We start from the raw sequence: 288358 nt of genomic DNA, 5'->3' as shown, positions 1-288358 counted from the left end.
AGGGCAGTAGCAGGGGTCATTATGTTTTTTACAGTTGTGTTTGCCTTTGCCTATCTTGCCTACATCTTAAATTCTGAAACCAGTACCCTCATTCATAGCTATAATAATGAACAATTAAGAATAGGCTGTCAACTGGATTCTTTTTACACTTTTGTTCATTTCATGAATAGCCTACGTCTATTTGGATTCTCAAGAAAGAACATTTTTTCCTATTCTACTGTATATGTTAGAGGTATATAAAAAAATATTTCTTATGCATTTGACTGATTATAAATTTTATGCAATTTTCCTTCAATTCTTGAATGTGTGTACAGAGTATATGTATATGTGTCTGTGTGTGCATGTGTATACACAAGGGCATCCTTTAAGACTGCAAAGAATGCACGGTTCCTCTGTTCCTGTTTATTTTATGAAGTCTGCCTGAAAACAGTAGCCAACCAATACATTTTTTTCCCCAAGACTGGGAGCCATGGTCAGCTCCTGCATATGGAGACATAGCTATCTCTCAAATTATAAACCAAGCTTTTTTGTTTTATTTCCCCTTCCTCATCTCCCAAAATTTTCTGTATATTTTGTTGTAGACAAAATATCTTTTCCTTCTAACAATTTCCATGGAGACTGGAATGGTCATATATGTAACAGTACAAGTATAACTGATAACAGAATATTTTTAGTGTTTTGTTTTTAATGGAGATGGAAGTCCTTTTTACATTTGATAACAAAGTCTGAAGCTAGACATTTCTACATAAGTTTTTCCTTTGTTCAACTCATTTTATTTGGGGATTTATTATTTTTTTTTCTCTTTTTTTCCTACAAAAATCCCTAGGTATATAGTAAAGACCAAGAAATGCCTCTTCAGTTTTTAAGGAATGCTGAAAAGAGTGGAAATGAGGGGAAAAAAATTGCTACTTTGAGTGTAGGTCAGGTTACTTCTGTTCACTTAATCCTCACTTTCTACCCGTGAAGGCCCAGTCCCATATATGCATTAGGTTTTGGACTCTCCCCATAACTCTTGGTGGTAGCAGAGACTGAAAGAGAACAAGCCATATGCTGTCACGTTTCTAGTCTCATTCCTTTGGAAAACAAAGGTATGATTTTTAAGTGAGTTTTTAGGCAGGAAGAGACATGTGAGTAGAGAAGTACTTTTACAAAGTGGGTAGATGAACAACTGAGTTTTTGTAAATAAGAATAATGAATTAAAAAAATAAGAAATTAATGTATTTGGAAGGTTGCCATAGGATTTTGTAGGTGAAAGAGTATTATTTTCCCCAGCAAATGTGATATATGTCACAAGATGGGAACTCTTTTGTGTAACTTGAGAGCAAAGCAGTAGCATGCACTAATGATTTAGCAAAGCTTGGACAGTTTCCCAAAGCTATTTTGCTTTTGTACAAGTGATTCAAATGCCTGACACTCCATGCTCTCCAGAAAAGCTGGTATCTCTACGTAATAATTTTAGCTGATTTCTCCTGGCATGGTCTTATTAAGCCTTGTCACTTACAACTCCAAATTTGGATTGTCCAAGCATTTTAGAACAGCAGACAGTAGTTCATTCTAGATATCTGTTAATTTTCTTGGGCAAATAGTAACAATTTCTAGCCTTTAGAGCTCATTTGTTAAATGTAGCTCTCAGAGCCCCGCATGCCTCCACAGGCCTGACTGTTTGTGCCCCCCTGAGACTATTGCCCTCCAGCCATGGCCCAGGACCCCATTTCAGCCCCACCAGGGCTGAAAGATGCAGAGAAAGATGCAGAGAAAAGAAAGCTTCAAGGTTATCATTGCTGAGAGGGTTTCCTAACAAAAGCTTCTAACTCTTTAAGTTGTGGTATGTAAGGGCCTTTAAGAAATGGATATGAAATTAATAGATAAACATATTTTGAAGCTTCAAAATGCTGCTGCTGAAAATACTAGCTGATATTACAAATAAAATAGATTTTTTTGCATTTTTGAGAGATGACGATACAGGCTCCAAGTGGCTCAATCATTTTTCTGGTATTTGTCTTATAAGAAGAGAAATCAGTTTCTCCATAGTTGAGGGAGGAACTATGGCCGTCTTAGCTTGGTTTTCAGCAGCTGCATTACCACAGTTAACCCATCGTGCTTCTCTCCAGAAAAGCTGTTTCTGCAGTGCATTAGATATACATTCTGATTTATCTGATCCTCTTGCCTCTTCTAGCAATATAATAGCTGCAATAGAGTAAAAGGTTAATTGTAGGGCTATCTAGTACACTTTATCATAGGTGAACATAAATGTGCACGCAGTTCCAGGAACTGGTGATTGATAGGGGAGAATAAATCAGATTTTATGCTCATTCTGATTTTTTCACTGAAAAGTACATATATTAACAGAAACCGTTTCCGCAATAAACAGAAGCATATTGGAAAAAAAAGATGATACAAAACTGGCACGGTCCTTTGAGAGCAAGAGTGAGACCATTTTTAACACGTTAGGGATCCCACCCATTTTTTATTGATCTGAAAATATGCTGTGTGAGCAGCATGCCATAGTGACTGAGCAGTATTAATACCCCAGCAATGCACTTAAAACTGCAGTTGGACAATTTGTGTGTGAACTTCCATATAAGTCTCTCTTGTTCAATCTGGTGCTTTACAGAAATGTCCAATGGTCTTAATAAGCTGTCAAGAGAAACAGAGTAGCTGGCATAGCTAAAGTGTTTCTGGGGCTTGGGTTAGTATTTCTGCTGGCAATACATTCTGCTGTGGTGCTATACCAGGTTATTTCAGGCTAGCATGAGTATCCACTTCTTTGAAGTCTTACATTCAAGTACAATATTTTCTTATACATTTTATGTTTAATGTAATTATCATTCTTTTTCCTAATGAATAATATTTTACAGTAAGTTTATGGTAGCAATTTACATTAGGTTGTTGCTCAAAAAATTTATTTTTGGTTTGGAAGATTTCTGTTTAAAAACTTCAGCTGTATTTTTATTTATCTTGATTTAAAAGGCATCAATCACTCCTTCACTAATATGTTATCTCATTTAGCAGACTGCTCAGGGATCTGATTACATTCTACTGATTTTAACTGTCTAAAAATTAAGCATATAAAATAAACTAGTCATATTTAACTTGTTAGTCGCAGCTAGTCACAGAGAATAAATGAATGATTCATTTACTATGTTTTAGTCATTCTTGTGTATTCAGAAGAATTATCTTTATAAGGTGTTTTCTCTCAGCTGATGACAAGTGCAACCTAAGTATCATAATCCAAAAGTTTAATTTTTGATGCCTATAATGATGAGATAGTCTCCCCCTCCACCTAATTTAGAGACTTACAGTTTAAAGTACACAGTATTCTGAATCTTGACTTCTCCTTGGCTGCAATTTAATTCCCTCCTTGGAATATTTATCTCACTTCCTAGCCCTAGAACTGACCAGAAATCAAGCATCCTTTCTAGGACCTTTCCTCTAAAAGAAATTGATTTTTCTTACTCTTCATTTTTTTTTTATCAAGGATTAATTTGGCATAGTTATTCAAAAGACAAAGCATATTTATTGAGGTTTTGATAAAGCATAACATATGAGCCATTCTATTCATTCTGTGCCTTTACAGAATCCTGGCAACAATAGCAGGGTAGACCAAAGTGTGTGAATATTTTCTTTAATAGCAAAAAAATGCTCATCATCTAAAAGTGATTACTCAAAATTTCCTTTTAGTCCTGACGGTAATTCTCTTCTCCATACAGTGTTAGATTATGGCACTTGAAAAGAGGCCTGATAATGCTTGCTTAGCCTTGCCTACAATTACTATTCTGCTAAAACTAGTCACTACTGCTACTTATTATTTTAATGAATCATGTCCATTCCTTGTATGCACCCAGGTAAAACACTCTGACTTAGCTACTTTAACTTAATGAGGATGGTGAACCCAATGTGCATTACCATAAGGAACGAGCTGAAAACTTGGAGTTGTCTAATCTCTATAGGTATCTGTCGTCTCATTTTACACTCTCTGGATGATGGACATTTGCAGAAGAGTGAATTCCCTTTAAAGTTTCAAATTTAATCAGGACATTTGTTCAGCCTCCACTCTGTCCCTCTTGTACCCAGCATACTCTCTAAGGATTAAAGAACTGTTACTTACCACCTTTATCTGCTAAATCAAGAAGGAAGTACATATACTGTTCCACTTGATCTTTAAAAGATTTGAATCTCAGTCACCTTTGGAAGACTCCCTGTGTTTATAAAGGATGAATCTTTTACTGATGGAATAGGCAAAGGCAATAGAATATATCACTTTGTATTCTTCCCTTTCAAACTTATTGCTGTGTTTTAGAAACATCTTAAAATTCGGGGTTGTATTTTCATGATGATAACACTGTCTAACATAGGTGTTTCCTCACTGGATGAGTGTAAAGTAGACTAAAACAACAAAAATATTCTTTACCCTTTAAATCAGCTATTTTATTAAATTAAAATTTATTTTTAAATGTATTAAAATTTAATTCTCTCTAATAATCTATCAGCAAATTCATTACCTGGAATTCAAGAGCTAAGCAGCCAGAAAAATGGATGTCTGCTCAGCAGCATGTCTGTAGTGATTCTTTTAAAAATTATCATAAAATTATTTTGTATTTGATCAAGATTGGAGTGCTTTCATTAAGTGCTGTAAAATTTCACCTTTGAAACAAAATGGTAAGAACAAATTAAGGACAAAGAACAGGACGAAACCACTGGCTTGATATTATCAATGAAAAACTAATTCTGAATTAATTGCTAGCAAAAATAAGTGAAAAAGTGCAAGTGATAGCAAATCCAGGAATTGAATCCTGCTCTGCTGCATCTCTTTCCTTATCTAATTATCTGCAGAATCAACACTGAATTGGTCTTCTCTTTTTCTACAGAAAAACAGGTTGCAAAAACTGGAAAGAGTACAGAAATTATTTATGAGTGATTTCTGATCTAGTAATGCTAGTAATATTTTTCTGTCCTGTTTTGTTTAAAAACTTTATCTGTTTAGTTTACTCAGGAAAGAGTAGGTTAGTTATATTTTAAAACTATTTCCAGGAGAAGAGATATTTTGTTTGGAGACCAAGCTGAAGTGACTATGGTGGTTAGAAATTGACACTAATTACATTAAAAGTAAAACGTGATTTACATTTTGTCTTGGGAAACAGAGTATTCTTGATGTCACAGTGTCTTTGTAATTAAATTGGATTTTCTATTTAAAAGAAATGCCAACCACAGTTTAAACTGGTAATTATGGTCATCCCAAATTATTGGGTATATATCCAGGGTTTGCTATCCAGGAGTCAGACAAAATTATCTTAATGATCCAACTTATCCTTATAAGATACAATTTACAATTGCTAAGGGAAAAATTTTGATGTAAGAAAATTAAGGAAAAATCCTACCTACTGAAATCTATTAAAAATTATGCCCTTTTTTTATTATTTTATTTTGGAGCTGTAAAATGATAAGAAAACCTTCCACTTTCTGAAAGAAACATTTTTGCAAGAGCTGCCATCCTGAAATTTTTAAGTACATTGTGAGGAAACTTCATACAAATAGGAAAAATGAAAGCAATGGATGTCTTTCACAAGATCTCATCCTGCATCAGAGATAACGTAACTGTAGGAATGCTTTGCTGAAAGACATCTGTGTTGTGGAGATGAAGTCAGAAAATCGTGCAGAAAGCTTTGGCATATGCAGAGCGACCACGCTAGAATTTCCCTGCTGCCCTTCCTGTCTGCATATTGTGTATACCTGTGTGGCAATGTTCACACGCAAAAATATACATCGATTTGATTACATGTGGTACATTAAATATCCATGTAATAGCTCAATAAGTGTAACCACCTGTATTTTAAAAAAGAATAAAAATTTTGCCATGTTGTGCTAAGGCAAGACACAAACCTTAGCAGTATGTAAACAACTTGATTTTGAGTTATATCATTTAAATTGAGATCTATATGTACTAAGAACCAGAGAAAGCTGTGATAAAAGCTTGTGCAGAGCTTTTCCTTCCACTTGATGTTCTATAAGCAGGGACTTATGATGAGGGCTTTTTAACATAAAGAAAAACAAGATATACTGTTATTTGGGTGTTTGAGTAGAATCAGGTAAAGGTTACATGAGAAATAAGTTAATGGACTGAAGTTTATAGCTGTGTGTATAACTGTCAAATCTCTGTGTAAATTACCTTTCTCTTCTGCTGGCTGGAATGCAAAAATCCAATAAACTGTTAATAAAAATGGAAAGGTCATATGTAAATACCACAGATCTTGAAAATGAACCAGAAAAATATGATAGTTTGCACACAAATATAATTTCATATTCTGTTTCATGGTGTCTAAAGTGGGATGGGGCTTACGTGTTTTTATCAAAGTATGGTGAGAAAAGATTCTATTAAGAAGAGATTTGCTTTAAATCTGAAAACAAGTGTTTGATCACTAATTGGCTGTTTGTTTCTCCGGCTTAGAAAGAATTTTTTTACCTTATTAAGAAGATTCAAAAATAAAGACTGATTTAATTATTCTAGTAATTCACCAAGAGCATTTACAGTGGAATATACATTGTCTTTTCAGTCCACCTGAGCACACACTTGTTTATGTATTTTTATTTACACTGAAAATATTGGTAGCATACTTCCTAAAATAAAAGATGAAGGATTTTGCAAGAAGCCTGATTGCATGCTCAAAAGACTGGAATTTATACAGGTGCCAGCTTCAATGAAGTCATTATTGCCTGTATTTTGTTCCTGAAAACAATATTATACTTTTATCTTTAAAAACTGAGATTCTCCAGGTACCTAAGTGATATGCATTTATTTAATTTGAATTAAATAATATATATATATATATATATGTATTGTAAACATAGTGGTTTGTAAATCTGTGGCGGTTGATGGAGGTCCATATTACTCTGGAGTTTTCCTTCTTGTTTCCTTCTCTCCTTCCATTAAGCATATAGTATAAATGTTCTGGATGCTTTCATAGTACTGCTTGCCTATTTAAGAAATTACTATTTTTCTTCTGGGCTGTTAAGAAGTACTACTAAGGGATATCAGCCTTAATATTTGTAACTAGAAGACATTTTTGTTAAGAAGGCAATTTTCTCTTAGAATGAGCTTCAGGCAGTGGATTAGTTTAGAAATGACCTGTAAGATGGGTGCTTTGTAATCAACACATGATTAAAAAGCCCCACTGCTTACCTTCAAAACAACATCTTGATATCAAAGATGCTCTAAAATTAGAGTGATTACCCACTTATTTTTCTAAACAGAAAGATAGATGATGGCTTTAATCAAGAATAAGCATTAAAAATAAATCGGGAAGGACACAGGATATGTAGCCATGGGATTACATAGTCACAATAACAAACACCTTCTTGGTAGCTTGTTTTTAAAGGAATTTTTTATTATATTTTTTTTAACAAAGCTTAATTTTATGTGCCATTGAACTGAGTGGTAGAAGGCAAAGGTCACCCATCCAAAGGGTCCACCCTTTGGACACTTAGGGTACTCCATTCTTCTGTAAAAATAATGTAAAAAATATTCTTACTTTCAAGCAAAGTTTTGCTTTTTCCTGATATGCTTTAACTTCTGAATTACAGAAAATTTACATCAAGAAAGAGAGGTGCCACCAAACCAAAAGTCTAGATCAGACTCACACAGTATGTTTTGTTTGGGAAATTTACTGGCATATCCTATTGTATATCTGAATAGAAAAGGGAGTAGAATAGAATACAACTTCACTGCCTACTTCTATTCATTCTTTTAGAAGACCAGATGAAATGTTAGCCTATCAATCATCAAAAGCTTCTAGTCCCTGCATTTTGTGAGGCTGGACATACCTCCCATTTATAAACCTTCATTTATGTATGCCTCATGCTTTAAGTTCCAATGGCAATGCAAAATTATTCTAACTGTATACGAAGAAGCATAAAGCCACTGTAGAAATAACCTTTGCAGGCTGCCAGTTAGCTGGTGCATCCACATAGTACTGCTCAGTATTACGCAGAAATGTAAAGTAGGATTTGTCCTGGAGTGTATTAATATCCCGATGCAATTTTTCTGCTTCTGTTACAAGAATAGTTTTTACCCCATCCAAGGGAAGTACTATTATTCCCCCAGTTTTTATCTTAGGAAAGCCTGGTGATGTTGAATCCATTTGAAGAGCTGTGAGAGACTTAGAAATCATAAAAAGGATAAAGGAAAAGACTCAAAGTGTCAAAGATAGTGTCATTCCTTGTATAGGTGTTACAAACTAACTCATTGGTTATGTAAAGACACAAAATTAGAAATAGTAGAAAACCATTCTGTCCTGTTAGCATATTACACAATGGTGTCCATATGGACCAAAAAAAAAAAAAAAAATCTTTTGTAAAGTTGATGAATTATTTTGTGTGTGTTTAAATAGAGATTTGCAAATTTGGATGTGGAAAAATCACTGGGAAGCAGCCTAAGGTAATCATCGTTCATATTTTAATCCATTAGAGCTGCAGTTTCAGCAATGAAAATACTGCACAAAAGCATTATTTAAAAAATCTGGTACTTCTATGCAGCTGGAGACACCTGTATTTTGTTCACTAAGGTAGATCTGTATACTGGAAAACCTGAATAGAATTAAATTAGCATGAATTCAATTTTTTTCAAAGTAAAAAAGTGCATCTAGCTTATGATAAAGAGTTTTAAGGATATGTGTTATACACTGTCATAAGGATTTGTAGGCTTACTGAGTAATGTGTGACTCTGTCACCAGCTCCATAATTAAAAAAAAAGTTATTCCAGCTCTTTTCTGCAGAAGGCTTTTGAGAGTCTTGAGCTCAGTGACTTCTACAAACACAGGAAGTGAATTGATCAAATAATCTTCAGAACCACTGTGCTGTCATTTTTTTCATTCTCTGTGCAATTCTTTTCTCTGTGTGCTAAATCATGTGGAAGGGAAAGAGGCACATTCTGTAATCGCAGTAACAATAATTGGATTAAACACCTCTTTTTAAGTAACTGTCAGCATTTTTAAAATGTTACGCTTTGAAGAACCGTGGGACTATTAAGTGTAAACTTGCAAGTGTTTTCAATTTCCATTTCTGTGCTGCAGACTTTCAAGCACTATACAAAAAAGTATTTGCAAAACATCTAGACAACTAAATGTTCATGGTGCATAATTAATAACTGCATGGAAGCTGGTGAACAATATGCTTTAGAATACTCAGTAATTGTGACATATGCAAATACTTCCTGGAGTCAGAAGCTCCGGTCTTTTATTTATTTATTTAAAAGGTTTAGATGATGCTATCAGTAGTATGCGTAGAAGCACGATTTACATTTTTCTATTGTAAACTGATCATCTTCACAAACCATACCAAAGCTTACTGCAATCAGTAGAGACTCTTACTCTCTGTAGCTGGCACTGGACAAACGAAATATCTTTATTGCATATGCTATAGATTTTTATTCACCTACTGATGCTATGTCAAGTCCTGAGTATTATAGATTGACCGCTGTTTTGCTGTTCAGAAAGAATGGATACTGTTAAAAAATAAGCTGAGGAAAAGTTACCTTGGGAATTTATGAGGATATTTTTTAATAATGAAAGTATTTCATGGGAGTTATTTTATTTAGATTTAAAACTTTCTAGATCTAACATAATACTTGACTTTAACCACTTTGTTTTTCCTTTGACACTTTTCATATTTTCCATTTCTCTGAGCTCACTCTCTAGGCAAGCTGGTTAAAGAACTCTGAAAAGAAAAACAAAATAAAAAAAAGAAGAATGTTCAGTCAGGCTTTTGTTCTGGTTTTGTTCTTTTTTCCTACTCAGAGCTCTCACACATCAGTTTTAAATAACATCAAAATCACTGACTCCATGATTTTCTAATAATTTGAAGGACAATTAGTTGGTGGCACTGAACAAATGTAAAGCTCTCCATATTCCTAAATCAGATCCGCTTGTGTACCATACTATCCATAAACTAAAGTGGCTCAGTGGACACCCTTTGCTGAATGATTTGTTGAGTCAGAATACCAGACTCCACACTGAAAGAGCTTCCTGTATTTGCTGAGAAGATACTCGTATGAGAGACATACATGCATGGAAAGACGAGGGAGCTGATTCATAGCTTCTGGACGATATCCCATCGTTTTGCTATGAACATTCTTTGTTTGCACGAACTTTAAGATTGTGCAAGTTTTGTTTTTTTCCTTAGCTTTTCTTTTATCTTAGGAGAGATTTAGTTTCATTCCATCTTTGTTTTTCATGCAGAACTATAATGCTGAAATAAGTAATAGTGCCTTCTCAGGTTTGGTGTTGCAGCTACTGAAGCTGACACAGAAATGGGACCCAGAATAGTATTACAAAATGTTAAGGATATAGTTGTTACAATGAGTAGAAAAAAATGACATAACCATCACTTTCTCTTGCAAGACTTCATAGACCAAAGCTGCTGGGCTCGTATTCATGTTTTGCTTCAACGTCCTTAATTTCTGTTCTCTCGAATGGAGCAATATTCCCAGAGACTTCAAGTCCTACAGCGAATTTCACTGAACCATGTGAACTCTGCAGTTCTCTGAGGTCTTGGGACTGCAGAAGTCTGCTCACTGGGTGTGGAAGCTGATGCTCCTAATAGCTGATTTTAAGTCACAAAACTTGTGGTACGGCATAGGTGTTAAAATGTAAATTGGATTTCTTTGTTAAAATAAAAATAGAAATCTGATATCAAAGGAAACATGCTAACAGCTTGGAGATAATAATTTCTGTTACTAAACAGGGAGACTGTTTTAAGATAGAGTTGATACTGTTGAAGGAGATTGATATGTTTCTGTTGCTGCATTTGAAAGACGTATTTTACAAAAGATCTGAATTAAAGAATTTTTTCAGTGTTTGAAAAGAATTCTAACTGGTTATAGGAATGTACATCTAAGAACTTTTTTAGTATTTAAAATGGATTTGTGGTCATTTAGTTATAGCATTCATTTACAAATTCCTATAAGTGTAGATCATCTGAAATGAATGTCACTAAAATAATTTGGGTAGGGTTAAGTTTGGTTTTATTTATTTTTGTTTTGTTTTCCAGATCAGCTAACAATGGAGATAAAATGAGTCTAACATCTTCCCACATATAATTATTTATAAATTATTTTTCTCTGAAGTTAGGAACATAAGTTTACAATAATTTAGGATTCATTACAGTAGCCCACTAAGCATGGGGGTTACTCAGAAAGTCTGAATACAGTTTCAAAGACAACGCTCAGTAATAGTCAGCAAAGAAAACCGAGTGGCACAAATTATTAGAAAAGGGACATGGAACTGACTCAGAAATATCGATGTGTCACTGTTTTGCAGTGTTTTGGCAGTGTCTTTGAATATTTTGTGAGGTGCTGGTCTGTTTTAACTCAAAAAGGATATAGTACCACTAGAAGACTTTTGAAAGGAGCATCAAGAATGATCAAAAGCATGACATACTTTCCATAGAAAGGACAACTCAGGGTGCCAACTACATTGGCACTGTAGCTTGGATTGGAAGTCTGCTTTAGAAGCGAGTCTTTAGATTGTTTCCATTTGCCATTTGCTTCTTCAGTTGCTGAGAGGTCTGGGAGATCACAAGCTGGATTATTTCCTTCAGATAAAGTTAACTGGAAGATTTCCACTAACGTTTGAGTTCTCAGTCCATGCAAACATTCTAGCATTAGTCCAAAGTAAAACATCGCTAAACACACTTAGTGAGGATGGCAGGCTCTTGGCATCAACTATTTTGCTCTTCACATCTGTTCCCAGTGTACTACCTGCTAGTGTCATCATATTATTAAGTAGGCAAGGACTCTTCAGTTTGGGAAAAAAGCCAGCTGAGTAGAGAGGGGGGAAATATTACAGAATTTTATTAAAGAGAGAATAATTTAAACAATCGGCTTGAAAAACTTGTTTTGTGATTTTTGCATCGGATGATAACTATTGACTCATTGCTGCTATCAGTACCAGTTAAAAAGTAAAAATTACCTGAATGCTTTTTTTAACACCTTTTTCATATATAAAAGTATGTCATATGCACAAAAAACAGAAGGGAAAGACAGTAATCAAGAGAGAGAATTTTAACATGATCATGATTTTTTTTTTTTTGTTTGTTGTTTTCCTTTTGTACGATTTGTGTTGTTTTATGCTGCTGACTTTCATATTCACCAGGGCTACAAAGAAACTGATATCTCTAAGGTGTAAGCCCATTTACTCCAGCAAAGCCATTCATCTGACCAACAAAATGTTTGTGGGATTGAGCTTCATTATAGATTCTGTAAACTTCTGTACAAATTGCTTATGACCCACATTCCTCACTGCCTCCCCTTGCTAGAATCTAAGGTTATAAAAATTACTGAAGCAACAGTACAATACTACATTGCTACCTGATGGTTAGCAAGCTTCAGCTTATTTACAGTCTACGTGGAATACCACAGCTTTTTTTTTTCCTTTTCTATTTCTCATGTTCCCTTTAATATATTCCTTTAAAAACATGCTTACTTAAACTAATAACTATGATTTGAGGCCTCAGTATAGTCTAAAACCTTTATGATTCATAATAGCTTTTCTTCTGGCAAGCTTTCATAAAAGTTTAGTACAGCACTTGTGTTCTACAACAAATCTGCACATAATCCAAGGAAATTTCACTCTTTGCCCCTAGCAAACTTGTTATTGTATCGCTCAGAGATGCTTGTGGTGACAGTGACCACTGTGTGGCAGGTGTTCCATGATGTTGGATAATCAAATCCCTATGGGAAGCTGCATATTCTCTTAATGTCGCTACGTTCCTGCCAGCTCCAGCTTTTGAATGATAAATGATGCAATTAAAGCTTTTGAGATGTGCATAAAATAACTCGCCTGATTCCTGTTAACCCTAAATAGGTCTGTGACATTATGGAATAAATCTGACTGTTATGTCTCAGTAAAAATACATTTTTTTTCAAACCTAACATTCTTCGTAGCTTCCAAGCAATAAAAGGAAATAAACCAAGGAAATTTTTTTTTAAAAAGCTACCATTTCCAAGGATGCCTTGAGTATTGACCAAAAGTAGTAAGATAATGAAAATTCCAGATGTCATTTTTTCTAATTTCTCTCTTAAATTACTGACTTAATGTTGGTTTTACATTTGACCAAAAAGAAATTTTATTTACCCATTTAGTTGCGGACTGAAAGTATCCAACAGTTGTTTTTATATCATGATTTGCTTTAAGGATATCTCATTTTGCCTGTTGCTCTCCTTCTTATTTTGAAGTTATTATCCAATTTATATATAAAATTGGAAACTGTGCCTGTGAGTGACTGAAACAACCTGGTAAAAGTGATATTAAGGGCATCATTTTATTCAGCTGGATGGAAAAAATGGGATATTTAGCAGATAACCTAAAACTGAATTAGCTCTACTCCCTACAATTTATTTCCAGGGCTTTTCATCCAGGGGTCATATGATTTGAAGCTATACTTTTTATGTTATATCTTTTATATAAAGAGATATGTATCTATTCAGTCAATTGCAGATTTGACTGAAATAAATTTAGCAAGAGTTTAAGCCAAGAACATTTGAAGATTATTGAGCTTATGGGAAAAGAGAAGAAAACTGCTACCCCTACTCCTGGGGAATAGGAAGGCAAGTGTAAAGGGGGAAAACTAACACGACCAATTCCTTTTTTGGCTGAGTGATCAAATACTAACCATGTCCAACTCTGAAGGCCCTCGACTTGGATCTCCGGTGAGACATGCGGGAGGAACGTTTTCTACATTTGCAACGTTAGCTTGTGCCATGCCTCATTTCTGGAATACCAGCTGTGGAGCTGTCACCTGGCGTCTTTTATGAATGTAATCTTCATAATAGGTGCTACCTCATGTTTCAATATCTTGCTTTGTCAAAGCTCGTATCACTGTGAAGAAGATCAGGATAGAGTTTTTTTAGTATCATTTTTTATTAAACAAACAAACAAACAAACAACTCATCATGCCAATAATTCCACTGATACAGAGGCAGATCAGAAAGAAGGAATCAAAGCACGCAGCCAACCACAAATCTTGTCAGAAAAAAGATAAGCACTTTCACGTTGATTATGTGGTTGCCACGTCAATTAACCCAGAATGCCATTAGTATTTCGCTATTTTGTGGACCCAGTTTCCGTTATCAACAGTGACACCATTTCTACTGGCAAACTGGGAGGTTGCATGGGATCACATTAATTCTCCAGAGGGAGGCTACTTTAAGAAACCTTTATCTTTATAAAAATTCTCAATATGTTACAGATAATTATTTCTGTTCCCAAAGGTAAAATAGCTTTATTCTGCATGTGTGTGTATGTGTGTATTCATGTATGTACGTGAGCGTACTTCTACATACACTTTCTAGAAAGTCACTGTTTATAGTGAGATTTTTGCTGTTTCTCTTCTTGTTTTCCGACATAATAAAGCAAAACAAGAAAATACGCTATCCTTTTTGTATAAAATCTCAGATTTAACTTTAAAGTACCATGCAGAAATCTAGCTAAAGGTAGATGCCTCTGCTGCACTGTTTCTTCAGACCAACTGTGATTTTGCATTTCTTTTTGCTTTTATAGTTAGCCGTTAAGAAAGTTATAGAGTTTGATCCAGGTACAAAGTCACCTCTCTTCCTAAGTCCTGGAAGCTAGTCCTTTTTTACTCCTAAAAAGCTAGAAGGTAGAAATAGAAGCCTGGGATCAAATAATTTTTACTTCTGTAAGCATCTGTTTGGTGAATATTCCAGAAACAGAAAATCAGTGACATTAGTTTGGCAAGAAATTGATTTGACAGTATATTCAAGTAGTATTAAGTTTCATTATTGTATAGCATAGTAATCTATAATGTTCTACCATTAGGAGAACATATATTTTAATGTCCTTATTCATCAGTTGATATGTCTTGTCTGGAAAAATTCTGATGAAAGAGGAATAAGCTTATAAAAAGAGTGAAATTTAAGCATAATTTAATGTTGGTTCATCCTTTTGGGGATCAACAATATTACAGGTGTAATTATAAAATTAAACTGTAATTATAACTCATTCTGTTATCACTTCTGTATGTTTATATTCCCATTTCTTATAAAGCATGTTATAATGGTTCTCAGTTAAGATGTTGTTTGTAGGAGGCTTTCTCATGATACAGAGGTGAAAGGTGTTTATTAAAAAAGCAATAAATCTTTACTTAATAACTGACGATTCTGGCCCTGGCTTTCTTGTGGTTCAGAGGTCACCTCTTTCATTGACTGTGACCATATTTGATTCAGCTAGAAATCAAAACCACAGAAGCATATGAAACAGCAATGTAAGAAATACTAAGTAAATGGGATTGTTTTTTCCTTTCTTTATTTTCAAAAGAATTGGAACAATAACCTTACCTCAGGTAAAAGGACTGTTATTCAGTTTACGCTTGTAATTCAAGTATTAAATTAAGCACAAGAACTCTTTCTGAGTGAAGATCTAAAAAAACTATGTTCCACTTCCCTATTGCTGTTTTAAATGTCACTCACCCTTAAAATATTTCAGTTTATCATACATGAAATATGGACAGTAATACTCGTTTGCTAAGAGGTCTGACAGGAGACAGTTACCAATTCTTGTGATGCTTTTTGATCTCTTAGGTGCAATATAAAAAGTGGCATGGACTGTTTCTTCTGTTCATAATGAAAACCATAATTTATAAGGTGCTGTCAAGCAAGTCTAAGTGTGAATGTTCTATTATTTGTTCTCAGTTTGTGACAGATATGATTATGTTAATTTAGAATTGTTTTTTCCAGAGAAGAAGGAAAAACCCCAACTATACAGAATACCTTTTTTTTCAGGGAGGCAGGTCTGTAGGTGGAGACATTAGACCATATTTCAATTAAAAGCATTTGTACTTATGTATAAGATAAAGCATTTTTATGACCATAACTAAGGATTTATCTTTTGGAACAGGGTTTTCATGGCAAAGGCAAGAGGAGCAAGATACACAGACTGTTACAAAACTAATTTGTTGTTACCATGATATTAGAGCATTTTATGGTTATGATCACTGGGTAGATGCATTGCATGCAACTTACCTTGTCCTAATTGCAGAGTCACAGACTGTATATGGTATGTTAGTGGACAACAGTATCCTACAACACATTTTTCTCCAACTATTATCCCTCTTATCCATCTCTTTAGGACTTAATGGTTTGAGATCTGAGTTGCTGGTCATTACTACATTTTGTTTTGTTAGCTTTTTAATAATGGCAGCTGTTTTCTCTTCCTTCTCCCCTTTAACTAAATGCCACTGATATCATCTTATCTTAAAAAAGATAGGCAATGTGTAAAAGAAGATGGGGCAGGTTTTGGTTAATAGGATCTAGAGCCTTAAGGGGGGTGGGGGCGAATATCCTTAGAAAAAGCATGCTTGAAAATCAACTTGACATGGAGGTTGAATTGTTTTGTGTTAAGTCGTTCATAAAGTCAGGTTCTTCAAAGCTTTTGATAGCATAGCTGTTTTACATGTTAGTCCACTACCATACGCTTTGTCTTGTACAAATTTAAATATTCTTGAAAGAAATTTTAATCCAATTTTAAAATATAAATAGGAGAGAGCTATTAAGCTGTTAAGAACAACATCAAGTTTTATGTTTTGTAAAGATGTGGTTATTCTTTGAACCACGGGTGTACCTTTGTATCCATGAGACATCATAACATAAGAATAGATGTATTGAAGATGCAATTAATTAAATATTTTATCTACAACAGTGGCCATAAGTCAGTTTGCAAGATATAATATAAAGATCTCATGCAATGATACTTCCCTGAAACATCTTGGGGATATCAAGTCACTGAGTTTTGGAACTTCCTCTTGCTAAAAAGCAATACAAACTATGTGCTTTAGCAGGGCAATTCTCAGATGAGTAATACACTTTAAATTTTACCAGGTGATTTTTATTTCATGTTAGTGATTACAGAATAAACCTGATAATCCCAGGATCAGAGAACTAGGGTAACATAATAGTTTACTGAATCATAGAAAATATTATGAAATTACAGACTTAATTTTGGCTAATTTTCCTCAGATAGGACTCCCTTCATCACAAAATGTAGATCCAATAGCATTAGTTCTGATCTTCACAGTCCATTTAAAAAGTAAAGTTGAATTCTCAAATGTTCCTCATTTTTCTTGTTTTATTTTTGAATATGTCCTATGTTAGGAAATTTCTCATAACACATTTTGTTGATATGTGTAATTAAGATACTTCTTTTGCTTTATATTCTGTGGAAAAGAACATAGTAAAATATTTAGTCTTTGCCAATACCAGGAAGAAACTGGGAGCTAGAATCCTGTTTTTGTAAATGGTATTCTGGTAAAAGACGTGTTCTTAACCAACAAGGAAGAACAAACAATACATAAAACCTAAGAGACCTATTGTTCTTCAAGAACAAATGTACACCTTAACCACAGATCAAGGGATAAAGAGGTTCAGTATAACCCATCACTGGGGAAACCTTGAAATAGTAGGTGAAGTAACAGCTTTGTGTGTGTGCATTCAATGCAAATAAATACCAGGTGAAAAAACAGTTTATAGATATATTAGAATGAGCAAGGACTGAAAAAAATTCTCTTGTACAAGAGTAAAGTTTGTCCCAGACACGCGGAAAAAAAGACAAGATGCATAAGTAAGTATTTAATTAGGCAGCAGCCTCATTAAGGTAATTCTTATGGGAATCCCTTGCACTAATTTAGTATGTAGTGCAGTTCATGATTCCTCTCAATAATTCTTACAGAACGGAAAGCTCCATATCACTTAATGGACAATACTCAGCTTCAATGTGGGACCCTGCTAATTTCCCTTTTTCTGAAGTTTTTGTTTTGTTTTGGTTTTGCTAGATCAGACAGCGAGGGATTACAGATTCATTCCCAACACCTTTTGAGGGTGTTTCACCTTAAGTCAAGTTTCTGTTGCAGTTTTTCAGAGAACTAGATGACTAGATGCCCCATGGTATAACAACACTTACTACATAGCCAGCTCAGGGAGAGAGTCCAAAATTCATATCCTACTTACATCTGAAAATGTTAATACTTACTTAACTTAACATTGACCCTAAACAAGTATGTCATCATTTGGAAAATTTAGCCCTCCTCTGTGATTAATGTTATTGTGAAGTTAAATTTTTCATTTTTCATACAATCTTTCTGGTTCCTAATGATTTGTGTATTACCTGGACATATATTTACCGATAACATAACATACACAGACTTACCATTTCCTAGTCAGTATTATCTAGCAAAGAATTTAGGAGAAGTTTACAGCCAAGTGGAAAATGTCACTTTATGTGCTCTAAACATTTGGTTCCCTTTATAAGGAGCTTGAAAGATCAAATTCTTAAAGATCCCAAACTGCTCCTAGTGTTTGGTTGCTTCCCAGCTACCAAACAATGTCAAAATACATTTTTGTACCATGCAATATCTGTCCAATGATGTTCTAAGCAGAACTAGAAATAAATATTTACCCTTACTTCTCACTTCTGTTCCTCCGTATTTTACCACCTGCTCGTATGCAGAACTGCTGTAACAGTTGAGGTGCAGGAATGTTCTGAGGGGAATCGATGTCTACCTGAAGGCCAATTATTTAATTGTTGTATGTGGATCAATTGAAAACGGCACTCAGAAGCTTTCTTTTCTACATTGAACAGATTTCGTGCAATTCTAGGACACGGAAACAGCTGCAGCTTCCTGTAGGGAGAAAAATGTACATCTTAATCAATTCAGCACTCAAAATACCAACTCATTTTTTTGTGATACCTTTTGGATATACTTTAATAAGACAGACTTCTTTGGGATGAGAAGAAATTTAGAATTCGACTATCAAACCACCAGAGTCCATTGAAGTTCTGTGTAATGAGTAGAATTCTCTAAGTCCTGGTGAGTTAACACTGAGTAGATCAAAGCCTAAAAAAAATCTTCAGAAGGTGGAATTTATTAAAAACAAACAAAGTCCCTGATTGAATGTACTGCTTATGAAATGTTCTAGTTTGACAGCCCTAGAGACCAGAGTCATCTCTATTCATCCAAATAAAAGGTATAGTGTAAGTAACAGCAAGGTAGCTGTCCTGTATTTCTACAGTAGTGTGAGAGAAAGGATGGATGAATGCCTGGGAAGAACCAAGAAGATAAAATGTGCCTAAAGTTGGAAAAGTTAAGTGGATGTGTGTAGGGGAATGCTTATAATATAGAAACCTTATGCAGAGCAAGGTCTGAAAAAAAAATAAGGGCAGCAAAAAGAGATTTACAATTAATTCAGATTACTAGCAAGTTGAATTCAGTTGTCTAACTTTGTACAGGTAATTCTACTAAGAGTACAGAGGCCAGGTTTAGACCACTTCTGGCTTAAATGGTGCATGTGGGTCTCATCCCAATTCTGAGTCCAAATGCAGCGGAAGAAAGTGGCAAACTTGAATTCATGATCTAAGAAGTGCTTCTAGATTCCTCTGTATCTACTAGTATGGTTATGCTAATGGCTGAATAATTTTAATTGGAGCAGTAAGGCAGACCACTCAATTTCAAATTCATCAGAATATTATACAGGCTATAAAAATGTAAGCTGAAGGGTTAAGGTGAGAAAAACCTTTATTTGTCATGTAGCAAATGTATTATTTTTCATTGACAAAACTTAGCAAAGGAGAAGTAGCAATGCTGAATCTTCTAATAACAGTCTTCAGCATCTGCTTTTGTTTCTTGTTCTTCTTTCTATTATCAGCGTAGTTATGATAGTGCCCTTTATAGGCTGAGAGCTTTCCAAATAACAGTGGGAAGGCATTACATTTCCAGGAGACTCACAAACTACAGTGTTCTTTATAGTAAAATGATTAAGTGACATAAGGAAAGAATTTGGATAGCTTTGTTCTGTATAGGCAGCATGGCACAAAAACCCCCCCTCAACATGGATAAAGTGAAAGTAGTAGTAATGCATATGGTAATGTCTGCAGCAAAGTATGCTAATGTCATCTGTTTTTGCATGCCATCCAAGCAGAGAACTAGAAGAAAAAAAACCAAACCATTGGAACATATTGTATCACTACCTTCAGTGCTTTTCACCTCATAGCTTAATCTTCTGGCAGGATGGAAATCCTTTACTAGCAAGTCTTGGGTGTTACAGTTCACTTTGACCAGACACAGATGTATAAAAATCACTGTAGTTCCTACCATTATGGTAATAGATTGAGGTAATACAGCCTGCTGCAGTACTAAGGGAACTGTAGCAGATTTCATTTTACTATCCCTTCATAAGTGCTGTATTTAATTACTTGGATGACATTCCTCCTGCAATGAGAAGGAGATTTTGTACCATATCAGTGAAGTTACATGAGCAAAACACTTGGCCCAGGACTAGAGAGCACTTCCCTAACTACTTAAGCACATGCACTTCGAAAGAAGGAAAATGGAAGTCATTATTTAAAAACAGACTTCCCATTACTGTAGGACAGAAAGTGATTAATGAATTGAATGAATAATATGGAAGCTTTAACTGCCTACTGTTTCCATATCTTACTGAGAAACGTCAAAAGATGCAGCGACAAAATTATTCTAAGTCCATTTCCTACCAGTTCCCGGTATCCTACCCAGGCTTAGTAGCTGACAAAGTGCTACTTGCCAAAAGCTGATGTTAGCCGGTATTGTATTGGCCCAAAAGAGCAATCATCATTTTAGCTAATAAGGTTATAATGACTCTTCCTGCCATTACAGTTCACAGTTGGCAGAAGACCTACAGCAGGTGGATTGAGACTTCTTTCTAACAAGCTATCATCAGTGTACTCGTGTTGTGTCAATAAGAAAACTGCTGTCCCATATTCCCTACTTTACAGATTTTTCTCCACTTGCATGCCTTGCCTCCAAGTTAAGCATTTTTGCAGTTGACATTTGTTTAAGCAATTTAGAGCTGTCCTGGGAATATATCCCAGCTCTCAGAATTAAAATACTGTTGGGAGAGATATTTTTTCTGTAAAAAGATTTAAAAGAAAGTAAAAACTAGAAAAAAAAAAAAAAGGTCCTCTGCTTAAAGACAGGGTGGGGGTTGATAAAATGATAAGGTGGGGGATGATAAAACGAAGACGGTGGGCAAGCAATATTGGTATTATTGGCAGATTTCCACTGACTAAATTTGAGCTATTTTAATTTATGCCTGGTGAGGATTTGGACCAGTATCTCTGATAAGAAAAGTCCTTGCAGTATGCACTGATATTTTGCAGCAAGTGCCTCATTTAATTTTAGCTCAAAATGGAAATTATTTGGCTGGCATGTAGGCTGTAATATCAAATTCAAGTCAACAAATCATGTCTGATGCTACTGATATTTATTCAAAAGCCTTGCCACACCAGTGTTTTTTCTTTACTGACCCCCTGCTATTCCTTAAAGTCCGGAGGGAATTTTACTTTAACATCCAAAGAGCTTTTTTTAACATATTTCACACATTTTCCACTTGCTTTTTTGTTGAGATGTTGAAGCACCAAACACAAGATTGTTGTCACTTTGACAACCGCATTACATTCTCAGATACACATGAATTCCTACTGCAGAGGTGAACAGGCAAACAGTTAGTCTGTGACAACAGTACTGATAAGAGGAGGTGAACAGAATGTCTTTATGTCTGTATTTGCCTGTGTACCATGTATATACCAGTGATTGGTGGCAGGTTATGAAAAGAGTGTGTTAGGCTGCCCTTAGTACCCCGTATTTTATCTTTTTTTCTTTTCCCCCTATTGATTGTTTTACCTTGTTTCTGCAAGTAGAAAGATTAGGAATGGGCCTCCATTCGCTTAAGAATCAAAACTTATAAAACTGTGATTTTTTTTCTGTAGGACCCATCTTTCTATTAATTTTTTCTATCTCTAGAGATATCACAATACAGTTATTTAAGTTTTGTCAAAACTCCTCTCCTTTCTGTTCAATAGCTGTTTCATAACTTAGGAAACAAACAAACATTTAAGTATTTGTTTCAGTGTTGATTATATTTAAAAAAAATAAATAAAAGCAAAGAGCTTTTAACAAGCTGTTTCACACAGAAAATAAAAATATTTTATTTTGAAACATTAACTGAAATAATGCATTTGACTGGTCTGCAAAATATTAGTTTTATTACTACTGCTAATGTGATGGTGATAATGACAGGGATCAAAACTGAACAAAAATAATATTATAATTGGAAGGAGAAGCAGGAGAAAACAGGTTTCCTATCCTAATTGCCACATCTAGGTACCCAGTATTTTGGCAGTTTTTATGTAAATGTCTTCTGTTATTGTACTATCGTTTTGATTATTCTGATGAGAAATTAGGAGTTATCTTTCTATATGTAAATCATTATTTCCTTTCATACAAGGCAGCTGAACAAAGAAATATAAGATAATTAAGTACCCTTAAAGTCAGTGTAGTTAACTGCCTCTTTGGAAAATGGCCTTGGGTTGTTTTCCTTTGGAACAGTTATAGAAATACCAAGGTGAAAAGCTCATCCCTCACTCCTAGGGTTGTATTTTCACTTCACTGTTACCCCATTGAACATCTGGATAAAGGTGAAGCTTGAGGAGATGACAAGGAAGGTGACTCTTACTGCAGAAATTGATGATAGAGTAGAGCTCGCTTTAGTCAGATTAATGACTTGAATCACTGGCTCAGAGTTGTCCTTCTGTATCCAGAAATGCCAGTAGTTTCTGGTGTCCTTTTATCTACATCTTTTGCCGCAAAATTAAAACAATTTGAGATAACTGAACCTTCTGGGTTTACAAACCAAATAAAGGAAAAAGATGTCAAACCAGCTGTGGCTTCAGCAAAATTGATTTAAAAATCAATTCCCAGTAGGAAAGATTTTTAAATAAATAAAATTAGATGTCACCATTACAGTTGTGACTTTAAAGATGCATTGCATGGGCACAGTTCAGCAACAGTTTTTCACCATATGTCTCCACCTTTTGGCAATGTTTGGTAAGATACAAAAGAATCAAACTACTTGCTCTAAAATACATGCTAGTAATAATTCAGTGGTATGACAATAATGTTGTCAAATAGACTGTCAAATACTTTGTCAAAAAATTCAGTGATATCACAATACAAGATTATTCCATGACTATGACAAAAAGGAAGTAAATTGTTCTTAATCTTAAAAGCCCTAACATAGGGCTTCCTCAAAACCTAACTATAGGAAGTAGAAATTGGCTGTAATAATTTCCCAAAGCTTTTAGAGTTTTAAAAAAAATATATTTAAAGTGAAATATTCTCAAAAGAGCAAGGTGTTCACTGGCAGAAATATAAAATGATAGTTTGAAAGAACAGCAGTATGTGCTGAGATAAATGGGCTGATGCTTGAAAATATTAATGCATTAATTGGAACATCTGATTCAAAAGTATAATTTAATAGGTCCAAATCATGTGAGAGAATTTGTTTCATGACAGTTGTTCTTCATGGAAAATAAACCTACAAATTTAGGTTTTAGAAACAAGAATTATACAGTCAAAACCAGTCATTTAACTTACACATCCAGATTAATAACAGAAGTAGCATATTGATATGTCACTCATTCTCTTAATTAATTATCAAATTTAACACAAAATGTAAATAATTTAATTCCTGTGTTACTCACGTTAGAAATGACACTGCAAAGACATTTTCAGTTTATTTCAAAGCAAAATGCTGGTTTCTTAAAAGATATTAAAACTGAAAGAGAGGTGAGAAATGAAAACAATGTGATCAAAAAAACAGTAGATCTCAAAAAGGCACTTTCAAATATGTATCCCTTGGTGGAATCTATAGCCTTGATACATGATACAGGGAGACAAGCAGGACTTTTAAGAATGAGATTCACAAAAGCAATTCCCTCATTAACAAAAGCTGCCTAAAGTAGTAAGCAGGAAAATGGAGAAGAACAAGATGCTTGTGCCCGCATGGAAGAGTGTCTATCTTTCTCTCTTTCTCTGAATTATTTATTTGCTAACTACAGAATCACAAAATCACAGAATGGCTGAGGTTGGAAGGCACCTCTGGAGTTCATCTTGTCCAACCCCGCTGTTCAAGCAGAGCCACCTAGAGCCAGTTGCCCAGGACCTTGTCCAGAGAGCTTTTGAATATCCCAAGGATGGAGACTCCACAACCTCTATGGGCAACCTGTGCCAGTGCACAGGCACCCTCACGGTAAAAGCATGTCTCCTGTTCTTCACATCGAACCTCCTGTGTTTCAGTTTGTGCCCATTGCCTCTTGCCCTGTCACTGGGCACCACTGAAAAGAGCCTGGCTCCATCTTCTTTACAGCCTCCCACCAGGTATTTTTATACATTGATGAGATGTCCCCTGAGCCTTCTCTTCTCTAGGCTAAACAGTCCTGGCTTTCTCAGCCTCTCTTCATACAATAGGTGCTCCAGTCCCTTAACCATCTTAGTGGCCCTTCATTGGACTCTCCAGTATGTCCATGTCTCTCTTGTACTGAGGAGTCCAGAACTGGACACAGCACTCCAGGTGTCCAGTGCTGAGTAGAGGGGCAGGATCACCTCCCTTGACTTGCTCACTTCTCCTAATGCAGCCCAGGATACCATTTGCCTTCCTTGTCACAAGGACACATTGCTGTCTCATGTTCAACTTGGTGTCCACCAGGATCCCTAGGTCCTTTTCTCCCAATGTGTACTGGTGCATGGGGTTATACCTCCCCAGGTGCAGGACTTTGCACTTTCCTTTGTTGAATTTCATAAGGTTCCTGTCAGCCCATTTCTCCAGCCCATCGGGGTCCCTCTGGACGGCAGCACAGCCCTCTGGTGTATCAGCCACTCATCCCAGTTTTGTGTCATCAGCAAATTTGCTGAGGATGTGCTCTGCCCCATCCTCCAGATCATTAATGAAGATGTTGAACAGGACTGGACCCAGTACTGACACCTGAGGTACACTGCTAGTTATTCATCTCCAAGTAGATTTCATGCCTCTGATAAGTAGCACTGATGGTTATGATCCATCAGCCTTCTGGGTTTTGGGCCCAGAGACTTCCTCAGAAAACCCAGGTGTTGAAGAAGATCTACTCCTCTGTAGTGCAGAGGTAAAATTTTGATTTAGTTTTCTATTTTTCCTACAGTTTTTAAACCTGTTTAAATTTTCATAAGAATACTTACTTAGGACATAGACATCTATGGTCAGGCATCCTTAATGCCTGTGATTAATTAATTTTGCAAGGACTAACTAAATAATAACTAAACCAGAAAAAAAAAACAGTGAAGTATATACACTAAGCTTGCCACAAAAACCTGTGTCCCAGACCCTAGTTGAAAGGGTGGAGTTTGGTTTTGTTGTTTGTTTGTTTTGTCAATTTTTTTTTCAGAAAATAAATCTTTCACTGAGGGCTGTAGTATAAGATATAATTCCAGCTCTGCTATTCTCTTGGGATAAAAGCAGAAGTTCTGGAAATTCTGGAAAGCCTTTAGAATGTCCCAAGAATTAATCAAGGTAGATCAAGACTACGGCAGATAGATCAAGACTACCTGTCAAATTAGCCATGTTTTTATTTCATTCTTGATTGAGATTGCTATGATTATGAATATGTGGTATTTAGGAATTGGTATAGTATTGTCACATATTTTAGCATTGCTAAAGGTTTTATCCAGTTGGGTCTTACAAAACTTTCAAGGATGGAAATTGTGCAACCCCTCACTTGCCCAACCTGTTCCTATAGTGACTCTCCTCATGACAATTTTTTTTTTTTTACAGCTAGTCAGAACCTCTCTTGTTGTTTTTTATACCCTTTTCCTCCTGCCATGATCCACTGTGAAAAGCCTGGTTCCACTTTCCTGATAATATCTTGTAAGGTGCTGGAAGGTCCTTCACTATGCCTCTAAAATAAATACAATTTCAACAGTAACAAATGATGTTTAACTTTTGCTCCAGACTTTGCTCCCTAGGCAGAATCAGTAGCATGGATTCATTTCATAGGCTCATTAAAGAGGCTGAGGAGCTGTGTTAATATTATTCACCTTGGGATTCAATGAAATTTATGATAATGAAAAAAATACTTCACTTGCTTTCAATGGGCGTCCATATCACAAGCGAGATAACTGAGGAAAAGCAGCATGAGTGCTCCAACCCCCACTCTCCAAACTCCTAAAATATAAACAGCTGAAATAAATGTAACCGGCAACGAACACAGATGAAAAAGTGACTTTTTAGCTTAGTAAAAAATCAGAAAATGGCATGTTCTATAAAGACAGGTATTACTCTGAAGTCAGTTTATGGAAGACTGGAATAGTACATAAATGTGTATAAGATGAGAAATCAAATGAAAATATATAAGTTGATAAACTATGCCAAAAAGTATAGATTTTGACAGATCTGAGTTACTGTGTGAGTTACTGACTGGAATAAGAATTATTGAATACATAAATAGGCTTCTGTGTGTGTCAGTCTCAGATTTTTCTCTTATTTTTATTTTATTCCACTGCACAGAATGTCTTGAATGACCAAAATGATCTGAAGCAATCTTAAAGACCTGTTCAGGAAACAGTTTACAAGCTGGAGTGAAGACTATGTTGGGCAAACTTGAAAGGCTTTGGAGGTTTGATTTAGATAAGCATACAAAGCATGAATATTTATTTGAACCTATTTAACTTCTTGTAGCTTATTTTTGTTCTGGATCCAAATGACTCCTTCAAAGCTATATTGGATGTATGGTTGTAATAAAGAAGAAAATATTAACAGCTTTCAAAATGTTTGAGCTTGAGCTGGCAGGGAATGGTCTTCTTTTGCCAGTAAAGTTTGCAAGATTTTGACATTTTTCTTCTTCTGTATCTGTAAAATACTGATGTGGTATCATGAAGATGAGCCAAAAAAAAAAAAAAAAGATGAAGAGGGAGACAGAGAGTATACCATAAAGTATTGAAAGGGTGAGCGTAGTTACCCAGGGTATAAATATTGTGGGCTCAAAGTCCCTGTGTTTTTTTATAGGTTAGGAAAATTGCTAATTGACCATGGAGTGAATCCATAATAAAATGTTGTATTCCTTAAAACCAATTTTTGAACAGAAATACACATGAAAAGAAATATTGGAAAAGTTGTATAAGGAGTTCTTGCAGGTATTCACTGATAGGAGTGAGTCCTGAAGATTCAAAAAAGACCAGTGTACAGAATTAACTGAAGATAAGACTTATGTGAGCACTAGGCTATTTCTGTATGTTATGTTGAACAGTTTTTGGTAAAGGCTTAGAAACTATTTTAAGAGATCAAGTGAGAAAATGCTTTGAAGGACTCAGCTTGATTAGGAACAGAAAATACAGGTTTAGGAAAAAAAGAAATTTATGCACTAAAGCTTCTAAGTTGGAGAGAGAAAATTGAGACTGTACAGTTAGAAATCTTTTGGCAACATTTTCTTTGCAGATGTAGAAGTTTTATAGAAATAAATACCTGAAACAATAGGTTGATTCCTTGGGCTAAAAGATAATTAAGAAAGAAGCTTCCTATTGAGAATTTCAGGAGTCACTAGTAGGCAGGGGTGCTTGTCTGGATGGCGTAATATGGTGCATTTTGGGCCAGCAGTATGAGAGCTTCCCCAAAGCTTTTTGTCCATACAGTCACTTAAGTATATTACAAGACTCTGAAACTAGCTTGATCTCAGCAGGACCAAAGAGAGGCATAAAGAGTAGACACGAGCTGTTGAGGTTAGGGAATGAGACCTTTCACCTCATTCCATCATTCGTAGAATGAGTAGACAGAGATTTACTTGAATGTGTTATCAGAAAATTGTATTGAATCTTTTAAACTTTCTTATTTTCAGACTTGATCATCAGTAGTTCTTAGCATGTGTTTGATATTCAGCAGTCACCTTTCAAGCTTAGTGATTGAAGAGATGTCATGTTGTATTATTTCTGTTTCCTGAGTAGATAAGCAAGTGAGTGATGTTTTTGTGGTGCTGCCCAGTCCTGCTGCTGCAACTGTTGGACCAAATGAACATAAATTAACTTTATGCCAAACAGTCTTTTGCTTTCTCACTTCCTTGCAAAGAGTGAAGGACAGAGTGATCATATGAAATCTCATAGTGTTCAGACACAGTAGACCACGTTGTGGAGCTCCACAAATTATTGAAATTGAACTTCAGTTGTCAAAATACATTAACAAAATTTGAGAACATGGTTTGTGATGTATTTTCCTCATTTTTCTAATTATGACTGATGCTTACAAGCTCATGCATAAAATCTAGAAATTGACAATGGTCTCCACCATTCTTTTGTAAATTATCATAGGAAACAAGAAAAAAAAAAAAGGAACAGAGCAGCAAAGCACCAAAACTACCACAAAACTGTAAACCTGTAGAGGCAGAAGTTGCAAATCATTTCAGCTACGTGCTGAAATAACAGTCCACAATAATGGAGAAATGAAACATACAGGCTACAGCCTTCAAACAGTGTCTTAGTGTAATGTTAGAATAATAGAATTGTTAGTGAATACAGCTCTATCCCTTGTTCATTTGTCATCTTAGTAAGATACCATGCATTGCATATTTAAACCATGTATCATCTGTTTTCATTCACAAAATGGAACTTAAAAACAGTTATTGCCCCTCTAGATAGGGTTCACACTAGCTGACACATTTCCAATTAAATCTTTTAACTTAAAATGTCCATCTTGCAGCAAAATGTAGTTGGAAGAATACCCATGTCAGGATGGAATTGTTTCTTTTCCAAACAGAGAAAACAATCACAGATTATATAAAATGGTGAAGGTATTGAGACAGGAAACTCACGTCCTCATTTCTCTTCTGAATTATGAACAGAAGAGACATAAGTCAGCATATGTTTTATCTGGAGTGAGAACTCTGACTGTAGGGCTACTGAGTATCCAAACCTCTATTTACTTCTAACACTACGTAGTTTACAAATACTACTGTATTTTTTTTTCATATTTTTTCCATTAATTAATAAAATATTCAGCTTTCAGAAACAAGGTTTTTTTAATGAAACAGAATTGTTTTATTGCCAGTTCTAAGCATGCTAACATTGTATCATTACAAGAATTATTAGTTTAAGAAAAAAGGCCTCCAGGAGGGACAAGTGATTCAGGTTCAATTTATTATTAAAACAATTTCTGAGTGTATTAGTGTATCAGTATTGGTTTGCAAAAAACTGACAGCAAATCTTGCCTTTCTCCCACATTTCACAAGAGTGGTCTCTTGAGAGAGAGAGAGGCTGCTGTTGACAAACTTTAATCTAAGTGAAACTAAAAATGGTTTTTGTGTATGTCTAACAGAAACATTATAGGGTTGGCTTTTCTTCTTCTGAAGCATGTGGCTAAAAAGTTCAGAAGAATAGATCCATGTTTAAAATATCCCAAAATTACAAGGCACTTTTCAAATATCTGGCTTAGAATTCAAATTTAGAAATAGCGGTGTTGTCATGTGCTCTCTTCAATCTGTCAGGGTCAGCTTTCTGTTTGCCAGGTCATCTGCAGAATTCATAGGCATGAGTGGTTAGTGCAAATCAGGATATACTTTGATAATTAAAGGAAAATTCAAGAAAAGCAAGAGTTTTGGATAAAGGCATACTTTTCTAGCCAATTATTTACATTTTTGATCAGCATGATTATTATTATTGGGATAATCAAAGGCAGAGATTAATCTATTTGAGTATTATCTCTCTAAACAAAGAATTTACTGTAAACCCTACCTTTGTAATTTTTTTTCCTCTTAACTAGTTATTGTTAATTTAGTAAAATACATATCCCTTTGATTTAAATTCAAGTTTCTTTCAAGCTTGAACAGAACCAAGAAGCAAAGCTGTCAGTAATAAAAAAAACCAGGTATCTGGGTGTCACTGCTGTGTTACTGGTATCACAAACATTTGCATCTGCAAACCTCGTCTAGTCAACTTATATGTCAAATAAAAGAAAGGACTGATAGCTATTCAGAAACTGTTGCTGTCAGTTTACAGACGGACCTTTGGAATTCAGCTACAATGGGTTTTGTTTTGGTTTTCCTTTATACTTCTGGGTTTTTTTGCCTTTTTTTTAAATCATGAGAGTCAATAGCAAGGTTATTAAAGACACAATAGATTTTCATTTATTTAAAATGCCATATAATATGAGAAGGAGCCTGAGAAATGGACAACAGCTGTTGTCAAGGCAATGTTTATGGCAATATTATAGCGTATTTTATTCCAAAACCATTAAAGAAGGTAATGTAGAGAAAGCACGATGGGAATAGCTAGACAAGTTGAGTGTAAGTATAAGCTATGAGAAATGATTCATTCCTGATATATCAGTTCCCTAATGGAGACTGCAGGATCTAAAGTGTTTCAGTGTGTTGGCCTTTGTGTTTTAATTTAGGAAGATAAACAATTTGTAGAATTGGTATTTAAGAAAACAAATTATTAAAGTTTCCATTTGATATTCACAAGGTACCTTTAGAAAAGGTGTTGTCTGAATGAATATTAAGTCAAATATTTTACTGTCAGTGCTTAAATGAGGTCTATGATGCAAATAGTTTTGTAAATATCAGAGCTTCATCCTGTAGAGTAGTAACCAACAGGTTCTCTAAAAGCTCATTTCAAAAGTAATTTCTGTTTGGAAAGTAGAAGTGTGAATCAGGTAGAATGATCTTCTCAAAAATATAATCATTAATTAACTCTAATTCTCAGTTTGAATATAGTGAATATAATAAATACATTCAGTGGATATGGTTGCAAAGTCATCTTATTTTTACCATTAGGTAAAAATTGCCACATTGAACAATGTCCTTAAAATGACAATACCATCAAGCTGATTTCTCTGTATCAGCAAGAAACAGGTAAAAGCAAAAGTTTTAATTCTAAATGGAGAAGGTAAGAATTTTCCAAGATTATATGACTAGTTTGCACTAGTTATCTGTTTCTCTGTTTTACAAAACAGACTGAAAATTATTATCTTTTTTCTTTTCATTTTCAGGCTACTTTATTAATTTCTTGCAAGAAATTCTTAATAATATACTGTGCTATACACTACACAGGTATTTAAATACACTTTATTGGGAGGAAATTGTGTTTTTAAAAGCTAAAAATATTGTGATGATTAGACCATATAATTCCCCTACTGGTATTTACCTTCCATTGCATTGAAACTAATAGACATTGTGCAACTAATATAAAGGCAGAATATGTTTAGTTATGTTTCTAGTTTCCTATCAGTTTTCTTATTTAGAGGACTAATTTTTTGCTTTAAATAACTTATTTGTAATCAAGTTCAACATCTACTCTTCCCTCTCTTTGTGTTCTGCACAGAATTAAAATACTGGGGGGGGGGAACCCCTATTTGTATCTTTACCTTTTGTACAAACCACTCCTACCTTTACTTTAGTCCTGAATCTGAGAGGACTTTGGCCAGGATACAGAGGTCTTCCACTCACATCTCTTCAGAAGTTTGCTGAAGGTTGCAATGTGTTCATCAGTGACCCAAGTCCTGCGCCAAAGTTCTGGTCCTAAATGAAGGTGATGAAGTTGCAGTGGCTTCTTGGGTTTCCCAGTAACAAAGACAAGGCTCCATCTTCCATGCTCTTTCCTCATCCTGTAGGGATATTTCTGTCACAGACAGTGGGAGGCAAATACTGAGTCCATGACAGGTGTATCTACATTACCAGGTTAGTGCCCTGAAGGGGTTCTGCTTGGTGTGAATTTGCCAGCATCTGTAGTTGGCGCCTGTAGCCGGTGCCTTGCAGTATGCCATCTAGGAGATCAGATAGCTGAAAGCAGTTTCTCTCCTGCAGGGACTAAGGCTGAAGTCACACACAGGGGTGCAGTCCAGAGCACCCTGCTTGCAATGTGTATGCATGGTCTCCCAGTAACCAGCTCTTTATGCGTACTGAGAACATGCCTTGGACTTGCGGCTGGAACAAGCTTCACCGCAAAGATAAATGGTCCTGGGGCCGCAGTCTTTCATAGTAAATAAAACCCAGCACCTTCTGTCTTTGCTCTAGACCAGTCATTAATGTGGACGCACTCGATGAGTTTGGTTGTATGGGCCAGACTCACCGCAGTTCAGTTACTGCCAGATGGTCACTTCTGTCACTGTAATGCTGGAGCCACCAGAACGGTGCTTGTTCCCAGCACTTCACTGCAGCATCAGAGCAATCTCCCATGTTAGAGTTGTTGTTGTAGGCTGCCTGCAGATGGGCAGGTTACACTCTGGTGATACTTTTAAGCTGGTTTTTGCAGCTAAGGATTACGTGTGAAATCCTTGTCCTATTCCATTATACTTACACTGGATAAGAGGGACATAGAGGGTTGAAAACTCCAGAAAGCCCAGTCATCTATTTCAGTGAATATTTTCCCATTACAGGAACTGTTGACAAATGATGCAGGCAGGTTCACAAGCTGGGTGTCTGGTATACGCCTGGAACAAAAAGATGATATCAGGATTGATGCTGAGCATAAAAGGGCCCTCTTAAAGTTGAAATGGTACAAAAGTGCTGTTGAATTTCCAAATACAGCAACTGTCCACCAAAACAGACTATATGTTAAATTAGATTAAGCTCCCCTACCCATAATATTTCATGATCAGAAAGCCTTAGAAATAACTGAAAGCCATCAGTGTAAGAATTCTGTGATGTATCACAAAATCTCACTCAAGTATTTTATTTTTTGGAAAGTGAAGCCAGAGGTTTTATGAAAATTGTGTGTCCCTGGAAGCAGGGGACACACACATGGTCTTTTGCCTGAATTTTATGCTTCTTGAAGCTTTTTACTACATCTTATGAAAGTGACATATTAACTCTGCATGTCACAAGTGGCACAAATCCTTTTATTTCTGAACACCACATCCTGCACCTTCCGTAATTGAGAAGTTCGGTATGCTGATAACTGCAAGTGCAAAGACTGGGGACTCTCCTGGGAGAGATGAAAGTTGTGCTCTATTAGATCCTGATGATGAATCATTACCAAGTAGGGAAAAAATTTTAGTCACTCGATTAAATTTTCACACACACTGTGTTTTTAATTTAATAAACAACTATGTAAAGGCATAGAAAATATGTTAATTATTCTGGAAAAGAATGAAAACTACTCTTTCAGAAAATAGTTTTACAAGTTATATAACATCAATCATTTTTCTCCAGTTTTCTAGATTTCTAGGTGCTATACTTTAAATTAAATTACTGACAACGAACCCCTGCAAAGGATATGTTTACTTGTCTTTATAGTGTTGTTTACTATAATCTCTGTATGGCAAAGGAAACACTGACATGAAAACAGCCACTACATCTCCATTGTTGATCAAATGTGTTGTTGATATTTAGAAGTAGGTGGGCACACTTCACATTTAACGAATGATCTGTTGGGCAATTTTAATGACAAATACAGCTCTGTGTGGTCTGCCATTTTCCTGGCAGAGCATTTATCCCCGTCAGCACTGCTGTGAATTTCTGCACATCAGCTAGACAGAATTGAACTCAATCTTTTATCTGCCTTGGGAAACATCCAAGACATTTCCAATTTTCTTCTGAAATGCAGCTGACTAGGAAGCAGTGGACCTTAAATTAATAAGGGTTCATCAAGTCATAATTGTTATCATTCTGATCCCGTGACTCTTTCCTGTTGTGTACACCTGGTCACATGTGCTTGCCTTATTTTCTTTAGAGCATGCCACAGCCAGACATGAAGAAAGTTTGTGTCTGTGTGTGAGACAGGACAATCCTGCTGTTCTTAGAGCCGGGTATGGACACAAGCACCAGAACTCTATTGACATGAAGCTGTTCGTAAGCACTTCTTGCGTTGCTTTCCATGTTGATTTGGCTTGTATTTCATTGTGCATAATAGATACACATTTATTATTGTCTAGTATACTTTTGAACAAAATTTGTTGATATATCCTTGTTTATTTAAATTCTGTTTTGTAAAAAAAATCTAAAATAACAAGTGAGTTATGCTTTGAAATATGTTCTCACAAATATACAAAACCACTTTTAATAACTTCTGCTCCTATTTACATAAATGCATATTCCATTATGCACATTCCTCCTATAGCAGACCTAGGTATAAGCCTGGTGTATATGGATACCAGACTGCAGCTTGAAGTCTTGTCTTTTCCATTGGGTTTTGTGTGAACAGCCGAATGCCGCAAGTGGTGTGACCCGCTGTCAGCATTTGGAGTTCAATGCAGGGAAAAAGAAGAGACTTAGAGAAAAATCATACAATAAAATTTCTGATGAAATGGAATTGTTAACTTCAAGAATGGATCCTTGCAATGTACTCCTATGTTATGGAACATTGCTCCCATGAACAGCAGAAAGAATCTAAGCTTGTAGGAGCTCTTTTTCCCTGAATTACAGACATCTGAGGTTAGGAGCTAGGGAAACTGAGTTTCATTCAAGTTGAGTTAATTCAAGTTAATTCAACCTGAGTTCAGTTTGTTCAAAATTAAGAGCAGGTTCTGTCCACGGACTTTTCAATTTATACACTATAATACTGAAGAGGCAGCAAAAAGATGGAAGGATGTCTATATCATTGCTTTGAGACAAAGGTTCTTGAACTACTGTCCTTTAACTGTGGGCTGCTGGTTTTGCTCCTGAGCAATATAACAAGGTTTCTTTTTGCCCTTCATCATAAATTCTAATATTTTCTTTCCTGACCTATGGGTAGTAAAACAAAAGAACAAAAAAAAAGGAAAAAAAAACAATGGTTCACTTGGATCCTGCAGTCTTACAGAGAAGCATCAATTCTTGGCTTATCACCTTTCATTGGATGAGAATTAAAAAAAAAAAAAATACAAGTTGCTATGAGAAAATGGGATAAGAAAAATGAAGGTAGTGTGGGCAGTAGTAGTTTCTCTTCATTCCTGGCTGCAGTTATTTAGTATTCTGCCCATACTTCCAGTCTTTTATCCTGCCTGCCTCCTGTTTCTTGTTTTCCTGGCATTCAGCCTTGCTTTGGCTGAGCTGATAAGAGGCAGCTGGCACAAAGACTCATTTGCATCTTTCTCTAGCTCTGCAGTGACTCAATGTGGTAGGTAACAGCTATGGAGGTGGGAAAACTTGGGATAAGCTAAGATCCTGGAGGAAGGGCAAAGAAGGAGAGAACAAGTAATTAGAGAGATGGAAAACAAAGTCAGCATGTGCTAAAGAGATCAATGCTTCTGAAAATACAGGGTGGAGACAAGGACTCTGCTTGAAACCGTCAGAGGTGGAGACTTATTCTCTGCAAAAATCTTCCAAAGAATGGGAGACTAGATGTGGTGAAGGAGACAGGATTTATTTGGAAAAGGATTCTTAGGTGGAGTTTTTTTAATCTTAATTAGTATTCATGAAAGCAACAATAAGATGATGCTCTTATTTTTCAGTTTACATTTTTACTTAACATATAAATAGTAAATCTACTCATAAATGTACTAAACATACAATGAGGGAGGAAAAAGGAACATCTTGACATGTCTAGCAATTCGCAGTATTTTCTAACCTGTAGTCTAGTATATTTGTTGTTTTCATTTCTTTTTTGTTGGCTTTTAAATGAAGAAAAATATTTTAATATGCCCAAATTAATGTTTTCTCTGTCTTTGGATCTATGGTTTGCCCCTTACTGTATACTGTATAAAGAAATGTATCCATAGATGTTATTTCAACTCTTAAATGCATGGAATCTACTAAACAGCATAAATTACAGAAGTGAATGTTTCAATAATGAATAAAATACAGCCATATTTCTTACGTTTCTTAATGTCTTTTTCCTGGATTATTCATAGGAAGACTTGAATACCAAGTGACTGTACTGGAGTATTTATCTCTAAATATTCATCATGAGTTCACTTAGCAAATCATTGCCTGAGTTAGAAACGTTTCTGATTCCCAGCGGATTGTTAGTGTCCTTAGTTTTGACTGGTGATACTTGTTTTGGGGATAAATGTCAGAAAAGTATTTAAGCAGATGCTGAAATTGATCCCTTTGGCATGACTAAGAATAAGCCTTATACCTAGCATTTTTAAATAGTGTAAGAACATAAGAAATACTCTTCTGGATCAGATCAAATGGTCCACCAAGTTCAGTGACAGTAAGAGATAATGTTTAGGGAAGGCACACAAATCTGGCCAATAGCTGATATTCATTTTACTCATACTTCTCCACAGTCATAGGATTAATGATCCTGACTGTTCACCTCAGCATCTAGTTTTCAAGCCTATATTTATGAATTTGCCTAATCCCTTTTTGAAGCAGGTGATACCATCTACCTCCACATTCTCCTGTAGAAAGAGATCCCAGAAAATTTCTGCCCACTGTGCAAAGAAATATATTCTTTCAGCTGTTTTAAATTGATCTCCTTGTTGTCTCAATGGGTGTTCCTAATTCTAGGGTCAGAGAATTAGATGACTAACAGTTCCATGCTTACCTTACCCACTCCATTAATGAATTTGAAACCATGATCTTGCCTCATTTTTCTCTGCAAACTGAAGGGTGCACAGTTGTTTTTATTTCTCCATTTAAGGAGGTGAGATGCCCTTCATCACGTCAGTTGCCCTCTTTGTGCTTATTCTATCTCCAGGATAGCCTTTCTGAGATAGAGAGAGCAGTATTACATGTACAACTACAAAAACAAACAAAAAAATAAATCTTTCCAGAGAAAGGTACTAAAGTTTCTCCCTCTCAGGAGAGGGGTTAAAAAAAACAAAAGGAGAAAGAACAAATGATATTTAATAGTCACTGTACTTAAAGCTGAAATTTGACAGAACTGAATGGGATTTGATGAAAAGAACATAATAGAACAGAAATCACATTTTTAATTTGCCATAAAACCTGTATAAAGTGTGATTATTTAGTTATTTCAATTGTGCATAAGAATTCTTTTCCATGGGTAGGCAATATATGATTACTTGCACAAGAAGCAAAGCTGCTGACTTTGTGGTTGATCTCAATACTCTCCTGTTCTGTGTCTGTGATAACTGCCAATTATTTTGCCACAGAAAATTTTGGGACCAGACACTATCACACAGAGACAGAAAGTGTATCTTGCATTCCACTGCAGAATAATAGTTCAGCAAGAGTGTAAATTGCCAGGATATCAAGAAAGGTTTTTTAGAGTTAAGAAAGACTATTCTCCTTAGAGACACAGAGACAATTGTTTCTGAGACTCCAATATCTTCAACTGATAAGAATCAGAAAAGGCTCATACACTACTCAAAGTAATAGTTGCTATTATGGAACTATCATTAGAAAGTCATTGACATTCTAACACCCTGCAAAAAAAAGTGGTCTGATAATTAGATGGTAAATAATTTCTAGCATGAATAAAATATGGTACGTTCACATAACCACATGTGATTTTATTTGTGCAGTCAGTTTGAGTCTGAAGAAGCAAATTATTTCACTCATAATTATGTGTGTTTTAATTTTGTCAAAAAAACCCCCAAAACACCAACAAAAACCACAAAAAACCTTTTCCAAACTCTTTGACTTTCTGTGATCCAAGACTGGAAGAAGGAAGGAAAAAAGAGGTTTCTGAGGTATTTCAGAAGGCTTTGCTTTCATTTTTTTCTTGTAAAAGTATGACATTCTTAAAGTATTCTGAAAAATATGCTTCCAGTATGCAACGTCTTCCTCTGGACTTCATTATTCATCAGAAAATCTTAAGGATGGGACAGCTTTTTCTCCATGACTGAAATTTTCAGCAAGACTCCTGCATGATTGCAATTCTCTCACGGTATATCAATATGCAACATATTCCTTGCAACATACCTTTAGCCTGTATGTTAACAGGTGAGTGCTGAGGCTCTTGTTGGGTAAAGATGATGTTTGGTCTTGTTATGGGACAGGGACCGTTGTTACATGAGTGTCCAGTTTGCTGAATGCATTTTAGCTATTTTACTTCTGAGGCACAGGTACAGACCTTTTGTCTTAGGTAATCTATTGTCTATTGTGCTTAGACTTTTTTTTTGGCTTTTACATAAACTTCATATGCTTCCTGACACATACTTTGCTCAGTCTGAAACAGAATCTTGACACTTACTGTTTTAATAGTCTTCTTTTAATCTTCATCAGTATTAATAGGATAGGTCATGATTTTCTCCTGTACTGAAGAAAAGATGACACAGGGCCTTTTCTTCCTAATTTTTGCCTTAGTTCTTGCAGAGGAGCCGATTCTGAATCACACAGGAGGCTGATAGGCAAGGTCTGAATTGCTGGTCCACCTCACAAAAGGCTAAGGTAAACCACTTTCAAGACTATGCAAATATTTGTGATTTGCAGTTCCACTCTTGAAGTGGTCGGTTAGTTTTATGTGCTTGCTTCCAAAGTGAAGTGAACTAGACAGGGGAAATAAAGAACTGCTCCTGAGATATGATGTCCTTCATGTAAAGATGTTCAAAACAATAAAAAAGGATTTTTTTTTCTTGGCAATTTGTAACACAGTAAAAGATGGGTACACCAGAGATGGAATGCGCCCGATTGTTCAGTCAGTGGATTCTTGGTACAAAATATCTCTGGATATAAGTACTCTTACAAGACAGACAGGGCTTACGCTCATATTTCATGCACATTGACAACCTGGTGGCACAGTTACTACTATAATAATTTATTACAGAACTGAAGAAACATCTTATCTTTGCAGCAGAGATAAGGAAAAAGAAGGTCTGAATGTCTCTGTGTTCCTGCTCCCTTTTTTTTTTCCTTTCATTTTCCTTTAAATATACATTTTTCACAATTTTAACTTCTATTTGGTGACCTATAACCTCATCTGTTTTCAAGGGCACTTCAATTTAAGAGCAGCAGTAACAGTGACAGGAATAGCAGAAGTAGCAGCAGCAGGGATTCTGCCTGTGTAGCTATGAGAAGTATTTCAGTAATGAAAGGGATAATTGTGGCTCCCTGCCTCTGCTGTAATTGAAAATCTAGTATAGTGCTTTTTCCATTTAACTTCATTGCTTGAGTTCAAATCATTGTACAGGAGGGAAAGCAACACTAGAATAATGTATCTAATGGTGCTTTCCTGACCATTCACCAGTTTGAAACCTAGCATTAGAGTTAAAAGGAAGAGCAATTAGATATATTCAATTATTGCGGAGGTAAAGAACTATAATTATAAATTTCAGTAATGAAAAAATACTGCTTACCAAATATTTACTTACTAGTTCTGTCTACCAGGTTGTCTCCGATGAGCTGGAAAACAAGTAACATGTTAACACAATGGTCAAATTTATGCTGAATTACAATGGAAAACCTTTTCACTATAGTAATTTCAATAACATGTAAACAAATGGCTAAAGCTGTTCCATCCACTGACAAAGCACAACTTTAAATCTGCAACGTGTTGAATATTTTCACTTCCTACGGTCTTAACTGCCAATGTATGTAGTACATCACACAGTACTCTTCTTTGATAATAACTTTTCTTATATAACATGGTTTTCAAACAACTTTCTTCTGGTGACCTGATAACTGAGTTTCTACAACAGCATACATATGAACAGAAACACAATGGGTTTAACCACTCTAAATGCATCTGAACTATATGTTCATTATTTACAGTCACCTGTATCACTGTGAAAAAAGAGCAATTCTGAAAAAAGGTACTAATTATGCATTTGAACAATATGTTTACTGACTTATAAGAAAATGTAGTCCCACAACACACAGTCTTCCACCCACTCTGATGTAGTATCAGTTGGCTTCTATTTTCAGAGTAAAACCCATGTGGATATTCTGTAGTGATGAATCCATGAAGTCCAGTTTTGTCCTTATCAGTACTTACTTTGGTGTCTTTCAGGCAAAATTAATGGAGCTACTATGGACTTACCTCCTTTAAAATTGGAGGAAAAAATGGCTTTTTATTTAATGCATGGGAATGGAGAAAGGTACTTGATGTTTTGCAGCAGCAGGCAAAATAAGAAATGCAGGGAAAGAATATTCAAGGGCATGGAATAAAAAGGAGCTATCAACAATCATACTTATCCTCTTCTGCCCTAATGAAAAGTGACAAAGCTCTGTTTATTTTTTGTGTTTGTATTTTTTGTTAGTGGCTTGGTAAAGGAAGCAATATTTTTAATAGGTGGATATTTCTATTATGTGTAAGGAGATGGAGACTTTCATTTAGACTTTCCAGTCTAAATCAGTTAAAGGTTTTTTGAGGCATCCATTCATGTCTAATTCATGTCCTGTGAAAAGTCATTCATCCTATGCTAGTGTTAAAAAACGTCATGGAAACATAGATGTGAAGGCAAAAGAGCAGAACAAATTAAGGTCTCAGTGTGACCTGGTGGAGAAGAACTCTGACTAAGCTAAAATTGTGGGGATTTCATTATTATGTAGTCATTAGCTTAGTCAAAGCTAATTTGTTTTGGGTATAAACAGAACAGGAAAATGGGCAACATTAACAAATAACTGTGTGAGCTCAAACTGATCTGGATAATGTGAGTCCTTACACAAAACATTTATTTGTACAGGTTCTTCAGAACACCTCTAAAATGAACACACACACAGACATCCCATGTGCTGCAATACTGTTATTCTCCTGAATGGTTATCAGATTTAAAAATCAAAACAACAATTGGACTATGTATTGAAATACAGTTACAGAAATAAAGAAAAAGTGAGGAAATGAGATATTTGAACATAAACACAGTTTAAAAAAATAATAAAAAGGAGATGTCCTTCCAGATGTAGCTGATGGGCAGATGAAAAGTTAAGTAAGATAATAAACTACAAAGAAGCACAAGTAACACTATAGCAAAAGTTATACACTTATTTTTTCTAAACTTGTGGTGGAAAAGACAAATATTTCCGCTTTGGGTTGTTGGTACACTACTGATATCTATTTCAAAAGTGCTTGTATTTAATAGACTTCTAAAGAGGACATGAAAAAATAATTAACCATTTTATTCCAAAATTTACAATTGAATAAATAGTCCTAAAGATCTGTGATAAGTAATTCAGAGATTATCAACTGATTTAAATTACTTGATAAATCAAAGGATATTAAATCAATGTAATGTATTTACCAGATTTTCAGTAATCCAGTGAGTCTGAGTGTTTGGTTATGTTTAACATTTTAGGTATCTACTACTTATCCTGTAAAAAAATGTTTCGTATTCTTGCAAGCCATTTTGCCTCTGTTCACAGCTTTCTGCAAATGGTTCCAGTTAAATAACCTGGTTTTACCTGGATTATACATTGGTGTGGGTCAGTTGCTGAAAGCATTCATGGGTCAATACTTAACATCAAAGGTAACTGTCTCGGGGCAATTACTTCCTAACATTACTCAGCAGAGCACACAATTTCAAATTATTGGACAAATATGCATAGTTGACCCTTAGTCAAGACTTTTTGCTGATGGTGGTAAAAGAGTCTGTGATGGTGACAAACTTTATGATTGTAGTTGCATTTTATATATACTTATTTGGCTTTATTAAGATAAGGGAGCTGGTAAAGAATGGCATTTGTCATGGTTTAACCCCAGCCGGCAACTAAGCACCACACAGCCGCTCACTCACTCCCCCACAATGGGAACAGGGAGAGAATCGGAAGGTTAAAAGTGAGAAAACTCGTGGGTTGAGATAAAGACAGTTTAATAGGTAAAGCAAAAGCTGTGCATGCAAGCAAAGCAAAACAAGGAATTCATTCACTCCTTCCCATCGGCAGGCATTGTTCAGCTATCTCCAGGAAGGAAGGGCTCCATCATGTGTAACGGTTACTTGGGAAGACAAACGCCATCACTCCAAACGTCCTCCACCTCCTTCTTCTTCCCCCAGCTTTGTATGCTGAGCGTGATGCCATATGGTGTGGGATATCCCTTTGGTCAGTTGGGGTCAGCTGTCCCAGCTGTGTCCCCTCCCAACTTCTTGTGCATCCCCAGCCTGCTCACTGGTGGGGTGGTGTGAGAAGCAGAGAAGGCCTTGACTCTGTGTAAGCACTGCTCAGCAGTAACTAAAATGTCCCTGTATTATCAACACTGTTTTCAGCACAAATCCAAAACATAGCCCCGTACTTGCTACTATGAAGAAAATTAACTCTATCCCAGCCAAAACCAGCACATTCTCCACCCCTGGTTCCATACCATTTACATCATGCTCAGGTCCCACACTATCCAATACATCCTCATTAACCACCACCACCCCCTTCCATCCTTTGTTATAATACACAGATATCATTCCCTTAGTCTATGGACCATCCTTGTAAAGTGTCCATAAAATGTCCACAAATGTCCACAAAATGTCCACTGACTTCATTTAGTCCATGACTTTGGGATCCATCTGTTATGGTGGTCACAGGAGAGGAGGTGTGTTGCATGGAGTTACTGGGCACCAAAGCCAGCTGAGGTCGGGTCACTGCTGCACTTGCACTGCTTCTTGTAAGGCTTCTCCTCCATTGGTTCGGGTGGTTCCTGCTATAGTAATTCCTATAACATGCAGCTCAAATCCCAGGTTACAACAGTTTAAAGGTATTTCCATTACAATATCCACCCTTGGCCCCTTTGGGTTTATAGGGTTGGTTATATAGGGTTTAACATTGCAATGAACTCCTGCCCTTGCCCCTGCTCCGGCTTGGCCTTATCCACAGACTGCAGTCCCTTAGGGGTGTGCCTGATCCAAGTGGAGCCTTATCTATGTGCTACAGTCTCTTCAGAAGTAAACCTGCTCCAACATGGCCTCACCTATGGCTGCAGTCCCTCCAGGGGTCAACCTGCTCTATGTGTGGCTTATCCATGGCCACACACTTTGAGTTGCTCCAGCACGACCTCCTGCACAGTCACTGATGCTTCAAGGTGTACCTGCTGCAGCATGGACTTATCCACAGCCACAGATGCTTCAAGGTGTACCTTCTCCAGTGTGGACTTAGCCTTGAACCACAATCCCTTCAGAGGTATACCTGCTGCGGCACAGACATAACCACGGCCACAGACACTTCGAAATGTACCTGCTCTGGTGTGGACTTACCCAAGGTCACAGATGCTTCAGGGTGTCCTGCTCCCACGTGGACTCATCCACAGGTCACAGTCCCTTCAACTCGAGTTCACACTGGAGTTCCAGCCTGTCCAATACAGCAGCACAGAAACAGCAGTGATGCCCTGGCCATCTGCCAGCCCAGGCGCATCGCCATTGCTGTTATCAAAATGTTTCCAGGCACAGCAGAGTAAGATGATAAGCAGTACAGCAGTACAGCAAGCAGCAAAAGCAAAAAGCAGCCACGAACGAGCACTAGACTCTAATATCCAGTGAGGCAAGCAAGCCCCATGGCAAGCACAGGAGCCTGTCAATTAATAGCTAAACAGCAATGACAGCTATAAATTTGATCTGGCACATTCCAATCAAATCTGTTGTTATCTTGAACCCTTCGAGCCCCACATCGGGTGCCAAAAAGGACTGTCGTGGTTTAATCCCAGCCGGCAACTAAAACTCTAGCATTAAAACTCTAACTTTTATTTCTGTCTTAGAGAACTAGTGTGCTGGTGCCACAGATCATAAAAATGGGGTGAAGCTTTTGACACATCTTGTAATTTCTATCTTAAACATCCTAGAAAACTCATTATTTTAAATTCACAAACAATTTTACTACTGAAAGATCTTATGGATAAATAATTTTTACAAGTTTCTTCTGAGCAGGCCAAAGAAAATAATTTCCATTGCCATCAGAAGATAACGTCCTGCCTCTATTGTGCTGCACAGTAGAGAATATTTTCTGCAGTATCCTTAAAGACAGATGTGAGAGACAAAGTCTGAAGTTTACTAGCTTTATTTGTTGTTTTGGCTCCAGTGCAATAAATACAAGTGAGAAAGATTTCTGTTTTCTGCCCACTGTATTTTGTTCAGGTAAGACCTAGAGACTCTAAGTGGTTTGTCCAATTGTATGACTAACTGGAAACCATAAAATTGAAATTTTTTTAAGATTTTATTGAAAAAAATTTCCTTTTTCCTGGATATTCCTGGCTTCCATTAAATCTGAAAAAAATAGCAATTGATGACTGTATAATTAAAAATGGGGACCTGACATATGGTTGTATACCAGGTGGTTGAAAATATTCTCAGTTCTGAAAAGCAAGCAGAGATGAGTAAATACTAGAAACACTTCCTGAGTGCTCATTAGAATTTGAACCATTGGGAAACTTTAGCCTTCCTTCCACAGTGGAATGCTAAATCTCTATTGATATGGGAAACAATTTCAAATTCAAATCATTAATGGAATTATAGAATTATTGTTATTAAGTAAGAAAGGAATTTCATAATATAGATATTGATTGAAAAGAAAGTTTTGTATATGTACTGAACACAGCATTTGCATATCAAATTAACTGAGGAGTTTGATGTTTAGCTAGCTGTAAGGTGCATGAGGAATTCCCCACTCCCAACAGGCAAAAAAGAAACTATTTTGTCACCGTCATAAGTGTCATAGCCATTTATAACTGCAAAGAATGTATATTCTAGGTTCTTGATAATATTCTGTGAATATTGTGGGAAGAGTCTATTAAAAAAAAAAAAACAGTGATGAACTTGTACTCAATACAGACCAAAATTTGAAGAAAATATGCTTAATATCAAGGAGGAGTCACTGTTTTCTAGGACAAACTAGAGAGAGAGGAATTGTGTGCACACTCTGCACATGGGAACAAGGCAGGATTGGGCATACCCACACACTGTACAAGGGCTTATTCCAAGATGTGGGCTGAATTGCAGGTTGGTTACTGTTTTAAATAAGTGATCTTTTCGTTCCTATTCCTTCATTCCTACTGTATCACAACTTCTGGACATGCAGTTTCAGTCTTGGCGGGAGTAGCACATTTAAAAATGCACATAATATAGGTATACTTTATTCTGCAAGGTATAGAGGTAAAAAATGTTGTTTATGCTGGATGGATGCTTACAAAGTTGTGCTTTTCCTAATGGAACAGTTTTTACAGCTGAGATTGGTTCAGCTTCATGACATTCATGCATCAGTGTATGTCACATTTTTCACAGCAGGATATTTTATGATTGTGTACTGTAAGTTACTCTGCAAACACACAGATATAAAAAAATATAAAATTTTATGAATGAGGAATCAGAAATTCAATTAAAGAATATTGTGACCATAAAATACAACAATATTATATCTAGGGGAAAAAAACTGTAAAAAAAAAAAGGAGAATTATATCTTTGTGAATTATTTTATTTGTTCAAAAGAAAATAATTCTTATTAAAAAAAATTAGTATTATTTCATCAGACAACTCACATATAGTATAAATCATGAATAAAATTAAAATTTTATTTTCACAGAAGTACATTGGCAGGGGCTTTTGACTCTCCTGATATAATCAAGATGAACCTTAGGGATACTTTACCTTCTTGCAGTTCGTAAGGATTATGTCTTCAGCTGTGTGAGATGATGCAGCATGTGCTGGAATTATTGTACAGTGTTTGTCAGTAAGGAATAGTAGTTGGAGGGATGGGTAATTCTGCCAGGTATTCTCTGAGGTGATTGATCGTTACTCCTTATTTCAGTAAGTGAATAATTTATGTTGTCAGAGATTTACTGCGTGCTGTTTGGCATGTGACAAAGTGATTCCAAACTGTACTCTCTGAGTTACTTCAACTGCGGCAAGGCTGGAGTAATTACAGTATTGTGTAAGTGGAATTTCAATGGAAGCTGTAAAGATAAACCCAGTGAAGTGCAGAAGGCTCTTTTTTTTTTCATCTGGGTATATGATGCTGCTGCCATACCTGAGTGTATCTGCAAAGAAATTCTGATAAATTAAATATAGAGGTTTAACTTATTTTATTGTGTTTAAATTCAATAATTACTTTGGAAGATAGAATCATACATACCTTATCAACTTTTTTAAAGTGCAGACTATCAGGAACAATTGTCTGTTAATTCAGACAATTGTGTGGTAAAAATTGGAATGAAAACCTAGGACCAACAGTTGCTACTCAAACCTTTTGAAGTGGAGATTGGAACAGAATGTCAGTGTCAGATACAAAGAGAGATATTTCCTAGTCCTGTCCATATGTTCAGCTTTTCCCATTATGCTAATAAACAAATATTGAAAGAGCTTCTACACACTAAATACTAAACATCAGTTTCTGTGCTTTAATTACATTAATAAAGTCTTTCAGCCAATGCACAGTAGAACAACTTGATCATATACCCACTTTTGTGTTGTACAACCTTGGCTTGTTCTTTGAATCAGTACTTGAGAAACATAGAGAGTATGACATCATTTTCTGTCTTAGTTCATTCAAGTCACATTTCCAAGTGTTTTTTTCTGTAGCCATAAGGGACAGACTTTTTTATTTAATGAATGGAAGGAGGAAAAAAAATGCATGGCAGAATGCACATCATCTAAACATTTTATTCACACTTTCACTTACAGCAGACAGCACTGTGAAGAGAACAAAACAGTTAAAATCTTCAGCTAAATACTATGAGATTTGGGACAGAATCACCAGACCCAGAAACACTGTGTTTTTCTATGGAAATTTCTTTGGGGGGGGAAAAAAAATCTTTTGGAAATGTGGTGTTTTCGTAAATCTTGTAAAACAAACAGGAATCAGATGCATCCAAAAAGTGAACTGACCTTCGACATGTGCCCTTTGAAGTTATTGTGATGAACCAGTAATAGAGTTCCTCACAGAGAACCTAGTTTTGACCAGTAGAAGCATATATAAGAGATTTTTCCTTGAACTTAAATTCTACAATTGAACACCTATAAATATTGTCCGGAACCATCTATGAACATACCCAGTTTCTCTATTCCAAAGTGAAATAGATAACCTCCACACAAACAAGTTTGAAACTAATCCCACACTATGCTACTGAAGTAATGTCTCTGACAATGAACTTTCAGTTCTAATGCCTCAAGGGACTTCTTTATGAAACTTTGTAATAAATCAACCAACCTTATATAAGGATCAGATTAGGGATTTGCATACTGGTAAATGGTTAAGCAAAGCTTTATGTTGCTAGTATTTTTAATTGACATCTTTAATGAGTTGTAGCATCACCAGAATCGCTGGTTTAGCTCCCCTCTATTTGACTACATAGGACTTGAGTTTACTTTAGATGTACTTGCAGTCATCTCATGTGAAGAAAATACTGAAGTGTATGAATGGAGGGGGCAAAAATCATACAGAGTCCCTGCTTACCACAAATAAATTTGCACACAGATAGGACATTTTCATGGACCAATCTAATATAAGCAGATTATCACTAATCAGAACATTAGAATTTCCATTAATTACAATTTCGTAAATTTAAGGGACTTCATGTTGACGTACTAAAATTCTAGGCTAACAGGATAAAGTTTATCTTTGCAACCAGAAAGTGCTGAAAGCATTATGTATTACTTTTTATAACTCAAACCCTGGTTTGTATCTCACTATTAGTAATGATTTTGTACAAAAGGGCTATTTTTGTTTACTTTCACTATATGAACATAAGTAGAATCTTCTTTGAATACAAAGCTGGTGTTTTCCAATGAAAATCCTGGTGAAGATCAATGCAAATACTTAATGGGAAAATGCCTTTTAACATGATTCTTCTAAAATCATTATAGATCAGAGAGGATAATATGTTTATGAAGATGTGACTATTAGCAGATGTAGAGCTTTGATGAAGAATAGCAAACCAGAATAACAAACTAATGTGAAGAACTAATGGTGCTCTCTTAAATTACTGATTCAGCCTTACCAGGACATTTTTACTTCCTTAATTTGAATTTAGAACTTGTTTTTCCTACAGACTAATTTTTCATTTACTGAATTTGCTTTATGTGTTTTATGGTTCTTTCAGGAAACAAACTTTAAAAAAGAAGAAGAAAAAAAGTAGTAATGTTAGATAGAAATTAGTAACATGAAAGACTGGAGGAAAGCAGACAGAAAACTAAAGAAGAATACCAAAATATCTTGTAAAGATATATGGTAGTGTCCAAGTGCTGATAAATTGATGTCTACATGATTACTAGCAGTCTTCAGAGTTGTGTAAAGGGAACAGGATCTGGTTGACATTCAGTCGTTAAAGTGACTGTAACCCACCAATGCTATAAAGCCATAACAAGAACAGGTCTCCAGTAGAGACAGGAGAATATCAATATGAGTACAAAATTTTAGACCCTAACAAGAAACAACATATTTCCAGAAAGGATTCTATAATTTATTCATCAATGGGGATAGGCTTTGGTACCCTGTAAGGTATTTTTCTGACCTTTTTCCTATGTTTACTATTTCTAGCCTGTTTCCTAGTGCATGATAATGCAGTGCAATAGCTGTAGTTGCACTGTCAGGGCCCAAAGGAGGAATTTCAGCCGCTACTATATTCACATGCGACGTTATCTCACCAAATGCCATTCTTGAAGAACTTACCCCTGACATTAATATTTCTGTTCCACAAATAAAATGTGGGCCACTTACATTTAGTGAGGCAGTGACAAACATTGAAATTAAAAACTTTGCAGCTCAGGCCTTTATTCTTTTTATTCAAATGTGGCTTCACAATTGAAGGAGGTATCACAAAAAAAAAAAAAAAAAAAGAAAAAGAGAAAATTTTCCATTTAGTGACAGTTTAAATCTTTAATAATAGATTTCATATTGGGCATTTGCCTGGGAGCTTTCATCTAAGAACCTCAAAATATTTTGCAATTTTTAATTTTATCTCCTAGGATCCCCTTGGGAGTGATCACTGGGTTTCTGAGAAAATAAATATTATGAAGATAAAAACTCACATAACATGCACATTTAAAACCTATATATGGTTGTCTTGGTTCTGAATTATTTAGAAAAATTCTGACCAATTGTTGTTATGTTTTAGACTTGTAATATTAATATCCTATATGAGTCCCTGGAGGAAAAAGTCATATGGAGAGAAAAATAAATTAAAGCTTTCACAAATCATTCGACAGAGGTTGATTATTCAGATTTTTTTTTTCTGAAATATTGGACGGCTGTCTGGTTATTTCCATTTTTTAGTCTGGTTTAAATAAAATCATAATAAGTAGACTTAGAAATCATATGAATTGAGGTTATTGATGATTAGTACAAAATAACATTGCATAGCTTCGATTAAATACAATTTTTCTGACTTTTATAGGAATCTTGAAATCATTTTGGTTTCCCTACTTTATCTTCAAGAACCCTCTCTGGTATTTGATGAATAAGATTATTTTTTCCTTTGATATAATGAATAATGAAATATTTCCAGTTTTTTAATTTTGGGACTGATTATTGTACATTATTTTACATTTCCTGGTATTTTTGTCCTTGGTATGCAAACTCTTGAGTACGGAACAGTATAATTTTGTGAGATTTGCTCACTGTTCACATTTTTACTGAGCTATAGTGGCTTCATTATGCACCTAAGTATGTCAGTGTCTTAATTTTTAAGCAATTTAACGTTACACTACATCCTTCCATATATCTCTCAACTATCTAGATTCCACAGTAAAGGCTGACCTAACTTCATCCTTAGGAAGACAGTTGAATCTACAGCCAGTGGAGAAAGCGGTGCAGTCCACGGACAGATTCACCTTTGTAGGATGGGATGAATTATTCTCTGGGGGGGTTTGTTTTATTATCTACAATGGGATCTAGACAAATAACATATACTAGGCCACTACTTTTATTTTTTTCTTGGATATGTTTCAAGATAATTTTAGATACCTTCCCTTTAAGTTAGCATATACATAAATCTTCTCTTTAAGGCACTGGAGGTTTATCAGAAAAAAACACCCAACAAAAGAAATTATGGGAAACCTTTGTTCTGTTTATGTGGTGTCACTCTGCTGCACAAAGTTAAACAAACACTGAAGTACCATTAAGAGTCTAACAACTGCTTTCACTCTGACTGTGCTGAAACTTCAAAAATAAAAAAAAAGGAGCCTAAACTGAAGCCTGTACTCCTCATACCTATGAGAAATGTTTTATGTTGCAATGCAAAACAGAATAACGTCAACACTGTATCAGCTGTTTTCTGTGTGAGAGGAACATAGCAGGGTTTGATGCATATTACCTGTTTGTTTAACACATTTCTCTCTCTTGGTACTGTTTGTACGATATTAGACCTCGTGGTTATGTTTGCTATTCTGTTGCTTTCTGGGAGTGGGTAGGTGTTTTGACCTTAGAACATGTTGAAATTACTAAGCTTTACCTTCGATGTCCTCGGGGACTCAAATGTTGCCGCACCATGAAATGAAGCTGCCAGGAATTCAGATTTATGAAACTTGTAATGTACAGAGCGGATAAGCTAATATTTTAGCATGTTACATTTATAAAACTGATCTCAGTGTCCTTGTTCTTAAAACAAAGGCAATAACTAAAGAAGAGCAGTATTTGTTTGTTTGTTTGTTTATTCTGATACATCCTCAGTCAGTAAAAAGATCAGGGTATTCAAAATAGGTTAGGTTTGCTAGAACTGAAATTCTTTTTCCCTGGTAATAGCACCATACAACACTCTCAAAGAGAAAACTAAATAAAGAACAATTTACTCTGGCAGAGACCTTCTAGTAGCTCACACTGAGAGAAAGAGAGAAGGGCCTTGTAACATATGGTGGCAGCTGACAATGGGCAGGTGGGAACGACTCTTCATGATATCCCTGCTGGCTTCCTCTATGCTGATCACAGAGCGTTGCTTCTTCTTGGGAACCCCTGACTGGCCTGAGGTCTAGTACAAACCCTTCAGAAAAGAAGGTCCTTAGCAGATGAAGGCTTAGGCGCAAAGCCATTAGCTCAAATTCTACCGAGTCCTTGGAGAAACCTAGCTTCATCTCAAAAAACAAGAGTACAGGTGCTCTGAAAAGGTACGCCCTGTAACAAAGATGCCACTAAACTTGGAGTGAGTTTCTTCTGCTGGATGTAAGATGCCCTTCAATATAGGGTGCGTAGTAAAAATTCCTGTCAATACAGAAATGATAATGTAGGTTGGTGTAGTATACCCTTAACACTAACTGTGGTTATTAATTGTATTCCTATCATTTCTTTTTGCTTAGCAATGGCACTTTCACATTATTACAAGTGCATATATGTATACATACACAGAGTAATAAAACTATACCAGGATATGACATGCTTAAGCATCAACTATTAAAAGTAAATAGCAGTAATAAAAGTGTGGCCACCAGATCATGCTAAACCAGATTTTATTGTTGACAGCAGTACTCATACATAGTGAAATCTGAACTTTCCCAGCCCTCCTAAAATAACACACAGACACACAAGGAAAAGGAGCAGCAGAAGACATTTTCTCCATGCAGTACCAAGGTTTGCAAAAGCAATACTGGCAGAAATGGGTTCACTGGAAGAATTTGAAACTGGAGCTAGCAGGGGATTTTATGGATGAGTTCTCAGAGGCTGATCCATGCTGGGGGGAGTGGGAAACAGGGGAGGGGCAACAATTTGAATAGAGGAAAGGATTTTAGATTCCTGTAGAAAAGAAACAGGGACAAATTAGGTGGATTTTAGTGGACACAGTCTTCCATACCATATGGTCCAGTGCAGCAGAAGTGTGATTGCCTGCTAACTTCAGGCATGCGACTAGAAACACTAAATAGTAGTGGTGCCTAAACTGATAGGCGTCAGCACAGGTTTCAGTCAGTGAGCCTCAGATCTTGCTAAAGCCAATCCCAGGCCAATCCCAGCAAGGCATTTTAAAACTGCCTGTGGCATTTTCAAATCAATCCATCAGTCTGTAGGTAGCAATGTAAAGAATGCACAGCCAACACAATACCTGTTCCGACCAGTGACAACTCTGCTAGTGCATTCTGAGCAAGCCACAAGCAATTCAAAAATCCTGTGAGGAAAGAGTCACAATAAATGAGTCTCTGTTCCCAAGAGTTTGAATCATGATTACAAGGATCAGGAAAAAACAGTGTCACCTGAACAAGGAATAATGCATTATAAAATTAGGTGCATGGAAAAAATAGTCTTGCATACAGATCACCCTAGCTTACTATAGCATTCATCTTTAGAGTAACCTTTCATTTGTTTCATGGAATCTAAAGCCAGGGGAAGCAGTGTAATACAAATCTAACAAACCTATTTTCTTCACTGTTGGAATTTTTGTTTGTTAATTATGCAGAGAGAAAACCCAACATTTCAAGGCAAACTTAAATTAATCCTACAAGGTATGAGCCACCACTGAAATCTATCCCTTCTGTGCAAAGCAATGAATCCTAGTGCAGGTGAACAGATAACTAGTTGCTATTGGGCTTATGATAATGTGCTCTGGAAGAACATGGTAAAACAGACATTGGAGCCAGATTTAGTAACAGTATTAAAGCAACCAGCTGTTATCTGTAATGGTGCTTTCCCATTAAGAAATCTGTGTAAGTGAACACTAAAATGGGTTTTCTTTTCTGAAAGATGATATTCAATTGAGAGTGCAAACCTACAGGTACTGAAAGGACAAGACTTCTTGCACAAAGGATTCCGTGTATGTTAGTGGTTGAAAATAGCTAAACTTCTCTATATACCTACATTTCCAGGAGTCCTTTGGCAGACATCTAGTTTGTTTCTGCTCTATGAGTGGACATTTAGTTAATTTTTTCAAGTACACTTGGGATTTCTTATCTTCTCATCATCAAGTAGCCAAACAGCCAATGCAAAAGCAGAAACATTTCAAAGATCTCACTTGTGCTTAAATGTTTTTTTTTCTAGGCAAAATCCAAACAAAATGGAGAACATTTCTCTTGCAAGTCTTTTTTTAATAGAATGATGTTTCACCTAGCATTTTTGTTCTTGATGGTCAGCTCCTACCTGTGTATACAGTAATTAGCACACTGATAAATAGAACTTTAAACTTAGAAATACCTTCCAATAAAGAAAATACAACAATAAATATAATGTATTTCCTCAGACAAGTTCCATATTAAAACAAATGTCCACAGCTAAAATAGCATTTTATGAGACCTTGCTAGTCATATTCAGCAGAATTGTGATTAATGAGATCTTCTAAATCAAGTCTTACTGCCCATTTTTCCACCATTGGCTTGTAATGCTTCTGAAACTGCAGAGCTTAAATTGGCAGAAATCAAGCTACAGAAAAATAATATTTTTGCTTCATGTACCGCATTAGATTATTTGCTGACACTAGTGTTGAGGTCTATGCAAATAATCCAACCAGACTAAAGGTAAGAAGAAGCATTTAGATGTAAACGGGATAGTGTCAATTAGTCTTTTTGGCCTGACAGTTCCTGAAAATATCATTTGAAGAAATATCAGAAAATAACAGTGAATGGATTATCACTAAAACTGCTGAAGGAAAAAATGTAGCTTTTAGGAAAAAGTGCTGGCACTAAATTCACCTGTTATCTGGCATAAAACCCACAGGGGGTTAAGAGAAGAATGGATTAAGACATGAGAAAATAGAAAAGGTTGTTTGTTTTTCCTCCTTGTGCCTATGTATATCACCATTTTAATTTCTTTTACTGATGTTTCACTTAAGCTTTTGGTTCTGCACGTATTAAAAGAGCCCAAAGGCTGTTTGGATACCTGCATGCATGCAAGTCTGTCTGCATTTTACTGAAAGCCTCTTTGCTTAAGAGTTCACAATGTTCTTTAAGATTAGATTCCTTTTCAGGTTATATATGTCTCACTGTCCCTCACGTTCTTGGTAAACTTTTTTATATTATGTTATTCTTTATTACCTGTAAGATAAAACTTTTGGACAATCCATTCATGTTTGGGGTTTTTTAATGTTTCACTGTGTTTCCTTTTTAGTTCCCCACAGCTTGTTCAACCTCTTTTCCATATTGATTTTGATCACCTAGGCTTTTTCTAGTTCAGGGTGCTAGGACTTCCTACAACTTTATCCTTAAAAATCATCTTTTGTATGGTTATGTGTTCAGTGAATAGCTTTAGATAAATTTGCATCAATTCAGTATGATTACTGAAACAAGAGATCTACCCTAAATCAAAAGTAATAATGAGCAAGGACTTTCTTAGAAAACGGACAATAAATTTCTCCTATTTTTCACAGTTTGCAATATATTGTCACCATGTCCAGTTCCATTATTACCCTCTGTTCCAAAAGCAAATTGCATCTTACACTGTTACATGAATATAGTTATTATGACAGCTCAGCATGTAGTTTTTATACCAGAGCAGAAAGTGAAAGGTAAAAATTGGAAGGAAGTTACAGAAATAAAGAAGTGATATTGAAATTTAAAGCTTTTGTAAAATTTAATTCTTTCTGTAATCTTTTCCATAAATCTTTGTTCTATAAACTGCATAATTTTGAAGAACATAGTATTTAGTTCCATAAAATCTAAAAAAAAAAGAAAAAAAGATTTATTTACTTGGTGCTGCCAATGCCCCCTGTAATAGTTCAGTAAAAAGTGACAGCTGTGCTTTAGTGGTTTACAATGGTTAATTACAATCATATCTTTCTACTGGTACATTTTATTTTTGCTCTTTTATTAGGATACATTGGTTTTGAATAACAACTATTTGCACTAAATAAACCAAAAGTTTTTTTCATTTCAGTTATGTTTACTACAAGTTTCTGCTTGTCAAGAAATTTGCATAAAAATAATCTGTACTCAGTCACGTGAAACATATATATTTTTTAAAAAATCCATTTAGTGCAGTCATGGGCTACCAGTCCAGGGAAACAAAGAGGAAAAAAGAGTTCAAGAGAATAAAAGTATATTGGGAAAAATAATAGGTGAGAAAAACTGTTTCTAAGAGAATTTTAGACTCAAAGAAGGATGTAGACTAGGATTATGGCAGGAGTTATAGTCTCTTTCTCCCTCTCCGAGATGGAGAAACTGAACCAAAACTGAAAAACTGGATGATTGTGTCTAAATCTAGCCAAGTAATAAACTGTAAACAGATGAGAGAAATCTATAGTTTACAAGAGAAAAATCAATCTTTTCAGAATGTTATTTTAGGTACATTTTTTTCTGTATGTAGTTCTGTTAAAAAATGAAGAAGAAAAAACTTCAAAAAATTTACAAAATTAGAGTATTTAACATGCAGTAGATGATGAAGATTTCATGACTGTTTTGGCATCATCCACAGACTACATGAAGCCCTCCTACTAAAATCAGCTGTTCAGTACAGAAACATCTCATGCAGTCATTTTCAAGTGGATGTCTAGGCATCACCCAGTATTGCCTACTGTGTTGACTTGGCAGACCTGGCAAAGAACTTAGTTTCCGTAAACAAGTCATGGGAAAGCATTGCTTCATGGATGACCAATTTCTGACTTCTCTGTGAAAAAGCATAGTCTGAGACTTCGGTAGTTCCAAGGTCTTGGGCATCTTGGGCCTGGGTAGCAAAGTGAATTATTCTCAAAAGCCATGGCCTCAAATACATAGACATTTCAATGTTTTTAAAGCCATTATTGTTCAAGTGTTGTGTGTTTAATGTAAGAATGGAACTATGCACTTCCATACACAGCCAAGTGTGTGTATGCAAATGTGCTCCATACAGCAAGAACTGTTCCAGGTCTACTCCTGACTCTGACTGTGCTAAATTCAGTGATTTGCAAAACCTGAATGGTACAGCACTGGAATGAAAAATAACAGTTTTCTCAAACAAGCCATAGCTACATTGCCTCAGAGATCTGTTTAGGAACAGCTAGTGCAAAAAATGCAGCAAAATAATAGTTAGCACTTATTGATATGTTATCCTTTTCCTTTTCAAAGCACTTTACAAACATTAACTAATTAATTAATATGTATAACTCATCATTAGACAACATTTCAAGAACTCGGTATATAATTCTCTAATGGCTGTTACTAAGAAGTCCCTTTGAGAGGCACTCCAAAAGGTTAATGCTTAGTGTTGGAGAGATCATTAGCCCAGCCTTTCTAGACTAGTTGCTCTTGTATATATTTAAGATATCCCATGTACTAATAATTTTATATGGATTTATGTTTCTGAAGCATGGGGTTTATATACTTCTTATTTTCTAGAGAAATTTCTAGAGGAAGGTATATTTTTACGTGACTTTTCTTATTATTTTCTAGAGATTTATTTGCATTCTACATTGTATAGCCTGTAAGAAGACAAGCTCAGCAAAAAGTAGAAATATAGAGGTGTTGCACAGTCTGCTTCATGTGATTCTTTTGAGAATTATCTGTTGTGAATCAGAAAAAAGAAAATATCTGATTGCAATCATTGCTTTCTGACAGCTTTCTGAAATGCTTTTTAGAAACATGCTTCTTTCAATTAATTATAAAATCACAAGTTGCTTGGCTATAGTTTCCCAAATCTGGGAGACATTGAGTTTCAGCCTTTGATGGGTTGCAATAAGAATTTGTATTTGACTGAGGAAGTCGTTAAAATCTCTACTTTTAACATTTTAGTAGAAAAAAAATCTCTTGTCTAAGCTTCTATCTAGGGATTAGGTTGATATAGCTCATTTGCACTTTAACATGTCACGCAGCAATGGTGTGCTGAAGCTGACAGCTGGGACATGACAGCATCTTGTTTATCAATCTTTTACTGGTATTTGATGAGGTTTATGAGAGAGGCTGGCATATTTTGTCAGGAAGGTTAATATTTAAGCTTCTTGTTATATAAATAAAGAGTAAAATATGTAAAATGCGTAAGTGTAAATGACTACTATTCCAACTTAAAGAATTTCCTTTTTGAGTTTTCACTGAACAAAACAGGAAAAAAAAGAAGATCCCTTGAGTTATGTCTAATTCATTTTTTATTAATCATGCCAAGGGACCTAAATCAGTGACACATTTGGCTGGAGAGGCTGGATCTGTACCTCCTCTCAATCTGAGTCAGTCTTTTCCATTTTCTTCCTCCAGTGCCTCAGTTTTCCTGCCTCAGGAATGAGTTGATTGCTCCAGAGCTGAACCAAAGTGAGAACTGCAAGTTAGGCAGTATAAATTATTAGGTGCAGAGGGAGCCAAGCAGAGCTGACTTTGTAATCCCATGTTATCTTCAGCTGTACTAAATCTTCCTGGAGGAGATTTTTTTCTTGTGCACATTAGCCTTTCCTTGGAAAAAAATTGCTTACAATCTTTCATCTCACGAGAAAGTTTTCCTCCAAAATTCCCAAGTGAGTGATCTGATAAGCATCTAGAAACACTTTATTTTATGCTTTGGGAAAAAAAACATACATTTTGTACAGGCAATACTAAAGATACTAAAGATACAGAATCAAAACCTATACATGAATTTATGAAGTTAAGCCTCTGAACAAGGATATTATAATCTTTTCAGGGATGGAGACCTCAGCTTCAGATTACTTTTCCATGGCACCAGCATAGCCAAAGGCTACTGTTATACCCTCAGGATCTTTTTCACTGGCAACAGCTTTGGACTTCTATATACACCTATACTGTCTAAACATGCTATGTTAACTTGAGTTGTGCATGAAAGTTAAAGAAATAATGTTTGTTTTTCTTTGTGAGACTTTAAGAAAATGTTTCAATATGCTCAGATTGCATTTATAACATTTGTTTAATTTAATTTTAAATTGCTTAATTTTAATTTATTTTATTTTTTCATTTCAATTTACATAAACAGATGAAAAAAATATTAAGTTAAAATATGTTCTGACTGTACTTTGTAATGATAGAGGGGTAACTGTATTTACCTGTAGGTTACATTTGCACCACCCTTTTAAAGAAAGAGATTTTAGGAATGTGAGACCAGATCTCTTTGTCAAGCACTTTACTCATTCTTCCTGAGCACATAAATTCCAAAATAGATTAAGTCAGTTTTGCAGGTGAAAGCAAAAGCCTGGGAATATTTGAGAAGACCATTCAGCATGCGGTCTTCTGCTATTATTTAGCATTTACAGTTTGCAGAATAAAAATTAAAAGGTACAGTAAATAGCTCTACTTTTCTACAGTGTTTTCTTAAACCTTTAATCTAGAATAATTTCAGTATTTTGATCTATCCTAATTCAGATCAGGAAAAAAGTGACATTTGGTATAAGCTTTTTTCCCCCTCTCTCTAGGAAATAAAATCCTCTGGGTTTTTTAATAAAGTTCTTTTGAAGTTATGAAAAAATGAGGAGCTGGGGTCTTCTCCTTTTCCCTTTTTCCCTTTTCTCTCTTTCTCTTTCTCTTTCTCTTTCTCTTTCTCTTTCTCTTTCTCTTTCTCTTTCTCTTTCTCTTTCTCTTTCTCTTTCTCTCTCTTTCGCGTTCTTTTTCCCTTTCCCTTTCCCTTTTCTTTTCCCTTTCTTTTTCCTTTTCCCTTTCCCTTTCCTTTTCTTTTCTTTTTTTCTTTTTTTTCCTTTTTTCCTGTTTTCCTTTTTTCCTTTTCCCTTTCCTTTTCATTTTCTTTAAGGGAGAAAGAAGTAGTAGAAAGTCTAAAACTGTCCCATATTTAGTTGGCTAAAACCAATTAAATCAGATTAAAATAAAATTAAAATACAGCTACTGACTACATTTGCCTCCCTTAAAGGACTCTCGCTTAGTACTAACCTTGCCATTCTTTTACCACACTTGATTGTACAGGAGGTATATGTTTGTGCTATGGCATTATGATTAATATTCCCTTCCCGCAAATACTTAGTTTGGAGAGTCCCTGCTTAGTAGCTAACTCAGTCTTAGTTCTGTCAGCACCAAAGACAAACATTACACTTTGGAAATAGGCATTATTTCAGCATGATAGTCCTTGACATTGAAGGATTAACAGATTATTTAATCAATAGAACCCATCATTTGGTCAGAAACTGCAAAAAAATAATGTCCTATTCATTAATTCATAGTATTTATTGTAGTAACATTCATCACAATGTTCCAATTAGCTATTTGCGTACATGTCACAAGTATTAATATAAGATTTGCACTGTAACTCATCATTGATTAACTGGACCATCATTTTAAAGTGCTACATTATACAATGTATATTATATATACAAAGGAATTATACAAAGCAGCTGTCTTTTGCTTTCAGCTATGTTTAATTTATGCTCATTACAGTTTCCAAAGATACATTTTTTGCTGCATATGCAAATGTTATGATAATCTGTTATTTAATAAATCCAAATAAATCTTTTGACAATGAAAGATTCAAATGAAACAAATAGGATTCATGCACAAGTAATGTAAAATGTTGTTAAAGAGAGGAAAATGTTCCTACCTTCCTGTTAATTTTTAACGAATAAAAATAAAAACAACCACCTATTACTGCAGTGCTTGGAGGCAATTATAACTGCATTTAAAACCAGAAAAAAACAACCTGACAATAAAAAGAAAAAAAAGGCATTGAAAATATTCATGTGCAAAGTCAGGTAATTATCTTTCCTTTACAAAAAGTACCCTCATGTCCCAAAAAAGACTTCAGAACACTTATTCATCAGTAAAAATTTCTAAACATACATGTCCCTCAGATGCCAATCAGACTGATAGTTATTCTGGTATGCACTACAGAACATAATTTTCTACATTCAAAAGAGTCTAATAATATTTTGATAAATGTTATTCAGACATTTCCCCTCTTGATTAATGTTGCTAGCTGGTCAGCATGTGAAGGCATTGTTTTTTCTTTGAGAATGGTCTAGAAGAGCACTCAGTAGGATAGAAGGACATGCAAAAAAAAAAAAAAAAAAGGTTTTGGTGCTTTTAAACTCCATGGGATTCAGTAATTTCCACCTGGAACTGAAAATCCAGTGGGCCTATCCACTGAAACCTGGATCAATGAAATAGGACAGATTACATGTTAGGGAGTACCCAGCTATATGTTTTAGAGGGATAATGAAGAAATTCCTCTGGATATGTTACCATAGCAGGTTAAAAATACTTTTAGTTTTCTTCAGAGCATAAATATTTCCCAAGCTTATTAAAAACAAAGACTAATGAACTGGAGGAATTTAGTGTCTGTGATGCAGACATTAATATTGTCAACATGTCAAAAAATAGTTTTTTGTAGTACATATTGAGGTGTGCCTGAAATAGTTTTTAACACATAGAGACATAGAGCTTTGGAAGAAAAGTGAAGGTCTAAAGTTTCACATGGATTTTTCTTTTTTTCTTTTTTTCTCTTTTTCTTTCCTTATAACATGATCCCTAACTGGGACTTTGGTATTCACAGAAATTGTGAGTTTATAACTACGGGTTAATGGCATGAAACCAGCTTCCAGATATTAGGCAGAAGATGTTCTAGGGGACAAGCTGTTATAAATAAATGATGAGTCCTGCCATTTAATTCTATTATTCCTTTGCAGTGAATTAAACTCAGACTACTTAATTTATTCTTCTACATCATCTTCTTACCTTGATTGGAGAGATGGGAAACATGAGGTGGTCTGGTCCATCCCTTAAAGATGATATAAGCTCACCATAATGAGCTTACATTACAGCTCATTGTAACGTTTTGTAGTTTCAATTCTATGTACTTTCTCACTGATACAATGGAATTCCATCCACCAAGAATAGAAGAGATTTTTTTTTCCTTTATGATGTGGTGTCTGGGTTGTCCCCAGGGTTTATTTTAGCTACCAGAAAAATAAATATATTATGAAGAAGCTTCTTTAGTTCCCATAACTGTTACTTAGGACTGCTGCTTGGGTTCAGCTGTAGAAACAGGTGTAATGCTACCATCATCAAAAATTAATATTTTGTATCTTCTGGAGACAGAACAAATTATTCTGTGGTTTTTTAATGATATATTCTTTTGACACATATGCTTAATTCATTAGAAACAGTAGTGGAAGAGGTAGAGTGAACCTCATAATCTGTTAGGAATTGAAACTTGTAGAGTTCTCATAAAAGAAAAAGTTATTTTAAATGGTTCATTTCACTGTTTAGACAAGGAGAGACATTGCATTATGTATGACATTTTGTTCATGAAAGAAGAAAGAAATAGGCTCCAAAGTTTCTGGGGAAAAGCTTAACCTGTATCAAAGTGATTAAAAGAAATCATAGAAAAAAATGACTATGCAATGCACATTTAATCTAATCTTCAAGTAAGAATGTTTTATGATTAGCTAATTCTGTTTTTGGGGGCTGGATGGTGACTTAGCTGCAGTGTTAAGTCTGATTACTTTGGAATGCTCTTTCAGATATTTTAAATGGAATTGAAAGAACATGGATGGCTCAAAAATAACTTACTGCATTTGGACACAAGCTGGTGTTCAATTATTTAAAAAGGAAATCTATGACAAATATCAAATGGGAAAAAATAATCCAATTTTATGTGTACCAGAAAATGAGAGAGGTCTTTTATGAATTATTTTATGAAGAAAGCTTAAGAATTAGCAATCTCAAAGTACCATATGCAAAGTAAGATTAAATTGAAATAATGCTTCTTTAAGTATGTTAGAATTACACTGATTTAAGATGACACAAACTTAATATAAAACTATTTTTTTCAATTAATTTATATATTGCAGATACATAACTGAATTTTGAAAGAAAATCCAAACTGTGGTACAGTTATGATTAGCAAAATAACAAATCTAGAACACTATGGAAAGTATAGTTACTGAACATCTGCAGTTATAATTACTCTGTGAATGTTGTTTTTGCCACAAGTTCATTGGAGTATCTGAAAGTATAAAATTGAAGAGATTATATTTTTAAAATTTTGTATAACTGAGTACTGTAGAAAACCTAAATATTCCTCTAGTAGATTGCCTAGAGGGCAACTCACTATGCAGAACATGCACACATGAGTCTTTGAATATAAATGTGCCTTTACTTCTGGACCTAGTGAACCATATAATAAAACATTTACATCACCAAGAGCCATAAAACCCTAACTTCCATCTTGAGGAGACTATGGACAGAGGATTGAAAGAAAGTTCAAAGGCTGGAATGGTGTTGTGGCAAAGGGTTATGCTGTTTGTGTTTCACATGGTAACTCAAGGTGGTGTCTCAGCAGCTCTTGGTGGTTTGCTTCCTCCCGCATCTGGATATTCATGTCTGGTATTATATCAGCATAGTTCTCATGTCTATTGTGTATAATTATCCTATCCGTAGGGTTTGCAGGTCCACTGAATCTTATGCCTGTTTTCAGGAAACCTGTGTTGGCTGTTCCTTCTAATGTTCTTACATTGATGGGAAAATTTGAAGGCCTTCGGTACAAATGTCAGAAAGTATTTGTATCTGCTAATGTAACGTTTCAGTCAGAAATCTGTCCAGAAGTCTCAAAATGTGATGTATTATTTCTTTTACTTCCTGTTAATGTTCAAATTTATCTTACTCTCTTTTAAAGGTTTTAGATTATCCAGCTTTTGATCTCTTTTTCTTCTCTTACTTTTTTCTTTTATCTTTTTTTCCTTTGTTCTATTCAAGGCAGGGTCCTAATAAACTCCCCTGTCTTTCCCTTTACGCAGCCAATCTACTGATGACATGATCTGCGGCAGAGTAGAACTCTCAAAAGTCTTTTACAATGCCACTTCCATACTCTTCTAACTGTGGAATTAACTTCATGCCTTGGAGGTTTTCCTTAATATGTACAAAATTATTTGCTATATTTCATCTCCCAAAATCCTTAAATATTTCATTAGAAGGCCCAGTGTTTTACTCAGAGTTTCACAAAATAAAACTTTGGCACCCAAAGGAAAAATATTGTGACTTAATTGTTTGTTCTAGTTAGCTGGATTACTTACTTTATCTGATTGGAGTGGAAAAGCCTTAGGTTATACAGTACTTAAGGTAAGAACCTTTTGCATCTATCTTTTCAATAAAATAGCTGGCACAGGGCTGACACTACTTTAATAGCAAAAAAGAGCAATTCTTCAGAGTGTAATCATTTCATTGTCTTTGAGGAAGTGACTCAGCATTCAAAATAAAAGATATGAAAATCAGAGAAATATATTAATTTTCCTTGCATTCTTTACTTATTGCAAATTGGAAATTACAGTTTTAACTTACATTAGCCATGTTGCAAGACAATTTATAAAAATTACATATTTATAGCTGTGAATAGTTATCCTCTATTTTCTGTTATTAAATTAGTTTCTAAGATGACATGTAAATATTCTAGAACTGTGCACTATTAATGCAATAGAAAGACTTTTGAGGTTAGACTGATGTGCTGTGCAGATGTAAAATCACAATCTTTTCTTTTTAGAAAAGGTAAGTAGTGTTGTTTGTCTCCAGACCGAACACTTAAAATATAAAATAAAACTGCCCAGGCTCAAAAAGCATTGTGAGTACACTAGATTTTTGCATGAATGTTTTAAATTAATCTTTGGTAATGTCTCATGTGAAATATCCTAACCTTATCTTGCAGTTTTCAATGAAGACAGTAATTTACTTTCATGCATAAAAACCTTCTTATATTAGTAAGAAGAGGACTGCAAGAGGTGTGTTTATTATAAGATAATAATACTCCTGAGGGAAAAGAGACACTTAAAGTAGCTGTATCTTGAAATGCTTCAGGAGTCTGATTGATCTGCAATCAACAAGGTTTGGATAAAATACATATGAAAGTAATAAAACACCCACAGAGAGGAGCTGTCTGGGAACATTACAAATTACATGCTTCTGGAGACATTTGCTATATATGATATCTTCTGCATTTCTGAATTAATTAAAGTTTTTCATATCTGCTGAGAAGTTAGTGTCCAAAACTCTCAGCTCAAAACCACTATCATCAAAAAAACAAAATGAAAGTCTAGGTACAATTTAACTGTGTAATCTACATTATATTCCCTCTAACTCTGAATGCAAAAAAGAAACCCGAAGACTTTCCAAAGTTTTCAAGAACACCAAGCCTGGACCAGCAATGTATAAATCAGGACTTTTTATGACTGAGGCTAATTTCAAGGATACCAGCATGCAATATTGATACATTTGTTGAGTTATCGGAGTATAACATATATGTCTCATAGAGCTCTCACACTTTTTTTTTATCCTAGATTGAGATGCAAACGCAAAGCAGAATAGTATTTTATGTGATGTCATTATGTAAATTATAGCACTTACATTTTAATTGGAATATAAACAGACATATGATTTCCTCAAAGTTCTTACTGAAAAACAGCAGTAAAGGAAGAAGATCTCTAGTAGGTAATTTAACAGGTTATTTAACTAATTTGTGCAACAGTTTTAACAATATTGAGTTTTTCCTTCAACTCTAATGGAAAGTTGAGTATTTGAAAATCTCTCTCATGCAGTAAGTAGTGATTTGAAATATTTGGTGTCTAAATTTACTCCTTGGTGCCAAATGTTTTCATTTAGCTAAATTTTTTGTCAAACCCCTCCCTCCTTCTCTTCCTCAGTGTAGTGGGAAAGTACTGTACTAGTACTAGTTTTGTGGAACATTTTCAGAGTTGTGACAAAATAAGATTTTTTTTAATAAGTAGTGATTGTTGACTTCTTTATAGAAGAAGATGAGAATTACCCCTGAAGTATGCTGAAAGTTTGTTAATATAAACATGTAGGCAACTGCATTATAAGTAATGTGTAGGCAGCTGACTGAAAGTATGATTGTGATATTTTCTAAGGGAAATTCTTGAGATATTGCAATTTGCATTAAAAAATGCCCTGCAGTGTATACAATTGAATTCATAAGTATTCAAGAACACAGTAGCTAGTGTCATTCTTATCCAGTCCCATGAGATTCTTTTAGTGGTGCAAATACGACAATTTAGTTTTGATAATCATAGGTCAGTAAAAAGTCTTTTTGCAGGAAACTTACAATGAGAAACTAGAGATTTTGCAAAACATTAAATTATAATCCCCCTTTCAATTCAAAATTAGTTTAGCTGGTTTTGATTTTTATTTTTTGCTCCAGACTCTGTGTAGACTATTTATATCAGAATAAAATATGCCTTGAATGTCATGTATATCCAAACATCTATTCTCCAAGATAATATAGCTATTTTGAAAAACTCTTGGCATATACAAGAGCTATAGTTCAAAAAACTGTCAGTGCCTCGTACTTCAGTTGAATTTTTCAAGTTATCAGACATTGTAAAGGTGTCTAAGAAAAATGATTGCAGAATGTATGTATACCATTCCTACTATAAGGCAATGTTAGTCTCTTCTCAGTGAAGCTGAAGAAAATTTAAATAACTCATGTGAGGAGTAAACAGATACACCATTACAGGCTGGGGGATAACTGTGTGGAAAGCAGCTTTGCAGAGAAGCTCCTGGGGACCCTGGTATATAAGAAGTTAAACATGAGCCAGCAGTGTACGCTTGTGGCAAAGGCGGCCAACAGTGTCCTGGGCTGCATTAGGCAGAGCATTGCTAGCAGCACTAGTGAGACACATCTGGAATGCTGTGTCCAAATGTGGGTTCCCCAGTACGGGAGAGACATGGAATAATTTCAGTGAAGCTGATGAAGAGGTTGGAGCATTTGTCACACAAAGAGAAGCTGAGAGATCTGGAGCTGTTTAGGCTAGAGAAGGTAAGGACCATGGGGGAATCTTATCAATGAACGTAAATGCCTGAAGGGAGAGTATAGAGAAGACAGAGCCAATATCTAGGACATTCTAGTAATTTTGTATTTGATAGAAATTTGTCAATACCATTTCTCTTGAGCAGTATACATGGATCCTTTATCTTTTTAAAGTAGATGTTTTACTGTTACTGATTTTTTTTAAACCTCTGTACTACATCTCAAATATCAGTTTGCATACCTGCACAAAATTTTGAAAATTAAATCGGGACCATTTTGATTACAGCACTGCTGCTTTTTCTAACTTGCTTAATACAAACCATTGGCTTGAATGGATATTCTTTAAAGGACAACTGGGGCCCTGAAATTAATGGCAGCAGCCACAAAAACAACAGGTTTCCCATGTAGATGTCTGCAGGCAGAAGAGACAATCTCTGGCAAGGATCATACTCAAGTAGTGTTGCTGACAGGGATTGCCCCTGAAAGTAGGTTTTTTTTTCATTTCCAGTTGTTTTTTTGTCAGTTGCTGGCAAAGATCTGTGCCAGGAAGAGCACTGTGAGAGAGAAAGTGAAGTACTCTGACAAAATTAGAAATGGATATGTGCCAACATATGTCTGCTTTTTGAGGACTGAGGGAACTACTGTGCTGGCACATAACAACATAGCTTCACACCAAAAACATTTGGTGTCTCTTTACAGAGAGAAAGGGAAAAAAACCAAGAGAGTAAAAATATTATAAAGGCAGTTCACCAGTAATTTTAATATGATTTAATTTGCTAACTGAGAAAAATGCTGGTGCAATTTACCCAGCTTGCAATGCTATTGAGTCTTAACAATCCTGTAGAAAAAGGAATAACTATTTGAACCATATAAGTGCTATTAACTTGAAATCAGATTCTAATTTCTCATTTTAATATAAACAAATTTAGACATTTAATGATAAACATTCAGGTTGTGTTACTTATTTAACTACATTTGATAGCATTTTTGCCCAAGATTGTTTCCTGTCTTCTTGGCTTCCAGGATGAGAATCCAGGCATTTTTGAAATCAGTCAGGAACAAATGTATCATATGCTTCCAAGTTCAGCAAAGAAAACTCCTTCTGTATTCACATATGCTGGGGACAACTGGCTACAGAGCATATCTGCAGGAAAAAAAAAAAAGGGCCTAAAGGTTCTGGTTGACAACAAGTTGAATATGAGGCAGCAGTGCACCGTTGTGGTGATGAAGGTTCACCAGTTTTTGGACCGCATTAGCAAGAATGTAGGCAAAATGTAAGGAAAGAGATTTTTCTCCTTTATTCAATACCTGTGAAGCTGCAACTGGAATACAGTGCTCTGTTTTGGTCCCTCTGTTATGAGAGCTATAGCAACAAACTGGAACAAGTCCAGTGGCGGGTCACTAAAGTGGTTAGGTGGATGGATGATACAATGTACAAGAAGAGGCTGGTACCTAACTACAATCTTCCACTACCTACAGGGACATAAAGAAGATGCAGCCAGACTATTCTGAGACACACAGCATAAGTGCAATGGTGGCAAATAGCAGCAAAGAAATTTCCAAGTAGTTATGAGGAAAAAAATCTTCACCTTGGAAATTACTAAGCCCTGGAACAGGTATCCCAGAGAGGTTGTGGGATGTTTGTCCTTGGTGATTTCCAAAACTTGACTGTGAAAAGCCCTGAGCAACCTGCTTTAACGTGGAGGTTATGCTTGATCTGAGGAGAAGGTTGCATTAGAAGACCTCTAGCATGAAATCTGTATTTTTCTATGATTGTATATAAAATTTTCTTATACTATGGATAATTTTACTATACTTTTCTAATGTGGACAACTATTGCCATGTTTTATTTTATTTTTTAAATTCAGATATTAGTTTTCTCACTGTTTATTTTGATGGTATCAGCCCAATTTCTTTTAAAATAGTGTTCTGATTTAACTTTGTTTACTACTTCAAACACTTTTTTTCTTTACTGAATATGTTCAGAACTTTGAATCATAGAATCAAAGAATAAAACCTTTTGGAAAAGGCCTTTTCCGCTACCTTTGTCAGAAAGTCCCTTGCCCCACTGAGCCCCTAACCTTCCTTCTCCTGACAATGTACTTAGAGAAGCCTTTCATGTCGCCCTTTACCTCCTTCGCTAGCATCAGCTCCAGCTGAGCTTTGGCCTTCCTCACTCCATTTCTACATGAGTGGGCAATGTCTTTGTATTCCTCCCATGTAGCCTGTCCCTGCTTCCACCATCTGTATATTTCCTTTTCAGGTCTGAGCTCGGTCAGGAGCTCCATGTTCATCCATGCTCGCCTTCTGCCATGCCTGTTTGACATTTTGCCCATTGGAACAGACCATTCTTGTTCTCTAGGAATCTATACTGGAAGGGCAATAAATAAACTAGGCCCAGGTTATAAACCACTATTTGCTTTCTTTTCTTACACAGTGATTACCCACATTTTCTAAAATTTATTAGGGATTTTTAATTAATATTCAACCCATTTAAATGTTTAATTTTATTATGTTATTTATTAATTGATCTAATTTTTCTTAGAGACTTTGGAATCTTCTGCTAAGTACTTTGAATACATATACATTAATGTATTTATAAGCCTTGTGCATCAAATCTTAGTAAAGCAGAAGGCATGATTGCCTCCAGAATCATAAACAAATAGAAAATAATTCATGGGGACACCTCACAAGTTTATCTACCCTAGTTTGGTGCTCCTAAACATAGAAACTGAAACTGGTAGATGCTTGTCTGTCTTGTTTTTCACAGAATCCGGTCATTCATATTCCAGTGCTTACCCTGCCTTACAGTTCATTTAATTTTTCTTAAAATTTTAGCTCATTCCTTCTTGTTCTATTCCCCATAGACATGGAGAACCTTCCTTTTTGTGACAACATTTAGCATATATGAACATTGTTATTTTTGATCTCTTCAAGTTTCCTCCATTCTAAATAAAGGAAACTCAATTAATTCAGTCTTTTCTTCTGGGGATTTTTTTTCTAGATTGCTTATCACTATTACTGCTCTCTTCTGAACTTTCTCTAATTAGTGCCCACCTTTTCTGAAGCACACTGCTGAAAGTTAAACATGGTATTCCAGTTGAGACTTTGCATTACAGAGAGGAAATATTTTTTTGTGCTTTACGTACAGTATTTCTATATCATAAAGAGAATTACTTTTTTTTTTAATACTCTGACAGTTTCCACTTGGTTCAAAGGGAGACCCCAAGGAATCGTAAAGGGAAATTTTTGGGTTGGATTGAATTTACTCCTGATGTTTCTCAAAATCAGTCTATTTCAGCCATTTCGTTTCTGATTATGAAATGTGGATGATACAGAGTTATATCAATAATGTACCAGCAATCAAGATGTTGCACAGAAAGTGTTGGACAAGTTTGAGAAAATAAAAGGCTTGATATTTGTGATCACACAACTGAAAACAAGTTTTTAAAAAATGTATTTGCTGTGTTAAAATACATGTAGAAGTATGTTGCATCTCACCCTTTTTGTCATGGTGAAGTGGTTAAATGTTGTTGTAACTACTGACCTCAGTCAAGAGCCAGTGATGAGCTGCCTACACTACATGTTTGAACTAAGTAAATTTAGGAAGATACAGAATAGTATTAAATTTATTATAACAGTAGGTTCAAAAAAGGAGACATTTTCTTTGGAACAAATACTGAGTCTGCAAAAGCAAGTAAGAGAACATTTCCTTTTCAATGAGGCAAAACATCAGTCAAATACAGGAGATTAATCATAGAATCATAGAATCATAGAGTCATTAAGGTTGGAAAAGACCTCTAAGATCATCGAGTCCAACCGTCAACCCAACACCACCATGCCCACTAAACCATGTCCCTAAGTGCCTCATCTACTCGTCTTTTAAGTACTTCCAGGGATGGGGACTCAACCACTTCCCTGGGCAGCCTCTTCCAATGTTTAACCACTCTTTCAGTAAAGAAATTTTTTCTCACATCCAATCTAAACCTCCCCTGGCACAACTTGAGGCCATTTCCTCTCGTCCTATCGCTAGTTACTTGGGAGAAGAGACCGACACCCACCTCGCTACAACCTCCTTTCAGGGAGTTGTAGAGAGCGATGAGGTCTCCCCTCAGCCTCCTTTTCTCCAGGCTAAACAACCCCAGTTCCCTCAGCCGCTCCTCATAAGACTTGTGCTCCAGACCCCTCACCAGCCTCGTTGCCCTTCTCTGGACACGCTCCAGCACCTCAACGTCCTTCTGGCAGTGAGGGGCCCAAAACTGAACACAGTATTTGAGGTGCGGCCTCACTAGGGCCCAGTACAGGGCCACAATCACTTCCCTACTCCTGCTGGCCACACTAGTTCTGATACAGGCCAGGATGCCATTGGCCTTCTTGGCCACCTGGGCACACTGCTGGCTCATGTTCAGCCGGCTGTTGACCAGCACCCCCAGGTCCTTTTCCGACAGGCAGCTTTCCAGCCACTCTTCCCCAAGCCTGTAGCGCTGCATGGGGTTGTTGCGGCTGAAGTGCAGGACCCGGCACTTGGCCTTGTTGAAACTCATACAGTTGGCCTCGGCCCATCGATCCAGCCTGTCCAGGTCCCTCTGCAGAGCCTTCCTACCCTCGAGCAGATCAACGCTCCCGCCCAGCTTGGTGTCGTCTGCAAACTTACTGAGGGTGCACTCAATCCCCTCATCCAGATCATCGGTAAAGATATTGAACAAGACTGGCCCCAAAACTGAGCCCTGAGGAACAGGGTGCCAACTGGATGTAACTCCATTCACCACAACTCTCTGGGCCCGGCCGTCCAGCCAGTTTTTGACCCAGCGCAGAGTACACCTGTCTAGGCCGTGAGCCGCCAGCTTCTCTAGGAGAATGCTGTGGGAGACGGTGTCAAAGGCCTTGCTGAAGTCCAGGTAGACCACATCCACAGCCTTTCCCTCATCCACTAGGCGGGTCACCTGGTCATAGGAGGAGATCAGGTTGGTCAAGCAGGACCTGCCTTTCATGAACCCGTGCTGGCAGGGCCTGATCCCCTGGTTGTCCCGCACATGCCTTGTGAGCGCCCTCAAGATGAACCGCTCCATAATCTTCCCTGGCACCGAGGTCAGGCTGACAGGCCTGTAGTTCCCCAGATCCTCCTCCTGGCCCTTCTTGTAGATGGACGTCACATTGGCAAGCCTCCAGTCGCCCGGGACCTCCCCCATTAACCAGGACCGCTGATAAATGATGGAGAGTGGCTTGGTGAGCTCCTCCGCCAGCTCCCTCAGCACTCTCGGGTGGATCCCATCCGGCCCCATAGACTTGTGAGCGTCCAGGTGGCGTAGCAGGTCATTGACTGCTTCCTCTTGGATTATGGGGGGTTCATCCTGCTCGCCGTCCCTGTCTTCCAGCTCGGGGGGCTAAGTACCCTGAGGATAACTGGTCTGCCTGTTAAAGACTGAGGCAAAGAAGGCATTAACTACATTAATCTGACCTCTGAAAGTTATTTACATCTCCAGGAAGTGATACCACACTTAATATAATGAAAATTGCCTACTGAAATATACTAATTTTAAGGGGAAAAGATTAATTTTGTCTAGAATCAGAGGACTTCAGATTGCAGACTGACTGTTCCACCAGACAGATGTATATGTTTAATGGCTGTAGTTTGAGACACACACTGATAATCTAGAAATGAATTAAAATAGGAACGTCTGGGAAAAAGAGAGAGACACCTTTAATCTTAAATGGTGACTTTTCATTTCTTCACCCGTGTATTTTGTGAAGATTTTAATGGCATTGCTTAGTTTGGATGCTGTAAATACATACTTTTATTTGCATTTTACTTTAGCCAAACTTGAGCTAAGAGTGATTTTAAAGTAAATGGTTAGCCAGCAAGTCTTCATCTATTAGCTAAGGAGTCATACTCCTGAGTTACTGGGGCTAGCTTAACAAGTGTTTAGTTCCTGGGAATGTCACCAAAGCTGAGTGTGTCACCAGAGAGGCTCTGCAGGCCAGGTGGAGAATTGGTATTTCAGTCAAAACAGGAAGAAGTGATTTTTCAGTGATAGTCAGGAAGTCTACTTGGATAAAGGTGTCAGCGAACATACTTAAATCCTTATGGTCCCCAGGGAGTTTGTCACTGATTATCATGGAGAAAAAAAAGTAGTAGTAGGAGCTTGATGTGCTGCCTAGTGGAATATTAATACAAGATGCCATATTATAGAGCCATAAAAAAAGAAAATGGGATCTCATTATTGCATTCAGTGTGCAGTTTCTTCCCTGTATGGAAAGAAGTTTTAGAATTGCATACAGCTTCTTGGAAAGGCTTTATCTGGACTCAAACATATAGTTCTGCTGTTCCGGTTAATAAGCTTAGGAAGTGAGTGCAATGACAGGCCACTGAAATAATAAAGGTACCAGACATCTTATATTACAATATTAGAGCATCTCTAAAAAAAAATCCCAGCACTTGTAAACTCTGGGAAAGGCAAAAATAACTTCCTAATTAAAGGATGATGGTGGTACAGTTATAAGTAACAAATCAGGATGTGCTCATTGTTAATATATTTACATTAAAAGAAAATTCATAGCCATTGAGCAGGAAGAGTCTGGAACAGAGTCTTATAAAGTAAGAATAATGGAGACTAAAAAACCTTATTACTTCTAATATTGAGATTAATAAATATATGAAAACAGGAGATGATTTGGTGTCTCAGTATTAGGGACTATGCTCAGTGATCCACATAGTCGTTCTTATTTTGTATAGAGACTATTCCATGACAGCCTCCCCCACTTTTTCCTCACAGTATCAGGGAAGAAGTTAACATTGTCAGGTTTATATTCAGGATATCATGTGCTTCCTTGTGTATGTATGAAGAGCAATCCAAGGGTGTACTTCTGGCCACTTTCCATTTTCTTACACCAACGTGACCACCTTTTACTGGAAGCTAATAGAGTTTAGCAGAGGAGACGAGGGCTTGGTTCTGAGCACATTGTATTTACTAGTATAAGCATAGCCTATATTTCTTAATTTCTCAGATATTATTTGATAAAATCTACTCTTCTCATGCTACTTATACATATAACAGCTGTAATATGATATTTTTTATTATTATTATTTGGGAGGGGAAAGAAGTGTGCTTGAGCATCTAGGGAAGGAGAGGTAACTTAGGACTGCTTAACATGCTGAGGTGCAGATAGGTATCCATTTAATCTATGCCCCAAGTCAAAGTGTTATGAACCAGTTCTGCTCAGTCCAATAGCGGACTGCAATAGAGATAGACTTTCACACACTGATGATAATCTTTAAAATTTTATCCTATTGATTTTGATTGAAAGTTTATAAGATCTTACTGCTTGATACATTTACTGACATTTAACATGATTTATTCTATAGGCTTTTGTACCTCTAATCATGTTGTAACTAGGGAATAGCAGCCCTGACTTTTTCATGCAGTTTCCCTCTCCCTTGTTGCTCTACAACAAAGTAGCAAAACTCCAAGGAACCTGCTCTAGTGTAGAATGAATTCTTTTATCTTCATCTGTGTTCTTTGTCAATGTTTTTGTGCTATATTAAATTTACCGAGATTTTATCATATGAGGTGGGCTTAGTTGTTAAAAATAACTTTAGGATTTTTAATCCTCAGTGTCATGTTGTGTGCATCCCAATTCATATAATTTACACAAACATATTTATGAATCATATATAATTTGATATTCATGCTAGATATGAAGGTATATGTATATGCTTATACAGTATTCTCTTATTCATATTGTTATTCATAACAGCATTAAACATTCATATGCTTTTGGGTGTACCAGGAGCTATCTCATCAAGCTAATAATTAGACATTAGGGATAAACTCCTGTCTCCATGGCCTGAAGCTCCCATTTTTTATTCAAAATTATGCCAGAGCTGGTTTACATGCATCTACTCCTTTTGAAAGTCAGAGTAGATTGACTATAATGCATATATTAGAGAAAAAGCTAGAGTACAAAGTGCTATTTCTCTCACTCACCGCAATTTTTGGCAGTTGAAGATGCTCTAAATGGAAGGATATGGAGAAAAGGACTGGGAATATTTATGCAGAAATCAGAGACTGGTATAGGTAGGAAGAACACTTTTGATTGGAATGCTCCACAGCACTTATAGGACTGAGTACAATACGTTCAGTTCACACCTAATTTATAGAATGTGTACTTCTCAGGAAAAATGTGAGTATATGTTATTGCTCTAATTAGCAGTAATGATATTTCCATTACTAATAAGGAAATAATATCCATATTATTGTATTTCAAATATAAACCAATAACTTAAAAAATTTAAAAGTCTTCCCTGACATGAAAAGAAGAAGATATATTAATTTTCTCCTGCAGTGATGCCTGGAGCAAGACAAGTAATAAATTAAATATCTACCATAAATACAATGGTATTTCAACATACAAAAGCCAAGATAATGAAAAGCTAGGGTGTCATCAGCTAAACTGAAGGCTCTAGAACTTATTCTTTATATTTCTGTTTTGGCATGCTTTTGCCTTAAGTGGTAAATCTCAATTTTTTCATTATTAGATTATTTGGTTATTTAATTATTTGTTTCTTAATTTAATTGTTTAATTTAGAACACAGATTGCACAGAAATATGATTACAGAGCATGCTCTCAATTTTTGTGCGTAATTGCACAAAAACATTTAAGTACAAAAAATAAACGTATATAAGCTTACATGCACTTTCACATATGCACATATGTTAATATATGTGTAGCTGTACATGTGAATACAGGTGTGAACAGTATCTAGTGCACTGGTATGTGTCTTCTACTAGTTATGCTAATGATTAAAAGAATCCAAATCTTTCTATCTGGCTGAGGATGTTTTTGAGCAAAGAGGAAGGAGACCTGGTGTACTGGACTCTGGAAGTTCCCAAGACTTAGATAAAATCAGTGTTCCACATGATCTCTTATGTTTCTTGCTATGGCCCCCAGCTATACACATCAAGATACCTCAAATTTGTGCCACATCTTTTACCTCTGGGGATTTGCACTAAGTACATATCAGATTCTGCCCATTAATCATTCCCAATGATTAACAGAAATTAAAAAATTATTAGGTGGGGTCATTTACAGTTTTGCATCTAACTTGTTGTAGAAGTAATACTGAGAATCTAACAACTAAACACATTGACCAACACTGTGAAACATCATCTGTGGTACAGTGGTACCTATATTAAACTATAATACTCAGCTTGATTGTCATGATGACAAGCAGACATAAAGCTACTAAAGTCTGAACTCGCAGCTGAAATGTAAGTATTACATGATCTGATGATTTTAGCAATTTTTTTCAAATGAGGAAAACCACTGGGCAAAAATGAATGTTGAGTGTCTTTTTGTCACTATTTGCTCTTCTTATTATGTACCTGTCTTTCTGTAGAGGGACAGAATTAATCTCAGGTATCTACAATTTGTGGCAGTTGCAACAGTTGGCAAATACACTATTAATTTTCCATCTATTAGTTAGTGGAATATATTTACAGAAACAGTCATAAAATAGATCCATTACTAAACAAACTATATAAGGATGTTTTGGCCCAGGGCACTGCCTTCTGGTTATCTTTAGAATATAACCTTAAATATGCTAATATACTATGCTAATATTAGAAACTCTTACGCCCAAGACCCACATTTAGATTTCCCTGGATTTGATCATTTATAAATAATATATGTACTCTGTAAATCTCTTCCCAGTCCATAGCTCTTTTTCAGTGGAGATGCAGATCTCTGAAAAACAGAATTTAAATAAACTTGCTGTCTTCTCTAGTGTACCCCAGTAAATTAATTTTTTGCCATTTGTAGTTACAGTTCACAAGCATTGGATTGACATGAAATCACAAGATCTCAGCACTTGCCTAAGCTTGCCTTCAGCTGAGCTGAGTTTAGCTTGTTTTTAGGACTGGCCAAGTGATCGCTGCCTCACCTGTTTTATTTAACTGAAGCTCTGTGAATGCCATCCATAACAAAAGTCTGACCAAGATAGTCATGGCAAAAAGAACAATTGCTCTTTCTGTCAGCTGAAGCTGGTGGAGGTTTCTGTGCAAATTTCACATTTCAGCAGGGCATCAAAGAGGATGAAGTAGACTGTGGTAAGAAAACTTAAAAATAGGCCCATAGCAATCCTAAGTCTGAGGAGATACTCAACATTGAACTTCCAGCAAAGAGGGACAACTGGCAACCTGCTGTGACCCCACCATGTGTCTGCTTGAGAAAGACTGGTGCCACTGACCTTTGGAACCTGAGAGATGAGCATAACAGCAAATGGAAGAGGCACCTATGAGTAAGTTTTCTTGCATAACAACTGTAAAAACATTATTATTGAGGCTGTTCTGTGTTTGGACTTTTAAGTGTTATCATTGCTGTAACTGGGCTAATAATGACTGTTGGGATTTTCTGGGTTGGTTTTGTTTGTTTGTTTGGTTTTTTTCTTTGCTAATATTTGAATTAGCTAGCAAAAATTGGCTCCACATACATACAATGTGTTCTTTTTTGCCCATAACAAGATTTTGAGTGTAACACTACCTTTGGGAGATCTTCACAAGTGTAACACAGTCTGTTCCCACAGCTTAAAAGCACTATGTCCTACTGCATCATAGATACATACTCCTACATGTAGAGTTGAGAATTTTACAGCAGTTGATTTAATATTTTTAAAGTATCACAAAATAGTTGAAGTTGGAAGGGACCTCTGGAGGTCATCAGGTCCAATCCACCTGCTCAAGCAGTGCCACCTAGAGCCAGTTGCCCAGGACTATGTCCAGACAGCTTTTGAATGTCTTCAAGGATGGAGACTCCACAGCCTCTATGGGCAAGCTTTGCCAGTGCTTGGACAGCCTCACAGTAAGGAAGTATTTCCTGATGTTCAGACGGAAGCTCCTGTGTTTCAGTTTGTGCCCTTTGCCTCTTGCCTTGTCGCTAGGCACTACTGAAAAAAGCCTGGCTCCATCTTCTTTGCACCCTTCCTTCATGTATTTGTATACATTGATAAGATCCCCCTGAGCTGCCTTCTCTCCAGGCTAAACAGTCCCAGGTCTCTCAGCCTTTCTTTATAGGAGAGATGCTCCAGTCCCTTCACCATCTTACTGGCCCTTTGCTGGACTCCCTCCAATATTTCCCAGTCTCTCTTGTACTTAGGAGCCCAGAACTGGACCCAGCACTCCAGGTGTGGCCTCACCAGTTCTGAGTAGAGGGGAAGGATCACCTCCCTCGGCCTGCTGGCAACACTGCTTGTAATGCAGCCCAGGATACCATTAGCCAAGGGCACATTGCTGGCTTATGTTCAACTTGGTGTCCACCAGGACCCCCGGGTCTTTTTCTGCTAAGCTGCTTTCCAGCTGCGTGGCCCCCAGCATATGCTGGTGCCTGGGCTTATTCCTCCCCAGGTGCAGAACTTAGCATTTCTCCTTGTTGAACTTCATGATTTTCCTGTTAGCCCATTTCTCGAGCCTGTAATACATTTTTAACATACAAAAATTTATAGTGTTCTGTGTTATGTGGGTGATAAATACCTTTCCTTCTCTTTGCTGAAAGAGCTAGCAAACCTCCCTCTCGCCTCCATCAGCTATACCCTTTCCAAACCCTTCATTGTTTCCTTGCTACAGATACTTCCTCACCTAGTATGCTACTGACTAGACTACACAGTCATTCAAATCCAGCATGTTATTTTTACATTGGCCTATTACATCTAATGAACTCTAATGGATATGCTTACAAAAATGTGTTAGAGACTTTACAGTTTATTTGGTTATTCAATAACCAATTGACATCTTAATTTTTTGCTTTTAAACATTCATCCTCATTAGGAGAAGGACAATTCTGTCAGAAATGGCAAGACTCCCTATACTCCAATAATTCTTTTTTCTAAAGAAGCAGCACACCCTGCACTTTAGAAGAGTACTCCTGGCAGCCCCTTCATAGACAGCCAACTTTTTAAAACTAATTTTTCTTTGGTTTCCACACTTGCTTTCAGTGCCTATGAACTGTATTTTTGTCCAGATATATACTGGGACTGAAACTGTTTTATGAAGAAAAGAGTCTCTGTATCATTCTTTCTCCACGAGGATAGCTAAAGACTTGCCAAAACATACACAGCTGTTAAAGCTATGGCAAGGCAAGGTTAGCACTTGAGACCAAGCATCTTACAGCTCTTCAGTATGGAATTCATAATGTAAACACAAAACATACTATCCCGCAACTTGTGGAGTTCCCAGTTCAAAAACTTTTTAATCCTCAGATTCATAGGAATTGAATTAGTTAGTTTCATTTATTAGTTCCTCTAAACTGATGTTCCGATGCACACTTTAGCATATTTTGAGGTCCCAGTCCTGGTCAAAGTGCAATGTGGTTCTCGCTTAACCTAAAGTCCTTGGTTTCTTGTGAATGGAAGGTATGTTCTTAGAGGAAAGCAAGATGTACAGAGCATGTGGTGTGAGGAAGGGCCAAAGAATGCATCTCGACCTGGCCTGCAAACAATGCTGCGTCCCCTGGTTTGACAAAGCCACAGGTAAGCATTCTTTTATTAGACCTACTATTGTGAAGATTGACAAAGGATTTCTAGTGTGCAGAGCTATCATTATTTTCGTCTATGCCATTGTTTCTTTTATGAGCAATCTCTACAGATGACTGTATATTCTGTGTGTGAGATATTAAAATTTTAGTTCCTTTAAGACCCATGCTGAACTGGGGGGGAAAAAAAAAAAAACAAAACAACTATGCCTACACTTTTTCTTGAGAAGTAGCTAAAATAACTTTGATTTCTAGCAGATGCAGTTTGAGCTCAGATGTCTAATATAATTCTGAGGAAATCAAATTCAAGATTATATTACTTTTCTCAATGTTTGCCCCATATTATTGCACGTGATGACTGTTTATAAAATATTTTGAGTGCAAAAGATTCATAATATTTACAGTAAGATAAGTATACTTTTACAGAAAAATCAAGTCATCAAGAAAAATTTTTTTCTTCCAGTGTGAAAATCACCATTAAGATATACCACTTCATTTAGAAATTCACTGTATTCAAAACAACCACATAATGCTTTTAAATATAATAACTTGGCCTTCAGTTTACTATAAAATAATAGTGCATTTCATTTTACTATGGTTAAGAATAGACAATATTTTAAACATTCATTGGTCATGCAGTTCTGACTCCTATATTGATTCTGGCAAGACTCTACCTGAGATAAATAAAATAAATGGATGCTTTCTTCTTACACTTACATTATAATTACACTAATTTAGTCCATACTGCCTTTCTGTTCCTATTTTTGAGCAGCTGAATCTCAAAATGCAGATTTCTTGAAAGAAAAGCAGCAATAAACTGTGAAAGAAAGACTTAAAAATTGTTGGATTTTGGTAAACCTTGTCATTCTCTGTGTGATATAAAATGAAATTTTGAAGCACATTTTTAAACCAATATTTTACACTCACTTTAAGGCATTTATATCTGGAAAAGACTGATCTGATTTATGGGTCAAGTGCAGACTATTTATGTCATTTGAGGTCTAGTGATAAAATGTCATGGTTCTTTTCATGGTCTTACTCCTGACTGCTTCTTAATAACTACAGAGGAAGATAAATCTTTTGGTTTTATTTCTTCTAACATGCAGGGAAAAATGAAATTTACCAAATTAGTTTAAAGTTTTGTTTAGTGATGGAAAGTACAAACAAACAAACAAGTCTAAGTATTTACTGACCTCTAAATGGGTCAGATCTTTTGTCCACATGCTGGTGTGAAAGAGAGTCGAAGGCAAAGGAAAAGAGGACAGAAAACAAAACATGTTAGCAAGAGGACTAAGTTATGAGTAAGGTTAATATCAGAGATTGTCAGCTCTTTCCTTCTAGGCATACGTGTCTCTCTGTCTTCTCTGTCTAGGAAGGTTGACTAAGGAGGTAAGAGTTCTCAGATAGCACATGTGGAATAAAAGACAAAATGCACAAAAGATTATTATTGATGTTGCTGTAATGGTTTGTAAAAATTAGGGAGCTGTACTATACTGTTTTAACTGTCACAATTCTATGCATAACTTAAAATAGTCTTTGTTGCAGTGCTATACAGTCTGCACAGAAAAAAATTTTCCAGGTCAAGAAAATTTTCATCACTCTACCGACATCCTTTCATGGATCTGCTCAGTTTAATATCCTTGCAGTTAGTCAACTTCAAGTAGAATTTTCTTTCCTTCACTAAGTGATGTGGAGTGGCTCAGTCATTATGCCCCACGGTCAGAGTTTGCGGTTTACGCTGATTTCACACACTTTGCCTTGTGCTTTGAATTATTCCTTCTTTGCATTGTCTTATGTGACATGTATACCTTCCCTCAGTCGTTCAGTCTACTATTAATTCTGTGCAATACATAGAAATGTTTTGTTTTCACTTCACTGATCTATTCACTATGGCAGTTTTGTAGAAGAGTTTATATGGACATAGAGATTTTGCTCTTTTTAAAAAATATTTTTCTGCAAGTTGGGATGTTTTTATTACCTTTCTAATAACAATACAACTGCTTATTTAATTTTCCAATTCGAACAAGTGAAATTCCATTACTTGAATACCAGTACATTTCATATGTGTATGAAATCTTAGAATATTGATGAGATAGCAAAAATGTAATAATGCTAAGCATAAGCAAAAGTTTTATAACAGAAGCATTTTTTGTTAAAATTATGTGTTATAGAATCTTACTTTATACGGGAATTGTTGAACTGTCAGACTTATTAAAAAATATAAAAAAAAATTAAGATTAACTCTGGAATCCTAAAATATGTTCTGACTATTACTTATGCAGGACCTTCAAACTGACCTGACAAGTGGAACAATGGAAAAATCTACCTTTTCAGGAGAACATCAGAAGTACAGACATCTAAAATTAGTCTATTTTATGACTTCCAAGAAGTGAAATTGTGTTACTTAATGTTTACATTTTATTATGTTCTTTTTTTTTTTTTTTTTTTTAAATAGAGCACACTTTGATTTTAGACTAGATTACCTTTCATATGTCATTTTCTCCTCTCACAAAATATGTAGACAGCTAGGTCAAGCATTCAAATTAAGGCATTCAGCTGCAATACCTAAACTAGGAAATACCCTGGACTTGATGAGAAGAGATGCACTCTTCCAGATCATCGTTCAGATCTTGCAAGGATTGCATCATCCTTGAATCTGTGGACCTTTGAAATGCTGTCCAAAGTTAGTGCATCCATGCATTTTTGTGACAAAAGCATTTCATCCACAGAAGACAAACATTTTGAAAGTTGTTTCATGTACTAAAATTTAATTTAAAGATAGTTTAACCATACTTTATGAAAAAAGGCACTCCAGGTTTTCTTGGGTCATCTTTCTCAGTTTCTACTGGGATGCAGAGAATTTGCCAAATGTACATTTGATACAGTGAATTTGAGAGGTTAATAGCAGTAAATGGGTGTGTGGCTGGAAGGAAGAGAAGAGTGATTGTACAGTAAAAGAAGTGATTCTGGTTGTCTCTTAAATTTTTCAAAATTCAAAACCAACTTATTCTTACAAATTCCCTAGAGCTGTGTTAGCTCATTTGGAGCTCCGAGTTTTGCAACAGTGTTATACTTTTAGCTTCTGTTAGAGAAATTCTAATGAAGATTCTTCTTTTTGTTTGTTTGTTTTAAAGAAGTTATTTTAAACTTGCAAATATAAATATATTGTGTAAAAGACAAAAGTATATATCTCAGTAGAAAAACAAAAACATTGAAATACTTTCCCACAATAATTTTTATTTTATTTCGACTGATTATGCACTCTTTCACCTGTCATGAGTTGTCAATTGCAAAAGAAAGGGAAATGGAATCTGTGCAATTGCCAACTGAAAAGGACAAATATACAGCACAAAATGGGACTGTTGATTAGAAATTCAAAACTCTCATTCTGCTCTGTTACTGATGAAACCATGTGTTTCCAGAGAACATATATATATGTCATATATATTATTTTGCGTTGTTTATAAACCAACAATCCTTATGGTTTCAGTGAAACTGCATTAGTTTAGCTTCAACCATCCTATTTTATTCTTGATGCTTTGTCACTGTGAAACCACAAAGTTTTAATGAAACTCCTGTACCATTGTTTAAGACCCAAGAAGGGAAACCAGACATTGTTTTATTAGGGATGTGGGTGAAGTATTTCATATTTCAGCTGGTCATATACAATGCCAATAAACCTGTGGTTTCACATATCTATTCCTAGTCAAGTGGGCAGTGGTTTCCAGGGAGTTTAGCTGTCCTATACACTGAAATAATAAACTCAATCAGAAAAAGAATATAAAATTCATAAACAATATTAGACACAGAGTAGTCCAGGAAATGGAGTTTCACCTATAAATTTCTTGACTGTAAGTGGTGAAACAGTAGCAATCATAAATAATACAGGTTTTTATGTTTTGCATTGTGTGAGTTTTATAGAGCTCAAATGGAACATAATAAGGAAACAGCAAAGCTCTCCCTGGGTACTACATAAGTTGTGGGATGAATTTTCCTCACTGATGCCAAGTGAGCTTTTTCCCCCCCACTACAATATTCATATAAACAGCAGGGATGCATTTAATTTCATAAAAGCTATATATAACTGCTAATTATAAACGACAAGAATTGATTGCTATATACCTGACCTAACATAATTCTGTTTAAAAGTATAACCCTCTGTGGTCCAAATTCTAGGTTTTGAGAAGTCCTTTAATGCCTTGCAATTACATATATGTTTTGCTGGAACACTTTCTAAAATTTAAATGATATATATATATAGGTCTTCAAAACCACGTGGGATAGAGAGTGAGATTATGCAGAGGGACAATTAAGAAAGTATTTAGTAAGAAGATAGGACAGACTGTGGTGGTCAGGTGCAGGGCTCAGTCAGAAAAGCGTACTGACCAGCTCCATTTTACAAGTGACTGACCCCTTTTATACCCCTTTCTGTCTGTTCTTCCTTTGTTCCTCCCTGAACCCCTTCCCCTGCACATTCTCCCATCAGTTTGCATAGCTCCAATGACCCTCTGCAACAGCCTGGACCCTCAGGTTTGCATCTTTATCATCTGCAAGCTCCTGGTTTGCCTGCAGTTTCTTGATAGCCCATCAATTAGTGTGACGGGCCAGGTTTGTTTCCAGTTATTGTCTCCCTTATGTTTGTCTGTTAGATCTGTGTCTCTGCATATTTTGTTTATTATTTTTCCCTTCCTCTTGTCATACCATTTTGACAAGGTCCTTGATCACATAATCTTACAGAAATAAATGTTCCCACATTCTACATACCCTCATCAATTAGTGACTGACCGGCTTTGGTTCTCCTTATTGCCTCCCTTATCATTTGTTGATCACATTTGTGTCTCAGTATGTTTGTTCATGGTTTCCCTTTTTTCTTATCATCCCCTTTTGCCTTAACAAGGTCCTTGACCAGATACAGGAGGGAAGGAGGGAGCAGACACTCTTCTTCCACATACCCTTATATTTACAACCTCAAAAATTTCTCTTCAATTAACACGATGTCTTCACCTTAGCAGAACAGCGGGCACCTGTACAAGCAAGTGGAATCACAGAATGGCTGAGGTTGGAAGGCACCTCTGGAAATCATCTAACTCCCTGCTCAGAGAGGTTCAGCTAGGGCAGACTGCTCAGGGCCACAACTTTACAGCCTCCCTAGGCAACCTGTTCCAGTGCTCAACCATCCCCACAGTGCGGGTTTTTTTCCCCCGCATTGATATTTAAATGGAAATTTCTTACATTTCTATTTTTGCCCATTTCTTCTTGTTCTCTTACTGGGCACCACTGAATCTCCTTTGACTTCTTTACACCATGTCATCAGGTAATTATATGCATTCATAAGATCCCCCTGAATCTTCTCTTCTCCAGGATAAACAGTCCCAGCTCCCTCAGCCTCTCTCACAAAAATCCCAAGATTTTTAGTCCCAAAAATCTTTGTGCCCGTAACGGAGTGTCCTACTGTCACTGTAGTGAAGTAGTGATATTGTGTGTTCAAAGGATGACTTTTTCAGACTCTTTAACATCATCAGAGCAAGAGGAAACTAAAGCAGGGGGATAGGAGGTAAAAACCTCAAAAAAGTAAAAGTTTGGGAAATTTTCATCTTAATCCACAAGTGATTAAACATACTGAACCACGTACTGGTGCTGAGATGCCACAGTTGAGTCTTACCCTGATTGAAAAAAATATATCAGCATATTCCAGAGTTCAGTCTGAAAACTGTAATTCTAAGTTTGGACCAGTTAGTTGCTTTTCATGGTGATCTCTGAAGGCAGAAACAAATTTTTGTCCATGTTTGTTTGGCTTCCCAGATCCCTCCCACATACCTTTATATATATATATTATTATTTTTTTAATACTACTGAAAGCTAGGTTAGGTTGCCAGATATTCTATGCTGAAATCCAAGGCAAACCAGGAAAGATAAGCAGCATTTCTTCGTCAGCCTGTGAAGCAAGTGTCAGGGCCCTGAGTGCACCCACAGGCCTCACTGGCCTTGCCCAGCCCACCCTGGAGCTTCCTCCACCCCTTCCCATGGCCCAGGACCCCCCTTCAGCTCAGTCCCTACCCCAGTAATTCCCACCATAGCAATGCCAGCCTCCAGCCCTGCTTCTGAAGTGTCCTGTCTTAACTGGGGCCCCTGGGCACGGGGATGCAGGTGGTGGCCCCGGGTGAGACTGGTTAGGGGCCATAGAGGCCATGGCTGCCCTCAGGGCCCCGATAGCGAGTACAACTAATTGGACTCACCACACATGCGAAACATGCATGAACAATAGCTGGTTTTTTTTAAGATGTCTAAGAAATTGGGATGTGATGCTCAGAGAAGTGGCCATTTTCTTAGGCTTCTTATATATCCTGTGGGATTACGCAGTCTAATGTGGGGCCTTCTGAATGTTATGCAGCATATTGCCCATATGGCCAAGTATGTAGACCAAGAATGGATCAGCAGAACATCTAGGACCTCCAGCTAGGTCTACAGATACCTCAGATACAGCAGGGCTGAAAGTTGCAGCTGATAAATTCCAGGAAGCTTGCTATATTCTTTGTATTCAGAGCCTTTTCCTTGGGGTGTCTGTATAATAAAAGGGAAGGCAGTTTCCCTACAATTGTATCTACTAAGACTAGGACTAAAGAGCAACTTTAAGTTTCTGGTAAAAAAAAAAAAAAAAGTAAGCCTTAATATACACTCTTCATATAGGATTAAATTCTTAACTCTAGATCACAAAGGACTGAGCAGGAATCAATCTTCCCTTTTCTGGAAGTAGTCAAACTTAAAATTTTTGTTGGAGTTTATACTGAGAGAGGGAGAGAAAGGCTAGAGAAGGAGATGCTAGCTTGTTGCTACAGTAAAGGGAAAAAATGAAAGCCATGGTGTTAACTAATGGCGTAGCAAATGTCTAAGAACATGTTCTGTAACTTAATCTGCAGGACAGCTGGGAATTCAGCATGGAATAGTCATGCTGATATGGCCAATGTCTCTATAATTTAGCTCTAAAAAGACAGTTTTGTAGCAATCACTTTCTCTTTTTGTCATGTAATAGTAATCTACCTATTTGTCAAAAACAAACAGTTGAACACTGATGCGAGTGAAAAACAGCAGAACACTGAAATTATTTTATCCACAATGTTTAATTTATCCAGCTCAAAATTTTTCTTCAAGTAGGGCTAAGAAAGTCAATACACTTTATTATCATACTCTCATTCCAACATTTAGAGGATGCTGAAAATACTCAGTGTCCATGCTTCCTTGTAGAACTGATGGTGATAGCATTTTAAGCACCCACCTTCAAATTCTCTGAAGACTTTAGCTTGCAAATATAAATACATTGTTAATAATTAAATTGCTTGGATAACTGAAAAAATAAAATAATGCTGGATATAAGCACAGTCATCACATATGAACTTTAGGTTTATTTATGAAGTCATGCAGAAATGTACCTTTCATTTTCCTCTGGTTAGACTGAGAAATTGCTTTCCACCATCCTCAACAAAACAGGACACAATTACCTCTGAAAAGCACGTGGACATAAACTGAGTAAACAATTACCTGCCATTTGAGGAATGTAACCAGTTAGTAAAATTAATTATATGTGATATTCAAGAAGTCAGAGATATCTGATTACAAAATCAATATAAAATAGGTACACTCCTACCCATTTTTTCACATTTTAAACTATTCTAGATGAGAAAGTAGACTTCAAAATGAGAGTATTTCTAAGGAAATTAAATGTATTTTAAAATGTTAAAATTAAGCACTTTTTTTTTAAACTACTTTCAATTCTTTCCACAATAAATATGTACTTTTTCACAATTAACATGATTCTGATCAATGTTCTACTTTTGATATTCTGTTATTTTTTGTATTGAAAACAGTCCTTTGGAAAAATTTCTTCCTTTTATTCTCCTGTGGTTTGGGGTATTAAGTGTAACATATGTTTAAGTACACTGTAATTATCAATCTATTTCTGATCTCTTCACTAATTCCCTCATCTGTAACGTGTGTTCTTTAGCAATACCACTCTTAAAAGCTGCTTTGTCTAGCTGTTAATGTTATTTTTCTTTATCAGGAACTGAACAAATTTCTTCCTTCTCTCCAGATGGGGATTATGTAAAATATAAACTCTACACTTGTGCTCCTTTGTGTACATATGAAAACTTTACAAAGTCTAATGAGAAGATCTAGGTAGGCCTCAAGGTAGATATGTTTATTTTTTAATAAAGGATTGACAATTATAAATTTTGAAACAGACTAGGGAAAGTTTTGTAAATCAAGTTTGGAGGTACTGTCAATTTTAAAGTGTTATCTCATGAATTATCAGAATACCTTTAATTAAAATACAGATTTGTAGTAGAAGAAAGGTTCCTTGTATGTTTTCTCCCTGAAGCATACTATTTAATTCCTATTATTTAGGCAATCTGAATTTAAAACTGAGGAAATTAAATGGCATTTTTAAAAATCCAGAGGATTTGATATAACATCTCTTCTCACATGCAGGTGATCCTCAGAGAAGCTGGTTCTGTTATAAATCAGGGATTTGCCTTTGACAGAGTTCTAAATGAGTAAGGAAGAGCTACCAGAGTAATCACACGATAAGGGCATGTATTCACAAGCAGGAACAAATGTATGCTAGCTCTGCCTACAGCTAAAGCTTGTGGCAAATCAGCTAATCTGAATACTGTCCTGCTTTCGGCAAGGATAGAGTTAATTTCCTTCCTAGTAGCTGGTACAGTGCTGTGTTTTGGATTTAGGATGAGAATAATGTTGATAACATGCCGATGTTTTAGTTGCTGCTAAGTAGTGCTTGCACTACTCAAGGACTTTTCAGCTTCCCATGCTCTACCGACTGAGAAGGCTGGAGGTGCACAAGAAGCTGGAGGGGGCACAGCCAAACTGGCCAAAGGGACATTCCATACCATGCAACGTCATGCTCAGTACATAAACTGGGGGAAAGCTGGCCGGGGGGGCCGCTGCTCGGGCACTGGCTGGGCATCGGTCGGCGGGTGGTGAGCAATTCTACTGTGCATCACTTGCTTTGTGTATTATCATTATTGTTATTATTATTACATTATTATTATCATTTTATTTCAATTATTAAACTGTTTTTATCTCAACCCATGAGTTTTTCTCCCTTGTACTCTTCCCATTCTCTCCCCCATCCCACCGGGGTGTGGGGGGAGTGAGCGAGCAGCTGTGTGGTACTCAGTTGCCGACTGAGGTTAAACCACGACAAATACATATAAAACTGCATTAAACTGCACCTCTTACTAAAAGAACATATCCCTAAGTTTTATTTTTCTTATGCCATGAAGTTGTTTAAACTCATGATTTGTTACCAGAAAATCTCTACTTTCAGTACCATTAAACTAGCCAGATTTGCAATAGTAACAATTTCAATAATGATAATGTGCAAATTATTGATAAATTTGTAGTCTTATTGTGGGGATGGGAATCTCACTAACGGACATTCCTGAGTTTGATTTTAATGAGCAAACACTGTACCACCTGGCATGACAAGGCACTTAAGCAGAAAACAACGGAGAAAGGAATGTGCAGCTAGAAGGAGAAAAACAAGATAAAGACCATGAGGGCATTTCGCATGATCAGAAAGAACGGGCCAATCTGCTAGAGCATAGATGCGCGTGAACACAAGGCTATAACCTATCTGCAAGCTGCAGGTAGCGCGTGTACACTTCTGCTTGCTATAAAAGACACTAACAAAGAGCAATAAAGGTCTTTGGTTGCCGTGTCTGCCGGAGTCCGTGCCGCTTTTCACCCCCACATCTTATGTCATGGAAAGATGATATTTCTGGTTTATGACCAGTTTCTCAAATTGCTTAGAACTGTTATGTGTCATTACTTTTTCAACTGGCCTTCCTCATTTCTGTTTGAGAATTTGCCTTATTTTCCCCAGAACATGATTCTTTTATCATAAGATTCAATGGTAAATTCCCAGTGAAAAGCACTGAGAAGAAGGATAAGGGTATTTTGGTACCAAATGTGTTCTCAGAAGAGTTAAGAAATCTTTGCCTCTTTATGGTTTTAAAGTCATGAGCAGAAAACAGATGGAACTACCTTGAAATCAAATAAAGTAGCCTGTAATAATGAAATGCTTTTGCTGCTTGATTGTGAAGTTAGCTGCTTTCTGCTTCATTGGCTGGACATTTAATTACTTACCCTATATGGCCAATAAGAGTTCTGCGAATGTGGTAAGAAAGGAGACAACTCATTCTGAAGCAAATGGCTGTCAGTAGAAAAGAATTAGTGTCTAAGTTATGTTTTGTCTCAAGTGTTCTTGTTAGCTGGTAGGAGCATTCGAAACTGACATGAAATACCTTATTTGTGTAAAGGCAGGATTGCTACATTACTTGGGGGAAAAAAAAAAAGAAAAAGCTCTATCATTTGAAGGGGAGACATTTAATCCGCAAACAGATCAAAGATGTAAAATTTGAATTCTACAAAAACTAGGAGTGTCACAAACATTATGCTTCCTGAAGTCCAGATTTTATTCCCTCTTATAGTTGATCAGACCTTTTGAAAAAATACAACACTGATGTTTCTAAAACTTTTGTTTACAGAGGAAACAAATAACTACTTCTTTTCCAGTAATAAAGTCTTAGAAGAATGATAAATGCAGAGAGAAACTGAAAAATATTTTTTTGTGTTTTGTAAGTCAGATGAAAACATTTTGTGAAACAGCAGGGTAGTGGTCTTTACTGCCACTCAGAAGAGATTATCTTCTTTCAGGTTAAGTGTTTGGTCCTTGAGAAAAAATATCTTGACACCTGGTAAGACCATCTGTGCTCATGGTTCTGTTTCCTCTTTGCTCTTAAAATGTCTTTGGATATCAGCTTGTTGAATGTGGAAATATTACTTTAAAAACAGTAAAAATATAATAGCTCATATGTCCATAGTCATATGTAGCCTAGCAACCCAGTAAATGTAGTACTGCATTAAGCTAACAACAGAGGCCACAAGGCTTGTCAGAGTTTTTCAGAACTTGCCTTGGCCCGTCTGGAGCTGTGTTTTATCTTATTTAGCTGTAACAAAAATTATCTAAAGACCAGATGACTGTTATTTACTTTGTTTTAGCTGTTGTACAATTGTTGTGTAATGCTTATTGCTGTAAATATTTTTTTAACTAACAGATAGTAGCAACAAGTGTTTTTTCTGTATGGAATGAGCTATTTATGACCCTTGAATAATATGCAGCATAGTGGAGTATTCTCCATGGTGTGACAGCAGAAGCCTTGAAAGTACAAGCACAAGATAATACTGGAGTTTCTGGGGTTGTAAACAACTAACCAATGGTCACTTACTGGTTATTAAAGGGATGCAACCTTGGGAACTGCAGTAAAAACAGTAAAAGCAGTTTTAGTGGTAATAAAAAACCCCCAAAGAACAAGTATCCAACATATGTAAAAAACACATGATATATGGTAAATTTGCATGGAACTGTGAACCAGTGAAGAAAGTACAAGGTGTAGAGTCATTTCTGTATGTTTGATAACATGCTGCAAGTGGACCTAAGAGTGAGGAAAAAGAAACCATCTGTAGTCCTCCTGGAAATGGACTTGGGATATTGATGATCTTTTCTGTACTCTCCCCAGCTGAACCTTAGGACCCAGAATGGCAGTGGAAAGCTAAGCATAATACAAAAGAAAGCGGTATCATTTGTAACTGATGGGGAGGTACACCTATATTATCTAATAAATATTCTGCTCAGTCATTGGAAATTACTTTTACCTGTTGTCAAGTAAGTTTGAGACCTGTGACCTCATGGCTAAATCCTTTAGTGACAAAATTTTAATTCATATCTTGACTTCAAATTCCACAGTTTTATGACTAAGTCAAGTTCCCAGGTGCAGTCTGAAAAAGTCTCCTAATTATGAACTACTTTAGAAAATTAATAGAATGTTCATTATCTACTGCATTATGGGAGGGTCCAGGGACACCAAACAATCCTCTGTACAACTATGTGTGTCATCTTCTTATGCTAAATTCAGATCTTGGCTATACCTTTGAAACTCACGTAAGGGTAACTACACAGCTGCAAATCCAATTTTTATGCTTCACTAAGTATTAAACTAATTAGGAGGTTTCAAGTAGGGAGAAAATACTCCATTTTACTTCCTCAGTGGCTTCCACCTAATCATTTGAAGATTTATTCCAAAATGAAATCCAGAAGAGAAACCTATTTTTCATGCTATACAAAGCTAGCTTGAATATTTTAGTATTTGCCCATTTTATTTATTGTAACATGGAGTCTTTTATGTCTTAGGAGTGACATCTCCTTTAGAAATGTGCTGCAAAAAAAAATTTTGCTCAAAGAAGTGTTGCATATAGGGGAAAGAAAACCAAACACAGCACCTTCCAGCTACAAATAAATGTAAAACAATATAGAATAAATTTCTTGAGTCCACAGACCAACAATGGTAACTATCCTGCCTCCAGACAATAAACATGTCTTTCTTTAGGAAACAGCTTTTTTAAAGCTAAATTATCTCATTGAAGATAACTAAGTGTTGATGTTCCCTGCCATTTAAAACTAGGCCTACACATCTTATACTAAGCTTTCAGAAATTAGAGGGTGCAGCATCCTCTAGGTGACTACAAGTGGGAAAGGTGCTTATACTTTTCTGCTGCCCTGTGAGACTGAAGATTGCCAAATCTTTGCCTCTCCTGTTTTTTAAAGACTGTTTTGAATATGTGGAAAGGAATTTGGATAGAGTATGTGAAATGGCCATTTGGAGTACTGTAGCAGCGTATAGAAGACTGAAAAGCCTGTCTCTAATGTATTCAGGCACTCCTTTCAAGGAGAGAGGCACATCATAGTTTGAGAAAGTATATATTAGTCAAGATTATAAACACTTCAGAAAAGTTTTTCAATATAACATTTTTTATCATGTTTATTGGGTGCATGGTTCCCCCAAAACATAAAATCATTTCACGGTATCTCTTCAGTAACTATAGTTTTTCTGTGATATTCATAAATTGGGTATATATGTGTGCCTGCTGTACTCTGACAATAATGTCTATGAAGATCAGAAAGACTGTAGCCTTGTCACTGCAGACATTCCTCTGGAAAAAAATCATACTCTCTCTTCATAGTTAATCAAGAAATGATATTTAACTCACTTTCCACTAAAGGCTTATCCATCCACTCCAGCACAACACAGACTTCAAAACAGCAGGTAATTTGTTGAATTACAGTACATGCTGTCTGTCTGTTCTATGAGAATCCATTAAGATCAATTAGTACTTCTATTTCCATAGAGTCTTTCATAACCATTCTCTCAAAGTACTTTGCACAGATTAATACTGCACGTTTTCATGCCACTTATAAATAATTATTTTGTTATTATTACTTACTAAAGAATCAGTACCAGTCTAAAAAGTTAGGTTCTGAATTATCCTGGAGCAAATGACATTGCACATTCATTGAAGATACTTAATAAGATAACTTTACAAAGCCTTGGTCAAATGACTTCTTCCTCCTACCAAGATCAAAGGTGCTGGCAGAAGCATCTGGTTAAAATCCAATCAACTGTCTGAGAGGAGGGTGAGAATGAGTAATTATTTCAATTAATGAGTTCAATTAATTTTACTTTTCATACTGCATAGCTGAGTACATGGGTTTTTTTAATGTTTTTGGGGTGGATAATTTTGGGGTTTTTGTTTGTTTTAAGGGCAGGCATGTTTAGGTGCTATAATGCTTTAATATTTTGTGAGAGCTTCACTCAGTTACCACATCTGACAAACGCAATGAAAAGCCAAGACTTTCTTCACTTTCAGTAACTAAAAATTTGAATTCTTACACTACTCTTGGTAAATATTCTCTTCTTTCCAAAAATAGTGTAGGTCAGAATCACAAGACTACTGAAAGGACTTCTTTGTGTATATAGAATCTCTACATTTCTCTCAAAATTGATTCTGTTATAGCTCTCTGATACTGCCACTGAATTTGTTTGTTATATGAAATGTAAAATATTTTTATTACAAAACTCAAGTACAGAGACAATGAAATCACACTAGATGTAATAGAAAAGTAAGAGTATGTACAAATAAGTACAGGGGAAAAAAAAGTATTTTTAGCCAATAATCTTGTAGAATGCTGTGATTTGTCATGCATTTTGCCTGAGTTTCTAACTCATTCTGATGAATTCACAAAAATAAAATTCACGAACTAATACATGTATATTTTCCATTTGATCTTTGGCAGGTATGTGCTCATAATTCATATTTAGAAAGTTCTGTGAAATATTTTTTGGATATATATACGTATATATGAGAAAGAATATTCATGTATCTTTACCCTTTAGATTCATGATTAAGCTATGCAGCTGCAGCATGTGTATGAAGTTTGAATATTCTTTCTTAAAATGGTGAATGCGACACTCCACTCCCATATATGATGTACAGAAGTACTTTTGTTGATCTGAAAAGGGCAAATATTAAGACAACTTGTATATTCCATGCAAATTCATAAGCTTTCTTTCTGTAAAAAAATCTATATGTATGGACCTGTAATCACATGAAATACATTAACTTTACTAAAATTCAGTTGTGTTGGCTGTCTCGATTTTTGTAGATTTTGGCTTAAAATTAGTGAAGAGAAAACTAAATTTATAATTTGGTTTTGCTAGCCTTGTCTCTATTCTAAGAATTTAGAGCTACTATATTTCCATGGGCATATTAGACTAATTTCTTTACTTCCTACAATCTGTATAATTTTGAAAACAAAACTCACACAGAAATTTTGAGACCAGTCAGCATTGCTCATAATCTTCATTGGTTTAATGGTAAAATAATTGACTTCAATAGCAACACAGTTTGATAATACACATCTTTCAGCCCTCCTCTCCCAGCTAGACTCTGTATCTTTTTAGGTAGCTGTTTCTGTAAACAGTATGACTGTTAAGGTCTGCACCTCAAACTTAAATATATCTGCCATCTGACCTACTCATCTAAAAATCTACTGCAAGTAAAAGAGCCTTCTGATTCATAATTTAAGGGAGTCTTTAGAGGAAACTATTCCATTTGTCTCTAAATTATCAGTGATAAGAAAGGACAGGTATTTTAGATTGCCACTGGCAATGAAAAATGCAATGTAAAGCACTGCAATCTTAAAGAATTACATGTAAAAAGCTAAAATATTGTAAACATTTTATTACTTAAATCTTCATGCAACTTCTTCAGGTACTGTAAAAAAATGAAGTCTTTCTTTTCAGGCAAGTCAGTCAAAATGTAAATGATGAAAAACAACAGCACAAAACCTATGAAAAATGAAAAACATTACTCCATTGAACAACTGTTACTAATGAAAATAGTATTCAAAACCATGCTAGTTGCTCCATGAAGTTTTTTTCCAGTGCCTTGCAATTTGTATAATGAATCTCTTCTAGTGGTGCAAGACACTAAAATTTTTATTTTCTAGGTATTTACATCGACCTTACTGAAGTAAAGTTGACAAAAAACAGTAGAATATGTGGTTTATACCTTTCTTCAAAGACGACTCAAACTTCAGTTTCAGTAAGTAGCAACTTATCTTTAACCATGCCTTAGAACATGGTTCTGGTTTTAATGTAGACAGAATCATTGCTGCAAATTTTGAAATGAAATTTTGGTGTTTACAACTGAAATTTCTAGGGGAAGGGAAAGACAAAAGAAATGCACCATCTAAATATTTTGTCATATATCTTTGTGGAATTAGCTGGTACTGAAATAGTTAATGACAATTTAAAAGCTATTTAAAAGCCACTTTTAAACTATTTATTAGTGTTTTGACCTATAACTGGTCAGGGCACTATCTCTGGTCTCCAGCTAAATAGGTGTCTCTGAGGCAGGGAATTGCAAGGAGAGATAAAAAGAAAAGCATAAGTTAGTTCAAAAGGAACTTGAAGAATTCAGTAAGTCTTGCAGTTTTAGATCAGCAGAGGCCGTTCTGGTTCTCCTGGGTCTAAAATGACAGAAGCAAGATACAGCTAGCTACTTTGAAAAACAAACATAACCCCTTTATTTTTTTTCCCCTTCTTTGAATGTCTGTGTCTCAATTAATTGCTATTGGCTATATTTTCTTCAGTGATTTGTCACGCATCTCAACTCCATATGGAATCTAACATTTTAATTTAGTTTAAGTAAGTTTAATGAACTAACAAATTGTGGGTAAACACGTGACAATGTGAGTGGTTTGGGGGTCCTGTTTTATTGCTTTTCTTAATCTGCTTAAAGCCCTGTTTGGTGATAACAGGCATTCTCCTCACTCAAAATATGGATCAATTAAGAGCATTATTTCCATCAACTGTATTCACCTCATTTTGAAAAAGATTTGTGCCATTTTAAGCAACCTATAAATGCCTGTTGCCTTAAAGAGCAAGGAATCTTAGCATCTGTCTTAGCAATGGTCTTAGCATCTGGCTAAACATTTGAAAGTCAAAATTGTCATTTTAAGCTGCTTCTCAGGTTATCACTTTTATTTCTCTGTATCAGTACCAATGCCTTTCTAAAGGGTTGCTCATTAGTGTTAACTTTGTATGATAGATTTGATGAACTGATAACCTTTTTCAACAATAAATATTTGTTTTAAGTCCAAGCCATTTCAAAAGACTGTGAAGGACTAAAATATAGTCATGCTATAAATTCAAATTATGAAATATTATTCACTGGCCCTTGCAATAGATTGCCATCCACTGAAAGAGGTGTTCAACCTTTGTTCACTTGCTTTAGGTTGCAAGCATTCACTTTTCCTGCTCCAATTCCACCCAAAGAAAACTGAAATAAGATAAAAATGCTGCCACTGAAACATGTAGCAGATCTCATATCGCAGAGGAAGGAGGACCACAGCCAATGTTAAGGGTAGATGGCTTCAAGATTGTGGAGTATATAGGGCAGTCTCTTATAGCTAAAGCAGCCCGAGGGATTATGAATCTGGTCTACAGGGAATTTCTCATAACTGTAGATTGCATCCCTGTTTTTCTGTTCCTTCACTTTTATTTCTCTAAAATACCTCTGTGTTTTTCAGAAAGAACAGTGTCTGCAGGGAGGCAATCCCCCATCAAAATGAAGCAAGCCTTCTATGGGCTGTTTACATATGAAAGGGGAAAAAAAAGTGATATATCTTTATTCATAATACAAATAGGTTCCATATAAGTGCTTTATTCAGGGTGTTTCTGTGTCTTTGTACATTTGTGGATCTAATATTTTATAAATTAATACATTTTTAACAGCTACAAAAGTACTGGTTTGGATTACTCAACTTCTGTTTCAGCACAACATTTGTTTCTATGGCTGTATCATGAAATGCTTTGAATGTACAAGTTTGTGCAATCTAGAAATTAAAATTTCAAAAATCAGCATGAAGAGATAATAATTTAAATAAATGAGCTTATTTTTGTTTCAGCTACTTTTTTATCTGCTTCCTATTTGTACCACTTCAGCTACTATCTAAAGACTTAACAGAACTTTAGTTTTATATAATAATTTTCAGTATCCATCTGTAATTATTTCCACTCAGAAGATTAAATAGCTCCACAAATTGGTGCTATTTTTCTACATGTACACACGCACATGCACATACACATACACAGCTGCCATAGCTAGTAATTCCTTAAAAAAAACAGTCCCTAAAAGAAATCAGAAAAAGAATTCATAGACTTAAAAGTAAAGGTTTTATATTAGAGAAAATCTTTTTATGTCAATGTTACGTCATTTCTAAATAGTTTTAAAAACACAGTGTTGTAGTGTCACCTACTAATATTATTTAGCAAGGTAAATTATTTAAACCAGAATACCATATCTTTATTATAGAAGTTATGATTTCCTGTTTACAATCTACCAAACAATGAAATTTGGGTTTCACAAGCCACAATGTTAAATGCATATGCAGAACTGTTTACTTCAGAACACATTGCCAACATGCTTATGTTTCTGTTGATAAAATTAGAATGTTGTGCACAGCATAAAGACAAGTCTAAAAGATATGACTGGGAGTATTGAATGTGGTTGATTGTTACATTCTCATTTTATAAGCACAGGAAATCTATAATTTCCAGACAGTATAAGAATTGTACTGAGATTTAAGCAGAAATATTCTGTGACATTCTACATAAAATAAGTGGTGGCCTTTTTTTTTTTCCCTGCAAAAGGAAAAGGATTAAAACATTAAAAGACTTACACATTTCACTAGGAGACAAATCTTTTGAATACTACTTGGAATAACTAAATCTTATACTTTCACAAGTATTAAAACACAGTCTTAAAACATTTTTGGAAGGACAGGTCCCTGCTAGATTCATATCCAAAACCTCTTTTTTTTAAAAATGTGCTTCAGCTTGACTTCATACTTACCGTGACCACAGAGCAGACTCTATATAAGGTCCCAGTCCTACCAGAACTACTAAAACAGCCTTTGCCACTATTTGCACAGGCTTTTGCTGTTGTTAGTGACTCTGACATAGATCAGACCCTGGAGGTTCACCTCAAGGCACTTCATATGGAATGGAGAAGGTGGTCAGACACAGGCAGGAACGAATCTGATGTTTATGAAAATCAATGTTTTCTCCATGTGACTTGTTAAGTGAAGTGGGATGACACCATTTTGTTGGATGTTGAACATAATTCCTCCTTCATCATCCACCTCCTGTTACTGGCCACAGCAGCACCTGCAGCATAGTCTGATTTTCTCCCCATTTAATATGAAGGGAGATAAACAAACAATACTGTATCTAACTCATTATTCTCATTTGGGATGGCTGACAACAGGTCCAGAAGTTCCCCATAATGTAAGACTTACCAGATGTTCACGTAGTGCATGCTTTCTTGATCCTTTCAAAATTTTCCTAGGCAGTGGGTATTTTGAGAACCTCATCTAGCTTCATGTTTCTGTTGTAAAGTTTATTTGCCACTTGGTTGTCAGACCTGTTGCTATTACTTTACCTTGCAGATATCATTGCAACCAGCCTTTGTGCCTTCTCTTCTTTTCAGCTCCTCTCATTGTAGATATCAACATCAAGACTATCATAACAGAAAAAAAAAAAAAAAAGAAATTGAACCAATGTCTGTATGCAGAAAAGGTGCTCCTAGTTCCAAAGCCTAGTCTGAAGATCAGAAAGTAAATCCTATGCTAACAGTATCAACCTGAGCACTAGATATTTTATTTTTCCAGGTAAAATTAGCATTCATAAGAGGCCAAAATAACAAACGAGGCAACTACAGTAGCAAGGATCAACTCTTGTTTAAACTTTTCAGAATATGGAAAAAGAGACTGAGCTGAACCAGTGCTGAAAGTGGGTTTGTACTCACAAAGAAATAGGGTCTCAGTAGAATTAATGATGCATTTTTTTCCAAATGCAGATGGTCCGAGTCCAACATTTGTGTTATAAAACTCACAATAACTACAAATGTATGTGCCATTATAGTCTAATCTGAATTGTTTCTCCTAAGTATTAAGTTCTAGTCACTTAATAATAAAAGATTTTCTTCAATGGCCATTTCTATTAGACCATCTGACAACAGGTCCTGAAGGGAAGCCAAAGGTTGCAATCCAGCTGAACAGAATTCATGGATGCCTGAGTACGTGAGATTTCACTTCCACACTGGAAGACTCCAGGAGAAAAAAGATCATAGATTTTGTTTTTTTTTTTTTCTTTTTAATGACATTTTCACATGGATTAAGAAAATAACACTTGAAATTGCTAAATTGGACATTACTGATGTTTTTTGCCTAATATGGCTTAAGTATTAGAAATCCACAGCTTTCTGTAAAACGAACTGACAGCTTAAGCAGTTGTTTTGGTGAATTTGCTCTAGAAAAAAACAAATAAAAAAAATCCCAACAGCAATCAACAACCAAAAATAATTAAGCACACAGAGGAATAGACAGCAGGGTCTTGGCAATGTTACTCTCATATTGTTTGTCCTGCCAAATAAATTCAGGCTTGAGGGGTTTTGGATTTGTATCAAATATTTGGAAACAATCCTGCCCATTTCCTCACTGCATCTGATTTTCCACATGTTACCAAATAGGGCATAAAATCTGAGAATTCCTCTCTCACAGTGAGATTTCTTAGGGCTTGCAAATTAGAAATGGTGAGAACATGAATGATTTAGTTGCTTCTGAAAGCAATATTGCCTGAATCAAAAAGAATATTTAAATATACCTAGCAAAATGAGTTTCATTTAAAAAGGTTTAATGTAAGTAATCAGGTTTTGGAAACAGTCTGGAGATCTTGCTACTAAAATGCAGAACGGATAATATGCATTTCTGTATAGAAACTCATATAAAGGTCATACCCACAAAAGCAAGGTTACCAAATAGACCTTTTGAGCTGTCTCCCACAAGTGGTGTAGTCCTGAAATATTAGAATGCTGCTTTTATCTGCTACTCCCTTAATACTAAAAAGTTGTACTATGAACAAATAAATGGGCAAATGGAGGCTAGTACAGAATTTGGCAGTCTTCTGGCTAAACAAGACAACTTGTCTAGGAGTTATTATTGATCTATTTTCATCTACATTTTGGTTTTTAAGTAATTTCAAAGGTATTAAACAGATGGGGAAGGCACTCATTTTTATTACTTTTATAAAACTAAATAAAATATTATTTCAGGTGAGAATAAAATTAAAATGCTGGAGATTAAATTAATTTCTCACTTCTGCCCTTCCCTAGATGAAAGGGATAGAACGTCATCCAAATATATGCTTCCATACTTCAATATATGAAGTTTTGTATTAATACAACTCCAAACATGGCCGTCCAGCTAAGATTCTGGAAGCTTGTCCAAATGTAATATTTGTTGCTGACTTTAGACAATTATATTCGGCATTTAATGACAAGTCAAAGCTATATAATTGCTGGGTCATTAAATTATTTTAAGTGTTATGGTGCAAGATAATCAGTGTCATGGAGCATGAGAACAAAAGAGAAACAGAAGTTTTAGTTGCCAAAAGCATATATAGAAAATGAAATCTCTGATGTGAATAGCAGTATTGTTTGGTAACCTGGCAAAGAAGTAAATAGCTTTCCATTTCTGTGAAGATGGTAAGATGAAGAATAGCTGCTGTTGAGTCAAATAAAGATTTTCAATTAAAGGAAGGGCTTCACACATTAAAATGTATTCCTGTAGAGCAGGATATGAAATATCAAACGATTATAGCAGAGATCAGGGGTTTTTACATGCTATGTGACTCAGCCATTAGTGCTAGAGGTGATTATAAATTCCTTGTTAGAGAGAAAGATATGAGACTGGTAAAAGGTTTTTGTTGCTGACAGGCAGATTTTTTTTTTTTTTTAATAATTAAAACATGTTTTTAAAACCTTTTTTTAATATTTAAGTTCAACTATTTGCTTGTCATATTAACTTGCACTCCCAAAGAGTGGCTTAGATGGCAATGGAATATGTAGAAAGTTGGAGAAGTATAAGGTTTAACCACTTCCATGGTTCCATGGCAGAGCTAAAATCCAGTTGTCCCTTTTAAAATTATTACTGTTCTATACTTTCCACCAGCACTGAGGAGTTTTAGAAGGGAATCATCACTAGAGTATCCAGTTTGAGGGATACCTAAATGTTTCTATCACTGCTGAAGTGAGGTCTTGGTGATCTGTATAAAATAAGTAAAATGAAGTAAATTAAGTAAAAGCAAATGAAGAACCACTTTTTTTACAGAATAGTTCTCTGGTCAGGACATTCAGAATTCAGTTCCAATAGCTTCTTCATTGTCAATTATAAATTTGTAATGTCTGGCATATGTATCATGAGACTTAAGGCTATCATAATACAGATAATTTAGAAGCTGTATGCATGGATCCCTTAAACTTAGTTATTTCTGTCCATTTGCTTTCAAGACCTTTGCTTTCATTCTTGAAAGGAAGAGAAACAAAATCTTACAACAGTGCTGTCTCCTATAAAGCTTAGGCAGAGTCAGAAAACACCACATGATTTTAAGCGATCTAAGAAACTGTAGCATAGATTCACTTCATCTCATTGCTGTTAGCTTTTGATTTGATTGCTTTATCTTGCCAGAAATGTAAAAGGCAAATGAATAATGATGAATGGGCTATGAAGTCATAAAGAACTAATGGCAATTCAGCTGAAAAGTTTAATTAATATGGCACATAAACAGTTTTACCTGTCACTGCAGTTCTGACCTTGTAGTTTCACGTATAGGCAAGTAACTTAAGAAACAGCAACACACAATCCAGAAGTAAGGATATTTGTATCCTTGACATGTGACAGAACAGCTATAAGTGTAATTGAAATATAGTATGCATTTGGCATTGATGCAGATACCTAATTTTGATGGTGTAGGAGAATGACCAATGTGACATTTTGCTCATTTTCCTCAGCTGGAGCTTGTACAATTTCCCAAGTGTAAATGACCTTATAGTTTTATACAATATAGTCTTGACCCTGACTGTTACGGCAGCTCAGAGTGTGAACATGCAGTCAGCAAAACAGCCCTACTAAAAGTTAGCTATAATTTACAGTGGGACAAAATCAACTGAAAGTTTCAATGATAATGTCTGATGGCCTTGACATCCTACCTTGGTGTTCCCTCTGCTGATTCTCACTCTTTTTGTTCCTTCCTCCTCTCTCTGTCCGGTGTTTTCTGCCCTTTCTTAAATATGTTATCACAGAGGTGCCACCATCTTGGGTGACGGGTTCAGCTGTGGCCTGCGGTGAGTCTGTTGGAGCCAGCTGGGACCAGCTATGTCTGGCACGGGCAGCCCTGGCCTCTCCTCACAGAGGTCACCTCCTCAGCCCCCCACTGCCAGCACCTTGCCACATATTCTCAATACACTATTTGGGATAACTAAGCATACAATTAAATGCACAAAAGATCTATGCTTATTTCTACCCAATGTGTGATCCAATAAGCATTCTCAGGGGACACCTACCTTATTAAGCCTTAAAGAAAATATTGGGAAAAGGTGGTGAAAATTCCTCTTGTATATATATAGTATTCACCCTTGAGAAACAGTAATGCAGGACAGAAAAGTCATGAAATTAATTTATTCCTTTTAATTAAATCTACAGAAATTCTTACTTTCTGTAACACAGAAGAGTGCCTTAACCGAAAGCCTATACCATATTACAGGTCAGCTGATTTCAGTCTGATCTGTTGAAGGCGAAATTTTAAAATAACCCTTTCCTTCCTCCAATATTCCTTTTATCTGTTTTAGCTCCACAAGGTAGACTTGCTCTTTTAATTTTTCTATTTGCTGTGCTTTAGTGAGTCTAGAATTAGGACTTTGGTTTCTTTGGCTAACTTAAAAATCTAATGTAAAAATAAATGGGCATCTTAAAAGTAGGCATCATGAAGATAGAATAGAAAGCCCCTTTGTGACACCAGTACATTACCTTTTTGCTTAGCAACAACCTAAATGACTATTGCTTCTTTAAAAAGGATTTTTATTGTAAAACAAGAGTTCCATGGGCTCCTTTTAAATTCTGTTCTGAAAAAAAAAATCATTCAAATAATTAATTTAGTTGGTTATCTAATTTAAAATAAAAAAAAAACCCAAAGTAGTCAACTTACTCCTAAAAATCCATATTTTTCCAGGTGTTACAGTCAAATATAAATTTTTGCATGACCTTTTACTGTTTATCAGAATAACTACCAACATAAGGTGAGAACAGTAGCAAAGACCATCAGTCACTGTTACCCTCTGTCAGAGTATGTGCTCTAGCGTGATGGAGTACACAATACAGAACTACCTTTTTTTTTCCCCTCATGATCTTTAGCATCCATAACGAACTTCTACCAGGGCATATTTTTCAGTCTGTCTTTCTGGAGGCTGTGTTTTAGTAGAGAGGCTTAATTTTGCACTGAGACAGCTGCAGCTCTTAATTGACCACTTGACAACTGTTGCTTATAAAAACACTATTTCCTTTAGCTAGCAAGTATTTTTACCTACTGCCATGTTTTCTCTTAACATATTCCCAATATTTGGACAAGGATTCTTGTTTTTCCCCCTATATTTAGAACATAAAACAAATGTAGAATCACTTGAAACATTAACAGGAAAGTGCTGGTTCTAACCAATGGCAAGGTGGCTTTCAGGAAAATTTTGTATTTTTGCAATTAATTTCCTGTGTTAAGTATCTTCTCTGTAGAATTCTATCTCTCTCTCTATTGGCATATTTGAATAAGTTAGGAATAAAAGAAACTGATAATATTTTGGTTACTCAATTTTGTTAGTCTTCTACAGCCTATATATGATTTACCTTTCCCATTTCCATTAACTTAAAATGTAACTTGAAGTAAATATCTAGACACATTTTTTTATTTTTACCTTCATGCCCTTTTTTTGGCAATCATGAAATCACTTCAAAGGAAGCTAGATGTGTTTTTGAGTGCTGTGTCTTTCCCTTAACTTATAAGATGGATGTTACTTAAATTAAGATAACTTTTACAACAACAAATAATAGTCCACAGTAATTAATTTTTGTAACAAAAGCAATAAGTGGGAAGAACATTATATGGAAAAATTGTTTTTCAATTTAGTAAATACAGGATTATTTGGATCTTTATTGTGAAAAAATAAAGAATAAACTCAATGTTTTTAATAATATCTACAAAAGTTATTACTGCTTTGTAGTGTATTAATTTTTGGAATTATGTTTTCTGATCCAAATTTTCATTCCTTAATAAGTAACTTTTTAATGACACTGAAACAATTTAAGCCATTTTAAAGACTCGGAAAAGTTCCTTGAAACCTAGTGGTGCATTCTGTGTACCTTTTTGTACATAAAAATTGCTTAGTAATAAAATAAAATAATAAACGAAGTGAAGCAAAATATAATGCAAATGTTCTTGACCATTCAAGTGCAACTCTTTGTCAAGTTAAACTGATTAAAGATGAGTCAAATCCTGGGCTTACCAACTGGCTTATCCTTCCATTGTGTTATTGGCAAGAAACAGCTGATTAAGACATTATATATAATTACAGAATCATAGAATCATAGAATCATTGAGGTTGGAAAAGACCTCTAAGATCATCGAGTCCAACCGTCGACCCAACACCACCATGCCCACTAAACCATGTCCCTAAGTGCCTCATCTACACGTCTTTTAAATACCTCCAGGGATGGGGACTCAACCACTTCCCTGGGCAGCCTCTTCCAATGTTTGACAACCCTTTTGGTGAAGAATTTTTTCCTAATACCCAATCTAAACCTCCCCTGGCGTAACTTGAGGCCATTTCCGCTCATCCTATTGCTTGTTACTTGGGAGAAGAGACTGACACCCACCTCGCTACAACTTCCTTTCAGTTAGTTGTAGAGAGCGATAAGGTCTCCCCTCAGCCTCATTTTCTCCAGGCTAATCAACCCCGGTTCCCTCAGCCGTTCCTCATAAGACTTGTGCTCTACACGCTTCACCAGCTTCATTGCCCTTCTCTGGAAACGCTCTAATACCTTGACGTCCTTCTTGCAGTGAGGGGCCCAAAACTGAACACAGTATTCGAGGTGCAGCCTCACCAGTGCCAAGTACAGGGGGACAATCACTTCCCTAATCCTGCTGGTCACACTGTTTCTGATACAAGCCAGGGTGCTACTGGCCTTCTTGGCCAGCTCATATTCAGCTGCCTGTCGACCAGCACTCCCAGGTCCTTTTCCTTTTTTATGTGCTGTCCTTTTCCAGGTCCTTTTCCTTTTTTATGTGCTAGGCTGGATCAAGACTACTCCAGGTCCACTATATTTGCTGGAAAGTTGTTATCTCAGAAAAGGTTTCTTGTTCTTACTACCTTGTGTAATCACTTATTTCCTTTTTCTTTTGATTTCTTAATACAAAACACCAAACTAATGGCTAGTAGTACTGTACTTAAAGCATATGCATTCTAATGTGTTTTAATGTGCCTACAGAACAAGCTATGAACCACTAGAAACAACATATTTCAGGATGTGTTTTGCTGTAGAAATAGTGCTTGCCTGAGAATAAGCCACTTCTCGCTTTTGCTATGTTATCCATTTGTCCTGGTTTCGGCAGGGATAGAGTTAATTTCCTTCCTAGTAGCTGGTACAGTGCTGTGTTTTGGATTTAGGATGAGAACAAAGTTGATAACGCACCGATGTTTTAGTCATTGCTAGGTAGTGCTTACACTAGCCAAGGACTTTTTAGTTTCCCATGCTCTACCGACTGAGAAGGCTGGAGGTGCACAAGAAGCTGGGAGGGGGCACAGCCAAACTGGCCAAAGGGACATTCCGTACCATGTGACGTCATGCTCAGTACATAAACTGGGGAAAGCTGGCCGGGGCCGCCGCTGCTCGGGGACTGGCTGGGCATTGGTCGGCGGGTGGTAAGCAATTGCACTGTGCATCACTTGCTTTGTGTATTATCATTATTGTTATTATTATTACATTGTTATTATCATTTTATTTCAATTATTAAACTGTTTTTATCTCAACCCACGACTTTTTCTCACTTGTGCTCTTCCAATTCTCTCCCCCATCCCACCGGGTGGGGAGGGGGAGTGAGCGAGCGCCTGTGTGGTGCTCAGTTGCCGACTGGCGTTAAACCACGACAGTCCTTTTTGGCGCCCAATGTAGTGGCTCGAAAGGTTTGAGATAATAACAGATTAACCGGAGTGTATTAAAGAACTTGTATCTGTTAATAGTTGTGGGTCACAATGTTGGTTTCTCTGTTCTCGATATTGATTTGTATAATCTGCATCGCGCTCTTTTTCCTGCTGTACATGTTAAAGATTGGTGTTGGGTTTTGCAGTTTGCTGTGGTCTGCAGTGAATAGTGATATCTCGCTTGTGAGGTTCATTTTTAGAACATTGACCTTGACGTTAGTGTGGTATGTAAGTTTCACAATGAAGCTGTTACTGTACCACAGAGACCATTTCGTGGAGACAACTAGCAATTACAGTGACTTCTCTGAGAGCTTTTTACGGAGGAAATACAGAATGGCAGTGTCACTACCTTCTTCTATGATGTTTCCTCCTTCATTACAGTAACTTTTCAGTATTTTGAGCAGCCTTGGGCAGTTAAGATACTTCTATTAATACTTCTTGGGAATATTGTTTCGATTTTGTCTAATGTTGGTAAGCAATTTAAGAATATCATCCAGAGATCTGCCCCAAGGCTGGATAGTTATGAGTGGCAGGGTGTGTGGGACAAGATGGGCAAGTACCTGGGCCAATGGGCACCCCCAGTGTTTTGGAACTTCACCCCTGAGCAAGTGCAGAATCCTTAAAAAGTTAGTAGAATATTTGGACAAAGTATGCTGTCACCCTGGCAACTCCAGAGAGATGCAGCTCATTGCAACGTGCTGGGGCCTGGCCCATGCCTACCGAGCCCTGTTCAACACCATTCAGTGCCCTCAAAGGGAAGAGAAGGTCTCTGGCTCTGACAGTAAAACGACACGCACTGTGGCCACTCAGACCCGGGCAACGTGCCCTGTGGCCACTCCGACCCCGGCAACAGGCCCTGCGGCCACTCCAACCCCGGCAACAGGCCCTGTGGCTGAACCAAAGAACCAGCCTGTGCCGGTATCAGTCGCCCCTGTACACAAGAAGAAATCTTGGAAGCGGAAGTCAGCTCGTTTAGTAAGGGAGGAAGAAGCTTCTTCTAAAAGGGAACCGGAGGAAGAACTGTATGAGACAGATGACCCTAGAGAAGGGCCATCACGAGAACGGGAGGAGGAGAGCCGGCCGCTGACCGGGGAGGAAGAAGAGGAAGAACTCATAAACGAGGCAGTGACCACCCGATCTCTATCCCTGAGTGAGCTGCGAGATATATGAAAAGATTTCAGCCGCCGTCCAGGTGAGCATATTGTCACCTGGCTGCTCCAATGCTGGGATAATGGGGCCAGTAGCCTGGAATTAGAGGGTAGGGAAGCCAAGCAGCTGGGATCCCTTTCTAGGGAAGGGGGCATTGATAAAGCAATTGGAAAAGGGACACGAGTCCTCAGCCTTTGGAGGCGACTCTTGTCAAGCGTGAAGGAAAGGTATCCCTTCAAGGAAGATGTCATATGTTGCCCAAGCAAGTGGGCCACCGTGGAGAAGGGTATCCAGTTTCTGAGAGAATTAGCTGTGCTGGAGGTGATGTATGATGACCTGAACAATGAACAACTCTCCAAAGATCCAGACGAAGTCAAGTGCACACGACCCATGTGGCGGAAGTTTCTAAGGAGCTCACCATCGTCATACGCCAATTCATTGGCAGTGATGACCTGGAAAGATGGAGAGGAACAAACAGTGGATGAATTGGCTAGTCAACTCCGGCAATACGAGGAAAGTCTTTCTTCCTCCCTCGTCTCAGCTGTGGAGTAACTGTCCTGGGAGTTCCAGCAATTCAAAGAGGATAGGTCCTACTCCTCACCTGTACGGACCAGTATCTCGGCTATTAGGAGTCAGCGTTCTTTTGCTCAAGAGAGAGAATATAAAGGGTACACACCACGGGGCACCCTATGGTTCTACCTGCGTGACCACGGAGAGAACATGAGGAAGTGGGATGGGAAACCTACTGCAGCCCTAGGGGCACGGGTACATGAATTGCAAGGGAAAACAATCACAGAAAGAGGGTCTTCCAGGAAAATTGCTGCTCCAGTTTCCAGCGGGCAGTTCCCCAGACAGAGTAGAAGGGCTGATCTTACTCCTGATGTTAATGAAGAAACTTCTGACCCGTACGTACAAGAAATGAGAAATGAGTACTGTGATGAGGATTAGAGGGGCCCTGCCTCCAGCCAGGGGGAGGAAAGGGACAACCGGGTTTACTGGACTGTGTGGATTCGGTGGCCTGGCACATCAGACCCACAGGAGTATAAGGCTCTAGTAGACACCGGTGCACAGTGTACCCTAATGCCATCAAGCTATACAGGGGCATAACCCATCTGTATTTCTGGGGTGACAGGGGGATCCCAACAGCTAACTGTATTGGAAGCCGAAGTGAGTCTAACTGGGAATGGGTGGCAGAAGCCCCCCATTGTGACTGGCCCAGATGCTCCGTGCATCCTTGGCATAGACTACCTCAGGAGAGGGTATTTCAAGGACCCAACAGGGTACAGGTGGGCTTTTGGTATAGCTGCCTTGGAGACGGAGGAGATTAAACAGCTGTCCACCTTGCCTGGTCTCTCGGAGGACCCCTCTGTTGTGGGTTGCTGAAGGTTGAAAAACAACAGGTGCCAATCGCTACCACCACGGTGCACCGGCGGCAATATCGCACCAACCAAGACTCCTTGATTCCCATTCATGAGCTAATTCATTGACTGGAGAGCCAAAGAGTGATCAGCAAGACCCGCTCACCCTTTAACAGTCCCATATGGCCAGTGCGGAAGTCTAATGGAGAGTGGAGACTAACAGTAGACTATCGTGGCCTCAATGAAGTCACGCCACCGCTGAGTGCTGCTGTGCCAGACATGCTAGAATTTCAATACGAATTGGAATCAAAGGCAGCCAAGTGGTATGCCACAACTGATTATCGCTAATGTGTTTTTCTCAGTCCCTTTGGCAGCGGAGTGCAGGCCACAGTTTGCTTTCACTTGGAGGGGCGTCCAGTACACCTGGAACCGACTGCCCCAGGGGTGGAAACACAGCCCTACCATTTGCCATGGACTGATCCAGACTGCACTGGAGCAGGGTGGAGCTCCAGAACACCTGCAATACATTGATGATATCATCGTGTGGGGCAACACAGCAGGAGAAGTTTTTGAAAAAGGGAAGGAAATAGTCCAAATCCTGCTGAAGGCCGGTTTTGCCATAAAACAAAGTAAGGTCAAGGGACCTGCACAGGAGATCCAGGTTTTAGGAATAAAATGGCAAGATGGACGTCGTCAGATCCCAATGGATGTGATCAACAAAATAACAGCCATGTCTCCACCAACTAGCAAAAAGGAAACACAAGCTTTCTTAGGCATCGTGGGTTTTTGGAGAATGCACATTCCAAATTACAGTCTGATCGTAAACCCTCTGTATCAAGTGACCCGAAAGAAGAATGATTTCAAATGGGGCCCTGAGCAACGACAAGCTTTTGAACAAATTAAACGGGAGATAGTTCATGCACTAGCCCTGGGGCCAGTCTGGGCAGGGCAAGATGTCAAACGTGCTCTATACCGCAGCCGGGGAGAATGGCCTTACCTGGAGCCTCTGGCAGAAAGCACCAGGCGAGACTCGAGGTCGACCCCATGGGTTTTGGCGTCGGGGATACAGAGGATCTGAGGCCCGCTCTACTCCAACTGAAAAAGAGATATTAGCAGCATATGAAGGGGTTCAAGCTGCTTAAGAAGTGATCGGCACTGAAGCACAGCTCCTCCTGGCACCCCGACTGCCGGTGCTAGGCTGGATGTTCAGAGGGAGGGTCCCCTGTACACATCATGCAACTGATGCTACATGGAGTAAGTGGGTCGCACTGATCACACACCGGGCTCGAACAGGAAACCCCAGTCGCCCAGGAATCCTGGAAGTGATCATGGATTGGCCAGAGGGCAAAGATTTTGGAATACTGCCAGAGGAGGAGGTGACGCGTGCTGAAGAGGCCCCAATGTATAATGAACTACCAGAAAATGAGAAGCAATATGCCCTGTTCACTGATGGGTCCTGTCGTCTTGTGGGAAAGCATCGGAGGTGGAAAGCTGCTGTATGGAGTCCTATGCGACAAGTTGTAGAAACTGCTGAAGGAGAAGTTGAATCGAGCCAATCTGCAGAAGTTAAGGCCATCCAGCTGGCTTTAGACATTGCTGACCGAGAAAAGTGGCCAGTGCTCTACCTCTATACTGACTCATGGATGGTGGCAAATGCCCTGTGGGGGTGGTTGCAGCAAGGGAAGCAGAGCAACTGGCAGCGCAGAGGCAAACCCATCTGGGCTGCCGCATTGTGGCAAGATATTGCTGCCCGGGTGGAGAACCTGGTTGTAAAAGTCCGTCACGTAGATGCTCACGTACCCAAGAGTCGGGCCACTGAAGAACATCAAAATAACCAGCAGGTGGATCAGGCTGCTAAGATTGAAGTGGCTCAGGTGGATCTGGACTGGCAACATAAGGGTGTATTATTTCTACCTTGGTGGGCCCATGACACCTCAGGCCACCAAGGAAGAGATGCAACATACAGATGGGCTCGTGATCGAGGGGTGGACTTGACCATGGACAGTATAGCCCATGTTATCCATGAATGCGAAACATGCGCTGCAATCAAGCAAGCCAAGCGGTTAAAGCCTTTTTGGTATGGAGGACGATGGCTGAAATATAAATATGGGGAGGCCTGGCAGATCGATTATAGCACACTCCCACAAACCCGCCAAGGCAAGCGCCACATATTTACAATGGTGGAGGCAACCACCGGATGGCTGGAAACATATCCCGTGCCCCATGCCACCGCCCGGAACACTCTCCTGGGCCTTGAAAAGCAAGTCCTATGGCGACATGGCACCCCAGAAAGAATTGAGTCAGACAACGGGACTCATTTCCGAAACAACCTCATAGACACCTGGGCCAAAGAGCACGGCATTGAGTGGGTGTATCACATCCCCTATCATGCACCAGCCTCTGGGAAAATTGAACGATACAATGCACTGTTAAAGACTACACTGAGAGCAATGGGTGGCGGGACATTCAGACATTGGGATACACATTTAGCAAAGGCCACCTGGTTAGTCAACACTCGGGGGTCTGCCAATCGAGCAGGCCCTGCCCAGTCAGAACTTTTACGTACTGTAGGTGGGAATAAAGTCCCTGTAGTGCACATAAAAAATATGCTGGGGAAGACAGTCTGGGTTATTCCTGCCTCGGGTAGAGGCAGACCCATCCATGGGATTGCTTTTGCTCAAGGACCTGGGTGCACTTGGTGGATAATGCAGAAGGATGGGGAAGTCCGATGTGTACCTCAAGGGGATTTGATTTTGGGTGAGAATAGCCAATGATCTGAATTATGTGATGTTAAGTACTAATTATAGTTATAATAGTTATACTAATAATACACAGATACACTAATCATACTAATAATATTATATGCCATACTAATGTTATTACAGTAAGAATCACCCAGACTAATGAAGAATAACTTCAGTGAAACCAAGCAAAGCACAGCGATGATGGTACCAGAACTGACTTCAACATGAAACAATCCAACACCACATACCATCTCCATTTTTCCTGCCCTGGAAGATTATTACAACAGATGGAGCCCAAAGTCATGGACTAAATGAACTCACCGAACATTTTAGAGGGATGGCCCACAGACTAAGGGAATGATATCTGTGTGTGTGTGTGTGGTGTGTGTATATATATATAGAGAAAAAAAAGGGGGTGTTGATTAATGAAAATGTACTGGAAAATATGAGACTTGAGCATGATGCAGATGGTATAGAATAAGGGGTGGATATTGTCCTGGTTTTGGCAGAGATAGAGTTAAGTTCCTTCCTAGTAGCTGGTACAGTGCTGTGTTTTGGATTGAGGATGAGAACAAAGTTGATAACGCACCAATGTTTTAGTTGTTGCTAAGTAGTGCTTACACTAGCCAAGGACTTTTTAGTTTCCCATGCTCTACTGACTGAGAAGGCTGGAGGTGCACAAGAAGCTGGGAGGGGGCACAGCCAAACTGACCAAAGGGACATTCCATACCATGTGATGTCATGCTCAGTACATAAACTGGGGAAAGCTGGCCGGGGGGGCCGCTGCTCGGGGACTGGCTGGGCATCGGTCGGTGGGTGGTGAGCAATTGCACTGTGCATCACTTGCTTTGTGTATTATTATTATTATTATCATATTATTATTATTATCATTTTATTTCAATTATTAAACTGTTTTTATCTCAACCCATGAGTTTTTCTCACTTGTGCTCTTCCAATTCTCTCCCTCATCCCACCGGGGTGTAGGGGGGAGTGAGCGAGCGGCTGCGTGGTGCTTAGTTGCCGACTGAGGTTAAACTACGACACCATTTCATAATCTTCTCTTTCTCATCAATAAACTGTTCAGCTGCTACGTAATATCACTTGATGTATCTAAGGGTGGTTCAGACATCCACTTAAAGTTGACAGATATGACAGAGGCTACAGATTTTTTTTGGATCAGCAAATGGTGCCAGGTAAAACAGGCTAATAGCAATTACTGGCAAATACAAACTAGTAGCAAATACTTATATCTGGGCAATCAAATCAAACCCAAAATATAATTGTAAGTTCAAACTTGTGTTTTTTGAAGGGTAAGAGTTGGGGATGTAGGAAGAGAAGAGAATGGGAAGGAAGAACAAAAACACTAGACTTCTAAACCTTTTCTTTTTATGTTTAGAGCACTTATTTTTTTACCTGTTCCACTGTGATATACCTGATCTTGCTTCAGTGATGAAGTACTTCACAGTGAACATTAATTAGAATGATAGCTGGAACACAAATGTCTCTGCTCCCACAACACTACTCTAACCATTAGGGTACACAGAAGCTTGCTCATGTTCTAACTTTTTTATATATTTGTAAGAAATATATATTTATTCCATTGAAAGGGGAATGTCTTTCAACAAGACTGTGAAGACATAGGTGATGGAAGTAGAAGGCAGAAGCTCAGAATGTCACATCACTGAAATGCTCTAGATGTACTGAAGCTGCTTTAGCTAGTTGCCTAGACAGCCTTAATGCCAAACATGAGCAGCAAAAAAATTCAGGCATCTCATAGAATCATAGAATCATAGAATCATTGAGGTTGGAAAAGACCTCTAAGATCATCGAGTCCAACCGTCAACCCAACACCACCACGCCCACTAAACCATGTCCCTAAGTGCCTCATCTACACGTCCTTTAAATACCTCCAGGGATGGGGACTCAACCACTTCCCTGGGCAGCCTCTTCCAATGTTTAACCACTCTTTCAGTAAAGACATTTTTCCTCACGTCCAATCTAAACCTCCCCTGGTGCAACTTGAGGCCATTTCCTCTCGTCCTATCGCTAGTTACTTGGGAGAAGAGACCAACACCCACCTCACTACAACCTCCTTTCAGGTAGTTGTAGAGAGCGATGAGGTCTCCCCTCAGCCTCCTTTTCTCCAGGCTAAACAACCCCAGTTCCCTCAGCCGCTCCTCATAAGACTTGTTCTCCAGACCCCTCACCAGCCTCGTTGCCCTTCTCTGGACACGCTCCAGCACCTCAACGTCCTTCTGGCAGTGAGGGGCCCAAAACTGAACACAGTATTTGAGGTGCGGCCTCACCAGTGCCGAGTACAGGGGCACGATCACTTCCCTACTCCTGCTGGCCACACTATTTCTGATACAGGCCAGGATGCCATTGGCCTTCTTGGCCGCCTGGGCACACTGCCAGCTCATGTTCAGCCGGCTGTCGACCAGCACCCCCAGGTCCTTTTCCGACAGGCAGCTTTCCAGCCACTCTTCCCCAAGCCTGTAGCGCTGCATGGGGTTGTTGTGGCCAAAGTGCAGGACCCGGCACTTGTCCTTGTTGAATCTCATACACTTGGCCTCAGCCCATCGATCCAGCCTGTCCAGGTCCCTCTGCAGAGCCTTCCTACCCTCAAGCAGATCAACACTCCCACCCAACTTGGTGTCGTCTGCAAACTTACTGAGGGTGCACTCAATCCCCTCATCCAGATCATTGATAAAGATATTGAACAAGACCGGCCCCAGTACTGAGCCCTGGGGAACACCGCCTGTGACGGGCCACCAACTGGATGTAACTCCATTCACCACAACTCTCTGGGCCCGGCCGTCCAGCCAGTTTTTGACCCAGCGCAGAGTACACCTGTCTAGGCCGTGAGCTGCCAGCTTCTCTAGGAGAATGCTGTGGGAGACGGTGTCAAAGGCCTTGCTGAAGTCCAGGTAGACCACATCCACAGCCTTTCCCTCATCCACTAGGCGGGTCATGTGGCCATAGCAGGAGATCAGGTTGGTCAAGCAGGACCTGCCTCTCCTGAATCCGTGCTGGCTAGGCTGGATCCCCTTGTTGTCCTGCACATGCCTTGTGAGCGCCCTCAAGATGAGCCGCTCCATAATCTTCCCCGGCACCGAGGTCAGGCTGACAGGCCTGTAGTTCCCTGGATCCTCCTTCCGGCCCTTCTTGTAGATGGGCGTCACATTGGCAAGCCTCCAGTCATCCAGGACCTCCCCTGTTAACCAGGTCTGCTGATAAATGATGGAGAGCGGCTTGGTGAGCTCCTCCGCCAGCTCCCTCAGCACTCTTGGGTGGATCCCATCCGGCCCCATAGACTTGTGAGCGTCCAGGTGGCGTAGCAGGTAGTTAACTATTTCCTCTTGGATTATGGGGGGTTCATCCTGCTCGCCGTCCCTGTCTTCCAGCTCAGGGAGCTGAATACCCTGAGGATAAGTGGTCTGACTATTGAAGACTGAGGCAAAGAAGACGTTAAGTACCTCAGACTTTTCCTCATCCTCAGTGACAATGCTCCCCCCTGCATCCAATAAAGGATGGAGATCCTCCCTGGCTCTCTTCTTGTCATTAATATATTTGTAAAAACTTTTTTTGTTGTCTCTAACGACAGCGGCCAGATTGCATTCTAGCTGGGCTTTTGCCTTTCTAATTCCCTCTCTGCATGACCTAATGAGACCCCTGTACTCTTCTTGAGTCGCCTGCCCTTTCTTCCACAAGCGGTAAACTCTCTTTTTTTTCCTGAGTCCCAGCAAAAGCTCCCCATTCAGCCAGGACAGTCGTCTTCCCCGCCCGTTCTTCTTACGGCGTACGGGGACAGCCCGCTCCTGCGCCTTTAAGACTTCCTTCTTGAAGAACGTCCAGCCTTCCTGGACCCCTTTGCCCTTCAGGACTGTCTCCCACGGGACTCTCTCAACCAGCGTCCTGAACAGGCCAAAGTCTGCCCTCTGGAAGTCCATGGTTGCGGTTTTGCTGGTCCCCCTCCTTACTGCACCAAGAGTTGAGAATTCCACCATTTCATGGTCGCTAAGCCCAAGATGGCCTCCGACCACCACATCTCCCACCAGTCCTTCTCTGTTTGTAAACAGCAGGTCGAGCGAGGCACCTCCCCTGGTAGGCTCACTTACCAGCTGTGTCAGGAAGGTGTCTTCCACACACTCCAGGAACCTCCTAGACTGCTTCCTCTCTGCCGTGTTGTATTTCCAGCAGACATCCGGGAAGTTGAAGTCCCCCACGAGAACAAGGGCTAGCGATTGAGACACTGCTGCCAGCCGCTTGTAGAACGCTTTATCTGCCTCTTCATCCTGGTTGGGTGGTCTATAACAGACTCCCAGCAGGATATCTGCCTTGTTGGCCTTCCCCCTCATCCTTACCCATAGACAGTCGACCATATCATCATCACAATCGTTGAGCTCTAGACAATCGAAACACTCCCTAACATACAGGGCCACCCCACCACCTCTCCTTCCTCGCCTGTCCCTTCTGAAGAGTCTATAGCCATCCATTGCAGCACTCCAATCATGAGAGTCACCCCACCATGTTTCTGTGATGGCGACTAAGTCATAGCTATCCCGCTGCACAATGGCTTCCAGCTCCTCCTGTTTGCCACCCATGCTGCGTGCATTGGTGTAGATGCACTTGAGCTGGGCTATCGATTTCTCCACCAGCATCGGCACGCCACCCCTAGGCTCATCTCTAGTGAGCCTGGTTTTATCCCCTTCCCCCTTCAAACCTAGTTTAAAGCCCTCTCAATGAGCCCCGCCAATTCATGAGCGAGAATCCTTTTCTCCCTGTGAGACAGCTGGACTCCATCTGTCGCCAGCAGGCCTGGTGCCGTGTAAACCTCCCCATAATCAAAAAAGCCAAAATTCCTCCGATGGCACCAGCCCCTGAGCCACGTGTTGATCAGGTGTGTTTTCCTGTTCCTTTCAGTATTCTCCCCTGCCACTGTAGGGATAGAGGAAAACACTGCCTGTGCTCCCGATCCTTGAACCAGTCGCCCCAGTGCCCTGAAGTCCCTTTTGATCACTGCAGGACTTCTCTCTGCAACCTCATCACTGCCAGCCTGTATAACCAGCAGCGGGTAGTAATCAGAAGGCCGTACCAGACCAGGGAGCTTCGTAGTGATGTCTCTGACCTGAGCCCCGTGGAGGCAGCAGACTTCCCTGTGGGACGGGTCCGGTCGGCATATTGGGCCCTCTGTTCCCCTCAGAAGGGAATCGCCTATGACAATTACCCTCCTTTTTTTCTTAACAGAGGCACTCATAATGCATGGGGCTAACTGCCTCATCCTAGGCGACCCCCTGGATGGACCTTCATCTACATCCTCGTTTGCCTGGCCATCAAGTTCCAGGGCCCCATATCTGTTCTGTAAGGGCAACCGGGAAGGTGAGGGAGGCCGGGCGGGCGTTTGCCTGGCACCCCGAGCAGGGACCTGTTTCCATTCCCCCCCGTCACTTAAGGTCCCCTCTTTCTACCTGGTGGCAAGAAGGCAGGGGATCCTCTGCTTCTCGTGGAGCCTCTAAGTCAGAATCCCGCCTAGACGTAGTGATAAGGGAACGTGAGCTGGGTTTAGACCGTCGTGAGACAGGTTAGTTTTACCCTACTGATGATGTGTTGTTTTTTTATCTCATGGATTTGTAGCATTTTTTTGTATTAACAGATACAGTATTCAGTATTTTTAAAATGTAGGCATGCAAAAGACAAAGTTTGTGTAATTTTATTTACCTCACCAAGCTTTTTTCATCATAAAAAAATTTCTGATGTCATATTAAAAATTAAAAATATAAACCTTCAGATGAGATAGTCAAATCAACATAGAATTTCAGATACATTTAGTCTTTTTCCTTATTGCAAAACAGTTGTTATCAACTGACTTGTTAAATGTCTTGAGGCATTTGAAAAATATGACCTGCTCTTCTTAGTGTGTTACCTCTGACATAATTATAAATACCATTTCCATTACATTTTACCTACAATTATATCTTTTCTCAGTCCTGTTTTGTGAAGTTATTTTATATTCATAGTTCTGTTATGTTTTCCTCTCAGTCTTCCTGTTTCCTACTGCATTGCATACTTACGCATTCCCTTTTTTGTCTGACTCCCTCAATAAATACCTTGGGTTTCTTTTCCTTATGTTTTTCTTGGAACAGCAAGCCTGCTAGGCAAATGGAAGAAAACTTCAGAGCTGTAATTTTTGTAATGGCTGTTTGCTTGAGCTTGCTATAGCACAAACAGCTTGCTCTAATTGTACTAGATAAATCACTGGGAAAATGCTACTCTGGTTCTTAGATTTTATATCAGCTAAGTTGTCCCCTTTGGTGTTTTAATTTAATGAAAGAAGTTAATTGATGCAGAAATAGCTTGAACAGGTACAGGCAGCACTATTATTTGGACAGTGTGAGACAGACCTGAAGTATGATTTCTCTAACTTCTGAGTCCAACGTGAACTTGATTAGAAACCTGGATCTGCTGAGACAGAATACAGTCATCATTTTCTTCTGGTGTTCATTATTTTGGTTTGCGTCTTCATTATTTTGGTTTGTGTCTTCTTGAGGCCTTCCCAGAAGTGCAAGTCTCTAAATTACAGTCCCAGTCTTGACATTGTGATGCATGTTAGCAGAAACTTCTGTTTGCACGGTGGAGGACTTAATTCAACAGAGGTTTGTAATAGTTTGGAGATACTCCTATGTAAGCCACTTTGTGGTATTAGCAGCCAAAGTCTAAGCAAATGCTTAAATTTATTTGAGAAAAAATGGTTTTACATCATGCCATGCATTTCTGCCCTAATTCCTCTACTGTTCTTTGCCTTATCTTTGCTCTTTTTCTTTGAATGACATGGTCACTAACTTAGTTATCTTTTTAATCTGCTTTTTTTTAGTACTGCTGTAGTTCTCACCCTAGCTGTCTGCATATGTGTGGTGGTTTAACCCCAGCCAGCAACTAAGCACCACACAGCTGCTTGCTCACTGCCCCCCGGTGGGATGGGGGAGAGAATCGGAAGGGTAAAAGTGAGAAAACTCGTGGATTGAGATAAAGACACTTTAATAGGTAAAGCAAAAGCCATGCAGGCAAGGAAAGCAAAACAAGGAATTCATTCACTCCTTCCCATGGGCAGGCAGGTGTTCAGCCATCTCCAGGAAAGCAGGGCTCCATCACGCATAACGGTTACTTGGGAAGACAAACGCCATCACTCCAAACGTCCCCCCCTTCCTTCTTCTTCCCCCAGCTTTATATGCTGAGCATGACGTCATATGGTGTGGAATATCCCTTTGGTCAGTTGGGGTCAGCTATCCCAGCTGTGTCCCCTCCCAACTTCTTGTGCACCCCCAGCCTGCTCGCTGGTGGGGCAGTGTGAGAAGCAGAAAAGGCCTTGACTCTGTGTAAGCACTGCTCAGTAGTAACTAAAACCTCCCTGTAGTATCAACACTGTTTCCAGCCTAAATCCAAACCATAGCCCCATACTAGCTACTATGAAGAAAATTAACTCTATCCCAGCCAAAACCAGCACAATATGTCTATAAATATCATGCAATTGAATCCGCTCTTCAATGCAGTTTATCTGACACTTTAAATTAAATTATGGACTAGCAGCTGGAGAACTGAACAAATAACACTACAGTAAGAATTTTTCCACTGTTCTGTCAGAACTGAAAAACATCATTATTGTGCTCTAGTAGGAAAACTGCTTGCTCAAACATTACCTGAATCACGATGTTCCAGCTCATTGAATCTAAACTTATTCTATGCTCGAGTGAACTAAGTCTAGTGCATAATTATGCACGCATGTATAAGACAGTCTAAGTGAGGCCTATTCCTCCTTCCACACATTACAATTTTATATTCATTCCTTTTTCATACCTATTTGAAATAATAATTTTAAAAATAATAGCTTTGATAATGCTTAACTTGGTTGTTTTCCCATAGTATCTGTTTCTCTTTTTTAGCAGAAAAATGATTTAGGATCTCCTGTATAATGTTTAGCACTGAGGTTCTCTGAAGAATCCTGCATGGCTGGTACTCAACAGGGAAGCTTCTTTGGCAGTACTACATTAAATCATTATACAGGAAAAACCAAATGTTACTACTTTGGAATGCAGACATTGATTACTGAAGAAATATACTCATTTACAAGCATTATTTATCATTATAATTCTCTTAGTGCTGTGCATAGTAGTTTGCATGTGGTCATTTAACAGGTTTTCAGGGGAGAGGAGATGCAAAGCACATATAAAAGTTCTCAAAATGCAGAAATAGAATGTTAATAACTCACTAATTTCAGGAGTGACCAGTGGCAGAATGCTGAATATAGGGTAACAGCAGACGCAATAGAGGTGGCCTTCTGCAGTGCTGCACTTATCCTGTCAAGGATGTGAACATATTTGAGAAGGAAAGTGGAAGCAGCATCAAAGTGAGAGAGAAAGAAAGTGGTGCAAAAAAGTGTATACCTCCTTCTCAGTTCTGTAAATTAGAGTCTCATCTGAAGGAAAGGAAAAGATCCACTGCAATGTTTGGGGCTTTAAGTAAAAAATTTCTGTACTTTCCAAGAAACTGTATATTTTTAGAAAATGACCACCATTCTTTTTAAAAAAAGCATTGATATTAATGTTTCAAATTTCCTTGCACTTTTTTGAAATATCAAAATAAATATAAATAATGTACACATAAAATAATAAAATACAAATATAATAAATATGATTTTTTTTTTCTGTGGCCTTTACTGCAAATCACCTGCGTTGAAGTAATTAGTATATTAGAGGTTATTCTGGCACCGGAGAAATGCTTCTACTGAATTCCTTCTGCTTTTCACGCAAGAATTAAGGGGGGTTTTGGCTATAGAGAAAGCACAAGAATATTATTCTGTAGATCAGTACTTGGAGAACTTTCACAGAAAGGAGCAGTCTCAGATTCCGGACCCTGTTTCAAGATATGTCTTTCTGCTTTATTTGTTATTAAGAAGTGGTAGCATTCAAGATTTTGATTTTTGCATTTGGGAACCAAGAATCCAGGTTATTTCTTTATGGACCTCAGTAGAATCCAAAGGCTTCCCTTAGCCATTACTGAACAAATTTCAGTAATGTTTGCTTGGGAGGGGAGGAAATCATAACCTCACAAAAATAAAAATCTTTAAGAATTTCACAAAAAGTAATATTTTCCTATTAATTAGGATAATTTGCATAATGAAGCTATTTGTATTAACCTTAAATTTACAACAATGTATTACATTTGTGTCATGAACAGTGGAAGTTTGTCATCCTTTTTTTAATTTAAAAATAAATGCATGAGTTTTTTCTTTGTTTGGTTTTGGATTTCAGTTGGGATTTTAAACTGCAGTTTGTTGCAGTTTGTTACTGTGTGTACATGTGAGTTCATCAGTCTATGAAAAGATACATGCAGAGGGGACTGCTGTCTCAAAATAAATTTCCTTATTAGTCACATGCTGTGCAAGCGAGTGTAGTGATAACACCGGTGTTAGGAACACTGCTGTAAAGTCAATGCTACAAACTGAAGTGTATTTATCCTTCAAATACAAACACAGTTATCCTATCTCATTGTGAATTTAAAAGTTTAACTTCATAATTTGTCTGTGAGGAAATAAAAATTTACATATAAAGAGAGAAAAATATTTTAATTTAAAAAGAAGCAGCCACATGGTAGGACAGTTGGAGACTTGACAAATTTACAAGTGCCTTGTAAATTATTTTTGCTGTTTTCTTGAGTAAAAGGATGGAAAGAGTGAATACATTCAAAATATTCAGTAAGTTTATCTGTAGCACTGAATGAAATAAGGACATGTTTTCCCCATCTTTGGGCTGTTGTAGGAATAGGTGATGCTATGACCTTCCTTCACTGATGTTGCTAGTCATATTTTTCTGAAGTACAGGTAGATTAATGCCTTTAAAAGAAAAAAAGTCTTTATAATGTCAAGAAAGTAATTTTAATCATAATTCTTTACAACTCATTTTAGCAAATGAGCTATGTGGATGACTTGGACAAGCAATATGTTATGAATTTACAGCTCAAAAAATAGTGACATTTCAGTAGCTTGAAAAAAATATTATAATGAAAGTAAGTACATATTGCTTACTGCTGACAATTGTTGTCCAAAGTAATTTATAAGGAATTTAAAGCAATTTGTTTTATGAAAAACCTATGTCTTAAGTACTGATAAGTACTTCCAAATTATCTGCTCTGTCAGAAATAATGACCCATATTGCAATATGACAAAGTAAGTAGTACTTATAGATATAATTATAAATTATAAGCAAGTAAATATTCCCTTAAGCAGGTACATTCTTAAAGCAATTTACAACCTTTCACTACACAGATTACTGGTGGATCAGTGCAGTAATCAAATTGAGGTCAAAGTTAAAATTAAATCAATAAATTTGAGGTTCAAGTAAATACAGTTGATAATTAGACCTACTTAGGAAGTTTTGTCATCAGAGGGTAACTTCATTAAAGTATGTTAACATCAATGTTAGTATCCATAAGATCAAAAAAGCAAAACAAAATTACTCAGCTGACAACAATTACAGTATAACTTGTATTCAGGAAACTTATGAGAATTAAGTCAAAAATTGATTCCTAAATTTCATTGCTGTGTTCTTCTTTGGTAATTTTTCATCCCTCCTCCAGAAAAACCCAGATCCTTTCTGTTGGCTCAATGAAAACTGTAAATAAACCTTTTTTGGGAGGGAGGATGAGAATACTTGGATTACAAAAGAATATCTGGATCATCCCTGAAAGAAACATTATAAGATTGTGTGTTACCTTTGAATAGTGCAATCTAAACCAGGATCTGCACAAAGACAGAGTGTCTGATAAAGTGAGTAAGAAAAGCCTAGATTTAAACATTGGATACATGATTTTTTTTGAATCCCATTAAAAATGTATATTCTTTTTGAAGTAGGGTTGCTGTTGCATGCAGCAGCTATGAATAAAATCAATAGCAAATAGCAAGTAATCAGATTATTGGGAAGGAGATTTGGCTTGATAGAAGATTTGGCAAAAAAACCATGCATGATTTCCTTTCATTCTACACATTTCTTTCATAAACACTTCCAACAATATTGTTTGTTTCACCAGTAGTGAGTTAACATTTTAACATGCATTTTACCTTATCTTGGTTCAAGTAAAGGGTAATTTCTAGTAATTGGTAAATTGGAAGGCATTTGTCATGTAACAGTTCTATAGATATAATATGCGAGTACCGCAGCCCTGATTTCTCAGCACATTCTCCACAGGGTATGTTTCAACAGGATTGCCACTTGAAAGCAGCAGAAGTGCTTTATAGTAAACAATGAGTATTAGAAAATAGTGGGTACATGTGTGAACCTAAGGCAAAGAAATTTGTAAAGGCTTTTGGGCAATCTGTGACCTATCAGCATTACCATCCTTGCACTATACAGTGTCTTAATAATCTCATCACCAAAGTTGTGTAAACAGTAGGAACACCCTCTTTAGGCAATATATATGATCTAAGGAAAAATTACCACAGGATGAAAGTTCATGACTTACTTAGTACATATTTTTAATCATATTTAGGAAAAAAAAAACCCAAACCCAAACTCTGTTTCTTGTGAGGCTCAGACTAAACTCTGAATTTATGCTCTTCATTGCTGTGATAAATGATTAAAAATAAATTCAGAGAGTATTTGCTTTCCTTAACAGCTGACAGGAGTAAGCAGTAATGTATGTTTAAAGGGCCTTCAATATTAGTAAACTCTCATAGAACAGAAACTCTAAAACAAGAATTTGTTTTTATGCATCTGATTCTGGTTTTGTTTTCTGTTGTTTTGTTATAGTACTTCCTATAGCTAAAAAGGATTGAATATTCCTCCTAATAACTCATTCTTAGGAATTCTTTATTAAGCCCATTTCTTCTCTTTTGAGATGCTTGTTATTCTTTGAAGTTATGTCTCTTCAGGCTCTTCAATATTTTCTATTGACTTTTCTCACTGTAATTTAATTACTTTTTCTTTTTCTGAGACTGTGCAGAAATGGAAAGTATTCTCTCTATATACAGGCTGTACTGAATTATATTTCTTGCTTGACCTTTAAATATTAAAAGATGAGCAAAAGTATCTCGAAATAGATTTAAACATTGGATACATGATTTTTTTTGAATCCCATTAAAAATGTATATTCTTTTTGAAGTAGGGTTGCTGTTGCATGCAGCAGCTATGAATAAAATCAATAGCAAACAGCAGATTTAGTCATAATATAATATAACAAATGGGAATACTTGTAGTGGTATATGATCCCTGAAAGTGAAACAAAATGAGGCAGGGGGTGGGGGGGCTTAAAAAAAAATCACTTAGAGATAATACAGGAATTCTGTAATGGGTTCTTTTTCACAAAAGAAACTAAACATCAGCCAAAATTTTCATTTTCATAGAGTCAATGAAGCAAACAGTTTTATTTTGGTATATCTTTTGCAATGGGGCACATCGTTAGGACTCATAGAGATAAAAATTGTAACAGTTGTAAAATTTTGGCATGATAGAAGAAAAACAGAGAAAGCCCCATTTAGAAGGCAAATTTTCTGTTCTTTTCTTCATGATCATTCAGTAAACAGCCGTTCAATTATACTCTTACACAAGTAAAATAATTTACTTAAATCTCTCCAAACTTAATTTGGTAATTTTGGGGGTCATTATTCATACAGGAAGACACTTTAAATAGGAGGAAAAAATTATGCATGATTTTTGGTAAAAGCTATAGTTTTGGCAAGTTTAGGGATTAAAGAAAATTGTAATAATAGTTCATTTTCTGATTAGGTAAGCAAACTTAAATTACTTTTATTTTTCTTTTATTTGAAACATTGGACAATTTTGACCATGAATTAATGATTTATCTCCCTTGAAAAGAATCCCAAAGGAACAAAGGTGTGCATTTACATGGTTGACTCCTAAGAGAGTGCTGTCCAAGGGTTAGCAGTGAGAATACAACCCCCTACTCCCTGAATACCAATTTTTATGAAACTGTGGGTTTCTGGCCCTAGTCAAAGTAATTTAATGTAATTTGGTTATTTAATTAGGCAACATGGACTTAAAAAAAAAGAATAGATGTAACGCAGCTATAGTAAGATAAGTGTATAGTGCCATTTTAGGTGTCTCCTGACCTCCAACTGCTGCTGAAGAAGGGTGTGTATCTCCAACAGACAGGTCATACCTGCAAGCCCCATGCAGATATTTCAGATACAATAAGACATCTAAAATGTTTCCTCATGCTTGGGTTTGGCAACTGAATCACTCCCCAAATAATTCCAGTACTGACATTTTTTTTGTGGCTGAATTTGAACTCTAAACAGGAGATTATTCTCATGGAAAGAAGAAAGAATACTAACAATTGACGTTCATATTACAGTTGCTCACCTACATTCACAGCTGAAGGATACTGACGTGTCCGTTACTCAGAGCAAGGTCTCTGTCATAATTAAGGGCTTAAGAACCTTATGAACTCAATCATTTATATATTTGAAAATTCTTATTCAGCTGACATCTAACTCTTAAATTGTAAAACATGTTTGTAAGATATTCCAAGAATCAAATGTTCTACCCAGCTTATATCTGCTTCTGGAAACTGAACTTCTTTCTTTTTAAAGTCATGGAGTCCTTTCTTTTTAAAGGCACAGACATCCTCCGAGAGCATGTCTGTGCTCACGTAACTCTGTGTCTGATTAGAACTTCTAGGCAATTAGTTATAGAAGGCTGTTTAGAAGATTGTAGGTGTTTATTAACAATTCATAAGCACCTATTATTGTCGTTTACCTCTTGTATGCAGATATTGATCCCAAACTTATAGTTCATAGACTGTCAGTTAATTACATGTCATTAAAAAGTCAATAAACTGCTTGAATCCTGATTTGGTTTAAACTACATGAACTAAGCATTTTTTCCCTGCAACAGTATCTAACTCATACTGTAGATACATATATCTACTCAAAATCTAACTGAAATGGGACCCACAAATTGCTTAGACAATTTTTTAATTTCTTAAGTTCTATGTGCTTAACTTGGGTCTACAAAATCCACTATTCAGGAAGGTACATGAGTACTAAATACATAAGTACTAAAAACTGTAACATCTGCATACTTTTAAACTTGGAACTTGCGCTGACTGGAAACTAGAGTAAACGCTCTCTATAAAGTCTGTTGCCATGTAAGACCTTGTGTCTTACTTGGTGCTGGATTTTTCAGACTGTCCATTAATATAAAGGCTCTGTAAAGCAAAAAAATGTCAGTTCACCGCAGAATAGCCATCCACATGTAAAAAGATGAAGCTAGAAATGCTCTATGAAACTTCAGTCTTCTTTTGCATTGTAACGTTATTAAGAAGACACTTTCTTTGAAGACAGTTTATTTAACTGTAGATTCAAAGTGTGAAATTCCAATAAGGAATGTGAAATGTCACCAGCTAATGGTGAGGAGGCAGTTCCAAAATATAGGAAGCCCAAGTTCAATTCTTGTTTTGTTTGGGTGAAGCCTAGTTGATCACATTCTTCCCCTCTACTTGTATAAAGAATATAAAGAGCTCCATAAATATCCCTCTGGGTACTTTTATGTTGTATCAAAACATAAACAATACATAGAAGTTACAAGATTATATAGAGATATTAGAAATATTTATTCTACTGATAAAGACTAAAGAACAGATTTCTGTTTTAATAGGACAAATATCCATTCAGAACAAACAAATATCTTTTGCGTGTTCCAGTTTCCTCTTAAAAAATTTAATGCCTTTGTACAGGAATATTTATATGGGTTTGTGAGGTATTAATGGCCTTCTTTTTGGTACAAAGCTTGTTAGAGCTTCAGACATGTTTTGGTGAACTGAATTGTATCAATATCTATTTCTGGACTCTGGTTTCATGGACATTAGGCAGACTTTTCACAGCTCCCTTTTTTCTGTGAGTTCTGTTGATTGTCTGCAAAAAAAGCCCTTTTGAAATTAAGACATTCTTTCATTTTAAAATATGAAATCTGTTGACATTCCTTGGGTGGTGTTTTTTTCTTTTCTTCTGCCCCTCCTTTCTTCTCTTCCCCCCCCCCCCCCCCTTTCTTTTCTTCTTTTTCCTTGAGTGTCCTATGCAGCAGTGTAATTCATTTAACTGTTTATGAGTTCGTCTCTAGGAGATAGTTTATGAGTTTGTCACTCAGAAATAGTGGATAAAAACAAGACAGAAAATTAAAGGCATTTATCACAGAATGTTTGTTTAGATTATAATTTTTCACATAGTTTCTTAAATTTAACTGACATTTTGTTATGTCTAATTTTATGAAATACATGACCATGTTACTGTCAGCCAACATTTGAAAAAACATAGTGTATAAGGAAGCAAATTTTGAATCCAAACAGGTTACTAAATTTTCTGAGTGTCAGAGTTTATTCTAACTTGCCTTTTGATTTTCCTCTTTGAAGAAAGGAAATGTTTTTATATTTGACACACTTTAAGAATTGTATCTTACATTTTTCAAAATTATTTAATAAATTAAAAAATTTGGTGTCAGTACTAAACTGTGTATGTATCACATATTACACAAAATTGTACTAATAAAGTTACCAAATCCAGCATTATGCCAAGCTTAAGGTTCTTTGTGTAATCTTAACACACAGAACTTCAAAACCTTTGTGGACTCTAGTATGATCACTTAATGTAATAACATGTATCATAATGCTTTTTTAAAAATTAAATTTCTGTCATTCAGCACAATGATTTTGATGAATTTAAAGTCTTAATGTTATGTTACTACAGTTTTACTTATATCTTATTATGTTTTTAAAACAAGCTTGAATCCAATGTTCCTCTCCCCCAACTATCACCGCTTCCAAAGAAGCCAAAGAAAAAAACAACATTAAACAAACAGAAATACTATCAGGCCATATCAAAAGCCAAATCAGCAAAGGATCCTAAGTGAAGGTGGAAATGTTAGATCTGTTTTTGGAAAAGAGATGCAGATTTTGCATCCTTGAGCTTTTTTGAGTTTAATATAAGTTTTGCATATACCTCTCCTGGTTTAAGCAAGATTTTATCCCTTCTGATCCCCTCCATTGTCCCTGCCTTCTCTCTCTCAGCTTGTGCTGCTATTTGTAATTCACTTTTCCTGCAAGAACAAAACCAGTATATGAAAACCTGTTTTCAAACTTTGTTTTGTTGTTTGTGTGTCACTTATTACACCATGGCACTAAGGAGACTTCTTCTGTCTCAGAAGTTTTCCTGTTAGAATGAGATCTTTTGCTGTTACAGTTTTAAAACGTCAAGAATAAACTGCAAAAACTCTTACATAATAGCCTGCTTCATTTTGAGTTCCTGGCATGTCTTGTACTCAATTAGAGGTATGTGGAAGAGTCAAGGCTAAAGTAGGATCACCATGTCTACTAATTGACTGAGGTAAGCTACATCCAACCAGTCAAGAGCAAGGCTATTTACAGCTAGGTAACCATATCAGCAATACCATATAAGGCTGAGATTGCCTACATATTGATATCAGAAACACCAAATTTAAGTGTGCAGATTTTTATGATTTGATATTAATGAAAATTTTAATTTTTTTTTCTTTTTTGTCCTAAGGTTGCATATGTGTCTATAAAAATGTATATGCATGCATGTCGGCGTGAATATGTCGATAACCATTATGTCAAAAAGCTGATGTGATAGTCCAGGTGCTCAATAAACTCCTGTGAGAGATTATCTTTTCCTGTATGAGTGCCCTTTCATCCATTCCATTTCCTTAAGTGTGAGCAAATGGCTGTCATGACGCTGTTCTGTGTTGGTCCCCATCCTGACAGTTACTTTTATGTATTCTTGTAGACCATAGCTTCAGATATACGACGAATCACAATACAGTTCATTGCACTAGTGGCTGAACATTATATCTTCTTTCTCTCCTTCCCTGCCAAAAAAAAAAAATAAAAATTACAGCATATAGTATTCTATTTTGTATACTGTAATTTCATGTGATTCTGGGATGGTTGACTTCAGTTATGTGTAATAATAATATTTCCCTAACAATGAATGCACAATAGACCCTTTACTGTCTACATATTTGGCAGTGTTCACTAAACTCAACAGTAACTTAAACTTCAGAAGTGCTTTATGAAGCTTTCATTGTTTTAACTTTTGAAAACTTATAGCACAATATTAATATGTTCACTATCTTTTTCAGAAACAATGCTTTTATTGAATTAAAATTCTGAGTACTTTGAGTATTTGGTGCACCTGTTGTTTTGTTTATGAAATGCAATATACTTCAGAAATGAAAAGAGCAATGTGGAAATATTTCTGTGAAAATGTAGATCATCACGGTTACAATGTGCTTTTGAGTAGGGACACTGTAGAATGAAAGCACTCAGCTGATCTGCTTGAATATGTTTTCAACAGCCTACACTTTAGGAACATTTGGACAACTCTTTCTAGCTAACAGTTTATTCTCATTAGCATAGCTGGTATAATACACAAGGAAGACTGCTACTCAGAATGGTCACAGCTCGGAACAAGCACAGAAGAGCTTTAACAGAATACTTAGAATGGAGACTTGAATCAGGCATTATGTATATCTTCTAGACTATGCTCTGCCATTTGATGATGTTAAGATGAGTCTCCAAGTTATACACTACCCTATGAAGCTCTCCATACTCCTAAGAATCAATTATTTTGCAGCTTAGATTATTATCTATGATCCTATCTGATTATTGCATCACAGATAATTTTTGTGACTCAATTAAAATCACATTGTTAGTCTATCTCTGTTGAGAATAAAGATGATCATTCATTAGTTTAAATTGTGCCTATACCATTGTTCACTCTAATTAATTCTAATTTCCTTTGGTATATGGTATTTTCTTCTGAGAATGGGCAGTTCATTTTCAATTTGTATTGTTGCCTTTGATTTCACACATTATAATACTAAGTTTTTCACTTGTCTCTGTCATAGCTTTACAGTACTGAAAATCATCTCTCAGTATAAACTAAATACACACATCCTCACCATGGCATTAATGTACTTAAAGTAGTCAGGGTGTTTGCACTCTCCAAACATACATTTAAATAAGATGGACACAGTGTTCAGGTATTTTCAAAGCACTGTTTCATGTTCTTAAGAAAATTCTTAAAAGTCGTATAATTTGTTATAGAGATTCTTCTTCATAGTAGTTTATACTGAAGTTCCATGACCTCTGTAGAAATCTTTTCACAAACTTTTCCCTGGCATTTGCAATATTAATTTACATCAGTACTGAAGCTTTCTTTTCAGTAAAGAGCTTACTAACATTTATTTTATTTGTAGGTTTATGTCTTCTTCAGAGTATAATAAATGTTCACTTTTCTGCTTTATTCTACATTTTTAGAATACATATTATCAAAGCATTCTAAAATGCCAAGTATGAGGCAGAGGTGAAACCAATCTGTTCACTAGGTTAAGTATTTTAAAATATTTTATCATGTCCTGTCTTGTTTAATTATTTCCTGTGGAGGATTTTAATATCACATGACTGCATATTTCTCAGATCAGTTTACTTCATCTCAGAAGGAGACGATTGTACTAGATAAACCACAGACATATAGTTTCTTAGCTCTAAACTGTGTCTTTGACTGCCAACAGAGACTGCAGGTAACACTTCTCTCCGTGAACTTGGACAACTTCCTAGTTGCCAGCTTGATCCATTTTAGCAAGCAGTTTTAAAGGATTTAAAAAAATAAATCTCTTAAACTTGCAACTTTTACCACTCCATTTAATGTTTTTATTTTTCCTGGTTTTGTTGCACTTAGCAAATCACTAGCCTCCTCAATGGTTATTTTATTTCCCTATGTTGTACTTTTCCATTTTTCCTGGGCACAATCTTGGTTTTTTAGCTCGTCTCCTAAGAAAATAGGCCTTATAAGCCATATTGCCAGTGGTTTCTGACCCTAATACATTTTTGCAAAATTTGATATGGATGTCTAAGCTTAAAAAAAAAAGACATTGCAAAAAGTGTCATCGAAATAAATATCTGAGTGAAGAAAAAGTAAGTTCATGATGCCTTTAGGAAAACACAGCTCAGAAGGAACTCAGACACCAGAAAAAACCTGGGAAGATATTTTAAGTCTTCCAAACACAAGGAAAAGCTTCAATCAGAATTAAAACTGTAAGAAATCTAATCACAAGATACAAAACCACATGAAAAACAACTTAATGATTCTAAGTTTTTTTGTTTGCTTGTTTTTTTTTCCCTATAAAGCTCCTATGTTTAACCTTTTTTTTTTCATGATCAGTTGATTATGCTAAGGTTTTCTCTCTGCCTTAAGTTTCTTTTGCCTTATATTGATCAGTGAGAGGGGATGAGTTAAACAGTTTGAATAACATTTATTTCCTTTTCCTTTCATTCTTTCACAATGCTCTAGACAAGAGAGCAGGAAATGCAAACAAATCCTGAATTTTGTGAAAATTCTTGCCTTAGCAGTCTCTGGATGTCCAAGACACACTATAGATGGGTTTGAAATTTAGGATTTGAGCTGAAACAGATTGCTGATCCCCCCCCCCCCCCCCCCCAAAGGGAGGGGAGGAATGCAAAGATGACTTTTAAATTTATTAGTGCTGAGTATAACTAGTTGAGAGTGAATGTGGATATATGTGGATTGCCTTTGAGCTCTCTTCTTTCAGTCAATTTTCTCACGTGAAATTGCTAAGACAATAATTGTGTCTGAATGTCTGCAACTCTCAGGTTATTTTTTAGGTCAGATATCTTTATTCCATATTGGAAAAAGTTGTCTAAGAACATTAATATACCATAAAACCCACCTTGAATTACATAGATTAAAAGAAGGATCACCTTCTCATGTTTAGGAGTTTGTTGTAATTTTATTTTGGACTTAATTTGTATGATTCTATTAAAATATAATAGAGCTATGTTTTTAGCTCTAAAATTTAAGCTCTAAAATAAAGCTAAAATTTAAACTGGCAGTCAGTAGTGTTGTTATAAAATAAACCTCTAACCTTTAGCAAGACTTTTGCCAAATTGAAGAATTCAGATTTACTATCACACTTGTTTTCAGGCAAAAATTGTAGAAATGGTATATGATCTTATTATTTTTTAAGAGAAATTATTCATAGGTAACTGATGATGAAAGCAAATAAACGTCTTCAAATGAGAAATCACAGTGCTGTGCATTTTTTACAAGTGAAATCAACTGCTGATTTAACAATTACCATGCAGTTTTATGAATTTAAAATATAGCCAAAGACCTAAAATTCTATCTTGAAGTGTAGCAGCTTTTCCCATAGCTTGATGGTTGCTTATACAAGCTCAGTGGATTCTGCTAGCTTTGCATCTGAAAAATTCATGTTGATGTATTCATGTTAGCATTTAAAGAGTGCATTTTACTGTACCCAGTTCCCAAAGGAATAATTAATATCTCAACTTAGATCATCTTTGGCAGATGAAATCCTGTTTTTCACATGGCATCTTAAGCTATTACTTTGTGCAGGTGTTAGAGGAGCAAAAGGTTCATCAGTTTCAATGTCTGGCACATGTGACTGATGCCCAAGGGACTTGAAAGACAACATTGGAGAAACCTGCTCTCACTCACTGGTTACACACTTCCAAATTGTTAATGGTCTCATTAGGCATACTACACAGAATGTGTGACTTATTAATTGTGGCCTCTCCTACGTGAAATTGACTGCATAAATTTGTTACTCTTTGAAGGCCTTTCTTACACATCAAATCATTTTAAAGCCATGGACTCATCAGTGATGTAGTATCACTATATTGTCACTAGAGACACTGCTGTAATGTAAGATCTACCTTGGTATTTTTAATGATGCATTCTGTAATAATATCACAAATACACTGTCGAGCTTCTATTTTAAATATTCTTATTCAAAAGAATGGAACAATTTGCTCATTTTCTATTAAATTTTATTTTTAATCACTTCTAAAAAGTTGACAGTGAATTTAAAAAAATTCTTTGTAGTAATTTTTTTTGGGGGGTCACAGAATTTTTGACTAACAACAGGCTAAATTTTCCCTGATGTCTCTGTATTCCTCAGAGTTATATGAAAAAAAATTACATTCAAGATTAGTGAATAACATCCTGGGTAAAATTCAAAGATAATATGTACCTCTCCTGACATTTGTTTATCTACTCAACATATCCATCTGTTCAGGTAAATGTATTTTTATTATTTTTGTGTTTTAAACTAGTGTAGTTACCAAACACAACCAGATTAATTTTTAGCATTTAAAAAGATCTTCTTTAACCAAAAGGTAAATGTGAGAATTTTCTGCCTCAAACAAAAAGTTTGAGAAACATTATAAGAAACATATAACTGAAATTATAAGGGGTTTATGTCTGAAATTTTTAACTAGCTTTACCTGCAGCTGTCACCATGTACTCCAGATAAACAAACATTTATATAAATAAGTATATAGGTAAAACCAAAAGAGTCTGTTTGCAAAAAGAAAAGGAAAAAAAAGAAAATTAATTAAATTTCAGGAACATTTCAGATGCATGTGAAACAGCACCATTTTTTCATTTTTTTTCATGTCATTTAAATACCTGGTACAAATGTGTCAACCGCTTTTATAGAGCGGGAAGATTATAATTTAAGCTGTCAAAGGGTGAAATTATTTTGAGAGGTTTCATCAGCAGGGGGTTGGAAACAGTTTAATGTAAGAGTGTCTGCAATTAATGGAGTTGTATCTAGCTGGAGGGTTAATTTATTGTGCTACCGTTGTCTATCTTTCTCTCTAACAAACCCCACATTTTGGAAAATTCCTTTCATGAATCCCATGTGTCTTCAATAACATAACATAAATTGGCATGAAGAGTTTACAGCACAAAAAGGTATTCCTTTTTATTTTTCTTTTCCAGTTATTATTGAATTAAGATTTTCAGGTCAAAGAGGTTTAATTTAGTCTAAAGAGTGTACATTTGGCAATAAATGAAGACTGTTTACACCATATTTCTTCTAATTTAAATTATTTTTAATTTGTTTTTTCAGATGAACATTGAGAGTTTGTCTCTCAGACAAACAAAACCATTTTTTCCTAAAAGGGGTGGTGTTTAATTTTGGATAGACAACGAGATTGTTTTGGATTACAACAGATATATGTTTTTTATCAAACTAATCAAACTTGCAGAGAGACAAAGAAAGAGTCTCAATGAAGTTCTCAATTAAGAGATTGTGCCAGTTAAGATTCTTATATGAGGGTTTTTTTTGTATTATAAGTTAGGTTCCCTAAATCTCTTAAGCATATTAAAAACCTTCCTATTCCTTATGAAGTACAGGTTCTTTAGGATAATGAAGTCAGATGAGTAGCTCTGGAAGAATTTGTATCTGAGAATTTACATTTCTGAAAGCCCTGTTTTAAGTCATGGCTTATTCTACACCATATTTGCATCAAGAAAGTGACTACTAAAAGCATGATACCATTGATGTAGTTCCTCTGTATTAAAACAGGGAATACTAAGAACAGATGTGTGGGTACTGCTCTATTTCCTGTACACTTCACCACTCTCATCTCATCTCATCTCATCTCTAAAACCCACACCAGAATTTTCCTCCTGACAAGATTCTTTGTATTTTCAGTCAGCACATGCAGAGTGATGGAGAATTCTGAGAGCGTTCAGCCACAACACAAGGAATGGATCCATCCTACAGACTATCTACAAAATTTAGTTTATGCCAGTGGGAAGAAGTAATTGGATAAATGAAATTAAATACAGAAAGTAATGCAGTTCCAGTGGGTAAAAGAATTAGTCAAGTACCAATGTTAAAAATAACATGATATTTCTTTATAAGACTACATAAACTAAATTTTTAGCTATGGACATTGATGGCTATTTTGTAAGTATTGAGAGGATTTATAGAATAACTAGAAGGTATATGTTAAAATAGCTAATAGGAGACAAAATAGGTGAAAAAGATGAACTTAGTTTCAAGAAATCTTGAATTATTAATTTACTGTAGATAAAGTAATCTTCAACTGGAAATAGTGGAGCTTTATTTGTTTGATTTTTAAATAGTGCAGAACAATATAAAAAAAGTAGCGTTGAGGAAGTCCTGTATTGGTCTTGATCATTTTCTGAAAACATGAATAGGAAAGGTCATATGGTCGTACTGTTGGTTGCTGCTTCCTAATCTGTCTTTTCAGACAGCGAGGTAATGCATTAGCTGTTAATTAAATTAATTCTTCTCCTATTCCCCCCCCCTCCTCATTTGTAAGGGTAGAAAATGACTCTATGCCTATTGGACCTATTGTTTTTCCCTTTTTGTCCTTTTTTTGTTTCAGTAGAGCAAGAAATCCTGAGCATAGAAGGCAATCCTGAAGTAGGAACCAGGCATTCAACGTAATATTTCAGCATTTTCTAGTTTTCTGCCAAGGGCTTATTCAAGGAACGCATCCTGTCTTCGAGGCTGTTAGAATGGCCCTCAGCATGCTTATATTGCTTCTTGTCTTTTGCCTTTTAGAATTCATAATAAGTAACAGTATAAAAAATACTGCCAGAGCTTTTATTTGTCACTTGATTATATGGTTATTATCTCGATCTGTGAGGGATCTTGAAAAGAATGCACTGCGGAACCAGGGCAAATAGATTAACTAAGCTCAGAGACATAAATAATTATTTGAATAATAGACCTAAATTTTTTTTTATGGCTTTACCTGACAGTGAGAGTACTTACTATTTTGCTGTGATGCATTTAAACAGGTTCTTTTTTGAGTGACATCTTAGTTAGCTGATTCCTTTGTTCACTTGCATGAATGAAACCAGAATTTCAGAAACCATCTGATAATCTTGAGCTTATTGTTACAAAAACCTCAACCACTGAAAATCGGGTGGAACAATTATAAATGAAAGGCTGCCAGTGAGATAACGCCACTAATTAAACAACAATAATAATAACAACAACAAGTAATAATACCCCAGGAAACTACAAAATTCATATTTCCTAAAAAGATCTACCAAAATTATGTTTTTCAAAATGTTTATCTTTGGATGAAGACAATTCAGACCCTAATGAGAAGGAAGGAAAAAAAGAAAAGAAGGAAAAGACAAAAGTTGGTAGAATGAAATGCAGAAAAGGCCTGATGTGTTTGATGTTGAAACAAGTATCATAAATCATAAATACATCACACAATTTTAGGAATGCATAGATTTACTCAGGCAAAGGCTGTTAGTCTGTTATTACTGTCATAAGACTTTTTGTTTTCCAAATACAATAAAATTTGGGACTTGTCTGAGTAATATGGAACAATTAATTTTAAAAATCTTGGTGGTCCTAGTGTTTCTCAGCCTTTAATGAAGACTTTTTTATCACCTTACTAGAAAGGTCAAGTCATTTCGTACCACAGGGCCTTTCGACTTATGCTTCTTTACTGTTCTGCCAGGGAGCAACAAGGAACAAAACATCTTTTCAATGCAAGTGCAGACCAGACAAATGAAAATACTTTTATATCTGTAACATCTGAATGAAATATCACAAGTGCTATTATCCTATATTTTATTTAATTGGTTCTTTTTCGGTTTTGGTAGCATTTTGTATGGATAGAAATAGCAGGTCTTTTTTTGTGTTTCTTTTTATTCAGTGCCAGTTAGTAGTGCAGAAGGAGAAAATCTCAAGCAGATTGAAAGCACTCCTTAAAATATCCTATAAGGTCAATCCCTTAAATATAATTATAACCATAAACCAATTTACTGCTATATACTATATGCTGTGTCCTATGTATTGTGTTCTGTGTCCTATGAAGTCTCTATGTACCCCAGATCCTCAGATAAGGATGATTTTCATGTGCTTTGTGGTCAGCACTACTGGTGCCTTGGGGATTAGGATTCTTCCCCCCACCCCCCATCTCTGATAGAGAAGGTTTAGTTTTCTGTTTTGTGTGAAAAGCCATAGTTTTGAAAGGTTCAGCATTCGAAGATAGATAATGAAGTTTAAAGCTTGCTTTTTACTGCAATACTTTCCACCAAATTATGATGACCTTCTTGCAGTTTCCATTAAAAAATTCAATCTCAGTATCTCATACTCTGAATGTGAATGTAAACTCTAGTTTATAAGGAAACAGAAATTTAAAATTCCTCACATATCTACTGTAATCATTAGTATTGTAGCAGTGATTAGTAAACCCAAAACCTCCTTTGATAGTTTAAGAAACAGCATATGATAATAGATACATAAACAATTACTAGATCCATAAGTTATGATTTTTAAGTATTTCAGATATGACATTCTTCTTAAAGTAATGTATTTGAAATCCTGTGTCTTTTAATGGAGAAAGTTCTTGACTTAGTATTTACAACATACTACCAACAGCAATAATAAATTATATCCGGTCACACAGATGCTAATGATATTTTTAGACACCCATTGTTTAAATACAAAAAGATTTAAGAATAACCTTTTGTAATACCTTTATAAAGCTAAAGAATAGGCTTTGTGTAATAAAATTGTTTTTCAGTTTTTAAAAACTGTACTGTTAAAACTTAAAATCTTATATATTTAGTAACCTTTTGACTAAGAATGATACGTGAATGATCGAGAAATTGTAGTTCATTGTATGAAAAATAGCATTTCAGTCTTTAGGAGCTGAATAGAACTTATTATAATTATATTCTAGACTTTTAATTCCTGATTTATTATATCTGCAAATATATTTCTACTTTAATGATAATTTTTACAATTTATCAATTAAAGTACTTTTTTATTCCAGTAGCTTTATTCCATATTGGTAATATTAATATTTCTAAATAGTAGGAAGAATAATTATTTTGAAAGCAAAAGTAATATTTTTCATAAGCATGACCTTTTGATAGAAATACCTGTATTTCTTTATCTATTTGTGAGGAAAACCTGTGTTGTAAACCATTGTTTTCTTCAAAGTTTTGCAGATTGCGTAAAACAAACCTTGCATTATTTAGTAGTTGTTACTGAATGTTAAAAACATTGCCCAATTGGCTATATCATTCTGGCTTATATAACACCATAACATCAAAACACTGTAAATAGTTTTTTGAATGCTGCCTGTATCATACACATACATTTTTGTTCAAGCTTCATCACCTCATAACAGCATCCAACAGCAAGGGGAGCTCTAAGACAAGTTGGAGTAAACGGAGAAACTTGTGAGAGAAGATTAGAAATACTGTCAGGAAAAGATAGAGTTTGGAGGCAAGATTTGGAATGGGGGAGGGACATAGCTGTTATTCACCATAAGTGAGGCAGCCAGAGGTGTTTACAAAGTACATGAAAAAGAAGAAAAAAGTGTAGGAGACTAAGAGAAGCAGCCAAGTGACTAAATAGAAATGATCTAAGCACTTTAAAAAAATCAAGCTCACAATGCAAGATGTGCCAAATAGCTAAGAAAACCTCCTAGATATGATATAGTGTGTAGAGAGTGGTTGAAATAAGTAGTAAATCAGATGTAGATTGATCTATCCAGGATATAATAGCACCTATGAATTACAAATATAATTTACTTTCGAGTAAGTCTGAGGAAGAGGCTATATGAAGGGATGTTATACTGATTTTCACTCAAAGGCATGAAGATTGTACTAGATCATTTTGTCTACATAGAAGTAGTTTTTCATAAATATGCTGAACTGGTTCATTTTCACAGCATTCTTTGTATTAAGTTCAAGATGGTACCTTCTGACCCAAATCAGAAGGCTGAGATCTAGCAAGCACTAGATTTGTAATAGCCTATCAATTATCATTGACATCAAGGTTCTAATTGAAACATTTTAAGAACACTTTCTGTTATTTAGATTTATATCTAGCATATAGGTAATTGAATAGTAGAGCACTGTGAGATATTAATTATACAAAATTATTTGGCATGTACTAATTCTGAATTTATTTCACTCAACCAGCAAAAGAAGCTTTATTTTGAGCCACTGTAACCTATATTGTAGGATTCAGCAAGCACATGCTTTCTCATCAAAGGCTGCCTAGTTCACAAAAAACACATACTTGTGCATATGAAAATATATAAGTAGAGAAAATATATAAGTAGAGACAGAGGGTCCAGAGGAGGGCCACAAAAATGATCAGGGGGATGGAACCCCTCTCCTCTGAAGAAAGGCTGAGAGAGTTGGGGTTGTTCAGCCTGGAGAAGAGAAGGCTTCGGGGAGACCTTATTGCAGCCTATCAGTACTTAAAGGGGGCTTGTAAAAAAGATGGCGGCAAACTTTTTAGCAGGGCCTGTTGCAACAGGGCAAGGGGGAATGGCTTTAAACTAAAGGGGGGTAGATTTAGACTAGATACAAGGAAGAAATTTTTTACGCTGGCACAGGTTGCCCAGAGAGGTGGTGGATGCCCCATCCCTGGAAACATTGAATGTCAGGTTGGACGGGGCTCTGAGCAACCTGATCTAGTTGAAGATGTCCCTGCCCGTGGCAGGGGGGTTGGACTAGATGACCTTTAGAGGTCCCTTCCAACACAAAGTATTCTATGATGATTCTATATTTGCTATATGACTGTAATGGTAGACAAGATTTGTTATTGCAACACATTGTTTTATATATACTCTGGAAGCAAGAGGCAAGTTTTTTCAAAGCAAGCAAGACAATGGATAGCTACACCAGGAACAGAAAGGAATAAATAGCTTTATCCTGTCTCTTTTGGTTTGATGTTTGACCATCAATTAATTGGACCATCAATTAATGCTGTCGATGTACATTTACACTGTAGACTGCTTTGTTACTAGCTTGTAACAGATGAAACTTGAGTTTGATGCAGCTTAAACACACTGAATTTAAAATCTTAAAGTCCTTTTCATAAAGCTGGCAAAATTAATCAAAGATTGAGAAACCAATTAACATTCAGAACAGTACACAAGTTGTTAGACTGTGGTTTGTATAAAGTCTTCTGGAAAGGTTTAGTACACCTTGTCCCAGACCTTTCCTATAACTCTTGCACTCAGTGCAGGGTAAATGGATGTCTTTGTTCTCACTCAGACTTCATAGCTCAAGCTGAACAGGTCAAGAACTTTACACTTGAAACACCAGATTAACTTAATATAAACTTTTTTTTTTCCTTCTCAAAACACAGTATGTTAGTACTTTTATCAGATTTATTTGAAATCATGTGGAATGGACTATATGATGGCATTGAGCTTAAATAGAAGCATCCATTGAATAAAGAAAGCTGTACTGATAGAAATCAGACTAAATTGTGAGTTATGAAATGTTTTTCCAAAGTATTTAATAGTCCTCCCTACAGAGGACTATCAGATCATGAATTGTTTCAGTGAAATTTTTTAGCCAAGATGCATATTATTAGAATACATATTAACTTTGCCTCTGCAGCTAGAAAGATTATGATAAATGTACTAAAATTAGTTTTACTAAAATTACTACTATGTTAATGACCAAACTTGCCCTTCTTATACTGTCTGGGCTTCTATTTATATTAAAGGATATTTTTGCCCAAGAAAGGAATTCTTTTGGTTTGATGTTTGAAAATTACATAACTTGATTTTTTTTTTTTTCCTTTCTTGGTTATGAATACTCAATTTTGGCAGAGTGAGAAAGCAAATTTGGTTAGAAAATAAAGTTACAAATAATGAACAACAGAAACAAATAACAAATCCTAATAAAAATTAAAAGTAACTTCTCTCGCATTCAAGTTAAACATTTATTTAAAGAAACCCAACATCCTCTGCAAAATATTGTGTACAGTGCTATTTAAAGAAAAATAAATGTCCTGCTACAAGGCATGAATGACTTTAAAGTGAAGATGAGAGTTTGTTTTCAGCCTGTAGGAATTATTAAATAGAAATGACTAGCACTAATGTTACAGTACAGAAGTGTGAGTGGTAAGCAAGATCAAAAGGTTCAATGAGGTAATTTTTTTTTTCCAAGGAAATGTGTTATAGAGAAATGTATACATACATTTATATAGGAAAGTATACCACTTTCTTACAGCTAAACAGGAATAGAACAGTTTGGGTTAATACTTCTAGCTATTAGAAGTTTCTTAGCTACTAGTAGTTTCTGACAGATACTGTGGATTGTGACATAAGAGAAAATGCTTAGGGTGAGTTTATCTGAAATTTTGTTACATATTTAGAATTTGTATCCTACAAAAAAGAATTAGACCCATGCCGATTCATACCAGCTGAGAATATTTCTGTGAGTCCCAATTCAAAATGATTAAATATATATCTGTTATAGCCACTAGTTCAGTGGTAGTGGCCCTAGGTAGGGGTGGTTGCCCTAGTTACAATATATTGGCTTGATACAATAAAATAATCTGGGATACAATTATATGAAAATGCACTATATCATAAGTGATCTGAGGTGTCAATTGATAAAGATCTTACCCTCTACTCTACAGATCTGACTTATCACAGGGTTAGATTTGGTCTTCATGAAGCTGTGAAGAATGATTCAGAAAACATTCTCTTAGACCAAGGTTGTTTGTTTTGATTGATTGTGTCCTTCATTTGTTTTTTGTTATCCCGGTGAGAATACAGAAAATATTAAAATTTGTGAAAATTTCCAGGTGATATTTTGATTCAAATAGATTTAGAATAGATAAGGATATACTTTACCTTCTCTTTGTCTCCTGATCATAAGAAATATGCTTCTAAATAGGAGTGGTAGCAAGTGTAATTCATCAACTTAATAAGGAACTCTCATCACTTTGGTGTGTTGATTTAAACACATTTCCAAAAATCAAAAGACTGAACATTCTTGTTACTAAATGCCAGCAGCTGATGACTTCATAAATCTTTCATTAATTTATGTTAAATTTCCATTGACTTCATTCAGCATTAACTTTACATTTCTATGTGATTCTATTTCAGAAGGAATGCATGGAAGAGAGATTGATATTTTGACAATATTTTTCTATATAATAAACTGAAAAAATCTAAAATAATCTTTCAGTCATGGTTAGATGCCCAACCTGACACATCTAAACTTAAACATAGATACATTGAGTCATAGTAACACTGTGACCCATCCTGCATGGAGGCAGCTAAGGGCTATCAACATGTAGACAAATATTTTAGTTATGAAAAAGAAACTTAATGTGACAATGTGTGATTTCAATCAAAAGCAAGAAAGTTAAGGAGGAATATAGCTGCCCATGAGCTGTGCTACCAGGCTGAACCATGTCTAGTTTTGAAATTCATTGTAAAGGTGAGGGAAAAAATTTGAAAAGCTACTTTCAATTTTAATTTGAGCCTTTTAAGCTTTATTCAAGCTTAATTAAGCCTTTTAATTTCCACAATGTATTAATGTGATAATTTCACTGGCATATTAAAAAGTCCAGATTTTTTTATCAGGGCCTGGTTGTATTATACACAACTGAGACAGAATGATTGGTTATACATTTCTACATCATAAACTATGTGGAAAATGAAAATATTAAAAAATATAAACCAGAAAAAACTAAGTTTGACAGATCTCCTTTTAACAAATTCCATCATTCCTACTCTCTATTTCTACAGTGTAGAATTTGTTACTTGCCTTAGAGTCTTTAACTGACAGAAAATCCCATTATATGTGAAAGAACTACATTAAAAAGGTATATATCTTGAGGTTATTTCATTTATTTGTTTATGTGGGAGGGGGTTGTGTTTTTTATTTGTTTATTTAAAGCCTGATCCCATTTCTTTTCAAAACAGGATTCATTCAAGAGCTGATGAAAAATGTATTTTTTAATTTTTTTTTTTTCTCCCCCACATAAGCAAGTAAGCAATCTCCTGGTTCAGTAACTGTAAAGTAACAGACACTACTGCAATCTAAATAGCCGTAACTGAATCCTGACTTTGCTTCACTGGTCTTGGAAAACACTAGTTTGGGCCTCTCTGCTTTCCACTGAGAGGAGTTTCTACTGGAACCCAGTTCCTTCTGAAGCTTTTCAAGATTCGTATACCTCTGCTAGGGTATACTTTTCCTGTTAGCTTAAGTGGTGAGTTTAGGATGCCTCTTGTCCTCTCACAAACTTCTTGCTTGCTAACATCTGTCAAGGGAGACTTCTCTGGCCAAACCAGGTCTCATGGCTGCTAGCTTAGTGGCAGAGTGCCTCACTGGCATTCGAGTCTCCTGAATTTGAGCAATCTTTGGAGACTAAGCCAGTAGGCCCTTTTAACATTCCTGATAAATACATATAAGCTTATCGCAAAAGGTCCTTACTACCAGTCATAATACCAGGGAAAAGTGGAGACCAATTTTTACTTAGTCATAGGCACTGTTAAGGAAATGGTTCCTAGATTTGAAAATAGAAATATTGGCAAACAGGATAGTGTGGTCTGTGTAGGCAGGCAGCTGAATGAAAATAGTATTTCTGATGTTGTTAGGAGTGGGACATGCATAGATGTCATGTCTCTAGGCAGTCTTCCTGCGTAGGAATAATTTCTTAAAGCATTGTTCCAGGGCACAATTTGCTTCAATGATGAAGCTGTTGTCAACCTCTGAAAACATATTCCTAACCTGGCATTGGCTTTCCTCTTTGCACTGTCTGCACAACTACTTGCAAAGCCACACTGTAATTCCATAGTATGTAAATATTACCTCTCCCCACTCTTAATGGAGAGTTATTTTTAAACTGAATCAGTGCAGTAATCTTACTGACAGAGCAGACTTCCATAAAGATGTTATGCACAGAGGGCAGTGATGTGAGACATGTAAGTAGAAGTCACTGGGAATGAAAGGGCTGAGAACTTTTAGAGAGAGCAACTCACTAAAGACAATGCATTAATAAATAAACTCTCAGAAATTTCTCATCTGTGTCTTTTTTACTCACTGGGCAGCCTACTGAATCCAAGTGTATTTCTGTGTGTTTCCCTATACTTTCCTCTGCACAGTTGGAGTGCTGTATCTGGTTCTGGACTCCCCAGTACAAGAAAGACATGTACGTACTGGAGTGAGTCCAGCACAGGACCACAAATATGATCAAGGGGCTGGAGCATCTTTCATAAGAGGGAAGGCTGAGAGAGCTGGAACTGTTCAGCCTGGAGAAGAGCAGTCTCAGGAAGCATCATATCGATGTGTTTAAATACCTGATGCAAGTGAATGAAGGAGAGGGAGCCAGACTTCTCAGTAGTGCACCCTGATGGGACATGAGGCAAAGGGCACAAATCAAAACCCATTAAATTCCATCTGAGCACAAGAAAACACTTTTTTTTTTTTTTTTTAATTTATTGCAAGGGTAGTCAAACACTGGAACAAGTTACACAGAGAGGTTGTGGAGATATTAAAAACCCAGATGGACACAGTCCTGAGCAACCTGCTCTAGGTGACCCTCTTCAAACAGGGGCATTGGACAAGAATTCCCTCCCAGTCTCAATTATTCTGCAAATCTTAATCTTTATCTTTTATTTTAAATACCTGGTCATGATTATCTTGTCAATTAAATAGTACTTGTCTTTGATATGCAAATATGATTTTGAAATATATAACGTCCTTTCTGTGCAGGTGCAGAAGACATTATCATCTAGTTTGCTAATAAACTTTAATTTATATAATACAAATTTGTCTTTCTACTAAGAGGGCATAAACATTTCAGAATTGTTACTAATTTTTTTGGCCTATAACTTTTCTTTATATATTATTATAGTATTTTACATTTTACAGACATATGAGTGCCAAAGAATACAGTTTATGAAAAGCTTTTAACTAGAGTAGGACTCTCAAGTAACAAAACAAACTTGGAAACAACTGGGTTGAGAAATGCCCCTTATCACTCTGCTCATTTTGAAGACTACAAATTTAAGTTAAACAAGCAAGAGAGAGAAGGACAGATTTAAAAGAAAAAAGCCAAAACTTACGTTATTGGAAAGAGTTGGTATTAAGTATTGTAATAGGGAAAATATTTATCTTTACATACAAAATTAGAATATTAAATAGGCTGAGATAAAAAGGAAATAAAAGTCTTTGAGATGTGAAAATTATTACATTTCAGATTCTTTATGTTGTTGAAGTTTCAAAATGTAACTTCATTTTTTTATAAATCATCTTTCAGGATATTGAACATCAATTTCCCCTTGGTCTCCACAGGTGACTTTCCTAAATAGGAAAGCTAACCACTTGTTCCTGTGCTAAATTAGTCAGTAATCAGCAAAATGGCCTTTCTTCTTATCCCATAGTACCTAAGAGACTTTAAAGAGCCTTATTGATAGCCTTTTGGCAATTCATTATGCTATAGCAAACATCATTCCTGTCTATGTCCATTCCTGTTTCCTTTAGTGAGAACCAATACACATATGAAACACAATTTCCTTTTACAAAACACTGTCAGCTCTTCCCCATTCTATAATAAATCTACCTATTCTCTATTGTATTCTCTAGCAGTTTAACTAAGCTCACAGTTTCCTGACCAATATCTTAGAACTGTTATTTAAAATAAAAGAAGGCGGCATTATGTTTACCATCTTCTATGTCTCTGGCATTTCTAGTAGTGAGGCATTTTTCTGAAAAATAATGGCAAAGCAATATCTACTTTACCCTATTGAAAATTCTGCATACTCTCTCATCTTAATATTTTTTGCTTCTGTAACTGTCTTGTGTTCATAGAAAAGGGTCTTGAAACTCATAATCAGGAATTACTTTATTCAGAAAATATTTCTAACTTAAACATATTGTCAGTTTCTAAAGAGTTGCATGTTTATAGTTTACAAAGCAACATTGGAACAATATTGGGAACAGACTTTTCCAAGTCTGAATGACTCACAAGTCTGACTCACAAGTTCAGAATGTGAGAAACAGATTCTCAAGGATCTAGTTCCTCTAGATGGTTGGTTTCACTGTTTGTTTTTATGTTTTTTTCTTGGATTTCTGATTCCTTCTCAATACTTTTATGTTCAGGTTATTTACAGACAGCTTTTTAGTATGTCACTTCCAGTTTATGTTGACTTAACTTAATACTTCCTCTGACAGTATACTGATAAGACAATGACAGGCCACGAGCCTAAAACTTTTTAAGAAATGACATAAATTTAAAATAATTCAAACTTGGTTCATATACTTAGTTCTGCATTCGTCAGTGAGACCACTTACTCTAGAAACAGTATGGATTTAGATTTCATAAAGTTTTTTATAGTACTAGATTGAGTGGAACATGTTTCTCTACATGTAAAGTCTTACATTAAAGTGGGAATTATTAACAATGTTCACCAGCTGCATGTCAGTTAAGAACTACTAAAGAAAGACTGCAGTCAAAAAATGCAATAAATCACTTAATCATCTACAAGCATAAGCCTGAATTATTACACAGTAACATATTAGTTCTTAGCTACTGTAAAAAGACACATTTTCTGCAGCTTAAATTTTGAATTGGTTACATACAACCAGCCTTATTATAAGCGTACTCCCTCCAAATACATTTGGTCTGATTTTCTTTTTCCTAAAAATTTGTAAGTAGGAAAGGGGGAAGGTGAAAGTTTGAAGACAATGTGTGAAAGGTTTTTTAAATTACAGGCCAAAAAAGGTAACCTATTGTGAAATTATGACCTTTGTCCAATGTTCTTTTTCTCCCCAGTGCTTGAAAACTGCTTATTATTAGTCCTATAGATTTCTTCTCTACTTAAATCTCTGTTTGAAGTCATTCAGAGGCTACTCTTGAGAAAAAGTATTTGAAATTAATCAAAGTAAGCTTTATGTTTTGTATCATTCTTGTTGCGATTTCTTGGGTAGTTGCATGCTTGTAAGTGTTAATATGAGAAAACTTTTTAGGAAAACAGAAAGGAAAATTTTTTTTTGGGGGGAGTATTTTTATTGTTATTGGCTTTAGTAGGAAGAAAATCTGGAAAATTTCCATTGTTTCTATTTCCAAAAGAGAAGAAACACATGGCTCCAGCTAAAGTTAATGTGTTTTCTTTAAACTTACAAAACACAGGCCTGTGTTTCTGAAGAATGTGGGTGGAAAATTTAGTTCACCCTTTATAGGTGTATCTTAAAATTTAAATGTTGTAATATAGTTTAATGTTATAGTATAAATACCTTATTTGCCACTCAATTCCACTGTGAGTCTAAGTTCTATTTTTCTTATAATCCCAAAAAAGATACTTTCAAATTATAAACCAAGGTAACTAGAGTTTGTTCTGGAAAAGATGAATAAATCTTATTAGAAAACTTCCTCTTTTGAAACTCTCTGCTTTAAAACAATGACAACTACCCAACATTTTTGAAAGAGAAATTGCTAGAAAATTTTATTAGAAATGTATGCACTGAGACAATTTTCTTCTCAAAGTCTTTATTCTACCAATTAAATAACTGAAATATAGAATCATAGAATCATTGAGGTTGGAAAAGACCTCTAAGATCATCAAGTCCAACCGTCAACCCAACACCACCATGCCCACTAAACCATGTCCCTAAGTACCTCATCTACACGTCTTTTAAATACCTCCAGGGATGGGGACTCCACCACTTCCCGGGGAAGCCTCTTCCAATGTTTCACCACTCTTTCAGTAAAGACATTTTTCCTCATGTCCAATCTAAACCTCCCCTGGTGCAACTTGAGGCCATTTCCTCTCGTCCTATCGCTAGTTACTTGGGAGAAGAGACCAACACCCACCTCGCTACAACCTCCTTTCAGGTAGTTGTAGAGAGCGATGAGGTCTCCCCTCAGCCTCCTTTTCTCCAGGCTAAACAACTCCAGTTCCCTCAGCCGCTCCTCATAAGACTTGTTCTCCAGACCCCTCACCAGCCTCGTTGCCCTTCTCTGGACACACTCCAGCACCTCAACATCCTTCTGGCAGTGAGGGGCCCAAAACTGAACACAGTATTCGAGGTGCGGCCTCACCAGTGCCGAGTACAGGGGCACGATCACTTCCCTACTCCTGCTGGCCACACTATTTGTGATACAGGCCAGGATGCCATTGGCCTTCTTGGCCGCCTGGGCACACTGCCAGCTCATGTTCAGCCGGCTGTCGACCAGCACCCCCAGGTCCTTTTCCGCCAGGCAGCTTTCCAGCCACTCTTCCCCAAGCCTGTAGCGCTGCATGGGGTTGTTGTGGCTGAAGTGCAGGATCCGGCACTTGGCCTTGTTGAATCTCATACAGTTGGCCTCGGCCCATCGATCCAGCCTGTCCAGGTCCCTCTGCAGAGCCTTCCTACCCTTGAGCAGATCAACACTCCCGCCCAGCTTGGTGTCGTCTGCAAACTTACTGAGGGTGCACTCAATCCCCTCATCCAGATCATTGATAAAGATATTGAACAAGACCGGCCCCAAAACTGAGCCTTGGGAAACACCGCCTGTGACCGGCCGCCAACTGGATTGAACTCCATTCACCACAACTCTCTGGGCCCTGCTGTCGAGCCAGTTTTTGACCCAGCGCAGAGTACACCTGTCTAGGCCGTGAGCCGCCAGCTTCTCTGGGAGAATGCTGTGGGAGACAGTGTCAAAGGCCTTACTGAAGTCCAGGTAGACCACATCCACAGCCTTTCCCTCATCCACTAGGCAGGTCACCTGGTCATAGAAGGAGATCAGGTTGGTCAAGCAGGACCTGCCTCTCCTGAATCCGTGCTGGCTGGGCCTGATCCCCTGGTTGTCCCGCTCATGTGGGACATGTCCCGCTCCCGAGCAGCAGCCCCCCCGGCCAGCTTTCCCCAGTTTATGTACTGAGCATGACGTCACATGGTATGGAATGTTTCTTTGGCCAGTTTGGCTGTGCCCCCTCCCAGCTTCTTGTGCACCTCCAGCCTTCTCAGTCGGCAGAGCATGGGAAGCTGAAAAGTCCTTGGCTAGTGTAAGCATTACCTAGCAACAACTAAAACATCGGTGTGTTATCAACATTGTTCTCCTCCGAAATCCAAAACACAGCACTCTACCAGCTACTAGGAAGGAAATTAACTCTATCTCAGCTGAAACCAGGACAAGCTCCAAACCAAAATGCTCAGCCCATTTCAGATTGGGATTTCCATCTTTGTGGTTAGTGTAGAAAAATAATTGTTTAATACTACCTAAGCAGGAAAGGGCAGGCAGAGCAAGGTCTACTATGTGTTTGAACGTATTCTGGTAAGCTAAAGGCCTGAAAGAAATCTATCTTTCTAAATCACCGGGCTCTAGACAATCAAAACACTCCCTAACATGCAGAGCCACCCCACCGCCTCTCCTTCCTCGCCTGTCCCTTCTGAAGAGTCTATAGCCATCCATTGCAGCACTCCAATCATGAGAGTCACCCCACCATGTTTCAGTGAGGGCGACTAAGTCATAGCTATCCCGCTGCACAATGGCTTCCAGCTCCTCCTGTTTGCCACCCATGCTGCGTGCATTGGTGTAGATGCACTTGAGCTGGGCTATCGATTTCGCCACCAGCATCAGCACGCCACCCCTAGGCTCACCTCTAGTGAGCCTGGTTTTATCCCCTTCCCCCTTCAAACCTAGTTTAAAGCCCTCTCAATGAGCCCCGCCAATTCATGAGCGATGATCCTTTTCCCCCTGTGAGACAGCTGAACTCCATCTGTCACCAGCAGGCCTGGTGCCGTGTAAACCTCCCCATAATCAAAAAAGCCAAAATTCCTCCGATGGCACCAGCCCCTGAGCCACGTGTTGATCAGGTATGTTTTCCTGTTCCTTTCAGTATTCTTCCCTGCCACTGTAGGGATAGAGGAAAACAACGCCTGTGCTCCTGATCCTTCAACCAGTCGCCCCAGTGCCCTGAAGTCCCTTTTGATCACTGAAGGACTTCTCTCTGCAACCTCATCACTGCCAGCCTGTATAACCAGCAGCGGGTAGTAATCAGAAGGCCGTACCAGACCAGGGAGTTTCCTAGTAATGTCTCTGACCTGGGCCCCAGGGAGGCAGCAGACTTCCCCGTGGGATGGGTCCGGCTGGCATATTGGGCCCTCTGTTCCCCTCAGAAGGGAATCGCCTATAACAATTACCCTCCTTTTTGAATGAATGAATGCCATTTATTTGTTCTTTTGACTTACCTTAAAATATAATTTTTCGGTTTGCTGAAGTCTTTCTTATTAATGCAGGTAAATATGAACATAAATTCTCGGTTCTCCTCAATTTCTCCTTCTGCCTGATGCTAGCCCTATTTCTCTATTTGTCTCTACATTACACATCAGTGAAAGGTCTGACAGCAGAATATCTAGACTTAACAAAAACATTACTGGCTGTTTGTGGCTAAATCTGAAATCAGTCCTCACTCCTGTTAACTGCTTGGCTGCACCATATGTACAAAGCATGTGTACTGCTGCAGTTGTAGTGCTATGAAGGTGTGTATGAGAGATTATAGACAGAGCAAAATGCAGAAAAGGCTCACTGTCGAAAAAAAAAGAATAATCCTCCCTCTCTGTATGAGGACTTCTCCACTAGTAAAGGAGAAGGTTACGTAAAATAATTATTCACATAGCATTTTATGAGATGTTTTGACATATATAAAGGTTATTAAATCCTAAAGAACCATTTCATTACCAGTAGATAGAAGAAACTAACCTTTTTCAATCTTGATCTTCATTTGATGGCTGGAAAACCAGCCTCACTAAAAACAGTAGGTAAGAGCGTAGTGTGAGTGTAGCCAGTTTGCGTGAAAAGAATATCCAAAACTGAGAGGGCATTCGACTAACGCTCATATGACCGAGAACTGAAGATGACCATCAAATGTTCTGGAAGAAGATGTGCATATGCGTGGGCGTATGTTTGTATGTGTGGTTAAAGCTTTTGGGGGTAAGTTATAGGAGGCTGTTTAGAAATTAAGCATTATCAATTCATAAGACTTGAAGTGAAGGAATTTTCCTTGTAGCAGTAGGCAAATTTAACCATTGGTTTATGCAAGAAGAGAAATAAACCCAAGCACTGAAAAACCTAATTCATTATGTGTTTCCTACCTGCAATAGTAAATAAAGTATGGTGAAGTTGGTTTCAGTTTCCAGTCATTTACAGTTTATATTTTTGTATATGTTACATATTTATGAAAGTTGCATATTTTTGTCTGCCCCAAATTTCAACTGTTTAGTATGTAGCAATGCTTGCTTTTTCAATGTTATGACTGGGAATTGAAAAGACTTTTACACATTTTCTACCTGTATGCCTAATTCAAGTGTCTCTTGAGAGAATAATAAATCAATGCGTTTTATCCAGTGGGATGCGTAACCAAATAAGAACAAGCAGTTCTATTATAGTTAAGTGGCTAATAGTTTAAATTACTACTGTCTGTTTACTACAATAATATTGACCTTATACAGTCTGACTGTGTCCCTAACTCTTAGATTGTAAAAAAAGAATAATTAGAGTGAAGGAACATGTTTACTTTAATAATGGAATCCACCTCAGATACATTTGTGTTAAGCATTTTGCACCCGAATCTAAGCCTTTTTAGCATAAATTTCATTAAGTGCTCTTCTGCTTTCGTGCCAAAGGGAGACAGAACATATTTTAGATTAAGCAGTAAGTTTGTACTGCCAATTCATAGTAGATAATAAAAATGCTGAAAATAAGCAAGTCTGGAATCAACAACTGGGAAAAGAATATAGCAGTGATGAAAAAATTGAGAACAATGATGACAAGTATTTTATATACAAGTCCATGCTTCCGCATCACAAAAGATCAAGAAATATTAAAGAAACAGGTCTTAACATCAGTGGGAAAAAAGCAATCAAAAGAATTACTTGGTAAGCTTATACTAGTGGGGTTTTTTTTTTGCTTGTTTGTTTTATAATAGCTGTGTTTTATTCTCCAGTCTCCTGAAAATAAATGACAAGTTGTTTCTAAGATACGATTACTGACTGTGCTACTTTTTCCATGGACACCTAACTGAATTTGACAATGCTTTGTTTGTAGCACTTTCCAGTCACTTGTCACAGTGTTGGAGTTTTTGTTTCTTTGTTTTTTCTTTTTCTGTGAGCGTATACTTCAGTTTTCCTAAAGTTTGTGTTGTGAACGAAATTTGGCAGGCATTTGAAGACAATTACTTGAATTCAATCAAAGGCAGCAGGAGACCTGCATGCATGAGCAAGGAGCTCCTGACTGAACTCAGATGTACAAAGGAAGCACACACGAGGTGGAAGCAGGGGCAGGTGACCCAGGAGAAGTATAGAGATGCTGTCCAGTCCTGTGGGGAAAAAAGCCCCTGACAACAATATTACTCTGTTTGAGAGGGCCTAATTGTGTCCTTTCTTCTTTCCTTCTCTTTTTCTAATTGCGTTTAACAAATTGCCTTTACTTTGTTCCTGAATTATTCCTCATGCTTGCCAATGTTAAGTCTCATAAGAATTAGGTTAGGTTTTCAAGAGACTTTTGAAAGTGAAGAAGGAACGTTGTCCCACAAGATAAGCTGAGAGAGGATAATTTTTGTTTGAAAGATACAGTCTAGAGATGTATCAGTGAGAAGTTATTGTGTATATGACACTGTGTCATATATATGTTGAGAAAAACAATAGTCACTTCAAATTAGGAAAGCCTGATAATTTGAGAAGCACAAAATAAGGTTCTTCTGCAATTATGACAAACTCCTTGATTTTACTGAATGCAGAGAAGGTCTAGACAAAAGCTTGAAATAAGGCAAACAGATGGCCGAAAATAGAGGAGGAATATTATTTCTTTAAGTTATAGAATCATAGACTAATTTTTGTTTTAAGGGAGCTGTGGAGGTCATCTAACCGCTTCCTCAGATTTGGTCTAGCTGAAGCAGGTTGCTCATGGCCTTGTCTAGGTGAGTTCTGAGCACCTCCAGAAATGGAGATCCTAAAACCTCCCACAGTTTTTTTGAGCAGCCTATTCCAGTGTTTAATCACCATCAGGGAGAAAAAGTTTCACCGCAGAATTTCTTCTGGTGCCTGTTGACCTTTTGTAATGTGTTCATGTCCTTTACTACAACGAGTGCCAGGAAATCCAAACAGATTCTAGTAGCAGAAGAGGCAGCTGGGTCTGAACTGGAGCATTTCCCGTAAGTGTGCACTTGTGTAAGTGAGGGGAGAGAGCAGGAAGAAGGAGGCAGAAGAGAGTGATACCAGTGAAGAAGAAATGGTGGAATTTCCTGGCCTGTATCAGAACTAGTGTGGCCAGCAGGAGTAGGGAAGTGATCGTGCCCCTGTACTCGGCCCTGGTGAGGCCGCACCTCGAATACTGTGTTCAGTTTTGGGCCCCTCACTACAAGAAGGACGTTGAGGTGCTGGAGCGTGTCCAGAGAAGGGCAACGAGGCTGGTGAGGGGTCTGGAGAACAAGTCTTATGAGGAGCGGCTGAGGGAACTGGGGTTGTTTAGCCTGGAGAAAAGGAGGCTGAGGGGAGACCTCATCGCTCTCTACAACTACCTGAAAGGAGGTTGTAGCGAGGTGGGTGTCGGTCTTTTCTCCGAAGTAACAAGTGATAGGACGAGAGGAAATGTCCTCAAGTTGCGGCAGGGGAGGTTTAGATTGGATGTAAGGAAAAATGTCTTTACTGAAAGAGTGGTGAAACATTGGAAGAGGCTTCCCCGGGAAGTGGTTGAGTCCCCATCCCTGGAGGTATTTAAAAGACGTGTAGATGAGGTGCTTAGGGACATGGTTTAGTGGGCATGGTGGTGTTGGGTTGATGGTTGGACTCGATGATCTTAGAGGTCTTTTCCAACCTCAATGATTCTATGATTCTATTCTATGATTCTATTCTATTCTATGATTTAGCAGGATTCAAATACATTCAAAAACATATAATGGTTTATTCCTCTGGTAACCCTACAAAAATCTAACTATACTTTTAAATAATCACTTTATTCTTTCAAGAAACAAGGCTGTTATTTTTTGAAAGACTTTAAGTCAGAACCGGCTATATTTTTTTTTTTTTTTTCTGGTCCTTTCACTATTAATTACGTTGTAAGGAGCAACCTGATTGCAGTCAATACACCAAAAATGTTGCTTTGTAACTCTTGCTCAGTCATGTGTGCTTGCTATAAGTCAGTATATTAAAGTGGAGAATAAGATGTAGAACTGTCCTTTTTTCCAGAGATTTCACTTCAGAAGCAAGCAGCAAAACATATTTAGTGGCATTCCTCAACAGCAATTTGTTTTATGAGAAAACTGTCATTGATTTTTCCGACAAATATGCCCCTCTCTTTACCAATCTTCCATAAAAATCAGTACCACTAGCAAAAGAATTGAAGATGCAAATCAGAGCATACACAAGTGTAAAATCAGGTTAGCCCTTCAATATTTACTCCAATTTGATTAAATTATGGAACCATTTACTTTCTGTGCCAGGCAATAGAATCTGTTTTTTAATGGAAAATGTGAAGTGTATTATTTTGGAATCTCCATTGCTAAAACAAATTGTTTCCAGTCTTACTCATTTAACATTTTCTGCATGGCAAAATGAAAATTCTTCTGTTGACATATAAACTTTTGATACCCAAAATACAAAGCCTACAATAGAAGAGTATACTCCTTTAGCAATTTCTGCAAAGCTTACAACCTTCAAGACTCAAATTTTAAACACTTACAAAAAAGAAACGTTTTGTTAAGAAACCAAAATGACAAATATTTTTTCTTTGCTTCAAATTGAAAATGTTAGTTTTCTATCCATAAAATATTTTGAATCTGTTCATTCAGATATTAGACTGCATTTACCTTTTAGCATATATTTTCAAATAATTCAAGTCTGGTTTTCCATTCTCTGCTGACTATGGTTTTCTAGTGAAAAACACTTATAATGAAATGTGTTTTGCTGTTGATAAATATGATTTATGCATCTAGTCATAAATGTGTGTGTATATATATTTTAGCCAGGAATGGGGAAATAAAAGTGGATCTAGGCTTTAAACTGCAACAAACAAGATTTTGTCTGTATTCTTTCAGGGGAAAATTAGGTTAATATTGAAAAGAATTTTATTTAATTTTGAGCACTTCAACAAAGTGAAATTTATTATTTTCTTTTGGGGAATACTGAAATATTTTATAATGAAACATGTTTTCACAGTAAAATATTTTGACATTTTTCATGCTACTTCCATAATTGCAAACTTTTTTTTTCCCCCCTTAATTTTTAATGTAACTTCAATTTATATGAATACAAAGGCTAAAATGCTTTCTAAGGGATAGAAACTACATTTTTTAATTCAATTCCCTGTTAAATATTGTTTAGTGGATTGATTTGGAATGATTTTTGTACATGTATAGCTTTTTATATTTTAGTTTTCATCATTACATAAATAAAGGTTTTATGCAGCAAAAGTGTAGAGGTTAATTCTGACACAGCCTCCAGTAATCTTTTGCAAAGTTAATAGAAGGGTCAATATTCAGATTCACATGCTTGAGTCAGGGAACTGAAAAAAATCTTCACAAATTCTGTGTGCATAGGGTCCTGTAAGGCAACCTTGTGGAAGTTTTTGTTATATTTACGTACTTGAGTATGTTGAAATAGCAAGGCACAAAGGTGATTTTACTTTAGCTTCCTATCCATATGGACACTGAATTTGAGAGCAACTGAATAAAATTTCACTGCAGTACTTGGAGAAGAATGCCTGTATTTTTTCCTGTTGTGATTTATAGACCATAATTTTGAACACAATACATTCTTGCCTGTAGACCTGAAGCTATTCCCAATTAAATTAAGTTGAAGAATCTGTAACTAATGGAATGTGGATTTTAAAATTTTTTAGTTCTCTTGAACAAACATTAATTACATTATTTTTAGCTTATGGCAGTTTTACACCTGCTTTTGATTAAATGACAATAAAATCTGCATATTTGTTGTATCTTGGGATGAGAGGAGTACATTTTTTCATCTACATGAAAGAGTATCTGTTTGAAATTCTGCCAACTTTACGACAATGTTATTGTAGTTATTAGTTACTGTCAGATACACTTATTTAAATATAATGATCCTTATTTGATTGTATCCTACACTTTAATACTATTTCATCAATAATAATTACTACAAGTATAATTAACAGCTCAATTATATAGTATTTACTCAAGGTATCTAGCTGGACAAAAAGATTACATTTAGTACAGTGTCTTGAAGGCTAATTTTAAAAAAATGGACAGCCATTAAGAGTAACTGTGTCTGAGGAGAACTGAAAACTTCATAGGAAAGCTTTTGTGTCATATATCTGATTGCACTAAGATTATGAACATAAACTCTTTCAGAGTGTAATGTTTTTCAGCTCCATAAACTTCTTTTCTGTCATAATACTTCTACCTTGCAATTTTCAGTCTTGAAAGTGTTTCAATATCTACTCAGCCTAACTTTGTAAAAAACACCTAAATACGTTATCAAATGACAGCCCTTCAATAAAAAATGAAGCTTCATACTTTGCAGAACACAAAACAATTTTATTATGCAAGCTGTTTTTACCTTCTGATCCCCTTTTTTTCAGCTAGGCAAGATTTAAGAAAGACAAAATTTGTTCTGTCCTAAATTTTCAGTTTATGGCCTGAAGAGAACTGTAGCTTATCTAATTTTGCTTGAAAACAAATGCATTTCCAGCTCATCTGATAACATGCAAACCATTTTTTTCAGGAGAACATGCATATATAAGATTTGAAGATGATCTCTGATAACCCTTTAATGTTCAACAACAGAGAAACTGTTGCAATAGATGATTAACTATATTTATTTACTATATGAACATAATAATAATAATAATAATAATAATCTATTAAACATTAGATCTTCATATAGCATGAATTATTTTATTGCCAATTACTTTACATGGAGCTGAATTAATTTATATCAAGAAGATGGCTCAGTCAGTGGATTTTTCTTTGCTTATTCTAAGGACCAGACAGGCAGTCCTGTAGAAAATTGAAAGGCCAGTAAAATGCAACTTTGTTATTCAAGACAAATCAGTGTCCATACTTAGAGAAAGGTGTGATTGGACTGATTAAATGCTGTGAAATATATATATCTATATGTTTAGGAGGAAAGATCATGATTATTTCCATTGGGGGGGGGGGGAAGCATGGCTTAATAAAATTTAATTAATCAATGTTGTAATAAAAGTGTATCAGAGGATTCTGTTCTGCCTGAATGACAATATAGCAAAAAGGTTTTATTAAAAACCATTAAATTATACTTCACATAACTTTTAGACTATGGAACTTGCTAAAAAGGTAATTTTTCGACCACAGTAATTTAGTAATGCTCAAAAGGGTTAAGATGTGTATATGTCTAGTATAGAATGGATATCTGTGTGTGTATGTGTGTGTGCACAAAATTCATATTCACTGTAATGTAATTCAGGTTGATTTTCACTTTTCTTTTCAGAAGAATAAGGTCTTCCTATTATTGAAGCTCAAATACATAGCAGAACTATGAATATGTTTGACTAATAAAATGTCACAGGGAAATATATTGTGGAAGCCATTTTAAATCTTTTTCTTTAGGCTTTAAGCTATTCTCTCGCTTTCAGATACATTCCATAGATGCTTGCAGAAAAGTTCTCTACCATTTTCTGAAGTGGCTGATTTTAGACATTCTTAGAGACACGATACTACTACAGACATAAGCTTGGTCTGATCCAGTATGAGAATACAGTCAGTTTTGTCAGGTTGCTATAAAACCCAGGTCTTACAGTGAAATCTTTATTTCCTCTAACTTTATTAGCATAAAGATTAAGTTTTAACATGTTGACAGCTTCACTGATTTCAAAAGGAGTTTTATTTGCTTAAAGTTGTCCTTGCTACTAATACATTTCTTTTCTTATTTTATATTCAGAAAGACTGTGCTTAAAGGCTAGTGTCATCCATTATTATTGAGATTAAACCAACATACCACCAATATATAAATAGCTGTTTGTTTAGATGTTTAATGATTTAGTAAAGGGGCTTTTATATCTTTTTTTTAATAAAAACATTTTGTATTTTGTATTACCAGAGAGAATGACTATGATGAATAAAGGAACTGAAGACTTTTCCAGCAGATGCAAAAAGCAGAAAGTAATTACACAGGCAAAGAAATGTGTGAAATAAATTGGCAGGAAACAAACCCCTTAGAACATACTTTGTCCTTCCATAGTAAAGGCCTGTAGGCAGAAATTCTGCTCCCACTGAAGTAAGTGACATAGTATAAGTTGGATTTAATATTTTTATGTTTTAAAATTAGGATGTCCTTATTACTGAAACTCAAAACCAGCAAAAAATGGTTTTTGTATAAGTGTTTAGCAAAACTGAATCCTAAGTCAGTTAAGTCCCGCAGTTTCCATGTCTTTCTTTGCCTTAAGCCCTACACTCAGTAGTTATTCTAGAAAGTTGTCTATTACGTCAACATACATGGCTGAAGCAGAAGGCCAACACATGCTGTGTGTTGGACGTTTGTAAGTCTAGGAGCACTGGATGACATCAGCAGTCCTATCTCACCTACCTTGAAGGATGACTTAATGAGAGACTTTTGATATTCTAGTCGTATAATTTTTATATTTTTAAAACTTTTGTAGTCATTCTTTTTAACTTCCCCTGAAGCTTAATGGGTAAATTGGAGAGAAATAGATTTGATGGATAAGGAATTGGCTGGATGGCCGCATCCAAAGAATTCTAGTCAATGGCTCAATGTCCAAATGGAAACCAGTAATGAGTGGTGTCCCTCAAGGGTCAGTACCAGGACCAATTCTGTTTAATATCTTCATTAATGACATAGACAGTGGGATTGAGTGCACAGGCTGCAGGGGGACAACCTGCATCACCATGGTCTTCTCCATGGGCTGCGGGGGAATCTCTGCTCTGGCATCTCCTCCCCCTCCTTCTTCACTGACCTGGGTGTCTGCAGGGCTGTTTCTCTCACATTTTCTCACTCCTCTCTCACAGCTGTTGCACAGTGGTTTTTATTCTTTCTTAAATATGTCATCACAGAGGTGCCACCAGCATTGCTGATTGGCTCAGCTTTGGCCAGTGGTGGGTCCTCTTGAAGAGGGCTGGAACTGGCTGTGCCTGACATGGGGACAGCTCTTAGTGTTTTCTCACAGAAGCCACCCCTGCAGCCCCCTGCTGCCAAAACCTTGCCACATGAACCTGATACACGCACACATGCACAAAGGACTTGATTCACTGTGGAAAATATAAACGTGTCCAAGTCTTTCCAGTTGCTGGCATTCAGACCTCTCACACATACACATATACCACACACCCCCTGGCCTCACCTGTTGTTGGCACCCGGACTTACAGACCGTGTGATCCATGAACTCTTCTCCAGTTGCTTGCAGTTAGACCTTGCAGCACTCATACATAGCACAGAAATTACAAAGGAAAAATAGTTAAGAAAAGGATTTGATAATAAGATAGGATAGACTGCGGGTATCAGACATAAGACTCAGTACTGACTAACATCTGTTTACATGTAGAAGGCTGCTTTATATCCTCTCTTCTCTATTTTCCCATCCTTTTCCCTGCCCAGTCCACCCTGATTCAACCCCTTCCCCACCTTTGGTCCTTTCCCTAAACAACCCATAATAAGTTTTACAAGATACCACATGCCGGTTCTAATATCCTGTAAGAAGTTTCTCACAGTCCCTCAAGACCCCTCAACTATCCCATAATATTGTAATAATCATGTTCCCACTTCTTATCAGATACTAAGTCAGATTGACCTTTTTCAAGGCTGTGTCAGGGTAGTAGTTCATTTAATGGCCCATCAGTCAGCGGCTGAAGAGTTCTGTTTTTTGTTATTGTCTCCATTATCACCTGCTCATTAATTTCTGTGTGTCTGTGTGTTTAATTTCTCAGTTTCCTTGCTTTTTGTTGTTTCTTTTATACAAAACAGTCCTTTACCAGGAAACTTAATGAGCTAGATGCTCTCACGTTCCACTTAACCTTACAAAATGTTCAAAGATAAAGGAACAATAAAACATAAAAATGGGAAAACTAACTTTAAAAATTAAAATTAAAACAATAGGAAAAGTAGCATAACATCAGCTAAATTTTATGAACGAAAACTACTTACTTCATTATGAACTACCAAATTTAGTACGTATTTACAATTATTCACCACATAATTCACCGGAATAGTTCATGTCATTTTTGTGAGTATTAGGAATCAGACATCTTAATAGATATAGCTTATGTTGAAATAGGGAAGAGGAATACAAAAACAGAGAACAGTTAAACCCATAATACAACTAAATAATATAAGTACAACAAGTAGATAAAAAGCAATGTGTCAAAAAGAGATGAATTCTGCCCTGCAATCAACATTGCAGAAAATTATAACAAATATAGCTTTTTGAGGTTCTACCTCAATTTACAATCTTCAAACCTGTGACAGTAAAGATTAGCATGCATGTAATGCTGAACATCATTAACACTTCATAGGTACTTTAAACTTAAGAAATTATTTGAGAAAGTCTCTGGATATCAGGTAGGAAGACAAATAAAGAACGTGGAAGTTAAAAAACTTAAGAATGTCTGAAACAAATTTGTGGCTGTACAAACTATTGGCAGCCCATCCCTGACTGGGTATGACAGACAAGACAGGATTTCATTCTAGGTCATTAAAAGATAACCAGAATAAATATTTTGAAGCTTGAGAGCCATAAACCAACATCTTTTAAATGCTGGTTTTACTGCCAACTCTTGCATTGATCACTATAAGACTGTTGTTTTAGTTATGTCTATATGGGGTTTCTTTAATATTAATTCATAAACCAAAAACTGGTCTATGTCACATACCAAAACCTCTGCAGATATGTACAGAAACCTCTTAATGTCAACCTTAGTGTCATATGCATATAAAGCAATATAATCTTATCTTAGTAACCTAGAATGGGAAGTGTCCTTATAGCTCAGCTGAAAGGGAAGAGGAGCTAACTCAGCTTCTATAGCTGGGAGACAAGTCTTACTCTCTTGACAATATTGTCACTCAAGGAAAAGGGTAGAGGTACAAGGCAAATATATTCCCCACACTGTACATTTCTAGGTTCTTACAGACTTCATCTTAATAACTTCCTCAACAGAGATTATAGCTTTCTGTTTGAATAGCCCTTGATGGACTTTCTTTGTTAATAAATGCCTAATTCCTGTGAAGCCCACTGATATTTTAGGCCTGTGACATCCAGTGGCAATTAATTAATTCCACAGTTTAATACGAAAAAAATACATTTTGTTTCTTTTAGTCTGCTGATTGAAAATTTTATTGAAGGACCACTCTCCTAATTTTGTAAGAAATAAAATCATGTCAGATTCCATAATTCTGTATATGTCCTCATTCAACTCTTTCTTTTTTTATTCAGGTGAAAGCTCCTAGATTTTTATCAACATTCTCTTCCAGAATCCATTTTTTATAATTTCTAACTTCTTTTGTCATACCATGTCCTTCTTGTGGTGACCAGAATTGCATGTAATGTGATTATGAATCTGCACATTCTGCTTATGTTTCTTATTCTGCATTCTTTTCCATTCCCGAGGCTTCCTGACATTCCGTTTGCCCTAAGAGGTTCCTTGCGCAGAGAGAAAAGTGCTTGTCATGACTCATAGAGAATGGTGGTTTTGTATTTTGAATGTTTCTCTGCAACAAAATATCTTCTTTTTATGTATATGAAATGAATGAAAACGTATTTTAATGGTTTTGGTGTGATATATATATATATATAAAAGATATATAGCATAAAAGGCACTAGATATCTGTTTGGACCCGTACAAATATCTTGAAAGAAATAATTTATGCTCCTGAACCTTTGACAGTGTAATAAAAAGGAAGCAGTTTGGCTACACCATGCTTTCCAAAACTTCCAATTCATTCATCTCCCAAAATATGAAATATCAGCAATGCATAATACATTTGAAACAGTATTTAGAGATTACATTTCTGTATTGTGAGTAAAATAATGCATAATTTAAAAGAAGAAACTTTCACCTATGTGATAAAGATTTTTGTCAGTGTTTCCAGTTCGAGTTACCTGCTATAGAATACCACATGCTAAAACACAGTTGTAGCTTGGTGATTTTGTGCTGAAATGCTTTAAAGTTAATCCTTTGTCACAGGACAAAAAATGATCATCATCTAGGTCATCTCTAGAATCTTTTATTATAATTATTTCTATACTTATATAATACATGTTAAGGGAACCAAGCTTAAATAGCAATTTCTGAGATCTATATTGTAACGTAAAATTGATTTCATCACTACACACTGGATTAGGAATTGCAATGTTGGACTTTTTAACATCATGAGCCTTTTCCTGTTGTTGGATAATGTTACTCAATTTTATTAACATTTTATATATTTTTGAGGAATATTTCTACGCAAGGGTATAAACTTTACACATTAAATTTCATATATACTATCCGAAACTATTCTTCTGTGATATATTAAGATTACAGTTCCAGTCTCCCAAATCATAATCCTGTAATTTATGTAACATAATTATGTAACTTTGCATGCCCTGCAAAGTTCATGATCCACCACGTTATAGCTTTGCCTAAATAATCCATAAAAAATGTTAGAAATAATGATTTCATAATTAGTTTTTGGTCTTTCTAACACACATAAAATGCGTATCTTTAATGCCAGACATGCCATCTTTCATTTTTTCTTGGAATTCATAGCTTAGCCAAAAAACTAAACTGCCTCTACAATCATTCTAGTGAAATTTTGTCAGAAGATTTTGGAAAACCCAACCAGAAAGTCCAGAATTCTGAAATGTGAATATCTGTGTTTGATTCAAAATGTTAGCTATTTCACATCAATGATATATTTTCAGAAGTTGGTTCTGAGGAATCAGTGTTTTTAGGTACTCATGACTGTCAAAGCTGATGGCCCCACAGATTCTTTGTGTTTTGAGTTATTTTTATTCTTTGTGCTCCATTCTCTCTTCTCATACAGCTATGTAAAGAGATGGTGTTAGGAATGGGGAAAAGCTACCCTGGTTCATTGCATGAGTTAATATGGAGATGTTCGAGCTTTCAAAGCCTTTTGGATTGGATTGGAGGACAGAACTGGGGTAAAGAGAATAAAATGTGATGAAATCTCATTCATCGTTCTTTTCAGGCTTAATTCTTTCCTCAATAGCCTGCCTTAACTATTCTTCCAATGACACCAAGCTTTACCTTGGGGAAATTAGTTGGTTCCCTCCGAAGAACAGCCCAAGGATGAACAAAAATATACATAGTGTGCTTGATCAGGTACCCAGGACCAAGGAATATATTAAGATCCTAAGTTTTTGGACATTATAGCTGAATTTCAGGAATAAAAATCTTATTAAAAAAATAGAGTTTAATTAATTTCAAGTTTCAGTTTTCCCCCCATGTTGATCCTCCAGTGACAAATTTATCATTTTATATACCAAGAAACAGAAATTAAAGAAGCACGAAAACCAGCAAAAAATTGACATAGTTAGCAGTGACTTAAGAAAATGAGTTCTGATTTTTGATGAGAAAGCAGGACATGCAGTCAGTTTTTACGTTATTCTAAAGCACAATTACTTAAAATTGATTCTAGGCATCTTCGATCTTTTTTTTTTTGTTCAGTTCAGACCATCAGAAACTAAAATAAGAGTGCTAATATGCCAAAACCACACCACCTGGTTTGTTTGTTTTCTTACTTTTTAAATTGCCAGTTTATAAGGCAATTAGAAAAACAATATCACAGCAAGACTGAAACAGTATTAGCATTAGCAGCTTGAAATCAAAGAAAAGTTACAAACTGCATTTCTTATTATTTGGGTATATAAATAATAGGCATCTACTCTATCTGAGATATAGATACCTATTACTATACCTATTTAGTAATTCTATTTCTCACAAAATATGTGTCATGTCATCTTCTCCTACATTTCTTACATACCTGTATATATTGTCCTGGTTTCGGCAGGGATAGAGTTAATTTCCTTCCTAGTAGCTGGTACAGTGTTTTGGATTGAGGATGAGAACAAAGTTGATAACACACTGATGTTTTAGTTGTTGCTAGGTAATGCTTACACTAGCCAAGGACTCTTTAGTTTCCCATGCTCTACCGACTAAGAAGGCTGGAGGTGCACAAGAAGCTGGGAGGGGGCACAGCCAAACTGGCCAAAGGGACATTCCATACCATGTGACATCATGCTCAGTACATAAACTGGGGAAAGCTGGCCGGGGGGGGGGCCGCTGCTTGGGGACTGGCTGGGCATCGGTCGGCGGGTGGTGAGCAATTGTACTGTGCATCACTTGCTTTGTGTATTATTATTATTATCATATTATTATTATTATTATTATTATTATTATTATTATTATTATTATTATTATTTTATTTCAATTATTAAACTGTTTTTATCTCAACCCACGAGTTTTTCTCCCTTGTGCTCTTCCAATTCTCTCCCCCATCCCACCGGGTGGGGAGGGGGAGTGAGCGAGCGGCTGCGTGGTGCTTAGTTGCCGACTGAGATTAAACCACGACAATATATACACTAGTAATATAGTACAATATAACTATTGGGTTTTCATAGATCTCTGAAATGTATTATTAAAACAGTATATATTAAATACATGAATAGAAGTGTATACACATTATATGTATTTACATACTTACATACATATAATCGTATGATTATATGTTATTAAAGAGTTTTAAAACTCTTTTATATTCCAGGACTTAATTTCAAAGTATGTAATTCCCATGGGTGTAGATTATATTAAGATCTATGTCAGTGTAAAGGATGCTTTTATTAGCTGGTCTTAGGTGTCAGTGACTTTAGAAACACTTCAAAGTGAAATAGAAATCTCCGAGTTCTAGTTTTAGCAATGTACATAAAAGCACAGAGGTGACAAATAGCAAATAGAGATTTAATCTTATGTGAGTCCAGTTTCACTACAGGTATTTTAGGTATGTTACAGAGCAAATAAAGGAGTATGTAAGGTGGTGATTGATAGATCTACTACTATAGCTTTTGAAATCCCTGTAATGTTAAATAGCCAATTCCATACAGTGAGCTATGAAGCTATCTCACTAATAATAACAAAAATTTTTTGTTAAAGTGTGTTAAGACAAATCTGCTGTGAGAACAGCAGATAGACTGCACCGGTATGGCACCGTAATCTAACTTGGACTGATAAAACCATGAGTCGCTATGGTTTGGGTTTTGACATGTTAGCAGAATATATGCTCTCCATGAACATGGCCATCAGTTAGTATATCATACTGAAATCTAAGTTGGGGTCTTTACTGCTTCTAATTCTTAAAGTAACTCTTTGTTACAGTAAGCAGTGTTGCCATTTTGACTTATACAATGATCCACCAGTGGGAAAGATAACCAATGTCATCATAAGTAGTGACATTTGTATATTGTTCTGCAGTAATGTTGGATCGTTTGGAGAGCTCTGAGCTTGATGCAGATAGTTCCTTTAGTATAAGTCAGTGACAGAGTTAGTTGTAAGTCCTTTATCCTCCTTGTTCCTAGCATTGTTTTCTGTTCATTAGACTAACCTATAGAATGTTGCTAATTTAATAACCTAAACCTCTAGTTTACACAAAAAATGGGTTTCCTAATAACTGGTTATGAAATGGGTTATCAGTACCTCTCTCATTTAGGTTATAACTGAATATATGTAGGCCTGTATATCATTTAGAGAATTAGAAATCTTGGTGATGATAGTGTTTAAAATTGGGCTAGTTTCAAACTTCGAAACAACAGTTCACTGTATTGGTATTTTTTAATAATACACATAGCCAGTGATTAATTCTAAGTCTCTGTTAATCATTATAACTACAAAATGAAACCATGAGTCCTTACAAGCTTATTTTAAATTAGCTGAGAGTATACAATACCATGGAGCTGATGCTGCTTCTTAACATCAATGGCTACTGTCCCTGACACTCTCAGTTACTGAGGATGAAGTGGCCAGTCCCAAGAGGTGTGTGATGAAAGCAGATGGGTTTGAATCAGACAGCCTTTTTCTTCTCCATTTCTTCTAGCTGGTATTTTATGCTTCTTGGCACTTTCTCCAAACAAAAACGTGGTGATCTCATTTGTTCTTGGCATGATTAATTTTATTTTTGGAATCAGGACTTGGTTTCCCCAGGCATCTGTCTTGCTTATTCTTCAGGATTATTCTGGTTCCATCAGCCACTTCTCCCACCTGCTCAGTCTTACAGATGTTACTGCTTTTTCTTCTACCCTGTTTATACAACCACTTGAAAGGTTTCCCTTTGCTCCTTTGGGATTATGGTTATTTTTTATATATTTATGCTTAGCTGTTACAAAATGTTGTTAGTATTATACAATAGCTAGTGGTTACCATGTTACAGAGTACTTATACAACGATTACATTATCTGAGTGCTTATCTTTAGGTTTAAGCAAAACACCTGCTGATATTTTATTTAGTCTGCTTCTGTTTTGTCAGCGCTATAGGCCTTTGCTGTGGCTACAGTCACCTGCTGCATGATCTTGGACAAGACACTTCATATTTGTGTCTCTGCTGTATCTTTTTATATGTCTAATTTATATGCACATTAGAATTTACATTACATTTCTGGAGCTGCCACTCAGCAATTGTATGTATAGTGTCTGTTAAAGTAATGCAGTCCAAGCGTACCTTATAGTTCTGATATTGTTATTTATATAGTAAATACATCCCTTAACCTCATAAAAATCTATTGATACTGCTTTATGTACTTCGTTATCTCATTTTTTTTAATGCTTTCAAAAAATTTTAACCCTTCTTGTATTTTCTTTCCTCCAGTTACTGAGAATCTATTCCTACTACCAAAAAAGAAGCTCAATTTTATTTCAATCAAGACTGAAGTGTAGAACATAGAAACTCCAAGCTTTGCTCATTATTTGGGTTATTTCATATCTAACTTCCTAACAGTCTTTGATCTTGCTAGTGTAATATTCTTGCAGTATATTGGGGATGTGATGAAACAGAATCTCCTAATTTAAAATAAGTGGCTCCCAATGCACAGGTAATTGGGTCTAAATAATTTTAGACCCACTTACACCTTGCAGCTACATCTATCAAAAAAACTCAGGAGACTTGCATAAAGAACTGAATAAACCGAAACTCTTCTAGTGCACTAGTTAACAGTATTATCACAAAAAGAAGATTGCTAGAATGTGTCAGTTATGTCTCATAATTGATCAAGAATATGCAGATTTATTAATTAAATAGTATATAAAACATAATCCATTTAAGGAAAAAGAAAAGAAGTGAAGTCTGAGCATCATTAAGTAAAAAGAATCCATCACAGAAAAAAAGAAAATTAAAGTTTCTTCTTTTTCACCTAATCTAATCTTTCTCACTCCATTAAAATAAATAAAATAAAAGAACAAAACTTCTTACATACGTATTTTACTTCCCATCTAGTTCAAGTCTACCTTTTGCCTTTGGAGTGCTGACACATTCATCTGAGTCAGCAGATGTTCATGCGATTTCATCCTTTTTTATCCTTTTGTTCCATCTTTCTCCTATATGTAATAACACCCTGCTCATTCTTCACCTGTCATATTATGTTATCTTTTGCCCTTTGTACATCTTCTGCCTATCTCTGAATTGCAGACTCCTAATTGCCTCCTTGCTTATCATGATGTCCTAATTTCTTACACCTTACTTCTCCATCCTGTTTCTTAAATGCATTCTTCTGTCCTTCAGTTCTGCCTTCATTTGAATATTTGTGTGACTGGGTTTTGTTTGGGTTTTTTCTTCCTTACCTTGGGATTGAAAATAGGCTGAAAAATTACAAGGACATAGTCAGTGGAAGTTTTTGCTAAGATTAAACATGTTATGAAATGACAGAGTTTCTGAAGTTTTTCTACTGTATTTAAAATATTAGGAATTTTGAAGGCATAAAGGAAAGAAAACTGTATAGCAAATCCTAACAAGATACAGACTCCCTGTGTTATTCAGTTCCCCAGAGGGCTATGATATCAATGGAATACAATCAGCTTTGAAAACAAGTTATGCAAAATCAACCGCGCTTGCTTTTTCAATTGGGCATGATTTATATAGTGCATGACACACTAGGTAGCCTATACTAAAATAAAATCATTAAAACATAATAGGCTTCTAGACTTAAAATCCTGAAAACCACTTTGGATACACAGAGCCCATATTTTTCTTAGATTTGAAGGGAACCTATGGCTCTGCAATTCATGGCACTAAGCTTTTGGTAGTAGCTTTAAGACAGTAAAGTGAAAAAATTAAAACTGTAATAAAATGTCTTCTAGGGCCTGGTTCAACAAAACTCTTATACGTGTGCCAAGCTCTAGTCATTCGAATGGTCTTACTGATTTCAGAGTTAAATAAAAGTGTAATCTGGTCTATATCTGAAGAAAGGAGTTCATGAAAATTCCAGGTGGAAGCATGAAGCTTAGTCTTCTGGCCAGGATTTTAATAAACTGTGTATTTCAAGAGTAAAAAGAAAAGCACATCAACTCTTATCCAACAAAGTTTTGACAAATTGCTTCACTGAAATAGAGGTCACAAGCTGCCCATCTTTAATTAATTGTGGTATTCAGACAAAGGCAATTTACTTAGATGGAGACCAAGGGCAATAGAAAATACTCAGCTTATTTGCTTTTGGGGTGGAAGTAAGGAGGGTGAATATCATCAACTATAACACCAAATTTTCCTTAAAAGCCAACTGACTATTTTTTATTGTGTTCCAACGGTCTAGCCAATACCGGTAGTTGCTAGCAAATGAACATCAAAGCTAACAGTTTTGCAAAGTGAACAGTAGAAAAAGCAACTTTTCACTTGGAGAAAGTGGCATGAATTCATGTGCAGGATAAAAGATTGCCCTTGAGTAAATCTAGTAAATGAATATTTTAATGATTTTGCTTGCTCTGCAAAATTTATCATGACTGTATTCAAACTCAGTAGCTAAACCTTTTGGAAAATAGCCATACAAAAACTCTCCAGGAATATTCTGACTGACAGGAATGCCTCGTTTTGAAAAAATTACCTCTGTGAAAGAGGGACAGCACTTTTTACTTTGTTTTTGATTTTTGTTCATTTGCTTTAAGTGATATTTAGAGACAGATGGCAGACAGATGTGTAATGAGAATTATATACACTCCAAAAGAATTTCACCTTTTGCTGTTGGATGAGGCTATATCATAGTGGTATTTATAATGGCTGGTAAAATACAGGGAATTAGGACAAAAGAGAAAAATAACACATGGAATAAAATTTGTTTAACCTTCTAAGTTTAGGAAGTAAAAAAAATTAAATATACCAGTACAAGATGGGTCTTGAATATTTCAGACTTATTTTTGATAAATGATTAAGATTTATTAGTGGTTTATAGTGTTAATATCCCTGTCTTACTCTGAAGAAGTATATTTGATCTTTGCTATAACTATACCGCTGCTGTTCCAGTGATATGAATCTCTCTTCTCTCTACAAGCCTTAAGAAGCAAACAAATAGACAACAAAATTTATAATCATTAACATTTTTCTGTAACAGACAATAGCTTAAGGTATTTTATGTTTTCTATAAATGCACACACACATATATATATTTATAATATCAGCCATCAAGAGAACTTGCACATCAGAAGTATAGCTGTCTATAGCTGCTATAGATTTCTCCAGAGTCAGTTCATCTTAAATATTTTTTTTTTCTCAAGTTTTTCACATTTCCAGAGTTTTGAGATTTATTTTCTTCCAAAGGAATACAGCTGTTATGTAGATTCAGAGATTAAAATCTGTCCCTTGATATTGGGCCAAAAGCTTAAAAATTAGGATCAGGTACTTAAACCAAGATAAGCAATTGAATCAAGTACATCTCTGACCTGTGATGCCATGTCCCATTGCTAAGCTGAACATACTTTTAAACAAGAAGTTTGTTCTTTCTCCCAAGCTACCTCTTACTCTAGGAAAAATCAAAAAGAACTTCCACTCTGTTTCTTACAAATTCCTCCTCAACATTTTTCTTTGGCATGTTGTCTTCAGAAGCTTCACAGCTGTACAGATAGATGTTCTGTGACTTCTATCACAAGAAAGGTACTGTTTCATCTTTTCCTTTTTCCTAGGCATACAGTAAAATATATTGTTTTATGATTTAGACTTTATGCTCCTTGCTGCAGAAATTGGTTTTCTTTTTTGCTTGTACAGTATCCATACAGCAAAACTCCTAATAATAACCTATAGCTCAAGAGAAATAAAATAGCGAGCACTAATATTGTGTAGATTTATTTTCTTATTCTCACATTTCTTAGAGAATTTTATATATCTGTAGCTGACATTAATTGTTTCTACAGCAGAGATAGCACATTGTATTAAGTCCTCATAGTCTATTACTAGTTGTTGCTGCTTTGCTTTAATTAATTATTCTTTTAAACTGCCATTATGTATATTACGTATTGACATTCAGAATCTCAGGAAGGTGAATTATTCAAATATATGCTTTTTTTTTTTTCTGCCATATATAAAGCTGTTGTACTATTTCCCATATATACATTATGTATACATTTCTCTGCTTATACATTATTTCAAGGTTACAATTGAAGATTATAAATCAATTATTGCAAAACAGCTCTCTTGAACAAGAAAGGAAGAAAGGATATTTCATCATGTTTCACTTTTCATGCTTTGGTAGTAACAAGTAACATATTTACCTGTTGCATGCTCCACATTTGATAATAAACAACACAGTGTATGATGTTATATATCCTTTTAATGATCAAATGTCTGTTACTGAATATGAAAATTTTCTTTAAATTTCTCATTTTATCTTTTTAAGAATTTCTACAAAATTATTCACTCATCACCACTGATACTATCCTGGTATTTGTATGTTATTTAACTTTATATTCAGAATACTTAAGTCTCTATTTAGTTGCCTTATATTTAGTGAAAGCATATGGGAAAATGGACTTTCAGCTCCAAACCTGAGTTTGCTGGGGAATCAAAGGGCCATAGAAATGTCGGCTGGACCTCTGGAGGTCTCTAGTCTGACCTTCTGCTCAAAGAGGCCTATCACCAGCACTAGATCAGGTCAACTGTGGCTTTATCTAGGCGGGTGGTGGAAACCTTCAAGGATGGTGATTTGAACACCTCCCTCGGTAACCCACTCCCGTGCTGCACCAACCTCCTGGTGAAAATGCTTTTCGCAATGCCCACCCTGGACAACCTGTGCTGCAGCTTGTTGAAAGCAGTTTGCTAGTTATTCCAATGCTCTTGTTAAACCTCTTGTCCTGGTTTCGTCAGGGATAGAGTTAATTTCCTTCCTAGTAGCTGGTATAGTGCTGTGTTTTGGATTTAGGGTGAGAACAATGTTGATAACACACCGATGTTTTAGTTGTTGCTAGGTAGTGTTTACACTAGTCAAGGACTTTTCAGCTTCCCATGCTCTACTGACTGAGAAGGCTGGGGGTGCACAAGAAGCTGGGAGGGGCCACAGCCAGGACAGCTGACCCAAACTGGCCAAAGGGATATTCCATACCATGTGACGTCATGCTCAGTATGTAGAGCTGGGGGAAGAAGAAGGAAGGGGGGGACGTTTGGAGTGATGGCGTTTGTCTTCCCAAGTACCTGTTACGCGTGATGGAGCCCTGCTTTCCTGGAGGTGGCTGAACACCTGCCTGCCGATGGGAAGTAGTGAATGGATTCCTTGTTTTGCTTTGCTTGCATGCGTGGCTTTTGCTTTACCTATTAAACTGTCTTTATCTCAACCCACAAGTTTTTCTCACTTTTACCCTTCCGATTCTCTCCCCCATCCCACTGTGGGGGGAGTGAGCGAGCGGCTGCGTGGTGCTTAGTTGCCGACTGAGGTTAAACCACGACAGTCCTTTTTGGTGCCCAACGTGGGGCTCGAAGGGTTCGAGATAATGACAGGTTTGACTGGAATGTGCTAGATGGAATTTATAGCTGTTATATCTGTTTAGCTATTAAGTGGCAGGCTCCTGTGCTTGCCATGGGGCTTGCTTGCCTCACTGTATATTAGAGTCCAATGCTCGTTAGTGGCTGCTTTTTGCTTTCGCTGCTTGCTGTGCTGCTGTGCTGCTTATCACCTTACTCTGCTGTGCCTGGGAACATTTTCATAACAGCAATGGGGATGCGCCTGGGCTGGCAGATGGCCAGGGCATCGCTGCTGTTTCTGTGCTGCTGTACTGGACAGGCTGGAACTCCAGTGTGAACTCGAGTTGAAGGGACTGTGACCTCTGGATGAGTCCATGTGGGAGCAGGACACCCCAAAGCGTCTGTGGCCGTGGATAAGCCCATGCCAGAGCAGGTACATCTCGAAGCGTCTGTGGCTGCGGTTATGTTTGTGCTACAGCAGGTTTACTTCTGAAGGGACTGTGGCTGTGAGTAAGGCCACGCTGGAGCAGGTATATCTCTGAAGACATTGTGGCCCATGGAAAAGGACATGCTGGAACAGGTGCATCTCAAAGTGACTGTGGATAAGTCTATGCCGCAGCAGGCGTACCCCTGGAGAGACTGTGGCTCATAGATAAGGCTCCACTTGGAGCAGGTACTACCCTAAGGGACTGCAGTCTGTGGATAAGTCCAAGCCGGAGCAGGGGCAAGGGGAGGAGTTCATTGCAATGTTAAACCCTATGGTTTGATCCGAAGGGACCAGGGGTGGAGATTGTAAGGGAAACACCTTTAAATTGTTGTAACCCATGATTTGAGTTGCGTGTTATAGAAATTACTATAGCAGGAACCACCCGAACCAGTGGAGGACAAGCCTTACAAGAAGCAGTGCAAGTGCAGCAGTGACCTGACCTGAGCTGGCTTTGGTACCCAGTAACTCCACGCAACACACCACCTCTCCTGTCCTGAGTGACCACCATCACAGATGGAGCCCAAAGTCACGGACTAAATGAACTCAATGGATATTTCATGGACATTTCCGGACATTTTACAGACATTCCACAAGGGTGGTCCATAGACTAAGGGAATGGTATCTGTGTGTTATATCAAAGGATGGAAAGTGGGGTGGGTGGTTACTGAGGTTGCACTGGAAAATATGGGACTTGAGCATGACGTAGATGGTATAGAATGAGGGGTGGATACTGTCCTGGTTTCGGCAGGGATAGAGTTAATTTCCTTCCTAGTAGCTGGTACAGTGCTGTGTTTTGGATTTAGGGTGAGAACAATGTTGATAACACACCGATGTTTTAGTTGTTGCTAGGTAGTGTTTACACTAGTCAAGGACTTTTCAGCTTCCCATGCTCTACCGACTGAGAAGGCTGGGGGTGCACAAGAAGCTGGGAGGGGCCACAGCCAGGACAGCTGACCCAAACTGGCCAAAGGGATATTCCATACCATGTGACGTCATGCTCAGTATGTAGAGCTGGGGGAAGAAGAAGGAAGGGGGGGACGTTTGGAGAGATGGCGTTTTTCTTCCCAAGTAACCGTTACGCGTGATGGAGCCCTACTTTCCTGGAGATGGCTGAACACCTGCCTGCCAATGGGAAGTAGTGAATGAATTCCTTGTTTTGCTTTGCTTGCGTGTGTGGCTTTTGCTTTACCTATTAAACTGTCTTTATCTCAACCCACGAGTTTTTCTCACTTTTACCCTTCCGATTCTCTCCCCCATCCCACTGTGGGGGGAGTGAGCAAGCGGCTGCATGGTGCTTAGTTGCCAACTGAGATTAAACCACGACACCTCTTCATATGCTATTGTACATATATATTTGTGCATCTTTTCCTAGTTTTTGTGTCCCCATAGAAATTGCTGTTACTGCTTCTCAGTACCTTTGGCTATTGTTATTGGGGTTTTTTTGCATGCATTACAAGGCGCTAGATGTGCAGTTGCTGAAGAGGGATGTGGGAAACACAACTATCTAACTCTTTAAAGACTACTAAAACACATATGCAGTGTGTTATAAGCATTACAAGACATAGTCACGGCTGTATAGCTTCCTTGTCTTCTCACTTGTTCTGATCAGTTCAGGACAGCATCAGTCTAAGCAAGGTGAGTATCTGGTTATGCCTATACTAACAAAATGATCAGAAGCATGCTTTTGAAGCAAATCTACTGATTATCCTCATTGACTGTGCTTTAGTTAGCCCCACAGTGATCACAAAGCCCAGGAACAGGATTCTTTTTAGATTAAACTGAACTCAAAGGTGTGTTCCTCTTCAAAGAATTCAAAGTAACCTCCATTAAAAACAGATAGTCTGCATATCAGGTCCTGAAGAGCAATGTTTTGGTCTGCTCATATTATGCTGTATTACTTAGTAATGTTGATGTAGATGAACAGAGTAATATATAGGTCTTTTTCATGAATATGTATGAATAAAATATAGTTGATGGAAATAACACTTAACAGCTTTATTCTTCAGTATGATATAAATGGGCAAATAAAACAGACATTTATAAAATTGTCCCTAGTGAGTGCTAGGCTAAATCTTCAAATTTTCATACTCATATGCTTAATAATTAAATACAGTTGTCATTTAATGTCATTATATTTATGTTAAGAGTAAGGAATATGTTAACTGTTATGCTTAGAGAATTATGATGTGGGTTGTCATAAACTTTAAATGTTGGATAGACTGATAACATACAGAATGAGAACAATTTCTTCATTAATTTATTCATTTCTTCATTAATATTTAATGAATAAATAAAAAACAAACTTAAAACTCTCTTACACTAACAATCACATTCTGCTATGGTAAAATATGATCTCTTGAAGAGGCATATCTAGTTCAATCCAATGTTTTAATACTTTATTACCTACCTTTTTAAAGCAGATCAATGAAAAATGCCCATAAGAACTTCAGGTACCCAAGATTTGAAATTTTTGATACAGTATGTTTTAAATAGTTTTTGTTTCCTTACTCCTTACCTGGGCACAGGTTTGTAGTGTCGTTCTTCAGGCTGTAAACCAAGCGTTGTAAACCTGTATTGCTTACTTGTACTTTTTGAAAGAAGTGTTTCCTAGTAGAGAAATTTCAATCATTTGGGTTTCCTTGTGTCTAACTTTGGAAGTGATGCTACCTTATCAGAAAAAGTGAAATAGTTTATAAAATTAATTTACTTATAGTAAATATTTGGCCAAGACTTTTTACACAGATTACTAAAAATACATTATTTCAGCATGTTCTATATGAAATAACACTGAATTCCACCTGAATATATTATGTGGTACTCAGAGTACTTTCATGGTATGATAACATCCTGTCAGTCTCTTGTGTTAGTGAGTGAAGATTTTTAAGATATGATATGAGTCTCTTAAAACCTATTTTTTCTCAGGTAGTTTCTCTGAAATGCAACTATAAACCTTTTTGACGTTCCATTAAATAGGAACTTTATGGTATAAAATAGCAAAACATATGCCTCTTAGTAAAATTGGAATGGCTATGATTCACGTCTTTACTTCTACAAATAGTTTAATTCCGAAGTTTGTCAACTTTATGTTTAATACCATAAATTGATCCCAGAGTTCTTTAATTTACTATACATAGGGAAATAGAGGATTTTAGCCCCACAGTTTTTCTCCCAATATTGGTGTAAGCTGGACAGTTTCCTTCTTCTTTACAATCCATCAGAATAATGGCTAGGATGGGACTTTGTGCAGGATACTCTGGACACATCTCTCCACCTGGAGTCATATGTACTTATTCATTACAATTGTATGTAAGTAACTGTGCAAAGGAGAGGTGCAAATGTTTGTTGACTGATGTGCCTTTCAAACAACAGGACTAGATTTGCCCATAATTGTAGTTTAATAAAAAGTCCTTTGTTATTCCTATGGAATAAGAAAGCAAGCATGTGCAATTTTATCCGAGAAGATTGGAGCTGTATCATGACTGTGTTATATGACAAAGTTACTGATAAAATCTAGTACAAGTGTTCATAAAAACAACAAGATACACCCTTGCTAGAGTTGTTTCCTTGGCTGGGAAGTGCTTCTCGGTGGCAATTACTGCTTCAGGGAATGTATATAGCTGTTGTATTCATTGATTAAAAGGATACAAAAGACAAATCTTACTGATAGAAATACAAATTGGGTCTTTCAAATCTATCAAAGACACATAATATGATAAAGTTTCTTCAGGGCGCATATTATTTTATATACTTTCAAACTGTTCACAAATCTAATAAACTGATCCTCATCAATTTTTTTAAGGGCTACAATAATTCTTTTCAGACTGCTCAAAACTGTAGAAAGATCTTCACATGTATATTTAATGAAGAAATAAGACCCTCTTTAGAACAAAGCAGAGATTTCATTCCTTTTTATGAATAAGGGCAATTATAGTTAATTCCACTTCCTCTTTCTGCTCTCTGTATCCCTCTCACAGTATATGAAACTGGAATGCCTCATTATAAACGGCTATTGGATGAAAGCTTATGTGCTTGAAAAGTCTTAAAAAAACCGAACAAAGCTATATCCATCGAAACGTAATGTTGTTTCTAATTCAGATGCTGGAATTCAACTTCATTGCACATACTTTTCCTATTAGTTGTGAACGCATGTGATTTTGGAGTTTTTTTGTTTGTTTAAAATCTTGGACCAAATACTTACTGTGTTCTTACAGGTAACATTTTTTGTAATTACAGCAAAATCTTGTATTTCTCAAGACAGTTTTTAAATTAGAGACAAATATATGCAAATTTTGACTTTAAATTTTGGGGATTCGTTTGTAGATTTCAAAAATCCTCATCACCAAATTGAAAGGACAGTAAAATCACAGTCTGAGATTATTACTGACATCATACATGTTATTGCCCTTAATTAAATTACATTTTCCATACAATTACTGATTTATTTTTTAAAAATGTAACAATTCTGCCATATTTGTGCAATAGTTGAAACACTGTTGAAGTATCTGATGTCATTAGAGCATGGTCTCTGTCTTGAAGAGTTTGAGATATGGTTGCTTCTGAACAGGCTAATCTTTTACAACAATTATGTTAAAGTTCCTGAGCTATGGGTGCATGAAAGCCAGAGCTTTTCACATTTTAAAAATATGATTTGTTTCTTGTTTTTGTAGTACTAAATTAATGCAAACCTTTTTACTAATTTTCTCCTTTATTTATCATCATGCTCCAGTTCTGCTATGCTGTTCAGAATATAGAGGTATGTAATATAACTCAGTAATAAAACTCCTCTTGATAGGCTATAGGCTGCTGAAAGGGCCTTACAAGCCTGTGATGTAACATTATGGAGCAATGGTTTGTGGAGAGCAATTTATAAGGTAGGATAGAGAGTGATATATCTCAACATAGATTCTTATATTATGATGTCTCTTTTATGTAGAATACCACAAATATTTTTCTATAAAGTTGGAGCATAGTGCATTAGTTAGATCTGAGGTATGACTTAACACTATGATGTCAATGTTGGCTTAGAAAAAAATATTTGTTAAAAAAGTGTAAACTTTATAAATGATGGTTGGTATATTGCAAACCCATGCAAGTAAGCCTCCAAAAACAAGCAAACAAAATTATTAGAGAAAACAGCTATTTAAAAAGCCTAAAGTATATTGTTTGAAGAATACACTAAGGATTTATTACTTTTCGTCAATGAACACCATATTATTCATTATTGAAATATTGATTCTGATAACAAGAGTATCTTCAGTGTATTATGTATAACTTCAATATTTTTGTAAACCAAAAGACTAAAAATCAAATGTAGGTTACATTTAGATGATTTGTTTAACTTTCTATCACTATATGACAGAATAATAAGTTATGGAGATCCACTTGCTGCTTATGATCCTTTCTATATGTATATAGTAATATTACATTTACTTTCTGCTGCCAGTGATTTAAATAGATTAAGATAATTTCTGGCAATTTATAGAATGTGAGTTCAAGTCCAGAACTTTACTCAAAAAGCAACTTTTTAAGAAGCATCCCCACTTTATTCAGCTTCATTGAAATTATGCTGTTTGCTATTCTTCAGATAGTTCCCTTCCCTGTGCCATAGTACAAGTCTTAATAAAGGTTATATGCATCTGGAGTCATTTATAATCTGAAGATTAATTGCCAAACCCTTTTTAGGAAATGGATATTAGAAACAGTTATAAATTAAGCCTTAATGATAGAAGAGGAAAGTGATTATCCAGAAAAACAGGGAAACCAAGCAGAAGGGGATAATTGCATGAAAAGAGAAATGTTAGTTAGGAAATACTTAGTTAATATAGTGAACAAAATGCAGGAAACAGAGGAACTTGTGATAAATTGAAGAAAGAAAAGATGGTAAGGAATGTAGAACTTTCTAATAATTAAGCGCCCAAGGATGCTTAATGATTTTCAGCAGCTGTTCACATACACTGTGCACTTTACTGTATTGTTATCTGTTCATGCAAGAGATGGACTCTTGTTTTACACATACATGCTGTTGCATCTGGTGCCCTAGGGGAGAGAGAGACTGAACACAGCAGAAAAATCCATCTGTAAATGCATATTCTAGTGATCCATTAGTAATAAACCTGTTCCACTCAATTATTTTAACCAGAGCAATCAATGTCTGAACTAATTTTTCTTTAATCATGACATATCTCATGGAGATGCTACAGGGTATTCTGTTGTCTGAATATAGGCCAAGGTTCAAAGCTAGGTTTTGTTTTGCCAGTGTCCATTAAGGATTCAGTTTATTAATGAACTAAAGATATTTCAGTATAATTATTAACAAGGGTTTCAACCATAGGAAATATATTTTCTGATTTTATAGCGGTCTACAAAAACACAATCTAAACATCATATAATTTTTTACATGTATACAATTTACAGACATTTTTCACCAGACTTCCTAATCCACTGAGTTTTATTTTATATTTTCTGTTCAGACCTAAATGTTCTATTGTATAAAAAAGTATCTTAGCTTTCCAGATAGTGTGCCAATTTCTTTAAGAAGTGTCTTTGTAACTCTTTGACTATGTTGTTTACCGTTTCAAGTATTTGTTTGAGTTAAAATGTCAATACAAGATGCCTCTACCCTTTTAAGAGATGAGTAACAAAGGCACTTTGTGTCACTAGTCATTCTACATCTTTAATTTCTAAACAATATTAATAATAATAATTATTCATATTGCAGGAAAACACTTGCTGAGTTACTAAGTTATGTCTTTCCTTTTCTACTTCTCTTTCATGACCACCATCAAATTCATCCTACTGTTTGGTCCCAGGTGTTGCATCGTTTGTAACAGTAGGTTGTAAACCCTTCAGGCTGGTTCCCTGTGCAACTTTGCATGCAGGAATTTCCAAAGCACTCAGCATTGACCTAGATCTGTTTCTGTTAATGTTAATAGTGAAAGCTTCATTGACTTCAGAGGAGCAGTGTCAGGTCAAAAACGTCTTCAATATCCCAGTGAACATGAACTTAGAATTGACCTGGCACAATTTTTGGTGCAGGTAAACCATGAATAATGATGAAAAATATATAGTGACTTTCAATTGACAGTTCATTCTTCTGCATATATAAAAGAATAAGACTTTCTCATATGCCTTGCCCTTACTTCTAAAAATAGTGGGCTATCAATTTGTTGATTTGTACCACCTGCAGCTGTGTTTATTGCATTGTTGTGGCTTAACCCGGCAGGCAGCTAAACACCACACAGCCGTTCACTCATTCCTCCCTCAGTGGGATGGTGGAGAGAATCAAAAAAAAGGTAAAACTTGTAGGTTGAGATAAAGACAATTTAATAGGACAGAAAAGGAAGGGAAAATAATAATAATAGAATATACAAAACAAGTGATGTACAACGCAAGTGCTCATCACCCGCTGACCGATGCCCAGCCAGTTTGCGAGCAGTGGCCCTGCCCCCCGGCCAACCTCCCCAGTTTTTTGTTCAGCATGATATCATATAGTATGGAATATCCCTTTCACCAGTTTGAGTCAGCTGTCCTGGCTGTGTCCCCTCCCAGCTTCTTGTGCACCTCCAGTCTCCTCGCTGACAGGGCAGTATGAGAAGCTGAAAAGTCCTTGACTTAGTGTAAGCACTGCTCAGCAACAACTGAAACATCAGTGTGTTATCAACATTATTCTCATCCTGAATCCAAAGTACAGTACTATGACAGCTACTAGGAAGAAAATTAACTCTATCTCAGCCAAAACCAGGACATACATCTTATAAATAGAAGACCCTAGTATACATGATATGTGCCATATACAATAGAAAAAAACAGACAATTACTTTTACTAGAGTGGTACCGCAATTTTAAATATATGTGATAACAAAATGAGTTTGCAGCAGTATTATTGGAAAAGCACTGTGGTTCCTGTGGTTCTGGGAGCAGCACTTACCACTCAGTGTCTTTGCTTTTCATCCAGCCCTTCCCCCACCTCTCCTATTTCATGGCTTCAAAACACACCTTTAGGGAGCAGAGATGACTACTTTTCACTTTGAATAATAATCATAAATAAGTATAAACTGAGGGGTGGTGTAACTAGATGAAGTAGTTATTACCAGCCTAGACAGATGAGACTCATATCAACAATGATGAGTCTTACAAAACATGATGCTTTTTAATCAGCTGAGGGAATTGATCAAAACCACTTACAATACCAATGACTACTTACAATGATAATACTTACATTATCACTGACTACATCTTTTTGATGCATTCTAATATAACTTATTTCTTGTGGTTTTACAAAGTTCATTAATACCTATAAAATGTCTTTTAATCTGTGTTCCATATTGGTTATTTCTGTCATGAGAGAAATCTTGTTTTTTATTTTGCAATATTATTTTATGGTTAATTAAGCAGTATTTGGAGACTACCACAAAAGGTTATAAAGTGAAGATTAAATGAAAAGAAAATGAAGTTTATAAAGACATGTAATCAAAGGCTTGGAAATACCAGTGATTATGTTGCCAGTTTTAATTATGCCCTCTTTAAATTAACACTATGATAAAGTTTTTTAATCATGTGGTCAAAAAGATTTATTTCTACATGGACAAAGACAAATTTGTAGCAGAATTTCAAGAGAAGATGTTAATATATGATGAATAAGGCTGTGGACTGATCTCATGGATGTCAAATAATACCCTGAGGACTGGATGCTGTACTAGCACTTATGACAAAGTTCTTGTACGATGCTTAGCAAATCACATATGACAATAATTTCACAGGTTGCCACTAAACGTGGACCCTCCTTTTTCTAAACACTGAACTTGAAAACCCGTGTGACTTGATTTGTAGAATTGTTGAGTACTTACAATTTCCTCTGCTGGTAGATGAGAGCTTATTTCACAGTAATCTCATACAGATAAATCAAGTGATGTTTACAAAACACTAAGGTATTGGAAGAATACCATAGGAAAGTCAAATGAAATGAACAGTTCTCCAAACAGCTCAGGATTTTGATGGCATGCAATCAGTAAAGCCCAAGATCACACACTGAAAGACAAGAATAATAATACAAACGCCCAGAGCATATTCAGACCATTAAGGCAGATGTCCTAAAGAGATATAATCAAGGAAACAAAAATTAAATCAGAACATGTATATTGAGGAATGTTGCAGAAGAGTTGAATGAAATGAAAATATATAGAGGTAATTGTGATCAAAGATATTCTTTGTTATTCTTTACCATTAGTACAATCCTTTTTCTTTTTTTTTTTTTTTTTGATGCTGCAAGTACATCAATTGATTTACAGAACCACTTGCATGAAAATGAGCTCAATTTTACCCTTAGAAGTAGTGCTCAGCAGTAACTTGATGTCTTATATTCTGGTTAAGAATGACATATTTTAAATGTAGCCATTGCAAATAGTATTACAGAAATGATAAGAAATGGCCTGGCATTGCTGTGTTGAAACAAGTTCATTTTTGAAATAAACATGAATTTTTAAAATACTGTGAGTAGGATCAGTCCTGAAAAATTATATATTCAAGGTAAGATACCTAATAAAAACATAGTTCAGAATACTTTTGCCATCCTCATTATCTTCATAGATTTTTTTTGTTCTAAATGTAGTCCTGTTGCTATACTTGTTCTTGAACTTTTCTCAGTAATTTAGTGGTATCTTATTCTCTCACTGGCCCCATTGCCATCCACTGGAATATTTTCAGAATATCGGATATATTGAAAAAGAAAGTGAATTGCTTTCAGGAAACAGGACAGTGGAAATCATAATTTTTAGAAGCCTGAAGAAAAAATTGGAAGTCTGGTTTCAATGTTGTCTGGAGTACCTTAAAATATGTATGAAGTGTCTGAATATCAATTTAATTGCTATACTAGGAATTATTTAATGTTGTGACATCTGGGAAAAAAGAAACACTCAAAAACGCCAAATGGGTTACTTTAACTTGCCTTTAAACCTCAGGAGTTTAGATATGCACAAAGGTGTCCAGAATATGTAGGATATATTTTGGGATATATATACTCGTATCTCCAAGCAGGGTATTTTAGATACCCTTTCTTATAGCAGCATTTGAGCTGTCTTTCAAACAACATGGGTCACTCTTTGAAAACAGCCAGAACCAGGGCTTCCCTTATTTCTTAACAACAGCCCAATAGTTGAAATATTTTCTAGGTTAAGTGATACTAAGATTGAAATCTGCCTTCTGCTAAAGGCAAATTAAATGACATCTTTTGTCTTCCTTGAGAGTTTTACAGCTGCTGGACTATAGCCTGTTTTAAGGTGTGGAAATTTTGCTTTTCTGAAACTATGCAGAAAAGAAGTCATGACTGTCAGAAAAGTCTGACTCCACTGACTAATGATTAGGTCACTCATTAGCAAGTGATAAAAAGTTTATCTTTTTTTTTCAAGGATTCTTTATACAATGTCTGTTCAACATACAAGAACAGTCACAAGGGTGTGTAATGTCCTATCCCCTTAGGCTAAAGAACAAAATTGAATTTGTATGTACCACATCCTGGAAGAGTTAAAGCACTAGACACATGAATAAATGAATATTTTGGGGAAAAAGTTTAGGGCAGAGCTGTGACACCAGTATCATCTTTATGTGTAGTTTGAAGGAAGCAATAGGTGCTGCTCTGTTTTGCACAGAGGTCAGTTCAGGCTCTCGGGAACATCAGACGTGGACGTACTTACTGGTATCCATCCATCAGTACTTAGGAGTAAAAATAGCTAGTCAGCATGAGATATCCTTTTAACCTTGTTAAGACTGAAGCCTACAACACACACAGCAGAATTTTAATTACCTAGAGTACTTTAAGATTAAAACATAGGGAACTTGCAACATTTGGGCATTTCCAGGTTTAAACATCAGCTGAAAAGGCAGTTTCAAGATCTGTCTTGCATTTGTGTGGTTGTCATATCTAACTTTATTCTTTTTACATGTATCCTTCTCAAACTACATCCTACTATTCTCTAACATGCAAATACTATATAGTTGAATTATACATAGTGGTTTTCACAGTGAAGTAATAGGTAGTCTCAATCCAAAGAGTAACATTAATTTAGTGGCTGTTGAAATAATAGAAATATTAATGATCTTGCAATCTGCTACTAGAGGCAGTTATCTCTCAATATGCTGAGGATCAAACCCAATTATGTGAAGTAGTGGTTGTGTGGTAGTCTGTTGTAAATCAGTTTTCAAGTTTCAACACTCAAGATGTAACTGAAAATTAATATATTTATAATATAAAACCCAAAATCTGGTTCTCCTTAATGCAAATCAGCTGAAACCAATCTAGTTTTAGATTTTCCTGTATATGATTGAACTTTTATGTTGATTTTAGAAGTGGTATTAAATAGATTTATCTTTGTTTTTTTTCTCTGCCAATATTTTCTGTGAAAAACTATGAAACTAATAAAAAAATTACTCTGAATTTTAAGAGAAAAAATTAAAACAGAAAATATCAGGTTGAAAATGACCGATAGTTACTGCCTTACCTCCCACATTGACAGGAATAGAAAATTAGTATAAGGATTATCCACGTAACAAAGTTGAAGTCTTCAACTCTGTTTCCTCATACTATGAACAATTTATAAAATTAGCTTCTATTACATTTGATATTCCTTACAGTAGTCACAGATGTAGTAGAGCTACTGGGCTTTTTTAATGTACTACTATATAGAAACAACGCTGTCAGTAGAACACCGTATCCTGATATATTTTAAACCAATCTACTGTTGATATCTGTATGTAACATTAAAATAGAGTATAACATGCTGTAGCATGTTTCAGCATTCTCTAAATATTAATCAATTATTATTACTGCCCTTAGGCTTTTCAAAGACTGCTTTAATTGGTAAGTCATTTTATTCCAAACTTACATGCCTAGATCAAAACAGACATGAGTAGGAACCAGGGTGTATATATGTGAAGAGCCTGAAAACTGATGGTGAGCAGTTGTACGTGTATCCATGAGTTATATAGTACCCTTTCAATGAGATCAACGTGACTAAAAGTGTTGACAACTGCCTCTTGTTATGAGTGTGTCTTGAAGTGTCAGGGCTGCCTGGGCCCAGGATGCTGGGAGCTGCAGGGACACCCCAGTGGTGGAGCAGGGCAGGCTGGAGGGCAGCCGGGGCAGCCCCAGTCCTGGACATCGGGCACCTCCCTGGGGACAGGGATGGGCTGCGGCCGGGCCGCCTTGTGGGCTCATGGGTGGGCCCAGCTCGGCAGGGCCCATGGCTGGGCAGGGCAGGGCTGTGGGGAGCTGGAGGCTGGCCCTGCTGTGGCATTGCTGAGGCAGGGGCTGATGGACCTGGTGGACTGAAATAGGGTCCTGGGCAAGGCGGCAGAACCATGGTGGGGGTCAGGCAAGGCATATGGGTGTCCTCAGAGCCCTGATAAAAAGAACCTTGAAGAAGGTGGATAAACATAATGAAACATGGTAATTCCTCACTAGCAAAGGACTGGGACACAATACGAAAGCATCTGTAGAGAAACTATGTTCCCCTTTACGCATAGTTCATTGCAATAATTATACTGTAGGTTATTTTTCATTCTTAACATTTTTGTCTAATCTGACAATATGATTCTTTTTCCATGTCTTTAGACCAATAAAATTTATTTAATTCACTCAAGATTTCTCAGGCTTTGTATTTATTTTGGTTTATTTATAACAAAGTTAGGTCCTCATGGAGTAGAGCTGAACCTCTAAACCAAAGATCAGGAAGGGGTCGGACCAAAGACAGATTGCACTTGTTCTGGGTTTGTTTCATTTTCCAGTCATTATATTTATTTTCCTAAGTGTCTTCTGGTTTTCCTATTTTTATGTGATCATAATCTGTTACATGATCAAACGTCTTAGGTCTCACAGGTAGAAAAGGGTCTGATTAGATGATTCTATCTTGTGACAAATGCATTTTGCCACATGACCAAATTAAAACAATTATCATTTTTTGACAAGATGTAAAAGCTGTCGCACATATAATTCCCACCCACCTGCTGAGACTTGAGTTTGAGGCTGAGGGAACAGACACTCAGGTCTAACATATGTTCACAAGTGTTTATGTACCCCAAATTGCCATTTAAAAAGTAATCATCCTATAGATCAGAGATGGATTTTTTTTTTTTTGTTGTGGCAAAAATTACGTTTAAGATGTCACAACATTTAGTGATTTCAATAGAATAATTGTAGCAACTAAAGTGTATTAAAATAAATTTAGAGAACCACAAGAACAAAATAATAAATAGCCCTCTAATAAGAAATTCTTTTTTTATAATGGGTATAAATACTTCATGAAGTATAAAATATTTTGTATTTTACCAATTAATGGTATTTCAGAAATCATAGAATCATAGAATCATAGAATCATTGAGGTTGGAAAAGACCTCTAAGATCATCGAGTCCAACCGTCAACCCAACACCACCACGCCCACTAAACCATGTCCCTAAGCGCCTCATCTACACGTCCTTTAAATACCTCCAGGGATGGGGACTCCACCACTTCCCTGGGCAGCCTGTTCCAATGTTTCACCACTCTTTCAGTAAAGAAATTTTTCCTTACATCCAATCTAAACCTCCCCTGCCGCAACTTGAGGCCATTTCCTCTCGTCCTATCGCTAGTTACTTCGGAGAAGAGACCGACACCCACCTCGCTACAACCTCCTTTCAGGTAGTTGTAGAGAGCGATGAGGTCTCCCCTCAGCCTCCTTTTTTCCAGGCTGAACAACCCCAGTTCCCTCAGCCGCTCCTCATAAGACTTGTTCTCCAGACCCCTCACCAGCTTCGTTGCCCTTCTCTGGACATGCTCCAGCACCTCAACGTCCTTCTTGTAGTGAGGGGCCCAAAACTGAACACAGTATTCAAGGTGCGGCCTCACCAGTGCCGAGTACAGGGGCACGATCACTTCCCTACTCCTGCTGGCCACACTATTTGTGATACAGGCCAGGATGCCATTGGCCTTCTTGGCCACCTGGGCACACTGCCGGCTCATGTTCAGCCGGCTGTCGACCAACACCCCCAGGTCCTTCTCTGCTGGGCAGCTTTCCAGCCACTCTTCCCCAAGCCTGTAGCGCTGCATGGGGTTGTTGCGGCTGAAGTGCAGGACCCGGCACTTGTCCTTGTTGAACCTCATACAGTTGGCCTGGGCCCATCGATCCAGCCTGTCCAGGTCCCTCTGCAGAGCCTTCCTACCCTCGAGCAGATCAACACTCCCGCCCAACTTGGTGTCGTCTGCAAACTTACTGAGGGTGCACTCAATCCCCTCATCCAGATCATTGATAAAGATATTAAACAAGACCGGCCCCAGTACTGAGCCCTGGGGAACACCGCTCGTGGCCGGCCACCAACTGGATTGAACTCCATTCACCACAACTCTCTGGGCCCGGCCATCCAGCCAGTTTTTGACCCAGCGCAGAGTCCACCTGTCTAAGCCGTGAGCCGCCAGCTTCTCTAGGAGAATGTTGTGGGAGACAGTGTCAAAGGCCTTGCTGAAGTCCAGGTAGACCACATCCACAGCCTTTCCCTCCTCCACTAGGCGGGTCACCTGGTCATAGAAGGAGATCAGGTTGGTCAAGCAGGACCTGCCTTTCATGAACCCGTGCTGGCTAGGCCGGATCCCCTGGTTGTCCCACTCATGCCTTGTGAGCGCCCTCAAGATGAGCCGCTCCATAATCTTCCCCGGCACCGAGGTCAGGCTGACAGGCCTGTAGTTCCCCGGATCCTCCTTCCGGCCCTTCTTGTGGATGGGCGTCACATTGGCAAGCCTCCAGTCGCCCGGGACCTCCCCCGTTAACCAGGACTGCTGATAAATGATGATGGAGAGTGGCTTGGCGAGCACCTCCGCCAGCTCCCTCAGCACTCTCGGGTGGATCCCATCCGGCCCCATAGACTTGTGAGCATCCAGGTGGCATAGCAGGTCATTGACTGCTTCCTCCTGGATTACGGGGGGTTCATCCTGCTCGCCGTCCCTGTCTTCCAGCTCAGGGGGCTGAGTACCCTGAGGATAACTGACCTGCCTGTTAAAGACTGAGGCAAAGAAGGCATTGAGTACCTCAGCCTTTTCCTCATCCTCAGTGACAATGTTCCCCCCCGCATCCAATAAAGGATGGAGATTCTCCTTGGCTCTCTTCTTGTCATTAATATATTTGTAAAAACTTTTTTTGTTGTCTTTAACGACAGCGGCCAGATTGCGTTCTAGCTGGGCTTTTGCCTTTCTAATTTCTTCTCTGCACGACCTAACAAGATCCCTCTACTCTTCTTGAGTCGCCTGCCCATTCTTCCACAAGCGGTAAACTCTCCTTTTTTTCCTGAGTCCCAGCAAGAGCTCCCCGTTCAGCCAGGCCGGTCGTCTTCCCCGCCCATTCTTCTTACGGCGTACTGGGACAGCCCGCTCCTGCGCCTTTAAGACTTCCTTCTTGAAGATCGTCCAGCCTTCCTGGACCCCTTTGCCCTTCAGGACCGTCTCCCACGGGACTCTCTCAACCAGCGTCCTGAACAGGCCAAAGTCCGCCCTCCGGAAGTCCATCGTTGTGGTTTTGCTGCCCCCCCTCCTTACTTCACCAAGAAGCGAGAATTCTATCATTTCATGGTCGCTAAGCCCAAGATGGCCTCCGACCACCACATCTCCCACCAGTCCTTCTCTGTTTGTAAACAGCAGGTTGAGCGAGGCACCTCCCCTGGTAGGCTCACTTACCAGCTGTGTCAGGAAGTTGTCTTCCACACACTCCAGGAACCGCCTAGACTGCTTCCTCTCTGCCGTGTTGTATTTCCAGCAGACGTCTGGGAAGTTGAAGTCCCCCACGAGAACAAGGGCTAGCGATTGAGAAACTTCTGCCAGCCGCTTATAGAACACTTCATCCGCCCCTTCATCCTGGTTGGGTGGTCTATAACAGACTCCCAGCAGGATATCTGCCTTGTTGGCCGTCCCCCTCATCCTTACCCATAGACACTCAACTGTACCATCATCACAATCGTTGAGCTCTATACAATCGAAACACTCCCTAACATACAGGGCCACCCCACCGCCTCTCCTTCCTCGCCTGTCCCTTCTGAAGAGTCTGTAGCCATCCATTGCAGCACTCCAGTCATGAGAGTCACCCCACCATGTTTCTGTGAGGGCGACTAAGTCATATCTCTCCCGCTGCACAATGGCTTCCAGCTCCTCCTGCTTGCCGCCCATGCTGCGTGCATTGGTGTAGATGCACTTGAGCTGGGCTATCGATTTCGCCCCCGGCATCGGCACGCCACCCCTAGGCTCATCTCTAGCGAGCCTGGTTTTATCCCCTTCCCCCTTCGAACCTAGTTTAAAGCCCTCTCAATGAGCCCTGCCAATTCATGAGCCATGATCCTTTTTCCCTTGTGAGACAGCTGGGCTCCGTCTGTCACCAGCAGGCCTGGTGCCATGTAAACCTCCCCATGATCAAAAAAACCAAAATTCTGCCGATGGCACCAGCCCCTGAGCCACGTGTTGATCAGGTGTGTTTTCCTGCTCCTTTCAGTATCCTTCCCTGCCACTGTAGGGATAGAGGAAAACACTACCTGTGCTCCCGATCCTTCAACCAGTCGCCCCAGTGCCCTGAAATGAATGGTATGAAATGAGGTACTTCAGATGAGCGCTTTATGTTGTGTACTACAATTGACTCTAAAGTTGGATCAAAATTTTTTTCAGTATTACATAGACACTAAAAAAGGTACAAGAATGAATTGTGTTATCAGGGATATTGTTCATAATGCCAGGAAACCTCTTAGAATCTGAGTATCCATCAAACCTATGAATTCCAGTATACATAGAGACAAGCTGCATGGTAAATTAACCTCTAGTTGTGGATATTCCAACTTTAAATGAAATTGTGTGGATTACGTATGTTGTATTCTGCCCTTAATTTTATTTGGGCATAGATTTCCACATTCAGCTATTGAAAAGAACATATTGTTCATCTCTATATGATTAAGATTTCCCCAGAATATTATATTTCTACAGTTCCAGCAAAAAAGTGAGAAACTGAAAGTATATTGAGTTATTTTTTTTATTTAATAAACAGTAAATACATAGTGTTTTGTATTATTTTCATAATAATTCAGCTCTGTAGTTTAGAATTTTTCATCACTGAAAGACAACAGAAAAAAGTATGGGTAATAAATGGAATTTCTGACTATCAGTAGAAAACCTTTAATTTTAAAAGAATACATAAATAAAACCTAGTGCCTTACCTATCTCAGACAGACACCCATAGTATAGCCAAGGTATTTGTTTGTTCCATATCTTTGTTCCTTAATTGACAGGCAATAGTGTGTCACTCAGTACACAGGCCCAGTGAAGAAATTGAGAAGAAACCCTCCTTCCTCCTTGGGCTTTGAATTAAACCTTATATTCATATCTTGTCAAGTTTTTTATCCTTTTCCATTTTCTTATTCACTAGGTGATTGATTGAGAGTACCTCATACATTTTCAGATATTCTGTGGAATAGAACAACTTATTTTTATAAACCAACATTTGTTGTTATAAAAACCACTTATCATACATGTTTATGATTCAGTCTGCAAGGTTTATTTGTAGTGTAATTTAGGATCTATTTTCAGAAACATTCATTAGCTTCATGAATTTTTCTCCATTTCTGAAATTCAGATGGTAAGACTGTGCTTTATTTCTGACATAACCTGTAGAGTCAAATCACATAAGGGTGACAATAATTAGATGGCTAGGAAAGAAATCCTTTTTTATATATATATATATACACACACATATATACAGAGATGGAAATGTTACGAGGTAAGCCTTTGTAATGCTTCAGTTATTTCTTGAGTGTCAGCAGTTAGATATATTTCATCTGACAGTGTAAACATGAAACCTGAGACTTAAAACTGAATTATACATGCCTTTACAGTTTCTATTTGTCTGTTTGTTTGTTTTTTGGGTTTATATACAGTAATTGAAAGGAAAACTGAGCTGACATAATATAATCTCTAACTCCTCCTATGTTTATCAATATAACAGTGAAAGGACCTATAGGTTAGGTTTTATTGACTTTACTCAGTCTTAAAGGAATTCATTTTTTTTTAGTCTGAGAAGGACATTTATCTTTTATTTCAATTTATCTCAAAGCACTCATTTCTAGCATTGCTATGTTCATTACAATGTTTTATCTTGATTCTGAATTCATTCCTTATCTGTTAGCCTTCTTTTTTCCATTAGCTGATGAAAACTGAAGGATGTAGTATATCCCGGCATCACTGCTATACTCTTCTGTATGCAGCTGTACAGAATGGAGACAGGGATGCTGATCTTGCAAGAAAATTCACCTATAAAATGTTTTCGCAGCTTATACCCAAATTTAATGCGAATGCTCTAGCATCCCTAATTGTGTAGTAGAAAGTTGGTGTGAATGAGAAAGGGAGGTCAAACTTAAAAGAACTAACCTATGATAATGAGAAGAATAACCTAGAAAACAACAAGACAGAAATCTCTTTGGGCAATGAATAAGAGTAAGTTTTCAAGGACATGATGCTTCAATCATTTATTTATTCATATATTTGAGTTTGAATTATTTTTTAATTTTTTTTTTAATATTCTTTTACTTAATGTTACTGCTGATACTTTTGAGTTCTTGAGTTTGGGTTCTTCTCATCCCATCTCCAGACACGTAACAAACATCTTAATAAAGAAGTTCATGTTATGGAGACTAGAAGCCATATATATGTTCAATAGATTAAGTACTTAACCATCAAACTTCCATTTAAGCATTAGAAAACAGTTCCTTCTGAAATAAATTGTTTTTATTTAGGAATAATTATAATTATTAATACATGTACCTTGACATTCTTTCAAAACATGTTAACTGGACCACTTCTGAAATTATGAAGGACCTATATATATTCAACTGTTCAGAGAGTTACATATTAGATTACAGATCAAACATGTAATCTGATAAATTCTACATTAAAAACCAACATGGAGAAGAAAATGCACAAAAATCACAGAAGGCCCAGTCCTGCAAGATGAGCATAAGAATGCTGGAGGTTTTTCCCTGTTTTTTCATTCTGTAGCTCTGTCGTGGTTTAACCTCAGTCAGCAACTGAGTACCACACAGCCGCTCACTCACTCCTTCCCCCCCCCCGCCCCGGTGGGATGGAGGAGAGAATTGGAAGAGTAGAAGTGAGAAAAACCCATGGGTTGAGATAAAAACAGTTTAATAATTGAAATAAAATAATAACAATAATAATGTAATAATGAAATAATAATAATAATAATAATAATAATAATAATAATAATACACAAAGCAAGTGATGCATAGTGCAATTGCTCACCACCCGCTGACTGATGCCCAGCCAGTCCATGATCATAGAATCATAGAATCATTAAGATTGGAAAAGACCTCTAAGATCATTGAGTCCAACCGTCGACCCAACACCACCATGCCCACTAAACCATGTCCCTAAGCACCACATCTACACGTCTTTTAAATACCTCCAGGGATGGGGACTCCACCACTTCCCGGGGAAGCCTGTTCCAATGTTTAACCACTTTTTCAGTAAAGACATTTTTCCTCACGTCCAATCTAAACCTCCCCTGGCACAACTTGAGGCCATTTCCTCTCGTCCTATCGCTAGTTACTTGGGAGAAGAGACCGACACCCACCTCGCTACAACCTGCTTTCAGGGAGTTGTAGAGAGCGATAAGGTCTCCCCTCAGCCTCCTCTTCCCCAGACTAATCAACCCCAGTTCCCTCAGCCGCTCCTCATAAGACTTGTTCTCCAGACCCCTCACCAGCTTCGTTGCCCTTCTCTGGACACGCTCCAGCACCTCGACGTCCTTCTTGTAGTGAGGGGCCCAAAACTGAACACAGTATTCAAGGTGCGGCCTCACCAGGGCCGAGTACAGGGGCACGATCACTTCCCTACTCCTGCTGGCCACACTATTTCTGATACAGGCCAGGATGCCATTGGCCTTCTTGGCCACCTGGGCACACTGCCGGCTCATGTTCAGCCGGCTGTCAACCAGCACCCCCAGGTCCTTTTCCGCCAGGCAGCTTTCCAGCCACTCTTCCCCAAGCCTGTAGCGCTGCATGGGGTTGTTGCGGCCAAAGTGCAGGACCCGGCACTTGGCCTTGTTGAATCTCATACAGTTGGCCTCGGCCCATCCATCCAGCCTGTCCAGGTCCCTCTGCAGAGCCTTCCTACCCTTGAGCAGATCAACACTCCCGCCCAACTTGGTGTCGTCTGCAAGCTTACTGAGGGTGCACTCAATCCCCTCATCCAGATCATTGATAAAGATATTAAACAAGACTGGCCCCAAAACTGAGCCTTGGGAAACACCGCCTGTGACCAGCCGCCAACTGGATTGAACTCCATTCACCACAACTCTCTGGGCCCAGCCGTCCAGCCAGTTTTTTTACCCAGCGCAGAGTACACCTGTCTAGGCTGTGAGCCGCCAGCTTCTCGAGGAGAATGCTGTGGGAGACGGTGTCAAAGGCCTTACTGAAGTCCAGGTAGACCACATCCACAGCCTTTCCTTCATCCACTAGGCAGGTCACCTGGTCATAGAAGGAGATCAGGTTGGTCAAGCAGGACCTGCCTCTCATGAATCCATGCTGGCTGGGCCTGATCCCCTGGTTGTCCCGCTCATGTGGGACATGTCCCACTCCCAAGCAGCAGCCCCCCCGGCCAGCTTTCCCCAGTTTATGTACTGAGCATGACGTCACATGGTATGGAATGTCCCTTTGGCCAGTTTGGCTGTGCCCCCCTCCCAGCTTCTTGTGCACCTCCAGCCTTCTCAGTTGGTAGAGCATGGGAAGCTGAAAAGTCCTTGGCTAGTGTAAGCATTACCTAGCAACAACTAAAACATCGGTGTGTTATCAACGTTGTTCTCCTCCGAAATCCAAAACACAGCACTCTACCAGCTACTAAGAAGGAAATTAACTCTATCTCAGCTGAAACCAGGACAAGCTCCAAACCAAAATGCTCATCCCATTTCAGATTGGGATATCCATCTTTGTGGTTAGTGTAGAAAAATAATTATTTAATATTACCTAAGCAGGAAAGGGCAGGCAGAGCAAGGTCTACTATGTGTTTGAACGTATTCTGGTAAGCTAAAGGCCTGAAAGAAATCTATCTTTCTAAATTATAATTTGTTCTTTGTTCAGCTATTAGGGAAGTACCACATATACCATTCATTACACAAGGAAGATTTTATTGCTGTAACGGGGCACATTGAATTTAATGTTCACTGAGGACATCATGCAGTTCACAGGACTGAGTCACACAAACTGTAGTCAACCTAGCCTTTTTTGAGCAAACTAGATAAAGGGAAGAAAAAAAATCTTTCTTTAGATACATGCTGGATCCTAGACTTACCTAAAGGGGAACTCTGAAAAAAAACCCCAACAAACCCTCTCAGAAAGGAACCTGGAATTGAAAGAACTACAGTCATATTCATGTATTAACGAGAAGAAGAGAACATTCAGTTTCTTATCACTCAAGTTTTCTAGTTGAGTACCATTCCATATGGTATCAACTGCCATGAATTGAAACGTGCTGGGAAAGTACTGAACTCACTGGGATCCCTCCTTTCAAGCTGCACTTACAGTAGTGACTGGTGACAGACACTGGTACACCACCATTAAATATTTTCAGTTTGAAGGACTAGCAAACTTCAAGGAAATTCAATTTATATGGAAACCTTCTGGTCAGGTTTAATTCGCGTGTGTCTGACAAGCTGTGTCTGCACATTATTGTGGTACCTCAGCCATTTTTCTAAACTTCAGGGACTTTTAGAAGGGGAAGCTAGATAATCATGCAGTAAAGAAATAATCTTAAGCAATTGTTCATCAGGCAGTATAAGCTTCAGAACATGATAAAAAGCATTCTTTCTGGTATGCTTCTGCATGTTCTCTTTTTATTTTTACATGTGATAGAAAGGCACAAAGTGCAAACCAATAAATGCTCTATAATTAAGTACAAATACTTTTTCCCCAGGAAGAGTCAGATCTCACTGAACTATTTCATATTAAATAATACTTTAATTAAATATTATGCTCTCAAATGTAAAAGTATAAATACTGGGAAAATTTTTAAGACTTCTGACACTTTGAGGTGAAAAAAACTAGGACCTCAGGATACTGTTGCGTTGATATCAGCAATTCTACATCATCATAAAAAGCACAGAGTAGTACTCAATATTAAGCTGTGGCTGCAGTAACAGAGCTAGTGCAAAAATTCAGTATGATGTTTGAGTTTCTTTTATCTTATTTTTTCCGTTGTTAAATGGATTCCATGGAAAAGTCAAAGTCTTTCTCTCCGGTCCGACTCATATGTTGAGAAAGTGAAGCGTTAGTTCCCTGCTATTCTTTTTTCTTAGTTTCACTGTATCCAAATACAAACACAAGATTGAGTAATACTTTATTTATTAATTTGTTTACATTAAAGTAGTCAATCAATCAAATACCCAAGTCAAGAAACAGAAAGGAACTCTGAAAATTAATAATAATAATAATAATAATAATATTAATAATATATCCTAACTTTCTCTTTCCTTTGTCTGACCCTATGTTCTCTAATCTTTCTGCTAACTCCATATCTCCTTAAGCAGTAAATTCTGTCATAGCATGTTTTATCTCAGTCCTATTGCAAATCAATGGTTGCTACTTAGTCACCTGTTTAGGAATAACACACTGGTCAGGAAATATACATTCCACCATTGTAATGGTTTCATGTACATAATGCACATTTTTTTAAAAGTATTGGTACGTGAAAACAAGTCCTCAGATAAACAGCACCTTTGATAAATCATTTGTTTTTTATTATAAATAAATTACTGGAGAGAATGTAGATGTCATTGCTATCTTCCCCAGCAACAAGTCTGATTTGATTCTCCAGGGTCCTTTCCTTGCTTCTGCAATGTTTTCTTAATGAAAAACAGGAATTTGAAGGCTGAAGAGCTCCTTCTAATTATTCTATCATGGGTGTGGCATACTCTTGATGAAATCATAATTAGATAGGCATTCCAAATTCACAACTAAATCTGGATTTCACCCCTATATAAAGATAAAACATAGAAAGAAAACCTCCTGTAAGTATTGGGACTGTCAACATTTCCACTAATCAGAGTGTGTAGAGTTGTGTCTTTTCAGAGTCAAAAGATGGTAGGGTAACAATTATGAGCTGACATCTAGAGCTGACCAGAAGAGAACATGTTTCAAAATAAAGATATTTCCAAAAAGAATAGAAATAACAGGCTTGTGAAATTTTTAGCAAAAGTAGGAAGTGGTGAAATAATTGAAGAAATGTTTAGTTCAAAATATAAGCTGGTTTTATTGCAGGAGTTAGGTGATGAATGTTTCAGAATGTAGCCTGTGATATGAGGTGTACTCTCTATATACAGTACTCTAGCCATTATACTAGATATTATCTCTTAAAAAAAAAATCTCCCCAAAGCCCTGTCTGCTTAAAATACTACGGAAACAAACAAACAAAAGTTTCTATGACAAAGTTTAGCTTTAATTGCCTTCATAGAGAATGAATACATTTTTAAAAGCACACTAGCTGTGCTTCTGCAGAAATCCTCAGAAATAAAGACTGTGTTGTTCTATCCCCACTTCTTTCCTCCAAGAAGATGTCTTAAGAACAAATTTCTTCACTGAAGGGGACTGAAGCAGAAAGAACTGGAAAGGTGTAAAACATGCTCATTACTCCTAACAATAATCATAAAATCATGCAAAAAAAAAAAAAGGGGACACACTCCTGGCACTGCAAATAAATGTAAAAAGATAAAAAGCTGTGATTGGTTTTAAAATACTGCACTGCACATGTTCTGTATAGTCAATGTGGTTTCTTAGATGAAAGCTGCATCACTATCATAATGCAATATTAGTACCTAGTATAGGATGCTTCATCAATTCTATATTGTAAAAGGGGTAATGTTATGGATGATAATTCTTTGATTCCCCTATTAAGCCTGAGCAATGACACAATTTCATTTGATTTTCTGCTCTAAATCTGTATCTAGGGTGACTGCACTGGAAGTAATGTAACCTTTTTTTTTTTAGCTTTATGTAAAATAGCACCATTTTTCTAATTTTATGTAGTTTCCTTTCTGCAGACTTCACATGGGCACAATCCCTACCAATATCAAAGGTGAATAAGGATACCAGGACTTAATCTGTGATAAACAACTTCTGGATGCTATTTCTTAATCTCACAGGTATGTGTGTCTGTGTGTGAATATGTCCAGCAGGTAAGGTAATGTTATATTATCAGCAATAAAATTAAAAACATTTAATTGTAATCTTCAAAAAGCGCTACAATTAAAAGAAAAGATACTGAAGGTATCAGGGGCTCTTATGGAAGAACACCATACTTATTACTGGGGACTCTGGGAAAGCTGAATACCAAAATAATTGAGTAAACTAAACAGTATCATGCTGTAGTTAAACAAGTACGGTAAGAAAAGCCAGGTAAGGATTCCTAGCTTGAGATACTGCTCATTTGGAAAAAACACATATTAAATGACTTAATTTCCAGTTTTAACTGAAATACTGTGAATGGTAATTTATCATCCATATCAATTGGGTTCATGAGAGGCAGGTGCTGCTTGACCAACCTGATCTCCTCCTATGACAAGGTGACCTGCCTAGTGGATGAAGGAAAGGCTGTGGATGTGGTCTACCTGGACTTCAGTAAGGCCTTTGACACCGTCTCCCACAGCATTCTCCTAGAGAAGCTGGCAGCTCACAGCCTAGACAGGTGTACTCTGCGCTGGGTAAAAAAACTGGCTGGACGGCTGGGCCCAGAGAGTTGTGGTGAATGGAGTTCAATCCAGTTGGCGGCCGGTCACAGGCGGTGTTTCCCAAGGCTCAGTTTTGGGGCCGGTCTTGTTTAATATCTTTATCAATGATCTGGATGAGGGGATTGAGTGCACCCTCAGTAAGCTTGCAGACGACACCAAGTTGGGCAGGAGTGTTGATCTGCTCAAGGGTAGGAAGGCTCTGCAGAGGGACCTGGACAGGCTGGATGGATGGGCGGAAGCCAACTGTATGAGACTCAACACGGCCAAGTGCCGGGTCCTGCACTTCAGCCGCAACAACCCCATGCAGCGCTACAGGCTTGGGGAAGAGTGGCTGGAAAGCTGCCTGGCAGAAAAGGACCTGGGGGTGCTGGTTGACAGCTGGCTGAACATGAGCTGGCAGTGTGCCCAGGTGGACAAGAAAGCCAATGGCATCCTGGCCTGTATCACAAATAGTGTGGCCAGCAGGAGTAGGGAAAATGATCGTGCCCCTGTACTGGGCCCTGGTGAGGCCGCACCTTGAATACTGTGTTCAGTTTTGGGCCCCTCACTACAAGAAGGACGTTGAGGTGCTGGAGCATGTCCAGAGAAGGGCAACGAGGCTGGTGAGGGGTCCGGAGAACAAGTCTTATGAGGAGCGGCTGAGGGAAGTGGGACTGTTTAGTCTGGGGAAGAGGAGGCTCAGGGGAGACCTTATCGCTCTCTACAACTCCCTGAAAGCAGGTTGTAGCGAGGTGGGTGTCGGTCTCTTCTCCCAAGTAACTAGCAATAGGACAAGAGGAAATGGCCTCAAGTTGTGCCAGGGGAGGTTTAGATTGGATGTGAGGAAAAATGTCTTTACTGAAAAAGTGGTTAAACATTGGAAGAGGCTGCCCAGGGAAGTGGTTGAGTCCCCATCCCTGGAAGCATTTAAAAGACATGTAGATGTGGTGTTTAGGGACATGGTTTAGTGGGCATGGTGGTATCGGGCTAACAGTTGGACTCGATGATCTTAGAGGTCTTTTCCAATCTTAATGATTCTATGATTCTAATTACCAAAAGTGAGTCACAAATGAGCTTGACATTAGTTTTTTGTTCTCATTCATTTCAGACACAGGTTATTAAGATTTTCAAGATCAGAAAAAGAATTACATAAAGCACCTGACTATAATATTGGATATTCTAGACTTATATTCTGTGATCCAGGTGATGATTTTTTTCACTCATGTTAAGTAACAAAAAAAAAATTCTATTGAACACTATTGGTCTCAAGGCATAGAAAGTGTATGAAATTTAAAACAATAGTTTTTCAGAGCAATGTTTAAACTTCTAATATTTTTCCCTCCAAGTAAGCAACCCAAAGGATATTACTGAGTGGTACATCTAATTTTCAATGGAGTTTCTATTACATTAGGAAACTACACCCTGATTCACTGAATGAAATTGTGGTGGTGTTTCCCAAATATTTATAATTGCAGCGATCCATTAGGCCTCTGCTGTGGTTTAACATTTCAAAAAGACAATATTATCCAGTACTTTCTTCTGAAAACTTAGTAAGGAATATGCCTAAAGACTATATATAATTTTAAGAATGATTTGTACATGCCTACTGTAACTCCACAATACAATTTCAAGCACATTTTCGTGCCAAGTTACTTAAATGAACTGATTGCTGTATTTTCCCTGGAGGAAGGCTAGAGTCAGGCACCGTATGGCTGAGACACTATTAGTGACATGTTCAGATATAATGGAGCTTATTTCATTAACCTGTCCTGAATGACCATCAAAACAGGTGTAGCCGAAGTCATGAACTGAATGGACATTTGAATGAGGATGGCCCATAGACTAAGGGAATGCTATCTGTGTATATGTCAAAGGACAGGAAAGGGGGTGGTAGTAGCTGATGGAAATGTATTGAATAATGTAGGTGTTGTGGTTTAACCCCAGTCGGCAACTGAGCACCACACAGCTGCTCGCTCACTCCCCCTCCCCACCCGGTGGGATAGGGGAGAGAATTGGAAGAGCACAAGTGAGAAAAACTCATGGGTTGAGATAAAAACAGTTTAATAATTGAAATAAAATGATAATAATAAAAAGATGATGATAATAATAATAATAATAATAATACACAAAGCAAGTGATGCACAGTGCAATTGCTCACCACCCGCCCACCGATGCCCAGCCAGTCCCCGAGCAGCAGCCCCCCCGGCCAGCTTTCCCCAGTTTATGTACTGAGCATGATGTCACATGGTATGGAATGTCCCTTTGACCAGTTTGGCTGTGCCCCCTCCCAGCTTCTTGTACACCTCCAGCCTTCTCAGTCGGTAGAGCATGGGAAGCTGAAAAGTCCTTGGCTAGTGTAAGCATTACCTAGCAACAACTAAAACATCGGAGCGTTATCAACTTTGTTCTCATCCTAAATCCAAAACACAGCACTGTACCAGCTACTAGGAAGGAAATTAAATCTATCCCTGCCAAAACCAGGACAATATCCACCCCTTATTCTATACCATCTGCGTCATGCTCAAGTCTCATATTTTCCAGTACGTTTTCATTAATCAACACCCCCTTTTTTTTCTCTCTCTCTCTACACACACACACACACACATATCATTCCCTTAGTCTGTGGGCCATCCCTCTAAAATGTTCGGTGAGTTCATTTAGTCCATGACTTTGGGCTCCATCTGTCGTAATAATCTTCCAGGGCAGGAAAAATGGAGATGGTATGTGGTGTTGGATTGTTTCAGGTTGAAGTCAGTTCTGGTACCATCATCGCTGTGCTTTGCTTGGTTTCACTGAAGTTATTCTTCATTAGTCTGGGTGATTCTTATTGTAATAACATTAGTATGGCATATAATATTAGTAGTATTATTAGTGTATCTGTGTATTATTAGTATAACTATTATAACTATAATTAGTACTTAACATCACATAATTCAAATCACTGGCTATTCTCACCCAAAATCAAATCCCCTTGAGGTACACATCGGACTCCCCCATCCTTCTGCATTACCCACCAAGTGGACCCAGGTCCTTGAGCAAAAGCAATCTCACGGATGGGTTTGCCTTTGCCCGAGGCAGGAATAACCCAGACTGTCTTCCCCAGCATATTTTTTATGTGCACTACAGGGACTTTATTCCCACCTACAGTACGTAAAAGTTCTGACTGGGCAGGGCCTGCTCGATTGGCAGATCCCCGAGTGTTGACTAACCAGGTGGTCTTTGCTAAATGCGTACCCCAATGTTTGAACGTCCCGCCACCCATTGCTCTCAGTGTAGTCTTTAACAGTCCATTGTATCGTTCAATTTTCCCAGAAGCTGGTGCCATGATAGGGAATGTGATCCACCCACTCAATGCCGTGCTCTTTGGCCCAGGTGTCTATGAGGTTGTTTCGGAAATGAGTCCCACTGTCTGACTCAATTCTTTCTGGGGTGCCATGTCGCCATAGGACTTGCTTTTCAAGGCCCAGGAGAGTGTTCCGGGCAGTGGCATGGGGCACGGGATATGTTTCCAGCCATCCGGTGGTTGCCTCCACCATTGTAAGTACGTGGCGCTTGCCTTGGCGGGTTTGTGGGAGTGTGCTATAATCGATCTGCCAGGCCTCCCCATATTTATATTTCAACCATCGTCCTCCATACCAAAAAGGCTTTAACCACTTGGCTTGCTTGATTGCAGCACATGTTTCGCATTCATGGATGACCTGCGCAATAGTGTCCATGGTCAAGTCCACCCCTCGATCACGAGCCCATCTGTATGTTGCATCTCTTCCTTGGTGGCCTGAGGTGTCATGGGCCCACCGAGCTAGAAATAATTCACCCTTATGTTGCCAGGCCAGATCCACCTGAGCCACTTCAATCTTAGCAGCCTGATCCACCTGCTGGTTGTTTTGATGTTCTTCAGTGGCCCGACTCTTGGGTACGTGAGCATCTACGTGACGGACTTTTACAACCAGGTTCTCCACCCGGGCAGCAATATCTTGCCACAATGCGGCAGCCCAGGTGGGTTTGCCTCTGCGCTGCCAGTTGCTCTGCTTCCCTTGCTGCAACCACCCCCACAGGGCATTTGCCACCATCCATGAGTCAGTATAGAGGTAGAGCACTGGCCACTTTTCTCGGTCAGCAATGTCTAAAGCCAGCTGGATGGCCTTTACTTCTGCAAATTGGCTCGATTCACCTTCTCCTTCAGCAGTTTCTACCACTTGTCGCATAGGACTCCATACAGCAGCTTTCCACCTCCGATGCTTTCCCACAAGACGACAGGACCCATCAGTGAACAGGGCATATTGCTTCTCATTTTCTGGTAGTTCATTATACATTGGGGCCTCTTCAGCACACGTTACCTCCTCCTCTGGCAGTATTCCAAAATCTATGCCCTCTGGCCAATCCATGATCACTTCCAGGATTCCTGGGCGACTGGGGTTTCCTAGTCAAGCCCGGTGTGTGATCAGTGCGACCCACTTACTCCATGTAGCATCAGTTGCATGATGTGTACAGGGGACCCTCCCTCTGAACATCCAGCCTAGCACCGGCAGTCGGGGTGCCAGGAGGAGCTGTGCTTCAGTGCCGATCACTTCTTAAGCAGCTTGAACCCCTTCATATGCTGCCAATATCTCTTTTTCAGTTGGAGTATAGCGGGCCTCGGATCCTCCGTATCCCCGACTCCAAAACCCATGGGATCTACCTCGAGTCTCGCCTGGTGCTTTCTGCCAGAGGCTCCAGGTAGGGCCATTCTCCCCAGCTGCGGTGTAGAGCACATTTTTTACCTCTTGCCCTGCCCGGACTGGCCCCAGGGCTACTGCATGAACTATCTCCTCTTTAATTTGTTCAAAGGCTTGTCATTGCTCGGGGCCCATTTGAAATCGTTCTTCTTTCGGGTCACTTGATAGAGAGGGTTTACGATCAGACTGTAATTTGGAATATGCATTCTCCAAAAACCCACGACGCCTAAGAAAGCTTGTGTTTCCTTTTTGCTAGTTGGTGGAGACATGGCTGTTATTTTGTTGATCACATCCATTGGGATCTGACGACGTCCATCTTGCCATTTTATTCCTAAAAACTGGATCTCCTGTGCAGGTCCCTTGACCTTACTTTGTTTTATGGCAAAACCGGCCTTCAGCAGGATTTGGACTATTTCCTTCCCTTTCTCAAAAACTTCTCCTGCTGTGTTGCCCCACACGATGATATCATCAATGTATTGCAGGTGTTCTGGAGCTCCACCCTGTTCTAGTGCAGTCTGGATCAGTCCACGGCAAATGGTAGGGCTGTGTTTCCACCCCTGGGGCAGTTGGTTCCAGGTGTACTGAACACCCCTCCAAGTGAAAGCAAACTGTGGCCTGCACCCCGCTGCCAAAGGGATTGAGAAAAAACACATTAGCGATAATCAGTTGTGGCATACCACTTGGCTGCCTTTGATTCCAATTCGTATTGAAGTTCTAGCATGTCTGGCACGGCAGCACTCAGCGGTGGCGTGACTTCATTTAGGCCACGATAGTCTACTGTCAGTCTCCACGCTCCATTAGACTTCCGCACTGGCCATATGGGACTGTTAAAGGGCGAGCGAGTCTTGCTGATCACTCCTTGGCTCTCCAGTCGACGAATCAGCTCATGAATGGGAATCAGGGAGTCTTGGTTGGTGCGATATTGCCACCGGTGCACCGTGGTGGTAGCGATTGGCACGTGTTGGTCTTCGACCTTCAGCAACCCCACAACAGAGGGGTCCTCCAAGAGACCGGGCAGGGTGGACAGCTGTTTAATTTCCTCCATCTCCAAGGCAGCTATACCAAAAGCCCACCGGTACCCTGTTGGGTCCTTGAAATACCCTCTCCTGAGGTAGTCTATGCCAAGGATGCACGGAGCCTCTGGGCCAGTCACAATGGGGGGCTTCTGCCACCCATTCCCAGTTAGACTCACTTCGGCTTCCAATAGAGTTAGCTGTTGGGATCCCCCCGTCACCCCAGAAATACAGATGGGTTCTGTCCCTATATATCTTGATGGCATTAGGGTACACTGTGCACCAGTGTCTACCAGAGCCTTATACTCCTGTGGGTCTGATGTGCCAGGCCACCGAATCCACAGAGTCCAGTAAACCTGGTTGTCCCTTTCCTCCCCCTGGCTGGAGGCAGGGCCCCTCTAATCCTCATCACAGTACTCATTTCTCACTTCTTGTACGTACGAGTCAGGAGTTTCTTCATTAACATCAGGAGTAAGATCAGCCCTTCTACTCTGTCTGGGGAACTGCCTGCTGGAAACTGGAGCAGCAATTTTCCTGGAAGAACCTCTTTCTGTGATTGTTTTCCCTTGCAATTCATGTACCCATGCCCCTAGGGCTGCAGTAGGTTTCCCACCCCACTTCCTCATGTCCTCTCCGTGGTCACGCAGATAAAACCATAGGGTGCCCCGTGGTGTGTACCCCTTATACTCTCTCTCTTGAGCAAAAGAACGCTGACTCCTAATAGCCGAGATATTGGTCCGTAAAGGTGGGGACTAGGACCTATCCTCTTTGAATTGCTGGATCTCCCGGGACAGTTTCTCCACAGCCGAGACGAGGGAGGAAGAGAGACTTTCCTCGTATTGTTGGAGTTGACTAGCCAATTCATCCACTGTTTGTTCCTCTCCATCTTTCCAGGTCATCACTGCCAATGAATTGGCGTATGACGATGGTGAGCTCCTTAGAAACTTCCGCCACATGGGTCGTGTGCACTTGACTTCGTCTGGATCTTTGGAGAGTTGTTCATTGTTCAGGTCATCATACATCACCTCCAGCACAGCTAATTCTCTCAGAAACTGGATACCCTTCTCCACGGTGGCCCACTTGCTTGGGCAACATATGACATCTTCCTTAAAGGGATACCTTTCCTTCACGCTTGACAAGAGTCACCTCCAAAGGCTGAGGACTCGTGTCCCTTTTCCAATCGCTTTGTCAATGCCCCCTTCCCTAGAAAGGGATCCCAGCTGCTTGGCTTCCCTACCCTCTAATTCCAGGCTACTGGCCCCATTATCCCAGCATTGGAGCAGCCAGGTGACAATATGCTCACCTGGACGGCGGCTGAAATCTTTTCGTATATCTCGCAGCTCACTCAGGGATAGAGATTGGGTGGTCACTGCCTCGTTTATGAGTTCTTCCTTTTCTTCCTCCCTGATCAGCGGCCGGCTCTCCTCCTCCCGTTCTCGTGATGGCCCTTCTCCAGGGTAGTCGTACAGTTCTTCCTCCGGTTCCCTTTTAGAAGAAGCTTCTTCCTCCCTTACTAAACGAGCCGACTTCCGCTTCCAAGATTTCTTCTTGTGTACAGGGGCGACTGATACCGGCACAGGCTGGTTCTTTGGTTCAGCCACAGGGCGTGTCGCTGGGGTCTGAGTGGCCGCAGTGCATGTCGCCGGGGTCGGAGTGGCTGCATTGCGTGTCGCTGGGGTCGGAGTGTCCGCAGGGCGTGTTGCCCGGGTCTGAGTGGCCACAGTGCGTGTCATTTTACTGTCAGAGCCAGAGACCTTCTCTTCCCTTTGAGGGCACTGAATGGTGTTGAACAGGGCTCGGTAGGCATGGGCCAGGCCCCAGCACGTTGCAATGAGCTGCATCTCTCTGGAGTTGCCAGGGTGACAGCATACTTTGTCCAAATATTCTACTAACTTTTCAGGATTCTGCACTTGCTCAGGGGTGAAGTTCCAAAACACTAGGAGTGCCCATTGGCCCAGGTACTTGCCCATCTTGTCCCACACACCCTGCCACTCATAACTATCCAGCCTTGGGGCAGATCTCTGGATGATATTCTTAAATTGCTTACCAACTTTAGACAAAACCAAAACAATATTCCCAAGAAGTACCAATAGAAGTATCTTAACTGCCCAAGGCTGTTCAAAATACTGAAAAGTTACTGTAATGAAGGAGGAAACATCATAGAAGAAGGTAGTGACACTGCCATTCTGTATTTCCTCCGTACAAAAACTCTCAGAAAAGTTACTGCAATTGCTTGTTGTCTCCATGAAATGGTCTTCATTGTGAAACCTACATACCACGCTAACGTCAAGGTCAATGTTCTAAAAACAAACCTCACAAGCGAGACATCACTATTCACTGCAGACCACAGCAAACTGCAAAAACCAACACCAATCTTTAACATGTACAGCAGGAAAAATAGCACGATGCAGATTATACAAATCAATATCGAGAACAGAGAAACCAACATTGTGACCCACAACTATTAACAGATATAAGTTCCTTAATACACTCCGGTTAACCTGTTATTATCTCAAACCCTTCGAGCCCCACGTTGGGCGCCAAAAAGGACTGTCGTGGTTTAACCTCAGTCGGCAACTAAGCACCATGCAGCCGCTCACTCACTCCCCCCCACACCCCGGTGGGATGGGGGAGAGAATTGGAAGAGCACAAGTGAGAAAAACTCGTGGGTTGAGATAAAAACAGTTTAATAATTGAAATAAAATGATAATAATATGATAATAATAATAATACACAAAGCAAGTGATGCACAGTGCAATTGCTCACCACCCACTGACCGATGCCCAGCCAGTCCCCGAGCAGCGGCCCCCCCGGCCAGCTTTCCCCAGTTTATGTACTGAGCATGACGTCACATGGTATGGAATGTCCCTTTGGCCAGTTTGGCTGTGCCCCCCTCCCAGCTTCTTGTGCACCTCCAGCCTTCTCAGTCGGTAGAGCATGGAAAACTGAAGTCCTTGGCTAGTGTAAGCACTACCTAGCAATGACTAAAACATCGGTGCGTTATCAACTTTGTTCTCATCCTCAATCCAAAACACAGCACTGTACCAGCTACTAGGAAGGAAATTAACTCTATCCCTGCCAAAACCAGGACAGTAGGACACGAGTATGATGCAAATGTTATGGAATAAGGGGTTGAGATTGTACTGCATTTGGCTGGGATAGAGTTAATTTTCTTCATAGCAGCCTGTATGGTGCTGTGTTTTAGATTGGTGTGTTATCAACACTGTTTTGGTCACCAATGTTTTAGCTATTCCTGAATAGCGCTTACAGTGTCAAGACCTTCTCTGTTTCTTACTCTGCACCCCACCCCCACCAGCCCACCAGCCAGTAGGGTAGAGGTGGGCAAGAGATTGGGAAGGGACACAGCCAAGAGACCTGAACACAACTGAGCAAAAGGATATTTCATACCATATGGCATCATGCTCAGGAATAAAACTGGGAGGAGTTTTTCTAAAGTAGCTGCTGCTCAAGGACTGGCTGGGTATTGGTCTGCTGGTGGGGAAGGTTTGCTTTTGCACCACTTCCCCCTCCCCCCCCTTTATTTGTTAGACTGCCTTTATCTCAACCCATGAGGTTTTTTTTCCCCTCACTTTTACCCTTCCAATTTTCTCCCCCATCCCAGTGGGTGGGGTCTTACCTGCCACCTGGGGCCAACCCATCATATATAGGGAAGGGAAGTATGATAATGCTATTAAAATTGTTATAACCCTCTTGTTTCTACCCCTTTTCCTGGTGTTGTGCTCTCACTGTACTCTTCTGGGTCCTAAGGTTGTTGGCTGGGGGAAGGTGATGGGGAGGGGGGCGTGTTATAGTGAGTTGTCAGCATCTGCAGTCATCTGCTAAGAGGAATACCATGCTCATGTTGATGGTTTCTTCTTTCTTGCTCTAGATGCACTTGGAACAATGTTTACATATTTGCTAACATGCTTTTACACCTTTGGTCTTTCTTCATTGGTCTGCAGCTCCAACATTACTCCAAGTTTATGATATATGGTGCCTTTTAAATCTTTTAGACAGTTTTGTCCAGATCTGCATTTCTTTAATTGACTATGGGTGAGCTGTTTATAGCCCTGGGGTCTTTTGTGCCAGACCTACGTCCCATCCCTTACCCCACACCTGCACTCTTCTACACCACCTGCTTTGTCTCCACTTCTGAAGGCATCTGCTATTGTATCAGACCTGTAATTGTCTACACTGCATTGTCATGTAAATGTAAATATCTCATTCTACATAGAATAATTACTTATTACTGCTGTCTATATAAAACTTGTGTTGTACCACACACAGATAAACAAAAGTAAAATAAATTAGCCATAGATACCTGGTCTATTAGAGAAAATGCTATTAGAGCTAAACCAAATGAAAACAAAGCTACAGGAAGGTTGAGAAAAGTTCTGACAGAGCAAGTCTGACAAGCATCAGTTGTGACACCTCCAACTTCAGTACAAAGCTCATGACTCATCACTAGTCAGTACTGTACTATAGGGATACATGTTTACAATAAGACAAAGAAGAATTCTATTTTGGGGATTTGGCTAAGAAGCAGTTAATAGAGACTTTGGAAAGAGTAGTTTCACTGGAATGTGTAGAGTAAAAAGCCATGTGAGTCTGGATCTAACTCTGCATAAGGGTTCATATACAAGCCATTTAATAAGTTTACATAAGTGTTGGAAAGTGGGTTTCAGGGTTTATTCTTTAAGATGGGCTTGTTTAAAGTAATACATTTAATTCAAAAGCATAAAATTTATAAAAGTCAGAAGATAAAAGAGGACTAAGAGTTCATGGGGGGTATTGTATTTCCAAGCAATATGCAATGGAAATGAATAGCATCCCTGGAGCAAATGTAGTAACTAGGAAAAAAAGGCAGATGAGTAACTGCTGCTTCTGTGGCAGAAAATTAAGAGCAAAGAGCACCTCATCTAAAAGAGCATCTTTCCCTTACAGACAAAAATAATCCTCACCAAGTAGGAGTACAAACTGCGTTTAACTGGTATAGCATGTACATAATTTTTGTAACCATATGGATGAAAGGCTGCATAATCTGTAATCACTATTATTGTTGTTTTGCTTACAAGTTAATCTTTCTGAAAATAAAATTATACAGTTAGGGTGAGAGGGAAAGCAACAATATTGGTAAACTTTGCTTTTTACTAGAACTAAACAATATGAAGTGACAAGTCTCAAGGGTTGTGTCAAGTACCTGAATGCAGAGTGGCAGGTGCCTGCTTCCATTTCTTACAGCAAGCTAGATTCAAGAATTCATGGTCTATTTCTGTATATAGGACTGCATTCACAGCAAGTATTCACAAATATTCAAGGAAAATTCTCTATTAATTTAATCTGAATATATAGTAATTTTTACTGGTTATAACTGCAGCTTATTCAGGTAGTGATGAAAATAAGTATTTTGCATTTGCATGCAGATAAATACATGCCTTCCTAACAAAATCTTCAGCAAGTTATGGTCAGAGTTTTACTGCATGTAATTAAGATAGTATTGCTATTACTATAGTCAAATAAGTTGGAAAAGTTAGTTCAGTTTGACAAAATTGGGAAAAACAGTGAGTCTTGTGAAGAAGTAGAAATGACTATGAATGGATTTTTGAGAAATAATGATATTAATTTTGTGTCCCAAAGTCAGGGGGCTTGTGTCTGAGGACATCAGTATGGAGTAAGCTACTCGAGAGACCAATAATAAAGTTTTATAAAACCTTATTTGTTGCTTTAACTGTTGCTATTGAAATCAGCGAGACTGAACTGGGATAAAACCCAAAACTAAATTCAGCTCATCAATTTTTAAAATACCCAGCAATTTCTAAAGTACATTATATAACCAACTATTTAGGTTCCTAATTTAGGCACACAGATTTCAAAATCTTGGCTTATTTGACTAGGAATAAGAATCATGTTGTAGAGGGTTGTTATGAGATACAATCTACCAGTTCAGGTTTGTTTTTTTTTTTTTGCCTTTTCTTCTTTTCTTTTTTACTTCAAAAGAGAATATAATGTATCATAACTTGAAATAAAAAGTATTGGGAATAATGTTAAAAATAATGCACGGGTTCTTCTGAAAGCAATTTAGCATTTTGCTTGATACTTCAAACTTGATGGATGTGTTTGGTAGGTAGAAAGAAGTGAAGATAAAGTGAAGGATAAAGAGAAAAGATTTGAAAAGATAAAGCAAGAAGTGAACAGAAGAGTGAGAGAAAAAAACAGTTTGAGGAGCAGTAGCAATACAAAGATCAAGAAGCTAACTAACTGAGGAAGGGTTAAAAATAAATAAATAGCCCTCATTTATTCCTTTGGGTGACAGAAGAGTTCTTCATTCATACCTTTGTTAGATAATTGATGGTTAACAGCCTGAAAGGAAGTAAAATACCCAACAATCACATAGAGTTCAGGTTGCAGATTCCCTCTTCCACAAAATCCACAAAAGGATTCCCCTGATTGAGTAAATCCCTGTTGCTGGCAGATGACTACTGCTGCTCATGTGCCACTAAACTATGAACTTCTCTCTGTACATTTGCATTGTCTTGTCGGCATAGTATGAGGCAAAAGTAAGTGGGATTGACATAGATTCACAGGAGGAAAAGACTGAATCATAACAACACCAAATGCTCCTAGGAAACAAGGGACATGGAAAACGCTCAAGTAATTCAACACATCATACTCTGTTCTCAGGCCAAAGTAAATCTAGTAAAGGCCAAACAGGCAACCTAGATTTACAGTTCAGATTTTAATTCAATATGAGTATGAATAATGTTTTTCAGCACCATGCTTGCAATTTTGTTATGCTAATATGATGTGGCATATTCTCTACAGTACAATACCAGAATATCAGCAAGTTTGATTTCTTTTTCTTTAAAAGCATCACTTAAAATCAAAGATATTTCACAAAAATAAGAAACTGGAATGTAGATGAAAGTAAATGAAATGGTAATATTTATTTTTATAGCTTTACAGGTAAAAGAAAGTGGGAGGAAATAGTAAGTGCTGTATGTGTTAGTAGTAAACATCAATAACATTGATCTGGATTGATCCGCTGTTTGTAGTTTCATGTAAATCTTTCTATCCATGGTTAATCTTTAGAAAACACAGATAAAATAGAAGGACTTAGTTGCTTCCAAACAGAAGACTGACAAAGACTGATAATATTATTGTATCCCCAAATAGCTCTGAAAAAAAAAAAAAACACCTTTGACAGCTTAAGAGAAAAAAAAAGGTAATTAATAAGGATATTATATGCTGTACTAAAAAAAAAGTGTTCCTCTTTTCTATGTGTCTCATAATTAATTTCATCATTTCAAAAACACAGTCTACACGTGACAGTATCAGTTTACTATGGTAATCAGGAAATATAAAAGCAATCTAGACAAGATCTGAAACTTTTATAAGTCATCACTACACTTTTGTAAGTGCCACTAGCTCTAGAAAAATTCCATCCATTTTTAACAGCTGAGAATTTAATTATGTATATTAGTATCTGTATATTCAGTTTTAAAGAATATTTTGGTTGTCTCAATTATTAGTTATGTTAACAATACATAGAAATAGTCATATATGCAATTTTTATGATTTACATATATTAAATGCTTTTTTCATTTACAGGGTTTTGAAAATACTTTTAATCATCATGCATAAAAGACAAAAAATAATCCTCTAGACCAATAAAAAGGTATATGAAAGGTAGATATTGCACAGTATTTATTTTCACTTATGATTGCTATTTGCTCACTTTTTTATGTTGTTGTTAAGACTGACAAGAAAAGTCTAAGTTTAGTTGAGGTTGTTAGACTGTGATGTTGATGCTATTAAGACATTTCCAGCAAGACTTTAAATTACATGTTTTTCACTATGTTCATATGAACACATTATGTTACTCTTCTGTCAGAGTTCAGTACTCTCTGACCAGGTTCTTTTAGATATTCCACACATGGAGGGTGTAATGTTTAATAAGTAAATTTGATATTAAAGATAGCCAGTATTACACAGGATTTATGACTTAGCAGAATGACACAAAATATACTGCATAACATAATACAAATGTAAGTTACACTTAACAAAATACATAGCAATTGCAATACACAGTTCAGTCACAATACCAATGTGGTTCCCATTACCGGTCTCTATAATATGCTCACCATCATGATGCTGGGCATCCCCAGTCACTGGGAAGGAATACATGGGTTGAAGCCAGCTGAAGCCTGTTACTCCCTTCAAAATACTTTTGCTAGCTGTCTAGTTTTTATACTCTACGTTGGGCTGAGCCACATATTCAGTCCTCCCTCTCCCTGCCCCCCATGACAGTCTGGCTAACTCAGGGACACACTCACACTCTTTTAATGAACTCAGGGAGAAATGTTTAGACCACCTGTTGATCCACTCCAGTCCCCCTTGTGTTGAGATACAGTCAGCCTCTTTGCAACAGCTGTGGTCAGTCAGCCTTCATTATTCCCTGTGCTTCATGGGCTCATCTCTCTTGACCATCTCCTCTGAGCATTCTTCCATTGTAGCGGTTTGTTGATCAGTCACAGTCTTCCTTCTGAAAATATTTTGAAGTCAGGAACTGAAATTTTTATTAGGAGGGCAAGGTTAAAGCAATTCTCTTTGTACTTGAAGTAAAAAGTGATGAGATTTGAAGTAGCTGTTAATTCAGAATGATAAATGAGAAGAAACTGTAAAACAGCTTAGTTCAGCTATTATTGCCAACTCATTTTTACTAGTACTTATGTTTTGAGAATAAACAGTATGGGAATATCAAATACACCTTGAATTTAGATCTCTTAAACTGTCTTGATATCTGTCTGTATAGACTTTAACTAAAGAGTGCTTCTTACATGGCCAGCATTATTAGTGTCAGCATTTTTGGCAGGATGTGATGTTGTGTTGCTTGCCCACCCAAACCAATTGAAGCTGTTATGGCTAAAGAGAACTTTTGGACATTAAAATCTATTCCTTCTGAAGAGCAAGACATATGCAGCATTAGTGGACTACATTTTTCATGAGACTGTTTTTCCCACAAGTAAAATTCTGAGATGTGAAAAGATAAATGCTTCCAGGAAACTGACTATAAATATGCATATTCTACTTTTTTCCCTGAAGTTGGAATAATATGAACATTTCCAATTGGAAAATATTTAGATGATATTCAGATGTTTGGGACTGACAGAGTTCATTACGTATTTCTCTATTTCACTGGTAAGTTGTCTTTGAAATGTTTCACTCTGCTTTTCTTCTCTAACTATCCAACTAACATCCACTGTGTACTGTGTTATTACTGTATTATTTACATTTGCAGTAATTTGAATTTCTATTGAAATGCCTGTAACATACATACAGCGTGTGCATGCATAAATTCCCTTGTTTCATTTATGTGCTTGGCACTATAGAGATGACATAAACAAACAAAGAGAAAAACCCTGACTATTTTGTCATCATATTTTGTGGATACTTTATCTTGTAGCCTATTAAGAGTATTCCTTAGGTTCAGTTATTCACAATAAACTAAAAGCTATATTATTCCTACATTCTTTTTCTAAATAATGACCAAAACATTCTAACCAAAAAGGGTAAACAATAATTGCATACAGAAATAGAATAGCAAAAGCAAAACATATAAAGGCTACAGTATGAAATGAATATACAAACTTGAAAAAAATACAGATATTGAAACACAGGAGGTTCATCTGAACATCAGGAAACACTTTTTTTACTGTGAAGATGACTAAGCACTGGCACAGGTTGCCCACAGAGGTTGTATAGTAGTAGATGGTAGAATAGTAGAGGTTGTAGAGTATGGAGATCCTTGGGAGATACTCAAAAGCCGTTTGGACATGATCCTGGGCAAACTATTATAACTGACCCTGCCTGAGCAGGGGGATTGGACCAGATGACCTCCAGACATCCCTTCCAACATCAACCATTCTGTGATTCTGTAAGTTTCCTTTCAGCTATAATTTCAAATGGGAGAGGGAAGGCAATGAATTTGCCATTGTTAGCAAAGCTCTAATGAATCTGATGTAGGAAAGATTACAACAATCTGTTAAATCTATGTAGTAGTAGGAGTGATTTTATTGATAAATAGTGAGCTAACTTCTTAGATTTTTTTTTTCCCCTCTGTCTTACACCTTTATGCTCCAGAGTTTTTAAATATATGACTCAGTCTCACCATTTCGCCTGTGATGTTCCACAGGGACAGATTTTGAGGTGTTTCAGATTAGAGTTACCACTCTACAGAACACGTTCAATTCTATTTCTTTATCCTCAACTCTATACTGTGATGTGTGGTCCCTTTCTCAGTGCCTAGCTGAGGCCCTTATTTATGGAGAGGAATGAATAGATAAAGATTGAAATAATGCAAGAAGGAATTTTACAGTTAGAAGTTGTATATACAAAACTGTAGGTAGGTCATTCAGTGGATACTGTGACCCTCTGTGTTGGGTCTCTCTGACAACAAAAATAACCATAGCTTGTGGTACATTTTTGTCTAGAGAATGAGTTTGTTGTTGAATCTATTATGCCCACAATTATCTATGTCTCAATTAACTAAGTTATGTCTACAGTTACTCTAGAATACTTTTCTGAGAGCTTTACACTGCAAGTAGGTAGAAATATGTAACCCATACGAATAGCAAAATGCTGCTGTTGGCAGGAATAGGTGGTGTTACGGTAGTAGATATTTATTTGTGGTAGGAAGAGCTAGATTTACATATAAAGAAAAACCTGGGATACCTATCTGCATATGACATGTCATGTCAGCTTTTTCTGAAGTAACTGAAATGTTACCTTTTTTTTCTTTTTCATGTTATTCAGAATCATGTCATATAGACAAGGAATCTATAACACCCAAACTTCTAATAGAGCTTATAGCAAAGTAACTTTCCAGATGATCTTAATATATTTTATAATGAGAGTGAAATGACATGGAAGCTGTAAGCCAAATTTATATATTTTTTGTTGTTAGCATTAAACTGAAGGTAAACTCTACTACATTTGGTCTTGAATATGGAAATCATCTCTAGAATCTAACAAACCCTTTGCACTGACCATAAAACCAATTCAGAATAATTATGACTCAAATATAAAACCACATCTGTGAGTAAAGAACAGTTCATTCAAATGCTTTTGGTGTTTACAAACTTTTCAAGTGTTCTGAGGAAGACTAATCAACTTACCACTACTGAAATGCAACAATTATTCAACAAATGACGCCAGTCCTGCCTTAGGCCAGTAATAAAGATAAATAACTTCTCCAACTGAAACTGCAAGAAGGATTTAAGAGTTCAAAAGGTAGCTGTCCCAACATGAATTTGGCCAGAAGACTAGAGTTAATAATCTATTTTTCAGTATCCTAGTATCTTAAAAGAGGTTTCTTGTTACATTTGAAAAATATCACCACTAGCAAGAATTTCTCACATCAAAAATATCAGTAGAAACACTGTAGAAAATAACCTAAGTACAAAAAGGGAGGAAAAATAAAGACAGAACTCTAAAAATATGAAAGACAAGTAGAAGAGACTTAATAACAGTTCACACTGTATTTGAAAGTGTCATAGAAAAAGGAATCACATGGTAGGTACCATTTCTGTAATAGTAGGTGTTAACACATTTCTCAACAGTTTTTTAGTTAATACAGTAGAAAAGACTAACTATGAAAATATCATGCACTGGCTTATATTTTCCTGGCTTATTCAACAGGATGACAGATTACCTGCTTTTTCTCTTTCCCATATATGACACCATACTTTTCTGCCTAAAGTCAAATACCATCTCTTTCAGAAGGTCTAGCTGATTGACATAATCTATTTAAACCAATATAATTTATTCTCAATTTATAATACATTTTCATGATTGCTGTTTCTATTTCAGTCTTGAAGAAGAAACCATGAACCTGAGGGCTGATCTTTTTTTCCCCCACTAATTACATCAGTTATTTTAGTAGAAAACAGTACCATTCCCAACTTGCTTTGCATATAAGACAGACATTTTGACCTGAATATACAAAGAAATGAAATAATTATTAAAAACTTTTTTTTAGTCTAAAAAAATAGCTATTCATTGTTTAGAAGTGGAGGTAGGTGATAAGATACTGTTTCCTTAATGAGGGAGAAGAAAAAAAAAAAGCAAAACCACCTCAGCAACATTTTACAGAGTATTAAAAAAAAATCCAGAAATAATATTTCATAATATATTTTAAATTTATCAAGTTAAAAGAAAACAGATTAAACTTGGATAATGTTCTGATATCATAGATAACCACCTGAAGAAAAAAAGAAGAGAGAAAAAGAAAAAAACCCTCATAGCTGGGGAAAAAAAAAAAAAAAAGACCAGCATTGAGGCTTGCATATATAGGAAAAGAAATAAGGAATGGAATGAATTACCTAAATTTTGTATTTTGGTAGCATGGCTAGAGAATGCTGGTAAATAATGTTAACCTCACAGCTACATTTTTCAAAAGAATAATCAAGATCACTACAAAAGAAGGCAAAAAAACAGGCTTAAATTTAATGGAACATGCAATACTGTGAAACAAGGTATTTTACACAAACCTAGTATCTGCTAGAAACAAAGGTGTAGTTGCTAATAGGAAAAACATCAGTAAAGAAAGCTAAACAGGTAACCCTGTTAGACATTACTCTCTGCTAAACCTGGTATCTGGATAAATAAAACTCCCACTGAATTTGGATTTAGATGTGAAATTACTGCTTCCAGTTATATTTAAAAATTAAAGAATGTGCTGGCCTTTCACTACCTGAAAATCAGATTTTTGACATTACTTAGCACAACTTAATTGCAAGTAAATTACTTACCAAGAATTAGTGTTCCACCATCATTCTCTAATGGTGATAAAAGTCAGTATCACATCTTTTAGATGCCGAAAAAGCAAGACCAGATACCGAAAAAAATGAAGCAAAAACCTGATTGATTTGGTTATTGTGAGATCCAGTGCATACCTATGATAGAAATTAATGCTGATCAGAGCCAAGGCAAAATTATTACAAAACAATTAAAATAGAATTAAATCATAATCAAAGTAAACAGGAAGCTAAAGAACATGCTGCAGTGGATCATGTATAAAGTGCAACTTTTCTCCTACTGCTTTCCTGAGATATATCACAATTTATTTGTGTGCCTCATAAGGGCAAGAAAAGGATTCTTATGTATTTAGTCCTGGATTGTTATCTTTCAATATATACTGCCTTACTCCTAGAACAATTAATTGTCAAGTAAGTTTTTACTTTGTGCAAGTATTTCTGATACTAGGTATCAAAAATAGTTCCTCAGAATAGGACTCTACTTGCTCAGAGCTATTGACCGTTTCCTAATATCTAGACTTCGTAGTCCCGATCAAGTATAATGAAAACTCAGAACTGTAGATGATCATAACAAAAACATGGTCAAAGTTGTTTGGTTTTTTTTTTTAATATGCATACTCTGGAACTATACTGTAATTTCTTGATATGACCAAGATGGTAGAAAAATAGCACTTGCTTTGTCAGCACAATGTTCAGACAAGACATTAAGGTAACAATATAAGAAAACTCATCAGCAGAAGAGAAAAGATTAATTCCTTCACATTATAGGAGTTGGATAATAATTCTTAAGAATGGCTTCCTGTTTGTTTTAAGATACTTCTTATTTTAAGTGTCTGTAATTGTATTTGAGCCCTTCCTTAGGGGCTTGTGTTGAAAAGTACGTATGAAGAGAGAGAAAGAAAATTTAAGAACAGAATCTCATTCACTGCTGCATGCATCATAAACACAGTTACAAACATCGTAAAAAAAAAAACAAACAGACAAACAAACAGAATTACGCTCTTATTCCAGGTGTTGTACAAATCAAATTGAGGCAAGCTTATATGTACAAAGCTTTATTAGTGGGGTCTATATCTGATGGCATACTTTGACTTCAAAGCTACTTTAGGAAAAAAAAAAATAAAAAGAAGAGAGGGAGGGAGAGAGGGGGGGAAGAGAGAAAAAAACTCTCTCCCCAATTCATGTATATTTATTGGCTATATTAATAACTATTATTTATTATTTTATCTACTAGGTCTTCAAGTTATGAACTAAAATGTTTGAGAGGATGGGTGAGGAGTTCTTAGTATGGAGTTACAGACTAATAGCTACAAGGCAAGAGTGAGGAGGCAGAGGAAGAACATTAAACATTAATGACAATCACTTTCTACAAGAAACCTGATCTAACACATAACTATGCTTCAGAGTCTGCCAGTGCAAGGTTGTGAGGATAGCAGCACTTGAGATACTGGGTAAAGGCACTGCAACAGCAGCTTCAGGATATGTAATGAAAGGTTGCAAGGGTACAAGTGAACAGCAGGCTACAGAACTGAAGGAGGAAGGCCCTCAGTATTACAAAGGTTAAAGCATCTAAAACACCATGCAATACAGTAGAAATTTTATTGGGACAGAAAGTTCTCTAAATTTGATGATTCTGCCCATGTTCTCTATCGCTTAGCTATCTCACTGGGTTGGTTGCTTGAAATTATCAGTAAATCTTGGGAAATTCTGGGCTCATGAGAGCTGTTTCAGATTTTGCAAAATATGCACAAAGTAGTTTAATCTGTCTTTGATACACTGGACTAATTCTGCATTAACACTGTCAGCCTATTCTGCATGCAGAGTGCCTCTATATGGTACATTAGCAGCAAGCAGACTTATTTTGAGCATATTAGAATTGCTGGGTATCTGACAGAGAAGAAAATGTGGGCAGAAATATGGGATTCATGACCTTCATTAACTCATATACTTTAATAATGGTTTAAAAAAGTCAATGAATATTAAACAGCTAAGTTTTGTTTCCTTTAAAGTAAAGGATATTTGTAGCATTTAAAGACATAGATGATAAATGTTGTGTAGCAATCTGTTTAGTGCATTGTCGTGGTTTAATTTCAGTCGGCAACTAAGCACCACGCAGCCGCTCGCTCACTCCCCCCCAAAATTTTGTTGATCACATCCATTGGGATCTGACGACGTCCATCTTGCCATTTTATTCCTAAAAACTGGATCTCCTGTGCAGGTCCCTTGACCTTACTTTGTTTTATGGCAAAACCGGCCTTCAGCAGGATTTGGACTATTTCCTTCCCTTTCTCAAAAACTTCTCCTGCTGTGTTGCCCCACACGATGATATCATCAATGTATTGCAGGTGTTCTGGAGCTCCACCCTGCTCCAGTGCAGTCTGGATCAGTCCATGGCAAATGGTGGGGCTGTGTTTCCACCCCTGGGGCAGTCGGTTCCAGGTGTACTGAACGCCCCTCCAATGAAAGCAAACTGTGACATGCACTTGCACTGCGGCTACTCAGACCCCAGCGACATGCACTGTGGCCACTCAGACTCCGGATATTGTCCTGGTTTCGGCAGGGATAGAGTTAATTTCCTTCCTAGTAGCTGGTACAGTGTTTTGGATTTAGGATGAGAACAAAGTTGATAACGCACCGATGTTTTAGTTGTTTCTAGGTAATGCTTACACTCGCCAAGGACTTTTCAGCTTCCCATGCTCTACCGACTGAGAAGGCTGGAGGTGCACAAGAAGCTGGGAGGGGGCACAGCCAAACTGGCCAAAGGGACATTCCATACCATGTGACGTCATGCTCAGTACATAAACTGGGGAAAGCTGGCCGGGGGGGCCGCTGCTCGGGGACTGGCTGGGCATCGGTCGGCGGGTGGTGAGCAATTGCACTGTGCATCACTTGCTTTGTGTATTATCATTATTGTTATTATTATTACATTATTATTATCATTTTATTTCCATTATTAAACTGTTTTTATCTCAACCCACGAGTTTTTTCTCACTTGTGCTCTTCCAATTCTCTCCCCCATCCCACCAGGGTGTGGGGGACAGTGAGCGAGCGGCTGCATGGTGCTCAGTTGCCGACTGAAATTAAACCACGACAGTCCTTTTTGGCGCCCAACGTGGGGCACGAAGGGTTTGAGATAATAACAGATTAACCGGAGTGTATTAAGGAACTTATATCTGTTAATAGTTGTGGGTCACAATGTTGGTTTCTCTGTTCTCGATATTGATTTGTATAATCTGCATCGCGCTCTTTTTCCTGCTGTACATGTTAAAGATTGGTGTTGGGTTTTGCAGTTTGCTGTGGTCTGCAGTGAATAGTGAAGTCTCGCTTGTGAGGTTTGTTTTTAGAACATTGACCTTGACGTTAGCGTGGTACGTAAGTTTCACAATGAAGCCGTTACTGTACCACGGAGACCATTTCGTGGAGACAACTAGCAATTGCAGTGACTTCTCTGAGAGTTTTTGTACGGAGGAAATACAGAATGGCAGTGTCACTACCTTCTTCTATGATGTTTCCTCCTTCATTACAGTAACTTTTCAGTATTTTGAGCATCCTTGGGCAGTTAAGATACTTCTATTGGTACTTCTTGGGAATATTGTTTTGGTTTTGTCTAAAGTTGGTAAGCAATTTAAGAATATCATCCAGAGATCTGCCCCAAGGCTGGATAGTTATGAGTGGCAGGGTGTGTGGGACAAGATGGGCAAGTACCTGGGCCAATGGGCACCCCCAGTGTTTTGGAACTTCACCCCTGAGCAAGTGCAGAATCCTGAAGAGTTAGTAGAATATTTGGACAAAGTATGCTGTCACCCTGGCAACTCCAGAGAGATGCAGATCACTGCAACGTGCTGGGGCCTGGCCCACGCCTACCGAGCCCTGTTCAACACCATTCAGTGCCCTCAAAGGGAAGAGAAGGTCTCTGGCTCTGACAGTAAAACGACACGCACTGTGGCCACTCAGACCCGGGCAACGCGCCCTGCGGCCACTCCGACCCCAGCGACATGCCGTGCAGCCACTCAGACCCCGGCGACAGGCCCTGCAGCCACTCCGACCCCAGCAACATGCACTTCAGCTACTCAGACGCTGGCAACAGGCCCTGCGGCCACTCACACCCGGGCAACACGCACTACGGCCACTCCAACCCCGGCGACAGGCTCTGCGGCCACTCAGACCCCGGTGACGTGCACTTGCACTGCAGCCACTCCAACCCTGGCGACATGCACTGCGGCCACTCCAACCCCGGCAACAGGCCCTGTGGCTGAACCAAAGAACCAGCCTGTGCCGGTATCAGTCGCCCCTGTACACAAAAAGAAATCTTGGAAGCGGAAGTCGGCTCGTTTAGTAAGGGAGGAAGAAGCTTCTTCTAAAAGGGAACCGGAGGAAGAACTGTACGACTACCCTGGAGAAGGGCCATCACGAGAACAGGAGGAGGAAAGCCGGCCGCTGATCGGGGAGGAGGAAGAGGAAGAACTCATAAACGAGGCAGTGACCACCCGATCTCTATCCCTGAGTGAGCTGCGAGATATACGAAAAGATTTCAGCCATCGTCCAGGTGAGCGTATTGTCACCTGGCTGCTCCAATGCTGGGATAATGGGGCCAGTAGCCTGGAATTAGAGGGTAGGGAAGCCAAGCAGCTGGGATCCCTTTCTAGGGAAGGGGGCATTGACAAAGCGATTGGAAAAGGGACACAAGTCCTCAGCCTTTGGAGGCGACTCTTGTCAAGCGTGAAGGAAAGGTATCCCTTTAAGGAAGATGTCATATGTCGCCCAAGCAAGTGGGCCACCATGGAGAAGGGTATCCAGTTTCTGAGAGAATTAGCTGTGCTGGAGGTGATGTATGATGACCTGAACAATGAACAACTCTCCAAAGATCCAGACGAAGTCAAGTGCACACGACCCATGTGGCGGAAGTTTCTAAGGAGCGCACCATCGTCATACGCCAATTCATTGGCAGTGATAACCTGGAAAGATGGAGAGGAACAAACAGTGGATGAATTGGCTAGTCAACTCCGACAATACGAGGAAAGTCTCTCTTCCTCCCTCGTCTCGGCTGTGGAGAAACTGTCTGAAAAACTGTCCCGGGAGATCCAGCCTTCTCAGTCGGTAGAACATGGGAAGCTGAAAAGTCCTTGGCTAGTGTAAGCATTACCTAGCAACAACTAAAACATCGGTGCGTTATCAACTTTGTTCTCATCCTAAATCCAAAACACTGTACCAGCTACTAGAAAAGAAATTAACTCTATCCCTGCCGAAACCAGGACATGCATAAAGAAAAGTTAAACATGGAATTTACTGGGAAGCATTATAATTGTAGTTGAGAAACTGTTTCAGTCATTGGATCTTCGGAGTCATAGCAGGAACTGTTATCCTGCATTTATATACAATTTTATTATCCTGATACTGTGTAAGGGTCATGTGAAATTAGATAGTGTATGATGTTATGGAAGTTAATAGAATTATTTCAAAATAATAGAAATAAGACGTTAAGAAGAACTGCACCTACACAGGTAAACAGCAATTTTGCTTTAATTGCTTTACAAAATTGCTTTAAATTCTTTCTGGGGGTGGATGTATTTTAAATAGAGGATCACCTCATCTCCACTTTTTAAAAAAAAATAATATTTAGCATTGATGCTTTTTTAAGATAATGATGTGAAGTAGCCCTGTTTTGGGTGTAAATGGCAATGTTTTGGTAGGGAGGGGGGGGTGCAGGAGTGACCTCTGTGAGAGGAGATCAGGGACTGCCCTGTGCCAGACACAGCCGTTTCTAGCCACTCTGCAACAGACCCACCACAGGCTGAGCCCATAAGCCAAATCTGTGACACCTCTAAACCAGTCAGAGGAGTTTGTGCCACCTCTGTGAAAACCTGTTCAAGAAAGGGCAGTAAATCTGAGAAAAGGCAGTAAATACTGAGAAAAGGGAACAACAAGGCTAGAGCAGTAGGACACTCTCCATGCCAGAGCTGGCAACACCCCTGAAGGGATTGCAGACTGTAGATGTCCCACACTGGAGCAGGTACGCCCCCTAAGGGACTGCAGACCATGGATAACCCAGTCCAGCAATGGAGCAGAGGAAATGGGTAAGAAGAAGGTGCAGTGGAAGAAAAGGGTGAGAAACAAGGAGTGGCAGAAAGAAGCCACTGCTCTACCACTTTCTGCGTTGCCTGTTGCCTTGTCAAAGGGACTGAGAGTACCCTGTGGTGATAATAAAGGAGGAGGAGACTAGGGAGGAAGAGAGGTGGCCAGAGTGAAGTTGAGCCAGGGAAAGGGGGAGGAAAGGTGTTTTCCCCATGTTTGAATATTTGTCATCTTTGTTTCCCAAAATGTGAATAAGTAATTAAATGTTTTAAATTAAGTTAAATTTCCCAAGTCACATTTGTTTTGCCTGCAACAGTAATTGGTGATTGCTCTTGATCTTGTTCTTCAAGACAAGACAGTTTTGTCTCCTGTCCCACTGGAGGGGTAGGCGGGGAGTGAGCAAGTGGCTGTGAGGGTGCTTGGCTGCTAGCTGGGGACAACCCACCACATCAGGAAAACTTGTATGTTACTAGCTGGTCATTGTGTATTGTAGTCTAAAGCATTTAAATTTGGTAATTTGTATTTATTTTTAATGTATGTTTTTTTCTCCATGTATTTTACATTTCTTAATCTTTTTTTTTTCTTGTTTTCTCTTGAGCATCCAATGGGTACCTTCAATAAACAGGTAGAAACATCCAGCAAAAACTGTGAACCTACACCTAGAAATTTTTCCTTTCTTTGCTTGTGTGATTTTCTTTAAATCTTTCTCTTTCAATGCAGATGCATTCTTTGCAGTTTTTCATAGAGACTTTGCTCTTACTGCTATGATAGTGCATTAGTTTCTGCTGAGAAAGGAGACTATACAATACAGAGCTGTTAACTTTTTTAAAAGGAAAATAACTCCAATTTTCTACATCATAAAATGTGTCTAACCAAACAATTATGAATCAAATAACCAAAATGGTAAAAGCTGTTGAAATAAATATCACCGTGATACTTTCAGCAAGTTCCCATCCCGTGCCCTGATTTACTAATCAGGCTAAATAAGTACAGGGTGAATTTACTGCCAGTCACTATCTCACAGCTCCCATGGTTCAACACTGGACACACATAACGCATGCTGAGAATGATAATTTAGCAGAAATAAGCTGACAATTTAGAACAAGGACACAGCTCATAGTAGGGATGTACAAAAAGTTAATGAAATATGCTAGATATTAATATTTTACATACAAATACACTCTTAGTGAGTTAACAGCAATTTTTTCCTAATATACAGTTAATTTGGCTTGAAACTCTTAAAGCACATGAGATGTGCACTGAATGCTTTTCCTTTTGGCTAACAGTTCTGATGGGCTTCTATCAGCACGGAGCTCCCAGAGCTATCAGGCTGGTTGATCCTCATGATCTCTCAATGTCTTGCTGACTTTGCTGAGAGATCAGAGAGTCCTAAGTATGCACATGCCTGGACAAATGGAAAATTCCTGAAGTAAGATGGAGAACAGTTCTCTTAGATTTTTTTTTTCCAGCTTTTTTTCTCCCTATGAATGTGTCAGAATGGAGATATTCATCTCCATTTATGGAAATACTTAACTCTTCCTTCTGCTTTTACCCCCATCATCTCTACTGCTTTCTCTCAAAAGCCAGGTATTTTTATGGGAGACAAAACATATTTTCCACAAGATCTAAAATAAATGCACCATCTAGCTTTTTCCCAGACACAAAGCACCAAACTGTCTGCTGTTCCTTATTTTCTTCCTGTGTTCCTAATAGACTAGCAATATTCCTCCATTTTATTGCCCTTAACTTAGTTGGCCATATACTTAGTGCCTAATTCAAATCCCAGACCTGAAAATCTGAAACTTTGATATAGTCTTGTTAACTGCAATAGAACTATTCATACACATAATGTTACTTCTACTACTGGAAAGACTGGATCCTTAACTGAGTGATTGTACATGCTGAGAAATGCAAAATGTTCCTTTACTAGGTGACTACTATCATTCTTTTATTATCACAATCTGATGACCACATCACATCACTGAAAACATAAGTGTCTGTTTAAGAAAATGAGACTAAGAAGACAGATTAAAAAGAAAAAAAGTAAAAAAAAACCCAAACCTAAATTTCAAAAGGTGTAGCAAGTCTTGTCACTGATAGATCAGTTTAACAGTAACGAAGAATGATGAATTCAGATCATCATTACATCTATAGTACTAAGCAACCACATTCTTTTTAAGTACCAGCAAAGGTATGGTCAGCATATTGCAGTTTTCTTAGCACACTTCTGGATATAGTATTTTTTATTGCAAAGTAAATGCATCCGCCAAAGCACACAAAAGCAAATAAACCTGGAATCTAATAGTTACACAGCAATCAGAATGCAGAAACCATGACGAAAAAAATGCAATTTAAAATGATGGTAAATTGACCAAAAAGGACAGAAACATTTTTCTAGCCCAAGACATTTTACTGTTTTCTATAAGCAGAGAAAGGAGAAAGTCTGCTTCCCTTTCCAATTCTTCTACTCCCCCATGGATCTTTAAACCTTGTTGTTAATATTTGAAATTTCATATTTTGCTGATGCATGATTTATTTAAGCTCAGGAAGTCTAGCTTGAAAATATTTAATCTTTCTGAGCAGGTTCAGTATGTGCAGTCTGATGCAATATATATTTATTAGTCACTTTAAAAGGAGATTGTTTTCATATATTCAAACCCTGTGGGTTATTTAGATTACTAGATTACCATTTGCTATTCAAAAGCAAAAGAGAACATAACACAGTCAGACACAAATAGAAAAGAACATTATGTGCTTGTACCAGATAAAGAATATTTAAAAAAACCCAATAGATAATTGTATGTTATTTTATGCATTATATTTATAAGGCATTCTCAAGTCACATAGAAGTCCTAACATAAAGACTTTATCATTCATGACATAGTACGTGACTTTCGCCGTGTTTCCAAGTTCCATTTTCTTTTTAAATATTGGAAAATTTGCTAAAACCCCTAGGTTGAAAAAACATTTCAGAGTCTTAGCAAAAGGATATTAAAGGGCTACAAAGCCAAAAACTTAAAAGTTAGGAAAAGCTATGATTAATATCATCTAGACACATTAATAAGACCCCTTTATGTGCACACCTTCTGTTACTGTTTTACTTACTTATGACACACCATTTATACCATGGATTCCCTGATCCATTAAGTTTACACAACATATCATTCTGAGAATAAATCACAGTTGTTAGAGGAAAATATATCATACTGGATTTGACAGCCTGAGAGAGGCGAGGCTGCTAGAGCTCCTTGCCCCCATGTCCAATCTGTAGCAAGGCTGAAAATGTTTCCAGTAGACACATACGCACAGAGAACACATGTATACCACATACATATATACATACCTGGCCACACAGATCACAGACAGACACACAGAGCATTCACACAAACACAGACAGCACCAACGGCCTCATCCTGCTGCCCTTTTTGGCTGAGCAGGACAGAGGTTTAGTTGTGGAAATAAATATGCATATATACAATGTTGATCTCTGCAGTAGCTGGGCTCAGACACCTGGTAGCTGTCCCTGGATCCCAGTCTCCCCAGTGGCTGGCATTTGGACTTATGAGTCCCTGAGGCCACAGCCCTGCTCCATTTGCTGGTACAGACCATCTCACTCACACACATGCACACACACATGTTCACACAGAGAGGTGGCCAGGAGTTCCCTGGTCCCATAGCCAACCCTGCTGTGCTCTCACCTTTGGAGACACACAGGTGCTCTCACACCCAGAGCAGGTCCTTAGAGACCTCCTTGCTCCCAGGACACCTCACCTATTCACCAACTAGTCTGGCTTGATCTCACTCACACACCCACAACACTCACTCCAGTTGCTGTACTGCAGATCCTCATACACACACATACACAGAGTAAAGACACCCATACCAGAGCATAGCTGAAGTTGGAGTTGAATAAGGAGCCAGGACAGACTGCAGGAATTCAGGTGTAGGGCATGGCCAGACAAGCATAATGACCAGCCCCTACTTGTATGTGAATGGACGATTTTATTCCCTTATCCTTCTATTTCCCACACTTGTTCATCCCTAAATCACCAAAAGCCCCCCCTTTTCCCACCTTTGGTTCCTCCTCTAAACATGTCATAAGAAATCCTGTGCCATCCAAAATGTTCTTCCCCTGCATCCCATAATGTTTCCTATATCCTTAGGTAGCAAACTCCCTTAGTCTGAAAGGTGATCTGGAGAGCTAGTCCTATTGACTTAATCTTGATGGGTTTCATCAGACTGGAGAATGGGGCTGATGACAGGACCTGGACAGGATGTCCCTTCCTCGAGTCTTTAATTTGGATTCCTGCCTGTCATTGTGCCCCTGTGCTCCTCTGGTCTTCTGGAGATGGGCTTTTAGTGGGCTGATGGCTCTTCTGTGATGTGACTGGGAGCTGCCAGGCCGGGTATTATTTGTCTGGTCCCCCCCCCCCACCCTGCCACTGTCTCTCTGTGCTCCTTTGTGGATGTGCAGATGAGCTTTAACCACATAACCTAAAACTGTAATATAAGGGAGACTGCTGTCTGCAGGACTGCTGCTTCGATTGTTGCAAAGGCTGGAAGGCATAAGTAAATGAGGCAGGGACCTGCAGGAAGAAAAAGGACAGAGTCAGGGAGAAGGCAAGTGAGAAATGCCCAGGGAAATGATCTGGATCCAGGTCTCTGCTTCACCATTCCCGTGTAATTCTGGATAAGTCAGTTAATGCACATTTTCACAGGTGGACAACGATTGTGTATTCTTCATTTTCTGGGTGACTGACTTTATTCCCTATGGTCTGATTTGCAAAACAACTGGGCACTCATAACTGCACCATAAGCTAGTTAGAGCTGTGCTTTGAATACATAAAGTGTAATATATTGTTATGTTCTCTAAAAATCAGGTCCAGGTTATGTGAAATTTGGCACATAAAATCAGTGGCTCTTTTTGACCTTATTATCTCTGTTTTGGTTCTTAACGTGTGCTTTATTAGTGATAATATGGCATAAATAATAATTATATCCTTCATTACATAATGGAGCTACAAAAATCAGTTTGTGTTTGGGAAGCTGCCAGTTACTATTACTATTGATGATACTATTTTAAGTCTCCCATGTCACTGATATCAAAACAAAATATTTTGTGACACAAACAAATACTCTAGGGGTATAATAAGAGCATTCTTCACATATCCTTCCTTACCCTTCATTTTCTGATACAACAGATATTACTTATCCTACCTTTAACTCACAGTTGACAGATTCCCCTTTCTAAAGATCCCAGGAATTGGGTTCCTCCCCACAACACCCTGACCTTGCCCCCACAGCTGTTTGGGTATATGTGCCAGTTCTACCCTACTGAGGCTCTTTGCGAAGAAGATGGAGGCACGTGATTTTCTTTTAACTACACTTTTGACCCAATGCCAGATATGAATGTCTATGTGCAGTGGCAAGAAAGAGAGAGGAAAGTGGGAAACAGTGGAGAAAGCCCAGACCAAACTATACTGACCATTTCTATACTGTCGGAAGACAGCATTAGACTGGCAATAGATACAGTGGTAACAAGCATCTAATCACTATGTTAAAATTTGACAACACAATACTGTTATGTTGCTACATCACATATCAGTAAATGTTTTTGCAATGAATATCTCACGGAAGTTGGTGAACAATAGTTTGGTGGTGAGAGAAGGTTTAGAATATTGTAGAAACATATTGATAGTGGAAACAAAATATAAACTAAGCCATCTACTCTGTAAGCACCGTGTATTCCATGCACTAGCAAAATATTTATTTCTAATGTGATTTTAATGTAATACAGAAGACTATGTTTCAATGCATATGCATAACACAATAAGGTCAATCCTGTTATATTATTTCTTTTGATTATTCAGTTTTGCAAACTTAATAACTTTCAATAAAGTTTTCCAGTGTTTAACAAATAAAAGTGCATAAGGTTCTTATTAAAACTCAGGATTGAATATATCTTAATCTGCAGTTGAAAAGAGGTCAACTTTTAGTAAAAGAGACAAATGTTAAGAAAATTATCTATGCTAGGTTAACACTGACTATGTGAATGAAGTGAATAAATATTCAATTGAATTTTATGTGTTTGAGACATGATAACAATGAAAACTAATGAGTCATATGTAATAATAAGAAAAGTAAGGATACAGGGGAATATGATAAGTTTAAAATTGAAAATGTGCTTTTACAATTTTATTTAAGCAGACATTCTTTTGTATACAATCTATGTAGAATGTGATTTTATTATTTTCTTGGAGCTATATTACTAAATAATTTAGTTCAGATTGAAATCACTTACCATGATCAGTATTGAAAGCTGGAAGCATTATGCCCATTTTTAAATTTAAAGTAATCCTTTTATTTGCATTCTACCCTTCATTTTTTCAAACATGTGCAAGAATACCTGTACTTTCTTTCATTCATATTGTGTTTCCCAGGAATAAGAAAAACAAAACCTTGGTCAGCTATGGTCCTCCAGAAACATCAACAAAATTTTCTGAACACATAATAGGAGAAAAAGAGATATTAAAAAAATAAATGAAACACATATCTAGCATACAATGAATGCCAGTTTTGAGGTATACCGTAGTGGTATTGATGCCATAAAATGTACAGCACTGAGTGATCCTTTAGCATTGTGGGCATAAGTGAGAAGACCCAAAGAGATGTCTTTTGGTACAGCAGATGAACAGGCTTTTACATAATGGTTTATAAAAAGCTTTCGGATTCTTACTCATTTACATTCTTACTCATTCACATCTATGGATTTGTTTGATTGCAGAGATGAGATAAAAAGGGTAGAGACAAGTCCATAAATGGCAATTTGCACTGGCAAAAGAAAATGATGTGCTGTCTCTCCAGTTTCATGCCTTTTCTTTCTTTCTTTTATATTTTAATGAAGCAGGGCAGGGTCCAAGGGGTGTTTACCGCTATTTTAGCTTACTTCTGCTGTCTATTTCTATATATTTACAAGGTATATTTGAGACATATATGAGGTAACATTTGGTAGCCAGTAAATACTGAAAAATTCTTTAGAAAACATTATCTTTTTCAGAGTGCTACTCAGCGCTTTGTGATGAATTTATGAACAATCTTCCTTTAGGCATGGCAATTCCTATTCTTTTCAACGTAATTTCATGCACATGAGTCGTTCGTAACAAAGCCCTGTGTTCAACTTCTCAATGCATCACTATATTATCTCCCATAATTCTTGCTTTACTCCTTCCAGCTCTGTTAGTCTCATCCCAGTTCTCTTCTGGAAATTGTTTACCTGTTGCATTGTGCAAGTCCTACATATTTCAGCAAAACTTTTGTTCTATGGTTTTGCCATTTATTTTATACTCCCCTGATAAATAACAATGAATAGGTAAATAATGTTAATAAACAGGCTTTTCAGCATTTGTTGTGCCTGCAATAAAATAAGTGAAACTACATTGATTCATAGCAAAAACATCTGAACTATCACCTAAGTCATGTTGTCTAGGAAACAAGGATGACCTTCTCAGGAGGGAAAAAAAATCTTGTGTTTACAGCTCATTTGATAGTGCTTGTTTTATATTCAGTTAAGAGAAGTAAAACCTTTTTGTCATCCACTTTACAAAGCATTTCTGCCCACAAACACCAGTGATACTTGGATTTTTTTTTTTCTATTTCACAAAGTTTTTGTATTCCTTTAAAGTATGTCTGTAAAGAGGTCGTCTGTGCGCCCTGCATCTTATGAGCCATCCTTGTAGCCAGTGAACTTGGAAGCCTTGCTTCTGACGTAACTGAAGCTACGTACTACTTGATGAGTGAGGTGGAGCACACTAATTTTATGCACTAGTTATAAAATTCTACGTAAATACAATATTTTCATATTACTGAAATTCCCAGAAAACAGATTTTGTTCCCCAAGTCTTTCCCTTTTAATGGAGTAAAAAAAAAGATGTAAAAACAGAGATGATCCAAATGAAAGGTGCCATGGTCAAGGACTATCATGTCACTTCCCTAACTGTTCAGCAGACTGCCAGGTGGATACTTTTGTTTAATCTTGCGTTAATAACCTTCCCTACTTTGACCCAAATTAGTCTAGTATAAGCACTAATAGTGCTGAAACTTGCTTTGAATTTACCCCTAGATATTTGCTACAATAAAAGTTGTGCTGTCACAGATGGCTAGAAGAACTCAGAGATGTCTTCATTCTAGGTATGCTAACTGCAGTTATGATCAGGAGAAATGCCTGACTAAGACTTAGCTCAAGGAACATAGTTAACTACCAGCTTTTCCTCTGTCCCACTCTGTGGGCCATTTCAACTTTAAAACATCACACATTGCCTATGCAGAGAAAAGCCCAGAACAAGAAACAAGAACTGAAGTTTTAAGAGGACAAATCTAAAACCTTTGACTCAATACAATACTCAAGAAAGCCAGCACATTTAAAAGAAAGCTTTGGTTGCTATGTTGTTAACATCAACAACTGATGTGGAAAACAAGTTTCTCTCCCAGCTTCTTGTGCACCTCCAGCCTCCTTGCTGGTGGGGCGGTGTGAGAAGAAAACACCTTGATGCTGTGTAAGCATTGCTCAGCAATAACATCACTGTTTTATCAACAGTATTTTCAGCACAAATCCAGAAAATAGCCCTGTACAAGCTACTATGAAGAAATTTAACTCTTAACTAACCAAAACCAGTACAACTACTTTCAGTCCAGGTTTCTTTTCCAATGTACTTTTGTTACATCTAAGTACCTGTGGAACCCAGTTCTTCTTCTTGTCAGGTGTATGTATATATGTGCATGTGTGTATTCATACATATTGTATTTACACATATACATGGGCATACAACAAATATTTAAACATGCAAACATGTCTGCATTCATTAAAATATCAACATTATTGGTTTGCTAGACAAAGTGTAACTGAACTGCCTATAACTTTAATCAATATGGTTGTTGTTCATTCTCTTGCAGTTCATTTTTCTATTCCTTTTTCCTTTTCTTTACCTTCATCCATCTGATTTTCCTTTTCCTGTGTACCTGTCCAGACACATATACTACTCCATACATTTTGTCTTCTCCAAACCTTTCTCTCCTTTTTTTCCTTTCTCATATCTCTTCATTTTTCATACTACCTGACTGTCAGAGGCATGTTTCTTAACTATTCATATAGATTAATGCCTTCATTAGGGCTGGGTCTCTTTGCTGATAGTAATGAATTTCAAGTAATGTCATACAAATACTGTGTGATAAGATTTACTTCACTTAAAACTTGGCAACAAATATTGTTTGCCTTTGAAAATGATGTTTTATATTTCTGTTTTTATCATTCTGAACCTTCAGTTCAGGCCAGCACTTCAAATCGATTGTTCTCGAACAAAAACAAAAAGAAAATATATATACTAATGATACATGGTTCTGTATTTGGCCTTAAAAGGATTGTTTCGGGGTGACCTCTGATTTTTTACACACAATTAGCTAGCAAACAGAAAAAGTAATGAAAGAACTTACAGGAATTCTAACTTGTAAGCTCATTATTTTTCTTTCTGCAGTCACAAGATCATTATTATTTGCAAAACAATGTGTATCAGAAAACAGGTTGGTACTTTTTGATCATAAACATTTTTAATGTATTTGATTCATTTCTCTCCTCGACATCTTTAGCTGAAAACAGTTATTTATACTGCTTTACTATAAAGTAATATTTTTCCTAAGCAAAACTCTAGCTAATAAGCAGAGAAACCCAGTTGTAAATGAATAATTATGCTAAATAGTACAAGGAATTTTTAGTTCATTCATAAGTAAGACTTATCTCAGGCAATTATACACTTCAGATTAATGGAAATAATTTATTTTTGTCAGAGACTTGCTTATATGTTTAAACATCATCTTTTGTCTTAAACTCCTTCCTTAATTGTGCAGCTATTCTGGAATTTAAGAAATATAGCCTTAATGTTTTACTCCATTAACTTTTATAGAGCTATAGCCATTAACTTTGAGGATTGTCTCCTATGTACTTTTGTCTCACAAAGTGCACTTAAAACTGCAATAAACAGGCAACGAAAATTTGTCCCAGTTTGGAAGGGTTTGTAATTATCAGTACAAACACACCACTATCAATGGGATGCACTTTATTTATTTTACTTCTAGATCTCCATAGCTTATTTTGTTGTTAAAGGAAGCCTCAACAGGGGCTTAAAAGAAACTTTCCTTTTAACCACATGTGACTAGAGTCACTACTTTTTATCCAAATAGACCTTTTAATATCTATTAGTGCTTGCATTGGCTTAGTATAGCAGAAGTATTTTTTCATGAAAGAAAATTTACTTTTCATGTCAATGTGTTTTCTGTTAGGGAATAAATAAAAAAAAAAACAATGAGTATCTAGTGATTCTGACTGATGGTGGTATGGTAGCCTGAAAAGTCTCCTCTGTAGTGTGCATGATATATTCTAACTTAACATCAGTCTAGCAATGTGAGGAAAATAAACACATTAAAAATCCAGCTATTTATTTATTTTTAATTTGACCCAGAAATTATATACAAATCCATAATAAGGTAGGAAGATGAAAATATTGAGGAAAAACTTGTTAAAGGTATTAATATTAAGTAATGATAAATAACAATAAATAATAAGAAAAATTTCAAAAACATCACAAAAAAGGTGTCTTCCAGAGAACTGGCAATGGAGAGAAAGATAACTGCAGTTTCTTTGCATGTCAAAATAGTAGTGAAAAAAGACAAGATTATATCAGAAAAATTAATTTAATTCTTTGTATTGATGTATACCGTGGAGAAACTAAGGAAGATTCTTGCATCAAAACCATAAGAAACCGGTCTGAAGAAGTGACAGGATAAAAGGTTTAGAATAGTTTGATATAATAAGAAATAATAAGCTTCTAGAATTCAGATATGAAACTCCTGAACTAGTTGTTGTGTGTAATATGTTGTCTGTATCAACAGCGATAACAAAACAAAAAGGAACACTTGAGCAAGTCAAAGATATGTGTATTGTGCCCCTTGCATCTCTTAAAGTTCTTCAGAGGAGTCAATGAGCTGATACAGGTATCCAGGTATCCAGTGCTTCTTTACAGGACTTTAGTTAATTTCTTTAAGCTGCTATAAAGTAAGAAGGAAAGATACCCTTGCAGATTACTAATGTCAGTGAAATGTAGTAAGTGAAGGGTAACAATAAGGATCAATTTTCACAGTGGCTGATGATCACCAATGGAACCTCTTACAAATCAGTTATGGAATTAGGATTGCTCTAGAAATTCATAAACTAGCTATAATAGGTGTGAATGGTGTACTTTGCTACCAATATAAAGTGTTTGGGGCTCTACAAAGGTAAAATGAACAGAGGAGAGTTAAAGAATCTCACATATGAGTAATTGCTCAGTGAAACAATAGATGAAATTCAATATTGTAAAGTAAAGCACAAAAGAGAAAAATAGTCCTTGCTGTGTGTGTACAGCAGCTGGTGTGGAACTGGGTATTTCTTCTCAAGGAAAATATCATGAAATCATTGCAGATAGATCACTGAAAACCGCACCTCAGTGTCCAGGTGCAGTCAAACACAAGTAGAATTTAGGAAATTTACAGGGAAATAGTATTGAAGGAATCAAGAGACATAAACTTGTCATTGTATAAACCCCAAATTAATAAAAAAATAAAAATATTTATTCATTTATTTTTAAAACTTTTTAATTCCTTTGTTTTTCATTTGGACTGACTCATTCCTATCATTTCAGGTCAATAGGATTACCCTACAGTTAAGAATTTTGGTTGCTCTTTACAAGTACTTAACTCCCTCTATTGCAGAAAGCAAAAAGGTCTGACTTTATTTATTCTAATTTATTTATTCTTACATAAAATTATTCTGGTTGGTTCATGTACTCAATGCCTATCACATTAAGTCAGTAATAACCCTGTCAAATCATAGCAACCAAAGCCAAAAGTCTTGTCCATCTAATGTGGAACAACTGCTCTCAAAGTGTGCTTGTAATTATCCAATTTACTAATTTCCACATACAACCCCCTTATGCAGTTTTTCAGGTCCACACCAAGATCTTTCTTCAACTTCTAATATAAAAATGTCAGATTAAACAAATAAGAAGCTTTTTTTTTTTGGTTGGTGTTTTGGTGGGGTAAAGAAGACAGGTGGGGAAATAGGAGAATTTTTTCAAGATCTTTTTAAAACTTTCCTTAGATAGGAAATCTCATATGTAACTTTTTTTTTTCTGCAGGGAGTCAGGGAGAGGTGGTAGGTTTCCAAGCACCCTCACATAAGTTTTGCTGTTTTGATGCATACCTGAGGCAAAAAAGTGCATTTTAGATTCTCTTACATGTCAACATTATTTCTGTATTTGTAATGGATTGCATCATTTATCATGAGCAAATAACACCTGTAGTTCTTGTGCAGTCTTACACCACATAATTCCATATGCTGCAGGTTGTTGCTATGTGTCACAAATATCTTTGCAGTCGTGCACTCAGTTTTGAGATTTAACATAATGGATCTCATACACTACTTTCCTTTTGTGAAGAAATTGAAAGAAAAACATGCAAGTGATAAATGTGTCATACTTGAATGCAATTTTTTAGTAGTTTCTCACCATATGTAAAGCTGTTCTCAGTCTTTTCCAGTTTTGGACTACCACTGCCACCAACAGTTCAGTTGTTGTCACTCCTACATATCATTACATATGGATCAGATATCTCATTGTATTTCATGCCCAATCTGCAGGGAAATTTTTAAAAATAAAAACTGGTTTCATTTTGGAATTGCTAAAATTCCCAAACTTTGCCAATCCACCCAGTTTACATCAATATAATTTCACCTACTCAAAAATGGTAAACAATTGCAACAGTTGCCTTTCTCAGTCTCCGATACTGGTCTTATTTTATGGGCTTTTTAGAAAAAGGCATCTTCTTTAGTGTATTTCTAAACTATATCAGATAGTATAATCCTCAGATTCCATTGTAGGTCTTATGACACTACTTCACTATGATAGTAACTATCTGAAGTGTGTATCTAAAGCTTACAGATATGAGGCATAAGGTAGCTTTTAGACAAATAGTTAACCAGACCAATTGTATATAATGGGGTATCTATTATCTCTTTAGGACATCCGAGGATAGGATGTCTAAGAATGACACCAAAGACAGAAGCCCAATGTTGAAATAAACACTATTTATTCTAGTGTGTAACTCTGAAAAAACAATTGTAATCCAGTCTCAAAAACTCCATCAAGCATTATGCAATATCTACAATATTAGATTAACTGTAACAGCCACTCTTTCATTACTTCTTGGGTTTTCTTAGGGAAAAAATTGTGGAAATTTTGCTAGAAAAGTTGTCAATATAAGATAAACTGGGTAAGGAAATTAAAATTATAATTAATCTAGTACAAAAACTTAATCTTTTCAAATTGAGTTTCAAATGAACTTATGATAACCATAAACTTTTGGACTCTTATCCAAACTGACCAATCACTGCTTTGCCATTTTCCAATGTTACCCTCGAAAAGCCTACTGTATCACTAAAGTAAGATTAGTAAAGTAAATTAATTAAAATAAAATTAAAGTAATTAAAGGAAATTAAAGTAAAATTTCCTTCCTGTTTGTGACTCAGATAGATCTTTACTGAACATCAAAATTATCTATAAGTGCATCAAATAGTTCTTGTAGATGACCTTTTATAGGTATTGAAGTCCTGTCATTAGTTCTGAATATATGAAGTCTGCACAGAGCTGGGACTGTACATATACAGATTCCAAAATGATTGCAAGAATGCACTGTTTTGATCAGAACATGTGATTTAATACATCAGTACCTCCCAGCCAAGAATTCATGCTGTCAGCAAGAAACACACCATTTGTGGTAGTCAGTTGCTTAAGCTATTATCTCATTGAGCCTAGATAGTTCTTCCAGAATGTAGCAAGAAAATGGCCTGAATTAGCTGAAAATAAAAATCCTAAAGATCTTAACATTTTTAAGGATATTATAAGGCTTTTTTACTTTTGTCAGCTGTCTTATTAGTAGTCTTTTTTCTTTTTTTTTTTTAAAGCTAATATCCTTCTTCATATCTTAATTTTTCCAAAAAGACAATATTAGATGTTAAAAGATTATTTATCCGTGACCTCACAGCTTCGAAGTACATACAAAACACCCCCATGTGAAATAATGACAAAAGTAAAACATATTTCTCCTAGATGAGAAACATAACTGTAAAAGATAAGGGACAAATAAAGTACATCTATGCAAACTTTTATTGTCTAAATTTAAAATTATAACACCAAACCTAGTATTGCTTTATATCTGCCTATTTCTGGTACCTCCATTTGAGAAATTTCTTCAGCTTATTTTTCTGGGCATAACAGTCACTGACAGATCAGCTAGGCAATAAGTTCTGGAGAAAAGGAGGCTGAGGGGAGACCTCATCGCTCTCTACAACTACCTGAAAGGAGGTTGTAGTGAGGTGGGTGTTGGTCTCTTCTCCCAAGTAACTAGTGATAGGACGCGAGGAAATGGCCTCAAGTTGCGCCAGGGGAGGTTTAGATTGGACGTGAGGAAAAATGTCTTTACTGAAAGAGTGGTTAAACATTGGAAGAGGCTTCCCAGGGAAGTGGTGGAGTCCCCATCCCTGGAGGTATTTAAAAGACGAGTAGATGTGGCACTTAGGGACATGGTTTAGTGGGTGGTGGTGTTGGGTTGACGGTTGGACTCGATGATCTTAGAGGTCTTTTCCAACCTCAATTATTCTATGGTTCTATGATTCTGGGATTCAGAAAACATGCTGAATAGAAGCTATATTCCTAGATTGTATAAAATAGCAAAAAGTATTATGTTCTCCACCATCATTCAAAGTTAAAGGCATCTTGAGCCATAAAGTCAGCAGCAGTACCATCCTGTCATTTTAACAAGATATGTGATGAATAACTCATAGTCATGTACTATACTTTGAAGATCTGTACAGTTAAAATTTGTTTCATGGTTTACTGTCCTAGAAATCATCCAAAAGTAAACAGGAGATACTATCATTATCACATGAAATGAGTGAATTGGTTAATGTTTAATTATTTTCACATTTCAAGATACACAATTTATTTAGGTTTACTGGTCTCAAAAGGCTATTGGATTGTTTTCTATTTCCTTTTTTTTCGGTTGGAAGGATGGAGAAGAAGGGAAGAGATCTATTTGGTATTTAATGTTAGGTGGGTGTGAATGAACAGACGATTGGTTGCTAGTGGTCAAACTGGACACAAATTAGGTAGCAGGCTTTCAAGTGTGAACAAGTTAGAAATATTGTTCTCAACCATTTATGTGGCCTTTATGATTCATTGTCATTTCGTATCATCATTAAGCTGAAGATCATCCACTCTGATATATTCTGAACTGAGAAAAAAATAATTACAAGCTTTTTAATATACTTGTAGTATCACTTTTACAGATGGATTAAAATAATTTTGGACATGTATGCAAAAAGCATCCAAGTTGAGGGTAAATCCCCTCTGAATATCATGGGAAATTTGCCCACGTCCTTGTTTTGACCCTCTGTACCAAGGATGTTTCTAATTGTTATCAAGGAAGAAATTCTTCAGATAAAAAAAGGACACAAAGGGGAACATTTTCAAGTGTAATAGGGAGACCGGTACTGAAGTATGAAAAGGAGATAACCAAAGCCAGCAAGTACAATCTGATCTGAAGCCTCTGAGTAGCTTAATAAAATGACTTAATTGCTTAATAAAAATCTCGAGCAAGGGAAAAGACTAAGTGAACTGGTAACAAGTTAGGAAACAGTGGGTAACAGAGTAAGATGTTTTGTCTCCATTTTAATTGTTTTAATCTTTGCATGCACACTTATATAAAAGCTGTTAACTGAGCTGGGAATTTTTGGAATTTAAACCATATATATTTTTTTATCAAGGCTTTTAACAGCTTATGTATCCCAAGAGCTTGGTATAAACCAGGCAGCCCCAGCAAACTCTCCTGTGAAATCATCAAGCCTGAGGCAACCACATAGAGCTATACACTTTCACCAGCTTAAACCCAGGAAATAAACAAATAAATAAAAAAATAAATAAACAAATAAATAAATAAATAAATATCAGAAGCACTTTGAAATCTGTTCCATTTTCTTCCACATTCATTTTTGACCTAATACAGTTCTGAAGAAAATATCTTTCCAGAGGGCATTTAGCAAAGTGCCTTGGCAGTGGAAAATACCTCTTATGCTCCTTTGCTTTCCATTTTGGAAAACAGTTAATGTATTGCTGTTATTTGTGCTAGGTTTTTGTTTATTTCTTGACTCTAGGGTAACATCCTGAGTGTGCATTCCCCTTATCTTGTTTTTCTGCTGTTTGGAAAAGGCTAGCTGTTGTAAGTAGCTATTACAGATGCTATTTTAGTTGTATTAAGCATTGCTAATGAAAACTGTTGCATTACAATGTTTTTGACATTTATGGCAGACCACATTGAACAAAAGCTGATTTTAATCAACCAATCAAAGTATCTAAACATTTTTTCTCTAAATTTATATAATGACTTTCCTTTAACCATTTTTTTTCTTAGGTGTTAAACAATGAGGATTTTACTAAGGTTTATTCTACATTGTAATTCATGAGTTGTTTAACTCCCAGCCCTTAAACAGAAAATATTCTTTTTTGCAAGGTTCTAAAATCCATTTCTTTGAGATGGTTCTAATTTGTTCGTTCTGTTTGCTGATGCAAACAAACTGCTGAGAATCATAGAATCATTAAGGTTGGAAAAGACCTCTAAGATCATCGAGTCCAACCGTCGACCCAACACCACCATGCCCACTAAACCATGTCCCTAAGTGCCGCATCTACATGTCTTTTAAATACCTCCAGGGATGGAGACTCAACCACTTCCCGGAGCAGCCTGTTCCAATGTTTAACCACTCTTTCAGTAAAGACATTTTTCCTCACGTCCAATCTAAACCTCCCCTGGCACAACTTGAGGCCATTTCCTCTTGTCCTATTGCTAGTTACTTGGGAGAAGAGACCAACACCCACCTCGCTACAACCTCCTTTCAGGGAGTTGTAGAGCGCGATGAGGACTCCCCTCAGCCTCCTTTTCTCCAGGCTAAACAGTCCCACTTCCCTCAGCCCCTCCTCATAAGACTTGTTCTCCAGACCCCTCACCAGCTTCGTTGCCCTTCTCTGGACACGCTCCAGCACCTCGACGTCCTTCTTGTAGTGAGGGGCCCAAAACTGAACACAGTATTCGAGGTGCGGCCTCACCAGGGCCGAGTACAGGGGCACGATCACTTCCCTACTCCTGCTGGCCACACTATTTCTGATACAGGCCAGGATGCCATTGGCCTTCTTGGCCGCCTGGGCACACTGCCGGCTCATGTTCAGCCGGCTGTCAACCAGCACCCCCAGGTCCTTTTCTGCCAGGCAGCTTTCCAGCCACTCTTCCCCAAGCCTGTAGCGCTGCATGGGGTTGTTGTGGCCGAAGTGCAGGACCCGGCACTTGGCCTTGTTGAATCTCATACAGTTGGCCTGGGCCCATCGATCCAGCCTGTCCAGGTCCCTCTGCAGAGCCTTCCTACCCTTGAGCAGATCAACACTCCCGCCCAGCTTGGTGTCGTCTGCAAACTTACTGAGGGTGCACTCAATCCCCTCATCCAGATCATTGATAAAGATATTGAACAAGACCAGCCCCAAAACTGAGCCCTGGGGAACACCACTCGTGACCGGCCGTGACTGAGAAGTTCATTAAGTTACTCATAATGGACTGAACTTCTTTTCTTACAGATGCATTATGTGCCAGCTTTATTTTGTAGATGTAGCTCACAAAGTCTAGCATCTACCACCTCAGTATTATTTTGGTTCAGATAGTAATATTAATCAGTTGTTATTGTTTTAACATTCATGCAGCAGCCACAGTGTGTGAAACCTGGAAAACTATTGCCAGAGCTTCCAGCATTGTCACTGGTTTGATGATGGTATTTCTGACAGCTCTGGCCCTTACCTGGTGAATGTGTTATACCTGTAAAAAGGTAATATAAAACGTATTACAATGACTATAAATGAATATGTAGCTTAATTTCTGCTAAGAAAGATTTCGTAATCCTAAAAATAGGGAAGTTTGGAATAAGGCTAAATTAGTACAGGATTTACTATGCAAAGTGTTTGCTGCAAAAAGTGAACTCTTTTTAGATGTGTAAGGGACAAGCTTTGAGGCACAAAGTCATTTAATGCATTGTGACAAAGCAGGAAGAGAACTTCTTAAGCAACAAAAGGCCAGGCCACAGGTTTGCCATTTCAGGATAAGAAGCAAAGGATAACATTTCCCACTTCAGAACTTTGCCCTTTAGATTCTTAAGAGCTCTCAGTGACAAAAAAGAAAGTTCAGTGCAAGCAAGGGGAGATGTTACCACTTTCCAGGTGTTAATATAGTCACACATCTATATTTATGACTAGAAATCCGGCAAAGATTCATTTCAGTATAACCCTTTTCAAATCTCAGTTTAGAGTAATTTAGTCTCTTTATTGCTACCTAAATGAATGCTTCTGGCCCAATGAGAATCTCTTAAACTGCTTGAAAATTAAAAGAGGTTTCCTCTTCCAACTTTATGCTCACACATTCAACATTGCATTAACAACATTCTACTTTTCTAAATCAGTATGAACTTATTTAATGATCCCTTTATTAATTCCAGTCTCCGCACTTCTTCTGTATAACACTTAATCAGTATAGAAAATGTTATAGGAAAATGTAGAGTTCACATTTTCAAATGGAATACAATGGGAAATCTAAACCACTACCCTTACAATCTTATAGATGTGGAAATAAGCTTACAGTCTTATAGGTACAGAAAGGCAACTGTGATTGAGATCTAAATTGCTTACAGGCTCTTGTGTGGTCTTACATTTTGTCTAACTACACCATGGAATAAAGAGCAACAACAAAAAATCCTTGCTTAAAGCTGTGTTCTCTCCAGCAGGGTCATTCGCACTAAGAAAAAATCTTTGTGTTTTTAAAAACATTTGAGCATTCTCTCTCTTGCTGTCTAAAGTCTTTGTTGACTCACTTCTTGTATTTTCAGACTTCATGTCTACATTTCTTTTCTTCATGTTTGCCTAGCAGGCATATGCCCACACCCCCACCTCTCTCACAAGGAGCTAGCATGTCTGGTGTATTCAAGCAGTTGTGGTAAGCTTTGGGAACAGCTCTGGTGGAAATAGCTATGATAAACAGGACTTCTTGCGGATTTTATGCAGTCCCATACACCATCTTCTTTCTTGACAGTTAGACCTTAACATACAAGAGAGCTCTGTATTTCATGAAATATTCTTTGATTATTCAGTATTTGTGGGATGTGATTAATCACTGAGGATATATACAAAGTGTTCTCTATCATTTTAATCACAAGTCTGACTACCATTGTGCTTGTTATTTTTTTTAATTGAAGAAATTGGATACAGAAATAGAGAATTTCAGAAATGTTTTTCCATACAGATAAGGAAAAAAAAAAGTGTGCCTACATACCTAGGGAGATGTGTATAATTACACTGTGAATACCAGTTTAATGAAGTCAACAACAAACTGTATTCACAGATTATGTTGGTTTTCTCATTTGTTTCTTAAATGTTCAATGTTATTTAGCATAATTTTACCACTTGGTAATATTTTGGTCAAGTAACTGAGCCGTGTTAAGAAAAATTATGTCTGAAGCTATTGGTAAATCAGAAAAATCTCATAATAATTTTCATCTGTGGTTTGTATACCGGAAAAATATCAGCCAATAATTCACAATCTTGGCATTATACTTAGTTCTTCTGCTTACCCTGTATATGGTACTGTTATCATTTTATGAAAAACATTCCACAGACCTGGTGTTTGCAAGCATTCCTACTGTTTTCATTAGAAAACTTTAGTAGCTATTTGTCATCTAATCATCCATCTGTCTTTCTGTTCCGGTCCCTGCTAACTGCTAATGCCAATAATGTCAGTTAGAATAAATATTATATCAGGATTTCAGAAATGGTGAAAAATAAAACAAGTCATGTCATTCTAATTAAATGTCCATGAATAACTTACATGCAGGTTTGTACATCAGTTGCTGTTTATCAAGAAGAGAAAGGTTGGCCTGTGTTTGAGTCGTGATTATTTATATAGTGTTCACAGTGATACAGGTAGTTTGGGAGTTTCATACAAGCATTTCTGAGATGAATCAAGATACTTGTTAAATAAACACTAGTGAGAAACAAAGGGTTAAAGGAGTATATTAGCCAGAATGGGCACAAACTTTAATCACAAGATGTATTATTATACAGAGATACATAGGGAATATTTGATGGGAATGGACTGAACAAACCAAATGGAGTCATCTTTAGTCCTTTAGGGAAAAAAAAAACAAACAACCCAAACTCATATATACATATATTATTCTGTAAAAATTCCCATAAATATTGTTAGAACCTTCAATTTATGATTTTGTCCAGTGGACAACTATTCAAATAATATGATATTCTAATGTTTTGTCATGCAGTGTTAATTTGGATGTGAATCCCATTTTGGAACTGAATGCAAATTTATCCACTGGACCAGTGGTAATAATGTGACTGAACATCATATTATCACTTAGTAACATTTTCCCCCGTCTCTCTCTGTTGATAAGGATTCAGAATGCAATATCCCATACTAAGGAAAGAGATGTGAAAAAAACGCTTCTAATCACAGTGGTTTTTTAAATCTCCTTATAAATAAAAAGACTAAGCAAAAATAATATTTTAACAAAATGTCCTTTTTACATCTTTTTTCCATAGTTTTGTTTTTTTTTTTTTCCTGGTTTGTTTTTGGTTTTGTTTTTGTTTTCTGGCTGTACAAAGAAATTTATGTTAAAGGTTTTGGGGGAGTTTACTGCCTTTTTTTCTTTCCTTTTGAATTTATGTTCTTACACTTTTCAACTTTTAAAATGGATGTGTCCTGTGGGTTTTTTATGGTTGTCATTTTAGTAGAGAATGTCTTTCATATATTCCTTCTCCTATTTATTTTCAGTTCTAAAGAAAACTTCACCAATGATATCATTTTCTCATCAGATGGAATCTCTTGTTCAGTGCAGGTTTTATTCTATAATTGGGAATACTTTGTTGCTAGTGTTCTGTTTTACTGTATTTCTCCATCCAAACAAACTTCCTGTGAAGCCAGAAAGTAGTTTGTGTTTTTTTTTTCACAAAAAGTTAAATTATATATGCTTATTAGTAGTACAAATAATTTTATACTATGTCCATTTTTGCCTTTTTGAAAGTGCTTAGTGGACTTAGTGGACAACGTTTTAAAATTACATGTCTGGAAAGAAACTATGAGAATTAATTTAAATTTACATTCTTTTACCAACAAATGTAATTTTAATTATTAGCCTGGTAGCCTACCTAAACTCAACTCTTTTTGTGTCAGCTTGAAAGGAAGTGACAGTTGACAAATATAAAGAAAAGACAAAGTAATGCACAAGTTGAGAATGCTAGATCTGTAGATCATATGTAGCTAACTTCAAAAAGGAAACGGGAATTCAGTTATGATTATGTTATATGTAAACATAACATTTAAGAACATTTCTGTAAAAGCATTTGTGACTATCATTTGTTGCTCTTCTTTGAGAAGCAACCTTGCCTTGATACAGTCAAGAAGAAAATGAAAAAAAAAAAAAAAAAGGGGAGAAAAATGTATTTTGCAAGAAGAAAGTGAATAAATTAATCTTAATTAAGTTCTTGCTCCTTAAAATACAATTTCAATGCAGTTTACTTGTTTCAAAATAGTCAAGAGTTCTGGTTTGTTGTAGTAAAATATGTCTTGAACCATAAGCTGGAGGCTAAAACGCAACCTTTTTTAAATTACGGTTGGAGGGGATTTTAAAAAAAACACAGCCCTGCATGTTCAAATGCAGTAGTGGATGGCTATTGACAGGGGAAGATATTAAAATGATAAAAATCACAGGGCAAAATGGTTTGCAAATGTTACAGTAAATTGAGTCAAGCTTTACTTTTAAGGTGGTTTTTTTTAGTACACTCTAGCAAGTACAATTTTTGTGTTTCCTTTGTCTTGCTACAACACCATGAGCAAATAAAAATATGAATTTGAATACTGACATATATCTGTATAGTTTTGCACACTAATTTACATCCATTCAGGACATGAGTCCACAGCACAGCTATACGAAAAGAAACCTGAAAATTGCTTTCATAATGATGTTTGATCATCAAGGGTAAATACTGCCTCTCAGAGAGTAGGGTTTTTTCCTCTTGTTTTAAAAGAGCATCTGATAGTAAGTTCTATAAAATGATAAATTTTTCTCATAGTACTGGAAAATCCTTACTTAGATGAATACAGTTCATAGATAAATTAAGATGACTAATGTAACCGATTGTGAAACCCTATTGAAAATTTAGATGAATAACGTATTATAAAAGAAGGAACATGTGACTGGTTTTCTAGAAATTTAAAATCCTCAAATTACTACCAACAAATGTGACTTGCAACTATTAAGTATAACAGTCAGAGTTGTATCTTTACTTCATAATAACTGAATATTAATAGTAAATCCCTAATATTATGTGTTTAACTACTAATTTAATTGAAGCTTAAATTGATAGTTAATCTTAGCAGCATCTTGCAGCTGTGGTAATACACTTCTGAATTTGGTGGTATCAAGAAATTAATAAATCCATTTACTATCTATATATTTATCCTACTGCAAAATAAAAAGTGCTTTGTAGTGACCTCACAGTCAACTCAGAGGCAGCAACACATGGCTGAGTTATTTTGATATCTGGTGAGAGGCCATAATTTGAGTTACTCATTGTTTGTCTACCTGGGAAAGAGCATCTCTTGTAACTACAAATCCTTTTCTCAGTTGCACCTAAGTGCACTGAGACTGCATATATGGAACTGAAGGAGGAATTTAAACCTTCAGTTTAGTTTTTCCAAGTCAGCAATTTTAATTTGCCTATACTGTTATATCCGAAAATGCAAATACAACTATTTCTAACTCATTACTTTGACAGTCTTTCTACCTAATTTACCAAATACTGAGAACAGTGCTTTCATTTATTGTTAGCAAGGACACAGACTGTCAGTGTCCAAGACTGCTATGCTGAACTCCTGCTGAGCAGATGCAATCTACAAGCCCATTTTAACACTTGTTAATACATTACTACACAGAACTCTTATTCTATCACAATATATTTAGTAGATCTCTGATTTGAAAAATATTTCTTTTACATTTAAATATACATATGGGTTAACTGTGAATAAAAATGGACCTTCTGTTTTTCTGTTAACATCACGCATAATGATAGTAGGGAAAGAGGCAACCTTGTGAGTTCAAATAAAGACTCTTCTCACTAAAATACATAGCTCATAAATATGAATCATTGAGTTAAATAAAGTACAGACAGGTGTGTATCACTAAATCTAAAGTATGAACAATTAATAGAACATTGGTAAAAGTTTAAAGGCAGTATCGTTATGCAAACTGTTCCAGGGTGAATTTATCTGAAATTTTTTTTTAAGCCAGGAGTTATTGACCTGATTCCTCAATACCCCATAGACTCTTCTCTAAAGCTCAGTTTCTATATTACCTTTTGAAGTTTTTGGAGGATAGGTGAGCAGTTTGCACTACCAACAGCCTAATTAGGAAGAATAATGTCCCTTGGGACAATAAAACCTTCTTCGTATTCAATCATCCAGTCCAAATATATATAGGGTGGGGTAATGAATCTTAAAAATGCCAATTTAGTGAGTTTGTAATCACAGATACTTCATCAGCTGACAAAAGAAAAACCTCAGTAGGTGTAGCACTTCAAAATCTGGGACAATTTACATGTAATTTCAGGAATCAGCAGGGATACACAGCTGGATAAAAATAAAAAGCTTGCTGTAATTGAAAATTGCCTTGCAGCTTGTTTGTGATTAAAATGAAGTTTAGTTCCTTGAAATCTTGTTTAGCAATTAAATCTCTTTTACTTAGGCAATGAAATATTGTCTGTTGTCCTTGAATGATAAAACCAGTACAGACATGCTTTAACATTTCATGCTAATTGAACATGTGTACATACAAAAATTTGGCAAAATCCATATTCAACAACTTGAAGGCTTTCGTTTGAGCATCTTCAAGAAATTCTCTCTCTCACTAGAAGAGGCTGTGGTCATCTATGTTAATTATAAAGAATCTTGGTGACAGCCTGTTGTGTTTTGCACACACACACAAAAAAAGTTTGCACCTCTCTACAATTAAATAGAGCAATTCTGTCCAAAACCCAGTGCGATAACTTTACCTAAAACCTGACTGAGTTTGAAGTTCAACTGAAGTTTAAAGTTAACCTCTAATAGAGTTCTTGTTTATTTTGCTTTTCAATTTTTGTATCTGTTTGTTTGGTGTGTTGAATAGATTGAGAAGTATGAGAGCTGATTTTCTTACAATAAAACAGGCATTAGAGATTTCAAGTCTTTTTTTTGTTTCTTTTTTTTTCTTAAAATAGTTTATTAGTTTTTGAGTAAAACAATGTTAAGAAACAGTTGCAAATGAAACTTGAGATCTTACAATTCTTAGAGCCATTTTCACTGTAATGTTTCATTTGGTTTGTTTGTTTGTTTGTTTTTTACATTCAAACGTAATGAGTCCCCAGTCCTCATTAGGTTTACCTAGGAGAGATAAAACTTGATCTAATAAGGTAAAAAATTAAATAATAATTACAATTATTGAATCAGAAAGAAAAGGTTTGTAGCATTAAAAACCCCAAATCCCGCAAGCCCAAAACCAAAAGCCACAGGGATAATAATGTAACTTCTAATCCTTAACAGACAAATCACCTTTCTTATGCATACCCTATCCTAAAACATGCACATAGACCCTAAAACTCATTTAATTCTTTTCCTTATGTGCATTCCTTCAGTATATACTTCCATAATTATGACTTCCCTAATAGTGTTATAATTTTAATAAGATATATATTCAGAAGATAGATAGAAATATTATTGAAAGAATTTAAAGTATTTAAATTTGTAACAGAATTAGTAAGCATAAAGTGGTTTTTTCAATCTTTTGTTTGAATCGGTTTCTAGGATGTATTCAGTTCCAAGTAATTGATATATCATTCTAATAATTCTTCAGAGCAGATGAATCAAAAAGACCAAGCCATAAAGGAGAGTTTCCTGGCAAACAACAGATGACCTGCAATATTTGGATTGCTATTGCTGCACTGACTGAACTGGTGAAAATGGCCTGAGAGGACACGGTAGAGTGTTTGTAGCTTAAAGACAGCCAATTTTGGCTCCAAAATAACTTGAAATTAGGGGAGAAGAAAAAAAAAAAGTGAAATTATGTGGAGAAAGATTATTCAAAACAGCCTGACTGAAACATACTCTAAGAGGTGCTGAAAAGTCACATGAAGGACTCAAGTGAAAAACAAGGAAATTAAGGGAGACTAAATTAGAAAACACAAGACCACTCAGTCTGTCAAAACAGGGATGAGGAAAAAGATTTAAAAATGAAGAGAGAAGGAAAATACATAAAAGAGAAAAAACTGAAGGAACTTAAAAAAAAAAAAATACATATCCAATAAGTAATTTGGGAAAAAAGGTTCACTAGCTACATAAATAAAGCACTCACTGGCACCATATTTTAAAACCAGGGAGGGAAATCTGGAAGTAATGTTACACTTATAAATAACTGAAGCTATACAGCAATACTATTTCATTATTATTATTATTACTGTTAGCTTTAGTTTTAATTAAGGAAATATTTCTGTCTGTATCACAGTTACAGAAACTTCAGAAGGAGGTGGCATGCCAATTGCTAGCTACCATACCATTAATCAGTAAGTTTGGTGTTCTTTTCAGATAACAATATCTAGGTGCTCTAAATGACAGAATATATTCCACAAGAAAAAAAAACATATTTTTAATCTAGAATTCTCTTTTCTGGGGAATCTGTGGAAAAATGTCTGCAATCCTAGGTCTAACAAGTAACACTGAACTTACAGATTAGTATGTATTCCTAGCACTATTCTAATTTATTTTTTAGTTACTGTCACTTGTACTTATTAACACATTATAAAGCTAAAACGCAAACAAGTAAAATATGACAATTGATAAGTTAACATGTTAAATAATACTTATTTTCTTTACAGTTGTTCATTCTTAAATTTGAAAAAATTGTTCTTCAGCAATGAGATTTTGGTATGAATAGCAAATATAACCAATGGTTCCAGGAACCACACAAAGCAAAAAAAGATAAAGTCTAAAGAATTTAATCTGGATCTAGAAAATAATTCAGGCTACTGGGGGACTCTTAGCTGATATTTGGATAAAGTATGAGGCATTTTAACCTTATCTGTGTTTAGCTGTTGAAAATGTAATGTTTCATATCTTTCTCCATTTCTTTTTTTTAAATGTTCTTTTCACAATAAAAGCATAGAGCTATGTTCCTAGATGTACCAGAAGAGACACTGCTCCAGGAAATAGCTCTTTGGGTTTTTTTTGTTATAGAATCTGCTGGGATCAAAACTAATAACTTGGTGCAAGGTAGCACATTTTTGCAGCTGCAGTGGAGCAGGGAATCTCAGCTTTTAATGCCATGGTTCAAATTTTCAAAAGATGCTTAAAATATTTTGCATTTCTCCAAGAATTTGAGCAGCTATATCCAGAATATATTCTCTTTGGTATTTTGTAACAGCGATCGTCCATTTAATTTTCAACAGTTTTTTACTCTGCTCATGTCAGCAGCCTATTATTTCCACAGCCAATAAAAGCATGCAGTATTATTTCTTGAATATGATTGATTATACATGTCATTTTACATTTCATATATAGTATTTACAGACAGAAATATTTTTAAATACTGCATTTGTTCAGAGCTGAAGGAAAGATCAAATATTAACATTTTTTTTTCCTCCACAAGGTATGCAAAAAAACCTAGAGGGGTGTGTTTATGTGTGTTTGTGAGAATTTGGGAAAATAAAAAACCCAACCCCAAAATCTTCTTTTTTCATGCTACGGCATGGGAGGAAGCAGTGTACAGTAGACTCAGCATTCACAGGTTAAGTGAGCCATGACCAGAATCTCACAGATAGTGTGAGAAGTTCCCTGCTGGGTCCTGACTTATTTGAAGGTGGGGAGCAGACTTGTATTTGACTTCCTAATTTATCTGGCACCTGGGGAGTGTGAGAAGCTTTCTGAATAGGTTGTAAAACAGGAACAAAGCACGTGGTAGTTTTCAAACAGCATATTGGAAGCCCAGAAATGTGTTTAAGAAAATATTAACCATGAATCACAATAACACACCACAGGATGAACTCTTCTTCCTCAGCTGTTGCAATCACCTCTTCTAGTATTGCAGCACTCTCTGTCCAGATATAACTCCTGAGGATGGATCCCACCATCTAGGTCTTGGGCTGCAGGGAGACCTTGGTACTCCTTGTTGAAGATGGATATGGTGAGGGTGCCTCATGCTCAGGAAGGTGTAATCTGGTAGATACGGTGCAGTGTAAGGTGAGGGAGATGCATGAGAAGGGGAACAGGCTTCTTTGTGTCAGGAATGACAAATAAGAAAACAAAAGGACATTCAGAAAGGCTCTGCAGTGGCAAGAGCCTAAGACCACAGGCATGTGAAGTTTGGTATGGCCACTGTTGAACAGGAACAGCAGAGGACATGAACTACTAGGAGGATGCAAGCTAGAACTTGTGATTTCTGGCAGTAGAAGCAAGGCTTCATCTCACCCTGTAAGTGTTTAAGCCCATGGTCTTGACAAGAAGGCACAAGAAATAAATTCAGACAGGAGGATTCTGGGCCAGACTTCAAATTAGGATCAGTCCACAGAAGAGGAAGTGAAAGGTGCTAGTGGTTGCTGACTACCTCTTTTCTGAGACAAAGGAATTCATTTGCCAGATATATCTAGCACCACTTGAAGCAGCAATGTATCTATCTACACCAGGATCTGTAGCATTGCATAAGGCTCACTGAGCTCCATGTGCTTCCTGACTACTATACCTTGCTGCTCAACCGTGATGACACCAGTGATATAGCCACTGAAAATCCTGAGCTGACCACAGTTGTGTTAGGGACTTGTGGATGAGAGTGGGAGTACAGAGGCCCCAATAATGTTTTCATTAGCCTTTCTGGTCAAGATAAAACCAAAGGCAGATGCATCCAACAGACTAGTGCTTGGATGTGCAGCTAATGTCACAAGTAATTTTTTTATTTTCTTCCATGATGGCATCTTGTTTAGAATGAATGACTATAGGCAAGAAATGAAATTCAGTTACAAAAGAACAGCTAAGCAACCAAGCTTAGTTGCCTGGACAGAAGGTCTTTAACTATGTTTATTGGAGGATAGGATTGAAACCCAATGATGAGTGAGGATGCAAGCAGAGGAGGTATGTGCAGGAGAAGGTTACAAGGTCAACTTTCACGTTCATGCTTAGAAGAAAGGGCATTCAGAGGTTTATGTTAGGTATCTGTACACCAATGTGAAGACTCTGGACAACAAACAAAAATAATCACAAGCCTGTGGGGATTAACGGTGTGGACTCTGGCAAGCAGCAACCAAAGACCTTTATTGCTCTTTGTTAGCACTTTTTATAGCAAGCAGAAGTGTACACGCGCTACCTGCAGCTTGCAGATAAGTTATAGCCTTGTGTTCACGCGCATCTATACTCTAGCAGATTGGCCCGTTCTTCCTGATCACATGAAATGCCTTCATGGCTTTTATCTTGTTTTCTCCTTCCAGCTGCACATTCCTTCCTCCATAATCTTCTGCTTATGTGCTTTCTCGTGCCTGGTGGTACAGTGCTTGCTCATCAAAATCAAACTCAGTAATGTCTGTCGTTAAAATTCCCATCCCCACACAAGCCTAAGCATGATTACTAGGTATAGACTCATAGAATGATTTAGGATGGAAAAGACCTTTAAGATCATCAAGTCCAACTGTTAACCTAGCACTGCCAAGTCCACCACTAAGCCATGTCCCTAACTGGCACATCTACACGTCTTTTAAATATCTCCAGGGATGGGGAATCAACCACTTCCCTGGGAAGCCTGTTCCAATGTTTAACCACTCTTTCACTAAAGACATTTTTCCTCACGTCCAATCTAAACCTCCCCTGGTGCAACTTGAGGCCATTTCCTCTCGTCCTATTACTAGTTACTTGGGAGACGAGACCGACACCTACCTTGCTACAACCTCCTTTCAGGTAGTTGTAGAGAGCGATGAGGTCTCCCCTCAGCCTCCTTTTCTCCAGGCTAAACAACCCCAGTTCCCTCAGCCGCTCCTCATAAGACTTGTTCTCCAGACCCCTCAGCAGCCTCGTTGCCCTTCTCTGGACACGCTCCAGCACCTCAACATCCTTCTTGGAGTGAGGGGCCCAAAACTGAACACAGTATTCAAGGTGCGGCCTCACCAGGGCCGAGTACAGGGGCACGATCACTTCCCTACTCCTACTGGCCACACTATTTCTGATACAGGCCAGGATGCCATTGGCCTTCTTGGCCGCCTGGGCACACTGCCGGCTCATGTTCAGCCGGCTGTCAACCAGCACCCCCAGGTCCTTTTCCAAAAGGCAGCTTTCCAGCCACTCTTCCCCAAGCCTGTAGTGTTGCATGGGGTTGTTGTGGCCGAAGTGCAGGACCCGGCACTTGGCCTTGTTGAATCTCATACAATTGGCCTGGGCCCATCGATCCAGCCTGTCCAGGTCCCTCTGCAGAGCCTTCCTACGCTCGAGCAGATCAACACTCCCGCCCAACTTGGTGTCGTCTGCAAACTTACTGAGGGTGCACTCGATCGCCTCATGATGTGATGTGATTGATATCATGGAGACTTGGAGGGACAGAGCATGTAGTTGGAGGACAGCTATTTAAATAGGAAAGAAAAAGATGGGGGATCTAGGCACTTCTTCACTGTGCAGAATTATAATATGAAGCCAGAGATACTGTCTCTTAAACTTCTGTAAGTCATAATCAGAAGGGGAAGAAACACTAGGGAGGCTGTAGCAGAACATCTGAGCAAGAGGAGGTAGGAGGAGGTAGTGGATGAGGCTTTCTGCAAACAACTAGCAGAAGGCTTCCACTCACAGGAATTCATTTTCATGGGATATTTTGGCTACACATACTTTTCCTGTGAGGGTAACTGCAACCAAACTGTAGTGCTCTAGACAGCATTGGTGATGATTTCCTAATGTAAATGCTACAAAGGCTGACCAGGGAAAATGCTCTATTTAACTCTCTGCTCACAAACAGAGAAGAACTGACTGTAAATGTGGCCATAAATGGCTGTTTGAGCCACAACAATTACAAGATGACTGAGTTCAAGATCCACAAGAAGGCTGGGAAGGTAAACTGGAAAGTCAGGACTCTGGACTTGTGGAGAACATACTTTAGGTTATTCAGGGAATTGCTAGGCAGAATCCCCTGGCAAATGTCCATGAAGATGAAGGAAGCCTAGGAGACCTGGCTGAAGTTTTAGGATAACTTATTGACGGATCATCTCTTTGTTCAGGAAGATCAAGATGTTTGGCAAAGCAAAATTATTTTGTCTAAGCAAGGAGCTTCCTGATGAACTAAAATGCAAAAAATGAAGGAGTTCTACAAGAACTAGAAACAAGAACAGGCTAGAAAATATAGTACGAACACTGCTTGAGCACTGAGTGACAAAATCAGAAAGGTCAAAGGCCAATTCTAGCTAAAACTAGCAAAGGATATTAAGAACCATTATTTTGCTTTGAACTCTTTTCTGGAAAAATGTAATTGCAGAAACTTACACTGATATAACACTTTGTTAATTATACATTACTCTCAGTATGCTAGGTTCCTAGGCATCTTATAGGGTGACTAGGTTTTATACCTTGTCATAAAGAATTGCAACATTACATTTCTAGATAGATTATTGAATACAGGAAGACAAGCAATGGGAGAAAATAGGGTTATGATAACAATTATGCAGTCTTAATTAATTCCTGTAAGGAATTAATAAGCCTGTCCATGAGTCTCATTCTATTTGATAATGAGCAAAACTAATCTTAAGGATAGATGATCCCATGGACCACATTCCTACTTTTTCTCAGTATCTATTAAGCAAAGCCGAAAAAAAGGGCTCAGCAGTGAGAATAGTTGCTGTTATACCTGAATGACTGGTCTGGCATTATTAAAGAAAATGTGAGTTTTATCGCATCTGCAGTGAGTTTTAGGACTCTCTTAGGCGCTCAGCAAACCTTGAGTGCTAGTTTTGAGCTAAAAATAATGCCATGTGTCAGGTTAAAGCTGAAGATTTAGGTTCTTAGAAAAGCTAGTTGAAAAATATAAGTTTCTGAAAAACAAGTATTTTTGTGACAGGGTCAAGGAAATTGCTGTTCTCAGTTGTAAAATGGAGTATTTGGCTAAAGCAAAAGATAGACCGTTTCTCCTTGTAATATTAGTACACTATCCAGAAATTGAAACCCTGATTATTTCTGTCTCAGTTCATGAGCTTTAGTTTCTTGTCTGCTCTCATTAGGGAGCTATTGACTATTGTAGAACAGTCCTCCCAGCGTCTTCTTTGGCTCCACTTTGCACAAACAAATATCTGTTGGGTTGATTTCTAAACTGCTACTAAGGCAGTTTGCTAAAAAGCAAATGAAAATTACATTTGAAAAATAACAATTAAAACATACACTTTCCTTTAATTCTTAAAAAAAAAGTAGGGCCATTTTAAAGTCTCCTGAAATAACTTCCCATCTGATTCAAGGTCTTCTGATATTCCCTTTGAGGTGGAAGCAACTTCAGGTACAACAGTTTGTTCATGAAGAGCTTGGAGTTGCTCTGAAACTATTCATGAACCTTACATACTACTCTAGTTTATTGTGGTGTTTTCTATGTGATTACATTCTTTTGAAGTAACAGAAAATGTGAAGACTCCCTTTCAGGCACCTGTAGAGCTACCTTATTTCTGGATTCACACATCACACAAAGGATGCCTCGTGGGAGGTCTGACCCATTGCTTCCTCATTACACTTCTTAAAAGAAACCTATGCAAGTGACCTGACATTCTGCTCTTCCTCTGCATAAGAGTGATTTAGTCGTTAATGAATTTTTTAAAACTCTGTTTAGGCTGATTAATATAGATGTTTTAAATCAGATGGACCAGATGTCTGTGCTGGCCTTCAGCTAGAATAATCTGTTTAACATAAGTCAGTAAGAGTCATAAAACAAGCTATTACTGTTAATTTATATTTGCGTAGTTGAGAAGAGCTGGCCCTTATTTTTTACTGAGTAACTTTTGATCATATTTTTTTAGAAAGCAAATCCAAGACTGATTCTGTAGTGTATTCATTCCATTAATTGGAAGGATGATTTGTGTACAGTTTGTAAGCATAATATTCCATCACATTCTTTTCTGATTTTAATCTTCAGCTTTTATTTCTATCCAAACAAAATGAGTTGTGTTTTTCCTTTAAAATCTAGAAATTCTTGATGTGTAATTCTGCTTCATCTCCTACCGTATAAAATATACTGTAGACAGTACGGCTTTTGTGGCTACATTTACTTAATTATATGATAATGAAATTAATGTTTTTGGAATAACTCTTAGATGTTAATTTAATGTTAATTTTTCACAAGTGAATATTAAAGGTTAAAGCCAATTCAGAATTATCCAGGGGATTGACTTGTGTGTATGTACACACTTATTTTAAATATTAAGAATCAAATTTTGTCACACTCTTTTGTAAGTTTACTGGGGAACAGCGACTACCCAGATAGTACTGTTAGATAATGAGAGATGCTTTTGCAGAACCAGCACAACTCACACAACAAGTGAAGCACGTTGTCCATCCTAATGGCTCTATACTCATGTGTATGCTGCTACCTATTGAATTTCCCCAAGAGGTCCTGTTCAGTGCTGTCTCAGCCCCAGAGAATGTGGTGACAAAAGGAATAATCTGTCTTCACCTTTAAATAGCATAACTTTCTTCTTTTTTTATTGGTGAACTATGGTAACAGCTTCATTTACATTAGTGTTCTCTTAGGAATTGCTTCAATGATACTGCATTAGAAACACACTCAGAATAAGCTGGGTAACTGAACTGAACAGTTAAATAAGAAAATTATTATTAGGTTATGTTGATGATACCTCTTTGAAGAGCTTAGGAGCGTGGACAGATGAAAGGCTAACTTGGACTCTTTAGAATACAATATTTCCATTTTTTTTTTTTTACTTTAATTTTTGTGCTTTCAAATCTGTTTTATTTTATTGATTGATTGATTATGTTTTATTCTAATACTGATCTTTCTGGGTTTGAATGAAATCTTTTGCTTTTCCTTTCGTAGGAAGGCAATAAAATAAGAATGGGAAAGATCCAAGAGTCCACAAAAGCAGACAGAAAGAAAGACAAAGTCTACTGAATTCCAGATGTGTCTGTGTCCATCTGACAATTTTTTTTTGCTCAGATATTCTAGTTTAATTAATAGTTAGTTATTCATATCAGGTATAAAATCTTGGGCAAGCCTAAGAATCCAAGTGCTCATGGTAATCATCCTTGATGTGGTTCATATTCCTGCTCTGAATTAGGAGAACATTAGTTTTGGAGATGAATTCTTCAATCATGATCTACATGCTCTTCTGGGATTGCATTTTTCTCTTCTAAACAGAAATTCTTTAATAGGCTTTGGAAGAGGATACATTTTCATTTCAGTGAAAAGGAATGTAATCTTCTGATCCTGAAAGCTTTTCCAAATGGTGTTAAATTGCTCAAGACAAGTATGATTTTGGCTTTTTTACTGGAGGAGATTTCTAAATTTCCAGAAAGGGATGATAAAGAAGCATCAGCAAAATATGAGAATTTGATGGAAGCTACACCCTCTGTCACTTGTATAGGATAGATCAATTAGCCACATTCGCAATCATTATGTGCACAGACTGAGGTAAGGATTACTGGTAGTCGGTAGTCCAACACATAAGTGGAGTTTGTTGAATCAGAAGTATGATATTTTTAAGGGGATGTTTTTTTTTTTTTTTAAATCTTCTTGCTGAAAGATGGAAGGCAGAAATGATACAGTAACTTTTATGTTAAAAGCTGTGATTAATAGGTGGTACTAAGACAGTTAATGCTGAACAAAGATCCTTTTTATATGTATGTATTTTGAAAATCATTGTATCAAGATAGAAAGCACCAGACTCTTTAGTATGAATTAATTTTCTGTGGAATATTATGCCAAAGAAAATTTAGTACCTGTGGTGGTGTTGGCTGAGAATGGAAATGAGGAAGAAAGAGTGGAAGAACAGAAAGGCCCTAATTGTAATTCTTAAAAGTAGTACATGATATTGACAGTGTGTTTATCTTCCAAAAACCCTTACACAAGTTGTATTGCTATGAAAAATTATGATCTATGGAAACAGAAGTAATTTGTCATGGTGTAGGTGCAAAATATGTTTGGTGGTACAGTCTGCTTTGCTCTAGAAGAGGCCTGATGTGATGTTCCGGTATTTTAATTTGTATAGCTATTAAGGTTTTCAGAAGACTGACAATTGTTTCTCACAGTGTGAAATTTCTGCTGAATTTCTAAAATGAAAGGTGATTCTCTGAAAGCACATAGTAAACAACTGCATTTTTTGTGAAAAGCTGCATGTACCTCACTAACGGAGATTAAATGACGTGCTTGAGCCTATCCAGCTCTGTAGGCTAAGCATTCAAATATGACAAAAAATAACAAAAACTTTGAAAACTTAAATTTCAGTACATAGGCATATCAACAAGCATTTTATTTTTCAGTAAACCTCTCCTTCTCCCTGAAATGTATCAGAAGTCAAATATTAGTTAACAAATATATTTTTCTTTTAAATCTGGATGACATTGGTTTTGACTTTATTCTGTCTACTTTTCAGTGAAATGAGCAATGGTATAAACCTTTTCTCTTCTTTTTTTAACCCATTTTAGTGTACAAAGGAAAAAGAGACATTACTTAGATGCAACTAGAGTCAGTTATAATTATCTAAACTTTGCTTTCTTTAACATCTTTTTAAATCCAAATATTGACAAACAAGTAAGATGATTTGGCTGCCCCTCAAAGGATATTCAGTGTATTTGATCAATTCTAGAAATAACTTGCTTGAAAAAACAATTGTACAGTTGTTAAAGAAAACAGCCTTCAGTACCTCCTTTGAAATATTTCATGACATTCAGCCTGAAAACAGTCAATAAAAAGTTGAAAAGCACAATGGTTGCAGCAATTCTAAGGTCTGAAAGTTAGGAGAGTGCAAAAAGCAGTACATTATTTCTTATGTCTTTCTTAGGTTTTTAATATTGTTTATGTAGATACGTTCTCAGTTCAGCAATATACTGATTTTGTAACATCTGACTACCATAGAAAGATTTATTCTGTGATTAAAACAAGGGAATGGGAATGAGCAGATGTAGGTACAAATCTTAGCCCTTTCTTAGACTTTATTACATGATCTTGTTCAAGACAACATAATTATAGTATAGCTATGCTTACAGTATTTGCTTCAAAGATGACATGTATCTTCTTGCATTGATATTAGGATGCTCACCTCATCATCACAGGAGTTCTCTTAGAAAGAACCCAAAAAAACATACCTTTTTGGGTTCTGATGAGCAACAAAATAATTCTTTGAATGGTATGGCAGTGTTTTTTATAGATGAAAATGTCTTCTTTTACCTAAAAGTTTTCAGATCTTATGAAACATATAGAACTGTTAACCTTTCAGTGTCTCCTAGAATATTTTTTTTTTAGAGAGAAAGACAGTGAGCTCAATTACCTTTGCCATATTCCAAGAGTTTTGTTGCCCAGAACTCTAAAATAATAATAGCTTACCATGGTGACGACTGCCTGGCTAGTTATATTTTTTCCAAATATTCGTAATACCTTCAGAGGTTGAAATGATTTATATTCATAGAGTTTGAAAAAAGGGGTTAGGAAGTTTTTAATTGGTTGAATTGACCTGAATTTCAGCCCAATTGAGTTAAGAGTGAATCTGACAAGCTTTTTAAAGGAAACGATGCCACAACAGGCGTTAGCAATATCCTACTTCCTCAGCACTTACGTTGGGATTTCAAACCTGATTATGGCTTATTTTGTACCTATATGGTCTGGAAGTTCATTGACAGCCATCATCCCTATGACATCCACAGCCACTACAAACCCACACATTTCTGAATGCGTGAATTATGTTAGGTAGAGTTCTCTGACATCTATTTATAGACAGTTTTTAAAGATTCAGTGCAGATGCCAATTGCATTTCTTATCACCAATGCAAGTATTTAGAACATTACTAAAAAATCCTCTAAATATTTAGTTTAAGGCAAATTAAAAAAAAGAAAAAAAATATTTAGTTTGTTCTTTTCAAACTCAGTGTCAGAATTACTTGGAAATTTTATCCATAGTTCAATCCACTAGAAATTATCCTATTGATCCTAATATTTCTTTAATATCAATAACATCAGAATGTCAGAGAAGCACAGCAAGATTGAGTGTTAATTCACATTAGTTACAAATGTGGATATACTTAAAGTCATGTAACTATAAGTGTCTCTCTGGGATTTTTCCTTTGCTATCACTAATATCTCAAACTGACACTTTGGAGAAACCAGAGACTCAGCAGTTATCAGAATTAAAGGAAATTACTAGTGGATGGTTCATGTACTGCAAGAATTCAGTGAATGGAAAGTTGATTGTTACACCTGTGATGATTTCTGCTGTTTAATTGAAATTATCAAGCACAAATGTAATTACTTAACAAATTCATAAATACTAAGTGAGGTTTCAAAACAATGCATGGATTTACCACAATTTTGCTTGTATTTTTGTTGCATGCTTACAGAACAATACCTTTAAATTAATTTTATGCTTAATTTATTTATCAACATATTGAATAGGTAGCCATTTAAAAAAAAATACTTTTAAGTTGTATGTTGTACAACATCTTAACTACCTCTTGGATATCTCTCGCTTACTTGACATTCACAAAGAAAATATTATTCCAGCTCTCCAATTCCCTTTGAGAAACAAACACTTAGTCTGCTCTTGTGAGTTTCAAATAAGTTTTTGATAAAGGGGGCTTAGTAAATATTTACAGCACTTTAGATGAAGTACACTAAAAGGCATTTAATTAACAAATTAAAGAGATATTGCAATTCAGCTGTAATTATTATCAGTAACTGCATCACAGACTGTAATGTTATATAATTAATTTGAATAGGGAATTAATTAAAAAAAAAAACCCACTATGCTTTTTTACTAAACTTTAATCTGGGTGCCAAAATGATTGAATTTTATCAAAACAGATACTAATATATTTAGCTATAGGTTCTTCTGTAAGTCCTCTACAATTCATTCAAACTCATAACCATGTGAACAATTAGACTGATGAATGAAGACTAATGAAGACTAATCCTATTAGAAGTTTATAAAATATTCATAATTTTTGCATAATCTTTGCATAATGGGCACATGAATTAATGAAAGGCATTTCCTTTATGAGGTGGGAAACCAAAAACTGTTCACATTGCTACTGTTAAATACAGGGTGTGGAATATAGAGTGAAATACTACTGGTATTGATTTACATTAATGTGACGTTACTGTTTTCAGTAATTATATTGAATAAATGAAGGTATGAGATACTGTTTACATGTGTGTATACACACACATTTTGCAAAGAGCAAAGAGCTTCTGAGACAGGACCATGCAATATATTAAGAAAACCAGTCTTATGTCTTGACTGCTGTGCTTTTTTGGTGGAATAAGTATGCATTTTTACATACACATATGCATACAGTATATATAAATATATATTTGCACACACACATATTGTAACTGCAGTTTCTTTAAAAAGTTTTAATTAGTTTTTATGGTAAGAATTGTAAAATAATGAATAAGACATGTCTCGCTTTTACATCTCCTTATACCAAACAAAAAGACTGTAGAAATGTAGAATGACAGCATAAGAAAGACACAAACCTGTTGGAGTGGGTCCAGAAGAGGGCCACGAAAACCACCAGGGGGATGGAACACCTCTCCTCTGAAGAAAGGCTGAGAGAGTTGGGGTTGTTCAGCCTAGAGAAGAGAAGGCTTCAGGGAGACCTTATTGCAGCCTTTCAATATTTAAAGGGGGCTTATAAGAAAGATAGGGACAAAATTTTTAGCAGGGCCTGTTGTGACAGGATGTCCTGGTTTCGGCAGGGATAGAGTTAATTTCCTTTCTAGTAGCTGGTACAGTGTTTTGGATTTAGGATGAGAACAATGTTGATAACACACCGATGTTTAAGTTGTTGCTAGGTAGTGCTTACACTAGCCAAGGACTTTTCAATTTCCCATGCTCTACCGACTGAGAAGGCTGGAGGTGCACAAGAAGCTGGGAGGGGGCACAGCCAAACTGGCCAAAGGGACATTCCATACCATGTGACGTCATGCGCAGTACATAAACTGGGGAAAGCTGGCTGGGGGGGGCCGCTGCTCGGGGACTGGCTGGGCATCGGTCAGCGGGTGGTGAGCAATTGTACTGTGCATCACTTGCTTTGTGTATTATCATTATTATCATATTATTATTATTATTATTATTATTATTATTATTATTATTATTATTATTATTATTTTATTTCAATTATTAAACTGTTTTTATCTCAACCCACGAGTTCTTCTAACTTGTGCTCTTCCAATTCTCTCCCCCATCCCACCGGGGTGTGGGGGGAGTGAGCGAGCGGCTGCGTGGTGCTCAGTTGCCGAATGAAATTAATCCATGACAGTCCTTTTTTGGCGCCCAACGTGGGCCATGAAGGGTTTGAGATAATAACAGATTAACCGGAGTGTATTAAGGAACTTATATCTGTTAGTAGTTGTGGGTCACAATGTTGGTTTCTCTGTTCTCGATATTGATTTGTATAATCTGCATCGCGCTCTTTTTCCTGCTGTACATGTTAAAGATTGGTGTTGGGTTTTGCAGTTTGCTGTGGTCTGCAGTGAATAGTGATGTCTCGCTTGTGAGGTTTGTTTTTAGAACATTGACCTTGACGTTAGCGTGGTACGTAAGTTTCACAATGAAGCCGTTACTGTACCACGGAGACCATTTCGTGGAGACAACTAGCAATTGCAGTGACTTCTCTGAGAGTTTTTGTACGGAGGAAATACAGAATGCCAGTGTCACTACCTTCTTCTATGATGTTTCCTCCTTCATTACAGTAATTTTTCAGCATTTTGAACATCCTTGGGCAGTTAAGATACTTCTATTGGTACTTCTTGGGAATATTGTTTTGGTTTTGTCTAAAGTTGGTAAGCAATTTAAGAATATCATCCAGAGATCTGCCCCAAGGCTGGATAGTTATGAGTGGCAGGGTGTGTGGGACAAGATGGGCAAGTACCTGGGCCAAAGGGCACCCCCAGTGTTTTGGAACTTCACCCCTGAGCAAGTGCAGAATCCTTAAAAAGTTAGTAGAATATTTGGACAAAGTATGCTGCCACCCTGGCAACTCCAGAGAGATGCAGCTCATTGCAACGTGCTGGGGCCTGGCCCATGCCTACCGAGCCCTGTTCAACACCATTCAGTGCCCTCAAAGGGAAGGGAAGGTCTCTGGCTCTGACAGTAAAACGACACGCACTGCGGCCACTCAGACCCGGGCAACGCGCCCTGCGGCCACTCCGACCCCAGCGACAGGCTGTGCAGCCACTCCGACCCCGGTGACAGGCACTGAGGCCACTCCAACCCCGGCGACAGGTCCTGCGGCCACTCAGACCCCGGCGACAGGTTCTGCGGCCACTCAGACCCCAGCGACAGGCCCTGTGGCTGAACCAAAGAACCAGCCTGTGCCGGTATCAGTCGCCCCTGTACACAAGAAGAAATCTTGGAAGCGGAAGTCGGCTCGTTTAGTAAGGGAGGAAGAAGCTGCTTCTAAAAGGGAAGCAGAGGAAGAACTGTACGACTACCCTGGAGAAGGGCCATCATGAGAATGGGAGGAGGAGAGACGGCCACTCACCGGGGAGGAAGAAGAGGAAGAACTCATAAACGAGGCAGTGACCACCCGACCTCTATCCCTGAGTGAGCTGCGAGATATACGAAAAGATTTCAGCCGTCGTCCAGGTGAGCATATTGTCACCTGGCTGCTCCGATGCTGGGATAATGGGGCCAGTAGCCTGGAATTAGAGGGTAGGGAAGCCAAGCAGCTGGGATCCCTTTCTAGGGAAGGGGGCATTGATAAAGCAATTGGAAAAGGGACACGTATCCTCAGCCTTTGGAGGCGACTCTTGTCAAGCGTGAAGGAAAGGTATTCCTTCAAGGAAGATGTCATATGTTGCCCAAGCAAGTGGGCCACCATGGAGAAGGGTATCCAGTTTCTGAGAGAATTAGCTGTGCTGGAAGTGATTTATGATGACCTGAACAATGAACAACTCTCCAAAGATCCAGACGAAGTCAAGTGCACACGACCCATGTGGCGGAAGTTTCTGAGGAGCTCACCATTGTCATACGCCAATTCATTGGCAGTGATGACCTGGAAAGATGGAGAGGAACAAACAGTGGATGAATTGGCTAGTCAGCTCTGGCAATACGAGGAAAGTCTCTCTTCCTCCCTCGTCTTGGCTGTGGAGAAACTGTCCGAAAAACTGTCCCGGGAGATCCAGCAACTCAGAGAGGATAGGTCCTACTCCTCACCTGTATCTCGACCAGTATCTCGGCTATTAGAAGTAAGCGTTCTTTTGCTCAAGAGAGAGAATATAAAGGGTACACACCACGGGGCACCCTATGGTTTTATCTGCGTGACCACGGAGAGGACATGAGGAAGTGGGGTGGGAAACCTACTGCAGCCCTAGGGGCACGGGTACGTGAATTGCAAGGGAAAACAATCACAGAAAGAGGTTCTTCCAGGAAAATTGCTGCTCCAGTTTCCAGCGGGCAGTTCCCCAGACAGAGTAGAAGGGCTGATCTTACTCTTGATCTTAATGAAGAAACTCCTGACTCGTACGTACAAGAAATGAGAAATGAGTACTGTGATGAGGATTAGAGGGGCCCTGCCTCCAGCCAGGGGGAGGAAAGGGACAACTGGGTTTACTGGACTGTGTGGATTCGGTGGCCTGGCACATCAGACCCACAGAAGTATAAGGCTCTGGTAGACACCGGTGCACAGTGTACCCTAATGCCATCAAGCTATACAGGGGCAGAACCCATCTGTATTTCTGGGGTGACGGGGGGATCCCAACAGCTAACTGTATTGGAAGCCGAAGTGAGTCTAACTGGGAATGGGTGGCAGAAGCACCCCATTGTGACTGGCCCAGAGGCTCCGTGCATCCTTGGCATAGACTACCTCAGGAGAGGGTATTTCAAGGACCCAAAAGGGTACCGGTGGGCTTTTGGTATAGCTGCCTTGGAGATGGAGGAAATTAAACAGCTGTCCACCTTGCCTGGTCTCTCGGAGGACCCCTCTGTTGTGGGGTTGCTGAAGGTCAAAGACCAACACGTGCCAATCGCTACCACCACGGTGCACCGGTGGCAATATCGCACCAACCGAGACTCCCTGATTCCCATTCATGAGCTGATTCGTCGACTGGAGAGGCAAGGAGTGATCAGCAAGACTCGTTCACCCTTTAACAGTCCCATATGGCCAGTGCGGAAGTCTAATGGAGCGTGGAGACTGACAGTAGACTATCGTGGCCTAAATGAAGTCACGCCACCGCTGAGTGCTGCCGTGCCAGACATGCTAGAACTTCAATACGAATTGGAATCAAAGGCAGCCAAGTGGTATGCCACAACTGATTATCGCTAATGTGTTTTTTCTCAATCCCTTTGGCAGCGGAGTGCAGGCCACAGTTTGCTTTCACTTGGAGGGGCGTCCAGTACACCTGGAACCGACTGCCCCAGGGGTGGAAACACAGCCCTACCATTTGCCATAGACTGATCCAGACTGCACTAGAACAGGGTGGAGCTCCAGAACACCTGCAATACATTGATGATATCATCGTGTGGGGCAACACAGCAGGAGAAGTTTTTGAGAAAGGGAAGGAAATAGTCCAAATCCTGCTGAAGGCCGGTTTTGCCATAAAACAAAGTAAGGTCAAGGGACCTGCACAGGAGATCCAGTTTTTAGGAATAAAATGGCAAGATGGACGTCGTCAGATCCCAATGGATGTGATCAACAAAATAACAGCCATGTCTCCACCAACTAGCAAAAAGGAAACACAAGCTTTATTAGGCATCGTGGGTTTTTGGAGAATACACATTCCAAATTACAGTCTGATCGTAAACCCTCTGTATCAAGTGACCCGAAAGAAGAACGATTTCAAATGGGGCCCTGAGCAACGACAAGCTTTTGAACAAATTAAACGGGAGATAGTTCATGCACTAGCCCTGGGGCCAGTCCGGGCAGGGCAAGAGGTAAAAAATGTGCTCTATACCGCAGCCGGGGAGAATGGCCCTACCTGGAGCCTCTGGCAGAAAGCACCAGGGGAGACTCGAGGTCGACTCCCAGGGTTTTGGAGTCGGGGATACAGAGGATCCGAGGCCCGCTATACTCCAACTGAAAAAGAGCTATTGGCAGCATATGAAGGGGTTCGAGCTGCTTCAGAAGTGATCGGCACTGAAGCACAGCTCCTCCTGGCGCCCCAACTGCCGGTGCTAGGCTGGATGTTCAGAGGGAGGGTCCCCTGTACACATCATGCAACTGATGCTACGTGGAGTAAGTGGATCGCACTGATCACACAACGGGCTCAAATAGGAAACCCCAGTCGCCCAGGAATCCTGGAAGTGATCATGGATTGGCCAGAGGGCAAAGATTTTGGAATATTGCCAGAGGAGGAGGTAACGCGTGCTGAAGAGGCCCCAATGTATAATGAACTACCAGAAAATGAGAAGCAATATGCCCTGTTCACTGATGGGTCCTGTCGTCTTGTGGGAAAGCATCGGAGGTGGAAAGCTGCTGTATGGAGTCCCATGCGACAAGTGGTAGAAACTGCTGAAGGAGAAGGTGAATCGAGCCAATTTGCAGAAGTAAGGGCCATCCAGCTGGCTTTAGACATTGCTGACCGAGAAAAGTGGCCAGTGCTCTACCTCTATACTGACTCATGGATGGTGGCAAATGCCCTGTGGGGGTGGTTGCAGCAAGGGAAGCAGAGCAACTGGCAGTGCAGAGGCAAACCCATCTGGGCTGCCGCATTGTGGCAAGATATTGCTGCCTGGGTGGAGAACCTGGTTGTAAAAGTCCGTCACGTAGATGCTCACGTACCCAAGAGTCGGGCCACTGAAGAACATCAAAACAACCAGCGGGTGGATCAGGCTGCTAAGACTGAAGTGGCTCAGGTGGATCTGGACTGGCAACGTAAGGGTGAATTATTTATAGCTCGATGGGCCCATGACACCTCAGGTCACCAAGGAAGAGATGCAACATACAGATGGGCTCGTGATCGAGGGGTGGACTTGACCATGGACACTATAGCCCAGGTTATCCATGAATGCGAAACATGCGCTGCAATCAAGCAAGCCAAGCAGTTAAACCCTCTTTGGTATGGAGGACAATGGTTGAAATATAAATATGGGGAGGCCTGGCAGATTGATTATATCACACTCCCACAAACCCGCCAAGGCAAGCGCCACGTGCTTACAATGGTGGAGGCAACCACCGGATGGCTGGAAACATATCCCGTGCCCCATGCCACTGCCCAGAACACTCTCCTGGGCCTTGAAAAGCAAGTCCTATGGCGACATGGCACCCCAGAAAGAATTGAGTCAGACAACGGGACTCATTTCCGAAACAACCTCATAGACACCTGGGCCAAAGAGCACGGCATTGAGTGGGTGTATCACATCCCCTATCATGCACCAGCCTCTGGGAAAATTGAACGATACAACGGACTGTTAAAGACTACGCTGAGAGCAATGGGTGGCGGGACGTTCAAACATTGGGATACACATTTAGCAAAGGCCACCTGGTTAGTCAACACTCGGGGATCTGCCAATCGAGCAGGCCCTGCCCAGTCAGAACTTTTACGTACTGTAGGTGGGAATAAAGTCCCTGTAGTGCACATAAAAAATATGCTGGGGAAGACAGTCTGGGTTATTCCTGCCTCGGGTAGAGGCAGACCCATCCACGGGATTGCTTTTGCTCAAGGACCTGGGTGCACTTGGTGGATAATGCGGAAGGATGGGGAAGTCTGATGTGTACCTCAAGGGGATTTGATTTTGGGTGAGAATAGCCAATGATCTGAATTATGTGATGTTAAGTACTAATTATAGTTATAATAGTTATACTAATAATACACAGATACACTAATCATACTAATAATATTATATGCCATACTAATGTTATTACAATAAGAATCACCCAGACTAATGAAGAATAACTTCAGTGAAACCAAGCAAAGCACAGTGATGATGGTACCAGAACTGACTTCAACCTGAAACAATCCAACACCACATACCATCTCCATTTTTCCTGCCCTGAAAGATTATTATGACAGATGGAGCCCGAAGTCATGGACTAAATGAACTCACCAAACATTTTAGAGGGATGGCCCACAGACGAAGGGAATGATATCTCTGTGTGTGTGTGTGTGTGTATATATTTTTTTTTTTTAAAAAAAGGGGGGTGGTGATTAATGAAAATGTACTGGAAAATATGGGACTTGAGCATGACGCAGATGGTATAGAATAAGGGGTGGATATTGTCCTGGTTTCGGCAGGGATAGAGTTAATTTCCTTTCTAGTAGCTGGTACAGTGTTTTGGATTTAGGATGAGAACAAAGTTGATAACGCACCGATGTTTTAGTTGTTGCTAGGTAATGCTTACACTAGCCAAGGACTTTTCAGCTTCCCATGCTCTACCGACTGAGAAGGCTGGAGGTGTACAAGAAGCTGGGAGGGGGCACAGCCAAACTGGCCAAAGGGACATTCCATACCATGTGACGTCATGCGCAGTACATAAACTGGGGAAAGCTGGCCGGGGGGGCCGCTGCTCGGGGACTGTCTGGGCATCGGTCGGCGGGTGGTGAGAAATTGTACTGTGCATCACTTGCTTTGTGTATTATTATTATTATTATCATGTTATTATTATTAATTTATTTCAATTATTAAACTGTTTTTATCTCAACCCACGAGTTTTTCTAACTTGTGCTCTTCTAATTCTTTCCCCCATCCCACCGGGTGGGGAGGGGGAGTGAGCGAGCCGCTGCGTGGTGCTTAGTTGCCGACTGAAATTAAACCACGACAATCCCTGATAGAGACAGAGACAGAGGTATAAATTTAACCGCAACAGATTTATTGTGCCACTCAAATTGCTGAAACAGACCTTTTTTTTTTTCCATAAACCTAAACAGTAAGTCATCAAGTCAAAAAGACATTTTTCCATTAGAGAAGTGTTACATAGTTTTCTGATTAATGTTTAGAAGACTCTTCTGTCAAATATAAAAATATATATTGAATTTTAGAACAAAATAAAGTTTGACAATCTCAAACTTAGTAGACAACCAGCTTTGCTGCAATATTTTCCAAAAATTAATCAGAAGAACATTCCCCAGGCCGATCAAAAATATAAATTCCCCATATACATGCACACGTAAGGACAATAATCAGACATACTCTTCACTTTTATTCTTACAAATAGTAAGCTTTTTCCTCTGAATGACTGTTAAATAAATAACATAAATTGAAAAGGTAACAATATTCACTTTCATCAAGTTTGCAGATGACACCAAATTACACAGAACAATCGATACTTTCTGTGTTACAGCTGCCACCCAGAGGGACCTGGACAGGCTGGAGGAATGGGCTGCCAGGAACCTTATGAAATTCAGCAAGGACAAATGCCAAGTCTTGCTCCTGGGAAGAAAGACCCCACAGGAATGACATGGGCTGGGACCACACTGGCTGAGGAGCAGCTCTGCTGAGAAAGACCTGAGGGGGTGCTGGTAGACAGCAATCCGGTCATGAGCCAGCAGTGTGCCCTGGCAGCAAAGAAGGCCAAGAGCAACCAGGGCTGTACTAACATGGTCAGGAGGTGCAGAGGAATGATTATCCTCTCCTCATTAGTTCATTAGGCTGTTAGTTTTGGGACCCTCCACAGAGGAAAGATACTGATTAACTGGAGGGTGTTCAGCAGGGAGCTACCAAGCTGGTGGGGGGGTGGAGCTTGTTCAACTTAGATGAATTTGAGGGAACCTAACAGCAGCCGACCTTGCTGAAGAAAAGATGGAGTCACCTCATCACAGTGGTGCATGGCAGGAGGATGAGAGACAGCGACTATAAGTTTAAACAAGGGACATCTCATCTGTACATAGGGAAAACATTTTTCCTCATGAAGACAGTCAGGCACTAGAACAGGTTGCTTCAGAAAGGCTGTGGAGTCTCCATCCTTGGGAGTTTTTGAGACCTGATTGAACCAAACCCTGAGCAACCTGGTCTGATCTCACAGCTGACCCTGCTTTGAGCAGGCAGTAGGAGTAGAGTCCTCCTGAGGTCCCTTCTAAACTGAATTATCCCGGAATCCCATGTGTCTGTGAATGACATCAGATAACTACAAAAAGGCTCAAGTCTGATTCCATATTAAAAAAGAAAAAAAACAAATCCAGAGAAACTAAAACCCAAATGACTTATGGGACTTTGATGAAATTTATTCTAATTCCATTCTGTTAGAAGTGAGATTAGATCAATGTTAATTACTGTAGGAATAATGAGACCTCATATCCTCTTTCTAAAAAATGTCATTATGCATTTCTAATAGGAACAGTTCTTTCTATCCAATATACAGTTCTGTTTAGCAAAAAGATGCAAACAAGTGCTCTATTAATTTTAAGTCCTTTATATTGTAAAGTTCTGGAGTGGCTTTTAGTGACTTATGACAACAGCAACTGAAATGTTATGAGCTTTTCAACATTTTTTTTTTTTAAAGGACATGCTGTGAGATGTTATCTTTTATTTTTCTAGAATCATAGAATAATAGAATAGTTTGGATTGGAAGGGACCTCTAAAGGTCATCTAGTCCAACCCCCCTGCCATGGGCAGGGACATCTTCAACTAGATCACGTTGCTCAGAGCCCCGTCCAACCCCACCTTGAATGTTTCGAGGGATGGGGCATCCACCACCTCTCTGGGCAACCTGTGCCAGTGTTTCATCACCCTCAGCGTAAAATATTTCTTCCTTCTATCTAGTCTAAATCTACCCCCCTTTAGTTTAAAGTCATTCCCCCTTGTCCTGTGTCGTGGTTCAATCTCAGTCAGCAACTAAGCACCACGCAGCCGCTCGCTCACTTCCCCCACCCGGTGAGATGGGGGAGAGAATTGGAAGAGCACAAGGGAGAAAAACTCGTGGGTTGAGATAAAAACAGTTTAATAATTGAAATAAAATGATAATAATAATAATAATAATACACAAAGCAAGTGATGCACAGTACAATTTCTCACCACCCGCCGACCGATGCCCAGCCAGTCCCCGAGCAGCGGCCCCCCCGGCCAGCTTTCCCCAGTTTATGTACTGCGCATGACGTCACATGGTATGGAATGTCCCTTTGGCCAGTTTGGCTGTGCCCCCTCCCAGCTTCTTGTACACCTCCAGCCTTCTCAGTCGGTAGAGCATGGGAAGCTGAAAAGTCCTTGGCTAGTGTAAGCATTACCTAGCAACAACTAAAACATCGGTGCGTTATCAACTTTGTTCTCATCCTAAATCCAAAACACTGTACCAGCTACTAGAAAGGAAATTAACTCTATCCCTGCCGAAACCAGGACAATATCCACCCCTTATTCTATACCATCTGCGTCATGCTCAAGTCCCATATTTTCCAGTACATTTTCATTAATCACCACCCCCCTTTTTTTAAAAAAAAAAAATATATACACACACACACACACAGAGATATCATTCCCTTCGTCTGTGGGCCATCCCTCTAAAATGTTTGGTGAGTTCATTTAGTCCATGACTTCGGGCTCCATCTGTCATAATAATCTTTCAGGGCAGGAAAAATGGAGATGGTATGTGGTGTTGGATTGTTTCAGGTTGAAGTCAGTTCTGGTACCATCATCACTGTGCTTTGCTTGGTTTCACTGAAGTTATTCTTCATTAGTCTGGGTGATTCTTATTGTAATAACATTAGTATGGCATATAATATTATTAGTATGATTAGTGTATCTGTGTATTATTAGTATAACTATTATAACTATAATTAGTACTTAACATCACATAATTCAGATCATTGGCTATTCTCACCCAAAATCAAATCCCCTTGAGGTACACATCGGACTTCCCCATCCTTCCGCATTATCCACCAAGTGCACCCAGGTCCTTGAGCAAAAGCAATCCCGTGGATGGGTCTGCCTCTACCCGAGGCAGGAATAACCCAGACTGTCTTCCCCAGCATATTTTTTATGTGCACTACAGGGACTTTATTCCCACCTACAGTACGTAAAAGTTCTGACTGGGCAGGGCCTGCTCGATTGGCAGATCCCCGAGTGTTGACTAACCAGGTGGCCTTTGCTAAATGTGTATCCCAATGTTTGAACGTCCCGCCACCCATTGCTCTCAGCGTAGTCTTTAACAGTCCGTTGTATCGTTCAATTTTCCCAGAGGCTGGTGCATGATAGGGGATGTGATACACCCACTCAATGCCGTGCTCTTTGGCCCAGGTGTCTATGAGGTTGTTTCGGAAATGAGTCCCGTTGTCTGACTCAATTCTTTCTGGGGTGCCATGTCGCCATAGGACTTGCTTTTCAAGGCCCAGGAGAGTGTTCTGGGCAGTGGCATGGGGCACGGGATATGTTTCCAGCCATCCGGTGGTTGCCTCCACCATTGTAAGCACGTGGCGCTTGCCTTGGCGGGTTTGTGGGAGTGTGATATAATCAATCTGCCAGGCCTCCCCATATTTATATTTCAACCATTGTCCTCCATACCAAAGAGGGTTTAACTGCTTGGCTTGCTTGATTGCAGCGCATGTTTCGCATTCATGGATAACCTGGGCTATAGTGTCCATGGTCAAGTCCACCCCTCGATCACGAGCCCATCTGTATGTTGCATCTCTTCCTTGGTGACCTGAGGTGTCATGGGCCCATCGAGCTATAAATAATTCACCCTTACGTTGCCAGTCCAGATCCACCTGAGCCACTTCAGTCTTAGCAGCCTGATCCACCCGCTGGTTGTTTTGATGTTCTTCAGTGGCCCGACTCTTGGGTACGTGAGCATCTACGTGACGGACTTTTACAACCAGGTTCTCCACCCGGGCAGCAATATCTTGCCACAATGCGGCAGCCCAGATGGGTTTGCCTCTGCACTGCCAGTTGCTCTGCTTCCCTTGCTGCAACCACCCCCACAGGGCATTTGCCACCATCCATGAGTCAGTATAGAGGTAGAGCACTGGCCACTTTTCTCGGTCAGCAATGTCTAATGCCAGCTGGATGGCCCTTACTTCTGCAAATTGGCTCGATTCACCTTCTCCTTCAGCAGTTTCTACCACTTGTCGCATGGGACTCCATACAGCAGCTTTCCACCTCCGATGCTTTCCCACAAGACGACAGGACCCATCAGTGAACAGGGCATATTGCTTCTCATTTTCTGGTAGTTCATTATACATTGGGGCCTCTTCAGCACGCGTTACCTCCTCCTCTGGCAATATTCCAAAATCTTTGCCCTCTGGCCAATCCATGATCACTTCCAGGATTCCTGGGCGACTGGGGTTTCCTATTTGAGCCCGTTGTGTGATCAGTGCGATCCACTTACTCCACGTAGCATCAGTTGCATGATGTGTACAGGGGACCCTCCCTCTGAACATCCAGCCTAGCACCGGCAGTTGGGGCGCCAGGAGGAGCTGTGCTTCAGTGCCGATCACTTCTGAAGCAGCTCGAACCCCTTCATATGCTGCCAATAGCTCTTTTTCAGTTGGAGTATAGCGGGCCTCGGATCCTCTGTATCCCCGACTCCAAAACCCTGGGAGTCGACCTCGAGTCTCCCCTGGTGCTTTCTGCCAGAGGCTCCAGGTAGGGCCATTCTCCCCGGCTGCGGTATAGAGCACATTTTTTACCTCTTGCCCTGCCCGGACTGGCCCCAGGGCTAGTGCATGAACTATCTCCCGTTTAATTTGTTCAAAAGCTTGTCGTTGCTCAGGGCCCCATTTGAAATCGTTCTTCTTTCGGGTCACTTGATAGAGAGGGTTTACGATCAGACTGTAATTTGGAATATGCATTCTCCAAAAACCCACGATGCCTAATAAAGCTTGTGTTTCCTTTTTGCTAGTTGGTGGAGACATGGCTGTTATTTTGTTGATCACATCCATTGGGATCTGACGACGTCCATCTTGCCATTTTATTCCTAAAAACTGGATCTCCTGTGCAGGTCCCTTGACCTTACTTTGTTTTATGGCAAAACCGGCCTTCAGCAGGATTTGGACTATTTCCTTCCCTTTCTCAAAAACTTCTCCTGCTGTGTTGCCCCACACGATGATATCATCAATGTATTGCAGGTGTTCTGGAGCTCCACCCTGTTCTAGTGCAGTCTGGATCAGTCTATGGCAAATGGTAGGGCTGTGTTTCCACCCCTGGGGCAGTCGGTTCCAGGTGTACTGGACGCCCCTCCAAGTGAAAGCAAACTGTGACCTGCACTCCGCTGCCAAAGGGATTGAGAAAAACACATTAGCGATAATCAGTTGTGGCATACCACTTGGCTGCCTTTGATTCCAATTCGTATTGAAGTTCTAGCATGTCTGGCACGGCAGCACTCAGCGGTGGCGTGACTTCATTTAGGCCACGATAGTCTACTGTCAGTCTCCACGCTCCATTAGACTTCCGCACTGGCCATATGGGACTGTTAAAGGGTGAACGAGTCTTGCTGATCACTCCTTGCCTCTCCAGTCGACGAATCAGCTCATGAATGGGAATCAGGGAGTCTCGGTTGGTGCGATATTGCCACCGGTGCACCGTGGTGGTAGCGATTGGCACGTGTTGGTCTTTGACCTTCAGCAACCCCACAACAGAGGGGTCCTCCGAGAGACCAGGCAAGGTGGACAGCTGTTTAATTTCCTCCATCTCCAAGGCAGCTATACCAAAAGCCCACCGGTACCCTTTTGGGTCCTTGAAATACCCTCTCCTGAGGTAGTCTATGCCAAGGATGCACGGAGCCTCTGGGCCAGTCACAATGGGGTGCTTCTGCCACCCATTCCCAGTTAGACTCACTTCGGCTTCCAATACAGTTAGCTGTTGGGATCCCCCTGTCACCCCAGAAATACAGATGGGTTCTGCCCCTGTATAGCTTGATGGCATTAGGGTACACTGTGCACCGGTGTCTACCAGAGCCTTATACTTCTGTGGGTCTGATGTGCCAGGCCACCGAATCCACACAGTCCAGTAAACCCGGTTGTCCCTTTCCTCCCCCTGGCTGGAGGCAGGGCCCCTCTAATCCTCATCACAGTACTCATTTCTCATTTCTTGTACGTACGAGTCAGGAGTTTCTTCATTAAGATCAAGAGTAAGATCAGCCCTTCTACTCTGTCTGGGGAACTGCCCGCTGGAAACTGGAGCAGCAATTTTCCTGGAAGAACCTCTTTCTGTGATTGTTTTCCCTTGCAATTCACGTACCCGTGCCCCTAGGGCTGCAGTAGGTTTCCCACCCCACTTCCTCATGTCCTCTCCGTGGTCACGCAGATAAAACCATAGGGTGCCCCGTGGTGTGTACCCTTTATATTCTCTCTCTTGAGCAAAAGAACGCTTACTTCTAATAGCCGAGATACTGGTCGAGATACAGGTGAGGAGTAGGACCTATCCTCTCTGAGTTGCTGGATCTCCCGGGACAGTTTTTCGGACAGTTTCTCCACAGCCAAGACGAGGGAGGAAGAGAGACTTTCCTCGTATTGCCAGAGCTGACTAGCCAATTCATCCACTGTTTGTTCCTCTCCATCTTTCCAGGTCATCACTGCCAATGAATTGGCGTATGACAATGGTGAGCTCCTCAGAAACTTCTGCCACATGGGTCGTGTGCACTTGACTTCGTCTGGATCTTTGGAGAGTTGTTCATTGTTCAGGTCATCATACATCACCTCCAGCACAGCTAATTCTCTCAGAAACTGGATACCCTTCTCCATGGTGGCCCACTTGCTTGGGCAACATATGACATCTTCCTTGAAGGAATACCTTTCCTTCACGCTTGACAAGAGTCGCCTCCAAAGGCTGAGGACTCGTGTCCCTTTTCCAATCGCTTTGTCAATGCCCCCTTCCCTAGAAAGGGATCCCAGCTGCTTGGCTTCCCTACCCTCTAATTCCAGGCTACTGGCCCCATTATCCCAGCATTGGAGCAGCCAGGTGACAATATGCTCACCTGGACGACGGCTGAAATCTTTTCGTATATCTCACAGCTCACTCAGGGATAGAGATTGGGTGGTCACTGCCTCGTTTATGAGTTCTTCCTCTTCCTCCTCCCCGGTCAGCGGCCTGCTCTCCTCCTCCCGTTCTCGTGATGGCCCTTCTCCAGGGTAGTCGTACAGTTCTTCCTCTGCTTCCCTTTTAGAAGCAGCTTCTTCCTCCCTTACTAAACGAGCCGACTTCCGCTTCCAAGATTTCTTCTTGTGTACAGGGGCGACTGATACCGGCACAGGCTGGTTCTTTGGTTCAGCCACAGGGCCTGTCGCTGGGGTCTGAGTGGCCGCAGTGCAAGTGCATGTCACCGGAGTTTGAGTGGCCACAGGGCCTGTTGCCGGGGTTGGAGTGGCCGCAGTGCATGTCGCCAGGGTCTGAGTTGCCGCAGTGCATGTCGCCGGGGTCGGAGTGGCCGTAGTGCGTGTTGCCCGGGTCTGAGTGGCCACAGGGCCTGTTGCCGGCGTCTGAGTAGCTGCAGTGCATGTCACCGGAGTCTGAGTGGCTGCAGGGCCTGTTGCCGGGGCCTGAGTGGCTGCACGGCATGTCACTGGGGTCGGAGTGGCCGCAGGGCCTGTTGCCGGGGTCTGAGTGGCTGCACGGCATGTCGCTGGGGTCGGAGTGGCCGCACAGCGTGTTGCCCAGGTCTGAGTGGCCGCAGTGCGTGTCGTTTTACTGTCAGAGCCAGAGACCTTCTCTTCCCTTTGAAGGTACTGAATGGTGTTGAACAGGGCTTGGTAGGCATGGGCCAGGCCCCAGCACGTTGCAATGAGCTGCATCTCTCTGGAGTTGCCAGGGTGACAGCATACTTTGTCCAAATATTCTACTAACTCTTCAGGATTCTGCACTTGCTCAGGGGTGAAGTTCCAAAACACTGGGGGTGCCCATTGGCCCAGGTACTTGCCCATCTTGTCCCACACACCCTGCCACTCATAACTATCCAGCCTTGGGGCAGATCTCTGGATGATATTCTTAAATTGCTTACCAACTTTAGACAAAACCAAAACAATATTCCCAAGAAGTACCAATAGAAGTATCTTAACTGCCCAAGGATGTTCAAAATGCTGAAAAATTACTGTAATGAAGGAGGAAACATTATAGAAGAAGGTAGTGACACTGCCATTCTGTATTTCCTCCGTACAAAAACTCTCAGAGAAGTCACTGCAATTGCTAGTTGTCTCCACGAAATGGTCTCCGTGGTACAGTAACGGCTTCATTGTGAAACTTACGTACCACGCTAACGTATAGGTCAATGTTCTAAAAACAAACCTCACAAGCGAGACTTCACTATTCACTGCAGACCACAGCAAACTGCAAAACCCAACACCAATCTTTAACATGTACAGCAGGAAAAAGAGCGCGATGCAGATTATACAAATCAATATCGAGAACAGAGAAACCAACATTGTGACCCACAACTACTAACAGATATAAGTTCCTTAATACACTCCGGTTAATCTGTTATTATCTCAAACCCTTCGTGCCCCACGTTGGGCGCCAAGAAAAGACTGTCATGGTTTAATTTCATTCGGCAACTGAGCACCACGCAGCCGCTCGCTCACTGTCCCCCACACCCTGGTGGGATGGGGGAGAGAATTGGAAGAGCACAAGTGAGAAAAAGTCGTGGGTTGAGATAAAAACGGTTTAATAATTGAAATAAAATGATAATAATAATATGATAATAATAATAATACACAAAGCAAGTGATGCACAGTACAATTGCTCACCACCCGCCGACCGATGCCCAGCCAGTCCCCGAGCAGCGGCCCCCCCCGGCCAGCTTTCCCCAGTTTATGTACTGCGCATGACGTCACATGGTATGGAATGTCCCTTTGGCCAGTTTGGCTGTGCCCCCTCCCAGCTTCTTGTGCACCTCCAGCCTTCTCAGTCGGTAGAGCATGGGAAGCTGAAAAGTCCTTGGCTATTGTAAGCATTACCTAGCAATGACTAAAACATCGGTGCGTTATCAACTTTGTTCTCATCCTAAATCCAAAACACTGTACCAGCTACTAGAAAGGAAATTAACTCTATCCCTGCCAAAACCAGGACAGGGATTTAGAGATCACTGTGATGGGAGTGTTTAGAAGACTGATAACACAGGCCAGTCTTTGCTTTAAAGCAAAGCTTTACTAATTTCATTCATTAACAGCACACTTCATGTTAATGTTTAATTTTTATGTATTATTAATCACTATCACTATGTACTCACTACAAACATAAAGCTGTCAGTCTTTAAAAAAAAAAAAATTCTAAATTAGCTGTGAGTATATAATATCATGGTTAACCTACAGTTAGTATTGACGGTTGTGGTCCTTGATAACGTTCATTGTGGAGGTCAAGGTTTGACAGCTCCTTGACCAGAGTGACTGGAGCTCAAGTGGGCTTGTCTTCTTTCTTCTCTGTTTCATCTTCATGTTTGATATTCTTATGATGTTTTCCCCCCTCTCAAAAGGGGGATTTCAGCTGTTCCTGATACTGCTTCTCTTGGTTTCGGTTCACTTGAAGGTGACAAAATAAATAACAAAGAAATAAGACAATATTTTATGTCATGCAAGCATCTAGTAATTCTTATTTAGTGAATAAGGTACTTATTAAATGAAAGGTATAGGTATTAATATAGCACACGTATACATCACTATTTGGTCTGAATATATAATTCACAGCCTGTAAAAGGGAAAGTGCATAGAAAAAGGAGGAAATATTTTTATCATGGCACAGATCACGGTGCTTTTCACTATGGATTCATGCCATTGTAGAGCACCATTTCTTTCTTGTCACATTTGTGCTTCTAAATTTACAAAAAGCTGTATGACACTGACATATTCCTCCAGAGATACTGACGACTACAGTTTTTTCCAAGTACTCCAAAAGTTAAAAAGTCTTATATTACTGAATCAAGATGTGATATGATGTCATTGATTTAAAATAAAAACTGTGAGGATGGGTTTAGTAATCTGATTTCTGCTACTTTTTTGCTTACTAACTGGTGTAATAATGCCAGAATCAAAGTAAATTTAAATGGAATAACTTCCAAACCTTTGAGGTAGCCATATATTTCTGCAGTATCCAGAATAATCCACAAAATTTTTAATAGGTTTTCCATAGAGCCAAACACAAATTTAAAGCTCTGTAACAAGCATTTTTTCCCTTTATTTTCATGCTTAGGGGTATTTCCTATGCCTAAAAAGCAGGTAAATGTGCTACAAAGTCAAGTGTTCTCAGCTTTTGTATGTCTTCCAGGTAAGTAAGTCACATAAATGGGAATTTAAAAATTCAAGCTCTTGTCTTCATTACCTTAAAGTCCATTCAGTCCCTGCTCTAACTTCTTTTCATTTCTTCTTAACTTAAATTTCCGGTCCAGCAGGTATCCTTACATATGTAGTTCAATTTTCAGCTGAAATAGCATAAAATTAACTTGCTCTCAAGATAATTATTTATTGCTTTATTGTAAGATTAAGAACTATATTTCTGTCAGTGTACATGTATATTATGTTCCACGACTTTATTAATAATCCTGGAATTGATACAAACTGACTGTAGGTAACCTTATCGAATGTATATAAATAAAACAGTTTTAGAAGTGTTGTTAAAAGTATACATCATTAATGGGTTTTGAAGGTCAAAGTCAGGCTACTATATCCCTTAAATGCTTTTGGAAGTTTTGTTCTGAAACATTTTCAGGCATTTATTAGGTACTCTGTAGTGCCAGTTTAGGAGTTTCCCACCAATGACAGCATTTGATCATAACTTATCTTCAGGCATGTACTTCCCTTTCCTATATTGATTGAGGGGTTAAGACACGGCAATAACCCATATTCTGTGCATACATACGTATTTATGTGGAACATGTCCTTAAAACAAGCTATAAGATAATGACAAGAGTTGTAAAGTTTCATATTCTGCTTCTTCAAGACTATACACAGGGACATGGCTCTCTTAAAGTACCTCTTCTTCCAAACTAGATAGGTCAAAAAAGTTATAAATGGAGGTATAGCACTAGACTTCTGAATATATATTTAAGCACCTCAATGTAAATGACCTCATTTTTAGGCATCCTGACTGTCTATAAATCCCATTGAAATCAATACGAGCTGGAGAGATGGAGAACAAAGAAAGTTTAATTTTAGATTTTTAAACCTTTACTTCCTTCCCACTGGTATTTCTTTTAATTCAGGACTGCATAGTCCTGCTGAGATAGTTGTTAAACATGGGATAAAATATTAAAACACTGATGGAATACCATTTCTTCTAAATCTTTTCCATGATAAAACTGTATCATTTTTTTCTGCATTTATAACAAAATTTATGTCTAGTTCATAAAATGAGCACTATATAATGACTTGCGATATGAAATTATCTATAGTGAGAGAGGTCAGGTTTTTTAACATTATGCCAATACTGGTTTAAAACATGCCTTCAGAGCATAAGTGTCTTGTTTATTAGCTTGTGCTGTTAATTAGATGAAACCAGAAGTCTCTAAGCAACCAAAGCTCAGTCACTCATAACTGTATTCATTAGTGGGTGTAAGGTATTTCCTAACTCAGCTCATGAGGCTTTATTAGTGTTAATCTATTATTCCTTCTTTTAAGCTTGCAGTATATTGAGAAATTCTAATGTGTGTTAATTAACCTCTTGAGTATGGCAATTTCCAGGTAACCAGATTCATTCACCAGACATATCTACCAGAAGTTTACTCTGCAATATATTTTTTACTTTTTAATGATTTTTAGGATCATGGAAACATTAAAACATTCATGATATTATGATATTCAGTAAAAATGAGGTTGCTGGAATTATCTCAGGTATTACTATTCACGCAAAAGTATGCCAAAGTCAAGAACTAAAAAAAAAAAGAAAAAAAAATATTATTTTTATTTAACTAAGAATGTGTTGTAAAAAAATAATTTCCCATAGTATTCTTTCATAAGTCTGCCTGTTTAAAAACAAAAAATAACATCAGAAGCAGAAAAGGTTGCTTTTAGATGTTTATTTTACAGGATCCAAAAGTTTAGTGGTGGAACTAGATTCACATGAAGGCAACAGGCCCTAAGTCTCTGTACTTTGTGCAGGGGGAAATCTTTATACAGGGAGTACCCCCTGAACACGAGGTAGGCTATAATGATTGAAAGTAAGGTGCCTGACAGATAATTGAAACATGAAATAGAATTCTTCTGCACATATAGAAAAATGCACCTTATAAAAATCTGCTCTTAAACTGAAGTCATAGATAAGAATTAGAAAGACTGTTAACACCAAACAGCAGTAATTAAAAAAACGGTATCGCAAGCCCATATAACTTCTCGATTGTTGCATTTCTTACACAATATTTTTTAAATATCACAACTTGATTAGAAACATTTTATACTGTAAGAGTATGGATGAAAACTTTTATTAAAATTTCAAGTTCTCCTTGAATCCAGAACCCCAAGATAATATAAATAAAGGTAGAAATACTGAAGTATTTGGGATTTTGTGTTATTCAACATAATTATAATACTGCTGGTCTTAATAGTAATAATGAAAATTAATTGAAATGTATGTTTTCAACAATTATTCTATATAATTTATTTGGAGAAAATGTTAGCCATATTCCAGTGTTTTAATTAAAAGATATTTCTTAAAATTGTAGTTAGAGTTCAATTATTAATTCATCTTACTATACTCTACAAATACTGCATCAAAGATTAGTTAAACTGACATGTGCTAACAGGATATTACATCACCTTACCAAGTTTAGAAAATATGACCAGAGATTTGTTCTACAAATGGATACAACAGTAACAGTTGCAATAACAAATCATTTGTCATATTCAGAAGCTCTTTTATACTATTTGGAGACCTCTGCAATTTTTCAAATTGATTAAAAGCTGCCATTTGCAACATTGATAAAGTTCTTATGTACCAAAATCATTCCTATTCACTCTTTACCTCCTGCGATATATTTGCCTAAAGGCAATATTGAATCAGGTTGTGTTTTCTCAGACAGCTCATATAATTCTCTATTTATTTATATCTTATGACATGCTATTTTACTGGATTTTGTAGTTTTAGATTGCAGTAATTGTAATTTCTGTTCTCATTAGAACTTTCTCACATAATTTTGAAAAAAAAAAAGCTGCTGAGCCCATGTAAGCACAGAGCCCTTGATAATAAGACATTATAAATGAGAATGTTAAAATGTTTGGACTTATATTCAAATGAGGAGAATGCAGAAGTATCTTTCGTCTATAGGAAAATGCTACATCAAAAAAAATTCTGTACAGAAATAGTCATGAATTGATTACAGCTTTATTATCCTGTCCTATTTTTATTTAAATATTTCTATGTATGTTTACATTAAAATCATGTCTTTCTACTGATGACATAACTTTATGAGAAGGTGTAAAATAGATCAACAGCTTTCTGTGAAGGTAGTGTCTTTGCTATTGCTGGGTTTGACTGCTGGTGTAACATTCCACTGTTATGGCATCTGTTACCTTTCTTGAGCAATGCTGCTTGTCAGTCCATAAAACATTTAGCTTCCTGGGGTAAAAGGAAAGAAAAAAAGAATAGTTAGGTTCTATTTAATGATGCTGATCAACATAATGTGCATATTCTCATGTTATCTTTATACTTAAAATGAAGACACTTCAGGATTGCGAGTAATGAGTCACAAACTCACACACAAATATATTAAAATGTGGTCTGTGATCACTTTCTAATATCAGTGAAGTGCTTTACCCAGACAGTGTGAGACAGTATCCTATCAACCCTACAGAGACCTAGTATTATATGGGAAGTAATGCAAACTGTTTTTTTCATTATAAACCAAACACTGAAGCAGATAGAAATATCAGAGTGAAAAGACTGCCACTCATGTCTTCACTGTATGCTTCCTATTGCAGGCATTTGGGGTAGGGCGCATGGGGTAAATGTGTTTTGAATAAATTTGAGACTTTGGTATGCTAAGCTTGCATCTAGAGTAGAATGAATATAAATATATATGGTGCTTTTGAAAAGAAGAATCTGAAGTGTTTAATATCAGCTGAGCCATGTGGAGGAAATTATTGCTTTTTTAGTTTAAAAGTTTCCTTATTTTTTTGCTGCTTATCAAGCTGTTACTGCAGTGTTTCTCTAGAATTATGTTAAAGATGTGGTACTTATTGTGTTAGTCCCGTTACCAAGCACTAACACATTAGGTCTTTGCCAGCAAGAGCTACAGTTCACATCTAAATGTATCTTTTTTCATATTTGTTCATATTTTATAGGTTTTACTCAGTTATATCAGAGTGGTTATTTTTGGCTTGGTTGGGAAGGCAAGGGGCTTTTTTGATTGTTTTTTTTTTCTTTCTTTCTTAAATTAAAAACAATTTGCCAAGGAGAAGTATGGGTCAGCAGCTCCCTGAAGGCTGGGAGGCTGGTGGTCCCCAGGGGAGCAGGGCAGGGCATGGCAGCCAGGGCCCATCCCATCACGGCAGCTAGGAAGCAGGGCAGCCGGGGCCACCAGGGGCAGCCCCAGCCCTGGGCATCAGGCACGTCCCTAGGGACGGGAAGGGGCCAAGGTCAGGCCATGATGTGGGCCTGTGAGCGGGCCCGGCTCTGCAGGGCCCATGGCTGTGCAGGACAGGGCTGTGGGGAGCTGGAGACTGGCCCTGCTGCAGCATCACTGGGGCAGGGGCTGATGGTCCTGGGGGGCTGACATGGGGTCCTGGGCCCTGGGCAGCATGGGGGGACTGACAGGGGTAGTCAGGCACTATTGGTGCACAATTATGGGAAGTTTGATATATTTTAAACTATTTATAGGAGATTCAAATGAATGATGTGAAATATCTTAGATATTTAGATAACTTGATTCAAAGTTATAATATTTATCATTCAGTCAAAAATATGTTTGCATAAATGTCCTTTTGCATTTCTCACTGACCTAAGAATCACAGATATTAACTTAGAGGTTGTAGGTGAAACATCGTGTGGTATAAATCCAGCAGCTTTGGTTTTACAGAGTATAAATCCTACAGCTAGGACCTTTCTCCCTTCCAGCCCTCCCACCAACCCCCCCCCAAAAAAAAATGTGCTGTAAAAATTTCCCACTAACTACTTCAATATATTTTTGTTAAAAATTAAATATTCTGGTATTTTGGATAAAAATTTGGCATTTTGCTTTGGAGTTGATGGTTTGTTGTGCTGTTGGAGTTTCATTTTAGGTTCTTTTGTAATTCAGTCACCGATGTGAACCAATTGCTGTTATTTAGCTTGACAGCTGCTTTGCAGAGGATGCAGAGTTATTTCTACTATTTTTTTTACTTTGCTAATAGAAGACAGTCCAAATGGGGCACTTGGTTAGTACGAGATAATAAGAGCGTAGTGAAGCCATGCAGCGGCGTGATATCGTATCCTAAACACTTTCTTTCTTTTTTGCCCTCACTTACATATGCCCACTCAAATTAAAATTAAGAATATTGTTGTAAACAAAATACTGAAAGTAGAAGTTTGCTGCTGACCAATATTTATTGTTTCTTTTAGTCAGAATCTATAATAATTATAGTAAGAAGGAAAGATTTGATAAATCCTCTGCAAGAGATTCGATACATCTTGCTAATTTTCTAATAAAAGCTTTAAAGTAACCTAAATTAAGCAAAATTAAATTTTGTTATGTTTTTGGAATATTTCCTTCTTCTGAAAGGTAAATTAAAATTTTGAAAGATATAGTACAATCTTTTTAAAGCTATAGAGATCTGTTATTTCATTTCATCTTATTACTTCTTTGCTTTCTCTACATTTTTTTCTGTATTCCCTAGCCTCTGCAGTAGTGTTAAAACACTGATATAGTTCAGATTTCTCATCCTATTGCTAAATGTATCTTTTCTTTATCCTTCCTGATACCACCTTTTCTATTTTTACATTATTTCTCTGATTCTTTCCTTGCCCGTATAAGATGTTTTGTGTCTTTTGTCATCTGTCATTGTTGGCAAGACCTCTAATTTTCCACAGAAATTTGAGAAATTTATCTGAACATCTGAAGCTTAAGGTTTTTGTGTTTTGAAGCTACAGTACAGAAAACAGATTCTTCTAGAGAGCTTATATTCTTTCAATACTAAGAAACAGTGTCCTAATAATTATATAAAGCCTCCAACAAACCCTTGTTCTTTGCAATAATAAACTTCCTGGTTCATTAAATGTATTTTAAGCCATTTTTACTACCAAGCACTTCAAAATTATTATTGTTATAAAGCAAAATGCTGCTGGTTTTGAACACACAGACTCCATCTACTGCAACAGCACCAATTATGGTGCTTTTTACAAATTTTAAATAACAAGTTATTTTCTCTTGTACTTGCTTGATGTTATTATTTGAATCCATTTTATAAGCTTATCCTTCTTTAGAGTTTGCTTTCTCAGAATGTTAATAATTGTCCAGATTGCTCTGCTTGCACCCAAAACAGCAGGGAAAGAAACATTTTTGTTAATTTTGAGGAAATGATATTTAATTTTGAAACATACCATGCTGTCTGTGTTGAAATGTTTTGCAGTTATCAATGATTCTCTGACTTTTATCCTTTCAATTTCTTATCACATACACTGTGGTTTCTGTTTACAGTGTTTCCTGGCAAGGATCTGAACGTAAACTTTTCCCTACATCAATTGTACAGTTCTTGTGGCCTTCTGTTCTCAAAAGAATCATAAAGTGATGCCCATAGCATCTGTTGTATTTGATATTTAGTTATTTTCTACCCCATCGGTTTAGTTATACTGTTCACTTCTCAGTAATGATAGATGGGAAGGTACCACTTTCCCGGAAAAAGACAAAAACTAGTAGACTAGTATTCCAATTGGGATATTCAGAAGAGTCATACTTTCTTTCTTTGTCTTTCTAGCCAGATAGGTGTATGAACAATTGCTTTCTCTGGGGATTATGGTATTTGGTCAGATGTCTCAAGAACAGGTTTAATTCTTGCCTAAGAACAGGATGAAGCATCTTCAAAATCCACAAAATTTTTCATGTTGGTTCCCTTTGATACAGGACTTCCCTATGAGACAATTTACACTAGAAATGTTTTTTTCTTGGTGGTGTGTGGGTTTTTTCCCTTTTGCCCAGTGGCAAACATAATTACCTAGTGACCAGACTATTTATTTCTTTTTTGGTGCTTTATCGTCATGCAAAGCATTCATGGGGCTAGGCGCTTAATTTATACATAATCATCATCATACCAATTTCTATTGTGGAAACTATTAGTGTTTCCATTTTCCTTAATTTTCTTCTTACAGGTAAGCGGAGTTAGTTTACAATAAACAGCAAAGAAAGCAGCAATATTCATAGCTGTTTTTATACAGACATAGAGCTTTAAAGTAGAAAAAAAGGAACTGAATAGATGCCTTGTTAAATTTGTTTTTCATACTCTATGCTTTCTAGGTCAGTTCATATCTTTTAAAGTGGTGCACTTGATATAAAGAAATATGTATATAATAAATGCAAGAAATTTGCTCACACGATCTCAATATCTCTTACTTTTCAACTTCAAGAAAGAATTCAGCTTGCTAGTAACTGTAGAACTATAAATTGCATTGTTATAACTTGTTTTAATGTACAGTTAATCACATAGCCATAAGTTTCTTTCCCCAGCATTTCTCAGGATGAATCAGTGGTAATTGAAACTTACTGTATCTCCAGTTCTCTTCATGTCTGTTGTGCAATTACTGTATATTGTCTTGCTATACATGTCCTGCAAAAGCAAAATAAAATTAAGTAAATGCAAAAATAAGACTAACAATATCATTCTAATCTCAAATGGAAAATGTAAGTAATAGATGTTGCGTTGGAGCAACTATTGCATTTACTTTACAGATTATTATGTTGCAGTAAAAGGCTACAAGTCAAGAATGCAATTAAGATATTCTGAGTTCTGGTTTAGACAATTTGCTGTTAGAAAATACTGCTTGATATCATTTGCATGATATATAAAATATAAGCAGTGTACAATAGAATAGAAATGTCTAAATACTCATAGTAACCCTGCCTCTGCATATAATGAAATATTTCTGGTTATAAAAATCAGATGGTTTCTCTAATGATGGTTTCTTGCCTTAGGGACACAGAATTAGGAAAAAGGGTAACAAAGGGCCATTTACTACTGCTGCAAACTACTACCACATGATCCCTTTTTAAAACTTTCTAGCTTCTTCCTAAAAACCAGTAACGTTTCTAGACATGCCTTCAGCAGATGGTAACCTGTAAAGATTATTTGAAAGCTTCAGTTGTGTGGTACCTAGGAAATTTTCCCAATTATATCTTAAATATATTAACTTTCAGTTTATGCTCACTTTTCTTTCCACTAGTATTCTGCTTCAGTTTAAATAACTTTCTCCCTTTCAAGAGGAAGGAATCCTATAGTAAGCACATCCTTGTTACAGTAAGCGTGCTTTTCTTTTATCTTCAGACCTCTAGCTCTTGTAACTATTCCTTGTGTCAATGTTTGTTCATAAGTTCTGTTAAAGGTAATCCAGTCTGTCTGGTCTTTTTCAGATGATGTTTTTCTTCCTTCATATGTAGTATTGACGTCATGTGGAATTATCCTTAGTCATGCAGAATAAAAAAAAAATATATATTTCCTCTTAGATTCACACTTATGTGTTAGAATAGAAAAAATATTATTATTGCTGAAAAGGTTAAACTCTGAGATCTGCTTCCTGCTGCAGTATATTAGTTACCATTTCTGCAACTTCATTCCAATCAGCTAACAAGATCCTTTTTACTGAAAATTGAAAAAAAAAAAATTTGCTTAGTTTAGGATCTACATCTTGATTATCTTTCATCTATACCCTGTCCTTTCTTCTTATATCCGCCCCCCCCCCCCCCCCCCCCCCGCATTCTTCAGACCTAAAAGTACTCTGTAGCTTTTCTGGCTGATTAGTCCACTTCCTCTTTCTTTGTTGTTGCTCTTCTGAGTCCCCATTGTGACCATTTCTCTATTTTTTTCTGTTTTTTTTTTCTCCTAGTCATTACTCCTCATTTCCCAAATTGGTGTGCAAATTTCAGAAGGTCTTTGTGCTTTTGTCTTACAGAAGGGGCTGGTTTTCTTCAGCTAAAATCTTATTTAATTGCTTAACCAGTCCTTTTAATTTTGCACATTTGCCATTTGCAAAATAAACCCCTATTTGCAGCAGAAATATAACAGTACTGGTTATAGACTTACACCGTTCTGCTGCACCATTTCTCTTGCATTTAGCTTACATGTTTGTCACAATGGACTGTCTTTCATTAGCCAATTGTCTGTTAAAATTCCAAAATAATAATATTTCCCATGTCTCTCTGACTCTATTTTAGTGAACCTGTACTTAATTAAGCATGAATTCCATTGTTTGATCCTGGAGGGGAGTCATGAATAGTGACAGGTGAGACTGGTGGACACAAGAGGAGCTAAAAAGCTGTATTACAGCGTAATTCACAGCCTGTATCTACAATCCCAGCTACACACTCCTAGGGCAAAATATGCATGCAGTGGTAGTCCAAGCAGCATGTATACTCTCAATAGAATAAAATTTTCATATTTCTCAGCAAGACTGATTCACATTGATTTCTAGAATACAAAGAACTGAGAGAACAAATATATTGCTGCTTGGTCCAAATTCTCCTGGCACCTTAGACCAGTTTTAGAGGACCCAGATCTGCACAGAAGACTGTGTCCATGAGTTATTTCTGTGGTTGTATGTTTCTGGGTTTATATTCAATAATTATGTAATATAAAATTAATTTAAAAGTCTGTGAGTAAGGACACAATGAGACAAACCATCAGTGTACAGATTTCAGCTCCCTTTTACTTGTTCTCCTTCAGGTCCCATTATTCTTGCTAAAACTACAGTAATATACACACAGATTTCCATATGAGGAATGAGAATGATGTACATCCTGCTCAATCTGTAATCTGAATAATTAAAATATTTTCCAAGGAGATAGTAGATCTGGATTCTCTTAGGCAGAAGATCTCTCAATGTCCAAAATATCCCACTGCCTGTATAAATGCAGAAGAAATACTGTGTAAAATAGTAAAATCTGTGGCACTTCCTTTCCTGCTAGGGAATCCTTTCACAAAACAAGGACCTTGAGCCTCTATCATGCCTTCTCCCAGGAGACCTTTTTTGTCTTCTGAGTCTCTATTAAGCGTAAGAAGAAGTGAGTTTGAACCACACTACTAGGTTCAGGCACATTGCCTGCTTTAGGCCCTACAGGGTTTAATGTCCCAAAACATGCATTCTGTATCTAGTTTTTAGTCTATTAAGATGTCTTCTCTCTTAAATTGATATACATAGGTCTAAAGCATGACCAGTTTAACTTTTCTCTATTACATTATAGATTGTGGGTTTGATTTATCTTACAGGCTCCCTATTTTTCCCCTACTGCTGCGTCGATTAAGTCAAGTCTTGTTTTCTTATACCATTATTGTGTGTCATTTTTACTTGAAGCAGTTCATCTGTTTCTGCTTCAAATTTACTGTTCTCTCTATGTAGCTTATTCATTTTGTTCAGACAATATTTTCTTGCCTTTTCCTAATCTGAAATCTAAAACTTAAACTGTCTTCAAGGATTTGATGAGCTGGCTCTAAAAGCTCAAGTTATTGGGTTAATACAGTCTAGAAGGCAGAGATCAGCCCTGACAATTCTGTTTAAGCTATCTTCTCAGATGTACTCATAAAATATGGTTGACTAGATGAGGTGAAATGAAATGTCTGAGGAGAAAAAAATCAGTGAGTGAACCGTTAACATTCTTTGTGCTTTCCATATTCTTGTTTAAGTCAGGGGTAATTGCTCTTAGCTTTGTAGGATACCACAATACTCCAAGATGCAGAATAATCCTTTTGACACACTCTATCAAGTGCTTTTTAAAATCAGTAAAAACATTATGTAGTTCCCTTGTCTTTATGCTCAAGGAATTTCTCAGTTATCACAGAATAAACATCTGCTTGATTGTGCCTCTTTGGCACACAACCCCACTTGTTATTCTGCCAGTTGTCTCCCGATGTGTGGTCTGAGTCCACATCATATCACTCTTAGGAATCATCTTGCTGGCATAGCTCAACAGATGCACAGTATTTAATGCAACTTTTTTTATTAATAGATATTTCACGAAGAAAGAGAATAATAGAGTTCTCCAAGTTTCAGCAGCTGTGTCACAAATTATGTACTGTTGGTGTATTTTATTCTTACAGAGCACTGTCTTCCAGGATCCTTGTATTACCAGACTACCACTTTTAAGAGGGATTACATTGTACCTCCTATTCTAAAAATATCTTTATAGTTGTCTTCTGGGATTTATGCTATTGCAGTTGAGGAAAAAATTATATTTTATTCCAAAATATTTCTCACCATGCAAGCTTCTGCTCTTCAAATTTTTACTAATCTTTATTACAACAATTTCTACATCAGTAAATTGCTTGCAGCAATTCTCTATTCACTCATAATGTTAAAGCCATAGTGTTTAAAAATTATTAAATTGAAGATTTACATGTTTCCATTAAAGACACAGAAAAAACAATTCCTTTAAGGTGACTTATTTATGGCTTGTAAGAAAATGTCTGCTTAGTTACAAGGAAACACAACACCACTGTGCATGCAAAAAACTATTCTTTAAAATAGGATAAAATATCTCTATTATATTTCAATTCGCTATATATATGCAATATATGTGTAGATTTCAGTCTACTGAGAATAATAGGCATATCAATGTCCATGGACAACATTAATGTGCACCTAGAAATGTGCACCTAATGCACAAAATCTTGTTGTCCTCCGTTAAGATGTTTTTAGAAGTCTCATGCTGAAACCCACAATGATATTAAAAAATGCCTTTGTCCCTTCTCATTAGGATCACTCTTACTTCAGATTCATGGCACCTCATGAAAAAAGTCAACAGATTTTGAAAGGTGTACACATTAACACTCCAGTATCAAACTGCTTCACTGTTAGAGAAACAGAACTTTCAATATCAATATACTGACTGTGATGATTTCCAGAATTATGAAATTAGCATTTAGTGGCAATACCAGTTTCAAAATCTCTAGAATAATGATCTTGATTATTTTAATTGGTAGTTTAGCAAAGCTGATCTTTTTCACTTGAATTTGAACTACGATTCCAGGCATCTCCTTTCCTCATCAGACCAATTAGATTATGTCATTCAAACAATTACAGTCAACAGGTTCGTCAGAGGCAACATGTGTCACTGCACAATGGAGACTACATTTATCTGACTAAAGTTGGATAAATTACTGAAGTACTGGTTTTTATTTATTTTTGTATGCAAATCATTGAACAATAGCTGTGAATAGGCCTGAAATTTATCTTCCTCAGTTTAAAAGCCTTAAAATATTATTCAGACTACTAAATGTCACCTTCTTAGACAGGAAAGATGGTTTGGGGTAACACCACATATATAAGAGAAATAGTCTTGAGGTCACACTTTTATAATAATCATTCCTCTATCAGTTACTCCACTGATAAAAACATATGAACTTTCTTCAGTAGCAGAAGTATACTTTTGTTACTTTAAAAACATTCATAGCTATATTTTTAGAATTCCAGGCATTATGATACAGGTATCGTAGGCTTAGATTATATTATGTATTTGAACCCAAGTGTATTTGGGTTGTACACATTCAAAAATTTGAATGTGTGATGTTATATCACTGACTGAGTCAAGAACATTACAGTTTTGTATCATTACAGCTGACACAATGGAAACTAATTGTTGCATAGCTCAAAAAATGTACACAGGCATAATTATGAATAGGAGAATGTTAAATGAGACCAAAGTCCCCACAGTATTACTAATGATCACTTCTTACAGAAGGGAATTTTTCATCATATGCATATATGCTCTTAGAATTAAGTTTATTCTGATACCATTTTAAACACAGTGTAGGTGGAAAGCTGTAAGCAGTCTTTTTAGCTGATGCTTTGAACTTATTGTGCAGGTTAATGAATGTCTCCTCATTTTTTCCGGATATTTGGTTTCTCATCATGTACGAAAAGGAAGAAAAGTACCTGTAATAATTGCACAGAGTATATTGGTTACCTTGTTACCTGAAAAATCCTCAGGGAGGCTGCATTTCAGAACTGCAATGTCTGATGGCTGATTCAGAACCACTCACTCCAGATGTAATCTTAAAATACCTACAGATTTTCTAAGTACTGTAATTTTTCATATCAGGGTGACAGTGATCCTATCAAAAGGACTATGGACATGCAGATGTATGCACGCACATATTAACATATGCAAAATAAGGACCTAATGGAAAACATGTCTTTATAGCTTAAGAAATTTTATATTAAGTTTGCTTCTGGGAGAAATGCTGACATTTTGTAGCCATTCTAAAAACTATTACTCACTTCTGTAGTGGAAACAACACTTCTCAAAGGATGAGTAATACCAAATATGGGATTGCTACAGAATCTAACAGTCTAGCTTATTAGCTCATTCTGCTTTTAAAATCATCAGGTTTTTTAATTCAGGGATCTGTTCTAAAATCGATGAAATGTGCTCTCATGATTTCAGCTGCAATATCACTTACATATAAAAGTATGTTATCTGGTTTTAAAAAGTCAGTATGCTTAAATGCCAATACCTCACATACCTGAAAGTGCATGTGTTTGTCTCTCAAAGGATCTCCATTTCTCATCATTATGCTCATCAAATGAACACTTGAAAGCAAAATCAAGTAGTTTAGTTTAATTATTTTTTTATTATTTTTTCCTTCTGTGTTATTGATTCATTTTTTTGTATTTTCTAATGGTGGAAACTATTGAAAAAGTACAACTGGGTTAGAAGGGTTGCTTATTTTTTTATAGCTTTCCAGAATAAGAATTTTTAGGTATAGTGCTAACTTGTACTCTCTGTTTTGTCAGTTTGCAATTTGCTTTCTTTTATCTCCAATGGTATACCATAGTAATTTATTATATTGTGCATACACCTTGAAATAATGTGTATGTGTATGGTTGATTTGGTTTTGCAAATCCAAAAGTGATATCAAAGAGTAGCAATGTTTTTAGAAACAGGAAGAAAGTTTGCCAGTCTTTTTACCTTACCTTACACTAAATTAATTCTAACATCAAAATTCCAAACAAGATTTTATGCTCAGCTGCATAATTTAAATTGAATAGTAAATCAAATAGATTATTTATAAATTATAGTTATTAAGCTAAATTATTCATTAACGATCAACTA

The sequence above is a fragment of the Aptenodytes patagonicus genome, chromosome 4, assembly GCF_965638725.1.
Source record: "Aptenodytes patagonicus chromosome 4, bAptPat1.pri.cur, whole genome shotgun sequence".
Taxonomy (NCBI): domain Eukaryota; kingdom Metazoa; phylum Chordata; class Aves; order Sphenisciformes; family Spheniscidae; genus Aptenodytes; species Aptenodytes patagonicus.
Note: the sequence above shows the minus strand (reverse complement) of the source record.